Source organism: Schistocerca cancellata, chromosome 11 (assembly GCF_023864275.1).
Source record: "Schistocerca cancellata isolate TAMUIC-IGC-003103 chromosome 11, iqSchCanc2.1, whole genome shotgun sequence".
In the NCBI taxonomy this organism is placed as follows: Eukaryota; Metazoa; Arthropoda; class Insecta; order Orthoptera; family Acrididae; genus Schistocerca; species Schistocerca cancellata.
In genome coordinates, this window is record NC_064636.1 from 9,729,335 (window position 1) to 10,017,692 (window position 288,358).

At 43.8% G+C, this 288,358-nt stretch overlaps 2 protein-coding genes across 3 annotated transcripts; one reads left to right on the forward strand and one right to left on the reverse strand.

Moving 5' to 3' along the window:
- The first annotated feature begins 72,069 nt into the window (after positions 1–72,069).
- LOC126108815 (CARD- and ANK-domain containing inflammasome adapter protein-like) lies at positions 72,070–85,771 on the forward strand. The gene is made up of 3 exons (XM_049914179.1): positions 72,070–72,479; positions 78,974–79,132; positions 85,291–85,771. The coding sequence occupies exons 1-3, from the start codon at positions 72,070–72,072 to the stop codon at positions 85,769–85,771; spliced, it is 1,050 nt and encodes a 349-aa protein (XP_049770136.1).
- Positions 85,772–111,807: 26,036 nt separating this feature from the next.
- Positions 111,808–234,094, reverse strand: LOC126108546 (uncharacterized). Of its 2 annotated transcripts, none has more exons than XM_049913834.1 (4): positions 233,963–234,094; positions 149,132–149,198; positions 128,099–128,189; positions 111,808–112,033 (listed from the first exon to the last, which is right to left on the reverse strand). In XM_049913834.1, exons 1-4 carry the CDS (start codon positions 234,051–234,053, stop codon positions 112,022–112,024), a joined length of 261 nt encoding a protein of 86 aa, XP_049769791.1. In that variant the 5' UTR covers positions 234,054–234,094; the 3' UTR covers positions 111,808–112,021. The 2 variants fall into 2 exon arrangements, with proteins under 2 accessions (XP_049769791.1, XP_049769790.1); XM_049913833.1 differs by having other exon boundaries at positions 128,083–128,189.
- Between the last annotated feature and the right edge of the window lie 54,264 nt (positions 234,095–288,358).

Below are 288,358 nucleotides of genomic sequence, written 5' to 3' on the forward strand. Positions count from 1 at the left end.
AATGTGATTAGATACAAAAGATGTGGTGTTGGTTTATCGTAGTGGGTAGCGTCGCTGTGCTGTACTGACCTGTGACATGGGGCGGTGGTTCGCGTTTTGCCACTTCCAATTTTTCTTTTCCTAACATTCGCGGTGTTACTAGGTTCTGATACTTTATTATTAGTTTAATATAAGTATATGCTATAATATTTGATGTAAATATAAGTACACTTTTTTTGAGGGGTGACTTTGTTCGATTGGCTTAATCTACAGGACAGCTTGCGCTACTTGTGTAAATATATTTTGCTCTTTTTTCTTTTACGCTTCGTAATTCACATGTTGCAAGGATTCTGCTACTGGGTAGGAACAGTGATCAAGTAAGACTGACCTTGGGGTTTTACTAAAATGGAATGATGAACTAATATTATGCGGAGAAGTATTCCAAATTTGTATCGCACTGTTTCTAATGGCACTTTTATAAGCCTGTGTCCTTATTGATCGGACACGGTACTTTCCTTTTCGTGGACAATGGAGGAAATGAGCGATGTAATAGAGCTGAAGTGGGAATTTCAGGCGCGCCCGTCGAGTAAACAGTGTGATTTGCGAACTAGGAACATCCCTCGACTGCCGCCGGAGTGAGGCTGCCCCAGCAGGCCGTTCTGCTGCACAGTTCCTCTCCGCCCCCACAACACACACACACACACACACACACACACAGCCAGCAGACTTGCGCCAGTTTGGCAGCTGCTGGGGGAAGTGTCGCGGCCCCCGGCTGCCTCACACAGTTGATCAATACAGCTCAGCTCCCTGGCTTCCCTCCCCACGCACGGGCCTAATCAATGCCGGCCCCTGCTGCGGGACGAGACCGTTGGCCGGCGGTGCTGCCATCTGCTCAACGGCTTCCACTGCTGCAGCCAGGGTATTTATTTACTGCAGCGCCCGTCGACAGAGCGTTAACCACACCTGGACTTTTCCCGGCAGACGAGTCGTTTGTACTCTGGAAGAGCCTTCAACGTGGACCCTAAGTTCTTAACGCACGAGCTACCCGCTATAGCGTCCCCACTGAAATAATACGAAAAGACTAAAAAAACAGTATTTATAAAGAAGAGACATTTAAAAATTGAATAATATATATTTTTATCATGTACCCGTAACATAATAATTTCTCTGTGCAACTTTCGAGTGCAAAGAAATATAACAAAATGATCTGAAGACACGACAAGATACGCTCTTTTGTCAACGTTTTTAGTCGTCTTCATTTCTCCTCTTGTCTCGGTTGCGTGTAGACGGACATCTTGCGAGTGCTGGCAAATGTAAGCATATTTGTACTAATTAAGCAGATAATTTATTGATTTAATATTCTTGTTCACTGTTAATTTGTAAGAGGTGATCCCGATTTCATGTCCGCCTTCCTTTGAATTAGCCTGCATTCGAGTAATTTACAGTTCAACAATCGCAGCGGCCGATGCAGCCAACGACGCCATTACGTGGCGATATTAACTTATGAAAAAGTAGCGGAAGCGAAAAAGTCGCCCGCTATTAACATAATATTCATTTTTCTCCACAGCCGTCCGACGTTGCAGAAAATACGTAAGATTCTTATTTTCAGTACAACAGCCGAGAGCCAGAACCAGGACTCTGACTACAATGCAATGGTTAACAGAGGTTAGGAAAAAATAGTCTGGCGCGTGTGTGGGCCGTAATTGTAATTAATAACTAAAGATTTCTTGCTTTAAAGTGAACTGACTAGCCGAGGAAATTTATATGAAAAGTTACAACTTATATGCCCATGTTTTAAGATTCAGCGAGTCTAACGTTCATTAACGAAACGAATAATTTATACTGAAGATTAATATTGTTAAAAAAGAGAACTTCACAAAAGCATTTAATTGTAAATCAAAATAAAATGAAATATCATTTTTATTAACGCCCACCACGTAAGTCGGCAACATAATAACAACATATTGTATTACGACGGCCGACGGCCTGAAAAACATCTGAAAGTACAGCGCCGGTATGACGTATGCTTCCCAAATTTGAAGCGTCAGGAAGTAATGCAACGGCATAAGCTACACTGGAGATTTCAAGATTCACTGCAGGTTATCAACGGAAAGGTACGCACTCTTTCACACGGAAGATATTCGAGTCTCACATCTGCCGGAGTGACGAGGAATTACAAATTCGCGTGTTACGTTGAAACTTTTCCTGGTTACGAACTTGTTCGGTGTGTGACGAATTTCGAAATGTAACGACAAGTGAAAACGTTACGTTCGTGCTGTACTTTGATCCAGACGGGAAAGAGTTTTACACTTTTGTATGAACAGCTAGCTGTCGCTTCGATTCGGAAGCTCTTCAAACACTCTGCACGGACTGCGCAGCGCCCCCGCCCCCGGTATTCATCGGCGGCTGTGAGGGTGCAGACGCGGTCGCGCCGTATTGATCGACGCCTGCCGTCACCAGGGCATTCTACTCAGTCGAGGCGTACTCCAAACTGTGCTGCCTTACAGTACTACTGTGGTCGCACTTGGCTTCCTAACGCTGGAGTGCCAGGTTTTACAGAAGAGAGCAATTCTGAGCGAAGCCATCCCATTCTTCCGTTTCTATTCCATTACTCAGCAGGGAGCCGAACTGGAGCGACGAAAATGACGTCACTAAAACAAAGTCCCACATTTTCCTCTATTTTGGTGTCACTAAAACACTTTCTTGCACTTTAAAACAGGTGGTGTTGTTGTGGTCTTCAGTCCTGAGACTGGTTTGATGCAGCTCTCCATGCTACTCTATCCTGCGCAAGGTGCTTCGTCTCCCAGTACCTACTGCAGCCTACATCCTTCTGAATCTGCTTAGTGTATTCATCTCTTGATCTCCCTCTACGATTTTTACCCTCCACGCTGCCCTCCAATACTAACCTGGTGATCCCTTGAAGCCCCAGAACATGTCCTACCAACCGATTCCTTCTTCTGGTCAAGTTGTGCCACAAACTCCTCTTCTCCCCAATTCTATTCAATACCTCCTCATTAGTTATGTGATCTACCCATCTAATCTTCAGCATTCTTCTGTAGCACCACATTTCGAAAGCTTCTATTCCCTTCCTGTCCAAACTATTTATCGTCCATGTTTCACTTCCACACATGGCTACACTCCATACAAATACTTTCAGAAACGACTTCCTCACACTTAAATCTATACTCGATGTTAACAAATTTCTCTTCTTCAGAAGCGCTTTGCTTGCCATTGCCAGTCTACATTTTATATCCTCCCTACTTCGACCATCATCAGCTATTTTGCTCCCCAAATAGCAAAACTCCTGTACTACTTTGTGTCTCGTTTCCTAATCTAATTTCCTAAGTATCACCCGACTTAGTTCTACTGCATTCCATTGCCCTCGTTTTGCTTTTGTTGGTGTTCATCTTATACCCTCCTTGCAAGACACTGTCCATTCCGTTCTGCTGCTCTTCCAAGTCTTTTGCTGTCTCTGACAGAATTACAATGTCATCGGCGAACCTCAAAGTTTTTATTTCTTCTCCATAGATTTTAATTCCTACTCCGAATTTTTCTTTCGTTTCCTTTACTGCTTGCTCAATATACAGATTGAATAACATCGGGGAGAGGCTACAACCCTGTCTCACTCCCTTCCCAACCGCTGCTTCCCTTTCGTGTCCCTGGACTCTTATAACTGCCATCTGGTCTCTGTACAAATTGTAAATAAGAAGTTCATAAAACAAATTTCTACAATACATACAGCTGTTGGTAAACTATTGCATCGAGAAATACGTGCCAGCCGTTGTCCTACGGGCTGTAATGTATCAACGGAGATCCCAGTTCGTCGTCTTGTGGCGACACGAAAACATTTCTTCGGAACATTTCCCGAAAAAGTGACGGCCGGTGCATTTCGCCTTAGAACAGCTGCATCGATATACGGAAGTGGCACTGGTTCCGTGGCGGAGAAGTCGCGTGCCGCTGCCTCGCCCTGTCCGGCTGTGACTCTCTGAGGCCCGACCAGCCGCCCCATCCAGCGCTCCCGTACCTCGCGCTGACAGCTCTACACCCCAGCGCGGGAGCGCAGCCAGTCACGTACCTGCTCTGCCCACACACGTCGCCGCTGCTGCCTTCACGGGACTCGGCTGCGCCTGCACTCTCCGCCCCACGCCACACCGCTGCTGCGCCCGGACAACGACTGCTGTTCCAGACTGGTGGCCCCCCCCCCCCCGAAGCTCTGACGTCATGTGACGCCCCCCCCCCCCCCTCCCAAACAACATCGCGCCGGCGCGGAACGCTCTCGCAGACGATCGAAGTCGGGATGGCGTTCCCGCTAACTAGATGAAAAAAAAAAAAGACGCTAGGCGTGACCTTCCCGCTTCGTGCAGCTTTCCTTTCCTTTCTATTTCTGCTCCTTTCTTTTTTTTTTTTTTAAATTAAAAAGCAAGAAGTCAGCAGACTCAACGTTTCCTCCGTCAGAACGCTGCATCACGAATAGGGATGGAAAAAAACCGTTACAACCGATAACGGCATTTCAGATACGAATAATCGGTATTTTTTGGTATTTGTACGGTCTCGGTTGGGACGTACGTTTTTGTTTATTTTTTACTGATAACCGAGTGAAGACCCTACGACTTATCTTAGAAGAAAGATTAAGGAAAAAAGCCAAACCTACGTTTCCAGCATTTGTAGACTTAGAGAAAGCGTTTGTCAATGTTGACCGGAATACACTCTTTCAAATTCTGAAGGTGGCAGGGGTAACATACAGGGAGCGAAAGGCTATTTACAATTTGTACAGAAACCAGATGGCAGTCATAGGAGTCGAGGGGCATGAAAGGGAAGCAGTGGTTGGGAAGGGAGTGAGACAGGGTTGTAGCCTCTCCCCGATGTTATTCAATCTGTATATTGAGCAAGCAGTAAAGGAAACAAAAGAAAAATTCGGAGTAGGAATTAAAATCTATGGAGAAGAAATAAAAACTTTGAGGTTCGCCGATGACATAGTAATTCTGTCAGAGACAGCAAAGGACTTGTAGGAGCAGGCGAAGGGAATGGACAGTGTCTCGAAAGCAGGATATAAGATGAACATCAACAGAGCAAAACGAGGATAATGGAATGTAGTCGAATTAAGTCGGGTGATGCTGAGGGAATTAGATTAGGAAATGAGACACTTAAAGTAGTATAGAAGTTTTGCTATTTCGGGAGCAAAATAAATGATGCTGTGTCCTGGGACTGAAGACCACACACACATTCTCGACTATTTGCAAAAAAAATTATTTCTGGGTAACTGAGTTTTTTGTTGAATAAATCCAAAATGAAATAAACTAATAAACTAATGTTACTTTTGTACAAGCAGTTCAGACTGACGTACAAATTAGGAAAGAGAATCCGCCTTTTGACAATGGTGGTGTAACAGACCATCAGTTACTTCATCTTAGAGTGATTAACAGTGCACTAAGACTGTACAAAGGTAATTGTGTACTGCCACCTACATCTACCATATAGTTGACCAACTCACTTATTACAATTACAAATAAAACGTGTTTGTTCGCTTATGAGACTCAAGAACTAAACATCATCTCATTATAAATCCCAACAACTGTACATAATTAAGGCATAAATTGGTAAACCAAACACTCTTGGTAACAGCTAAAAAAAACGAAAAACTTTACATATTTACAAAATTTCTTTCTCATGTAACTTTGCTTTTCAAAACATTCTGGGTCAAAGGTAGGTGGTGTGTTTTAATTTCATACAGAACCACCGCCTACACCTTAACTACTCCCAACTCTTATTAACTGAACGTTAATCATGAGTCCTCAGCCCGTGGTCGTGCGGTAGCGTTCTCGCTTCCCGCGCCCGTGTTCCCGGGTTCGATTCCCGGCGGGGTCAGGGATTTTCTCTGCCTCGTGATGACTGGGTGTTGTGTGATGTCCTTAGGTTAGTTAGGTTTAAGTAGTTCTAAGTTCTAGGGGACTGATGACCAAAGATGTTAAGTCCCATAGTGCTCAGACCCATTTGAACCATTTTTTTGTTAATCATGAGTTCCGCATGCTCGTATTACTAACACATTGCATGCACACCATCACAACGGATTTTGCTTTGCCTCACTGGTTTATTTTTATTATTTTGAATTTTTCCTCATTACAGAGGCTTATCTCCAACATAATAAATTACTCGGAAATTACTATGCAAACAACTAACGTTCTTAAACTATATTTTCAAAATATTCCTCCAGGCGTTTCGATCTTGTGTGTCCTCTTCCCCTGCGCCCATTCTCCTCACTGTGTGCTGCACGTTCTGGAGCCAGGTGGTCACACGTCGTCCCCTTCTTCTCCTCCCCCCCACTTCCCACTCCAGTATCAGTTTTGGTATTCTGGCTTTCTCCATTCGTCGTACATGCCCGTACCACTGTAATTTCCTCCTGTCCATACGTCATATATTCTTTCTTTTATTTCCATCCTTATTATTTCGGTGTTCCTTGTCTTCTCTTTCCTGGAGAGTCTTGCCGATTGTGGCGTTCGCTGTGTTATTCAGTGGTTTGGTATTTAACTAATTCGTATATGAAAATGATAATGTTATTTCATTACAGTGACTAATTACAAAATAATTTTTTCTCCCGGCTAAAGATTTGGTCAAGTTGCTAAAGAAATCCAAGTTAACGTTGTGTTAAAGTGTTGTCTGTAAGTTGTGTAAGTGTCACAACTATTGATTATGATGGAAACGGTTATCTTCAGCAAAATTATCATTAAAACCACCGAATATTAGCCGCGCATAACACTGACGTATGTTACCTGAAGCAATATTCTTCGCAACTCGTGCGTAATTAATTTCGGCTCCATACATCAGCTAGAAAAGTTTGTTATATGGATCGTGCTCTGAGCACTGTTTTTAAAGAACCAATCTGATTGGAATTATTTTCATTAAAATGAGTTGGGGACCACCGGTGCACATTTATTTTTACACATTTTTATTACCTTCGGCATTTATGTGTGCACAGTTGCGTAATTTGAATTTGCCGCTGAGATAATTGTTAAGATGGCGGCAGACAATTCATACAGACTTTCTATTGTCAAATTTCCTTTTAACAAGATAAGTATCTGAAATGCTTATTAAACTTTACTTTGATATTGTGTACTATTTAGACTAATTTTCATTAAGCAAACCTTTGATACTTTCGAAAGAAACACAGATAAAGATGCGATACAAATCGCTATCATCAATGGCTGCGGTCCTTGCAGCGGAAAGAAATATTTAACACAGAAAATACTTATTGAGAGAGGAATTAAAGTTACAAATAATTATTCACTCATATGTATAATAATAATCAACTCTATTCTCAAGCAATAATTAACAAATAATTACAATTTCTTAACAGACCACAGTTTGATATGCGTCTTGCGTCCGCAACCTACAAAAGGTAAAAACAAAGGAAGACAAACGCAGATCATAAAGGAATTTACAATTTTTTTGTCTTTGTATGATACACATCGATATGTCGAATTACATCATAAAATATTATATAAATAGTTAATATTTATCATCGCTTTATTTCACTGTTTTTCGTATGTCGGATACATAATGTTTATAACTGTTAGAGGCATAATTTCCTCTCGTCGCACTGCAGCTAAAATTTACCTCGTGGATGTTACACGGTCTTCTCCAGGAGTCCATCTCGAGAGCTTGTAATTTTTTAATGTACTTCAGGTTAATTGTCGAGGTCTCCGTTCCATACAGAACCACACTCTCTAGTATAGATTTGTAAAATAATTTTTTAGTTCTGCTCATTACATTCCTGCTCCATAAGACCGAGTTAAGCATCCCAATGACCCTCCGTCCCCTACTAATTCTTTTATTGATTTCTGACTCTGATTTTCCCTCGATTTCTAAAATGGATCCCAAATAACTGAAGGTGTTAATCTTTTTGATTTTCTTTCCTTCAATGAATAGCTCATCTGGATCATTAGTCAAGTATTCTGTTTTTTGGTAATTAATCTTCAAACCCCAAGTTTTGTATGCTACTGCTAGTTGATTGCACATATAGTTAGCATCCTCTCCATCTTGTGCTACGACTACTTGATCATCAGCAAATAATAAATGGTGTAGGTAAACTCCATCTCTCATTTCTAATCCCATACTATTACATTTACGAGACCATGTTCTAAGGTTATTATCTATATAGGTTTTAAATAATGACCGTGACATGGGACAGCCCTGTAAAAGGCCCTTGTTAATTTTCATACATGTTGAAAATAATACAGTTCAAAAACAGCCTACAGCAAAGAACAAATAATCAAAAGATGTAGCAGATACACATTTCATCCCTAATCATTTATCCCCTTTTTTTTGTACCTTATCATACAAACTGTTCAAGTATGAGGTTTATTGTTCCGACCTATCCTTGTATCAGATCAACCGAAACTGAGATTACCAGTATTCCAATAGAACAACAAGTATTGCTTTCCGAAAATGTAGCACACGCTGTCAGAAGCTTAATGGCTCATCTGTCGATAACCACATAAGCTAATACACTGCGCACACACTACTTGGTGTAAGAATTTAAACATGAGACAGGACATACTTAATAATTACAGCAAAACAAAAATACAGTTAACCAAGTTCAAGACTTAGACTACTCTTAGTGAATTACGATGTAGGATCAAATTACTTCCCGTCTTTTGGGTGAAGTACCTTCAGCTTTGTTTGTTAACCACTCAACCATCCACACTTTGGCATTACATCCATATTCATGGCCTTGTGTTTCCTACAGTCGCTCTTACCTTTCTAGGTTAGTCAAGCTCGGATTTCTGGTGGAATAAAAGGTCTGGCGTGTTACAGGTGGATCTGCCATCTGCAAAAAAAAAAAAGCCCTTACTGTGTCCCCCCTGATATTGAGTCTGGGTGACGTCTATCCTCACCTAGCTCATTCTACATGGGTAACGCATAACCAGGTGGTACTAGTATGTAATATACATAACGACAAGAACATAAGAAAACGAAGTAAAAGGTGGTGAACTCAGGTCCGTGTTTAACTGCAACACTAAGAATCGTAGTTACTCTATCCAAGGCTTCAAATTAGCTATGTGGTGCAAGCCCCTTAATTTTCGGGTTCGCAATGTCTCAAGTTCAGCACAATGTGTGTGTACCATACGTTTAACTCGAAATGGCCCTACATAAACATTAAAGAACTTGCTACGTATGTACCGATACTTATTTTATTGGCGGTGTGCGCGCGAAAGATGTCTTTGTTACCAGGTTTCAGGTCTAACAACCTCGTTCGGCCCTTCTGTCGTTTTCTGCGCTGTCCCCCTTCTCTTTTAAAATTATTGATGTTTGCTTTTACTATTTCTCGATGGCGACGCTTTTGTACGTCTGGCCAATCTACTGTTTCCCTAATGTTGTCTGGTGGTTTCAAATGGTTCAAATGGCTCTGAGCGCTATGGGACTTAACATCTGAGGTCATCAGTCACCTAGAACTTAGAACTACTTAAACCTAACTAACCTAAGGACAACACACACATCCATGCCAGAGGCAGGATTCGAACCTGCGACCGTAGCGGTCGCGCGGTTCAAGACTGAAGCGCCTAGAACCGCTCGGCCAGACCGGCGGGCTCCGGCGGTTTCTCATTGCATAAGGTTTTTATTGGAGAAAACGCACATACTCCGTGAGGCAATTGATTTAAGGGGCTCCGGAAAGGCTCAAAATCATGAAAAGTTCAATTTTTGCTTTTTTGCGTTTTCTGAATCTGCAGACTATTACCTTTTAATAGATATATAATTTATTCAATTCCGAAGACTACAACTATTTTTAAATTTTTTTTTGAAGTGTGTTCTACATGGGCGTGGCCCACTGTGGCGCTGTTAAACTGCTGTCAAATGGTGTTATTATTAACGTCCGTGTTCATCAGGTACATTTTAGTGATGTGAGATAAAGTATGTGTTGTGGCTAACCTGTGATGGTTCAATATATATCGCTGGTGTGATTGTCGATTGTTTCATGTTTATTTACTCTGTCGTTATCTCGAAAATATTCGTAATTAACTCTGTTTCTTGAGTCTCTGTTTTGTTGAAGTATAATAATGAGTAAAAGTAAAGTTATTAGAAATCCTCTGCAGGCTTTTAAGAAAAGGAGAAATGTTGGAAAGCCAAAGGTATGTGTTATTACCGTAAACAATAAAGACGATAGGTTCTAACATGGTACGAGCGATGCTTGCTTTAGACAAGGAACGCCTTCGGGCTGCAGACAGGGCTGTAAAGAGTCTAGAAATACAAACAAGAGTAAACAGGAGGAGGAACAAGAGGAAGCTGGAGGAGGAGTTTGCAGAGGATGAAGATAATCCATCCTATGGACCTGGAATGCACTAAAAAGTTATCCAATCTTTGTGGCTCGATTCCCAAAACTTTTATTTTCTCATATTAATTACATGTTTTCTAAGGATCTTCAAAACATATTTGTTTCAAACTTTCAGTAAATGTTACACAGTACCTTCTGCATAATTTAACACAGCCTTTTTCCAAAAAACTGTAAATTTTTGAATATATAAATAAAAAATTGCAAAAAAATGTTGTGAATTTTCATTACATCTGAAAAAAATCATCTTTAATAACTGAACTAAAATTTTGTAAAATCCCTGTGTTAAGTTGTAGCTCATATTCCAATAAATAATCTGTAAAAAGTTCAACTTCCTACCTCAAATACTTTGTGAGGAAAGATGTAATTTATAAGGGTTATTTTAACATTGCAAGTATAGGGCGTTCCGGAGCCCCTTAAGATCTTTCCAAACTCTCCAACGTAGTTACTCCAACTACGGTTGTCAGTCGGCTGTTTAGGTTTTCCTATTGGTAACGCCACGTAGCGCTCTGTATGAAAAATCACCGGCTGTGCTGTGTGCAGTCTGTGGCTGGTTTGCATTGTTGTTGGCTATTGTAGTGTTGGGCAGCGGCAGCTGGATGTGAACAGCGCGTAGCGTTGCGCAGTTGGAGGTGAGCCGCCAGCAGTGGTGGATGTGGGGAGAGAGATGGCGGAGTTTTGTAATTTGTAAGACTGGATGTCAATTATGACTATTAAGGTAAATACATTGTTTGTTCTCTATCAAAATCTTTCATTTTCTAACTATGCCTATCAGTAGTTAGTGCCTTCCGTAGTTTGAATCTTTTATTTAGCTGGCAGTAGTGGCGCTCGCCGTATTGCAGTAGTTCCAGTAACGAAGATTTTTGTGAGGTAAGTGATTTGTGAAAGGTATAGGTTAATGTTAGTCAGGGCCATTCTTTTGTAGGGATTTTTGAAAGTCAGATTGCGTTGCGCTAAAAATATTGTGTGTCAGTTTAAGCACAGTCGTGTATAATTGTTCAAAAGGGGACGTTTCACGGTGTCTGTCGTCACAGTAAATCCTGAATACCTTCATTAATTCTGTTACCACCCTCTCACTTGGGTTACTCGAAGGTTTGTATATTGAGACGTATATTGGTTTTATGCCATTGTTGTACAATGTGTCCTCCCACGCTTTTGACTTGAACTGCGGACCGTTGTCCGTTATTACCTTTTCCACAGTACCTACTTTTCCAAGGAAGTCATCCTCAAAGGCTTCCGCTACTGTCTTTCCTGTTTCCCGTTTGAAAGCTGTCAGTGTGACAGAGACTAGCTTCACCGCAACTAGTACGTAACGCTAGTTGTCTGGCGTAACCGGAAGAGTTCCTGACAAATCTGCAGCAGCTAGGTGCCTCAATCTTTCGGGCTCTTTGGCAGGCCCTGCACATCCATGCGCCGCTCCGTGTCAGAGAAGTACACAGATTGCCCAGGCTTTAGTCAGCATTTCCGTGCTCCGAAGTGTCCGTGACGAGAGTACCAGACTAACTCGTTAAGCAACTCCTCCGGCATCCAGACTGCCCAGCTGTTGTCATCTGGAGACCTTCGGAAGAACAGCACGTTATTCTTCAACACATAATGGCGCTTTAGCTTCTCATGTGCTCCCAATATCATTCCTTCCTTCATCGCAAGAAGCACGGTGTGCTTTTTCTTGCTCTTTCCCTAAGTCAAGAAGAGCATTCTTGCCATAGTTCTCAAAAGTGACTGCACTTAAATACATAGTATCAACTCTGTTCTCACTCACTTCTCGGTGACATTGCCGGGCTTGCCGAACTGGACCTCGGGACAGGGTCTGCGACCACGTTTTGTGGACCCAGAGTGTACAAAGTTGTGAAATCACTCTTGTAACAAAAGTCTCCACCTAATTAACCGGTCGTGGGTGAGCTTTGCCGACAATAGTAACTGCGAAGCCCGGTGATGCGTATAAACCTTTGTCACGCGGCCATAAAGGTAGTACTTTAATTTAGTAAATCCAAAGATAATTGCCAACGCTTCTAGTTCCGTCACAGTGTAGTTACACTCGGCCTTTCTAAGAACGCGGCTACCGAAAGCTACCGTTTTCGGCACGACTTTTCCATCTTCTTCAAACTCCTGGAAAATAGCGACACCGATCCCGGTTCGAGAACTATCAGTCACCAAACAAAAACCCTTTCTCATATCGGGATGTATCAACAACGCCCGACGAGGGTTTGTGCCGCTGAGTCGACACAGTGTGGGAGTGGTAATACTCCACAACTTCACAAATTTTTTGTAAAACTTTTGAAGGTCGAAAAATTAGCGTAAGCTCTTCCTAGTCCTCGGAACAGGGTATTCCTTTATAGCCAGTAATCGGTCCGGATCAGCACGTATTCCCTCCGGCGACAGAATGTGCCCCAGGAACTGAACCTCCTTCCCGCCGAATTCGCGTTCAGCCAGATCCACCGTGACGTTGCTGCTCTCTGACGATTCCAGCAGTCCGTCAACGACATGGTGACACTCACCCCAACTCTTTTCAGATACTAAAACGTCATCAGCATAGATCGTCATTCTCTGCTTCAGACTGCCCAGTAACACCGAGTCGAGCGCCCGAATGAAAGCTGCAGAAGAGGTACTTAAACGAAACGGCGACCTCCCAAACTGGTAGCATCGACCGAAACATAAGAACGCCATATACTTCCGACACGACGGGTCTAACTCGACCTGTCAAAAGCTGCTCCTCAGATCGATCGACGGCAGCACCTTCGACCCATGAAACTTGTGCAGCAATTCATCCAGAGTTTCTGGTCTACCAGTCCTGGTATTATGACCTTATTTGTTTTTCCCGAATCTAGAACCAGGCGATATTTCTGTTCTTGCGACCAAGTGCAAAGGACTATTGTAGGAACTACAACCCCTTTCTATAATCCCCTGTTCCAGCATTGAGCAAATCTCCTCTTCAACCTTGTCTCGATATGCAATGGGTATCGGGTGCGTGTGTGCTGCGAAAGGCTGGTGTGGTCGCACCTGGAATTTGTACCGAAAGTTGCTGATAGATCCGACAGACTCTGAGACCACCTGATTGTGCTTAAGTAAAATCTCCCTCAGAGGTTCCCTGAAATCACCCTGATCTAAATGTTTTATCATTTCGTTAATAACCTCTTCCACTGTTAATGCTGAAAGATCACAGATTTTTTCTAATCCAAGGATTGGCCAACACTGCCCTTCAGTTTCATCTTCCGCGATATCTCATTTTCTTCAGAATTCAGTGTGACCAGCTGATTGTCGTCCGCAAGGACCACACACGAATTCTCAAAATCTAAACGAGCTTCATAGTGTCTTAAAAAATGCAGGCCCAACACTGCTTCGACTGTCTGGCCCTGGACCACAAAAAAGACCGCAGTCGAACATGTGTCTGGCACATAAATTCTGCATGTGCCTGTTTCTTCACCTCTGTGCTCTTGTCATGCACCGCCCCCCTAACACGCGTCTTTCTAAGAGGAAGTGTCGGCCATGTCATTTCAGCATTACATTTGTCGAAAACGTCCCCCCTGACGATTGATGCTTGGCTTCCACTATCAAGCAGGCAGCTGATGCCTGAACCATTAACAAAAATTGTCACTATCGGGCATTTAACTGGTTGGACTACAACGTCTTTGTGTAATAACATATCTCTTATACCCTCAAGTTCAACATATTGACATCCTACATCTAGATTGCTATTACTAACTGTACAATGTTTACCTTCTTCGTTTTCCCTAACCCTTCGTCAACTCTGCCTATTGCCATTCTCATTTTGATTCGAGCTGTCACGCCCATTATTTTCCTGCTCTTCATTACTGTAATCCCTATGACCCCGATATTCCCCTACTTCATAAGGGTAATTTGAATGCCTCCGATTACCTCCTCTAATTCTGCAATTGTTATTCTTATGGGTATTAAGCTGTCTCCTATTCTCTTGATTGAAATTCCCATTTCCATTTGAATTTCCATCGAATCGAACAACATTGTTAGGTTCACACAAGTTTCTAACGGATCCTAATTCCTCCAGCAGGTGCTGAAATGACCGGACATCATTCAACCCTCATCCTGCTATTGTGATGTCTCTTCTTAATTTACCTGGTAGCTTCGTTATACAAACTCTAACCAGTTCTGCTTGCTCATAAGGAGCATCAAGGTATTGGTTGACTTTTGCAGCCTCCTTCAAATATTCGGCAGGATGTCGATGGGTGCTATCCTGGTATGACTCTTTCATGAGTAGACTAAATTTTACTCTTTCCTGCACTCCTTAGACCAATATTCATCTAAGAACGCCCTACGAAATTCCTCAAAAGTTCCACAGTCACGCATCAATATCTGCATTCTCGAAGCCAGATCGCCTCTCAGGTGGCTTAACACAAACTTCATCTTGAGTGCATCTCCCCGAGAACTAGATAATGCACTCTCGAATTGTAAGAGAAAGGACGTGGGCTGCAGCCCCTGCAAGTCGTCCATGAACACCGAGTATGATCGCACGGACACAAAATGCTTCTGGCAACCAACCCTCTTCACTGTAATCTCTCCTGCGTCCCACATTCTGTTTCACACCTGCCTCCCCTACTCATCTTAAATTGTCAAGTACAGATGGGCAAACTCGTTCATCCTTGGGAACTAGTTCACTGCTGATCGTTCTTTTTTGGAAACCGTTCATTTTTACTCGTTCACCGTTCATTTGTGCTTGCTATATGGTTCTTACGAAAAACTGAAAACTAGTAGTGTAGGTGACTGAAGGATGGAGGGCACCAAGAGGGGGCACTTGCCTCCCCCCTGTGAGTATAGAGTTTTTTTTTCATTACAGAATTCTTACACACTTTTAGAACTACTTTCTGTGATTCTGCAGAACCTCTCGTTTAGCCAACTGTAGCGCTGTGTGGCTGATCGCAGGGAAATAATTCAGGGTGGCGCACGGGAAACCGGCCCCGAGTACAGACTGCCCGCCAGTTACGGACGATGTGTTGCCCGTTACGAGCAGATACAACAGACAGGCAAACATGTAATAATTGGGCAGTGGAGAAATAACAAGCGAATGCAAGCAACAATTGCGAAACAATCGATGACGATGTGTAGAGAGCTGGAGAAGAGTACGAGAAAATCTCACGCGACGCGCATGTAGTCTTGTAAACCTGTTTCCCAACTTAATAGACCACAAGTGTCTTGCATAAAATTCTTCGTTTCGACTTCCACTACACAGCTATGCTACGTTGTCAACAATAACCGTTTACACCCTATATGTACTTAACGGTGTCTCTGAGTTCGTAGGCGAAGTAGAGACTTTATGGAAGCATAAAATAAAATGTGGTTTTCATATCATACTTGCGTCACACGCTTAGTAAAAATTAGGTTTTTATGTTGCATTATTAAAGTTAACGCAGCAATAATAATAATAATTAAGTTCGTAGTAATAAAGTTTTTGGTTTGAAAGCTCCTTCTGAACAAATGTTTTGGAGATAATAAGTAAATACGATTTTATGGCAATCTTTGTCTTTTCAAATGGAGAGGCACCGCTTTTCCTGCTGAGCTAAAATGACCCACAACGCACTTTTTCTTTTTTTTCAAAGAAATCAAACTAGCAGGTAATGCAAATTGGAAACAACCAAACTTAAAAATAATTAGAGTCTTCCTAAATGTAATGTTTTGTATAAGAAAGATACACGAAAATCGCTTTATATAAATTTTCTTACACTAAAAGTTAAGCAAATTATTGGAAGTTAGTTGTTAAATCAAGTCGACGAAACCAAAAAATATATGAATAACAAAAAAAACTTGCCTCGTTGTAAGTATGTCTTCTGCTGTTCATCGATATAATGAAGTGAGCTGATATGCCCTTTTGTTACCTGAAAAGACGTACCTATTACATACGACGTAATTTTTATGTAATTTACGTAACTATAAAATACTTTTGGATTACCGGTCGTGGACCCAAGTGCAAGAACAGTTTGGAACACATGTAAAATGGGCGAGCGCAGTGAACGAAAGGAGCAACTGGATACTGGAGTAACTAGGAGGAGTCGGCAGTGGAAGTGAGGCAGGCGGTCGTGCGAAGAACGACGGGGGAGGCCGAGGGAGGCCGAGACTGAGGCGAGAACTGCCGAAGTGACCGCCGCGACCCAAGTGAACTAGTGAACTATGAACCGATCGTTCCTTGGAATTCGTTCCTCGGTCCTTTCGTTCAACTTGGTGAACCGTTCCTTTGCAATCGTTCGTTCCCGAACTACCCATCTCTATTGTCAAGCCTTCGTTGAAGGTCACTTAAATCATCAACATCTTCCCTTGTTCTTACGTTCCTACTCTGTTATTTACCTGCCGCCGGTGCGTTCTGCTCTGACAGATTGTTTGAACTAGATCTACATTGTTCACTTAATAAGGTACCTAGTATTTATCTATTTCGCCTGTTAATTTGCAACTGATTACTTCTAAATTCCATCGGATCCCTCAACTCATTATTGTCACATGTCCTCGCGTTACCATTGAGCTTCCGCGTAACATGTTGAAAGGGCAACAACTGACTAATACCAAATCACCTTTAAGAACTTTCACGAAGACGACAAAAAAAAAACAATAGACGCGTAAAACAAGTACCTAAGCGAAGAAATTACTGGCCTAATAAACAAACCCGTAAAACAGCACAAAACATATATAACACACTGAACACAGCATATAACATATATAAAAAAGAGCAAATTTGTGTTTTATGTACAAAAAAAAAAGTGTGAAAATGTGTACAAAAACTGTCATAAAATAGAGTGCCTATCAGAAAACCTAGAATTATGCCATCCTAAGACAGGCGTCGACACATGAAAGGGGCCTGGTGTCATAGTTATCTGTTGTAAATTTAATATAGGATTTATTTATTTATTTACCCACAACGGAGTTTATTTTTTCGTGTTATTTTTTTTCTATCGCTCTGACTTGATCATTCATTATAGCATGCCCCAACCTTCATCACATACTACCAACCTCCTTGTTACTCAGACTGTAAATCTATAAATTAAATGAAGTGCACGATTCGATTAAATTGACTGAAATACAGGTGAAATACTGACCTAAATATTGAGAATCAATCAAAGGAGTGGGGGTACGTGCCTTTGGGCAATGAAAGATTTTTTTTCAAAACACTCAAGAAAATTTTAAAAATAATTTGTTATTCCTGCGTACTGTACAGCTCCATTTGAAAGGAAAATACGTCCTTCATCAGATCCAAATGAAATTTCAACTAACATGATAGTTTGCTTTTTTCTTACCTTAGATGATATTTCGTGGTGGTCTCACTAGCACACAAATTTAGTTTCAGTTACTTGTTCATTACCAAATGAGTAGGAAATGGGATGGATTTTGTGCAATCAGACTTGATTACTAACAAACCTACATGCGTTATGCCTTAGCATGCACTGATACCAATTCAAAATGATTTTCTGTGTAAAACTGTGCAATCTTCAGATAGCGGGTGAGTTACTTGCGCTTGTGGACAAAGCAAGGCTCTAATAAACACGTAGTAATCGGCGAACGTAGGCCACTGAGAGGAGGGCAGGGCTGGGAACTGACTGAGCCACATGCAGGCGTTTTAAACTAACTACTCGTTAACTGCGTGCAAAAGAAAGGGAATACTTAGCATCAGTACACGTATTTCACTGTCACAGGTGTCAGAATCATTTTCGCTTGTAATTCTCCACTCGTTCGTTTCCCAGCTAGGGACTCTTAATTTAAATTGATACATTCATTCGTCTTCATTATCCTAGAAAGTTTGTGAGATCGTTGCGGAAGCACGCTGTATACACACACGTTTACGGCCGACTACAACTTTGACGGCCTGCAGCGTCGTTGGGTGACATTCGCGGACGTGGGCTCCCATACGATGTGCTCACCCCCCTCTACAAGTTCCACATGTCTGTAACGGGAATTTCCGACCACCCCGTAGAAACAGTTACACTACTGGCCACTAAAATTGCTACACCACGATGCTGACGTGCTACAGACGCGAAATTTAACCACAGGAAGAAGATGGTGTGATTTGCAAATGATTAGCTTTTCAGAGCATTCACACAAGGTTGGCGCCGGTGGCGACACCTACAACATGCTGACATGAGGAAAGTTTCCAACCGATTTCTCATACACAAACAGCAGTTGACCGGCGTTGCCTGGTGAAACGTTGTTGTGATGCCTCGTGTAAGGAGTACAAATGCGTACCATCACGTTTCCGACTTTGATAAAGGTCGGATTGTAGCCTAACACGATTGCGGTTTACCGTATCGCGTTGGTCGAGATCCGATGACTGTTAGCAGAATATGGAATCGATGGCTTCAGGAGGGTAATACGGAACGCCGTGCTGGATCCCAACGGCCTCGTATCACTAGCAGTCGAGATGACAGGCATCTTATCCGCACGGCTGTAACGGATCGTGCAGCCACGTCTCGATCCCCGAGTCAACAGATGGGGACGTTTGCAAGACGACAACCATCTGCACGAACAGTTTGCACACGTTTGCAGCAGCACGGACTGTCAGCCCGGAGACCGTGGCTGCGGTTACCCTTCACGCTGCAACACAGACAGGAGCGCCTCCGATGGTGTACTCGACGACGAACCTGGGTGCACGAATAGCAAAACGTCTTTTTTTTCGGATGATGCAGGTTCTGTTTACAGCATCACGATGGTCGCATCCGTGTTTGGCGACATGGCGGTAAACGCACATTGGAAGCGTGTATTCGTCATCGCCATACTGGCGTATCACCCGGTTTTATGGTATGAGGTGCCATTGGTTACACGTCTCCGTCAGCTCTTGTTCGCATTGACGGCACTTTGAACAGTGGACGTTACATTTCAGATGTGTTACGACCCGTGGCTCTACTCTTCATTCGATCCCTGCGAAACACTAAATTTCAGCAGGATAATGCATCACCAGCTCCTGTACGGGCCTTTCTGGATACAGAAAATGCCCTGGCCAGCATATTCTCCAGATCTCTCACCAACTGAGAACGTCTGGTCAATGGTGGCCGAGCAACTGGCTCGTCACAATACGCCAGTCACTACTCTTGATGAACTGTGGTATCGTGCTGAAGCTGCACGGGCAGCTGTACCTGTACACGCCATCCGAGCTCTGTTTGACTCAATGCCCAGGCGTATCGAGGCCGTTATTACGGCCAGAGGTGGTTGTTCCGGGTACTGATTTCTCAGCATCTAGTTAGGCTTGTTGTTGTTGTGGTCTTCAGTCCTGACACTGGTTTGATGCAGCTCTCCATGATACTCTATCCTGTGCAAGCTTCTTCATCTCCCAGTACCTACTGCAACCTACATCCTTCTGAATCTGCTTAATGTATTCATCTCTTGGTCTCCCTCTACGATTTTTACCCTCCACGCTGCCTTCCAATACTAAATTGGTGATCCCTTGATGCCTCAGAACATGTCCTACCAACCGATCCCTTCTTCTGGTCAAGTTGTGCCACAAACTTCTCTTCTCCCCAATCCTATTCAATACTTCCTCATTAGTTATGTGATCTACCCATCTAATCTTCAGCATTCTTCTGTAGCACCACATTTCAAAAGCTTCTATTCTCCTCTTGTCCAAACTATTTACCGTCATTGTTTCACTTCCATACATGGCTACACTCCATACAAATACTTTCAGAAATGACTTCCTGACACTTAAATCTATACTCGATGTTAACAAATTTCTCTTCTTCAGAAACGCTTTCCTTGCCATTGCCAGTCTACATTTTATGTCCTCTCTGCTTCGACCATCATCAGTTATTTTGCTCCCCAAACAGCAAAACTCCTTTACTACTTTAAGTGTCTCATTTCCTAATCTAATACCCTCAGCATCACCCGACTTAATTCGACTACATTCCATTATCCTCATATTGCTTTTGTTGATGTTCATCTTGTATCCTCCCTTCAAGACACCATCCATTCCGTTCAACTGCTCTTCCAAGTCCTTTGCTGTCTCTGACAGAATTACAATGTCATCGGCGAACCTCAAAGTTTTTATTTCTTCTCCATGGATTTTAATACCTACTCCGAATTTTTCTTTCGTTTCCTTTAGTGCTTGCTCAATATACAGATTGAATAACATTGGGGAGAGGTTGCAACCCTGTCTCACTCCCTTCCCAACCGCTGCTTCCCTCTCATGCCCCTCGACTCTTATAACTGCCATCTGGTTTCTGTACAAATTGTAAATAGCCTTTCGCTCCCTGTATTTTACCCCTGCCACCTTTAGAATTTGAAAGAGAGTATTCCAATCAACATTGTCAAAAGCTTTCTCTAAGTCTACAAATGCTAGAAACGTAGGTTTGCCTTTCCTTAATCTTTCTTCTAAGATAAGTCGTAAGGTCAGTATTGCCTCACGTGTTCCAGTATTTCTACGGAATCCAAACTGATCTTCCCCGAGGTCGGCTTCTACTAGTTTTTCCATTCGTCTTTAAAGAATTCGTGTTAGTATTTTGCAGCTGTGGCTTATTAAACTGATTGTTCGGTAATTTTCACATCTGTCAACACCTGCTTTCTTTGGGATTGGAATGATTATATTCTTCTTGAAGTCTGAGGGTATTTCGCCTGTTTCATACATCTTGCTCACCAGAAGGTAGAGTTTTGTCAGGACTGGCTCTCCCAAGGCCGTCAGTAGTTCTACTGGAATGTTGTCTACTCCGGGGGCCTTGTTTCGACTCAGGTCGTAAGTAGTTTTAAGTTCTAGGTGAGTCATGACCTCGGAAGTTAAGTCCCATAGTGCTCAGCCATTTGGACAGGCCTTCCAAGGAAGGCGTGAGGCCGTCACATTGAACCGATATTATGTTGAGCAGTACCGCTTTGTAGCAAAAGAGTGCGGAATAATATGGTTATTAGGATTTTCAATTAAAACCAACCTGCTTTCAGAAAAAAAGTGTTGCATTATTTATTGAACGTCGCTCGTATTTCTAATGAAAAGTCACAGCTTTTTGAAATGCTGATTAGATTGAGAGGCACCCACATGCCTTGCTCATACTGTGGCATCAAGCAGTCAGGCCTGCAAGATGAGTGGTCTGCCAAGCGAGTGGATTCTTTCTTAGTTATCGAGTAATATGAGCTCTAGTACTCACACTTAAGTTACAAGTTATCCTCCTATATGATTACTACGCAACGGAAACACGCATCTGACTCTCAGTAATTTACAGAACTCTGACTGTTCACTACGCACTGGCAGTACCACATTTTCTTTCCTTTTTATTTAACGGCTTTGATCAACACGTGGCCATCGCACTGAATATGAGTGGCGCACACATTATAAATTCTGGACATCATGACAACATACAATTCGAAGGAAAAGGCCACCAATCTTTTTCTTTTCACTATCTTATTTATTCCGATAAATTCTATAACCTAAACACACAAATTCTATAACCTACAACAATAACACATGAGAAATTCCGCCCAGTGGGCATGGCTTAACATTGGTGATTCTCTACCTTATGGTCTCGTAATTATTTAACGCTACAGTGCACTTTCTGGACAGGATGGTGGATCTTTAATTATTTCTCACACTTCGACTCTCACAATCATCATCACGAAACTTTCTTCCAGACCGAGCTGTACAGAAGGAACAAGCATAACCCACTAATCATTTGAAACTACCTCGCTACTCTCCCATGCAAACCACACATACCCAAATTACATGACATACACCACGCTACAATATGAAATACTACACAGGTAATAGTCACAACATTATCACTTTCAGCTTTCCCACTTCAATTAATATTTATCCCAGTTTCACACGACACTGCCCCCACTTTGTAATTCTACTTTCCTAATATGAACTCTGGAGATATATGCACGTCTTCCTGTGCAATGCAAGCCAAGTGGCGTTGCTCACCTTGCTTCTCTCCCAGAGTTTGAATCTAGCGTCACACGGAATCATATCACACAAAGTAATATTAACAACATATTCATCACACACGCGAGTCCTCAACTGATACCATGGACGAGTACTTCTCTTTATCCTTTGTCTCATACACAGTTTGAGACTCACACAGTACTCACCACGTGGAAGTACTCGTCTCTAATTTCAAGTCCTGCACACGCCATTTCTTAAATATTTCAACTTATGGTACACACGCTATTTCTTAAATATTTCAACTTATTGTACACACGCTAGTAATTCAGCTTAACTTAAGCACACGGAAGTATTTCAACTTATTGCTACACGTGGTTTCATTGTGACCATTGGTCACTTCCGAAGATTACTACAATCCCATTAATATTACCTGCCTGACATTTAATTCTCCCCACAAAAGTTCCTGAAATAGAGAAATTATTATTTCAAACTACTCTTAAATATTCCACATGCATACCATGTCTCCACTCTTTTGTCTTTACGAAGCACAACTAAAACAGGTCATAACAGCACAAGATCCAGCGGCAGAGTGCTGAAACATGGCCGCTCTTCAGGTCCTCTCACACCTCTGCTGAAGTGGGGGAGCACCTTGCTACCGTATTGGCCAGCCACATTTCAGGCGCTCAAAGCTCAGGTAAATTTCATCTCTTTGGTCCCACCAAAGGTGGCCAAAGGATCGTCTCAAAGATGATCATATATTCACATTCACTATCTGCGGTTAGCAGACGACCATACATTCATTTATTTCACAGATCTCACCAAACTGGATGTAGGGATTTATTTTGTGGGAGTGCACATATGATAAATTAAATAAATAAATTGTCATTCTTTCCTACACTGGTATCCGGCTTCGCTGTATTAATTGAAATTGAGTTATTTTACAAAAAAAAATGTGTTGTTCTGACAAAAATAATGAAGTATGTTGTACCTATTTTCAATGTCGGGCGGTACTGTACCCTTTCAAGATTACATTAGATTAGATTACTACTTGTTCCATAGATCATGAATACGACACTTCGTAATGATGTGGAACGTGTCAGGTTAATAAAAGGTGTCTATACAAGATGTTAAATTACACAAAATAATACATGACAATTTTTTGTGGGGGTTGGGGAAATGACCCACTTACTACATCCAAAAATTCATCTAATGAGCAGAAGGAGCTGGCATTAAGAAATTCTTTTAATTTCCTTTTAAATGCTATATGGCTATCTGTCAGACTTTTGATGCTATTAGGTAAGTGACGAAAGACTTTTGTGGCAGCGTAATTTACCCCCTTCTGAGCCAAAGTTAGATTTAGCCGTGAGTAGTGAAGATCATCCTTTCTCCTAGTGTTGTAGGCACGTACACTGCTATTACTTCTGAATTCGTTCGGATTGTTAATAAAAAATTTCATAAGTGAATATATATATTGTGAGGCTACAGTGAAGATTTCTAGCTATTTAAATAAGTGTCTGCAGGATCATCTTGGATGAACTCCAGCAATTATTCTGATTACACGCTTTTGTACAAGGAACACTTTTTTACTCAATGATGAGTTACCCGACAATATGATGCCACACGAAAGCACAGACTGATGTTGAACTAATTCAACTGCTATTTTTAGTAGTGATCGATGGCTTTCAAGTGGTCAAGTACTAAGAAGAATGTCTGAACTGGGGAACGAGGTATTCTGTATCTCAAACGACAAAAGTGACTCCGTGGCAGACACTCACAGCAGCGAATGTTTTCTGTCCAAAATAGCTCACCACGCTGACATAGGAAGGGCTTATTTCAACAGTGGTACAAGTCCGTTACCTCCACTTTGCTGTCTATAATGCTTCTGACATTAATGATTCAAACAAACAGGAAGAAAGGTTCTTCTCTAGCAACAAGCCATATACTTCAATATTTCTGCCATCTCAACTGCAGATTTTTCAGCGCCCATTTAACCTTAGAACTCTGTATCTCAAAATGAACAAAAATGGACTTGTACCACTATTCAAATAAGCCCTCCATATCTAAGAAACTAAACATTCTACACAATTCATCAGGCGAGGCTACTGTCTTGGAATGAGAAAGTGAAGGCGTTCATAAGGGAACTCGAACCGTGATAGAAACGAATGGAAGGTGGCGTGTTGGGTGTGATCCCGACTCTCGTGGCAGTGTTGGACACGAAGCGGGTCATCCGGTACTGACGCCTTCATCTGGCAACTCTACAAGTGTTGGGTGGGTCTGTCATTTTGGTTTATGTGTGTTATCGATGCGCACGCCAAAGCATGTTACGTTCTTGTTACACACCCTTTGGTCTCGTTGTGTCACAGTCTTTGCCTCTGCACAGTTTGGTACGATCTCGGTTGAAGAGTGGTCGGTGATGGACGTATTCTGTAGTGCTGCGTTGACTTGTATCTGCTAGGTGAAGAAATATTTACTGTGCAGGACAGCAAGGATGAATATGATGTGTATGTCAGAAAGGGAAGAGGATATAAATTTTGAATAACGTTACTACTTACGAAGAGAAGAAGTGTGAGCTACACAGCTAGGAATGATTATTGTCAGCCACTTAACTTGCTCAGAGCTGAGAGAAACACCGCCTCACATAACTGAGTCACGTACACAGATATTAATTGAATAAGCTGTTTAATTTCTATAGAAATAACATTGTACCCTCTTCATCATTGTTCGCTTTGTTAAGCATAGTATTGTCCAGGCGTATGTTGTGTGTGAAGATCATGCGAAGTTAGAGTAAAACTTTTTGAATACATGTTTCATTCTGAAATCGTTGTCCTGGAATATCACGTCATTGGAAAAGCTGCTCCCCCTATCGCACTGTTTATCGTTGCGCATTACCTCATCTCACAGTTTGAGCATCGTTTGGAAATTTTATGTAGCTGTTGCTGTTTGCTGTTGTGTTTCAGAGAAATCTGCAACAGTGTTGTCAAGACACGAGGTAAGTGGGAATGTTGATTAGCTCCAGATAACAGTTTTACTTCCGCCGCGCATTTAATATGGCGAGAGAGCGTTACGGAGATGCTAAACAAACTCTCCACTGGCAGACGTTACAAGAGAGGCGTTGTGCATCAGGGAGAGATTTACTGTTGAAATGTCGGGTCAGCACTTTTCAAGAGGACTCGAAAAACATATTACTTGCCCCCCACATACAGCACATCTCGCATATTGACCACTAGAAGAAAATTTGAGAAATTAGAGCCAATACAGAGGCTTAACGACAATCTTTCTTCCCACGCACTATTCGCGAGCGGAACGGGGTTGGAGGGATCAGACAGTGGTACGGAAAGTACCCTCCGCCACACACCATTATGTCGCTTGCGGAGTATGATGTAGATGTAATATAAAGACAAGTTACATTCACATCAGTTACAGTTCAGTTCAGATTAGGTACTGTTTGGTCAAAGGGTAGCACGTAAGTTTAAAATGAATAAAAGTTTATGGGGACACAGCTTCGGTAAATCGTAGACTTTTAGAGAATGGGAACTGAAGTCGGGCTAAATTACTCACAGAAACAAATACAGAGGGGAGGTTACACAAGTCGACTTCAGAAAGTGTTTCAGCGGCGATTCTGATGAATTTAACTGGATTAAACGCCCATTCAAAAATGCTTGTAAAGCATCATGTCTGCATGTAGAAGAGCGGAGTGCGCAGCCTTCACACGACTCAGGGGGACGCAGCGGCCGGGTGACGTCACATGGTCGACAACCGCCCATGTTTCGACAGGCGACCTCCGGCAATACTGCAGCAATAAAGCGCTGTGCGAGCGAATTTGAACCATCTGTTTCCATACTGCATACGCTAAGGCCCGTTGCCCACGACAAGAGTATTCGCCGGACCGGCGTTTCTGCCATCCGGTTGAAAACCGGACGCCCTCGTCCACGGAGGCGGCACCGGAAATACGGCAGTCGAGTCGTGTGCAACGGAGCGGTAGGACGGATAACAGCGACCTTTGCACTCTCGTTGCACTATATTATTTTTACAAAAAGAAACAGCGTCGTCGTAGGAAGTATTGCGTGCAACCTCAATTTAAAAACGCTCTTGATAAACAAAGTAGAATGACAGTCAATAAGGTTTTCTTATTTCCATTAAGATGGAAGAGACACTGTTCGATTTACAATTAGTTTCAAAAATCAAATGTCTCGGAAATGTTGGATACGGTGGATGCATGATTTGCAAACGTTTCCAAAGACATGTCTTCATTAGGTGGCCTTGTACCTTGATACTCGATAGTGTTCTGCAGAGGTGTACGCCGAATAGTTGCTATCTTGATTTGGCCTTCGTGTACGGTATGATAGTGTACCACCAAAAGTTTGGTATTCCTGTGATGCATAGTTCCAGGAATCTTGGGCAGATTGTTGATGCATGTTTCTGTATTGTGGTTTCGACCTGATTCTTTTTACAAGTTTCATGACTTCGTACTGGAAACGATATCATCATCGTTAAATTTATCTACAGTTGGGGCCCCCGGGGTCCCAAGGTCGCGATGGCGGCGTCACTGTCCCGCCGAGATAATTTGTCCTTTTAGGACAATTATCTGAGCAAGCACCCACGCCAGCAAAAGGTTGCCCAACACGTGCTGTATCGAGTGATAGAAATGTAAGCATTGATAACTGAAATTGCTTAGCAACCAATCTAGTATATAAGGGGCGTAAAATTGTTGTCTTCACAGTATGTCCTCTGACTACACCTCGAAAAAGTCTATTGTGTGTGACGAGCTCCCAGAAACAGTAAGTACATTTCTGTGTAATGGACACTTTGTACAAACTTGCACGAATTGCTGTTTGTGGAAGACTTACAAATGCTTTAGATGTGTATCAATTAGAAGTATCACAAACCATACGAGATGATATATTACTGGAATTCAGATATTCAAAATTCAATTTCATGCTGAATTCATATAGACTGCCAGAATGCTATATTTTTGATAGAAGTGAAAATGTCCCAATGATAAACGAAATTGTAAATGATGCAATAGAAGCAGCTTCCAAAATAAGAGCTGGAATTCCAGTTCCATGGGAGACACTCGCTTTAACCACAATGTCTTTCTTCGATACTACTACATTCTGGCAAAGTCGATTTAAAATTAAAATGTTTTTTTATGAAATTACTTATAAGCAATTCGTATTTACCATTTGTGAAAACTGCTTATATAAATTATCAGATTCCTGGCAAAATCCGCTACTTCAACCACTTCTAACTGATGTGAAAATTAATATGGTTACCAAGCCACCATATTTTTCAAATGGTGTAATTTGTCCTCCACAAATTAAGCAATATAGCCTTTGGTGCATGTTCTGTGCCAATTGTCCTTTATTCAGAAGTGTACGTTGTGGTGGCTCATTAAGCCAAGTATTTGATTCCGAAGACGACGATGATGATTTACCTGGTTTATTACTTGCAGACCTCTAATGGAGACGCTGACGGAAATCTTTCAGTCCATCTTCACGCTGGTTCAAGCTCACCTGACGAAAAAAAAAAGACGTACTTCTAGTGTGGCCCTGCTCAATAGAGGCGTCAATGATAGTCATTATTTTACTGTCCATCTCATTAGTAGCTGTTTGTTTTTCTGCGGCTTTTCTGTAACTTGGTGACAATGTTTTTCAGACTGATTGTCAGCGGGGTTTACGTCGTCACTATTGTCCGCCATATTTGATGAAGTTTCTCCTCTGTCTGCCTTCTTTCAGAAAATGTAGCTGCTCATAAAATACGTATTTCCGCTTCTTGCCTGCTCCAGAACCGCTCTTACTTCCTTCGTTTAATGTTCTGTGGCATTTCATCCAGTTATGTCTTATGTTTGCCCATTGTTTTACTACCATCTTTGCTGAAAAGAAAAGAAAACCGGAGTAGAATCAAACCCATATGTTTTCTCATATCAGGTACCTTGCAATAGGAAATACCTTCACCGATCTCTATTACAGTTTCACAGTGGGAATAAAACCAATTACTAGAATTGTACGTGAGGTTTGTATGAAGATGTGGTTGTTATTGCATAACACATATACGCCCAATCTGGAGGAGAATGACTAGCTGAATATAGCGTGTCAGTTTCAAAATACTGCAAAATTTCGAAACTGCGAAGGCGCCATTGATCGTAAACATATCAGAGTTAACAAACAACAAGAAAGTGGATCAATGTGTTGCTTGAGATATTCCCGACGGACATGTTGTATATATGCTTGTCGGGCGAGACGTCGGATGTCATAGTGAAAACTCCACAATATTTCGTCAGCGCAACTGGCCGACATCTTCAGGTGCGACAAACACACTGCTAAGGCAGGACCAGAGCCCCAGTCTCAGGCAGGAAGTGCGCATGCGTGGAGGCGCCAAATTCGATGGCCAATAGCGACGATATCAACCGATAGCTGGAAGGCCAGCAGCGCCACCTACAGGGTGAAGAACCAAAGACTTCGCGGAGGCTGCCGCCGCTGCCATCGGCCGCCCCAGCGACCTCTGTCGGAAGCCGCAAGCAAAAACGCGCGTCCACGTAGGCGCCTGATTGTCCTCCCGTTGTCAACAGATTATTTATGTTGCTGGCGAATCGTCATCCGTCTTAGTATTCCTCTCCGCTCGAAGCGACTTCAATACGGCCAGTGCTGGATCCCAAGCTGTACTGAGCTGAAGGCCCGTGTCTCTGTTTACAAGATTCGTCGAGCTACGTATTTGCACTGCTTCCCTAATAACACTGTCCCAGTACGAACTCGTCGATGCGAGAATTTTTGCGTGTTGATAATTCATAGAGTGGCCTGTACTGAGACAATGCTCGGCCACTGCAGACTTTTCTGGTCGGTCCAGACGAGTGTAGCGTCGGTGTTCCGTGCATCTCTCTTCTGCAGTGCGACAAGTTTGTCCGATGTACGACGTGCCGCAGCTACGAGGAATCTCGTGAACACCGGGTCTTCTTAGGCCAAGGCTGTCCTTAGATGAGCCCAAGAGAGCTCTGAGTTTTGCTCAATTTTTGAAGAGACACCGCCGATGTATGGCAAACTGACCATTCCCCTTTGTTCTTCGCCTCCTTCCAGTTCCTCACGTTGGGTAACCCGCTTCGGTTGTAAGGCACGGCGAATCTCCCGTTCGGAGTATCCATTTTGTTGGAAAGTGGTACAGAGACGAAATACTGTGGAGTTTTCACTATGACATCCGACGTCTCGCCCGAGAACCATATATACAACATGTCCGTCGGGAAAGCCTCAAACAACACATCCGATACCTGTATGGGGAGGAGATGGTAAAAGAAGTTAACAGTTCTGATAAACTACGGAATAAGAAGAGCAGACTGCTATGTGCCTTTACGTTTTTATTAAGATGCCGAGATCATCGAGTTATTCCGACGTTCGCTAAGGTGACGCACTTCATAACCTCTGCAGCCGCTAAAAGGATAAAAAATCGAGCAAGCCACGCACTGGTAAGAGAAGGGATTCACCATACTCGGCGAGAACTGGACTTGGTATCCAGAAAGCTCTTGGCACTTCATTTGAAGATATCGTCAAGACTGTCCGCAGATTCTTGGACGTGGGTTGGCAGCACTGCTTGGCCGTTGCCAGACCGGAAACGACAACAAGACGCAGCACGCCAAATTGATAAGTTTCATCGCTTCAGAGACCGTTTGCCACAAGAAGAGAACAACGAAGTTCGTAGAGGAACTATATACAATCTAGCGGACAAACCTTTGCGTGACGCGGCGCTATCGGTCTTGGAGAAGGGACTGAACTTCGCACCCATTCCGAGGACACCACCTGTTCTGAACATCATTAGCTCCGTCGAACAAGGCATCCTAAAACTTCCCAGGGAATCTGCCGAGGACATCCGGCGGGAGACTTGCCGCGCTCTGACATCTACATCTACATCTACATCTATACTCCGCGAGCCACCTTACGGTGTGTGGCGGAGGGTACTTATTGTACCACTATCTGATCCCCCCTTCCCTGTTCCATTCACGAATTGTGCGTGGGAAGAACGACTGCTTGTAAGTCTCCGTATTTGCTCTAATTTCTCGGATCTTTTCGTTGTGATCATTACGCGAGATATATGTGGGCGGTAGTAATATGTTGCCCATCTCTTCCCGGAATGTGCTCTCTCGTAATTTCGATAATAAACCTCTCCGTATTGCGTAACGCCTTTCTTGAAGTGTCCGCCACTGGAGCTTGTTCAGCATCTCCGTAACGCTCTCGCGCTGACTAAATGTCCCCATGACGAATCGCGCTGCTTTTCGCTGGATCATGTCTATCTCTTCTATTAATCCAACCTGGTAAGGGTCCCATACTGATGAGCAATACTCAAGAATCGGACGAACAAGCGTTTTGTAAGCTACTTCTTTCGTCGATGAGTCACATTTTCTTAGAATTCTTCCTATGAATCTCAACCTGGCGCCTGCTTTTCCCACTATTTGTTTTATGTGATCATTCCACTTCAGATCGCTCCGGATAGTAACTCCTAAGTATTTTACGGTCGTTACCGCTTCCAATGATTTACCACCTATGGCATAATCGTACTGGAATGGATTACTGCCCCTATGTATGCGCATTATATTACATTTATCTACGTTTAGGGAAAGCTGCCAGCTGTCGCACAATGCATTAATCCTCTGCAGGTCTTCCTGGAGTACGTACGAGTCTTCTGATGTTGCTACTTTCTTGTAGACAACCGTGTCATCTGCAAATAGCCTCACGGAGCTACCGATGTTGTCAACTAAGTCATTTATGTATATTGTAAACAATAAAGGTCCTATCACGCTTCCTTGCGGTACTCCCGAAATTACCTCTACATCTGCAGATTTTGAACCGTTAAGAATGACATGTTGTGTTCTTTCTTCTAGGAAATCCTGAATCCAATCACAAACCTGGTCCGATATTCCGTAAGCTCGTATTTTTTTTCACTAAACGTAAGTGCGGAACCGTACCAAATGCCTTCCTGAAGTCCAGGAATACGGCATCAATCTGCTCGCCAGTGTCTACGGCACTGTGAATTTCTTGGGCAAATAGGGCGAGCTGAGTTTCACATGATCTCTGTTTGCGGAATCCATGTTGGTTATGATGAAGGAGATTTGTATTATCTAAGAACGTCATAATACGAGAACACAAAACATGTTCCATTATTCTACAACAGATTGACGTAAGCGAAATAGGCCTATAATTATTCGCATCTGATTTATGACCCTTCTTGAAAATGGGAACGACCTGCGCTTTCTTCCAGTCGCTAGGTACTTTACGTTCTTCCAGCGATCTACGATAAATTGCTGATAGAAAGGGGGCAAGTTCTTTAGCATAATCACTGTAGAATCTTAAGGGTATCTCGTCTGGTCCGGATGCTTTTCCGCTACTAAGTGATAGCAGTTGTTTTTCAATTCCGATATCGTTTATTTCAATATTTTCCATTTTGGCGTCCGTGCGACGGCTGAAGTCAGGGACCGTGTTACGATTTTCCGCAGTGAAACAGTTTCGGAACACTGAATTCAGTATTTCTGCCTTTCTTCGGTCGTCCTCTGTTTCGGTGCCATCGTGGTCAACGAGTGACTGAATAGGGGATTTAGATCCGCTTACCGATTTTACATATGACCAAAACTTTTTAGGGTTCTTGTTTAGATTGTTTGCCAATGTTTTATGTTCGAATTCGTTGAATGCTTCTCTCATTGCTCTCTTTACGCTCTTTTTCGCTTCGTTCAGCTTTTCCTTATCAGCTATGATTCGACTACTCTTAAACCTATGATGAAGCTTTCTTTGTTTCCGTAGTACCTTTCGTACATGATTGTTATACCACGGTGGATCTTTCCCCTCGCTTTGGACCTTAGTCGGTACGAACTTATCTAAGGCGTACTGGACGATGTTTCTGAATTTTTTCCATTTTTGTTCCACATCCTCTTCCTCAGAAATGAACGTTTGATGGTGGTCACTCAGATATTCTGCGATTTGTGCCCTATCACTCTTGTTAAGCAAATATATTTTCCTTCCTTTCTTGGCATTTCTTATTACACTTGTAGTCATTGATGCAACCACTGACTTATGATCACTGATACCCTCTTCTACATTCACGGAGTCGAAAAGTTCCGGTCTATTTGTTGCTATGAGGTCTAAAACGTTAGCTTCACGAGTTGGTTGTCTAACTATCTGCTCGAAGTAATTCTCGGACAAGGCAGTCAGGATAATGTCACAAGAGTCTCTGTCCCTGGCTCCAGTTCTGATTGTGTGACTATCCCATTCTATACCTGGTAGATTGAAGTCTCCCCCTATTACAATAGTATGATCACGAAACTTCTTCACGACGTTCTGCAGGTTCTCTCTGAGGCGCTCAACTACTACGGTTGCTGATGCAGGTGGTCTATAGAAGCATCCGACTATCATATCTGACCCACCTTTGATACTTAGCTTAACCCAGATTATTTCACATTCGCATTCGCTAATAACTTCACTGCATATTATTGAATTCTTTACTGCTATAAATACTCCTCCACCATTGGCGTTTATCCTATCCTTGCGGTATATATTCCATTCTGTGTCTAGGATTTCGTTACTGTTCACTTCCGGTTTTAACCAACTTTCCGTTCCTAATACTATATGCGCACTATTTCCTTCAATAAGAGATACACGGGCTCAAGTGCCTAAGAACAATGTTCGCAGGAGAGCTTCTGTAAAGTTTGGAAGGTAGGAGACGAGGTACTGGCAGAAGTAAAGCTGTGAGTACCGGACGTGAGTCGTGCTTCGGTAGCTCAGATGGTAGAGCACTTGCCTGCGAAAGGCAAAGGTCCCGAGTTCGAGTCTTGGTCGGGCACACAGTTTTAATCTGCCAGGAAGTTTCATATCAGCGCACACTCCGCTGCAGAGTGAAAATCTCATTCTGGAAACAATGTAACAGCTGCAGAGAGGTCAGTGGTTCGATCCCTACGAGAAGATCTTGATATTGTGATTTTACCGGCGGATAAGGGAAACGAGACTGTTATCCTCTCCACGTAAATGTGTCGGAGCAACATGCACCAGCTTTTGGACGACTCTGCATATCGCACACTAAATAAGGACCCCACAGCCAAAATTCAGTGAAAAACTTTGGAGCTCCTCAAGAACAGGACCGAGAGAGGTGGCGCAGTGGTTAGACACTGGACTCGCATTCGGGAGGACGACGGTTCAATCCCGCGTCCGGCCCTCCTGATTTAGGTTTTCCGTGATTTCCCTAAACCGCTCCAGGCAAATGCCGGGATGGTTCCTTTGAAAGGGCACGGCCGACTTCCTTCCCCGTCCTTCCCTAAACCGATGAGACCGATGACCTCGCTGTCTGGTCTCCTTCCCCAAACAACCAACCAACCAACCAAAAACAGCACGATCTCCGATGTGGTTGCTAAGAGACTACGTACACAGGCGCCCGTACCTCCCAGGCTATACGGATTGCCCAAAATTCACAAGGATAATGTGCCACTGCGGCATATTGTGAGTAATATCGGGGCACCAACGTATAATGTCGTGAAACATCTGGCAGCGCACCTGAGCCCTTTAGTAGTAAAGTGTGAGCATCATATCCGTAACTCACAAGACTTTATTCGTCGTCTCACGAACTTACGACTCGCACCATCAGATATACACGTGGGTTTTGACGTAGTCTCACTTTATACTCGAGTACCATTGCAGGAATCGTTGTTGCTCATTACGGAGAAGCTGGATGGGGAACTTTTAGACTTAATCCAACACGTGCTCACCTCGACGTACTTTTTATTTAATGGACAATACTTTGAACAGACTGACGGCGTCGCAACGGGCAGTCCCCTGTCACCCATTGTGGCTAATCTTTTCATGGAAGACTTCGAGGAGAGAGCACTTCAGACGTCGGATTTGAAACCTACGTGTTTTTGGCGATATGTGGACGACACCTTTGTCATCTGGCCTCACGGCATTGCATCGCTGAATGTTTTTCTTGAGCATGTTAACTCGCTTCATCCCAATATCAAGTTCACTATGGAGATGGAGAAAAACGGCGAACATCCATTCCTGGACGTGTTGGTACGGAGAAAAGAAGATGGCGCATTAGGTCATGCACTGTCGCGTAAACCAACGCACACGGACTTATACTACAGGCCACCAGCTGTCACCATCCTTCGTAACGAAGTGGCGTACTGAGGACGTTGGTTCACAGAGCACGAGACATATCAGACTCAGACAGCCTATCCAATGAGGTACTCCGTCTCCGTACCACTTTCCAACAAAATGGATACTCCGAACGGGAGATTCGCCGTGCCTTACAACCGAAGCGGGTTACCCAACGTGAGGAGCTGGAAGGAGGCGAAGAACAAAGGGGAATGGTCAGTTTGCCATACATCGGCGGTGTCTCTTCAAAAATTGAGCAAAACTCAGAGCTCTCTTGGGCTCATCTGAGGACAGCCTTGGCCTAAGAAGACCCGGTGTTTACGAGATTCCTTGCAGCTGCGGCACGTCGTACATCGGACAAACTTGTCGCACTGCAGAAGAGAGATGCACGGAACACCGACGCTACACTCGTCTGGACCGACCAGAAAAGTCTGCAGTGGCCGAGCATTGTCTCAGTACAGGCCACTCTATGAATTATCAACACGCAAAAATTCTCGCATCGATGAGTTCGTACTGGGACAGTGTTATTAGGGAAGCAGTGCAAATACGTAGCTCGACGAATCTTGTAAACAGAGACACGGGCTTTCAGCTTAGTACAGCTTGGGATCCAGCACTGGCCATACTGAAGTCGCTTCGAGCGGAGAGGAGTGCTAAGACGGATGACGATTCGCCAGCAACGTAAATACACTCCTGGAAATGGAAGAAAGAACACATTGACACCGGTGTGTCAGACCCACCATACTTGCTCCGGACACTGCGAGAGGGCTGCACAAGCAATGATCACACGCACGGCACAGCGGACACACCAGGAACCGCGGTGTTGGCCGTCGAATGGCGCTAGCTGCGCAGCATTTGTGCACCGCCGCCGTCAGTGTCAGCCAGTTTGCCGTGGCATACGGAGCTCCATCGCAGTCTTTAACACTGGTAGCATGTCGCGACAGCGTGGACGTGAACCGTATGTGCAGTTGACGGACTTTGAGCGAGTGCGTATAGTGGGCATGCGGGAGGCCGGGTGGACGTACCGCCGAATTGCTCAACACGTGGGGCGTGAGGTCTCCACAGTACATCGATGTTGTCGCCAGTGGTCGGCGGAAGGTGCACGTGCCCGTCGACCTGGGACCGGACCGCAGCGACGCACGGATGCACGCCGAGACCGTAGGATCCTACGCAGTGCCGTAGGGGACCGCACCGCCACTTCCCAGCAAATTAGGGACACTGTTGCTCCTGGGGTATCGGCGAGGACCATTCGCAACCGTCTCCATGAAGCTGGGCTACGGTCCCGCACACCGTTAGGCCGTCTTCCGCTCACGCCCCAACATCGTGCAGCCCGCCTCCAGTGGTGTCGCGACAGGCGTGAATGGAGGGACGAATGGAGACGTGTCGTCTTCAGCGATGAGAGTCGCTTCTGCCTCGGTGCCAATGATGGTCGTGTGCGTGTTTGGCGCCGTGCAGGTGAGCGCCACAATCAGGACTGCATACGACCGAGGCACACAGGGCCAACACCCGGCATCGTGGTGTGGGGAGCGATCTCCTACACTGGCCGTACACCACTGGTGATCGTCGAGGGGACACTGAATAGTGCACGGTACATCCAAACCGTCATCGAACCCATCGTTCTACCATTCCTAGACCGGCAAGGGAACTTGCTGTTCCAACAGGACAATGCACGTCCGCATGTATCCCGTGCCACCCAACGTGCTCTAGAAGGTGTAAGTCAACTACCCTGGCCAGCAAGATCTCCGGATCTGTCCCCCATTGAGCATGTTTGGGACTGGATGAAGCGTCGTCTCACGCGGTCTGCACGTCCAGCACGAACGCTGGTCCAACTGAGGCGCCAGGTCGAAATGGCATGGCAAGCCGTTCCACAGGACTACATCCGGCATCTCTACGATCGTCTCCATGGGAGAATAGCAGCCTGCATTGCTGCGAAAGGTGGATATACACTGTACTAGTGCCGACATTGTGCATGCTCTGTTGCCTGTGTCTATGTGCCTGTGGTTCTGTCAGTGTGATCATGTGATGTATCTGACCCCAGGAATGTGTCAATAAAGTTTCCCCTTCCTGGGACAATGAATTCACGGTGTTCTTATTTCAATTTCCAGGAGTGTATTCTGTTGACAACGGGAGGGTAATCAGGCGCCTACGTGGACGCGCGTTTTTGCTTGCGGCTTCCGACAGAGGTCGCTGGGGCGGCCGATGGCAGCGGCGGCAGCCTCCGCGAAGTCTTTGGTTCTTCACCCTGTAGGTGGCGCTGCTGGCCTTCCAGCTATCGGTTGATATCGTCGCTATTGGCCATCGAATTTGGCGCCTCCACGCATGCGCACTTCCTGCCTGAGACCGGGGCTCTGGTCCTGCCTTAGCAGTGTGTTTGTCGCACCTGAAGATGTCGGCCAGTTGCGCTGACGAAATATTGTGGAGTTTTCACTATGACATCCGACGTCTCGCCCGACAAGCATATATACAAGTGGATCAATGTTTTTCAGTTTAAAAGGCTATTATTCGTTAGTCCTGATGGCGGTAGTGGATACAAATTATAATTTTATTTATGTGGATGTCGGTGCTTATGGTAAAGATTGTGACTCAAGTGTTTTGAAAGAAACGTCTATATGGAAAAAGTTGTAGACAAACACACTGAACCTACCTCCTCCTGCTAGGATATTCAAAAATATTCCAGGGGAATTGCCTTATGTTTTCGTTGCAGATGAAGCGTTTGCATTGCATAATAATTTACTTCGTCCCTATGGTGGACGAGATCTCGATATCATTAAGCGTATTTTTAACTATCGCTTAAGCAAAGCAAGACAATTTGTAGAGTGTGTTGTTTGGTATTACGGCCAATAAATGATTTTTCACAGACCTTTAAACATCTCCACTGATTTTGCGACTGACGTAGTGAAGGCTTGTACTGTTCTACAAAATTTCATCCGTAAAGGAGAGGGTCTTAATACTCTGTGTGTGGATACGACTATAGATGTGGACTCTGACCTGCGAGAACTGCCGCGTACACAGGCAGTACGAGGTGGCGTGTCGGCGAACACTATCAGGAATCAGTTCGCTAATTACTCTGTTTCTGAAAATGGGAAAATTCCGTGGCAAGTAAGTTCGCCTAATGTATTCACATTTTATGCGAAACAAACAATAGCATAGAGAGAAGGAATGTGGTGTGTAACGAAAATGAAACGAAATAAATTTGAGATGAAGTTAAACTACATACGAATATCATTTCTTTCCTTATCTCCAAGCGTTTTAAAATCTTCAAGTTGTGCACACACATCCTTCCGCGCTTCCAAAGTCTGTCGTCTATCCTCGTATTCTTCGGTTGTCTTATGCCACAGGACTGGTCGTTCCTCCACCGACGCAATCAAAACTTCACAGTCAATGTTCAGTTCAGCATTCGTCTTGAAACTCGACAGGTGCAGCCTAAGCCCTCACGAGAAACAGTGTGTCACTACAAACCCGGCGGATTCTCTTGTCGTGGACGAGGGCCCTGACGCCTCCACCGACCAAAGATGACGGAAGTCATAAGTTACCGATACTGAAATTAACAAGCGGCGGGTGAGGTAGCATAAACTCCGTCCGTCTGCTTTTTCGACAAGTGAGACAGCAGGGGTCCACGCAGAATTTGAACAAAAACCTCCGCCTCTACTTGTGAGGTTACCCGCTAATTCAGTTTCGACAGCTTCCTTAATAACGCTATCTCAACAGCAGAACGTGCGTGCCAGAACCTCCGTGTTGCCGTATTCCGAGACGGTGCTCTGCAGTGGCGGATGTGCTCGGCACTTGTGAGCGTGTCTGCGCCGCCTGCGCTCGCCACAACCCTGGTCTGAGCTGCAGTACGGTTGAGACCCGCCTTACGCAAACGAAGGACAGAACCTAAAAGAGTCACGATCTTAGGTCACGGTCGGACGACGCACTTCACTGCTTCCTTCCGGGAGCCCCCACACAGGGGAGCGCACCCACCTTAGGTGATTGTTCACACCTCAGATCACATCTCCCCAACTCCAGACAGAGACCAATTGGCAATTGAGAAGGTAACAGCTCAGGCAATCACCCCCTCCCCCTGGGCGAACATTACCTGTCGACGCGGCTGCTGGGAGTTACACATTACCCAATCACCCTTTACGCATCAAACTTGTGAGCCAGTCTTCAGGCGCACACAGGTGGGTAGATAGACAAAAAGGGGGACATCAAGTGGAAGAAGAACAGGAGAAACCAGAACGAGAAAGAAGAGAAGGACAAGAACGAAATCCACCTGCCCCATACTTTCACAAGTTTCACCGTCCCGACTGTACACGAGATGTGGTCCCTAAGGGAGGGCAGAAAGAATATCACGGTAGACATGCAGCACGGATAAGGACGGAATACTGCAATGGCAGGGGTCCAGAGTGTCCCGAGGAGATACAAAAGAGTTGTGACTCCAATGGGGGGATAAAATGGAGCCTTGGTAAAAATCCTGAGAGGATTGGAGAGGCTTGCTCGTAATGTTCCAAACGTTCTCAACAGCAAGAGAGATCCTGCGACCTTACTGGTCAACGTAGGGTTTGGCAAGCATGTAGAGAAGCAGTGCAAACTCTTGCTCTGTGTAGGAGCGCATTATCTTGCTGAAATATAAGATCAGGATGAAACACAAAGAAATGGGGCATGCAATGCCGTCGACGTACCCCTCTTTTGTAAGGGTGCCATGGTGACAGTTCAAATGGTTCAAATGGCTCTAAGCACTATGGGACTTAACATCTGAGGTCATCAGTCCCCTAGACTTAGAACTAGTTACACCTAACTAACCTAAGCACATCACACACATCCGTGCCTGAGGCAGGATTCGAACCTGCGACCGTAGCAGCAGCGCGGTTCCGGGCTGAAGCGCCTAGAACCGCTCGGTCACAGCGGCCGGCCACGGTGACTGTCAAAGGGACAGTGCCACGGAGTGAAATGGCATGCCGAACAATCAGACCTGCCAGTCAGTTTTCTGTTCCTCTACAGTCCGGAGCCCTCCAGACACATCCTCGTTGGCTTCAAGCAGGTCTCATCACTGAAGACAGTTGTGCTCCAGTCAGTGAAAGTCCTGTCCGAAGACGGATCCGGAGACGCCCCAAACAGTGGTGGATATCGAGCCGCCTGTCGACGCCACACTGTTCGACAGCCAGGGATGATGGTCTTTCACAGCAGGACACCTCTGGTTGTGATCGGCGGCACGCCTGCAGCACAGAGCCCTCCTGGGCTTGCACTTCACTTTACACTGCTTGTATTCCTGCTTTCCAAATCCTACCCTGACCGGGAAGCTCTCTGGGTGTCTCCTCAACTGAGAACGTTTGGACGATTGTCGGCAGGGCTCTCCAAACATCTCGGGGTTTTCACGATCTAACGCGCCAACTGGACACAACTTGACACGGTATTCCCCGGGAGGACATGAAACAATTCTGTCAGTCAGTGCCACGCCGAGTACCTGCTTCTATCAGGGCCAGAGGTGGACACTCGCGTAACAATTAAAAGTATACATATAATAATTAATTAATTGTGTGACGTGCTGGGCTCTTTAAAATGTTTGAGATTTGCTGCGAATACATAGAAAGAAATATCATTTACCATTTAGCTACAATATAGTAGGTCAGCAACTGGAAGCAGTTAATTCCGTGAATTATCTGGGAGTAGGTATTAGGAGTGATTTAAAATGGAATAACCATATAAAGTTGATCCTCGGTAAAGCGGATGCCAGATTGAGATTCATTGGAAGAATCCTAAGGAAATGGAATCCGAAATCAAAGGAAGTAGGTTACAGTACACTTGGTCGCCCAATGCTTGTACCACATAGGGTTGATAGAAGAGATAGAGAAGATCCAACGGAGAGCAGCGCGCTTCGTTACAGGATCATTTAGTAATCGCGAAAGCGTTACGGAGATGATAGATAAACTCCAGTGGAAGACTCTGCAGGAGAGACGCTCAGTAGCTCGGTACGGGCTTTTGTTGAAGTTTCGAGAACATAGTTTCACCGAGAAGTCGAGCAGTATATTGCTCCCTCCTACGTATATCTCGCGAAGAGACCGTGAGGATAAAATGAGAGAGATTAGAGCCCACACAGAGGCATACCGACAATCCTTCTTTCAACGAACAATACGAGACTGGAATAGAAGGGAGAACCGATAGAGGTATTCAAAGTAACCTCCGCCACACACCGTCAGGTGGCTTGCGGAGTATGGATGAGTAGATGTAGATTTGAATGTAAATTACTTTTTTTAACGTTGGTTGGTTAATAAAGATTAATCCTGAGCTAAGTTATTGTTCACGAACTAATCTTGAAATACGTTACATTTGCGTTACGAACTGAAATAATCTTTTGGTATTTTCCCACCGGCTAAATATTTCTCCTCGAGCATGCAATTGCCCACACGCGCGCGAGGGAATTATTTCTTACCATGGTTATAGTCCGAGTCGTGGTTCTGGACTCGGCCAAGAACTGAAAATGAAAATCTTGAAACTACGTCTGCTGCTGCTGCGTCAGTCGGCTGTGGCGATAATGTTTATTCCAATTTTAGCGGCCGAATTCTTCGCTTCCGCGAATTTTATAATTACGATTGCCACGTAATGGCGTCTAGGGCTGCAGCGGCGGCTGCAATTGTTGCGCTGAAAATTACTCAGAATCTTGGTATTTACAGGAAGCGAACATAAGATAGGGCTCACCTCTTACAATAAAAGTGACAAACACATTAAACTTATTGTCAGATTAACAGTACGACTGAGCTTACATTCGACAGCAGCGAACCAATACGTCCGACTTATAACACGACAGACAAGGGAGGGAGTGAACAGACAAAAAAAGACAAATGAATACAGAACTTCTTGACATAAATTGTCCACTGTTAACTAATGAGTACTTTTCACTCTTTACAATCGACAGTCTCTTCAGTATTTTATGTAATAATAATAATAATACACATGAGAAAAATTATCTACCGTCTGAGAGGTCAGTATTCACACAAAACATAATATTTTGTGTCGAGATAAAACCTCTCGTCCACTTTATTTATTTTTAAATATCACGTTCGAGTTTTTTGCAATATTTCCACTGGGGACGGCACAGGACCAACGCATTATTGACTTGTCTTGAATAAATCATCCAATTTTTCTGAAATTGCAATTATTTGTTTTGTGTATACATGCCCTTGACATCTATCGATTTCCATCGCATGCCAATAAATCAATCGTGGTGCGTCTTTATTGCTTTTTACTGCGAGTGTACGTTAATGTGCTTGGATGATTGACTTGAGTTCAGTTTAAACGGAAGTAACAGATATCTCTCGTTTTGTGAGTCTGAGACGGGCTGTGTGGATAATGCCCGAAAGCCATCACTAAATGGAAACAACTTAACACCGGTAACTTATATCGACTTCTATCGATGTCTATAGAGCGGAACAATTGGCTATGAGATCACTAAAACTCGACGCAAAAGAAACTTAGCTTCAACAGCATAGAGGGTACCAAAAACGCGAAGGCTTTTAACGCTTTAGACTTTAAAGTGTCTCAGAGACCCATTCGTAGTGATGTAACAGTGATTGTCAAATACACAAGTTGCAGCTATTTCCAAAGGCATTACAACGCCTGGCAGCTGTCTCCTTGTGTGTGTATTTGTTTATATAAGAGATAAAGGAGGATGAATAATTCTGTGAAAGTTTCAAAACGTTCCATCACATTCCTAAGAAGAAAGGAGTTGCAGTACCTAGCGTAATCGAGATTGAGTTCACCTGCAGTAATACTCGCATCTCACAGTAACTTTTTTATTTATTGATTTATCTATATTTTCGAAGAATAAAGTGTTATTAAATAATTGTCTTAATTTAATCATGCGAACGTTACACGATTAAAAATGCAACTTTTGTGCTATCAGTTAAACATTAAGATTATGGGGTTATCATTTAAACAAACCATAAATACACTACTGGCCATTAAAATTGCTACACCGCGAGGATGACGTGCTACAGACGCGAAATTTAACCGACAGGAAGAAGATGCTGTGGTATGCAAATCATTAGCTTTTCAGAGCATTCACACAAGGTTGGCGCCGGTGGCGACACCTACAACGTGCTGACATCAGGAAAGTTACCAACCGATTTCTCATACACAAGCAGCAGTTGACCGGCGTTGCCTGGTGAAACGTTGTCGTGATGCCTCGTGTAAGGAAGAGAAATGCGTACCATCACGTTTCCGACTTTGATAAAGGTCGGATTGTAGTCTATCACGATTGCGGTTTATCGTATCGCGACATTGCTGCTCGCGTTAGTCGAGATCCACTGACTGTTGCCAGAATATGGAATCGGTGGGTTCAGGAGGGTAATGCGGAACGCCGTGCTGGATCCCGACGGCCTCGTATCACTAGCAGTCGAGATGACAGGCATCTTATCCGCACGGCTGAACCATTTCGTGCAGCCACGTCTCGATCCCTGAGTCAACAGATGGGGACGTTTGCAAGACGACAACCATCTGCACGAACAGTTCGACGATGTTTGCAGCAGCACGGACTATGAGCTCGGAGACCGTGGCTGCGGTTACCTTTGACGCTGCATCACAGACAGGAGCGGCTTGCGATGGTGTACTCGACGACGAACCTGGGTGCACGAATGGCAAAACGTCATTTTTTCGGACGAATCCAGGTTCTGTTTACAGCATGATGTGGTCGTATCCGTGTTTGGCGACATCGCGGTGAACGAACATTTGAAGCGTGTTTTCGTCATCGCCATACTGGCGTATCACCTGGCATTTTAGATGTGGTGCGACCTGTGGCTCTACCCTTCATTCGATCCGTGCGAAACCCTACATTTCAGCAGGTTGATGCACGAACGCATGCTGCAGGTCCTGTACGGGCCTTTCTGGATACAGAAAATGTTCGACTGCTGCCCTGGCCAGCACATTCTCCAGATGTCTCACCAATTGAAAACGTCTGGTCAATGGTGGCCGAGCAACTGGCTCGTCACAATACGCCAGTCACTACTGTCGATGAACTGTGGTATCGTGTTGAAGCTGCGTGGTCAGCTGTACCTGTACTCGCCATCCGAGCTCTGTTTGACTCCCAATGCCCAGGCGTATCGAGATCTTTATTACGGTCAGAGGTGGTTGTTCTGGGTACTGATTTCTCAAGATCTATGCACCCAAATTGAGTGTAAATGTAACCGCATGTCAGGTTTAGTATAATATATTTGTCCAATGAATACCAGTTTATCATCTGCATTTCTTCTTGGTGTAGCATTTTTAATGGCCAGTAGTGTAGTTATTAGTGGCCCATTAAATGCGTTAAAAATAATGGCGATCTTCCAGAAGACGGGATGTAACGAAACAGCTGCCTTCTCTCGTGTAGTTGTGTACTCCCCCTGAGCGGCCCACGTGTTGGCAGGGGCAGGGGGGTGGACTTGACCGGCGGCTGGCGGACACGAGCCGACCCAGACTCCTCCTTGCAACCTGGGCTCAGCTGTCCGCCATGTTCTCCCCAGAGGATAAGATATTCACACTGGTTTACGTACGAGTCGAGATGCGAGTGGAGACTTCTGTTCAAATCTACCGAAGAACTCGTCGTAAATATGGGTGGCTGCTCAGCTGTCAACTGCACAAACTGTTGCAAAAATGGCTGTCGCACGTTTGGATATAATAGTGACCCTGAATGGAGAACAAGATGGGCCGTAGACTGCCAGAGAAACAATAGGGAACCATCCGGCCTCCGTAGTTTATTGTAAATATACGCTAACACTCGTACACCTCGTTATAGGCGTGAAACCAGTTGTATGCAATTGCGTTCCTTCCCAGTCGAAAACTGTACTGAAGCACTTTGTCTCAAAATTCCTGTGATGTCCATGCAGTTAGAAATGCGGAGAGGAATATTTTTGATGTATATATACGTCTTATCATGGCCGTATCGGCAGAAATGGAGTAATGGTTAACCCCATTTCTTATATAAGTTCGGCAGAACGGGTGACAATTAAGATATTTTTATGGCGGGCTGGTAAGTGTGAGGGAACCTGGACAAGTAACATAACCCTCACAGAATAAAGTTTTTACCTCAACTCAAAAAGCAACATATATCATGAACTCCGTAAAATGAGTACTGGTTAAATGACAGATGAAACTATTAACAAAAATTCATTTCACTGTAACATGAAACTATACTTTCCCCCCTCCCTGTACAATAAAAATGTGGCATTACCTAAAAAACCTCCTTTTGAACAAAAAAACATAAACACCTCTCCTACAAGTGGCCATATTCAGGTAAAATCAATAAATAGCCACAGGTTGTTACAGCGTAACACCCAATTCCAATCCCAAAGAAAGCAGGTGTTGACAAGTGAGAAAATTACCGAACTATCAGTTTAATAAGTCACACCTGCAAAATACTGACACGAATTCTGTACAGATGAATGGAAAAACTGGTAGAAGCCGACCTCAGGGAAGATCAGATTGGATTCAGTCGAAATGTTGCAACACACGAGGCAATGCCGACCCTACGGCTTATCTTAGAAGATAGATTAACAAAAGGCAAACCTACGGTTCTAGCATTTGTAGACTTAGAGAAAGCTTTTGACAATGTTGACTGGATTACTCTCTTTCAAATTATGAAGGTGGCAGGGGTCAAATACGGGGAGCGAAAGGCTACTTACAGTTTGTACAGAAACCACAAGGCAGAGTTCAGGGGCATGAAAGGGAAGCAGTGGTTGGGAAGGGAGTGAGACAGGGTTGTAGCCTGTCCCCAACGTTATTAAATCTGTCTATTGAGCAAGCAGTAAGGGAAACAAAAGAAAAATTCGGAGTAGGAATTAAAATCCATGGAAAAGAAATAAAAACTTCGAGGTTCGCCGATGACATTGTAATTCTGTCAGAGACAGCAAAGGACCTGGAAGAGCAGCTGAAGGGAATGGACAGTGTCTTGAAAGGAGGATATAAGATGAACATCAACAAAAGCAGAACAAGGATAATGGAATGTAGTCGAATTAAGTAGGGTGATGCTGCGGGAATTAGATTAGGAAAATAGGCGCATAACGTAGTAAATGAGTTTTGATATTTGGGGAGCAAAATAACTAATGATGGTCGAAGTAGACAGGATATAAAATGTAGACTGGCAATGGCAAGGAAAGCGTTTGTGAAGAAGAGAAATTTGTTAACATCGAATATAGATTTAAGTGTGAGGAAGTCCTTTCTGAAATTATTCGTTTGGAGTGTAGCCATTATGGAAGTGAAACATGGACGATAAATAGACGAGAAGCAGCTTTCGAAATGTGGTGCTACAGTAGAATGCTGAAGATTAGATGGGTAGATCACATAACTAATGAGGAGGTACTGAATAGAGTTGGGGAGAAGGGGAGTTTGTGGCACAACTTGATTAAAAGAAGGGATCGGTTGGTAGGACACATTTTGAGGCATCAAGGGATCACCAATTTAGTATTCGAGGGAAGCATGGAGGGTAAAAACCGCAGGGGGAGACCAAGGGATGAATATACTAAGCAAATTCAGAAGGCTGTAGGTTGCAGTAGTTAGAGATGAAGAACCTTGCACAGGATAGGGTGTCATGGAAAACTGTATCACAGTCTCTAGACCATAACGATAACTACAACGACAACAACAACAGGCGTATTTGAAGACATTGGTACCGAGGTCTTAACTCATTACATTTAATATTTACAAACGAGTACGCAAGTTCTGAGCCTACGTTTCTGTAGCCGTATAACGTTACATTTCAATTTTGCTCTTATATTAAAGGGGCATTCAAAATATCTCTATAAACATTAATTATAGTGTGGTTCACTTCATACGTGCAGTATCAAATATCTTACAAGGAAGATCGTATGAAGTTTTGTGAATACGTTAACCACCCATAAGGTAAATAAACACTGCTGGAATGTCAGAGAGACGGAGAAAACGCGGCGGACGACTCAGCCCGTCACCTGGCAGCTGTAGTGCGGGCGCCGGCCGCGGGCCGCGCTGGCATCGCCCGCTCCGTGACGTCAGCGCCGCGCCGCGCGCCTCAGCTGTTCCTGCGGATCAGTCGTGACGTAGCGGCCACGCGGTTAGCAGTGCGACGAGCAGACACGCGTGTCCCTGGGAACACCGGAGAAAGGTAGGCGGCTAGCTGGCGCCTCCTAAATATATAAGCGAGCTGCTAGTGTAGTGCTGCTTGCCTCGTGACACAGCAACTGCTCGCGTCTGCTGTAATGTCGCTCTCGTTCTGGTGTCTTAAGAAAAACTAGAATATGTACGAAGAACAGTGCAGTAGGTTTCCGTGCCGACTGTTTAACAATTTATCCCTCGCCACTCGTCGCCCAGTCAGGCCTTGTCCTACCCTTAGCGACGTCTGGGTACGCAGCATAATCCGGCGAAAAGCTCGGATGTTCTGCGTGCGAGCGACAATGTCCCGTTACAAGATGGCCGCTCAGAGCCAACCAGCTGTTTCTATAAAACGGCGCCCCTGAACTGCAGAACACTGTATCGGGGGAGTAAGGTTGCGAAAATAGGCTTACTTAAGAAAATAAAGCGAAAAGGAATGCCGTGCGTGAAATTTACAAAGGGCGGAATCTCCATGGAAAATTTCATAAATATCATCAACTACGAAAATCACCAGACAAATTCTTCGAATACACGTGGATGAGCAGAGGAGCATTCCACTGTCTCTTTAATAAATTAAAGACGAGTGGTTTTTTTTTTTACATGATCAAGAACTATTAACAGCCAATAAATGCGGAAGAATGACTGATTACCGTAAATACACAGATATTAAACGCGGCCGTAAACGTTTGCCTTTGCAGTCGCTCCCATGAGCCACCGCGCCGAGTGTGAACTTTGTTTGCACGTACAGATAGAAATACACAGATTAACAGCGAGCTGTGGTGTGGCGGTAGCGTTACAGATGGTGATTATGGCTTCGAAGAGGTTGTGGGTTCCAACCCAGCTTGTTCTTAAACTAACTCAGTTACAATTCTGTGTACCAAGCTTTATGTATCCCGCTTACACTGCATCGCTAAGTATATTTTTAATGTCTGCCCAAAGAACTTGATCTTTAAGTGTATACACACCTATCCCAGTACAAAACTAGACCTCACGCTGGTCACTTTGATACCCCATTTACCTGTTTCTTTGTTTGGCTATGAAAATACGGACAAAACCTCACGGTGTAACTTATAGGGAGTCTTGTTTTCGCTCTGCTCAGGCGTTTACAAAAACGTATCGATTATTAATCATGCGATAAAATACTCCTTTCTGCGTGCTGTCATTTCCAAAAATCGTCTTGGACCATTTACGAGGTACGACGATTCTTACGACCACTTGATTTCCGATGCGCAGGAAAGGTTCGGACGCGCCGCGAGCGACGCGTCCGCGGATATAACAACCAATATCTCAAGAATGAAAAGCAGTCCGGTCTCAACTTTTAAATACAATTGAGATATACTGGTTGCATTTCAGACGCAATAATGTGTGGCCTGAAATGAACTATACGGAAAGTCTACGCAATGTGATTTAACCTCCGCAAATTCTTAAAAATTTCGTGCAGCCATGTACTCAATTTCGTGCAGCGCAGTAACTATGACGAATAACGAAGATAAATTCAGAACTTTGTCGAGCAAAGATGTCAAGCTATAAGATGCGGAAGAAGACGCGTGGCTGTCGCTCTGAGAGATTCAAACACGTCTGAATTCAAACGTCGCCAGTTGCAGCGGGACACAGTATCGTTGTGCGTTTATTTTTTCGTTGAAAAATATCGGACCCACAATCCGACGTCTAGAAATTGCAATCCAAACTCCTATTTTCACAGAATGAAGTGGTTCCTCGTGGATACACAATGAATTTGCAGTACTCCACACACGAGAATTTTGCGATAAATGAAACCGCCCCTCATCAGTGAAAAACGTTTCATTACGAATATCCCTTTTATTTTCTTGAACGAAATTTTTGAACCATTCTCAATTATGCAGTCTCTTGCCATGATCAGTATTTTTCAGTTCTTGCACGACTGTCACTTAGTATGGAATTTTTTCCTTACAGCTGTGTGAGTCGCCCCGACAATAACATCGATTTCGTGGGCGAGTTTTTTTACCGACTTGTTCGGACTCGTGGACATTTTATCGGGAATATCGAGTAGTTTATCCTCTGACAAAACGGTAGGACGACCACTTCTCGGTGTATCTGTCACTGAACCCGTACTTCGAAATTTGTTAATCAGATCTCGCACAGTATCGCGACGTAGGAGTGTTGTCTCCGGGAAAACTGAATTAAATGTTTGACGAACGGAAACTGTGTATTTACCGCCAGCTTTGAACACTTGTTCGACTAAAAACACACGTTCTTCAGTGGTTAGCATTTTCACAGTGGCAAAAACGAAACGAACAAAGGAAGTAAACTTGAACGTTCACGTCGACACGTAGCGACACACACACACCAACGGTACTACTGACGCTGGCCGAGATAAACGAAACAGTGGAACGTCGGGAGAGTCCACTTGGAGGGAAGTGACCCAGGCAGGCGAACAATCATACGGCACGCGCGGCTAACAATCATACGGCACTGCGGAGAGACTTTTTGTTGGTTGGCCTGTCTGTTTCTTAGGTGGAAAGCACAGACTTGCGTTTTCGTAGGGTTAGGCCGTAAGTTATTATTTTTGTGGAACCGTCCTAGTTCTTCCAGTGCTTATTTTCGACTTCATGGACATCCTTTCCCTGGGTGGTCAATGCGACACCATCCGCGTACAGAAAACTCCTGGTGTACAGCAGGAGTGGTCGATCATTCGCCGCATACGTGTTAAAGAGTATAGGGGCCCGGGGTAGCCCATTCCATCTACTCCGCCGTCCTTCAAATTCCACGAAAAATCTCAAGTTGATGAGGAAGTTGGCTATGAAGGTGGTTAAATAGTCATTAGTGATGTCATGAAACTTTTTCAGGAGTAATTTATGGTTGACAGTGTCGTACGCAGCAGACAGGTCAACGAAGGCCACGCCAGTTACCGTACTTGGTTCAGAACCGTCTTCGATGTACTGGTCTGTGACGTGCAGCTCTTACCCGGTCTGCCCGCATCTCGTGGTCGTGCGGTAGCGTTCTCGCATCCCACGCCCGGGTTCGATTCCAGGCGGGGTCAGGGATTTTCTCTGCCTCGTGATGGCTGGGTGTTGTGTGCTGTCCTTAGGTTAGTTAGGTTTAAGTAGTTCTAAGTTCTAGGGGACTCATGACCATAGATGTTAAGTCCCATAGTGCTCAGAGCCATTTGAACCATTTTTTCTTACCCGGTCTAAAGCCGGCCTGTTGAGGTATCGGCGCAGAGTCAATTGTTTCTGTCAAGCGGTTCAAACTCATTCTCTCCCAGATTTTATACAAAGGGCAAAGAAGAGGTACGGGACGGTAGTTCTTACGGTCATCGTTCTCTTCACCGGGTTTAAGGACAGCGATGACATGAGCTTTCCGCAAGACTTTGGGGATCCTACCAGAACGTAAGCAGTTGTTAAAAAGATCTAGAATCCATTTTAGTGTTGCAGAACCAAAAAGTTTTATTTGCTCTTTCCTAAGATCATCCACCCCAGCAGCCTTTCCTGTTTTAATCTTACTACTTGCCCTCTGCAACCTTTCCGAGCAGAAAGGTCTAGACAGGTCGGCAACAAAGGTATGCATGTCATTACACTTTGGCTTGCTGTTTCGCTTATCCGATTTCCCATTTACTAATAGTTGATTTCCCATTTAATAATAGTTGATTTCCCATTTAATAATAGTTGATTTCCCATTTAATAATAGTTGATGGGCAATATCGTTAGCTGTTATGTTTGCATGAAGGGTCGCGCTAGCAGGGTCATTATTAAGGCGTCTGAGAAGTTTCCAGGCTTTCTGGCTGTTCTTGCTGAAGTCAGTTTCCTCCATAAGCTTGATCCACTGATCCAACTTGGCGGCTGATATTGATTCGAGTAACTGCAGTCGACGAGACATTGTTTCTTCGCCGAAAGGGTCTTGCTCAAATGCTGTGTAATAGCGATCAAGATCTGATGCTATCTCAGGGGAGAGTCCTTGCCCGCATTTAGTTCGACATCCACAAGGGATGGACATTCTGGAACATTCGTTCACAGCTTTTACGAAACGATCGTATTGCTCAGGGTATGTGTTACCTCTTCATCAAGAAGAGTTGTAAACTTCTTCCAGTTTTCTTTTCTAAAGTTATACCGGCGGCGAAATGGAACAGACCGTGGACGTATTTCAGCCAAGATCTGACACATGATTGGTCTATGTTGAGATATGAGGAGATCCGCAAAACGACATTATGAGAATTGTGAGTCCGCCTTGATGCAAAACTCTTTTTGTTATTTATTTACTTACTGGGTGATCAAAAAAGTATAAATTTGAAAACTGAATAAATCACGGAATAATGTAGATACAGAGGTACAAATTGACACACGTGCTTGGAATGACATGGGGTTTTATTAGAACCAAAAAAATACAAAAGTTCAAAAAATGTCCGACAGATGGCGCTTCATCTGATCAAAATAACAATAATTAGCATAACAAAGTAAGACAAAGCAAAGATGATGTTCTTTACAGGAAATGCTCAATATGTCCACCATCATTCCTCAACAGTAGCTGTAGTCGAGGAATAATGGTGTGAACAGCACTGTGAAGCACGTCCGGAGTTACGGTGAGGCATCGGAGTCGGATGTCGTCTTTCGGCATCCCTAGAGACGTCGGTCGATCACGACACACTTGCGACTTCACGTAACCCCAAAGCCAATAATCGCACGGACTGGGGTCTGGGGACCTGGGAGGCCGAGCGTTACGAAAGTGGCGGCTGAGCACACGATCATCACCAAACGAAGCTCGCAAGAGATCTTTCACGCATCTAGCAATACTTTTTTTTTTTTTTTTGTTCTAATAAAACCTCATGTCGTTCCAAGCATGTGTCAATTTTTACCTCTCTATCTACGTTATTCCGTGGTTTACTAAGTTTTCAAATTTATACTGACTCTTTGATCACCCGGTACTTCTGTATTCCACAGACTAGTTTCAGCCACAAATATCGCCATCATCAGTGGGTTCTTTAAATCTAAAACACACAGAAAATAACGCAGTTATAAACGCTGTAACGCGTTACTACATTTGTACTGTTGGTTTTCTGAATACAGTTTTCTGTGGGCACTTTGATACTGCGTTACTGTACGTCACAGCACGCTCTTAAGAACTGTTGTCGCTGTTCGCAGCGCATCTTGTGTGCTTCCTCTGTTGCCGCTTTTCTCGGCGTACATCTCGTCATCCGCGACGGAGTGAGCGGCTGTCAGTGAACTAATGCTGAAACGTGAACCTGGGTACCTCAGCGCCACACAGCTGTAACTGCGGTAGTTAGTGTTGTGGATACAGTTTCGGTGCGTACTAGGCTGTCACTTAGTTTATCGTGTACTCACTTTAGTTGGACGGCTTGCAGCAAATTTTATACACAGAAAAGGCAAAACTTTCGCAGTTTGTTTACGATCCAAAACATTACGCCATCTTGATGTTCGCGAGTTGCGAGAAGGCTGTGAAAACTGTGACGAGGTCTGTTCCTCATGTGTAGAGATGGGCAAACTGAAACACGTAACTGTTTCGAAACAAATGAAACAGTACAATGTAATGTTTCGATACGCTGTTTCGAAACAGTGAAACAGTTTGTTTTGTTATCTAATAAATCTACACATTTTATCATCTTGAATGTGTACTGTATAAGTATGGACACACACACACACACACACACACACACACACACACACACACAAACACACACACAAACACACACACATATATATATATATATATATATATATATATATATATATATATATATATATATATATATATATATATATGAGGTGCGCGAGCGCTAATCATATCGCAGAAAGTATGAAACTATCACTTAGGTGTCTTGGTAGTTTCGTATTTCCTGCAGCAAATGCGCTGCTTTCGTGTCGTGTGACTTTCATACTTTTCAATTTTGTCTTTCGAGGTGTTTCTAACCGTTACTATAAATTCACCATGCTTCCCAGCCCTTCCCGTTCACCATTACACTATCAGTGATACGTCAAACAGATTGCTTGCAATGATACCTACATCAAATTTATGTATATGTCTAATAACTGTCACTCTACGCCTTTTTTTATTCGCAATGTTGTAGGCTTACTTGCGTTTCGTAATATGATTACTGTTCATGAACAGAGAAGCGTATGTTATAAAAAAAAGTGTAATTTAACTGAATTATTTTCACTTATTTATTATTTTGAATGTGAATAGTATGCGTTGTTTTGTTGTTTGGTTAGTGTTCATAAAGCAGATGTTACGCCATTTCGGAATAGGACAGTCAGCTAGAAACGAAGCTTTATTTTCGGATATCTTAAGCTTCATGCTATTGCTTGTCAAAAAGATTTCGACACTCTTGAAAGTGTTTCACGAAGTGGTGTGTTGTGTTTCAGTACCTGTGCCGAGCCCGAATCTCGTCCGACACAGAGCGGAATGAAACACCACTGTTTCGATACAATTAGTCCGTTCCAAGCACAGGTGGACTGAAACAGCCTTATTTTGAAACAACGATACAGTTTCTGTGTCTGGCTCGAGATCGAATCTGGTCCGGTTATCAGAGACAGGAGCGCAATGAAACACCACTGTTTAGAAACAGTGAACCACAGCCGTTCCGAAACACTGAAACAGTTCCACGTACCGATACACTGTATCGAAACATAGAAACAGTGGCCAAGTCTACTCATGTGTCTCTCCGTGTTTTCTTTTGCGCGTGTGTGCTTTACGTTCTGTGTCTTGGCTCACTTCTCTCAGAGTCTTAAACAGTGTTTTGTTGCAAAGTGCTGTGTTTTCGTTTATTGCGTTCTTCCCTTCCACTACAGCCTTTTGAATGCAGTAATTTCCATCTGTTGTTAGCTGTAGCTATAGACTGTTGCTGTTTAGATTGCTCTCGATATTAATGGGGTTACGGTTTTTCTTCAGTCGGTGTTCTGCGAAAGCTTAATGTTCGCCGCCACGCGCTTTTCGGCTCTCGTGTGCTCTGTGAACCTCGTTCGGAAATTCCTGCTCGTTTGCCCTGTGTACTGGGCCTGACAGGAGTTAAACGTGGGCTGGTGTATTCCGGCATTGCTGAATTTGTCTGCGTTCTCTTGTCTGATCTTAGCCTTTTTTGAACTGTATCGTTTGTTCTGGATGCTATTGGGATTCCGAGCTTTTTCGACATGTTTCCAATCCCACGTGATATTTTATTATTTTATGTTGGTGCGTACCACCTGTGTCGTTTTTCCTGATGTGATGTGGTCTGTTGTGTTGTCTGTGTGTTCTGCCTCTGGGTTTTTAGATCCTTTGGTCCTATTCTTAGGTGCGTGGCCACTATTTTTGTGTTTCATTTTTACCTTGTTGTTGAGATTGTTTATGATGTCTTTTTTTTAGTCGTTTGCAACAGCTATTTGTTTGATTATATTTAGTTCCTGTGTGTAGTTTTGTGGTTCAAAAGATGTTCTTTTTATCCTGTGGAGCATGTGTGTGAAACTGGCACATTTATGCTCTGTGGGATATGGATAACAGTGGTTGTGGACGTGAGTTTTCTGCAGGTGGAGAATTCCTGGTGGTGGTTGTTTCTTGTGATCCAAGAAATTTAGTTTCCACTTTTTCTTTTCTACTTCCACTGTGGAGTGGATTTGTGGGTGCACTGTTGATGTTGCTGTGTAGCTCTTATATCCTAATTTCGTTTCATATGAAAGACAAATGATGTAATCCACACATTGGTACCAGAACATTATTTTGTGCCCCTCTTGTTTTACATATTGTGTTTTCTATGTGGTCCAAGAAAGTGTTGGCTAAGGTTCCACTGATGGGGGGACCCCATGGCTCAAAACCACAAAGAGACATAGTAAAGGAAACGGCAAAACTGGTATCTTCTGAAACTGGATCCATGTACACACACATACCCACAGAAGAAACTGTAAACATTACAGAACAGCAGCTAAAATGCAAGTAATTCCCAGACATACAAATAAATGAAATCTCACGCATTCTTAGACTAATTACAGAACAAAACTACTTCACTTTCAAGAACTTCTGTTTGTTTCCCATTGGATCCCCCATGACTGGAGCTTTAGCCCTCGCTGGATTCATCTTCCATAACCATTAACATGTTATGCACAAAGTCCCGAGACGGACTTTTTCTCCCTTTGAATTTTGAAATGTAAATCCCGTCGGGTAGATCGTTCGCCTGGTGCGAGTCTTTCGAGTTGTCGTCACTTTGGCGACTTGTGTGCCGATGGGGATGAAATGACGATGGATCAAATGGATCAAATGGCTCCGAGCACTATGGGACTTAACTTCTGAGGTCATCAGTCCCCTAGAACTTAGAACTACTTCAATCTAAGTAACGTAAGGACATCACAGACATCCATGCCCGAGGCAGGATCCGAACCTGCGGCCGTAGCGGTCTCGCGACTCCAGGCTGAAGCGCCTAGAACCGCTCGGCCACACTGGCCGGCTAAAATGACGATGACGAGGACAACACAACACCCAGTCCCCGAGCGGAGGAAATCTCCGACCCAGCCGGGAATCGAACCCGGGCTGTTAGGTATGACATACCGTCGCGCTGATAATTTTGAAATACTAATGGCGCGGTCCGCGCCGGAGGCGACTGGGTGGGCCATTCCGGGGCGTCGCGCTGCTATTGGCTGACGCGCATGACGTCATCGGGAATACTGTTCCACCGCGAGAGTTTAACACCAACCTTACGAGTTGAGCGTCGTTAAGTGCTGTCGCATATTGTTATGCATCGTTCAAATGTAAAAATATTAAAAATAAAAACTTTTATATTATAATAATAATAGAATAAAAGTAGAAAGATGGAAAGTTAAACCAGAGACAAAAGCCTGAAGAAACGGAACAAAATGGAGCGAATAAAGAAGAGCGAAATTCTCGCAAACAGTGAAAATCTGGTGGGCAAATAAAAAGAACCAGAACAAGAAGAAGAACGGAAAATGAACCATCTTTACTTAGCTTCTTCCACTCTGGGGGCTTTGCGACTATAATAATAATAATAATAATAATAGCCACCTTAAAATAGATTAAGAGCTACAACATGTTATTACGTTCGTAAATACTGCCCAGGAAGATGACACAACCCACTGAAGATTTTTCTTCGCGGCAAGCTTTTTGTGTGTTTTCTGTTTTTGTGTTCAGTTCTAATGAACGTCCTTGTCCTACCTCGGGAAACTTTGAGAATATCATAGAAATTAAATTTTCATCACTCCGTCATACTTAGCTACATGTCGCCCATGAAAACTGCAAAATTTCACTTCATACTCCTTTATTTTATTGAGTCAGTCAATTGAACGAGAAGTGAGCCCACTTGTGAAGATTACGGAGATCCGGTGATCAGCGCTGATGTAATCAGAGACCCAAAAACGTGCCAGTGCACTTGCATGTAAGTGCGAGGTACTGCAGTCTCTCTTGACATTCCCAGTCGTCACTGGTTGCTGGTTCATCACTAGGAAGTAGCAACGGATCTAGTTCTTCTTCGCTGAAATTAAAGCTGTCACGTTTCCAGTTATATCGATTCGCAACTCACGTGTGATGAACTTTATGAAGTCCTGTTGGAGGAACATATGACGGCGCCTCACTCACCAGTACCCTGCGTAACGGATGTATTTGTCGACAAGGGGCTGTCTCGTGTACTACCAGTGGGTATTGAAAGCCGCGTTCTGTTTTCCACTTCGAAAGATGTTGCGTTGTTGAAAAAATGCGCCCAGAACGCGAATTTTAGGAAAAGAGTGCTTCAAACAGTTTTGGTTCAGCCTGGAAGTCGAGACGTACAAAGCTCCCGTATTCCTTATTCACCCTCAACTCCAAAGAGAGAGTTAACTGAAATTATGGAACCCTTCCGCATTGGTAAGAGGCACTGCTTTTCTCCACAGCAATGTTAGGTCTGGGACTTCACAGGCAACCCAACCGACGCCCTTCTTGCTCGATCCATAGCGCTTGGAAAGCAGATTTCTGTCGCGGAAACTGCAACTCCTTCCAAACACCTTGCCTCCCATGCGACGAACTACTGCTGCGGTTTGGGATCCAGCTGCTTCCAACTGTTTTATTCTGTTCAGTAGTAATTCACTAGTCATGGTACAATGGAAGTCAAAATATGCAAGAATTTCCCGTGACGACGACGAACCACGACCAACATAACGTTTTTGTTTGGCCGTAGAATTACAACATCCGTTGATTCATAGCACAGATGATCATTTATATTGATCTTGTGAAAACATAGGACTCCTGTTTTCTCTAGAGGTTTGATTGTTTCTATCTTATGGTGCGAAAAGTGGCAATTGACCCTGAATAAAGAAAAGAGTGAAGTTATTCACATGAGTACTGAAAGAAATTAACTAAATTTCGATTACGCGTTGTTGTTCTTGTTGTTGTTGTTGTTGAGGTCTTCAGTGCTAAGACTGGTTTGATGCAGCTCTCCATGCTACTCTATCCTGTGCAACCTTCTTCATCTCCCAGTACTTACTGCAACTTACATCCTTCTGAATCTGCTTAGTGTATTCATCTCTTGGTCTCCCTCTACGATTTTTACCCTTCACGCTGCCCTCCAATACTAAATTGGTGATCCCTCGATGTCTCAGAACATGTCCTACCAACCGATCCCTTCTTCTAGTCAACTTGTGCCACAAGATCCTCTTCTCCCCAATTCTATTCAATACCTCCTCATTAGTTATGTGATCTACCCATCTAATCTTCTGCATTCTTCTGTAGCACCACATTTCGAAAGCTTCTATTCTCTTCTTGTCTAAACTGTTTATCGTCCACGTTTCAGTTCCATACATGGCTACATTCCATACAAATACTTCGAGAAACGACTTCCCGACATTTAAATCTATAATCGATGTTAACAAATTTCTCTTCTTCAGAAACGCTTTCCTTGTCATTGCCAGTCTAGATTTTATATCCTCTCTACTTCGACCATCATCAGTTATTTTGCTCCCCACACAGCAAAACTCCTTTACTACCTTAAGTGTCTCATTTCCTAATCTAATTCCCTCAGCATCACCCGACTTAATTCGACTACATTCCATTATCCTTGTTTTGCTTTTGTTGATGTTCATCTTATATCCTCCTTTCAAGACGCTATCCATTCCATTCAACTGCTCTTCCAAGTCCTTTGCTGTCTCTGTCAGAATTACAATGTCATCGGCGAACCTCAAAGTTTTTATTTCATCTCCATGGATTTTAATACCTACTCCAAATTTTTCGTTTCCTTTACTGCTTGCTCAATATACAGATTGAATAACATCGGGGAGAGGCTACAATCCTGTCTCACTCCCTTCCCAACCACTGCTTCCCTTTCATGTCCCTCGACTCTTATAACTGCCATCTGGTTTCTGTGCAAATTGTAAATAGCACTTCGCACCCTGTATTTTACCCCTGCCACTTTCAGAATTTGAACGAGAGTATTCCAGTCAACATTGTCAAAAGCTTTCTGTAAGTCTACAAATGCTAGAAACGTACGTTTGCTTTTCCTTAATCTTTCTTCTACGATAAGTCGTAAGGTCAGTATTGCCTCACGTGCTCCAACATTTCTACGGAATCCAAACTGATCTTCCCCGAGGTCGTCTTCTACCAGTTTTTCCATTCGTCTGTAAAGAATTCGTGTTAGTATTTTGCAGCTGTGAGTTATTAAACTGATTGTTCGGTAATTTTCACATTTGTCAACACCTGCTTTCTTTCGGATTGGAATTATTATTTTCTTCTTGAAGTCTGAGGTTATTTCGCCTGTCTCATACATCTTGCTCACCTGATGGTAAAGTTTTGTCAGGACTGGCTCTCCCAAGGCCGTCAGTAGTTCCAATGGAATGTTGTCTACTCCGGGGGCCTTGTTTCGACTCAGGTCTTTCAGTGCTCTGTCAAACTCTTCACGCAGTATCGTATCTCCCATTTCATCTTCTTCTACCTCCTCTTCCATTTGGATAATATTGTCCTCAAGTACATCACCCTTGTATAGACCCTGTATATACTCCTTCCATCCTTCTGCTTTCCCTTCTTTGCTTAGAACTGGGTTTCCATCTGAGCTCTTGATATTCATGCAATAGAAAGGCACTATTCTACACTGTGCTGGAGAAGTGTTATTGGTTGAAATGCCTGCTACCGTTATTCGTTGGTCGTCATCAGTGGCTACATCGGAAACGGACAGAGCAAGAGAGGGGTAATATTTACCCAAAATATTATTGTCCGCCGTGGTGAGTCGCAGCGCGTTGTCTACGCCGCTCGCTCACCGCGCCTGCGTACTCACTCCCTCGATGGCGGGGAGCCACGATGCCGGAATCCTATAGCCGTCCTCTATTGAATTAGATGCATGCTTAGAATTTTCAACCGCTTCTCGGACAATTCTTCTATAAATGTTTGTTTCTTTAGTCAGTAGACGTACGTTATTAAAATTGATGTCAGAGCCACAATTCTCGTGATGTTCCGCTACTGCCGATTTTGCACTCTGTTTTAGCCGCGTGTGCCGTTCGTGTCCCTTAATGCGTTCTTTAACAGTTCTTCCCGTTTCGCCTATATACGCTTGCCGCACCCACGTGACACTCGATAGACGCCTCCATTGTGGAGGTAATCAGGTGCATCCGTTTTCCGTCGGAAAAAGTCTTTTATTTTGTTTTGACTAAAGAAACATGTCGAATACCATTTTTATTTAAAATTCTGCTTGTGCGACCAGTGACCCCAGAAGCGAACGGTAACGTGACGTAGTGAGAAGGCGGTTCCTCGTCATTCTTATTAGCGGTATAAGTATTCCGCCTAAAAAGCTCTGTCGATTGAATAACTATTACACCCATTTGCCTTCAATGTCCTCTTTAAAAAATTGAACTCCGATTCCGAGTTGTCATCGCTGACACGGAAGGCACGTGTGAAGACAGGAGCGCATCTTCTGCAGCACGGTACAGAGGAAACGACGTGCTCGTGTTATACACCAAAACTGGATGGCATCTGGTGCAGCGTGGCACACGTTTGCGCTCCAGTTTATAAGCGTGTCGTCATATCGCTGGTTTAGTTGTGGAGGATCTTGCAGGCAGCCGCGTGTGTGGTAGAGTTGGGCAACAAGATTCTTTTTCCCGATTCGATTCCTACGATTCAATCTCACATTGCGAATCGATTCCTACGATTCGTTCACGATTATTTCACGATTCATTCTAGTCTGCGATGGCACGATTCTTACGGAATGCAAAAAGTTCTACATCTTACTCACAGATGGCAGGACATGTCTGAAATTGTCAATGGGGTTAGAATCGAACTGTGTCATGATAAGATACGCCAGAAATAGTTTATTTATGAGTAAACATGCATATGACGTTACAAGTCATAATGCAAGTGCTATTGCTCGTGTGTAAAGAAGGTGTGTGTGTTTTGCATTGCATCTGCAACAAATAAGAGGTACGTATTTGTTCATCCTACTTGGATTTCTTTATTTTAATCGTGTGTATTGGGAGCTGTGTACTCGCTGTATATCGTTTCTGTCATCACTAGTTCGTGTATTAGTCGCGCAAACTAAGCTGACGTCGGCGCGGTGGCTGATGGTAGCGACAGTAAATGGGAGATGCCTTTACGGTCGTTCCCGTCAGCCACCGTCAAGTGTCAGCCAGGCCCCCACAACCGCGCGAGCGGTCGACTGTGAAGAGCGGACAAATTGAACAGCTGGCCGGCGGCCATTAGATTGGTAAACTGACGCGCGGATTTCGAATGTTTATACATCGCTTTTGGTTATAAAATGCCTTCCCTAGAGTTAGGTCACAAACATAATGCCTCATTTAAATACGTTACTACAATATAGTTTTTAATTTATTAACAAACAGCAACTAGTCACTGTTTATGAATTTATGTTACGTAGTACATGGAATCTGCCGTAGCTAAAAGTTATGCACTGGACCCCTAGAATTTTTCGTAGTTCATTTACGATAGATGTACGCAAAATGCATCAAAATACTCGAAGATTTGCCCACTATGTTAATAGATATTTTCTGACTTTACCTTGCTTTAGATTTTATGACGAAAAGTGCGTTATATACGGCATAGTGCTTTGGCAACTCACGACCAAATCATCAAGTTTCAACCTAACCTAGACCATGAAAACACTACCGATCAGCCAGCTTCAACAAACAAGACTTCAGGCAGGCATCCAGTACCGCATTAGTCACAATATTTACTTTCGAAGATGTACACTTCAGTTTATATGTGTGGTTTTTTCATATAATAAATAAAAGTCAACAACTGTTCCATCGAGAGAAATTGTGAAATCAGATTACAATTACACACATTCAGTTGCATTTTATAACGATAAAAAGCCTGCTAACTCAAATTTCGTGTTGCTTGCAACTCAACATTTTATAGTTTAAATAAAATGTGGTTCACAAAGAAAAATTTATGTTCTGCTGTATATGGTCGGGAAAACGAAAGATGGATGGAATAGCATCATCTTTCAGCTTTCTGCTATTTACGTAATTTTCAAGGAAACAACTTTCTTCGAAATGATCGGAACATATAAAATGGTATTCTGTCGGTTGGAAATCTTGCCTCCTGACAGCGTGTAACCATTTTTGTAACAGCTGTGGTTTTGAGAAAGGAAACCTGCAAATATATGCACAGACATTATGCTAATACCGTGTTACAAAAACATTTACTAAGCATGTGCACTGACATACAAAACAACTTAAAATATCCACATACCTGTGAAATGTAATATTCGCTCCTTTCTCGAATTTATTTGTACAATTAATCGCTGCACAACTCTTCACCATAGTACTTCTTTTGATTGGAACGTACAGACAGTAGAATTACGAGTAACAAATACTGTATGTATGCCCCAACAAATATACAACGTTGAATCAGAGTCTTCATAAACCACAGTACTACACAACACATCAGACTACAACCACTATAATGGCGTCCAGCCGAAGGTTCAAATTATCCCGCGACTGCAGCGCCATCAGTGAGTGTAGTTATTTTTTACAAGGTCTTTGGTGTCAGCTTGGTTTTCACGAGTAATACTACGGGCCACGAACTTCGTTTGTTCGTTCCGAGCTTCCTTTGTTCACACGCATCCTGCACTTGACTGCCATCTGGCGATCGTAATCATTCGGCATGACTCGGCACGATTCGGAAGTTCCCTTTAAGCATAGCGTACTAAGAATCGATGTATCATTGGAAGTTGGAATCGTCACGACTCGGAAACGCGCAATCGTTCTTACGATTCTTTTGAACGACGATTCGTCCGTATCACGATTCGATTCTTACGATTCTTTATTTAGAGTCGTTCAGATGAACGACTCATTCACGAATCGCCACAACTGTAGTGTGTAGTGGGTCAAGCGCGGGCCGGTTATGTTGAGTAGTGTGTAGCTCTGCATGTGAGAGGCTTTTTCTTTTTTAGTATTCAGGTTGAAGTGTTGCTACAAGTGCTGTTACAGTAAAGTGGTGAAATATGGATGTGATTCAGAGGAAAGTGCGTCAAGAAGTAATGAAAAAATGAGCAGTGCAGTCAATAACGTATTTGTGTATCCTCTCGTTGCCTGTCGCACAGCATCGATCATCCGCGCCGTGTTCCGTCTCCCAGAATGAACCGATGTGAATCAGTAGAAATTAGTTACCACAAAAGAGTGCAGTCAAGTGGCAGCGTCTCGTAGCGAGCTCAGGGCGTGCGTTCGGTCATCGCGTTTCCGCATCGTCAACGATCAGCCGCGTCGTGTCGGTTACGCGCACGCTCGCCCGAATGATCTTTTTGGACCGTCCAATCATCAGGATTGTTAATTGGAATAAACATTTACGATTTAGAGTGTAAACAGTGCAACCTGTGGTTTCCATATCGTCTCAGAATACAGATGTTCACACCAGACATAGGACAGTGTTGAGTTTTAACGTTGAGTGGCTCCCCTAAACCCGCTGGCGTATTTAGACAGATAATTCTAGGCAAGCCAACAGCAGTGTAGAGCAAAAAAGTGGTGTGGACAGAGCGCACGGTCAAGAAAAGCAACGGTCACGAAACGAGAAGTCAGTTTAAAGTACCCCACCCATTTGTACTTCCGGGCGTGTTACAAGTTCTTTCGGAAATCGACGATAAACGACATTCCCAGTGTTTCGTGAAGCATTTTCGCATTCCGCAAAGAGCACAGTGATTTCTAGTTTTGCTCGTAGTACTGGAAAGCGGCCAGCGACGAGAACAGCTAACAAGGAGCCGCGTTCTACTTATTTCAAGAGGGGGCATTTCGGAATTTGCCTTCACTAACAGTGCAACTGCAGTGCTCTCGCTTCCCTTATTCCCAGTGACGTCACGCCGGCTTCGCCAGCAGTTTGCGCGGGAAGTCAGTCTGGGATGCCGTGGCGCGTGTCTGCGGAACCACGCCGTCCTCGAGACATGTCGTCATCTCTCAGGTCTGCAAACGCGACTTGCAGGTGCCAGTTACACGGCCTGCAACGACTAATTTTGGTTTTCTCTTTCCGGATTACTTACCGTCCATTTTTACTGGCAGTGCTGTCGTCGGATGCCATCCGAACTTCGGCAGACCGTGCTCTTTCAATGGCCTATTTCGAAATTCGCCACGTCTATCTTTCTCACCCTTTTTCCAGTTTAGGTACGTCACTTTCTTTTCACCTCATGATGCCATTACAGTATCGCGGAAACTCGTCGTCCGTAATCTCTGAATAAAGGATTAAGAACTGCTAATGCGGTTTCCGCAACATTTTTGGAAGGTTTTAACAGTTTTAACAACATTTTTAACACGTGCCAGTTAAGCTGTGGATGGCCACTCTAAAAGATCATAGAAGCGAATTCATTTGGAAAGTAAACGACATTTTGTTACTGGAGTTGTTATTTATTTTTATTCATTAAAGTATGCTCTCGTGTCAAAAATTGTCTCGTTCGAGAGACTTTTATCCGTTTCGACTAAGAGAAGTAAATTGTTTGAAAAGGTTATATACACTGTGATCAAAAGTATCCGGACACTCCCAAAAGCATAGTTTTCCATATTAGGTGCATTGTGCTGCCAGGTACTCCATATCAGTGACCTCAGTAGTCATCAGACATGGTGAGAGAGCAGAATGGGGCGCTCCGCAGAACGTGGTCAGGTGACTGGGTGTCACTTGTGTCGTACGTCTGTACGCGACATTTCCACACTACTAAACATCCCTAAGTCCACTGCTTCCGATGTGACAGTGAAGTGGAAACGTGAAGGGAGGCGTACGGCACAAAGGCGTGCAGGCGGACCTCGTCTGTTGACTGACAGAGACCGCCGACAGTTGAAGAGGATCGTAATGTGTAATAGGCAGGCGTCTATCCAGAACATCACGCAGGAATTCCAAACTGCATCAGGATCCACTGCAAGCACTATGACAGTTAGGCAGCAGGTGAGAAAACTTGAATTTCGTGGTGGTGGAGTGGCTGCTCATAACCCACACATCACGCCAGTAAATGCCAAACGACTCCTCGCTCGGTGTAAGGAGCGTAAACATTGGACGATTGGACAGTGGGAAAACGTTGTGTGGAGTGACGAATCACGGTACACAATGTGGAGATCAGATTGCAGGGTGTGGGTATGGCGAATGTCCGGTGAACGTCATCTGCCAGCGTGTGTAGTGCCAACAGTAAAATTCGGAGGCGGTGGTGTTACGGTGTGGTCGGGCTTTTTTCCATGGAGGGGGCTTGCACCCCTTGTTATTTTCCGTGGCACTATCACACCACAGGCGTAGATTGGTGTTTTAAGCACCTTCTCGCTTCCCACTGTTGAAGAGCAATTCGGAGATGGCGATTGAATTTTTCAACCCGATCGAGCACCTGTTCGTAATGCACGGCCTCTGACGGAGTGGTTACACGACAGTAACATCGCTGTAATGGACTGGCCTGCACAGAGTCCTGACCTGAATCCTACAGAACAGCTTCTGGGACGTTTTGGGACGCCGATTTCGTGCCAGGCCTCACCGACCACCATCGAAGCCTCTCCTGAGTGCAGCACTCCGTGAAGAATGGTCTACGATTCGCCAAAAAACCTTCCAGCACCTGTTTGAAGATATGCGTGCGAGATTGGAAGCTGTCATCAAGGCTAAGGGTGGGCCAACACCATATCGGCCGGCCGGAGTGGCCGAGCGGTTCTAGGCGCTGCAGTCTGAAACCGCGCTACCGCTACGGTCGTAGGTTGGAATCCTGCCTCGGGAACGGATGTGTGTGATGTCCTTAGGTTAGTTAGGTTTAAGTCCTTCTAAGTTGTAGGGGACTGATGAACTCAGCAGTTAAGTCCCGTAGTGCTGAGAACCATTTGAACACCATATCGAATTCCAGCATCACCGACGGAGGTCGCCACGAACTTTTAAGTCATTTTCAGCCAGGTGTCGGATACTTTTGATCACATCGTGTATGTAAACGATTGAGAAATCATTGCAGCAGTGCTTGCGCATCAGACTTTCAGGGAATAAATGAGGAAAGCATTTAGCCGCAAAACCAATTATCTCACTGCGCATAAAAGGTGGTTCTGACCTCGGCTGATAGATCTGTTCATTCGCACATCGTGCTGCGTAAGCCACTCAATGCCTGACGGAGTGGAGGGGTGGATCCAGAGATGTGCAGCGAGGCAGATTCTGCACAAGCAGGCACCGCAGTCTGCTTCTGCGTCACTCCCCGCTCACTGACGGTTACAAGCGTGTTGCAGGGCAGGTTGTGCCGAGAAATATTTATTAAGAAAGAATTTTGCTCCGTTTCCGACGATGTATTTAACGAGAAGTTAGCCGGTGTGGTCGTTGCACGCGCAAATCCTAGCAGCTCGCCAGATGAAGCTAGCGCGAGTCCTCACAGACCAGACTGCTCAGTCACTGTTCGTCCCGTGTCCAGTTATCAGCCCCCCCCCCCCTCTCTCTCTCTCTCTCTCTCTCTCTCTCTCTCTCTCTCTCTCTCTCTCTCTCTCTCTCTCCCCCCTTAGGAAACCAAACCCTTGTCAGCACCGTCCCTCGCAGGCTCTCTGCACACAACGACCTGACCGGCTAACTCCGATGTTGCCTAAATCGGAAACGGCGCAACATACCCAACTTTTTTTCCTCAACAATTATCTGTCAACATAACCCGTACTGCAAGGTTTTCAGCCTGACTGTTACCACCCCGTCCATGGATAAGAACAGTGCGAAACAAGCTGCTGCGCCTTCCGTTATACCAGTCGGCCGCTGTTTTTGTCCGAGACTTCGGATAAAGCATTTATGTCGTCTGGAACGAAACACTGTAAGCCGTGTGTGTGGCACAACTCGAGGACTGCTCGGTGCAAACATCACTCGTGTCAAATTCCTGACTCCAAGTTCAAATATTTTTATGAATTGTAGGAGGAACGATGAATAAGGTAATCTCTTCGGTTTTTGTCTCTGTGCACGGTGTGTACCTGATGTCTACTGACCTTCTGTTACGGTCTTTCACTGCACAGCATAAAAGTTCCCCGGGATTCCTAGATAGGGATGCACGGTCTGCACAGAGATAATTTTTACTTCCAGTATTGTGGTTACAAATCAAACAGTCAGCCATAAAATCGCCCTGCCGAATGCCACTGAAATGTTACGCATTGGCAGCTATAGTTCAACTCTTTACGGCTCGCGCATGCCCGCCCAGACGCGGGAGATTGCTGCGTTGCCAGTTGTACGCGCCAAGAGAAGCAGCGCCATAGTATAGTATAGTTCGCAAACTTACGTTTAGGGGGGAGCGCGCAGTTTATGAAGTGAAGCCACCACGGCCGCATTAACCCTTTCGCTGCTACAGAGACGTGCTTCCTTCATTCCGCGCTGTGCGCGATTTTGTCGTCACTGCACTGCTCGCCTGTGCAGACACACGGTTTCCGACTGCTTTGTCACACTATCATTCGATTTCAGAAAAACTATTTGGCACAAAAATTTGATTTTTACACATCTTCTTGACTGATACCTTCCCCCCATAAATGACCTAATTTTGTTTCGATGTTCGACGCAGTTATTGTGCAGCATTAGATGTAGTAAACCTTTTCACGAAATTTTGAAGAGTTTGCAGAGGTAAAAGTCCATAGTGTATACTTTCCATATGTTCGATTTTAGTTGCTACTAGAAATAATAATAATAAAAAAATTCAAACGAATAAAATTCATGAAGTAAGACACTTTGATATTGTTTTTAAATAAAGAAAATATTAAGCACCGAACAAGGTTTAATCTCAAACCCTTCACATAGCAGCCACACACTTTAACCACAATGCTAACGCAGCTGGTCATTCAATAGAACTCCCGGAGGACTTCAAAATGTCACGCAAAATACCGACAAACACTGTTGGTATGACTATAAACTACTCACGTTTCATCGAAGTACAATAGGAAATAAACAATTACCGCTGTTGTTTATTGCGAAAAAGCGGTTAGTGAGAATGATACAAACACCTTTCCTTGCTATCACCTGAATTAGGAGGCTTATTGCTTGTTTGGTTTAATTAATTAATAGAATATGAAGCAATTGGTATAAAGAATGCTTTTTCCAAATTTTCTATAAAAGATAGTCTGCTATCAAGACATTGCTTTTGTTCAGTTACTTTATTTATGACTGAACGCTTCTAAAACTGAAGACACTCGTCCGTGGTCTGCAATGCAGTCGAGCTCTGGCAACGTCGTTCTCTGTTCGCTGGCTGACTGTCTTGTGACGTCAGATGCGCAGAACGAACCTAAACTCGGCCGCCGTCGTGAGTGACGCGCACTTTAACTCACTGTCGCTACGATAAAGAGAGTGGTGGTCCTTCTGCTGTCTTCTCTTTGCTCTCGACTTTTTATTGCTGATTAACAAATTTTTGATTTATTGTCATTTTTTATGATCAATTTTTAATTTATGATCATAAGATTAAGTTACCTTGGGGAAAACAGCGTAATTGTTTTCGAGAGCTTATATCGACAAAGCAGATTGCGACCTCGATGTCGGAATAAGAAAAATTTTGGGAGCAGGATCCCAATGATTAGGTCTGCTGGACCTCTAAATTCTTACATGGTCTCAGTTCAGACTGGCGTGAGCCAGGTCGGTTTCTATCCTAAGATTAATAACCCATATTAGACAAGAAGAGAATAGAAGCTTTCGAAATGTGGTGCTAGAGAAGAATGCGGAAGATTAGATAGGTAGATCACATAACTAATGGGGAGGTATTGAATAGAGTTTGGGAGAAGAGGTGTTAGTGACACAACTTGACTATAAGAACGGATCGGTTGGTAGGACATGTTCTGAGGCATCAAGGGATCACCAATTTAGTATTGGAGGGCAGCGTGGAGGGTAAAAATCGTAGAGGGAGACCAAGAGATGAATACACTAAGCAGATTCAGAGCGATGTAGGTTGCAGTAGGTACTGGGAGATGAAGCAGCTTGCACAGGATAGGGTAGCATGGAGAGCTGTATCAAACCAGTCTCAGGACTGAAGACCACAATAACAACAACATTAGTACGAAAGAACCATATGGTTAAAGTATTTTTCATGTTATTGATTAATATTAATTAATTTACTATTTAGACAGATTAAGTTTTGAACTTCCTCTTGCTGGTTATTTGTGTTTTAGTTAGTGTGGCTTTTTTAACTTTATTTGAGGGAAAGGTTTTAGGCTATATTCAGATTCGTAAAGGTCCAAATAAAGTAGGGTTTGTAGGGATTCCGCAACCTTTTAGTGATGCCATTAAGTTGATTTATAAGGAGGAGCCCATCCCTTTTATATCTAATTATTTACTTTATTATTTTTCTCCTGTTTTTAATTTAATACTTTCTTTGGCTGTTTGAGTAACCTTTCCTTATTTAACTTACATGTGTTCTTTTTCTTATAGTTTTTTGTTTGTTTTTTGTGTTGCACTAGATTGGGTGTTTATACTGTTATGATTGCTGGTTGATCTAATTCAAATTATTCTTCATTAGGTTCCCTGCGTTCTGTTGCTCAAACAATTTCATATTAAGTTAGGCTAGCTTTGATTTTATTCTCTTTAATTATTCTAATTGGTAATTTTAACATGTTTAATTTTATAAATTATCAATTTTATTGTTGATTTATCAGTATTTATTTTCCTTTAGCTCCAGCTTGTTTTGCTTCTTATTTGGCTGAAACTAATTGAACTTTTGATTTTGCTGAGAGTGAGTCTGAATTAGTTTCAGAGTTTAATATTGAATATGGTGCATGTGGTTTTACTTTGATTTTTTGGCTGAATATACTAGAATTGTTTTTATGAGAATGTTGTTGGCTGTAATTTTTTCAGATGGTGATTTTTATTCTTTCTTTTTTTATTAAGCTTGCTATTATACCTTTTGGGTTTGAGTTCGAGGTACTTTACCTCGGTTTCATTATGATAAATTAATATATTTAGCTTGAAAGAGCTTTTTTAATTTTTTTTATGTTCTTTATTGGTTTGCCCTATCGGCTGGTGCTTGCCCCTCTAACTGTGCACTCCATTAGGACAGTGTGGCAGCTGTGTAATGTCCAGACAAATTTCAAGTTCATAATAAAGGAACACACTTCAGTGCCCATTCCCATGGTGGCAGCTTCGCTGAAGTAATCTCTCTGTGAGGCAGACCAGCAGATGGTCAGTTGACTCTGTGACTCGTGTATCTTGGCAACATAGGGCACTAGCTGTCAAGAGCAGAGAAACACCTATTCCAGTCCCCGACAGTTATAGTTTTCGTAAGTACCAGATGAGATTACGAAGGTAAGTTGCTTAGCAGATCACCAATACGGGATGTTTCAAAAAGGACTTTACAACTTTAGAAAGTCATATAAATTTATTGAAAGAAGAGATAGAGCTGGGTACAGTGTTATTCTGTAGCGAAACACATCAAGTATTTTTACATTAAACTGAAGATGTTGTGTGTGGCTTCTGTTGGTAATGCTGCTCACATCCCATCGGAAGTCAGTTTCTTCCCAAACTCGTTTTAGCATTGAAGGTGTAACTTGCTCAATGGTGGCGTAAATTCTTGCTCAAAGCTCAGGTAGAGAAGCCGACACAGGAGGTGCAAACACGATATCCTTGATGAATCCCCATTTTTAAAAAAATCGAGTGGTGTCAGGTCTGTGCTATTGGCGCATCACGGCCGATCCATTCACCTGGAAGGTAGTCACAGAAAATCCTGGACATCAGCCAGGTAGTGGGGTGGTGCACCGTCTTGCGTGACTGTAACATTTCGTTCTCGGTCGTCCTGATCGATTTGTGGTATCAGAAATTGTTGTAACATATCCAGGTACACTATCCCGTTGATGGTTCTGTCACGGAAGAAAGCGGCCGTACACGTCGTTCTTGCTCAATTCAGAGAAAACGTTCAGTTTAGGGCTATCACGAACATGTTGCAATGTTTGATATAGATTTTCCTTGCCTGAAATTCTAATATTTTGTGTTAACCTTGCCACTTAAGCCAAAAGTGGATTCATCAGAAAAGAACATTTTATCCTAGAAATTTTCATCCTTGTGTAATGGATTTTACACATCCGACCAGAAGTTCCTGCAAGAAATTTTATCATTGTGTTTTATTGCTTGCACGATCGTTAATCTGTACGGTTTCAAATGCAAACGGTTTCTCAACACACGCCAAACAGTTGTATGTGGGATTTGCAGTTCGTGAGATGCATGCCGAGTCGATTTCGTTGGGCTGTTGACAAAACGTTGTCTCAATCGCTCAACAGCGTCGTCAGATGTGCTCGGACGACCTGTCGATTTCCCATGTCTTACTGAGCACCCTGTTTCTACAACACATTTATGCCACTCATAAATTGTGGGCCTACTAAGGAACATCTTCGGCGTACTCGGCACCGAAATTATGCTGAACTGTTGTCGCAGACTTCGATTCTTCAAAGCAAAACACACAGCTAGCACGGTAGCACGTTAGCACGTCCAGCGGAGGTAGCCATCTTTAACGCAACTGCCGCTAGCGCTCCTTACGGTGCGATTCGGCACTAGCGGAATACATGAGACAAAACTTGATGTATTTCCCGACAGATTGACGCTACAACCACCTGTGTAGGTACTAGGAATTAATTTGTATGAATATTCAGAGTTTTAAAGTCCTTTTAGAAACACCCTGTATTTTTATGGCCGTGTTGGTATTGCGCTAGATCTCCATTTTGAAAGACTTCGTGATTGACTGACACTGAGATGAAATTAGAAAAGAAAGAAATTACACTACTGGACATTACAATTGTTACACCACGAAGATGACGTCCTACAGACGCGAAATTTAACCGACAGGAAGAAGATGCGGTGATATGCAAATGATTAGCTTTTCAGAGCATTCTCACAAGGTTAGCGCCGGTGGCGACACCTACAACGTGCTGACATGAGGAAAGTTTCCAACCCATTTCTCATACACAAACAGCAGTTGCCCGGCGTTGCCTGGTGAAACGTTGTTGTGATGCCTTGTGTAAGGAGGAGAAATGCGTACCATCACGTTTCGGACTTTGATAAAGGTCGGATTGTAGCCTATCGCGATTGCGGTTTATCGTATCGCGACATTGCTGCTCGCGTTGGTCGAGATCCAATGAGTGTTAGCAGAATATGGAATCGGTGGGTTCAGGAGGGTAATACGGAATGCCATGCTGGATCCCAACGGCCTCGTATCACTAGCAGTCGAGATGACAGGCATCTTATCCGCACGGCTGTAACAGATCGTGCAGGCACGTCTCGATCCCAGAGTCAACTGATGGGGACGTTTGCAAGACGACAACCATCTGCACCAACAGTTCAACGACGTTAGCAGCAGCACGGACTATCAGCTCGGAGACGGTGGCTGTGGTTACCCTTGAAGCTGCATCACAGACAGGAGCGCCTGCGATGGTGTACTCGACGACGAACCTGGGTACATGAATGGCAAAACGTCATTTTTTCGAATGAATCTAGGTTTTGCTTACAGCATCGTGATGGTCGCATGCGTGTTCGGCGACATCGCGGTGAACCCACATCGGAAGTGTGTATTCGTCAATGCCATACTGGCGTATCACCCGGCGTGATGGTATGGGGTGCCATTGGTTACACATCTTGGTCACGTCTTCTTTGCATTGACGGCACTTTGAACAGTGGACGTTACATTTCAGATGTGTTACGATCCGTGGCTCTACCCTTTATTCGATCCCTGCGAAGCCCTACATTTCAGCAGGATAATGCGCGACCGCATGATGCAGGTCCTGTACGGGCCTTTCTGGATACAGAAAATGTTTGACTGCTGCCCTGGCCAACACGTTCTCCATACCTCTCACCAATTGAAAACGTCTGGTCAATGGTGGCCGAGAAACTGGCTCGTCACAATATGCCAGTCACTACTCTCGATGAACTGTGGTATCGTGTTGAAGCTGCATGGGCAGCTATACCTGTACACGCCATCCGAGCTCTGTTCGATTCAATGCCCAGGAGTATCGAGGCCGTTATTACGGCCAGAGGTGGTTGTTCTGGTAACTGATTTCTCAGGACCTATGCACCCAAATTGCTTGAAAATGTAATCACATGTCAGTTCTAGTATAATATATTTCTCCAGTGAATTCCCGTTTATCATCTGCAATTCTTCTTGGTGTAGCAATTTTAATGGCCAGTAGTGTAGTTCTTAACTCATTTGGTGGATGTGTTGTTCAAAATAACTGCACTGGCATCTGTTTGACAGAGGAGGATAACACGGTGGCGTAACCGACTTGTGACGGGCAGAGGGTCGCTGAGTTACACCGTGTTCCAGACTCAGCATTATGGCAGCCACTTACGAGACCGAGGAGACGGCAGCCGGGGACCTGGGTGCCCTGCTGGACGCGGGCGACGGCGCCACGGTGACGCTGGCCGCGGCCGACACGAGGCTCGTGGTGCACAGGGCCGTCCTGGCCGCCAGGAGCCCCGTGTTTGCGGCCATGTTCCGGCACGACATGCTGGAGGCGCGCAGCGGCTGGGTCCACATCGCAGACGTGGAGGGCCCGGTGCTGCGCCAGCTGGTGGCCTACGTGTACACCCTGAAGGCCCCCCAGCTGCCGGGGATGGCGCCGCAGCTGCTGGCGGCCGCGGACAAGTACGGACTGCCGGGTCTGAAGGACGCGTGCGAGGAGCAGGTGGCCGGGCAGCTCACCGTGGAGAACGCCGCGGCCACGGCCGTCCTCGCACTCAGCCACTGCTGCTCCGGCCTGAAGGGGGCTGCCGTCGCATTCGTAAAGGAACACTTCCACCGGGTAGCTGTGACGCGGGGCTGGGCAGACGCCGTGCTCAGACACCCGCACTTTGTCGCGGAGTTGACTCGCCTGATTGCACAGCCACCTGTACGACCCGGGTATGCTTACACAATATCTTCAAATATTCTCCCATAACTATGAAATACATGCTTGACAGCTACAGAAACCTCTATGAAGGTATGCATCAGCACATTCCTTACATCCTCATAACTGGTTCACCAGATGTGGCTAAATTAGATGACAAAAATCTTGAAACGGCAAAGTATTTTGAAACTTTATAAATTGTTTTGGCAATTTCACTATGCCTAATTATCCCCTGACGGTCGACAACTCTTTTCTGAGTATACGCTTTGCTACTGTGGGGGCCCAGCCTTTGCAGCACTATTTCCCTTTCTGTGTAGCGAGTCTTTACTTGCACTATCCCTTTCTCCCTCTGCCTTTCCGTTAGATGGTCTTCCCAGTGCAGTCCCCACTCGGACCTGGTAGATGATTTAGGACCCTAGGTTTTCCATTCAGTTGTGGAGCTGTCCACACCTTTTTATTAGTATGTACATGGTCCCCATTGTTGGGTTTGTGTGACCACAACATTTCCAAATTTACATGAAGTGTCAGTCGTGCAGTGTGGTGATGTTTGCCTTTCCACTTAAACAGCCTTCATTTCCAAGGAGGTAGTATGCCCAAAATCAAACACAGTAGCCATCTTATTGTGGATAATCCACCAAGTACCTGACCACACAGTAATTGTACTGTTGGTGCCTGAGCTGCAGACTGCCCACGTGTGCCAAAGACTATGTCCCCAACACGAATGGGGCACGGGGACTCAGAGCGACAGATTGCTGGCCGGGTAGCTATTGCTGAGTCTGAGTGACGCCCGTGGGGAGAGCTCCCGTTCGGAGTGGATGGCACCGTAGTAGGTAACTTTCGTATCGAGTGGTTAAATCTTTCTGCCACTTGTGGTTATACAACCCCAACAGTCTCTTCAAAAGGAAGGAACTCATTCAATGCAGAGAGATTCGGCCCCAGAAAGTTTCCTTCTCCGGCTACACTTTAGGAGGAACATAGGGCTAAGTGACAAGCAGAGAAATAATTGCCACGATACCGGGTTTGTACATGGACATATGGGGGCTCTTTTTGGTCACAAACCCTTTACTCTTTGTTTGGAGTATAGAGAACAAATTTAGGGAAGTTGCAGCCATCTGCATTGTGAAGTGTGAGTCAGTTTCGATCGAAACAGCATCTCCGCCCCAGTCATGGGTATTGCTGGCTTGTAACAAACTCGTTGACATTCTGGTGAAGTCTAAATATGGTTAAAGGCATCATTTTCCATCATGACCACCTTGCAGTCTCGTGATGAGCTACACGCCAACTTAGAGTGACAGAGTGTACACTTTTGTCCATCGTGTCCATAGGCGACGATAGAACAATAGAGTTATCCCTCCCACAGCGCCACCCAGATGCGCTTTCCACAATGCTGACTGGCACATTTTCACCTCTGTTGTTTGTCTTGGCTCCCTGCTGAATAGAGGTGTTGATGTGGCTGTCCAGCATGCAACAGCAGTCTTTGGTATCCCCCCTTTGGAAGACAGTAGCCAGACAGTACCTTGGCAAACCCCTGAAATTGCTGAGGCTATTGGAGACTGCAGACCGTCTCTCCAACTGCGTTTGAGAACTGTAATCCTGCCTTTCCTGTCCTTAAGCTGTGGATAGAGCGCTTGAACTTGTCCTTCACTGCACGCCACTTAGAGCCGTATAATGCTTCATTCATTGAGTGGGAATTCTTCATTGCCTTTGGCCTGATACAGCCCCAGGTCCAGATCACATTGACAAACAAACACCTATGTGTGGATTGTAGGTATCAACTACTTATTATCTTTAACCGTATCTGAGTGAGGATAAGCTCCCATTTCCTTGGGGGGAGAGCACCATTGTTGCAGTACTGAAACTGGGTAAGCGTCCCGCAGAGGGGGGTAGCTATTGCCCAAGTAGACTCGCCAATCTTCTCTATAATTTGCTCAAATGCATGTCGAGCCAGTGACTGTGTTGGCTCCTTGAGTCTCGGGACCTTCTAGCTCTATCCCAGAGCAATTTTTGCCAAGGTCATTACACTGCTGATAATTTGGTTTTCCTGGATTCTGACATCTGGAGAATTCTTACCTGGCATCAGCACTTTATTGCTGTCTTCTTCGAACTACAAAAGACTTACACCACCACATGGTGACACCACATCCTCACTACCTTACATGGATGGAGTCTATGGAGCCCACTTCCAGTTTTTTGCTCAGAACTTCTGGTCACACCGTACTTTCTGGATTCAATGTGTTGAGTATCCCTCTCTTTTTAGTGACCATCAGTGGTCTTGCTGCAGCTCTAGGGTCTTCAGTGTCACCCTTCTTGTGCTGACAATTTTTGCTTTTATTATTGCTCCTCTGTGTGGCTGTTGCCGAATGCTGACTGCATGGTGCCATTCAAAAGGCGTAGTCGTGAGTCCTCACCTAAGGCTTTCAGTTTTCTGCCGGCAAGACTTACGTAATGCACTTCTGTCACTGTTCATCTGTGACCAGACCTTGATGACTGATTACTCAATGTGGTGGAGATGTATTGTGCTGGTCTTTGATGCTGCGTTGACACGCCTTCCCCCATCGTTACCAACTTAGGGAAAGGTGCCGGCCACAATGTAGTAATACACTACGCTGCATCAGTAACACCACCTGGGGTGCAGACTGCTCTGTCCTCCTGTGGATGTACAAAACCCTCCTCATCGTGCCCCATCTTCATTACGGGAGTCCAACATATGGTTCAGCATCACTCTCAGCACGTAGCCACAGGACCGTCACAGGACACAACTGTGGCGGCCAGCCTCCCACAGGAGCCTTTCGAATTAGCCCCGTGAGCAGCCTACTCGTGGAGGCTGGGGTCCCTCCACTTACAGATTAGTCACCAACAGTGGCTTCTCAGTTATGTTATAAATGTTCACAGCTCCCATAAGCATACAAACTATTCATAGTAGGGCTATCCATCTCCCACAACAGAGACCCAGAATCACAATTGCAATTCGTGCAGTGTCTCTCTTCTCAACTCCTACTTCCCTCACTGTCACCTCCCATCAGGGTGCAATAGTGCAAGCTCCCATGGCATGTACCCTGACCTTGGGTCTGTCTCGATATATCCTTTAAACCAAAAGATTCAGTTGAGCCCGTGGTTTTTGACCTCCTGTACCTGGCAGTTTTCAATGCATCTCTGGGTTTGGAAATTGCATATGCTGACGGCTCAGTGGTCGATGGACGAACTGATTTTGCACACACATTCAGGGTGCAGTGAGCTATGCTCCTTGTTAAATGGATGCGGTGACTTCACTCTGAACTGACGACCGTCAAACGAGCCCTTAGTCATCCTTGTACTTGCTCCTGCGAGATGCTTCTGATCTGCAGTCACTCCCTGAGCAGCTTTCAGGCTGTATATCCAAACTATCCTCATCACCCATCATTCACGACTATCCAGGATCTTTCTTCTGGCCTCCATCAAGCAGGACAGTCAGTCGTCATTTGACTTGTGGTCATGTGGAGATCTCTGAGAATGAACAAGCTTACTTGTTTTCAAAGTCGGCTACCAGGATGACTATTTTGGAAATGCGGGTCTCAGAAGTGCAACTTTGGTCGACTCTACACCATCAACTGTTGGAGGCCTGGAACTCTGAGTGGTTCACTCTGGACTCCCCAAACAAACTGAGGGCGACGAAGGAGACTACAATCACGTAGCAGTGTTCCTTTGCACTTCTCACAGGAAAACCATTGTCCTTTGTTGGCTACGCATTGGCAGCACTTGGAGCACTTGGCTGAGCCATGGCTACAATCTCCAATGTGAGAACTCATCTTACTGTTGTGACCACGTGGCAGTGGCCCATGTCCTAATGGACTGAAATTTGGCTGCTTTGCGGCGATATCTTAAAACCTGACATTCTACCCCTGGTGTTAGTGATGATGCCAAAGTGGCTCACTTGATTTCTACTCATATGTGTAAGGTGGACACTTCGATCTCATTGATTGCCTGCGATGGTGGAGGGACACCCCACATCAGCTCTGGTCCAAAGGATCCATGGTGACCCTGGCTCAGTGATTCAGCCAGGCTCCTGCCTTTCCCACCTTTTTATTCTCTATATCTATTTATATTTGCTGTTTCTAATGTTTTTATTCCTTAAAATTTAATCATTTTGTCCGAGCTGCTCGTTTTCTTGGGGCAGTGGAGGACGAGATAGTGCTGGTCAGATGCAGAGGGTGTGTCTCACTTTGCATACCGTGCCCCAACCTCAGACTGCATTCTGGGCCATGTGACTCTCCCACATGACTCCCTCTCTTTCCTCTCCTATTTCTCCTTGCTTTTGTATCTCAGTTACAATTAAGCTCCCTAGATTTACCTTTTGTATCCTTCCTGAACAGATTTATGACCTCAGAGTTTGGTCCCTTTTACTCCAAAAAGCAAACCGACCAATGCATAGTTACTTGCAGTGATAAGCTGTTACATTGAATGTGTAAAACTAATCATTATCTACGTTTTGGGATTAAGTGTTTCAATGAAGGTTAGACTGACTTTGTACACAGCATAAACCATATTTGCCATGAACGCAAAATGTGCAGCAAAGGGCACAGTCGGACAAGTTGCATCCAGGGCTGCTGAGTGCTTGTCCTTCATTCTGCACACTGCACTGGTCACTGTAAACCTCTCCACAGAGAGTATAGTTGAAGTTGTGCGCTGTCTGCTCCTTTTGATCGTGAGGTACGTGTACATAACACCTGTCCTGCTGCATAAACCAAATATGAAGATGGGGAGCAAGGTTGTCACTCGTTACCAGCCCCAGGGGCCCTGTAGTATGCACTAGTACAGTTCAAGGAGGGCAACAGCATACTTAAAATTTTTCATTTCTGATGTTGCTGTGCTCCAAACATTGATCTGTGGAAACATTAAGTGTTGTAAAGTAGACAGAGTAATCACTGCACCAACATCTGGACTACAGCTTTGTGTACTGCATATTTCTCTTTCACTTTCTTGGTACATGTATGTGATGTGCCCATAAATACCGTAACGAAATTGGTTTGGACTCCCTGGCCAGTACCAGGGGAATTGTGTATTTTTTAAAATACAGATTAGGTTCCCAGGAGGGGGTATTTTTCCCATTGGGGCATGTATTGTAGACATAGACCATGTCACAGAACCGCGTATGCAGCAGACTATAACTGATTACTCCTTACACAATCTTTGCCCACTCTTTTTTCTCCAAGTTTTTCTTGGCATTTTCATAGGCCACAAAGTGAAAACTGTGGTGTTTCCATGTGCTAGGACACAGCTGATGACAAATGAAAGAAAACAGCCCTCGGTCACTATTTTTAACGAATTAACCGGGTTTCAACACTGCTAGGAGTGCCTTCCTCAGAATTTAAATCAAAGAATGGTCTATAACATGGTCACAGAATTATGACTAGAAATGTATGATACAGAGTATAAGTACAGAATCATTGTGAAAGAGTGGCAGTACTTATATCTCATCTATAAAATAATAAATATACCAAAATGGCATTAGTCACAAAGATGTTTAAGATAAAAAATTTCAATGGTGAGCCACTAAAGGCTGCTCATTACTTACGCAGTTACAGGTTGCAAACGGCCTGAAGGTGCCCGCATTAACAAATGCGGCCGGGTGAACATGGCACTGCAACGAGTGCGCCATGTAGTAGCCGTAGATACAATTAGGCGACTTCACATTGAAATATAGGCAGAAATGATTATAAATGAACAGTATTTGGTACATAATGAAAAGCAATGTTTGTTTGATAGTAGCATACAACATAACATTTTGTCTATATCGAAGCTTGTAACAGTAAAATAAAACATGAAAACATGATGATGAAAATGTAGATACAACTGAATGACAACTTGTAGAAAGCAATATTGACGTGAACTACAGCCAAGAAACATTTGATAATTGGAAAACATAGGACTACCTTAGAAGGAAAAGAACATTTCGGCAACCTGGACAAGGAGACCCGATGTCAGATATCGAGTAGCGGCTTTATACCATTGAAAAAATTGTTACGTAGCTGTAGCTGTTCGTTAAGGATGAGGGTACCCTTTCGACGAAAATGTGACTAATGCCCTTTTGGCATATTTATTATTTTATAAATGACATATAAGTCCTGCCAGTCTTTCACGATGATTCTGGACTTATACTCTGTATCATACGTTTTTAGTCATAATTCTGTGACCATGTTATAGACCATTCTTTGATTTAAATTCTGAGGAAGAGACTCCTAGCAGTGTTGAAAACCAGTTAATTCGTTAAAAATAGTGACCGAGGGCTGTTTCCTTTCAATTCTAACTATTCACGGTCTCTGAATGTGCAGCCATGTACAAAATTTTGCACAGCTGATGTATATACATTCAATTTGTGCTTCATTTAAAGAAGCTGTTGTCTGGTATGCTGATCTACTGCTACGGAGAACTTGGGAGAAGCGGTGTGTTAACTGATTTGCACAGTGGCAAGTCATTCATCGTACTGGAACTGCTATTGTCATAGGCAGTGTGTGTTCTTCTATCTTTCCAGACAGTCCCTCAGCAGCAACTCGTGCAGCAAGCAGTCCCCTGGCCCTCACGTGAACACACTCGCCCACAGCGACCACGGCCAGACACCTGCCACAGCTGCGCTGTCCGTGGCTGCCCCCGACATTCCTCCACTCGATGCCGCCACTGTCTCTCATATGCGGTAAGTTTTATCGCTAAGCGTGGACAATTTTTGAACTCGTAGTACCATTTATAGGTGAGTCGACCACATATCGTAGAAAGATATGCAAATTTTGCTTTATTGTATTTCGATAAATGAGAACTGAAGGTGTCACAAAGAGTTATTCCTTTCGCACATTTTGGGGATCATCCTCGTCCGGCTTCTATTGCCAGGAAAGGATCCCTCGGGACACTCCCCTCCACAGTTTCTGCTGGTCTCCAACTGGATATCAGCCAGTGGCTGTAGGAGAGGCAGGCTGCTGGTCGTATGGATTCGTGGTCTCCAGTCCCTGCAGCTAATGCAGGGAAGTCATCCAAACCCAATAAGGAGAAAAAAGACAAAAAGAGGTCTTCAAAGATGAAGGACATTCCGGTGTTCCCACATGCTCTGCTTATATGGCCACAGCAGTGATCCTGATGGCCCCTGGGGCTCCAGAACGCACCACACAACATTTCTTAGATTCCACGTGTGTTGACAACACCACATCTCAACCGATGGCTGCAGATGATCCTGTGACATACCCTGTTTCCTTGTTCCCTTCACACTCTCCCATTATACTGGCACCACGATTCTACAGTGGAATTGTAGCAGTTTTTCCCACCACCTGGTTGAGCTGCAACATCTTTTAAGCTCCACCTCTGTTTTGTCCATTGCCTTCAGGAAACTTGGTTTCAGGAAGTTTAGACCCCTGCCCTAGGGGATATTTTAAGACTTTCGCCGATGATGATAGGGTATCAGGTGGAATTTGCACATGTGTTTGAACCCTATGTATAGCGAACTTGTGCCTCTGGATAAAATTTTGAAGACTGTAGCTGTTCGGGCAAGGGCATTTCAGGATTATACCATCTGTAACATTTATCACCCTCCCAACGGTGGAGTGCCTCAGGATGTATTATATTTCATAATCTTCGGCGACTCAATGCCTGTAACCCTTGTGGGGTGGTACCACAATCAATGGCCATGGTAAAGACATCGATAACTTCCTGGCAGATCTCAACTTCCGTCTCTTGAATGCTAGTGCCTCCACACACTTCAGTGCAGTACATGGAACTTTACTTAGCCATTGAACTTTATGTTTACAAGCCTGATCTCCTATCCACACACTGGAGGTTCCACAATGACCATTGTGGTAGCGACCACTTCCCAGTCTTATTTTTCTCTCCCTCAGCGACACTCCTGTGGACGCCCACCTAGGTGGGCTCTCCATGGTGCCTACTGAGATGTTTTCGCCTCCACTGTAATTCTGCGCTTCCCACTACATGGAGGCATTGGCGTGGCTGTCCAGAATACAGCAGCACCCAATCTGTTGGCAGACAATGTGGAAATCCCTTATTCTTCGGGATCCCTCTCCCCCACTTGGAAGACTGTATTTTGGTGGTCCTCAGAAATCTCAAGACTATTAGTGATTTCTCCAATGCCATAAGCAGCATCTGTTGAAGGAGCACTGCAACTGGACCTTTGGTCGACTTGACGGCACCAATTGTTGGATTTCTGGAACTCGGGATAGTTCGCTCTCGACTGCCCAAACAGAGGGCAGTAAAGGAGACCACGACGACATGCAGTGTTCCCTCCGTGCTTCTCGTAGGGAATCCACTGTCCGTGGCAGCTATGCGTCGTTCGCACTCATTTGAAGCACAGCAACATTCTCTGCTGACCAGTTGCCCGGCTGGTGGTGGCCCACGTCCAGCTAGACTACCCAATTTTGGCTGCAGTGTAGCAACATCTTAAACTTGCAGACATTCTACCTCTGATGCTAGCGGACAGGTTTTGCGTTCCACCTGCAGATCTGGTTTCTACTCGTCAGTGTGAGGTGGGGCACTTGCCCTTATTGACCGACTGAGGGATTGTGGGGATGGCCCTCGCTTGCTGTGGCCTACAAATCCCATAGCAGTCCTTTCTTGTTTGTCTCGCCTGGCCCCTACACGTCCCACCTTTTTAATCTCCTTGCTCTTTCATGTTTGCCGTTTTTAATGTTTCATGTTTCCTAAACCTTTATCTTGTCTGTGTTGCTCGTTTTTTGGGGGTAATGGATGGTGAGGTGGTGATTGTGGCATTCATGACTGTAATTACTTTCATTGTTTAATATTTATTAGTGGTATAAGGATGCAAAGTAGAACCCGAATGAGCAGAAACACTGTTTGTGAGAAAACCATTAAAGCTACATGAAAATGAAGAGCAGCATAGAAAGTATGTTGAAATTTGCATCCAAATTGATGTCTGATATGTCTTGTGACATAGATGTGGTTGAAGTTATGCAGCCATCCAGTGCTTCCCTTGAAATCACTGTAACATATGTTGCGCAGAATTTGATGTGCGTAACAAACTACGTCATTATCATACACATCCCGTAAATGGTATTGAGCATCCTTGAAATGTGCAAATGCCAGTTTTTGTAAGAACTGCACCATGTCCTCCCTTGAATATCTGTAGTTTTTCTTGTGCACTAGACTGTCATATTGCTATGGATTTATTTGAAATCTGTTCATAATTGTTGTTTTACTATGCTGTGGATGATCCTCTATGTATTTAATTATGTTTAGTATCAGCTGCTTGGACAACAATTGTCTTGTACTACGTTTCACTTCAGATGGGATTTGTGGTTCACTGTCCGACAAGTATCATGAACTACGTAGCCCAACACGTTTTTCACTATCACTTTCACTTGTTAAGCATGTATCGTCATTACACTCGTCATGTGCATTATCTGCACAGTCGAGCATACACGACTCCACACATTCCACTGACTCATCTTGCAGAAATGCTAATATTTCATCTGTCACTTCTTTCTCACCCTGGAAAATTCCTTGGGTTCCCTGCTGACAAGATGTCAACTTTGACAACTGTTGTTGTAGACATAATGCGATGTCTGCTTTCTTTATTGTTGTCATTTCTGTGCTTTGTATAAACACCACTAGCACTGCGGCACTGTTGTGAGTTACTCATTGACTAAGGTATTCAATTAGGTCTGTAGTCTCGTGGTGTGCTCACCAATCGATACCTCCAGTCCCGCCCCTGTTCCCATTGTCGTTGCATCTTAGGACTATATGTGGGGTGTCAAATGCCGTAAACACCATTGGTCTTTTGTAACCTCACACACTCAATGGATTCCTCGTTAGACATAATCACACATGTGATTATTCATCACCCTCTCCATAACTCATTGACAGTACCTGCTGAAATCTGTGAGGGGAATGTCAATCACCAAACTGCCTGGTTCTCTGTGTCCTGCCACCATTCCTCTGGTTGTAGAGGAAACACGTCTGCCGTTCACACCTCCGCAGGTTGGTGGCTCTGCCTGTTCGCAATAACTACACATACATGAAACTGAAACTGAACATCTCTCAGCCTTAAACACGTGTCTGCTTCAACAACAGATTTGAACTACTGAGTTCACCCCCATTCTCTTAACAGCCAATTACACGAAAACAGAGAAGCGCCAACACGAATTATCCCATCATATCAGAATGTAGACTTGCAGTAACTCAGCTTTCCAGAACATGTGTTGGACTTGGGCTAGGGAGGGAGTTCTTGCATTGGAAGCAATCATGATACAACCAGGTGTTAATTACAGTGCAGGTCGAGGAAAATGCATAATAATAATAATGAGAGGATGTAGGACAAACAGTGTCTTAAAACATCACTGATGCAACCAGATTTGCATCTCATTATGATTACAGCAGATACGGTGAATGGCATGAGCCACCTCATTTGCTCCTTACCAGGCAGTTTCCACAGTTCAGGGTTTGACCTACACTAGTAGAATCAGTACACATGACTTTCATCTCTCCATGCTGTGCAGGTTTTTAAATGAAGTATTACCATTCCTAGCATTCCATAGCAGTCTGTGGGTTCGTGTGAACCCGTACACACTCCAAACTAGTCAAAGGTCCACCACCTCCACCATAGCTGCTCCTAGGAAAGCACTTTGGGCGTCAAACCCACTTCCAGTGGCCACTGTAAAGTCGTTCAGAATTCACGTAACCTCTCTCGCTATTGATATAAAAGATCAAGCACCGTTTCACGTAACTGTCAGAACACCACGGCCCATTTAGAGTATATAAACTATGTTAGTCCAAACAACCTACGGGAATTCAGCCAGTTAATATTTTCAGCGACCACCGATTATTGCCTTGAAAATGGCGGGGTGTACTCCTGCTGTAATATCGGCAGTCGCTGAACATATTAACCGGTTCATAAATGCTTCAAATGGCTCTGAGCACTATGAGACTTAACTTCTGAGGTCATCAGTCCCCTAGAACTTAGAACTACTTAAACCTAACTAACCTAAGGGCATCACACACATCCATGCCCGAGGCAGAATTCGAACCTGCGACTGTAGCAGTCGCGCGGTTCCAGACTATAGCGCCTAGAACTGCTCCGCCACTCTGGTCGGCATATTAACTGGCTGAATTCCCGTAAGTTGTTTGAAAATTGTATATGCCAGGAGAAACTCGGGTCTCACATATGTTAGTCCATCATAATAATCACAGCGTCCTTGATCCCAGGTTAGAACCCAACCGTTGCTTAAATTCTGAATAAAAATCAGTAGCAATGGTGGGCAAACACTTGTGGCGTAAGAAGTCATGCTTGTTTTCCCAATAGCCATATCAAAGAGCGAAAAGGAGCAAGCGGAAGTTCGTTACTCTCTTGCCTATTGGGTGGTAAACTGCCCATAAAGGCAGAACAACCAGCAGCGGTCAATGGTTCGAGGATGGAGAAGATAATGGGAACCACTGAATTAGACATGTAAAGCACGAGGGTGTGCTGAAAAGCAATGCCTCTCGGTGTGTGTGTGTGTGTGTGTGTGTGTTTTTTTTTTTTTTTAATATCGGTTGAAAACTTAAATGTCATACATGTTACTTGGACAACTTTCTCAGTTTGCTGACGCATGTTGCAAAACTTTGGCACTAGTGGGCTCTGAATTGTAGCGTGTAAAAGGGCGGTGTGTAACTTAAATATGTTGGTGTGTGAGAAACAACTTGCTGTGACCGAATTTCCAAATGCACAAAACGTGTCTCCAATTGAAATCTAAAGAAGAATGAAAGCCGTGTACATTCTGATTTTATATGCATCAGTAATGTGCGACATTGGCTTATTAGTACTCTTAATGAAGATAACAGTGTGCCAACTTCAGTGTGTGTGCCAAAGATTGTAGTGGACGACTGCATATGGAAACCGACGAGACTCGTCTGAATTGAGTTGATGAACTCGCCAGAGAAAATCTGCAGATAACACAGGTGTCGGGTACGTGAGGGGGATCACGAGAGTGTGTACAGGGCCATCACTGCAGAACTGCGGTACAGGGAAACTCTGTGTGTGGTGGCTGACTGCTCAGTCCTCGCATGAAGCAGAGCAGATTGGGCACCTGTCAACGATTCATTTCGTGTTTTGAGCATGAAAATAATGGTTTGCTTAACAACATTGTGACAAGTGATAAAAGTTGGGTTCAATGAATGTGTGCAGGTATGAAGACAACCTAACGAATCCATGGGCCCTGAACGTCAGCAGGGGACCGTTTGAGCTGGTGGAGGCTCTTTAATTGTGTGGGGCATGTGCAGCTGGAGTTATGTCTAGATACGACTCTGACAGGTGACATCTCCGTAAGCATCCTATCTGATCACCTGCATCCATTCATGTGCATTGAGCATTCCGACGAACTTGGGCAATTCCAGCAGGACAATGCGACACCCCACACGTCCAGAATTGCTGCACAGTGGCTCCAGGCACATTCTTTAGAGTTTAAACACTTCCGTTGGCCACCAAACTCCCCAGATATGAATATTAATGAGCATATCTGGGATGCCTCGCCACATTCCTTTCATAAGAGATCTCCAGCCCCTCATACTATTACGGATTTATGGACAGCCCTGCAGGTTTGACGGTGCCAGTTCCCTCCAGACATTTGACAAGTCCTCGCGAGGTCGCGTTGCGGCACTGCTGCGTGTCGCGGGGGCCCTACACGGTATTAGGTAGGTGTTCCAGTTTCTTTTGCTCTTCAGTGTATAACGTGAGGGGTGTTTCTAGATTTCTTTGCCATTGGTCAGATGTGTATAAGAACTGCTAACGTTTTTGTTTCTATAATGCTTTGCTTCTGTTGTGTTGTATGTTTGTAGTCAATAGTAAGGGTCTTTGTTTTGTAGGAATCTTTCAGCAGGGGAGAAACGCAGGAGGCTGACTCTGGCAGCTAAGGAGGGGTCGGTGGTGGAGCTGCGGGCACTGCTGGCGGGAGGAGCGGACGTGGAGGCGAGCGACGGCAGCGGGAAGACTGCCCTCCACTGGGCAGCGCAGCAGGGACACCTGGAGGCGGTGAGGTGTCTAGTGGGGGGCGGCGCGCAGGTGGGCGCCAGGGACCACAGGCAGCTGACGCCTCTGCACGTGGCTGCAGGGGGCGGACACACGGCCGTGGTGCGCCTGCTGGTGGAGGCCTCGGCGGACCCCGACGCCAGGGACCAGCGGGGCAGCACTCCGCTGCACCTGGCTGCGAGGTGGGGCCACGCAGAGCCGGCGGCTGCGCTGCTGGCGGCAGGGGCCGACAGGCGGGCCAGGGACGATGTGGGGGACACCCCACTGGACGAGGCCCGGCTGTACAGCCACCAGCAGCTCGTGCAGCTGCTGACGTGAAGACCGGACTCCTACCGAGGAACGCGGAGTTGAGCAAAACTTTGCTATGTGACTTTCCATTTTTTGAAAATAAACAGTAGGAAATATCAACTGAAATATCTCTTCATTGCCTGTTAACTCAAGTCCTGTGGCTTCGTTTCTCCTAGCACATAAAATTTTGACAACTTAATGAAATGCAGCCGGATGCTGATTTGACAGCTTCCATATTTCAAAAGGTGAGCAGAAAAATGCTTTCAGAGTACACTCAGCGAAATATCAGCGTTCTGTGCAGATTTCTCTTAGTTGCGGTTCTGTAAATTGTTTGAACAAATCCTGTACATTATTTGATTTCTCAAAACTACTTGGTTGGACCTTGTATGCTGCTGTGTCAAGCAAGTGTAAACTGCACCATGCCCAAACATTACAGCCACCTGTTTAATAGCTCGTTTGTCCATCTTTGGAACGAAATACATCACTCATTCTGCACATCAGGGATCCGTCAGTCGGTAAGTTTACGTAGGTGTGTGGCATTAGATGTCTACGCACAAGTCGTGTAATTTGCATAAATAACAGGCCGCCGATTTGCGTACCGATAGCGACTCAGATAGGTGGCACAGAGGATTTACTTCGGGCGAATTTGATCGCCAAGACACAAAGTGAGTTAACTGTAATGCTCTTCAAACCTCTGTACCATCGTTCTGGCTCTGAGGCAGACAGTTGTACCACTGAAAGATGACGTCACCATTAGGGAAGAGCTCGCGCATAAAGGGATGCAGGTGGTAGCAGGCTGTCAGCGTGTCTTCGATTACTACCACAGGTACCGTGCAAGTGCAGGAGAATGTCTCCCATAGCACAATACTGGTCCCACCAGCTGCCGTTCACCTCGATGACAGTATTTGTGGAGATGACCGTCGACCTACCAGCAAAAATGTGATTCACCCAAACAGCTGACACATTTCCTTCGATTGACGCTGAATCCCGACGGTCCCTTGTCTGATGCAATCGTAACTGGTGATGTCGTTCGTTCAACATGTGAACACGTACGGTCGGTCTGCTGCGGAGCTCCGTGTTCGACAGTGTACGACGAACGGTGTGCTCCAAAACACTTGCGCGTGCGCCAGTGTTTTGGTCTTTTGGCAGAGATGCCACAATGCCACATCATCACCGTCTATCCTCTGAACTCTACGTTCTGTGAAGAGACATTGACATCCGACCATTTAGCAGCTGATCTTCTACCTCTTTCTGTAGATGCTCATGATAGAAGCATGTCAACATTCAACCAGCTTCAGTATTTTCGAGATGCTCATTCACAGGCTCTGCGTGTTAATAATCTGCTCTTTGTCAAAGTCACTTACCTGAATGTATTTCGGCATTTGCAGCCGATATGTTTGCTAGGTGATTCCCCATTTCTGTATGATCCGATTACATCCTTTTTTTACTGCGTCAGGTGCCCAGAGTGTCAAAGCGTGGCATCCGATGTCGCAGTGGGCAGTGGTTATAATCTTTTGCCTTTCCAGTGTAAGCTATGTAGCTAGAATATTTCTTCAGTTCAGTGCAGTGCAGTAGCAGTTCATGTGTTTAATTGTAATGCGACATTGGTGGCAATATTCATTCCACATGATGGGCCTATCGTCTGGTACCATGTTAGCAGTTAATGTTGAACTAAAGGGAATTGAAGAACCCCATCAAATAATTTCTTTCCCACATGAACACAGGTATACTTCTGATGGTATAAAACTTGTTAACTTGAAGCAGGAAACATCAAACTTGACTCTCACCTTGCAGGATACTGCAGGAAGTGTTGCTGCTTTCCAGATTTCGCACAATCTCCAGTGCCTTTCCCTCAGCCCAGTGTCACTTAGGCAGAGCGCCTGCAGGGGTCGCCACATGGCAACTCTGGCTGGACAGGTACCATTTTGACAGTGCTCTCACTGCCCAGATGGCTCGAATGAACTATACAGCTGATGGGGCTATGTTACGAATTTGTGCAAACATTTGAATCACAAAACTATGTACATCACGTGTGTGCTACTCTGCTTCCAAAAGAATGAAAAGCAACAGTGATCACAATATCTCATAATATTTCACCTAACTATAGACATAAAGAACCTTGCAATTTACTAAAATAGTTAATAAATCAATATAATCAAGTCTGTTGTTGATGGTAGATTGCCACTGACTACTGAGTAGCAATTTTGAAATAATGGTAACATAACATACTCTGTTTAATAGTAGGAAAATTTAGCTGCTGAATTTTGACATAAAGACCAACTATGGAACTTCTGCTGAAGATCCATTTTCCTTTTCACTGTAAAAGACCTGAAGTTACCAAAAGTAGAAATACAGTCATAAATGAAAGACAGCACATTCTACAAGTAAAAGTACTATCCTCATAATATTGTCATCAATACTTGTTGCTATTGAATTACAATAGTCCAATGAATTGAAGTTGCACTTGAAGTGATAGTTGAGAAATCAACTGTGAATGCAACAATATAACAAAACATATTTCACATTGCTGTACACAAAATGGGACCCATGTCAGGTAGATTCAAGCAGGTAAAGTGGCAAGGAATATCATAAAAGTACAAGACATAAAATTCTCTATTTTGGCTCATGGTTAAGTTAAATAATTCTAATTTACAAGTGACTTGCTATTAAGTCAATTAATTGAAATGTAGACGTTTTTATTGATTGAAATTATACAGTTTCCTAATTTTTGTTGAGAGTGGAAGTGGATAGAGTTGTGAATTTTCTGTATCAATGCAGGTAACCAGTGCTGCATAGCCCTGTAGAGCAAATATCCTTTATATAGTAAGTTATCAACGGCAGTTTCAAACTTGGATGAGAAGTTCTCATTTAAAACATATTTCAAAGTTGTTTTGGTGTGTATGAGTCAGATTTAATATGTCCATTGTGGACTTGGTATGTCAATGGAACAGCATTGAGTACTTAAAGCTTCACCTGATTTGCATTCTCAACCCTGAAAGAAACCAACAGACCAGGCCACCAATATAAATGTATCATACTTTGACCTAATCATTGAATACCTCAAAAAGAAAGACTTTCTCCAGGCCAGCCATCTAGGATTTTGAAAATTTCAAACCTGTGAAATCCTGCTCTCACTTGTTCTTACATGACACTGGAAATCCTTGAGTCAAGGGAATCAAGTAGCTGCTGTACTTGATAAATTCGAAAATGACAAGACGTTCCCACAGTGACTTTTATTAACAAAAGCACGATCATAAGAGATTTAAAGTGAGACTGATGTTTCCGTGGTAGGAAAGAACCATCTTACCTCGAATGCCGAGTCACTGGCAGAAATAGCAGTAACCTCAGGGGTACTCCATAGAAGTGTGTTTGACCCTTTGTTTTCATATTGTATATTAATGACTTGATAGACAGTATCAGTAATAATATCAGAGTTTTTCTAGATGAGACACTTCTCTGTAATGAAGTGCTATATGATAAAAAAAAGATTTAAAAGTGATGCAAAGGTTGGTATTCGGTTTAAATGTTCATAATTATAAGAGTGTGCACTTCACAAAATTCCAAAACATACTACCCTACGATTTCTATTTCAGTGAGTCAGAACTGGAATCAATTCATACCTAAGTGTAACTGTTTATGGGAATATGATATGGATCAAGTATGATCATATAGTCTCAGTGGCAGTTAAAGTAGGTGGTAGATTCGTGTACATTGGCAGGATACCAGGGAAAAAACTTATGAAACAATTATTTTGTATTTTTTCTAAGATTGTTCCAGTGTGTTACACCCATACCATACAGAACTAACAGTAGATATTAAAGGTATTGATAGAATCACAGCACAAATGATCAAATGTTTGCTTGACCCATGAGAGAACTTCAAAAAATGCTGAAAAAGCTCATCTGGAAATGCCTGAAGATAGACAATTATCCTGTGAAAACACAATTATCCCTCCCAGTACCGAGAGAACTTTGTGCCGACCTTTTGAAAATATTGTAATCTAGTCAGTTACATCATATTTTAAAACTATGACAAATTCTTAAATTGTTTCTTAGAGGTATTTAATGAATCATTTCCTCGTAAACATAAGCAAAAGAAAGTAAATGGTAAACTCAAATGGATTACAACAGAAATAAAAATTTCTAGTGCCAGAGAGAGAGAGAGCTCCACAATGAGTTAAAATCAAACAGAAATCCGGATTTTGTTGCTTATGTCAAACAGTATAAAACTGTATGTAGGAAAGTTGTAGTGGCAGCTAAAAAAATGGCAAATAATAAATTCATACAAGAACACAGAAATAAAACAAAAGCAGTGTGGTAAGTTGTTCAGTCTGAATTAGGAGCCAAAGTAAAAATTCAAGAGATTTTGAAAATTATATATCAAAATGAAATTATTGTAAACCCTGTTCAGATGTCAAGTTGTTTCAATGAATTCTTGCTAAATGTAGTAAGATTGGATGCAGATATGACATTCTATCAGGGCATCACAAATTTGGAAAACAGCCAGAACACATCTTTTAAACAATTTGAAAAAATCACCCAAAGGGATGTGGAAAAGGAAATATTGTCTCTAAAAAACAAAACCTCACATGGGTCGGATGAAAGAACATCTGTAATCAAGTGTGTGTACGATATTGTTTCTCAACCACTGTCAATTATTATAAATCAATCTTTTGAACAGGGATGCTTTCCAAATCTTTTGAAATATGCTGAGATCAAACCTATATTCAAGAAAGGATCGACAGAAGATATAGGGAATTACTGCCCTATCTCTCTCTTGCTGGTCTTCTCTAAAGTCTTTGAAAAGATTGCAGCAAAACAAATTAGTAAATTTCTTATTGTAAATGAGATAATTTTTAAAAACCAGTTCAGATTCCAACAGGGTAGAAACACTGTGAATGCTATAAATGAGTTTATCCAAAAAAAAAAAAATGCTCCACATTAGATAAAGGTAGAAAGGTCACAGGAATATTCTGTGATCTAACTAGAGCTTTTGATTCAGTGAACCATGCATTACTCCTCTACAAATTACAGATGTGTGGAATCAGGGACACTGCTTTAAATTGGTTTAGCTCTTACCTGTCAGGTAGGAAACAAAGAGTAATTTTAACTTCAAATGGAACCAATTATTCCTCAGACTGGCAAACAGTTCCCCAAGGAGTCCCACAAGGTTCGATATTGGGTCCCTATCTGTTTCTTTTTTACGTAAATGACCTACCACTTGCTATTGATGTTCATTCAGTCTTATTTGCTGCTGATTCATCAGTTGTAATTGAAAATGAGGTATCTGAAAATAATCCAGAAAAAGCCAACAATACTTTAGAAAAACTCGAATCTTGGTTCTATCAAAATGGACTAAAACTAAATGTAACTAAAACCAAAATGATTGCAATTTGAATCTAAATCAGTAGAAAGGACTGAAATAAAGATAACTTGCAATGATCAGGATATCACAGAAGCAAACCACATGAAGTTCTTAGGCCTAAATCTTTACAAAAATTTAAATTGGAAGCTACACATAGATTACTTAGCTAATAAACTGAGCAACCTACCATTTGTAATGTGTGTTTTTTCAGGTGCAACAAATATGGCTACCAGGAAGATAGTTTAGCACTGCTACTTTGAGTCAGTTATTCGTTGTGGCATAATCTTCTGGGGAAATTCAGCAAAAGTCACTAGGCTCCTAGTATTACAAAAGAAAGTAATTAGAAGCGTGTGTTGCAAATAAACGGGAATCCTGTCGACCACTGTTAAAAAATTTAAAAATACTATCTATCCCCTCACTTTACATATGTGAGATGGTGTTGTTCCTATATAAAAATCAAGATACACTAGACACTTTCCGTTTTGACCACAAATACAGCACTCGCCACAGAGATAACTTGAAACTTCCACCACAGCGTTTAAAACTTTATGCCCAAACGCCAGACCATATGGGGTAAAAAAATTTCAATAAAATAAAAGGCAGTAATATATTTAAAATGGAGCTTGGTTCACTGAAAAGATTGCTCTTTACTCTTCTGGTGGAAAAGTGTTACTATTCTGTCGATGAATTCATTGAGGACGGCTTCACAGTCTGAACACAGGGATTGTATTACATGTATTATTTTATGTACATGTGTAGCTGTAACTTAGAAAAGTAAAATATAATGTGAACTGTTGTATTTCTCTTTAAAAAGTGAAAAAAGTTTCTTTTGTAAACCTTGAGATGTTTCTTGTACATCAAATTAAATGATTTTAAAATTGTACGTAATGAAATGAATAAGTCACATATCACATATGAAAAAAATTCTTTTACGAAATTTCATAAATATTTCAAATTTTTCCGTCAAACTTTACGCAAACACTTAAGCCTTACTTGTGTACGTAACTTCCATAAGGAATGCCATACTCTGTATTTTCAAGTTTAGGACCTTAGTTGTGTATCAGAAGGTATTTACCATCTGGGTCACTTCTGCACAGCACGGCTAGTCTCTGGCGGTTGCCTCTTCGTATGCTTCTCGTAATTCAACCCATTCGCCCTGCACACTCATTTTTCTACGGCCATAATCCAATAATAAATTAACAAACGACGGAGCTGATCCTCCTTGGTACACAAACCGGGTTAGAACACTTGCAGAAACAACGAAACAAACATGCCAAATTCAAACAGACGCAAAATCCCCAAGATTGGTGATCTTTTACAGAAGCTCGAAATTTAGAGCGGACTTCAACGCCACATGCTTATGACAGTTTCCACAACGAAACTTTGTCTCGAAACCTGGCAGAAAATCCAAAGAGATTCTGGTCGTATGTAAAGTATGCTAGCGGCAAGTCGCAATCAATGTCTTCTCTCTGCGTGATAGCAACGGAGATACTATCGAAGACAGTGTTGCCAAAGGAGAGTTACAAAACACAGCCTTCCGAAATGCCTTCACAAAAGAAGACGAAGTAAATATTCCAGAATTCGAATCGAGAACAGCTGCCAACATTAGTAACGTAGAAGTAAATCACTTAATAAAAGCAAGTCTTCTGGTGCAGACTGTATACCAATTAGGTTCTTTTCAGTGTATGCCGATGCATTAGCTCCATGCTTGACAACCATATACAAGATGTCTACTCAAAGACTGGGAAGTTGCACAGGTCACACCAGTATTCAAGAAAGGTAGTAGGAGTAATTCACTAAATCCGGATCATTAACGTCGATATGCAGCAGGATTTTGGAACATATACTGTGTTCGAACATTATGAATTACCTTGAAGAAAACGGTCTGTTGACATACAGTCAACAAGGATTTGGAAAATATCGTTCTTGTGAGACACAACTAGCTCTTTACTCACACGACGTTTGGTAAAATTCACTTCTATGCATGGTGTTATATGAGGCTGATTTTAGTACAATGATTGTGTGTGTATGTTTGACCGCTGTGCAGGTGAGCGGTGAGGGAGTGATAAAAGATTAGAATTAATTTATTGTGGATGTGAGTGTAGCTCAATTAAGAGCGATATAATTTAAATTGTTAAATATAATATTTAGTATGTGGTGGTTAGCTTTGGTGATTGGGTTCAGGTTTAAGAAGAGGGTGGTGTGTTTGGGGGAGGACCTTATTACGTCTGATCTAATTTTGATCACTCTTTGAAGGACGATATTTTTATTTAATTGAAAGGGGAAAAAATAATTTTTCTCTGTCTTTGTAGGTTCTCTATAGACGAGAAGGGATTTAGTTCTTTTATTAAAAGAAAAATTGTAAATTAAATTTAGAAGGTCTTAGAAAGAAGAGATTGTTATTGATTTACTAAAACAAAAATTATAAATTAAATTTAGAAGGTCTTACAAAGAAGAGATTGTTATTGAGTACTGAATATATAAATTTTTTATATTTACTTCTAGTTAGTCATAGGTCTATGGTACACTAAAGAACTAGGACTTTGCTTAATATCGACGAGTATGACATGAATTTTATAATATTATATTAAAAATGTTTTTGGTCTTCTAATATGCGAGTATGTAGATATCTGTAGAAAATGGGGGTAGGCTCTGATCAGAAAGATTGACGCGTTTCTGCCAGTGGAAAAACGCTCTCCAATCAGCTGAATTGTTATGAGAGCGAATGGGTTGACCGAGGGTGCACTGACGTGAAATGGTCATTTTCTACCGTATAGGAAAACGAATTCTATCTTTATTAGAAGAACAAGGTGTACATGGGAATATTGTTATCATTGGTATGTGTTTAAGTATATAATATTAAATGCACTATCCTCAGTGAGAGCGGTGTTTATGTCGGTGAAAGTAGTTTACTTATTTGACTAGATGTGTGCGTAATTTATTATGTTTAATCCGTGGAAAAAGGAATTATTATGTTCTAATGAGCTGGTTTGTATGTGGGGGTGTAAATGATTGTACTAAATTATTATAAGAGGGTGGGTGGCATATAAGTAGAACAAGTTCTGTGAAGGCGTGTGTAGAAGGAGTGAGCGAGTGGATGACACGACTCATCTATGTCTGTATCATTAGGACCTGTAAATAAATGTCGTATAATTGGGGCCATGGTAATAATATTTAATTCAAGTTGGAGGTGGTAAATATGGACAAGGCTTTGAATATTGGTGTGAGTGTGGTATTTGCTCGATGGTCTGTTTAAAAGTTTCAATCTTTAATTGCGTTTGGTATTTCGGGGTGTGTGTAAAATTAATTTTACTCTTGAAAGCGCGAGAAAGATGAGTTGATGGGTTTTTAGATAGAGGCTACGTTTGTAATTCGAAAAGACGGGATGAGAATGGTAAATTTATTGATGGACATGGTTTGTGGGGTGAAATATGAGCATCAAGATAGGGTTGAGGACGTTTGCGTTTGTTGATGGTGGGAGGAGTAAATTAGATCTTTTTTTTTTTAAATGTTGTAAAGTAATAACAATATTGAGAAGGTTTTAGATGGCTGGTCACGCGACGAGGCGAGAGCAGGGATGTGTAGTTATGCGTAGTTAAAGGGCCGTGTAACGTCGTGTGAGGAGCAATGCGCAGTGTGCTACAGGGTCATAGGAGGTAAAGAAAGGTGCTGCTATGATGTACATAACGTATCGAGGCTGCGCTTTGGAATTACGATAGCTTGATATAAAGTAGACTTTCACCCACGTTCGAAGGTAGCGTCTCGGGGTTGTGATGGATTGCGGTCCTGGACGGACGTGTGTGTGTGCTTCGACAGCTGACGAGCGCGTTGACTGCGCCAACTCACGCTCCCGGAGGCCGAGCAGGGGGAGGGTCTGTGCGAGGTCTGAAACCAGGCGGGTGGGTGACTTCACGATCCTGTGGGCAGGGTGCGGAGTGGAGGGTACCTGCGCACGTCTGCTGAGTTATTTTGCGAGCGGATCTGCAGGCTCTGCTGTGCGTTATTAGGATAGTTTACGAGTACTCAGCGTATCTACACATCTGTGTGATGTACTATTTAGTAGCAGTTTAACTTTAAATGCGAACATTTTTAGGTTAGGCTTTACCGTGACTGTTACTGACATTAAATGAAACAACAAGTTTACTGTTACCAATCACTGTTTTATTTTATTTTTTCCACGACGCGTTTCGAAGGTTTAAACCTCCATCATCGGGTGGATTTACATTAGTTAGTATTACATATGTGTGTATGTTGTGTTACGATTTTGGAGGAACTTGTGGCACTGCCTAGTGGGGAAACAAGACACTATTTCAGAATATGGTTTTGGATAACTTTTGACAAAAAATAAACTGATATCTAATGGTACACTTTAATAAGTAAACTAGAGTACCTCCAGTGGTCACAGGAGAGAGAGATGTTTGCTCTCATATAATCACTCCTTCCTCTCTCTCTCTCTCTCTCTCTCTCTCTCTCTCTTTCTTCAAAGAGTGTCATCTATTTATGATTTTACTGCTGTAGCCAATATGATCACTGTAATTCAAGCCTAATTGTTATTAGCAAGTATGAAGTTTAAGCCATTTTAACATTTCACCTGATTGCATAAACGAGTACGAATGTTTAGCTGTTTTAACCTTTCAAAATTGGATTTATATACCACCTGAAGTACACACACACATATATTCGACACCTCAAAACAAACACCCCCAAATGGTTTAAACGATTATTCTGTAATAATGTTGTTACGATCTATATTCTTTGCACTTTGCGATTATGTCTTCTCTTCAGCTGTACGAACCTTGCACCCAGCTGATTCCAGACGCCATATTAGTTTACAAATGTGGCAGTATACATGTGAAGTGTTACGACAGAAAAAGGAACCTGTGACCACGGGAGGTACTCTAGTTTACTTATTAAAGTTTACCATTAGATATCAGTTTATTTTTTGTCAAAAGTTATCCAAAACCATATTCTGAAATAGTGTCTTGTTTCCCCACTAGGCAGTGCCACAAGTTCCTCCAAAATCGTAACACAACATACACACATATGTAATACTAACTAATGTAAATCCACCCGATGATGGAGGTTTAAACCTTCGAAACGCGTCGTGGAAAAAAATAAAATAAAACAGTGACTGGTAACAGTAAACTTGTTGTTTCATTTAATAGTAGCAGTTTGCTATTGTGTGTACTGGAATTACGATTGAGTCTGTGGGCTGTGCGAAATGGCCTAGGGGAAATGTGGTCGGGTGTTTTGCGATCGTGTGATATATGTACTGTATGGTTAAATAAGTTGTTCGAAGAAATAAACAGAGTGTTGTCAACCATTACACGCCCATGCAGCGCAGATCGCAATGATCGGTTTTCCGTGACCGCAGTGAGTTTTTCGCAACGGCGATATTCGTGTGTGTCGACGAGCTATGAGCTATTCTGACAATAGACGTGAAGGCAGGTCCAGACCTGAGACGCCGGCGGTATACATGAGAAGAACAATGCAGCTTTCACATGTGTCGGCTGTCACGAGCGCTCGCAAGCTGATCTACATCTACATCTACATCTACATCCATACTCCGCAAGCCACCCGACGGTGTGTGGCGGAGGGTACCTTCAGTACCTCTATCGGTTCTCCCTTCTATTCCAGTCTCGTATTGTTCGTGGAAAGAAGGATTGTCGGTATGCCTCTGTGTGGGCTCTAATCTCTCTGATTTTATCCTCATGGTCTCTTCGCGAGATATACGTAGGAGGGAGCAATATACTGCTTGACTCTTCGGTGAAGGTATGTTCTCGAAACTTTGACAAAAGCCCGTACCGAGCTACTGAGCGTCTCTCCTGCAGAGTCTTCCACTGGAGTTTATCTATCATCTCCGTAACGCTTTCGCGATTACTAAATGATCCTGTAACGAAGCGCGCTGCTCTCCGTTGGATCCTCTCTATGTCTTGTATCAACCCTATCTGGTACGGATCCCACACTGCTGAGCAGTATTCAAGCAGTGGGCGAACAAGCGTACTGTAACCTACTTCCTTTGTTTTCGGATTGCATTTCCTTAGGATTCTTCCAATGAATCTCAGTCTGGCATCCGCTTTACCGACAATCAACATTATATGATCATTCCATTTTAAATCACTCCTAATGCGTACTCCCAGATAATTTATGGTATTAACTGCTTCCAGTTGCTGACCTGCTATTTTGTAGCTAAATGATAAAGGATCTATCTTTCTGTGTATTCGCAGCACATTACACTTGTCTACATTGAGATTCAGTTGCCATTCCCTGCACCATGCGTCAATTCGCTGCAGATCCTCCTGCATTTCAGTACTATTTTCCATTGTTACAACCTCTCGATACACCACAGCATCATCTGCAAAAAGCCTCAGTGAACTTCTGATGTCATCCACCAGGTCATTTATGTATATTGTGAATAGCAACGGTCCTATGACACTCCCCTGCGGCACACCTGAAATTACTCTTACTTCGGAAGACTTCTCTCCATTGAGAATAACATGCTGCGTCCTGTTATCTAGGAACTCCTCAATCCAATCACACAATTGGTCTGATAGTCCATATGCTCTTACTTTGTTCAATAAACGACTGTGGGGAGCTGTATCTTGGCTGGAGACTCTGGAACCCCCACCCCCGCCGACCGCACGCTCGCGCCGCCTGCCTTGGAGCGTAATCTAAGGCGCGTAGGCGGCGGTATCAGTTTCTCCGGTGATGGGTGCGAATGCGACTGTGTTGAGGTCATGTTTGGGGGAGGCCGAGCGGAGACCTTATGGTCGGTTTGGCAGCTGGGGGGTGTTTGGGGACGTCTGTTGCACTATTTTGCGATCATGTGTGTGCACTGTGGTGTGCTTTATTTGGAGAGTTTAAGAGTACATAGCTCGTCTGCCGATATTGTGTACTGCATTATTTAAGAGCAGCTTGCTATTGTGTGGTGAAATTAGGAGTTGTTTACGTGTTTGTGGCCTGTGTCAGATGACCACAGTCGGATCAGTGTGAGCGATTTGTGACAAATATACTCCACGACTAAATAAAAGGGCTCCAAATAAATAGAGTTCAGTCCTTCATTACTTCCCCGAGCAGCACAGCGCAGTCTGAGCGGTTTTTACGCAAAAACTGCAATCTGGTCAGAGTGTGAGTGGGTAGACAAATAACTGGACAAATTTATCTCTAGAGGAGTTACAGGTCTGGATTGGAATGAATATCTTGATGGGTGTGGTAGTGTTGCCAAGTGTAGTGCACTAGTGGAGGTCAGAACCTGCCTTAGGTCAGCCTTACATATCGAAACCTATGAGATGCAAAAGCTTCAAAAAGATATGTCCCAAATAAATAAAGTAAACTCCCTCCATCAGCTTATGGACTGAAATTATTTCCGATAATTAGGAGTTGTTTGGCTATTTGGACGTAAATGTTTTGCATTATTTACGAGCGTTTCGCATATCTGTAGGCTGTGCTACGCATTATTTTTAACTGTTTACAATTAGCAAGCGTGTGTCTAGAGCATTATAAATATGTAGGAGTGTTTTGCAGGTCTGTATGATGTGGGATATGTCGGTGTGATACATATACTCCATTCCTAAATAAATTCGCTTCTCCATCCGTGGACCTAGTGCAGGGTGAGTCCTTTTACCCGAAACGTGTAGGAAGAGGTTGAGTGCTGGTGGCTTAGTTTGAAACAATTTTCTTAGGTTGGCGGCGGAAGCACAAGTGAGCTCTGTTTAGTGGCGGATTTCAAACTTGGCGCTGGTTCCCAGGAGGAGGTGGCTGTCTGGTCCTCGAACAGTACAGGGTTATTACAAGTGATTGAAGCGATTTCACAGCTCTACAATAACTTTATTATTTGAGATATTTTCACAATGCTTTGCACACACATACAAAAACTCAAAAAGTTTTTTTAAGCATTCACAAATGTTCGATATGTGCCCCTTTAGTGATTCGGCAGACATCAAGCCGATAATCAAGTTCCTCCCACACTCGGCGCAGCATGTCCCCATCAATGAGTTCGAAAGCATCGTTGATGCGAGCTCGCAGTTCTGACACGTTTCTTGGTAGAGGAGGTTTAAACACTGAATCTTTCACATAACCCCACAGAAAGAAATCGCATGGGGTTAAGTCGGGAGAGCGTGGAGGCCATGACATGAATTGCTGATCATGATCTCCACTACGACCGATCCATCGGTTTTCCAATCTCCTGTTTAAGAAATGCCGAACATCACGATGGAAGTGCGGTGGAGCACCATCCTGTTGAAAGATGAAGTCGGCGCTGTCGGTCTTCAGATCTGGCATGAGCCAATTTTCCGCGGGCTACGCGTGAAACTTGCCCGCACGCGTTCAACCGTTTCTTCGCTCACTGCAGGCCGACCCGTCGATTTCCCCTTACACAGGCATCCAGAAGCTTTAAACTGCGCATACCGTCGCCGAATGGAGTTAGCAGTTGGTGGATCTTTGTCGAACTTCGTCCTGAAGTGTCGTTGCACTGTTATGACTGATGTGAGTGCATTTGAAGCACGACATACGCTTTCTCGGCTCCTGTCGCCATTTTGTCCCACTGCGCTCTCGAGCGCTCTGACGGCAGGAACCTGAAGTGCGGCTTCAGCCGAACAAAACTTTATGAGTTTTTCTACGTATCTGCAGTGTGTCGTGACCATATGTCAATGAATGGAGCTACAGTGAATTTGTGAAATCGCTTCAATCATTTGTAATAGTCGTGTAGTTGAAATTAGGTAGTTGAACGCATTTTCATACGTATATGAAATTGTAAATTGAATTATTTAATATAGCGGGGTGGTGAGAGTGAATTAGCGAGCGTTCTCGCGACGACCAAAGGTGCTGTTATACAGTCACGGTGGATTCCAGTGTCGGGCAAACTCTGGCGCGAACCCTTTGCCCGGTACGTGGTCGACAGGTTCCGTCGTGTCCAGCGTTAAGTGCTCGCGGTAGCGACAGGACGAGGACGTTTACGTAGCAGAGCGTAGCGCGGGGTGGTCGACGCCCGCCTGCCCCCCGGGGGTCTTCGGAGGGAGCCCCGCGCGCCAGCCGAGCAGGGTGGGCCGTGCGTGCGCCGGCCGCACTCTGCCTGCAGCTCATTGTGTGAGGGTGGCGCAGTCTGTTGGGACACACTTGCACGACCGTAATGCCGGAAGTACAGGGTCCTTTTCCCCACCTTGTCGCTTTGCGTAGTACGAGTGACGAGATTTTAATAATGTATGTCCGGGTGCCGATATAGAAATACGTGGGCAGATTCGAATGTCCAGCAAAGCATTTTGCGACTGCCCTATCGACGGGTGTGACGTCAGGGCAGATTCCCCTCTCGAGCAGCCAACTTTGGCGAAGAACGTGTGGCGGGGCGTCGCTTGTCCCACAAAGCCGCCACGTGGTGGATCGCCAACCGACCGGCCGATGTTTACGCCGGCCGAGTGGCGCCTGTGACGTCAGCGGCATCTTGCCGGCTGGACCAGCGTGGGCTACCGCCGACCGGGGGGGGGGGGGGGGGGGGGGGGTAGGTCCCTCTGCTGGCGAGGGCGTGAACTAAACCATATGGGCTCTGGAGTTCGTGGTGTGACCATCTCGAAGATTAGATTAGATTAGATTACATTAATACTAGTTCCATGGATCATGAATACGATATTTCGTAATGATGTTGAACGAGTCAAATTTTCCAATACATGACATAATTAAGTTAATTTAACAACATACTTAAGTTAATATAACAACTTTTTCATTTTTGTGTTTTATTTTATTTTTATTTTTTTTATTTTTTTATTAATATTTTTGTTTTTGTTTTTTTTATTTATATCTAAAAATTCCTCTATGGAGTAGAAGGAGTTGTCATTCAGAAATTCTTTTAATTTCTTCTTAAATACTTGTAGGTTATCTGTCAGACTTTTGATACTATTTGGTAAGTGACCAAAGACTTTAGTGCCAGTATAATTCACCCCTTTCTGTGCCAAAGTTAGATTTAATCTTGAATAGTGAAGATCATCCTTTCTCCTAGTATTGTAGTTATGCACACTGCTATTACTTTTGAATTGGGTTTGGTTGTTAATAACAAATTTCATAAGAGAGTATATATACTGAGAAGCTACTGTCAATATCCCTAGATCCTTAAATAAATGTCTGCAGGATGATCTTGGGTGGACTCCAGCTATTATTCTGATTACACGCTTTTGTGCAATAAATACTTTATTCCTCAGTGATGAATTACCCCAAAATATGGTGCCATATGAAAGCAATGAGTGAAAATAGGCGTAGTAAGCTAATTTACTAAGATGTTTATCACCAAAATTTGCAATGACCCTTATTGCATAAGTAGCTGAACTCAAACATTGCAGCAGATCATCAATGTGTTTCTTCCAATTTAATCTCTCATCAATGGACACACCTAAAAATTTGGAATATTCTACCTTAGCTATATCCTTCTGATTAAGGTCTATATTTATTAATGGCGTCATACCATTCACTGTACGGAACTGTATGTACTGTGTCTTATCAAAATTCAGTGAGAGTCCGTTTACAAGGAACCACTTAGTAATTTTCTGAAAGACAGTATTGACAATTTCATCAGTTAAGTCTTGTTTGTCAGGTGTGATTACTATACTTGTATCATCAGCAAAGAGAACTAACTTTGCCTCTTCATGAATACAGAATGGCAAGTCATTAACATATATTAAGAACAACAAAGGACCCAAGACTGACCCTTGTGGAACCCCATTCTTGATAGTTCCCCAGTTTGAGGAATGTGCTGATCTTTGCATATTATGAGAACTACTTATTTCAACTTTCTGTACTCTTCCAGTTAGGTACGAATTAAACCATTTGTGCACTGTCCCACTCATGCCACAATACTTGAGCTTGTCTAGCAGAATTTCATGATTTACACAATCAAAAGCCTTTGAGAGATCACAAAAAATCCCAATGGCAGTTGTGACACATCTGCATGACCGTAATGCCCGAAATAAAGAGTCCTTTTCCCCACCTGGTGACTTAGGTTAGTACAAGTGGCGCGGTTTTAATAATAATTTAGCGGCGGAAGCATAGGCGGCCGCGAAAATTCAAACTTGGTGGACGTGGCCCAATCGGCTTCCTTGCCACCATCTTAAATGACGTCACAGCGACGCCCTCGGGTGGCTGAGATACGAACTGACACGCAGTTGGGCTCCAGACCTCATAGCGAGCACGGTGGATGCTGCCCCGATCTCGAATATGTGACGTTGGAGAACAAGTGATGACGGTACTGCTTGAAATGAAGACTTCAGTCCTTTCCCCACGAATTCACAGGAGGTGACTTACGTTAGTAAAAGTGCACTTTATTATTATTTGACGCGATTTTCATAGCTTGGGAGTGAAACAATAAGTGACAGCGAAAAGTTCAAACTTCGTAGGACGAGGTGGACTTAGGTTAGTGCATATGGCCCAATTGGTTTCTTTTTTTTTTAGGTGTCTCAGATTATCATGTTTGAATTTGAATTTGTGACAGATTTTTTGTTATGGGTGTAAGGGAATTGGCTTTCTTGCCACAGAAGTCGACCATCTTGAATAAATAATAATAAATGTTAATAAATAATAGTAAATGATAATAATAATAATAAACAGAAGTACGGTTTTCCAGAGATTATGGTGTGTGAATTTGAACATGGTGGGATTTTCTATGTTAGTGGAGGTAGGCCAATAATAATAAATAATAATAAATCGTGAATGATAATTAATAATAATAAAGAAAAGTATGGTTTAGCAGCCATTATCGTTTTGGAATTTGAATTTGGAGCGATTTGCTAGTGGAGGTAGGCCAAAAACAATAAATAATAATAATAAATGATAATGAATGATAATAATAAATGACAATAAACGATAATGAATAGTAACAAGGACAAGTACGGTTTTGCATGCATTATCCTGTTGGAATTCAAACTTCCCGCCATTTTTTTTTCTTTTGGAGGCCTATTTTCCCGCCAAAATTCTAACTTCCCGCCATTTTTCTGGAGGGTTAAGTTAGTGGACATAGCACAATTGGCCTACTTTCCCGCCTAAAGAAGCCATCTTGGATGACATCATGCACTGTTGCAAAGTCTACATGCCGCCATCTTGGATGACGTCATCGCCGCCATCTTGAATAAATTTGGCAACAATGCAGAGTGAGCTGACACATAGTTTGCCCCACTAGTGACGCACAGCGTGTGTGTCAGCCTCGTCGTCAAATATGTGGTGTCTACGAAACTTGCGCACTCGGTTCGCTAGACAAACGGTTCAAACAAATCGTATTAATGAGTTTAATTTCAGAACTTTAATTACAACACTTACCTTTTGCAGTTACACAGATGTGTCGCAGGCAAAGGCCGACGTACAATATTGAAAGGTCTCTGTTAGAATCTTTCATGCCATTTTCCTCGATTTATTGTTGTTTACGTCATGCATTTGCACCTCTAAATTTACTGTGGTGTTTTCAAATTTATCTGGGAGGGGACTGAGCAGTGGAATATGTTATATTCACATATAAACAAGAAAAAGTTGTCATACAACACTTTCAAACACATTGTTATTGTAAATCTTATCATACAGAGTTTCCTATGAAACCCAAATCCGCCTCCTTTACATAGTGTATATGATGTCATAAGATACTGCCATCTCCTTCCCTTCTGGTATGAAAGGATGAGTGAGTGAGTGTTCTTGTAGTTGCATGCTCAGTGGTAGCAGAGAAGTCTGTCTGTTAGAGAACAGTAGGACCAAAGTCTGAGTATACTTAAGTATATAGTTCTGGCAATACCGGCCACGACCTTCTTCTTCTGTGCGGATGCACATATATTCCCCGAACTCGTACGGGACTTGGTGAGAATGTCTTCCACGAGTAAAGAGTCTGTTGGAGTGGGACACTACGAATGTAGTGTGTAGACAAAAAAGGTGAGAATATGGGTCTCGCCGGAGGCGTGGGCGAGATAGTCCCTGCAGTCGCACTACCCTCTGTGCCCTCGGTGGATCAGATGGATAGAGAGTCTGCCGTGTAAGCAGGAGATCACGGGTTCGAGTCCTGGTCGGGGCACACACATTTTCACCTGTCCCCGTTTATATATATCGACGCCCGTCGACAGCTGAAGGTATTAATATAATTCTAATAACGTCTGAGTAGGTAGCTACGATTTCTAAGGCGAAGGTGTTTGTCCCCTCGGTGTGGCTCTGTCCGTCCCTTGTCAGGTTGATAAAGGGAGCTACTACCCCTCTGGTCACTTCCTGTTGTATCTCTCGCTACTCAGTCTGCGGGCAGTTTCTCAGGTGGTAACATCTCCGGGTAAGCGCGTGTTTGGTGAGTCGGAAGGACAATGAAATTCTTAACTTCGTAACTGAAATATTAATTACTTTTCTTTCAGATTTATATCGAAAATGTTTTTTACATCATTTTAAATCGGGATTCAATGCGGTTTCAGTGTTGGTTTGGGAGTTTATTGCAGTAGTTGCTTTGTTTCCAATCCAATAAAGTAAAGTCGAAGCACGCTAAGTCATGAGACGTAATTCCGATTAAAATCATCGCTCTTTATTGTGAATGTGCGTAAGTGTTTTCTCCAGTTGAAATTTTTGAGGTTAATAATTTCTCGTTGTGTTCCACCCACGTGGTGTGTGCTTTGTACTAACAGTACCACGTGCTCGTAAAAATTGTCTAACGAGCCATTAGGTCAATACTATGCCGTTATTATCGCAGTTCGGAAGTTTCTTTTGTAACTAATATGTTTGGACTTGATTTCTTCTTACATATTTTCTGTAAATGTACTTGTGCACGTGGAACATGTGGTGCAGCAACAAAACTGGCGGTCGGCTACTTTGTTTGCATAATATATATCGCGTATTAAAACGTAATTAATCGCTATCGCGAGCAAGTTTGCTATGTCACCATTTGTAGAAACATTTTTATAGAGCATTTTGGAAAGATTGTGATTATATTGAACCACGTGATCTATGTCTTAACTTTCAATACCAGTCTGTAGTTATCCATTGGGAAACGACTACGCTAGAAGCGGAATTTCTTTGCCTAAATGGAATGGATTGGTGACGGTTCACTTCCTTTTTTATGTACCGCTGAACTATGTCCGTGTGCTTGTTTGAATGCGGTATCCCATCCTGTTGCCTATTCTCTGTTTCCTATTCTTCGAAAATCACATTTTATGTTAACTGAACCGCCTCTGAGTAACAAACACTTTTCTTAATTAATTTACAACAGAACATAAGGCACCAGCGTTGAGACAGACTGATGACGTGTTATCCGTTTCATTGAACACTGATTAATTTTAAAATAAACATGAAAGTTTAAACTTACTTTACTTTTCTTGAATCTAATTTTCCCCTTCATCTGTTTACTTGAAATATCAATAAAATGATAAAAAATGAGCTGATAGTGTGGGTGACTATAGCATATATTGAAAAATTTATAACTGCAGTAAAAATTCATATATACACATACTTCCCACCCTATGTTCGGGAGGTGTTTTAAAAACACTAGGCTCCTTATATCATCATCGGTCTCCTTCAGTGTAAACAATTCCAGGTCTGTACAGCCACGTAGAGCGTACAAGCGAAGTAGCGGCCGCTGACGCCTCCACCTGAGTCGCCGGTCCCGGAGCTCCTACGCAACTGGCCGGTCTTCACACAGGGGCCGCTGCCGTCGCGTTGTCATCCTGGAAAGAGGTCCGGTCGGTGGGCGACTGGCTGACATCTTCTCACAGCGAGTAGCTTCTCCGTCGTTCCCGACTGGCGTGGCGGCGCTCGACTTTATGCCGAAACAATATGTTTGTGTAAAAGACTTTACAACACATCTTCTGAACATGGAGGCAGTTCCTTTCATTTCTAAATTGCTTAATCCTGAAAATGATATTTGCGTACATCGTAGTGTGCAAACTTCGGAAAACACAGCGACATTGTTTATGATTGTATTGTATTATACTGCAACCTATGCAATGGAGCTGGACGGTGCATCTTCTTCTTCGAGAAACGAGACGTAAACATCAGTCTGTAATCGTAGCGAGAGACTGTGCAGGTGCGAACTTAGACACGTGAGTTGTTGCTAGTCAAAGTATCCGCCAGCCACGCACCTGTGGGTAATCCGCACCGTTTGCACCTCCTTACGGCGTCAGTGCTTTAACACCGGTATAGCACATTCGGCTCTAGTGATGCGGCTATTTCTGCAAACTGTTATCAAAATTTATATTTTGGTTTGCATTCCAAAAAAAGCTCCAAGCACAGAGTAGTACTGCGGCTTTGGTAACACTGGGCAACAATGAAAATGTTTTGGGCTTAAAAATAGTAAATTTACGTGTATTTCCATCTGCTGAATTCAAAAATCCCCTTGAAAATGACAGATTAGCTCTTGTTTCGAAGATAAAGTGACATTTCATTTTTTAGACTGAAGATTTTAAATTTGGGGGATATTTTTTTTTTTTTTTTTTTTTTTTTGGAGTTGGCACACCTGTCAAGTAACAGAACACAAATGCTCTTCAGTTGTTTGTAAGTAATAAACATAAATACCTGTTGCTGTGACTTACATATAGTTTCTACTCAAATTAATGCAAAACTTCTGGTTCGTGAGTGCTTTTTTAGTGTAAAATTTGTAAAAATGCCACGAAAATGTGTAAATATGCTGAATAAATTTTGTTATATTTATGGTGAAATAATATTTTCCTCAGAGAAACGCAATCTGACGCCTCTTGTACAGACTGCCTATCAGGGTTATTTCGGTATGAACGTGGGGGACCAGGATAAGTCTTGGGCTCCGCATATACGTTGCAACGCGTGTTCAGTTACACTGCGGGAATGGCTCAAAAAGAAGAAACGATCTGTGGCTTTCGCTGTGCCTATGATTTGGCGGGAGCCTACAAACCATACAGATGACTGCTATTTCTGCCTGACTTCACCTATAAAGGCAGGATTGTCTATGAAGAAAAGAAGAACAGTTCAGTCCCCGAATCTTCCATCTGATATTCGACCCATCCCACATTCGGATAGTTTACCAGTTCCTACTTGTAGCGGGACTGTGAATTTCGCCGCGCTACACTCCTTCCCTCAGACATAAATTATACCGTCGCAGCGGTATGAGCGCTCGACGGCAGAGAAAATACTCTTTTTTCTTTTTCTATCCGTTTCTCGATTGTCTCTTGATAGCCGAAGCTTAAGGCAGACGTGATCTGATGAACATGTTAGAAAAACTTATTAGCTAGTCTTGATCTGATTTTAATGTGTAGACATATTGTGGAAGTTGTTAAGAAATTCGGAGTATGGAAGTAGCAAAGTAAATTAAATTGCATACAGTATCAAGATGATTTTAAATGGTATAAATTAGTGATTCCTGGACAATTGCAGGATTTCGGAGCAGACTTTTCACGCAGAAATGAAGGAGATTTTTGAAGACCTGGACGCCGCACGAAAGAAGACAAGTTAACCTGGTAAAGGATGATCTCTCATCTACGCCACTCCCCCCTGTCAGTTACATTCTGTTATGCTCTGTTTCTTTTCAGTAAGTTTTGTAGTGGAAATTGGTTTAACTTTTGCTCAAAAACGCCACAAGGACCACCCCAACTATAGCTTTTCTGTAATACGAAGTCCGATTTGCATTTCATTCTTTCCTTTTTTCACGGTCATTTACGATTTTAAAACCCCCTTTTTATTCACCATTTCTTCCCACATTTTCAACCTTTTTTTTTTCTTTTTCTTTTCTTCTCTCTCTTTTCTTCTTTTTATTAATCACTACATACTGCACCAGGAAATTGTGTGTTTGAAGTAGAAAATGAAGACAGTGTGGAACAAGAAGAACCAAACAAGCCTTCCACATGACATGACCATATTTTGAGGGAAAAGATGATAAACCGCATAGACTGAGTCAAGCGGAATTGAGTGATCTCATTGGAGACCTTGGCCTGTCAAAGGAGAATGCAGGAATTCTTGGGTCTCGACTACAGCAATGGAATCTTCTCCAAAGTGATGTGAGACTCTCACAGTACAGAAAACGTCACATGGAACTGCTTCTCTTTTTTGAGAAGAAAAATAATCTTGTTCTTTGCTGCGACATTAATGGTTTGATGAAATCTTTGAATCTGAGCCATGATCCAACTGAATGGAGGCTATTCATTGACTCCTCCAAGCTTAGTTTGAAATCTGTGTTACTTCACAACGGGAACCTTCTGTCATCTACTCCTGTTGGTCATGCTGTTCAAATGAAGGAGACATATGCAAATATGACAGCTCCCTTGGACTCAATGAAATATCATGAATACAAATGAAAAATCTGTGGTGATCTAAAAGTCATTACCATCTCTTAGGAATGCAACTGGGTTACCCAAAGCATTGCTGCTTCTTATGTATGTAGGACAGTAGAGATGGGAAATTGCATTATATTAAAGAATACTGGCCCGCAAGAAATTTTCGCCCTAGCGAGAAAAATGTCGTTGCCAATCCTCTTGTGGACCCAAAAGACGTTCTTCTTCCACCTCTGCATATCAAGCTGGGTTTGATGAAAAACTTTGTCAAAGCTATGAACCGAGAAGTACACAAGAGAGAAATTTTCGAAATTAAGTGATGCAAAAGTTGAGGAAGGCATTTTTGTCGGACCACAAATAAGAGAACTTGTAAAAGATCCTGCATTTGACCAAATTTTGGAGCTTGGGAAGCCTTCAAGGGTGTTGTTCATGGATTTTTAGGCAACCAAAGAGATGACAGCTACAAGCATTTGGTGGGAGTGCTCCTGCCAGGATACCGTGACCTTGGATGCAACGTGTCCCTGAAGATTCTATGTACTGACTTGGCAGAAAATCCTAAGAAATTTTGGTCTTATGTCAAAGCGGTAGGTGGATCAAAACAAAATGTCCAGACACTCTGTGACCAAAATGGTACTGAAACAGAGGATGACAGACTAAAGGCCGAGATACTAAATGTCTTTTTCCAAAGTTGTTTCACAGAGGAAGATTGCACTGTAGTTCCTTCTCTAGATTGTCGCACAGATGACAAAATGGTAGATATCTAAATAGACGACAGAGGGATAGAGAAACAATTAAAATCGCTCAAAAGAGGAAAGGCCTCTGGACCTGATGGGATACCAGTTCAATTTTACACAGAGTACGCGAAGGAACTTGCCCCCCTTCTTGCAGCGGTGTACCGTAGGTCTCTAGAAGAGCGTAGCGTTCCAAAGGATTGGAAAAGGGCACAGGTCATCCCCGTTTTCAAGAAGGGACGTCGAACAGATGTGCAGAACTATAGACCTATATCTCTAACGTCGATCAGTTGTAGAATTTTGGAACACGTATTGTATTCGAGTATAATGACTTTTCTGGAGACTAGAAATCTACTCTGTAGGAATCAGCATGGGTTTCGAAAAATACGGTCATGTGAAACCCAGCTCGCGCTATTCGTCCACGAGACTCAGAGGGCCATAGACACGGGTTCACAGGTAGATGCCGTGTTTCTTGACTTCCGCAAGGCGTTCGATACAGTTCCCCACAGTCGTTTAATGAACAAAGTAAGAGCATATGGACTATCAGACCAATTGTGTGATTGGATTGAGGAGTTCCTAGATAACAGGACGCAGCATGTTATTCTCAATGGAGAGAAGTCTTCCGAAGTAAGAGTAATTTCAGGTGTGCCGCAGGGGAGTGTCATAGGACCGTTGCTATTCACAATATACATAAATGACCTGGTGGATGACATCGGAAGTTCACTGAGGCTTTTTGCAGATGATGCTGTGGTGTATCGAGAGGTTGTAACAATGGAAAATGGTACTGAAATGCAGGAGGATCTGCAGCGAATTGACGCATGGTGCAGGGAATGGCAACTGGATCTCAATGTAGACAAGTGTAATGTGCTGCGAATACACAGAAAGATAGATCCTTTATCATTTAGCTACAAAATAGCAGGTCAGCAACTGGAAGCAGTTAATACCATAAATTATCTGGGAGTACGCATTAGGAGTGATTTAAAATGGAATGATCATATAATGTTGATTGTCGGTAAAGCAGATGCCAGACTGAGATTCATTGGAAGAATCCTAAGGAAATGCAATCCGAAAACAAAGGAAGTAGGTTACAGTACGCTTGTTCGCCCACTGCTTGAATACTGCTCAGCAGTGTGGGATCCGTAGCAGATAGGGTTGATACAAGACATAGAGAAGATCCAACGGAGAGCAGCGCGCTTCGTTACAGGATCATTTAGTAATCGCGAAAGCGTTGCGGAGATGATAGATAAACTCCAGTGGAAGACTCTGCAGGAGAGACGCTCAGTAGCTCGGTACGGGCTTTTGTCAAAGTTTCGAGAACATACCTTCACCGAAGAGTCAAGCAGTATATTGCTCCCTCCTACGTATATCTCGCGAAGAGACCATGAGGATAAAATCAGAGAGATTAGAGCCCACACAGAGGCATACCGACAATCCTTCTTTCCACGAACAATACGAGACTGGAATAGAAGGGAGAACCGATAGAGGTACTGAAGGTACCCTCCGCCACGCACCGTCAGGTGGCTTGCGGAGTATGGATGTAGATGTAGATGTAGATGTAGATGTAGAAGATCCGTTATCTCGACTCCCACCTGTTAGCGATGAACATGGTGAGAGATTCCACCAGTACATTTCTGTTATGGAACAAAGATATCAGGGCCGTTGGAATGAAGTAATGCTTGCGGATTACTGTTGGTCTTTCTGTAGGGATTCTGCGGAACTCCATTACAAGAGGCAAGCTAAAAGACGACCAAGTCAATAGGCCACCACATGATTCTCCTCAGACACGACCATCTGCGAAGTATTACCAGTTAAAAAAATCAAATGCACTTTCATTGTCGTTAGCATGTATGTAATTAAAGTGTATCCTTTTCTCTCAATCCGTTAATATGTAATACTTCCACCTTGTGTATATCATACAAATTAGAGCTGCAGCCGGTAGATATTCCTATTTTTTGCGAAGACACGTAAATTTCATTCGGAATATAGAGTTGAATGTTTAGGGACAGTTGCGAATTTTGTGAGCCGTTTGGAAGATATTCACGACCACAATAATCAGCAATGCACGTACTCATGTCATTGTTGTATGACATTTTTCCTCTTTTGTGAGTGTGCCTGAGTTTAAATTTTATGTTTTGAATGAATGCTGGTATGAGGTTTTTGAAAACCACAGTTGTTCCAAGACGTCTATTGTATTATGTGCTGAAAACCAAGCAATAGGTTTATTACTCGGAAGTACGGTTTTCGTTCACTTCCTTTTTTTACGTCCACTTTATTTTTGAGGAAAGAAATTTTCATTTTTTTGTGATTTCGTGTGAATCGTCCGATACACTCACTATCGTATATTTCCTTAGAGAGTTAACAAAGATGAAGCCATTGGGATATTACGTCAGATTGTACACGATGCAAAAGCTCTGCATTGGCAGCGTTTACTGGCACTCTGAACATTCTGGAATATACGGCCGGGTCACATTGTGTTATTGGGAAAAAGCTTTGAGGATTTGTACAGGTGTACTCCAGGACGCAAGTCAGTATTTCAACACCAGTTGCGCAAAAAAAAGAAAAAAAAACTGAAAACTGTAAATAAGGTCACTGTTACAAGAAGCTACGTTCGCCATACTCATGATTTTTTTTTTTAAAAAAAAACTTGCATTTAACGAGATACAAAATATCAAATACTCTTTTGTTTATGTAACACGGTTCAGGTGAAATTTGCAAAGTTTTTCATATGCTACAGAAACATAAGGCAATCGACGGTATTTCTTTCTTTATTAAAATTACTTCAATATATACACCTCTAGATTTTATGTATGAAACAAGACTTTCGTTTCACTGACACATCGCAAAGTGAGAATCAGTCAGAGTTGCTTATAAGAACACACGTAAGAACGTTGCGGTCGTCGCCGTTGCCGTTGCGTCTTCTCTCCGCTCCGGCGTTCAGGGCGAGGTCAGGAGGGGCCTGTTGTTCACGACCACAACTGCAACACACAACACAACAACATTGTGCACGACCACAACTGCAACACACAACACAACAACATTGTGCACGACCACAACTGCAACACACAACACAACCACATTGTGCACGACCACAACTGCAACACACAACACAACAACATTGTGCACGACCAATACTGCAACACACATCACAACAGCACAGCAATACAGTGCGAGTCCCGCCTTACTTCAGTTGCGTTTTATAATTTGTAATGTAGAGGGAATTGTAAATGTGTCATAGTGCTATGCTTTCATATGTGTCATCCACTCTATTGGTAATTGGCAACCAATGCTGTACAATCGCAATAAAGTCACGAGATGTTCAATTGACTCTTTTATTAGAACATGTTGCGCGTTTCGGGATTACACCCATCTTCAGACACATGTTACAAGAAAAGTACAAAAATAATCGAACAGCACACTCGACACGTCTCAGCGTTACAGAAAATGAGATCTGGTCATGTGAGTTACATACCACAAACTTCAACTCCTTCCTAACCAACCAGGCGTACAACTCCAAGAAAGTGTCGAATAACATATGACTGTCCGGTTGCTAGTCCTAATTACACTACTGGTCATTAAAATTGCTACACCACGTGCTACAGACGCGAAATTTAAGCGACAGGAAGAAGATGCTGTGGTATGCAAATGATTAGCTTCTAAGAGCATTCACACAAGGTTAGCGCCGGTGGCGACACCTACAACGTGCTGACGTGAGGAAAGTTTCCAACCGATTTCTCATACACAAACAGCAGTTGACCGGCGTTGCCTGGTGAAACGTTTTTGTGATGCCTCGTGTAAGGAGAAGAAATGCGTACTATCGCATTTCAGACTTGGATAAAGGTCGGATTGTAGCCTATCGCGATTGCGGTTTATCGTATCGAGACATTGCTGCTCGCATCGGTCGAGATCGAATAACTGTTGGCATAATATGGAATCGGTGGGTTCAGGAGGGTAATACGTAACGTCATGCTGGATGCCGACGGCCTCGTATCACTAGCAGTCGAGATGACAGGCATCTTATCCGCACAGCTGTAACATTTCGTGCACCCACGTCTCGATCCCTGAGTCAACAGATGGGGACGTTTGCAAGACAACAACCATCTGTACGAGCAGTTCGATGACGTTTGCAGCAGCGCGGACCATCAGCTCGGAGACCGTGGCTACGGTAACCCTTGACGCTGCATCACAGACAGGAGCGCCTGCGATGGTGTAATCAACGACGAACCTGGGTGCACGAATGGCAAACCATCATTTTTTTCGGATGAATCCAGGTTCTGTTTACAGCATCATGATGGTCGCATCCGTGTTTGCCGACATCGCGGTGAACGCAAATTGGAAGCGTGTATTCGTCATCGCCGTACTGGCGTATCACCCGGCGTGATGGTATAGGGTGCCATCGGTTACACGTCTCGGTCACCTCTTGTTCGCATTGACGGCACTTTGAACAGTGGACGTTACATTTCAGATTTGTTACGACCCTTGGCTCTACTCTTCATTCGATCCCTGCGAAACCCTACATTTCAGCAGGATAATGCACGACCGCATGTTGCAGGTCCTGTATGGGCCTTTCTGGATACAGAAAATGTTCGACTGCTGCCCTGGCCAGCACATTCTCCAGATCTCTCACCAACTGAAAACGTCTGGTCAATGGTGGCCGAGCAACTGGCTCGTCACAATACGCCAGTCACTACTCTCGATGAACTATGGTATCGTGTTGAAGCTGCACGGGCAGCTGTACCTGTACACGCCATCCGAGCTCAGTTTGACTCAATGCCCAGGCGTATCGAGGCCGTTACTACGGCCAGAGGTGGTTGTTCAGGGTACTGATTTTTCAGGATCTATGCACCCAAATTGCGTGAAAATGTAATCACATGTCAGTTCTAGTATAATATACTTGCCCAATGAATACCAGTTTGTCATCTGCATTTCATCTTGGTGCAGCAATTTTAATGGCCAGTAGTGTAGACCCTGTTAGATGTTATATGTTGAGTGTATTATTATTAAATGGCATGTGAACGCATGCGTCAGTTTACGCTCTGCTTCAGGACTGCTCGTGTCTCAGCTGTAGTCGTATGTTGTCGGACACTTTCTTTGAGTTGTTGAGGCTGCACGCCTGGTTGGTTAGGAAGGAGTTCAAGTTTGTGGTATGTATCTCGTATGACCAGATCCTATTTTCTGTAACGTTGAGACGTGTTGAGTGTGCTGTTCACTTATGTTTTGTACTTTCTGGTAACATATGTCTGAAGACGGGTGTAATACCGAAGCGCGTAACATGTTCTAATAAAAGAGTCAATTGAACATCCCGTGACTTTATTGCTATTGTACAGCACTGGTTGCCAATTATTGACATAAAAACGATCTCAGCCCCTAGACGGGATTTTATGTCCTGTGTATCCTCAACTAATACTCGCACTTTCCTTTCAACAATACCTTCAGGTATTGTTGAAAGGAAAGTGCGAGTATTAGTTGAGGACCAATTGGATGAAAATCAGTGTGGGTTTAGGCCTCTTAGAGGTTGTCAAGACCAGATCTTTAGCTTACGGCAAATAATGGAGAAGTGTTATGAGTGGAACAGGGAATTGTATCTATGCTTTATAGATCTAGAAAAGGCATATGACCGGGTTCCTAGGAGGGAGTTATTGTCTGTTCTACAAGATTATGGAATAGGAGGCAAACGTTTGCAAGCAATTAAAGGTCTTTACATGGATACTCAGGCAGCAGTTAGAGTTGACGGTAAATTGAGTTCACGGTTCAGAGTAGTTTCAGGGGTAAGACAAGGCTGCAACCTGTCTCCACTGTTGTTCATATTATTTATGGATCATACGTTGAAAACAATAGACTGGCTGGGTGAGATTAAGATATGTGAACACAAAATAAGCAGTCTTGCATATGCGGATGACTTAGTTGTGATGGCAGATTCGATTGGAAGTTTGCAAAGTAATATTTCAGAGCTAGATGAGAAATGTAAGGACTATGGTATGAAGATTAGCATCTCCAAAACGAAAGTAATCTCAGTGGGAAAGAAATATAAACGGATAGAGTGCCAAATAGGAGGAACAGAGTTAGAACAGGTGGACGGTTTCAAGTACTTAGGATGCATATTCTCGCAGGATGGCAACATAGTGAAAGAACTGGAAGCGAGGTGTAGCAAAGCTAATGCAGTGAGCGCTCAGCTACGATCTACTCTCTTCTGCAAGAAGGAAGTCAGTACCAAGACTAAGCTATCTGTGCACCGTTCAATCTTTCGAGCAACTTTGTTGTATGGGAGCGAAAGCTGGGTGGATTCAGGTTACCTTATCAACAAGGTTGGGGTTACGGATATGAAAGTAGCTAGGATGATTGCAGGTACTAGTAGATGGGAACAATAGCAGGAGGGTGTCCACAATGAGGAAATCAAAGAAAAACTGGGAATGAACTCTATAGATGTAGCAGTCAGGGCGAACAGGCTTAGATGGTGGGGTCATGTTACACGCATGGGAGAAGCTAGGTTACCCAAGAGACTCGTGGATTCAGCAGTAGAGGGTAGGAGGAGTCGGGGCAGACCGAGGAGAAGGTACCTGGATTCGGTTAAGAATGATTTTGAAGTAATAGGTTTAACATCAGAAGAGGCACCAATGTTAGCACTGAATATGGGATCATGGAGGAACTGTATAAGGGGGGCTATGCTCCAGACTGAACGCTGAAAGGCATAATCAGTCTTAAATGATGATGATGATGATGATGATGATGTATATCATCACCCACTCTGGTCTAAGAATGCAACGCAATAAAGATATCGGAACTGAAGATACAAAGTCACGTTGCTGAGAACAACACGCAGCAGACATGTCGCCTGATGTTGCGTGACGGACATGCTGAGAAGGCGCAGTCAGGAGGGAAGGAAACGGACGAGTATAAGAAAGATTGTTAAAGGGTGGAAGCACACAAAGGAAAAAAATATATATCAGGAGTCAAACTCCGCAGAGAAGAGAAACATCAACACTGTTTTTACGGATGACGTTAACACTTTGGCACTTGGACTGTGCATCTCACTACTGCAGCACCCACTAATACCTGCGCACGCTGGCCAACTTGGAAACGTAAGCGCGAGGCTGAAGTGCCGGACTGAGCACGTGTCGCTGGAAAGTCAGTGTCAGGCTGAAGTGCCGGACAGAGCACGTGTCGCTGGAAAGTCAGTGTCAGGCTGAAGTGCCGGACTGAGCACGTGTCGCTGGAAAGTCAGTGTCAGGCTGAAGTGCCGGACTGAGCACGTGTCGCTGGAAAGTCAGTGTCAGGCTGAAGTGCCGGACTGAGCACGTGTCGCTGGAAAGTCAGTGTCAGGCTGAAGTGCCGGACTGAGCACGTGTCGCTGGAAAGTCAGTGTCAGGCTGAAGTGCCGGACTGAGCACGTGTCGCTGGAAAGTCAGTGTCAGGCTGAAGTGCCGGACTGAGCACGTGTCGCTGGAAAGTCAGTGTCAGGCTGAAGTGCCGGACTGAGCACGTGTCGCTGGAAAGTCAGTGTCAGGCTGAAGTGCCGGACTGAGCACGTGTCGCTGGAAAGTCAGTGTCAGGCTGAAGTGCCGGACTGAGCACGTGTCGCTGGAAAGTCAGTGTCAGGTTGAAGTGCCGGACTGAGCACGTGTCGCTGGAAAGTCAGTGACCAGCTCGTGGCCCCCAGCACTACTGTGCAAATCGTCTGTTTATCAAAGTTTTGGTCAGTAGCGCACCATTGCCGGCAACAGTGGAGGGTTTGATTTTTCTAAAGTCTGCCTGTCTGAACTGCTAGTTATCAGCCATTCACTCGTCACATTAGCCCAAATTATTCTACAGAATGCACTCTGGCATTCGTGTAATACAGGGTGCGTCAGAAAAATGTGTACACACTTTGAACTGCCACAGACTATTTATTTCCCGTTCTACAAGGTTAAATATCTGAACTGCTAGGTATCAGCCATTCACTCGTCGCATTAGTCCAAATTATTCTACAGAATGCACTCTGGCATTCGTGTAATACAGGGTGCGTCAAAAAAATGTGTACACACTTTGAACTGCCACAGACAATTTATTTCTCGTATGTTATGTTTCTTCAACAGGTGGCAGCAGTGGCAAGGAAGTAACTGCAACATGGCGCACGTGCGCTTGAGCTTTGAAGCACGGAAGCAGATAATTAAGTGGTGCTGGAAGTTTGAGAGTGTAGCTGCGGTTCGAAGACGGTGGAGGAGTGAGTATGGTACGGAACCACCTTCAAGGTTAACGATTACACGTCTACGAGACAAATTCGAAAATCGTGGAACAGTGTGTGATGTGCATAAAGGTCGATCAGGGTGACCCCGTACAGCTACAAGTGACGATTCCCCACAACTGCGGTCTGTGAACTGTTTCAGCGTTCGCCTGAAAAATCGCCGAAGCAAGCGGCACGTGAGAGTAATGTAAGTGCTAGTAGTGTGCTACGCATTCTGAAGAAAGGCAAGTTTCGTGTGGCTGGTGCAACAGCTAAGTGACGACGATCCACATCGAAGGTTGGAATTTTGTTAATGCGTTCAGGAGATGGTGAGACGTGAACCGGGATTTACGGGTAGCATAATTTGGTCGGATGAAGCCCAATTCAAACTCAGTGGAACTCTCAATATGCACAATTGTGTGTACTGGGCTGAAGATAATCCTCACATTACAGTCGAAAAGGCTGTGAATTTGCCAGGTGTAAATGTGTGGCGTGGTTTGTCTGCAAGGGGACTCATTGGGCCTTTCCGCTTTGAAGGTACTGTTACTGGAGAAACGTACCTAACAATGCTTACCGACACCGTATTACCTGCCATTCGTGCATTATACGGTAATGATGAGTTGTGTTTCCAACAAGATGGCGCCCCACCGCACTATCGTAGGGACGTTACGAGCGTACCTGGATCACAATGTGCCAGGCCGGTGGGTAGGACGCAGGGGACCCAGCGAGTTTCCTGCACGCTCTCCAGACCTCACGCCGCTGGATTTCTTCTTACGGGGCACAGTGAAAGATGAGGCGTACAAACGTACACCGCGTAACCTGGACACACTTTGGAATGAGATTCAGGCGGTGTGCGCACAAATCTCATTGGACACTTTAGTACGATGTACGGAATCAGTGGTGACTCGTACTCAGAAGTGTACTGATGCTGAAGGCCACCAGTTTGAACATTAATCACATTTGCAAAGTACATTTATTTTTCCAATTGGACTTTAAGCTTTCCATTTCCAGAAATTTAACATTGTAGAACGGGGAATAAATTTTCTATGACGCTTCAAAGTGTGTATACACTTTTTTGCCGCGCCATTTATAGTTCACAGCTTGCAAGGGTTAGAGTTTCACGAAATTGTCTTATTTATTTTCCGTGTGCCTCGCAGCAGCAACTTTAATCAACTTCCAAGGATGAATGTACAGCCAGGCAGCATCCCACCTAGGTCCGAACTTACTCCAAATCCTCGAAAAATTCCGAGTCCAGCTCGGTTCAGATTCGAGTTAAAGTCCTCAGGTGCTGACTGGCAAAAATCACAAGTCGGAATCCACACTCTGCGTCGGCGGTAAAATTTCAAAGTTCGGAATCGTCCCCTGACGAATCAGTACTCTTTAAGTCCACAGATCGAAAATATTAATAAACTCGCAAGAATCTCACTCGATACTTTCGCGAGACAATCAAATCCCCGGCGACCCAGCTGACGCGGAGATGCGTCGCGAAAACCGCCCGAAACCAGCCCGGCCGAGCCAAGATGGCGGCCCGGTATGCGTACTCTCGCTTACCGGTAGGTCACGCGAGCCAAATCGAGTATATCTGCTTCCTGATCATCTACAAGTGTAAATCCATCGAACACACAATGAATATTATGAAATCACTTCCAGATTTTATCAGCTGAAATTAGATTTTTAGTACGCGCACAGATTTTCGCATAAAATTACACTTTTAACTTGAAAAAATTTTGGTTTTGGTGATGTTACTGTTAAAAATATATAAAGAACCAGCTGGATTACCCAGCTTCGCTCAGAGAGTTGAGACGAAATTGTGCGGTAGTTGGAATAAAAAGATAAATTTTAAACCATGTAAAAAAAACATTGAAAACATATTCTATTTACAGTACTTGTTAATGCATAAGAGGTAAAAAAAATCTGTTGAGACGATATCCTAACTATTTACTATACTTGATTATAAACAACATTTTTCATTTTGTAATCCACGATATATATGCACAAATTTTTCGAATTTCCATCTAGAGAGCAAGCTACGTATAGTTTACCGTGAGAGAAGCAGCAGTCTTCATGAGGTTCAAGCTTCAATACTTAAAAATTTTCAATAGAATTCTTCAGGGTATCAGACCGCATCGTCATAATTTAAAATGCGCCAACGTTTCGGCCAGCGTTGCAGCTAGCCTTCATCAGGGTCTTACGTTAGACTGAGTTTAAAGTAAGGCCCTGATGAAGGCTAGCTGCAACGCTGGCCGAAACGTTGGCGCATTTTAAATTATGACGATGCGGTCTGATACCCTGAAGAATTCTACTGAAGATGACAACGGCCGCGGAAGCCAACGCTTACTTTAAAATTTGTCCTCGCGCTTTGTTAATTGTAAAACTGTAGGCTATTTTGGCTGGAAATTGCAGGCTTTTAAATTGGAAAGCAGTTCAGTAGAGACCAGTGGTGTTGTGAGAATAAATAGTGTGTCCTTGGTACTACCCAGTCACAAGTCCGGCTTCGGTGAGGTTGTTCGATAGCTGTTCGACGAACACTCTCGTTCCAATACAAAGTTTTGGTGAGTTGAGACTTCTGAATAGTTTGATCCGAGATGCAGTTTTAAGTGTAAGGCAGCGTAATCACATTCATCTACATCTACATCCATACTCCGAAAGCCACCTGATGGTGTGTGGCGGAGGGTACCTTGAGTACATCTATCGGTTCTACCTTCTATTCCAGTTTCGTATTGTTTGTGGAAAGAAAGTGTAGATATGCCTCTGTGTGGGCTCTAATCTCTCTGATTTTATCCTCACGGTCTCTTCGCGAGATATACGTAGGAGGGAGCAATATACTGCTTGACTCCTCGGTGAAGGTATGTTCTCGAAACTTCAACAAAAGCCCGTACAGAGCTACTGAGCGTCTCTCCTGCAGAGTCTTCCACTGGAGTTTATCTATCATCTCCGTAACGCTTTCGCGATTACTGAATGATCCTGTAACGAAGCGCGCTGCTGTCCGTCGGATCTTCTCTATCTCGTCTATCGACCCTATCTAGTACGGATCCCACACTGCTGAGCACTATTCGAGCAGTGGGCGAACAAGCGTACTGCAACCTACTTCCTTTGTCATTGGGTTGCATTTCCTTAGGATTCTTCCAATGAATCTCAGTCTGGCATCTGCTTTACCGACGATCAACTTTATATGATCATTCCATTTTAAATCACTCCTAATGCGTACTCCCAGACAATTTATGGAATTAACTGCTTCCAGTTGCTGACCTGCTATATTGTAGCTAAATGATATGGGATCTTTCTGTCTATGTATTGGCAGCACATTACACTTGTCTACATTGAGATTCAATTGCCATTCCCTCCACCGTGCGTCAATTCGTTGCAGATTCTCCTGCATTTCAGTACAATTTTCCGTTGTTACAACCTCTCGATACACCATAGCATCATCCGCAAAAAGCCTCAGTGAACTTCCGATGTCATCCACAAGGTCATATATGTATATTGTGAATAGCAACGGTCCTACGACACTCCCCTGCGGCACACCTGAAATCACTCTTACTTCGGAAGACATCTCTCTCCATTGAGAATGACATGCTGCGTTCTGTTATCTAGGAACTCTTCAATCCAATCACACAATTGGTCTGATAGTCCATATGCTCTTACTTTGTTCATTAAATGACTATGGGAAACTGTATCGAACGCCTTGCGGAAGTCAAGAACCACGGCATCTACCTGCGAAGCCGTGTCTATGGCTCTCTGAGTCTCGTGGACGCTGGGTTTCAGACCATCGTCTTTTTCGGAACCCATGCTGATTTCTACAGAGTAGATTTCTGGTCTCCAGAAAAGTCATTATACTCGAACACAATACGTGTTCCAAAATTCTACCACTCATCGACGTTAGAGATATAGGTCTACAGTTCTGCACATCTGTTCGACGTCCCTTCTAGAGATCTAGAAGAGCGTAGCGTTCCAAAGGACTGGAAAAGGGCACAGGTCTATTTGTAAAACTGTGCAAGCTGTACTGTTGTTTCGTCTTTCGCTGGTTTAGCTCTCATATCTTTTGTTAGTCGCAGTATTTGTACGTGTGCCCACAGACTTTCTGCATGCACTGACCTCGTCTGCTGGCGCTGACGTGGGGATAACTCGAAGTGTTCGTCGGAAATCTCCCGAGAATATGACTTTCCTCGCAGTTCTCTCAATGTTCTGTCCATGTTTTAGCGTGATTTTTTTTCCATATGCCGTTGTGCATTCGTCCCAGAAGACAGTATTAGCTCGGTTTATAGCTTCTACCCGTCCAGATGCTCTTGAGGTTTTACATGCCGGGAATCGACTTCGGCTACGTTCGACGGTAGTTGTAGGGCGAAATGGGCAGTCTGCCCTCCTTCCGTAAGGGTGGCGGCAGTGTCTGGCGACGCCGGCGCTTCGCTCATCCCGCATCTCCGCCGGCGACGGATCTGCTGGAGACGCTTTGGCGGCGCCGCCTGGTGCGTGCAGGTGAGTAACTCGGCCGGTGTTGTTGTTGTTGGGTTGGAAAAGGGCACAGGTCATCCCCGTTTTCAAGAAGGGACGCCGAACAGATCTGCAGAACTATAGACCCATATCTCTAACGTCTACGATTTGCAGAATTTTGGAACACGTATTATGTTCCAGTACAATGACTTTTATGGAGACTAGAAATCTACTCTGTTGCAGTCAGCATGGGTTTCGAAAAAGACGGTCGTGAGAAACCCAGCTCGCGCTATTCGTCCACGAGACTCAGAGGGCCGTAGACACGGCTTCGCAGGTACATACCGTGTTTCTTGACTTCCGCAAGGCGTTTGATACAGTTCCCCACAGTCGTTTAATGAACAAAGTAACAGCATACGGTCTATCAGACCAATTGTGTGATTGGATTGAAGAGTTCGTAGATGACAGAACGCAGCATGTTATTCTCAATGGAGAGAAGTCTTCCGAAGTAAGAGTGATTTCAGGTGTGCCGCAGGGGAGTGTCGTAGGACCGTTGCTGTTCACAATATACATTAAATCACCTTGTGGATGACATCGGAAGTTCACTGAGGCTTTTTGCGGGTGATGCTGTGGTATATCTAGATGCTGTAACAACGGAAAATTGTACTGAAATGCAGCAGGATCTGCAACGATTTGACGCATGCTGCAGGGATTGGCAATTGAATCTCAGTGTAGACAAGTGTAATGTGCTGGAAATACATAGGAAGAAACATCCCTTATCCTTTAGGTACAATATAGCAGGCCAGCAACTGGAAGCAGTTAATTCCGTAAATTATCTGGGAGTACGCATTAGGAGTGATTTAATTTCGAATGGCCATATAAAGTTGATCGTCGGTAAAGCAGATGCCAGACTGAGATTCATTGGAAGAATCCTAAGGAAATGCAGTCCGAAAACAAAGGAAGTAGGTTACAGCACGCTTGTTCGCCCACTGCTTGAATACTGCTCAGCAGTGTGGGATCCGTACCAGATAGGGTTGATGGAAGAGATAGACAAGATCCAACGGAGAGCAGCGCGCTTCGTTACAGGACCATTTAGTAATCGCGAAAGCGTTACGGAGATGATAGATGAACTCCAGTGGAAGACTCTGCAGGAGAGACGCTCAGTAGCTCGTTACGGGCTTTTGGCGAAGTTTCGAGAACATACCTTCACCGAGGAGTCGAGCAGTGTATTGCTCCCTCCTACGTATATCTCGCGAAGGGACCGTGAGGATAAAATCAGAGAGATTAGAGCCCACACAGAGGCATACCGACAATCCTTCTTTCCACGAACAATACGAGACTGGAATAGAAGGGAGAACCGATAGAGGTACTCGAGGTAACCTCCGCCACACACCGTTAGGTGGCTTGCGGAGTATGGATGTAGATGTAGATGTAGCTGTAGATCCAGTCCACGATAGCGCTGCAAGTTTCCTTTTGATTGTCACTGAGGAGCGGTTATACCCTGTCAAGGTATCATTCTGGCTACCCACTGAAGACTGTTTCTCTTCATTCTCTCACTGCACCACTTTTTCGTTTCCTCCCTTCGTCACTGACAATAAACTGTTGCTCGAACCGACGACGGGTCTGGCTTTATGCACGCCTACCGATGGGTGCCACCATCAGTGGTGAATTCCAGAACATTCTACAACACTCGAGTGTGTTCTGGATTGTTCCACAAGGCTCTGGGATGCTCCCCAACATTTTCGAACAGACCGGGATGTTCCAGACTGTTCCCGAACATTCCAGAATATTCCGGAACAGGGTGGAATGTTGTACAATGCTCTCGAATACTCTCGAATGTTGTGGAATGTTCTCGAATACTCCGGAATGTTCTGGAAATTATTAGATCTTCGAAGACACGCCTTTCTTCACGGATGGGGGACAGAGGGCTACCACACCGTATAACTCCCTCGGTCACACTACGACTCCTTTCTGAGTTTGAGCGCCACCGACATGGTAAACTTGCTCTCATATATTATACACTGAAGCGCCAAAGAAACTGGTACAGGCACGCGTATTCGAATGCAGAGATATGTGAACAGGCAGAACAGGGCGCCGCCTATGTGTGGCGCCGTTGTCGGATCGGTCACTGCTGCCACAGCCTCCACCGGGTTGCACAGTCCCCTGCTGACGTGAAGGGTCTACAGACTCGCGAGGTTGTCCTCACACCTGTACACGTCCATCCGCTCTACACAACTCGAAACGACACTCGTCCGACCAGGGAACACGTTTCCAGTCATCGACTGTCAATTGTCGGCGTTGACGGGCCCAGGCGAGGCGTAAAGCTTCCTGTCGTGCAGTCATCGAGCGTACGCGAGTGGATCTTCGGCTCCGAAAGCCCGTATCGATGATGTTTTGTCGAATGGTACGCACACTGACACTTGTTGACGGCCCAGCACTGAAATCTGCGGAAGGGCTGTTCCTCTGTCGCTTCGAACGATTTTCTTGAGTCGTTGTCGGTCCTGTTCTTGCAGGATCTTTTTCCCGTCACAGCGATGTCGGAAATTCCATCTTTTACCGGATTCCTGATATTCACAGTACACTCGTGGAATGGTCGTACGGGAAAATCCCCACTTCATCGCTGCCTCGGGGATGCCGTGCCCCGTCGCTTGCGTGGCAGCTGTACCACCACGTCCAGACTCACTTAAATCTCGATAACCTGCCATTGCAGCAGCGGTAACAAAAAAAAATGGTTCAAATGGCTCTAAGCACTATGGGACTTAACATCGCAGGTCATCAGTCCCCGAGACTTTGAAACTACTCACACCTAACCAACCTAAGGACGTGACAGACATCCGTGCCCGAGGCAGGATTCGAACCTGCGATCGTAGCAGCAGCGCAGTTCCGGACTGAAGCGCCTAGGACCGCTCGGCCACAGCGGCCGGCCCGAGCAGTAGCAGATCTAACAACTGCACCACACACCTGTTGCCTTTATACAGGGTGGTCCATTGATCGTGACCGGGCCAAATATCTCACGAAAGAAGCGTCAAACGAAAAAACTGCAAAGAACGAAACTCGTCTAGCTTGAAGGGGAAAACCAGGTGGCGCTATGGTTGCCCCGCAAGATGGCGCTGCCACACGTCAAACGGATATCAGTTGCGTTTTTTTTTAAAAAAAAGGAACCCCCATTTTTTATTACATATTCGTGTAGTACGTAAGGAAATATGAATGTTTTATTTGGACCACTTTTTTCGCTTTGTGATAGATGGCGCTGTAATAGTCACCAACGTATAAGTACGTGGTATCACGTAACATTCCCCCAGTGCGAACGGTATTTGCTTCGTGATAGATTACCCGTGTTAAAATGTCCGTTTACCAATTGCGGAAAAGGTCGTTATTGTGTTGATGAATGGCTATTGTGATCAAAATGCCCAACGGGCGTGTGCTACGTATGCTGCTTGGTATCCTGGACGACATCATCCAAGTGTCCGGACCGTTCGCCGGATAGTTACGTTATGTAAGGAAACAGGAAGTGTTCAGCCACATGTGAAACGTCAACCACGACCTGCAACAAATGATGATGCCCAAGTAGGTGTTTCAGCTGCTGTCGCGGCTAATCCGCAGATCTGTAGCAGACAAATTGCGCGAGAATAGGGAATCTCAGAAACGTCGGTGTTGAGAATCCTAGATCAACTTCGATTGCACCCGTACCATATTTCTATGCACCAGGAATTGCATGGCGACGACTTTGAACGTCGTGTACAGTTCTGCCACTGGGCACAAGAGAAATTACGGGACGATGACAGATTTTTTGCACACGTTCTATTTAGCAACGAAGTGTCATTCACCAACAGCGGTAACGTAAAGCGGCATAATATGCACTACTGGGCAACGGAAAATCCACAAGTGGAACATCAGCGATGTTGGCGGGTTAATGTATGCTGCGGCACTATGGGAGGAAGGATAATTGCCCCCCATTTTATCGATTGCAATCTAAATATTGCAATGTATGCTTGTTTCCTACGTAGTGTTCTACCGATGTTACTACAAGATGTTTCACTGCATGACAGAATGGCGATGTACTTCCAACATGATGGATGTCCGGCACATAGCTCGCGTGCGGTTGAAGCGGTATTGAATAGCATATTTCGTGACAGGTGGATTGATCGTCGAAGCACCATACCGTGGCCCGCACGTTCACCGGATCTGACGTCCCCGGATTTCTTTCTGTTGGGAAAGTTGAAGGCTATTTGCTATCGTGATCCACCGACAACGCCTGACAACATGCGTCAGGGCATTGTCAATGCATGTGCGAACATTACGGAAGGCGAACTACTCGCTGTTGAGAGGAATGTCGTTACACGTATTGCCAAATGCACTGAGGTCGACGGACATCATTTTGAGCATTTACTGCATTAACCCTAACACACCGAAGCCTTTTCTTCTAACTTGGATGCCTAAGGGAGGGGGGGGGGGGTTCGGCGAGAGGTATTAAATAAGTTTACTGACGAAAAATTAGAACTTTCAAAATGGTTTATGTATTTTAACTAAGGCATCGGTTTATAAATGTTGTTCATTGTTATAAATATTGGATTGAGTGAATAAAAAATTGACATACTACAATACAAAATACAGATGTGTTTATATACAATAGACCACTCTGAATCCTCAACTTCAAGGCAAGAGACACACTTCACAATTTTTTCTAAATGTGTGTTACAAAGATGTTTATGACACTGTCCACAATTCTGTTTTGGTTCACTTAGATCGCTGTACTTGTGCTTCTTTGTTTTAGCTTCTCTTACACAAATATGGCGCCGACCTTTCCCTGCAGGAGACTGACGTGCTTCTGTTGTCACTGCTTTGATTTTCTTTTGTAGAATAGTCTCCATTGATTGAACAATTTGGTTAGATAACCCTCTTGCATTGGCACTTCTTTCTTCTACCTGCAATTTGACTAGTTCCATCCCACCTTGCAGTAGATAAAGTTTCCGCTTGTTGTGTTTCTTTTCATTCCATCTCGGATGTTGCTGGATGAATATGGTGGTTGCATTGATAGCACAAATGTCGATGAGAGAGTAAAATACAGATGGAGGCCATCTCTTTGTTCCCCTCTTGCAGGTGTACATACGCGCCATTTGATCAATGGTATCAATTCCACCTTTAGTGGAATTATAATATGCATTTATCTCGGTTTTATTCTTCTCTCCTCCAACAGTGCCTTTATCTTGGTGCATTGTTGACATCATCAGTAATTTTTTACTCGGTTTCGTTTTTGCTGTGTAGGACACCAAAGTTACTGGAGGCCTACGTGTTGGGAACTGCACTAGCTCACTGCAGGTTTACAAGATAAATAACAGCTGACTGACACCAACAATCACTTCCTCTGAAAGTAAACCGATTGTTGCGAATAACAAGAATACCAACCAACAAGAAACTAACTTGCATTGTTGTAGAAATGAGAAATACGAAATCCTACTAAGGGAAATTTTCTATAGCGTGTAAACCTAAGGGGTGGTTGGGGGGGGGTTTGTTGGACTCATAACAACCTTATTTATTTTTTCTTTCAAAGCAGGAATGTTCTATAAAATATATTGCCACTAGCATTTCATAAAATAGCCAAAAAACAATAACTCAAAGGGAATATGTAGTATGAAAGTTACTTGGGCAAAAGCAGGGGACATAAAAAAATTGTGGGTTCAACGAACCCCCCCCCTTAGGCGTCCGAGGGTTAATGTGGTATTTACAGGTAACCGCGCTATAACAGCATGCGTTCTGAGGAAGTTCACAAAGGTACATGTATCACATTGGAACAACCGAAATAAAATGTTCAAACGTACCTACATTCTGTATTTCAGTTTGAAAAACCTACCTGTTACCAACTGTTCGTCTAAAATTGTGAGCCGTATGTTTGTGACTATTACAGCGCCATCTATCACAAAGCGAGAAAAGTGGTGCAACTAAAACATTCATATTTCGTTACGTACTACACGAATATCTAATAAAAAATGGGGGTTCCTATTTAAAAGAAGCGGAGTTGATATCCGTTTGACCCATGGCAGCGCCATCTAGCGGGCCAACCATAGCGCCATCTGGTTTCCTCATTGAAGCTAGGCAAGTTTCGTTCTTTGTAGTTTTTTCGTTTGACGTTTATTTCCTGAGATATTTGGCCCGGTCACGATCAATGGACCTGCCTGTACAGTAGTTGCCGACGTCAGCGTCTCCTTCTTCCTGTTTACATATGTCTGCATTTGAATACGCATGCCTGTTCCAGTTTCTTCGGGGCTTCTCTGCATCTCCTAGGCTAGCATCCTCGGCTGAGGCGCAGCGCACTTGCGTGGCAACGCCCCCGCTGGAACGCCCCCGCCCCCGCTGGAACGCCCCCGCCCCCGCCGGCCGCTCCAGCACACTCATACTCACTCTCGCCCCGCCTCACCCTGCGGCCGCAGCAGCAGCAGCAGCAGCACGCTATGAGGGCTATGAGGACGACCGCCGCCGCTATGGCCCCCAGCGTCACGTAGGTAGTGCTGCAACAAAAACAAAACACACGTCTAGTTCGTAAATGAAACGCATTCCGTGTGCTGTCCACACAGGTGTTACAGTTCCACAGCTCGCGGTCTAGTGCTGCCTCTGAATCACAGGGCCCCGGGTTCAGATCCCGGCTGGGTTGGGGTTTTCTCTGCTCAGGTACTGGGACTCTGTGTTCATCACCACCATCACCATCACCATCATCATTCGTGACAGTTGCTACATTGCACTGTGTAAAAATTAGGACTTTTTACAGGCGCTGATGACCGTGCAGTTGAGCACCTTCCCAAACTAAACATCATTTATTTATTTATTTATTTAGCTGTTGTTCCGTGAAACCAAATTAAGGAGAAGTCTCCATGGTCATGGAACGAGTTAATACACGAAATTATAAAACGATAGTAGAAACAGATAAAATGAAATACAAGAAACGTATTCACGCGACAATTCGTAAGTCTCAATAAAGAAAATCAACAATGTAACACTGGAATTTTGTGGTAGCTTATTGAAAATGGATGCAGCAGAATACTGCACTCCTTTCTGCACAAGAGTCAAGGAAGTGCATTCCACATGCAGATTTGATTTCTGCCTAGTATTAACTGAGTGAAAGCTGCCAACTCTTGTGAATAAGCTAATATTGCTAACAACAAACGAGATTAAACAAAATATATACTGTGAGGGCAATGTCAGTATTCCCAGACTGTCGAATAGGGGTCGACAATTCTCGAACTTACACCACACATACCTCGAACAGCCCGTTTTTGAGCCAAAAATACCCTATTTGAATCAGAAGAATTACCCCAAAAAATAATACCATATGACATAAGCGTATGAAAATATGCGAAGTACACTACTTTTCTTGTTGTGTGTCACTTATTTCAGATACTGTTCTAATGGTAAATAAAGCAGCATTTAGTTTCTGAACAAGATCTTGAACATGGGCTTACCACAACAGTTCACTATCCATCCGAACTCCTAGGAACTTGAACTGATCCGTCTCGCTTATAATATGCCCATTCTGTCTGATGAAAATATCGGTTCTTGTTGAATTGTGAGTTAGAAACTGTAAAAACTGTATCTTACTGTGCTTTAGCATCAAATTATTTTCCACAAGCCACGAACTTATTTCATGAACTACATTATTTGATAATGTTTCAATATCACATACAAGATCCTTCACTACCAAGCTGGTGTCATCAGCAAACAGAAATATTTTGGAATCACCTGCAATACTAGAAGGCATATCATTTATATAAATAAGAAACAGCAGTGGCCCCAGCACCGACCCTTGGGGAACGCCCCACTTAACAGTGCCCCATTGGCACAGAACATCACAACCACTCTCAATATTGCGGGGAATTACCTTCTGCTTTCTGTTCTGAAAGTGAGAGGCGAACCAATTGTAAGCTACTCCCCTTACTGCATAATGGTCCAACTTCTGCAGTAATATTTTGTGGTCAACACAGTCAAAAGCCTTCGTTAAATCAAAGAAAACACCTAGCGTTCGCAACCTTTTATTTAATCCGTCCAAAACTTCACAGAGAAAAGAGAATATAGCATTTTCAGTCGTTAAACCATTTCTAAAACAAAACTGTACATTTGACAGCAAATTATGTGAATTTAAATGCTCCAGTAACCTTGTATATACAACCTTCTCGATAACTTTAGCAAACATAATGATCATCATATGAAACTTCCAGGCAGATTAAAACCGTGTGTAGGACCGGAACTGCCGAGTTCGAGTCTCGGTCCGGCACACAGTTTTAATCTCCCTGGAAGTCTAGGATCAGTGCACACTCTGCTGCAGAGTGAATATCTCATTCTGGGATCATCATCGTAGCTGTTACGGCGAGATACCGTAAGGTGGCAATAATCTGGTACTCACCAAACCAGCAGACTGGATATTCTAGTCTGTCTACGAAATTTTCCAGGATTTTTGGCTCGTTACATTAGGCAGTACAGTTGACTGCTTATAGTTTGACGGAGGACATCGATAAAGTTCGAAGAAGGGCAGTCCGTTTCCTGTTATGGCGCAATAGGGGCGAGGGTGTCACTGATATGATACGCGAGTTGGGGTGGCAGTCACTCAAACAAAGGCGGCTTCTTTGTGGCGAGATCTATTTACGAAATTTCAATCACCAACTTTCTCTTCTGAATGATCATCATCATAAAATAAGAGAAAGATTTAGGTGTTCCTTTTTCGCACACGCCATTTGAGAGTGGAATGGTAGAGAAGTAGTACGAAAATGGTTCGATGAACCCTCTGCCAGGCACCTAAGTATGAATTGCAGAGTAACCGTGTAGATGTAGTCGTAAATGTAGAGGAGAGACATCAGTACTGTCCTCTGTGGCATCCCGTAAGTAACAATTCCGGCCCGGCCGTAGCGAGGCTCAATGCCTGCTTTGTTGTCAGGAAACGACATCACGAGAGTGCTTTGAAGGTGGCCGACATTCGGGGGAGGCAGGGAGGTGGCCTCGCTATGAACGTCCGCTGTGACCGGTTCCCTTCCGCGGGGCTGTAGATCGGAGACGTGCCGGTGTGTGCTGTCGCCAGTACACCGGTCGGCAAAGATGAAGCGCAGAGATCGATTAGCAGGCGCTGGGTCGACAGCGCCGAGCACGGGAAGCCAGGGACACACCCACAGGCAAAGCGCCACCAACGCCCTTTCGAGAGCACGTATTTAGGCCGCCACCAATAACCGGGGGGCCTCGCTCACTCAGTCCCTCGGTCATCCAGTTAGGCATCTGGCAGTTTAGTCGCAGAGTGGGTTCAGTTCGTCACAGGGTATGGCAGTACCTAGTGACCAGATTAGCGACTATAGAGTGACTGGTTTCATTGACTGTACATCAGTCTGCACGGGTTAAGCCTCTTCCACTTTTGTCTGTCCATGGCCAGTCTTTTCATTTCTGAATATTTGCCTCCTTTGATATTCTCTAGCATTTGATATCTTCTTTTTCCTCTTCCCCTTTTTCCCTCCACCATTTCTTCTATTCCTTCCTTCAATCAACAGCCTCCCCTCAAACAATGTCCAATGAAGCTCCGTTTTCCCTTTCTGATGACTTTCAGCATGCTTCTTTCTTCTCCAACTCTTCTTAATACTTCATCATTCCTCGCTCGGTCTTCCCATTTAACTTTTTCCATTCTTCTCCATACCCACATCTCTAGTGCCTCCAGTCTTCTTTCATCTTCCTTCCTCAATGTCCAGGTCTCTGCTCCATACAGTGCAACGCTCCAGATGCAACATTTGGCAACTGTTTTCCTTAGATTTTTGTTTAGTGGACCACAAAATAATTTCTGTTTCCTCTCGAATCCTCCTTTTTCCATTGCAATTCTTTTCTTAATTTCTGTTCAGCAATACATATCATCCTTTATTACACCTCCCAAGTAATTGAAGTTATTCACTTGTTCCATCTCTCTTGCACTCCCTGCCATCACAACCGTGTTGTCTGTAAATCTTATAGACTCCACTCTCTGACCCTTATACAAACTCCTCTTCCATCAAAAATTTCACTAATAATTTCCTCCAGATATATATTGAACAGTGCTGGTGATAAACAGCAACCTTGTCTTACACCTCTTCCCAGTTCAATTTCTTCACTCATCACACCTCCCATTGTTACTCTTGCTCTCTGGTTCAAATATAAATGTCTAATTAGCCGTCTATCCATCCAGTCCATGTTTCCTTAGGATTTCCATCAATTTGACCCATATGATACAGTCAACAGCCTTCTCAAGATCAATGAGCACAACATACACCTTCCTTTTCTTCTCCGTGTATCTCTCCCCTAACAATCTCAGTAGCCCAATGGCATCTCTAGTTCGCACTCCTCGCCTGAAACAGAATTGTTGATCTCCTATTACGCAATTCAGCTTTCCATATGCCTTCTGTTGAGCGTCCTCGGCAAGACTTTGGCTGCACGCGACATCACGCTCACTCTTCTATGTTCCTCTCACTTTTTGCCGTTCTTTTTCTTTTCTGTAGGTATTGAGATACTTCCTGTAAAGTCCTACGGTCATTTTCCATTTGATTACACAATTCAATCGACTCCCTTTTCCCTTCTTTCTCCAATGACTTTAACAGTTCCGCAGGAATCTCATCAATTCCCATTGCCTTTCCATTTTTCATCTCCTTCATAGATTCTTCAATCTCACTGGTTAGTATTACATTTCCTTTGTCATCATCTGCGACTTTGTCTTCTTCTTCTATCACAAGGTCTTCTTCACTCGGTCGGCTGTCTGCATCGTGCGAGAAGATGGGAAGAATATATAAAATGGGTATTCTTCCCATCTTCTCATTATTTCTTGGGGTTCACTCCCCATTTTACCGACTGCTGCCTCTACTTCCTTTAGTCCAGTGTTGTTTCTCTTTTCCCCGAATGTCAAATCCATTGCTTCTTTGCACATCAAATCGTATTTTCCTTTCTCTAATTCCTCTATCGTGTCACACTTTTCTGTCAGCCATTTCTCCTTTGCTTTTTCTGTCTCCCTTCTTAATTCATTATGGACAGACAAAAGTGGAAGAGGCTTAACCCACGGCAAGACCTGCCGTAACGCAGAATACCCTACTACTACTACAGGAGGACCATTACTGATGAGCTTGTACCGCTTCCTGTCCCGTATTAATCCACGTGTGCGTCTGTGTTGCAGAAACAGGTCACCGCCCACCCACACGGACATCCTCTTCCTCGCTTCCTCGTGATACAACAATACATAAAAAAAAGGGCCAGCTGCGTCCTAGCGCCGAAAGGCGTTCATTTACTTCCTGCTTTCGCTCTGAGTGTCCTACAGGACTTTTACTTTTATAAAGTGTCTCTCTAACGAACGTACACTACTGGCCATTAAAATTGCTACACCAAGAAGAAATGCACATGATAAACAGGTATTCATTCGACAAATATATTATACTACAACGGACATGTGATTACATTTTCACGCAATTTGAGTGCACAGATCCTGAGGAATCACCTGTGGCCATAATAACGGCCTCGATACGCCTGAGCATTGAGTCAAACAGACCTTGGATGGCGTGTACAGGTACAGCTGCCCGTGCAGCTTCAACACGATACCACAGTTCATCGAGAGTAGTGACTGGCGTATTGTGACGAGCCAGTTGCTCGGCCACCATTGACCAGACGTTTTCAATTGGTGAGAGATCTGGAGAATGTGCTGGCCAGGACAGCAGTCGAACATTTCTGTATCCAGAAAGGCCCGTACAGGACCTGCAACGTGCCGTCGTGCATTATCCTGCTGAAATGTAGGGTTTCGCAGGAATCGGGTGAAGGGTAGAGCCACGGGTCGTAACACATCTCAAGTGTAACGTCCACTGTTCAAAGTGCCATCAATGCGAACAGGGGGTGACCGAGACGTGTAACCAATGGCACCCCATACCATCACGCCGGGTGATCGCCAGTATGGCGATGACGAATACACGCTTCCAATGTGCGTTCACCGCGATGTCGCCAAACACGGATGCGACCATCGTCATGCTGTAAACAGAACCTGGATTCATCCGAAAAAATGACGCTTTGCGATTCGTGCACCCAGGTTCGACGTCGAGTACACCATCGCAGGCGCTCCTGTCTGTGATGTCAAGGGCAGCCACGGACCCCGAGCTGATAGTCCGTGCTGCTGCAAACGTCGTCGTACTGTTCGTGCAGATGGTTGTTGTCTCGCAAACGTCCCCATCTGTTGACTCGGGGATCGAGACGTGGCCGCACGATCCGTTACAGCCGTGCGGATAAGATGCCTGTCATCTCGACTGCTAGTGATACGAGGCCGTTGGGATCCAGCACGGCGTTCCGTAGTACCCTCCTGAACCCACCGATTCCATATTCTGCTAAAAGTCATCGGATCTCGACCAACGCGAGCAGCAATGTCGCGATACGATAAACCGCAATCGCGATAGGCTGCAATCCGACCTTTATCAATGTCGGAAACGTGATGGTACGCATTTCTCCTCTTTACACGAGGCATCACAACAACGTTTCACCAGGCAACGCCGGTCAACTGCTGTTTGTGTACGAGAAATCGGTTGGAAACTTTGTTCCTGTCAGCACCTTGTAGGTGTCACCACCGGGACCAACCTTGTGTGAATGCTCTGAAAAGCTAATCATTTGCATATCACAGCATCTTCTTCCTCTCGGTTAAATTTCGCGTCTGTAGCATATCATCTTCGTGGTGTAGCAATTTTAATGGCCAGTAGTGTAGATTTAGTTACAATCTAACAGGTCTTCGTCCACCGTAAGTATGGTTGGTAAGATGGAAGGATCATTGTCCTATTTGAAGAAGTGACTTATTTTATACGAATGCGTGGTTTCGTGGGGATATACAGGGTCAGTGACTAACTATTGCCATGAAGAATAACTCCAAAAGTGTGACAGTAGCTGAAACGTTTGTAGGACAAATGTTGCATGGGACAACGGGGGCCATAATATGACGTTAGTTTTTTGTTGCTAGGTGGGGTCCACTTCAGCAATATGGTCAACTTTGTTTTTTTAAATGGGATGCAATAGTTTAGTACTTATTTTCTGGTAGCGGCTATCAAGACGAATCCATTTATGTGTAGCAGTAAGGTCTTTGAAGGTCAACGAAGTTCACGAAGGTGGCATGAACGTCCGTTTACAGAAGGTGTTCGAAGTGATGACCATTCGTATCAGTGCAGTGCTGCAATCTTCTTATCGTGGATTGAGTGGTGTTCCTTATTACGTCGGTACTTATCGAAGCACGTGCTCTGACAATTGTCTTTCAGATATCTTCAGGTGTAGTCGGAACGTCTTTATAAATAATGTCTTTTGCGAACCCCCACAAGAAAAAATCCAGAGGCGTCAAGTCTGGCGAACGAGCCGGCCACGACACATCTCCTCCATGGACAATCCAACGATTTGGGAATTGTCTCAACAACTCATTTCTGGCCACCAGCGTTAAACGTGCCGGACACTCGCCGCGTCGATACCAAATTCTGTTAATAATTGGCAACCACTGCTGTACAATCTCGAGAAAGTCGTGAGCAGTTCAAATGACTCTTTTATTAGAACATGCTATGCGTTTCGGTATTACACCCATCTTCAGACATCTGTTACAAAAAAGTAAAAAAACATAAGAGAAAAGCACACTCAGCACATCTCAACGTTACAGAAAATTACGTCTGGTCATACGAGATACATACCACAAACCTCAACTCCTTCCTAACCAACCAGGCGTACAGCGATGACAACTCAAAGAAAGTGTCCGACAACATATGAGTATAGCTGCGACACGGGCAGTCTTGAAGCAGAGCGTAAACTGACGCCAAACAAGTCGACTACCATCGAAGTGTCCTCGGTAGGGGGCTCTGCACGCTCATGTGCTCCATGCATTCCTGTTGGCTTTAAGAGATGGCGCGTACGCGAGATGATCACAACGCGAGATGATCACAGGGTTTCAGTTTGAGAGGATAATGTTGGTTATATTTAATTTGGTGGTATTCTTTTAGTGATTTGGTTGAAAGGTTTGTTCATGAAAGAATTCCCCCCAGCCTATTATTTATTTTATATTGACATATGGTTTGAGTTGGGCATAGCGCCACCACTACGGGCTACAGGTATAGTATGGGAATGTAAAAAAATTTGAAGTTTTTTTAATTTGTTTTAATCCTTTAGTGTTAACGTGTACTGAAGTACTATTCCGGTTGCTAGTCCTAATTACACCTTGTTAGACGTTATATGTTGAGTGTATATTTATTATTAAATGACATGTGAACGCATGCAGCACATGACCGTGCAGAGCCCCCTACCGAGGGCGCTCCGCTGCTAGTCGACTTGTTTGGCGTCAGTTTACGGTCTGCTTCAGGACTGCTCGTGTCGCAGCTGTAGTCGTATGTTGTCGGACACTTTCTTTGAGTTGTCGAGGCTGTACGCCTGGTTGGTTAGGAACGAGTTCAAGTTTGTGGTATGTATCTCGTATGACCAGATCCTATTTTCTGTAACGTTGAGACGTGTTGAGTGTGCTGTTCACTTATGGTTTGTACTTTCTGGTAACATATGTCTGAAGACGGGTGTAATACCGAAGCGCGTAACATGTTCTAATAAAAGAGTCATTTGAACATCCCGTGACTTTATTGCGATTGTACAGCACTGGTTGCCAATTATTGACATAAAAAGGATCGCAGAGAAGTAACGGGATTTTATGTTTCTTGCAGGGATGTGGTGTACTTCCTACCATTAAGATTTCCTTCGATGAAATAGGGGCCTATAATTCTGTCCTCCAGGATCTCACACCATACATTCACCGACCATGATTTTTGGTGTGCAACTTGCCGCAGCCGACAAGGATTATTCAGTTTCCCAATAATGCATGTTATGCAAATTAACTTTTCCCTGGTTCGTGAATGTCACCTCATCAGTAAATAAAATCAAATTAATAACTGCCTCATCGCTCTGAATCTGAAGTTAAGCCCATCGGCTGAATGCAACGCGACGCGTGCAATCCGTACCAGTTAATTCGTGGTGGGGACTGATATGGTGAGGACGTTATTAGTGGCGATGCAGAAGAACACGAACAACAGTGCTGTGGCTCGTGCCACATTCCCTCGCCATTTGACGCCAACTGACCCAAGGGTCTCGAATCACGGTGCCAGAATACGAATTTCCGTTTCCCCGTTAGCAACTTTCCTCTGCCGGATATGTTTCCGATGCGTTAGAAAACCAGTTGTTCTCAATTTATCGTACACACATTTAAATGTACGACGTGTAGTGTGAGTACGCTGAAGATATCTTTCAGCGTATACGTCTCTAGCTCTCAGTGAATTTGCCGGCGTGTGTAGCCGACCGGTTCTAGGCGCTACAGTTTGGAACCGCGTGACTCCTACGGTCGCAGGTTCGAATCCTGCCTCGGGCATGGATGTTTGTGATGTCCTTAGTTAGGTTTAAGTAGTTCTAAGTTCTAGGGGACTGATGACCACAGCTGTTAAGTCCCATAGTGCTCAGAGCCACTTTTTTTTCCTCAGTGAATTTCGTTGGCGTTCTCCGTAAATGAGAAGGATACCGACTTGTTCTTCGAAGGAATACACGATTCAGATTCGCTTGATTCGACGACACTACTCTTACCTTCCCTGTTAGTGTTGTATTGCGAAACTGTCGAATGGTGTTTACGTGCGAATGGTGTTTACGTGTTAGTGCACGCCGTATTCGGCGCATATTTACTATTTGCACGACAGGCGAGAGACGACTGTCAGAACATGTGCTTCGATAAGTGCCGATGTGATAAGGAATGCCAAAGTTCACCTTCGTATCTCTGACGCGACCCGACATAGCAACAAATAAACCAACGTCTTATTATGGCCCCCGTTGTCCCATGCAACATCTGTGCCACAAGCGTTTCAGCTACTGTCACACTTTAGGAGTCATTCTTGGTGGCACTACTTGGTGATTCAGCGTGTATATGAAATTAGAAAACAAAATGAATCTGTACATCACACAAAATTTTTTTTTTCATCAAAGAGCTGAATCCAAGAAAAAAGTTATCGTTTTCCAGAGGACTCAGAAGGAGATATGAGCTAAACCATCAGTGGCAGATAAGTTAGATCAGATTAATTATTCATTCAATAGACACATAAAAGAGGGAATCCTCCTGGATGTGGAACATGTCAGATAAACACATTACAAAATTTTAATTAGAAACACTTGTTGTTGTTGTTGTGGTCTTCAGTCCTGAGACTGGTTTGATGCAGCTCTCCATGCTACTCTATCCTGTGCAAGCTTCTTCATCTCCCAGAATCTACTGCAACCTACATCCTTCTGAATCTGCTTAGTGTATTCATCTCTTGGTCTCCCTCTACGATTTTTACTCTCCACACTGCCCTCCAATGCTAAATTTGTGATCCCTTGATGCCTCAAAACATGTCCTACCAACCGATCCCTTCTTCTGGTCAAGTTGTGCCACAAACTTCTCTTCTCCCCAATCCTATTCAATACCTCCTCATTAGTTACGTGATCTACCCACCTTATCTTCAGCATTCTTCTGTAGCACCACATTTCGAAAGCTTCTATTCTCTTCTTGTCCAAACCAGTTATCGTCCATGTTTCACTTCCATACATGGCTACACTCCATACAAATACTTTCAGAAACGACTTCCTGACACTTAAATCTATACTCGATGTTAACAAATTTCTCTTCTTCAGAAACACTTTCCTTGCCATTGCCAGTCTACATTTTATATCCTCTCTACTTCGACCATCATCGGTTATTTTACTCCCTAAATAGCAAAACTTGAGTTTAATTAATTTTAATGATCCTCAGTCAATAAACAGTAAAATTATGTACATGCATTAAATTTAAACTTCTATTATTTACGGGTTTAATACTTACATCTGCTTTCATTAAATCCATCATTCAGACATTTCCTAGTTTCTTGGCTATTACAACCAAGTATTGTCAAAAATTAAAGTAAATTATTCATTTCAGTGATCCTCATTTCAGAACAGTCAGATTATGTACAAGATTTAAAATTAAACTTCCACTATTTACAGGCTTAAGACTTACATCTGCTTTCCATACATCCATCATTCACACAGTAGGTAGTTACTTGGGTGTTACAACCAAGTATTGTCAAAAATTAAAGTATAATAAATTTTCAGTAAAATGATCTACTGCACTTGATGAGAAACTCATAGCTGGAATAGAAGGAGTTGTCCACCAAAAATTCTTTTGACTTATGTTTAAATTGTGCGTCGTCTGAAACTAAACTCTTAATGGTTGCTGGTAACTTATTGAAAATATGCGTTGCTGAATACTGGACTCCTTTCTGGGCAAGAGTAAGTGATTTTAAATCTTTATGTATATTGTTCTTATTCCTAGGATTGATACTGTGTACTAAGCAGTTAGTTGGAAAAACAGATGTACCATTTACAACGAACTTCATTAAGGAATAAGTATACTGAGAAGCTGTGGTTAATATCCCCAATTCTTTGAATAGGTTTCCACACGATGTTCTTGAATTTACACTACTCATTACTCTCATTATACAATTTTTTCTCTGTTTGTCAAGTTACCCCAAAATATGATACCGTATGACACAATGGAGTGAAAATAAGCAAAATATGCCCGTATTTTTATATTAATATCTCCTATGTCTGACACCATTCGCAATTCAAACACAGACTTGTTTAAGGGCTTTAGCAGGTCGTTAGTATGTTGCTCCCAACTGAATTTATCCCAAGAATTTTACACTCTCGACTTGTCCTATTTCCATGTCGTCATATTTTATACACACACCAGAAGGAAATCTCTCAGAAGTTCTGAACTGCATATAGTGGGTCTTTTCAAAGTTTAATGACAGTTAATTGGCTATGGACCACTTATTAATGTCAGTAAAAATTTGATTAGCTGCCCTTTCTAAATTTGTATTTGACCAGCGGGCCCCACAGACGCTGTCCTGCAAGATATTTCAAGCGATTAGGATATTAAACCAAGTATGAAGTGGAAGACAAATTATACAATAATTTCATTATTCTTTATTTAGAAATAACATAAATTTTTCTAAAAACAATTCGTTATAATCAATAATTTTGTTTAATTTTATCTTAATGCCAGGTGATGAACAATATTTTTAGTCAATTCCTGAGGAGTAAAAATGAATAAACTTGACGGTTTTCCAACGCGACAACACGCCACACGTAATTGGCCATGTGAAAAGACCGGATTTTCTAGATCCAACCCACAAATCGACATTGTTTGACCTTGTGACTTATTAATAGTCATGACAAATGCCAAGCAAATTGGAAATTGCCGACGTCTGAACGAAATGCGTGAGTGTGAAGGGATCATTGGGATTCGTGGCAGGAGAACAACTTCACCTTCAAATTTGCCGTTCAAAATTGTAGGTTCAAGAACATTGCCCATAATTTTTTTAATGACTTATCTTGTACCGTTGCATATCTTAGGTGCATTTAAATTCCTAAGCAAAATGATAGGTGAGCCAGTTTTTAATCGCAAGTTATGTGGTGGCTTTCCTGGTAAATCCAGCGAATTCAAAAATTCAGCACGATAGTTGACTGCTTCGTCAGGATTGGTAACAGTGTCGATCGATTTGAACAATATCTCATTGCCCGGCAATGACTGTTGTATTTTGAAGTTAATAGCGTCAACATCGATATTTTTTTGCGGCTAAAATAGCTCGTTCACGAAGCCACGCATGATAAATACACTCCTGGAAATGGAAAAAAGAACACATTGACACCGGTGTGTCAGACCCACCATACTTGCTCCGGACACTGCGAGAGGGCTGTACAAGCAATGATCACACGCACGGCACAGCAGACACACCAGGAACCGCGGTGTTGGCCGTCGAATGGCGCTAGCTGCGCAGCATTTGTGCACCGCCGCCGTCAGTGTCAGCTAGTTTGCCGTGGCATACGGAGCTCCATCGCAGTCTTTAACACTGGTAGCATGCCGCGACAGCGTGGACGTGAACCGTATGTGCAGTTGACGGACTTTGAGCGAGGGCGTATAGTGGGCATGCGGGAGGCCGGGTGGACGTACCGCCGAATTGCTCAACACGTGGGGCGTGAGGTCTCCACAGTACATCGATGTTGTCGCCAGTGGTCGGCGGAAGGTGCACGTGCCCGTCGACCTGGGACCGGACCGCAGCGACGCACGGATGCACGCCAAGACCGTAGGATCCTACGCAGTGCCGTAGGGGACCGCACCGCCACTTCCCAGCAAATTAGGGACACTGTTGCTCCTGGGGTATCGGCGAGGACCATTCGCAACCGTCTCCGTGAAGCTGGGCTACGGTCCCGCACACCGTTAGGCCGTCTTCCGCTCACACCCCAACATCGTGCAGCCCGCCTCCAGTGGTGTCGCGACAGGCGTGAATGGAGGGACGAATGGAGACGTGTCGTCTTCAGCGATGAGAGTCGCTTCTGCCTCGGTGCCAATGATGGTCGTATGCGTGTTTGGCGCCGTGCAGGTGAGCGCCACAATCAGGACTGCATACGACCGAGGCACACAGGGCCAACACCCGGCATCATGGTGTGGGGAGCGATCTCCTACACTGGCCGTACACCACTGGTGATCGTCGAGGGGACACTGAATAGTGCACGGTCCATCCAAACCGTCATCGAACCCATCGTTCTACCATTCCTAGACCGGCAAGGGAACTTGCTGTTCCAACAGGACAATGCACGTCCGCATGTATCCCGTGCCACCCAACGTGCTCTAGAAGGTGTAAGTCAACTACCCTGGCCAGCAAGATCTCCGGATCTGTCCCCCATTGAGCATGTTTGGGACTGGATGAAGCGTCGTCTCACGCGGTCTGCACGTCCAGCACGAACGCTGGTCCAACTGAGGCGCCAGGTGGAAATGGCATGGCAAGCCGTTCCACGGGACTACATCCAGCATCTCTACGATCGTCTCCATGGGAGAATAGCAGCCTGCATTGCTGCGAAAGGTGGATATACACTGTACTAGTGCCGACATTGTGCATGCTCTGTTGCCTGTGTCTATGTGCCTGTGGTTCTGTCAGTGTGATCATGTGATGTATCTGACTCCAGGAATGTGTCAATAAAGTTTCCCCTTCCTGGGACAATGAATTCACGGTGTTCTTATTTCAATTTCCAGGAGTGTATAATTAGCTTGTAAATCTGGAAATATGCTTTCAATCAAAGCATCTATCGTATTTACCATGTTGCAGAAATTGTCTGGCAATTTGATGCATTGTGTCTCTCCACGCAATGGTATTGTTCCATTTCCAATGTTGAGTAGTTGCTCGGAAAATGACAGTGCCAATGGATCGTTCTGCAGTTGAACACGTATATTTGTGTTAAGACGTAATGTACTGACATTTCGCTATAGATAAGATTGTTTTATACATCCGTTAATTTCATCCGCATACGTAGCGCGCGGAATGACCGGCAATGTCTGTCTAAAATCACCGGACAGCAGCAGTAAGGCACCACCGAAAAGCCTGGTGTTAGATCTTTCATCATTCTATCGAGACCTTCAAGTGAAGGCTTGTGGGCCATAGTGCATTCATCCCAGATAATAATTTTGCATTTTTGCAAAACTTTAGCCATACCGGAATGCTTTTCTATGTTGCACACTGCATCTGGATTTGTGCGAATTTTCAACGGCAACTTGAGTGCTGAATGTGCAGTCCGTCCGCCATCAACCAAAGTGGGAGCAGTACCTGATGAAGCAGTTGCTAAGGCAATATGATCTTGTGATCGAATGCACGCAACTATTAGTGAGATGAGAAACGTTTTTCTAGTGCTACCTGGTGCGTATAAAAAAAAATCCTTGTTCTTAGGTGCTCATTATTTTCAACGAAAGCAGTTAAAGAGGCCGTATTGAACTGTTGTTCGCGATGAATGTCGCTGTTAATGAGGTCTTTTACCGGGCGGTTAGGTGAGGGCATACCAAAATGAATGAGTGGCATATTCGAAATCAGAATGCAAACATCTTCAATCTTTATTAGCTCTTTGTTATATATTTCTGGCTAAAAATCGATATTGGGATCTTGATCAGCGATCCGAATGCGATGCAGAATGTCATCGCTCATTGAAACTTTATGTTTGTCCCAGAGGATAGAAACTTGAGATGGAAAATATGTCGTCAATAATATGGCGAATAATTGGCGAATTTGATGAGGAGAGGAACTTAATGCTGCATCTGCAAGTGTAATATCCCTATGGTTGTCATCAGCAAATGTAATTCACGACACGCATCATGTTATGCGTCGTTCAAAATGCCATTGACTGTTCGCAAGTATTGGAAGCACGTAGGTCCAGGAATATTAACCAACAATAAACTAAAGAAGGAGCATTCGCGTCGCTTTGGATGGACTGTGTGTAATCGGCCTAATGTATTTCCCATAATCCTTCAACCGGAACACCTCGCTTTCGTGGGTCCCACTTTTTTGACTGTTTGTTCCATGTGAAATATCGTGGCACATCAGTTACATTAATGTCTTTGCGAATTGACCGGGAATACCTGGTCGGTTGCATAGTTCGAAAAGCTCAGTTAATGTGGTTTTTGGGGCAATTGATGAACGTTGTAGAGCAGTCTCTACCGAGCAATAAACAAACTGTCCATTTTCAAGGTGCACGGACAAATGTATAACAGCAGGGTCTCTTTCGTGAATCGGAAAACCCAAAATAAGCCAAACTGCTTCATTGCTGCTGATGGTAAAAAATGGTTCAAATGGCTCTGAGCACTGTGAGACTTAACTTCTGAGGTCATCAGTCCCCTAGAACTGAGAACTACTTAAACCTAACTAACCTAAGGACATCACACACATCCATGCCCCGAGGCAGGATTCTAACCTGCGACCGTAGCGGCGACGCGGTTCCAGACTGAAGCGCCTAGAACCGCTCGGCCACACCGGCCGGCTGCTGCTGATGTATCGGCACATTTGATACCATGTTATTTCATCGTTTTCGTTAACATTGTGAACACCAACTACAGCCATATCACTGCCCTTATGGACATATTTGCATATATATTTTATGGACTTCGCCGAACTGCAGAGCTCAATGTATATGTGTGCTTTGTAGATTTTATACAGCAGTGGTGAATATAGAACCACTCAGTGATTGTCAGTGTCAACTGTTGTACCATCTGACATGCGTAATTGATGTGATTGACCACCATGGTCAGTGTCTCCACGGCGATACAATGGATAACCATCGATATTAATGATTTTATCATTTGTACAATTTTTTGGAAAATGTTTCGTACATTTTTCATTGTCCATGCAGCGCCGTCATGTTCATAGCACCGCTCAATTTCTTCAGACTGTATTTTGTCAAGCAACCAAATCAAAATATGCGCATGTGGCAAACCTCGTTTTTGCCATTCAACAGAATACAGCCAGCAAAGTGTTTTGCCAAATACAGAGGAAGGTATAATCAAGTTCATCAACGATTTTAACTTTTGTCTGAAGACACGTGCAGTGATATAGTGCCAACCTATTGCAGTTTGACCTGGCAATAACGCAATTTTAATTTCATCCCATTTTGGATTACACGTAAATGTAATGAACAAATCTGGTCGTGCGTACGCGCGGACAAAAGTCATGGCGTCTTGAATATATTCATGCATATGACGTGTGCTACCAATATATGATGATGGAAGAATATATAAGTAGCGATGTCGTTGATATTAGTTATTCGATCTACGTTACCAACAATAGCATCGCGCAAATGGATGTATTCCTCAGCTCGAAGTATCGCTTGATTATACCTGATATATCGTAATCGCTCGCTTTCAGTTTTCGCATACATATCAACGATATATTGAAGAAACAGCTGGCGGCATCGCAGAATATTATTGTCCTCATTGGCACGAATCACCAACCCATCCAGCCGTCTAGTTGCAGTATAGATAAATAACCTAGATACCGACTGCAGCGCCATCTGCCGGGCTGATTTGTGAATCTAAACCATCCAGAGCGCCATCGAAACGCATACAAAAAAATTCTTTGTAATCGGTCGAGCCGTTTAGGAGTAGTTCAGTGACATACACACGTACAGTAGAATTATATATATAAAGATTTACTACACTACTGGCCATTAAAATTGCTACACCAAGAAGAAATGCACATTGGACAAATATATAATACTACAACTGACATGTGATTACATTTTCACGCAGTTTGGGTGCATAGATCCTGAGAAATCAGTACCCAGAACAACCACCTCTGGCCGTAATAACGGTCTCGATACGCCTGGGCATTGAGTAAAACAGAGCTCGGATGGCGTGTACAGGTACAGCTGCCATTGCAGCTTCAACACGATACCACAGAGGGTAGTGACTGGCGTATTGTGACGAGCCAGTTGCTCGGCCACCATTGACCAGACGTTTTCAGTTGGTGAGAGATCTGGAGAATGTGCTGGCCAGGGCAGCAGTCGAACATTTTCTGTATCCAGAAAGGCCCGTACAGGACCTGCAACGTGCGGTCGTGCATTATCCTGCTGAAATGTACGGTTTCGCAGGGATCGAATGAAGAGTAGAGCCAAGGGTCGTAACAAATCTGAAATGTAACGTCCACTGTTCACAGTGCCGCCAATGCGAACAAGAGGTGACCGAAACGTGTAACCAATGGCACCCCATACCGTCACGCCGTGTGATACGCCAGTATGGCGATGACGAATACACGCTCCCAATGTGCGTTCACCGCGATGTCGCGAAACACAGATGCGAGCATCGTGATGCTGTAAACAGAGCCCGGATTCATCCGAAAAAATGACGTTTTGACATTCGTGCACCCAGGTTCGTCGTCGAGTACACCGTCGCACGCGCTCCTGTCTGTGATGCAGCGTCGAGGGTAACCGCAGCCACGGTCTGCGAGCTGATGGTCCGTGCTGCTGCAAACGTCGTCCAACTGTTTGTGCAGACGGTTGTTGTCTTGCAAACGTCCCCATCTGGTGACTCAGGGATCGAGACGTGGCTGCACGATCCGTTACAGCCGTGCGGATAAGATGCCTGTCATCTCGACTGCTAGTGATACGAGGCTGTTGGGATCCAGCGCGGCGTTCCGTATTACCCTCCCGAACCCACCGATTCCATATTCTGCTAACAGCCATTGGATCTCGAGCGACGCGAGCAGCAATGTCGCGATACGATAAACCGCAATCGCGATAGGCTACAATCCGACTTTTATCAAAGTCGAAAAGGATATGGTACGCATATGTGCTCCTTACACGAGGCATCACAACAACGTTGAAACAGGCAACGCCGGTCAACTGCTGTTTGTCTATGAGAAATCGGTTGGAAACTTTCCTCACGTCACCACCTTGTAGGTGTCACCACCGGGACCAACCTTGTGTGAATGCTCTGAAAAGCTAATCATTTGCATATCACAGCATCTTCTTCCTGTCGGTTAAATTTCGCGTATATAGCATGTCATCTTCGTGGTGTAGCAATTTTAATGGCCAGTAGTGTATTTATTGCAATGTTTGTATCATCAGAAAATAAGACAAACTTGGCATCTGGTAATGTAGCAGATGACAGGTCATTAATATGCACAAGAAACAGTAGTGGACCTGGTATGCAGTCCAACACATTCGTACATGTCCGGAGGAACAGACTCGGCACATTCGTGTAACTGATTCGCCTCGGTGGGCAGTGAGTGCACCGCCTGGCAGCAGGGATCCACATTGGCGTCCGAGCTGCCCGCGGGAATCTCAGAGGGGTGAGGAGTGGGCGCGGGTGAGGGTGGTGGGGGGGGGGGGGGAGCACTGCGCTGGATCTGCAGTGTGGGTGGAACGGGGGGCGCCGCTCAACACAGCTGCCTGGTGTGCGGGAGGTCCCTGGCACAGCACACTCTTTCATTCGTCGGCGATGAAACTGAAACCGTGAGTCCGTTCCAATTGCTTATTCCCCCTCCACCTTGAATCTACATATGGGTGATTAAAATTAAACTGCACGCAATTCTGAGTAATTTTTATTTATTTATTTATTGTTGCGTGGGACCAAATTAAGGAGAAGTCTCCACGGTCATGGAACGAGTCAATACATGGAATTATAACACGATAGCAGAATCAGACAAAATGAAATACAAGAAACGTATTCAGGCGACAGTTCGTAAGTTTAAATAAAGAAAATCAACAATGTCACACTGGAATTTGCTTAATTTTTCAGCTCTTCCAGGAGCTGCTCGACAGAATAGAAGGAGTGAGCCGTGAGGCAACTCTTCAGTTTAGATTTAAAAGTGTTTGGGCTAGTGCTAAGATTTTTGAGTTCTTGTGGTGGCTTATTGAAAATGGATGCACCAGAATAATGCACTCCTTTCTGCACAAGAGTCAAGGAAGTGCATTCCACATGCAGATTTGATTTCTGCCTAGTATTAACTGAGTGAAAGCTGCTAACTCTTGCGAATAGGCTAATATTGCTAACAACAAACGACATTAAGCAGATATATACTGTGAGGGCAATGTCAGAATTCCCAGACTATTGAATGAGGGTCGACAAGAGGTTCTCGAACTTACACCACACATAGCTCCAACAGCCCGTTTTTGAGCCAAAAATACCCTATTTGAATCAGAAGAATTACCCCAAAAAAATAATACCATATAACCGTATGAAAAAATGCGAAGTAGACTGCTTTTCGTGTTGAACTGTCACTTATTTCAGATACTGTTCTAATGGTAAATAAAGCAGCACTTAGTTTCTGAACAACATCCTGAACTTGGGCTTTCCACAACAGCTTACTATCTATCCGAACGCCTAGGAACTTCAACTGCTCCGTCTCGCTTATAATATGCCCATTCTGTCTGATCAAAATATCGGTTCTTGTTGAATTGTGAGTTACAAACTGTAAAAAGTGTATCTTACTGTGATTTAGCATCAAATTATTTTCCACAAGCCACGAACTTATTTCATGAAGTACATTATTTGATACTGTTTCAATAACACACAAGATCCTTCGCTACTAAGCTGGTGTCATCAGCAAACAGAAATATTTTTGAATCACCTGTAATACTAGAAGGCATATCATTTATACAAATAAGAAACAGCAGTGGCCCCAGCACCGACCCTTGGGGAACGCCCCACTTAACAGTGCCCCATTGGGACTGAACATCACTACGACTCTCAATATTGCGGAGAATTACCTTCTGCTTTCTTTATTAGCTTGCCCTCCATCTTTTCAAGTCTATGGCACTTGTTTTGTTCAGTAGAAGCAGTACATACCTGTATTGAACTTTTGTAAAACTTTGAACTTTAAACTGATTTAACAGAGCAGTACAGTATTCTTTTCTTAATTCAGTTTTGTTTTTATAGAAAAGTAATACAAATACGTGTTTCTGCGTGTTAAAACTTTAGGTTTTGCTGAAATCCCTCACTGAAACCAGGTTTAACATGACCTCGATAGTCGAGCGTATGTCATAATCCAGCACTGAGATATTCCCGAGCATTCCTGACTACCGACGCCGAGCTATAGTTTCCCACAAACACACCGCCCCGGTAGACCGCCCGCTCTGGCCTTCATTACTGCTCAAGTACAGCGTGGAGGAAGTGAAAGTGGCCCAGAGGACAGAGTTCCAGAGAAACACGGCACAGGAGGGGAAGCAGGCCACGGCACTGACGCGACTACTGCGACCACCGGCCGTCCTTCGGCGCTTTTGGGGCCGGTCAGCGAGCTCCCGAAACCGGATCGACGCCGAACTGCTGGGATTTTGATCGCACAAAGTGGACGTTTCCGGAGTCAGCGTCGACTTCCGAGTAGCTGGTTCTACTAGGGGGGCAGTGAGTGTGCTCAAGACAGGCCGTGTTCTGGATGTCTGACGAGACGCAGACGAGCGATATACAGGACAATAGCTCTGGTGATGAAACTTCCTGGCAGATTAAAACTGTGTGCCGGACCGAGACTCGGTCCCGAGTTCGAGTCTCGGTCGGGCACACAGTTTTAATCTGCCAGGAAGATTCATATCAGCGCACACTCCGCTGCAGAGTGAAGATCTCATTCTGGAAACATCCCCCAGGCTGTGGCTAATCCATGTCTCCTCTATATCCTTTCTTTCAGGAGTGCTAGTTCTGCAAGGTTCGCAGGACAGCTTCTGTAAAGTTTGGAAGGTAGGAGACGAGGTACTGGCACAAGTAAAGCTGTGAGTACCGGGCGTGAGTCGTGCTTCGGTAGCTCAGTCGGTAGAGCACTTGCCAGCGAAAGGCAAAGATCCCGAGTTCGAGTCTCAGTCCAGCACACAGTTTTAATCTGCCAGGAAGTTTCATATCAGCGCACACTCGGCTGCAGAGTGAAGATATCATTCTAGCTCTGGTGATAGTGGTGAGTAATTTGGTTTTCGAGCAGAACTCGGAAGGTTTTCTTAAAGAAAAGTTCACCCACGCAAAGCAGATGCACTCGACACACAGACACGAATGTGGGAAACTGTAGTGGAACGAGTAGCTACAGTCCCGGTCAGCGTCTACACTAAACTACACTAAAGGAGGCGTCGTTGTACTCACTTGCAGCACATGTCGTCGAAGCAGCAGAAGGTCCCGCTGGGGCAGAAGTTGAGCGAGCCGCAGTACTCTGCAACAGACAGAGGCAACAATCACAACGCGCTCGTCACTCAGCTCAAACGGGGTTACGTAGCTCGTAATTACCAGTGATACACTAAAAGAAGAAATATCGTAACACTTGACGCAATACTGACCTTACGAGTTAACTTAGAAGACAGATTAAGGAAAGGCAAAACCACGTTTCTAGCATTTGTAGACTTAGAGAACGCTTTTGACAATGTTGACTGGAATACTCTCTTTCAAATTCTAAAGGTGGCAGGGGTAAAATACAGGGAGGCAAAGGCTATTTACATTTTGTACAGAAACCAGGTGGCGGTTATAAGAGTCGAGGGGCATGAAAGGGAAGCAGTGGTTGGGAAGGGAGTGAGACAGGGTTGTAGCCTATCCCCGATGTTATTCAATCTGTATATTGAGCAAGCAGTAAAGGAAACAAAAGAAAAATTCGGAATAGGTATTAAAATCCATCGAGAAGAAATAAAAACTTTGAGGTTCGCCGATGACATTGTAATTCTGTCAGAGACAGGAAAGGACATGGAAGAGCAGTTGAATGGAAAGGACAGTGCCTTGAAAGGAGGGTATAAGATGAACATCAACAAAAGCAAAACTAGGATAATGGAATGTAGTCGAATTAAATCGGGTGATGCTGAGGGTATTAGATTAGGAAATGAGACGCTTAAAGTAGTAAAGGAGTTTTGCTATTTGGGGAGCAAAATAACTGACGATGGTCGAAGTAGAGAGGATATAAAATGTAGACTGGCAATGGCAAGGAAAGCGTTGCTGAAGAAGAGAAATTTGTTAACATAGAGTATAGATTTAAGTGTCAGGAAGTCGTTTCTGAAAGTATTTGTATGGAGCGTAGCCATGTATGGAAGTGAAACATGGACGATAAATAGTTTGGACAAGAAGAGAATAGAAGCTTTCGAAATGTGGTGCTACAGAAGAATGCTGAAGATTAGATGGGTAGATCACATAACTAATGAGGAAGTATTGAATAGGATTGGGGAGAAGAGAAGTTTGTGGCACAACTTGACCAGAAGAAGGGATCGGTTGGTAGGACACGTTCTGAGGCATCAAGGGATCACAAATTTAGCATTGGAGGGCAGCGTGGAGGGTGAAAATCGTAGAGGGAGACCAAGAGATGAATACACTAAGCAGATTCAGAAGGATGTAGGTTGCAGTAGGTACTGGGAGATGAAGAAGCTTGCACAGGATAGACTAGCATGGAGAGCTGCATCAAACCAGTGACAGGACTGAAGACCACAACAACAAGAACAACAACGCTAAAAGTAACGTAATAACGGCACATTAAGCGGAAATATAAATTCATTCGTCTACTCTGATACAGTACATTTTATTTTACTTCCGTGAATGCGTTTTTCGCCTCAATTTCACGGCAGCCACTTTTCGACACTGTGTCTGAAGCTAGTGATGGCAATTCACAAAAAAATGTACTGTACGTCGATAAATTATGTTATGTTTATGTAGCTCGATAACATAAAATTCTTGTAATATCTCTTTTTGTGTGTTTGCTGTACGTCTGAAATGTGTATGATGACCGCAGCACCACCATCTGAAGAACAGTGGGAGTGTAATTTAAGCCATCGTCGGCGACAGGTGTAGCAGGATGCAACTGTCAGGGCAGATCTGAAGCGTGGAAACGTGTCTGTCTGAAGATGTGAACCGACCGCGCAGATGTCCGCCGTCTGCATGTATGAAAGTCACGCTAAAGCACGACTGACTGTAACAGTTCACTGGTATAGAGCGCCAGAGAATCGCTACCGAGAATTTATTAATACAATATTTGTAAATGAAAGTATACACAATCTAATATTTCGTTTTTCCGCTTACCCTACTGCCAGATTCGTTTAAGGTCCTGTAACGTTGACATTCGTCTTCTTGTCAGCATCGTTTTTCGATCCTTATAATCGCAGGATACACAAATTTTCCATTGAGTTTATGCAAGATAAACAGACTGCACATCAGTTTAGACAGAGAAACACATCGATCTGGGAAAAAACGTGAGATCTGTAACATCTCTACGAATTTCCACTTGACGGCAATGTGCGTAACACTGTCCCTCACGCACTTGAGGAACAGACGCTAAATACCTTTATTTAACGAAGACATAGGAATACGTGTCTTTAATAATTAAAAATATGTTTCATTTCAGGTTTTGAAATATTTTCTTCTAATTTTTCTTCTGTTCACAGAGATTTTCTCAAATTTATTTCGGAAGGAACTGAGTAGCCTTTCTATATCTGCGTAAATAATTAATTTAGATATATAATTTTATATCTTTTGTTTCAGAGATTACCAAATTCTGTACAGCGAGGACGTCAGGTACCTCAACATCGCAATTCTCTTTCAGAAGAACTCCTCACTTATTACGATAATCTCCACGCGGCAGCGACCAATCGTAATGCTGCAATCGTTCCACGTACGTTTTAGGTACTAACAGTGAGGAAACCTTATTTCTTTATGTCTTTTGGAGTGGGCACGCAAACAGCCGATGACTGAATGATGGTTTCTAGGTAGCGTTTACGTACACTTTATCTGCAAGAAACACAAAAAGTCTAAGCAACACAACTGAGAGAGTCTCTCTAGTATGATAAAAAAAAATTATTATTTTTATTACGTTAAATATATTTCTATTCTATCAATTTAAATCGGTATTTCATACTAGAATGTCGTGTTTCCAGTCTGGCACAGCTTTGCCACAGGAGACACGAAAGCGGTCGAAGACGTCCGTCTTCTGGTCGGCTCCTGATCGTGTCAGAAGGAGGCTAGGTTTTGATTACGCAAAGACTTCTATTATGTGGAAACGAACAATCCGGATTTCTTTACGTAATCAGTATGAATTTTATAATTACCTAAGGGACCTTTCACAATGAACAGTAAAAAAAATGCATTTGCAAATGAAATCATTAGTAAATGGGGCAGCTATGAATTGTATAGAACACAAGGAGCGGCCTTCTGTCTACGAGCAGGATGCCGCAGTATTCTCTGCTGTAGTAAAAGCTGTTTGACATTTATAAAAATAATATGACACAGAGGATAAAAAAGTATAAAGGAAAAGAACAGAATAAGTCTGGTAAACACTAAATATATTCAACAATTCTCACTAGCAAATTATGGCTTATTTATAAACAATACAACTTACATAATTACTTTTCTAACAGTATGGTGCGATCAGATTTCAGCCTGTCCTGTGCTGTCTCCTTGGTTCACGTTTGTCACAAATTATAGGCACTACTTTTCTCCTTTCGTTGAAGACAATTCTTGCACTGTTCAACACCTCCGATAACAATAACTTGCTGATTTACAGTTTCGAACATGAATTACTTTAATTTTATTAATTAATAATGTTGTCTGCACGCTAGCAAGACCGCTCACTTTTTAACTTAAAAGTCGACCTCCTTTACGTTTTCACATAACAAGCAGAAGCACATTAAAATCTGAAGATCTACAAAAGTTTTCTACCGTCATCTTTTATTTAGATCGAAGCGGAACGACAGTTCAGCTTCTGTTAAAATGTTTCTTTGACTGCGCAATCGATGTATTAGCGTCCGCGCTAGATGCGCATCTTTACAGTTATGTAAATTATACAAAACAAATGCCTTTCAAAGTGTACTCAAAGCTTTCATAGGACGGAAATACCAATAATATTACATCTCCCGCCCTGATATACTCGTAAGTACGACAGACAAATCCACAGTCGGTACAGACGTCGGCCGCGGCCGTCGCTGCAGGGCTTAAGTTCCACACGAGCGACACCGGCGCAGGACGACACGAAAGGAAAGAGCAGACTTCAATCGTTTATTACAGACAGGCAATGTTGTTGGGCTTGTTGTTGTTATGATCTTCAGTCCAGAGACTGGTTTGATGCAGCTCTCCATGCTGCTCTGTCCTGTGCAAGCTTCTTCATCTCCCAGTACCTACTGCAACCTACATCCTTCTGAATCTGCTTACTGTATTCATCTCTTGGTCTCCCTCTACGACTTTTACCCTCCATGCTGCCCTCCAATACTAAACTGGTGATCCCTTGATGCCTCAGAACATGTCCTACTAACCGATCCCTTCTTCAAGTTGTGCCACAAACTTCTCCCCAGTCGTATTTAGTACCTCCTCACTACTTAAGTGATCTAGCCATCTAATCTTCAGCATTCTTCACTTCGAAATCTTCTATTCTCTTCTTGTCTAAACTAATTACCGTCCATGTTTCACTTCCATACATGGCTACACTCCATACAAATACTTTCAGAAACGACTTCCTGACATATCTATAATCGATGTTAACAAATTTCTCTTCTTCAGAAACGCTTTCCTTGCCATTGCCAGTCTACATGTTGTGTCCTCTCTACTTCGACCATCATCAGTTATTTTGCTCCCCAAATAGCAAAACTCCTTTACTACTTTAAGTGTCTCATTTCCTAATCTAATTCCCTCAGCATCACCCGACTTAATTCGACTACATTCCATTATCCTCGTTTTGCTTTTGTTGATGTTCATCTTATACCCTCCTTTCAAGACACTGTCCATTCCGTTAAACTGCTCTTCCAGGTCCTTTGCTGTCTCTGACAGAATTACAATGTCATCGGCGAACCTCAAAGTTTTTATTTCTTCTCCATGGATTTTAATACCTACTCCGAATTTTTCTTTTGTTTCCTTTACTGCTTGCTCAATATAAAGATTGAATAATATCGGGGAGAGGCTACAACCCTGTCTCACTCCCTTCCCAACCACTGCTTCCCTTTCATGTCCCTCGACTCATAACTGCCATGTGGTTTCTGTACAAATTGTAAATAGCCTTTCGCTCCCTGTATTTTACCCCTGCCACCTTTAGAATTTGAAAGAGAGTATTCCAGTCAACATTGTCAAAAGCTTTCTCTAGGTCTACAAATGCTAGAAACGTAGGTTTGCCTTTCCTTAATCTTTCTTCTAAGATAAGTCGTAGGGTCAGTATTGCCTCACGTGTTCCAGTATTTCTACGGAATCCAAACTGATCTTCCCCGAGGTCGGCTTCTACTAGTTTTTCCATTCGTCTGTAAAGAATTCGTGTTAGTATTTTGCAGCCGTGGCTTATTAAACTGATTGTTCGGTAATTTTCACATCTGTCAACACCTGCTTTCTTTGGGATTGGAATTATTATATTCTTCTTGAAGTCTGAGGGTATTTCGCCTGTTTCATACATCTTGCTCACCAGATGGTAGAGTTTTGTCAGGACTGGCTCTCCCAAGGCCGTCAGTAGTTCCAATGGAATGTTGTCTACTCTGGGGGCCTTGTTTCGACCGAGCGAGGTGGCGCAGTGGTTAGACACTGGACTCGCATTCGGGAGGACGACGGTTCAATCCCGCGTCCGGCCATCCTGATTTAGGTTTTCCGTGATTTCCCTAAATCGCTCCAGGCAAATGCCGGGATGGTTCCTTTCAAAGGGCACGGCCGACTTCCTTCCCTGTCCTTCCCTAATCCGATGAGACCGATGACCTCGCTGTCTGGTCTCCTTCCCCAAACCAACCAACCAACCTTGTTTCGACTCAGGTCTTTCAGTGCTCTGTCAAACTCTTCACGCAGCATCATATCTCCCATTTCATCATCATTTACGTTCTCTTCTATTTCCATAATATTGCTGTCAAGTACATCACCCTTGTATAGACCCTCTATATACTCCTTCCACCTTTCTGCTTTTCCTTATTTGTTTAGGACTGGTTTTCCATCTGAGCTCCTGATGTTCATCTTATACCCTCGTTTCAAGACACTGTCCGTTCTGTCCATTCATCTTCATTTACGTTCTCTTCTATTTCCTTTTCTCCAAAGTTCTCTTCAATTTTCGTGTAGGCAGTATCTATCTTACCCCTAGTGTTATATACCTCTACATCCTTACATTTGTCCTCTAGCCATCCCTGCTTAGCCACTTTGCACTTTCTGTCGATCTCATTTTTGATTCGTTTGTATTCCTTTTCGCCTGCTTCATTTACTGCATTTTTATATTTCCCGCTTTCATCAGTTAACATCAGTATCGCTTCTGTTACCCAAGTATTTCCACTAAGCCTTGTTTTCTACCTACTCACAAACAATACAAGACAGAAATACACTGTGCCAGTCACTGGATACAAGCAGGTTCAGAGTTTTGACATGCAGTACCTGCGCTGCCTCTTGTTTATAGCAATATGGCGTCCACGCCACACCAGAAGTCACTCTGTGTGTTGGAATTATGCCGAAGGGAATCATTTGTTCAAGTCGAACATGGATTCCGCTTCGATTCAGCAAGAAGCCGCCTCTGCACAAGCAGATTTATGACTGGCGTACAAAATTCTTGCAAGTCGGCTGCACATGCAAAGGGAAGAGCACTCACTGGTCGGCCACGCACCTCTGACAGAAGTGCCGATCGTCTCCGAGACGCGTTATTTTAACAACGCTGTCCCACAACGTTCGGCTGGGACAGACGCACAACGGGATCTTCACTGCTTTTGGCCCCCACAGGTCAGCACACGTTGCGATTTGTTTTTTTTACCCGCGGTGGTGCATAAGAGTCTTTGTGCCACCTACGGCAGATACTCTTTAAAATCTCAGAAATAGAATTGTTGAAGCTATCGGTTCAATAAACATCAACATGCTGATTCGTGTGGGTAACGAAACGGATTATCATTTCGGTATTTCTCCAGCAACGAATGTTGCTCATAGTACAGTGTCCGTGCGAACAAAAATGTTTGAACCTTCCTTCGTCCACTGTCACACGCAATGTGTGTTTTTTTCACAGTTTCTGTTGCGGATTGGCAAGACAGCCAACCCACTATGACAGGAAGCCGAAAGGCACGCGTTTAAGCTCACGCAGGCTGCCGTGAGGTCTGGAACAGGACACGGAAATGAGACTAGTAAAAAAAGTACGTAGCTGCTGGAATACTTAACTTTAATCCATAATTGGTGAACATCGCTCTTGACGGTACGTGTTTTACAGCATCAATAGTAACTGGTAATGGCGCCTTGCTAGGTCGTAGCAAATGACGTAGCTGAAGGCTAAGCTAACTATCGTCTCGGCAAATGAGAGCGTAATTTGTCAGTGAACCATCGCTAGCAAAGTCGGCTGTAGAACTGGGGCGAGTGCTAGGAAGTCTCTCTCTAGACCTGCCGTGTGGCGGCGCTCGGTCTGCAATCACTGACAGTGGCGACACGCGGGTCCGACGTATACTAACGGACCGCGGCCGATTTAAAGGCTACCACCTAGCAAGTGTGGTGTCTGGCGGTTACACCACAGTTTCTCTTTTACAAACGCTGGAAATCTGTTCTTTCTTTTTGCCCATCGCAGTGTTTGCGATGTTCGGTCGCCGCGGAGCGCCTGCAGCCGCTGGGGTAGACTACCCGCTCGGCGCGACCGTCGTGCCGGAAGCACAAGTCACCGGCGAACGGCGACATTCGAGAGTAAACTCCTGTTTTACATTACTGGAAATTCTTCACGCTGCTACTCAAACGAAACAAATATCAAAAGATGTTTTCGCTCCTTTTCATTTAAAAGTTTGCAAGTAAAGTTTTTTATTTACAGAATACTGATCGATTTCCTTGTCCGAAAACACCGCGAGTAACACAGGACGCGCAATGAAAGAGCCCCTGCTTTCGAACTTGAACATCTCGGCAACTAAGATCGATAGAGGAGTGCAACAGATGGTGCGTTTATTGCGAAAGCCGTAAGGATTTTATACAGAAGTTTGGGAATAATTCAAAAAGCTGCTAACAGATGCCACTGCAGGCTGTGCAGGTCGTACTGTATGAGCGTGCACAGTTAAAACACTCGTCTCCAACCACTCTTTGCAATCACATCACTGTCATCCTGAAATGTCGAGCACTCACCGTACCGAGGTGGCGCAAATGGGCGCTGAAATTCACCACCACGTCCCGTAGGGCCTCAGCAGAAATCGATTGGGATGCCGCACAGATGGTCGATTCGAGCGCATCCAGCACGGTGGGATGTTTCCGGTAGACGGTATCTTTCGATGAGCCACTCAAAAGCTAATCGCAATGAGTCAGACCGGGCGAATGTGGATGTCAGTCCATCCCTGCGCCATTAAATTTGCAACGATCAAACGCAAGAGAGGAAGAGTAAGAACAGGAGGTGTGACGAGTGGACAAATGGGAAGACAAGGTTGTTGTTTACCACCAACACTGTTCAGTATATATTTGGAGGAAATTATTAGTGATATTTGTTATGGAAGGAGAGGAGTTTGTATAAGGGTCGGAGAGTTGAGTGTATAAGATTTGCAGACGACACGGTTGTGATGGCAGAGAGTGCAAGAGAGGTGGAACAAATGTTAGATGATCTAAACACAAAATTAGAAGACTACGGAATGAAGATTAACAAGAAGATAATGAAGAGCATGGTAATTAGAGGAAAGGGGACAAAATTCCGTATGAAAATAGAGCAAATGAATAACTTGAATTTCTTGGAAAGTGTAATAATCGATGATATGTATTGCTCAACATAAATTAGGAAAAGAATTGCAATGGCAAACGAAGGATTCAAGAGGAAACATAAATTACTTTATGGACCACTAAACAAAGATCTGAGGAAAAGACTCGCCAATGTTACATTTGGAGCGTCGCACTGTATGGTGCGGAGACCTGGACATTGAGGAAGGAAGATGAGAGAAGATTGGAGGCACTAGAGATGTGGATATGGAGGAGAGTGGAGAAAGTGAAATGGGAAGACCGAGCAGGGAATGAAGAAGTATTGAGAAGAGTTGGAGAAGAAAGAAACGTGCTGAAAGTCATCAGAAAGGGAAAACGGAACTGGATTGGACATTGTTTGAGGAGGGACTGTTTATTGAAGGAAGGAATAGAAGGAATGGTGGAGGGAAAAAGGGGAAGAGGAAAAAGAAGATATCAAATGCTGGAGAATATGAAAGGAGGCAAATATTCGGAAATGAAAAGACTGGCTATGGGCAGACAAAAGTGGATGAGGCTTAACACGTGACAAGACCTGCCGTAAGGCAGAATACCGTACATACATGCAAACGCAATGACTGTATTCGAGAAGTATTCATCCAGAAAGCGGAACACTTGCTGGCTGTGATGTGGTCTGGTCCCGTCTCGCATGCACGGTCGATCCTCTAACGCTAGCAGCGACTCTGCTGCACACCGCAGCCCAAACTGTAAGTCTGCGAGAATACAGCGGTTTCGCTTAACATAAGCGCTTATTTTCGGAACCGAAAAATTGCCAGTTTTTCTTTATTCGCAACTCCATTTGGAATGAAGCGTGGTTCACCTGTGAACCGCACGCAGCCAACATCAAATCCTTCATTATCAGTGACTGCGGCAACGCCGTTCGCAGAATCAGCCCTCTTTCGCACAGTCGGTTGCGGGCTTTCGAATAGAAAATGAATGGTGGGGTGTCGGTGGCCCTCAACTACGTACCCTCGGACTCAGAGTTGAAATACTAAAAGTTTTGGCCGGTTTCGTTGCCTAGGAACCGGGATACGTAGCTGCCGCATTACAGGCCAAACACTGCTGCGTCTACAGTACACGATACGAATGTGCACACGAATCGAATGGTCGAAAGTTTCTATCACTCGGCTATTGCGAATTATAAAAGTAACATAAATTTATCGATGAAAGACTGCAATTAAATAAAATCTGCAGACACTATTCTAACGACTTTAAATGATGAGTACGATAGCAGAATGTGGTATGTTTCTGCAAAACACTTATTGGTGTCGATGGTACAGCAATTAAACAAAATATAAGTTTAATAACAGGGAAACAATAGATTCCGACAGCACGTAATTCGTTATGAACAACAGCACAGCTCGCGAGATGTTCACTTCTAAGCGCACACTACGTCTTCAGTGCAGAAGTCGCGGAAATCTCACAAGTGCACAAGTCGGCCCTCCGAAGTATTTCCGTCTCTGCCGCGACCGGGTGCCAGCCGCGAAGTCTGTCTGTAAACTCAAGAGCGAGCAGCGCTTTTGGTGGGGGAAGTGGCCTTTCCCGGAAGAACGCTGCCACCGGACTACAGGGGCACCCAAAATCTGTTGCCCGTTACCTGTATAGCGGTGTAGATCGGCGTGCAGTGATATACGTCGTTTCTGTTCATATGATCTTAGTTGCCAGTGTCAGTCAGTTAACTTTGTATACTTACTGATGGATAATCGTCTAGCGTTGTAAGAAAATGTGCAGAATACGAGGAAGAGGAGGTATTCGCGGAGTAACGAGCATTCGATCGTCTCTAATGTTATAACAGCGTGTATTAAAGAGGCGACCCAAAAAGAGCTGTTGGCTAATATTACCAGCCCCAATCAAAGGGCTGCAATTTATGCAAACGTCAGCCTCGTCCAATAGGACGCATAAGGAAGGAACGCGAAAATAAGCCGCATGGTTTAGTGGAATCGCCACGAAAGAAAACTAATAATCTTGGGAGGAAACCAATCGTTATAGACAGTTTCAAAATAACATAAAACCTTTTATGCTTATGGAACACTAAATGTCTATCTCGGTCGCTATTCACCTGATTCTGAGACATATTGCTTGAAATTTGTGCGCAGTAGCTATTCTAAACACTGCTGAAATTTTCTTCGAAACATGTACATTGATTCTGGACTTCTAAGCAAAAAGCTTGAAATACGAGGTGCGTTCACGTATTAATTTTTAATTTTTGGTAAGAACTTTATTTGTTAATCTACAGCAATGGTATCCTCTTCAAAATATTCCCCATTGCTTACTATATACTTGTGCCAGTGCTTTTTCCAATTCCCGAAATTCTTTAGGAACTATTTCTTCGGGGTAGTTTGTAGGTCTCTTAACTGTGCATTTTTAATCTCATCCATGCCCGTAAAACCGCTGTCCTTTAGGCCCGCTTTGAAATGTTTATACCACTTGTATGCCCTTGGTTCACTTATAACAGGCTCACCAAAAGCAATATTTAACATTTCTAAAAATTTCTATAACAAAATTTTATGCAGATTCTGTAATCTATTTTTATACAAAACAAATAATCTTTTCTCCTACCAAAACACATGTAACCTTTTTGACAGCTCACAACAGAGTAAATACCCAAAATGCATAACATTGTACACATACTTTTGAGTCATGTTTACTAAGACAGTGACAAAAAAGTTGTGCAAATCGGACTAATACAACACGCAAAATTATCAATTTATGCTTACTTTTTAACCACTTATCGTGTTGCAAAACTTGTTAAGTTTCAATGCAGTCCTTCAAAGAAAACTTCTACCTTCTAGTAGAAACACAGAGTAAGAACAAGCCTCAATTTCTACAGATTGATTGCATTATATGGGGTTCGTTTTACAAATAGCAGTAGAGGAACATCAATACATTCACATGAACATTCTTATCTTGATATTATTTACTCTATAATGTTGTGTTTCGGAAGAAGCTATAGTTTTGTGTATTCCTTATGGTCTTAATACATTTGTCTAAAAATGAACGCAGCCGAGACGTATCTGTACACGGCATCTCCACAGATTTAAAGCGCGCGCCGCGGCAGGGGCGATACTACATTGTGAAACAGCCTGTAGAAGCGCCCTGTGACGTAGCTGGGTTGGCAGAGTGGGGACTCGCTCGCTCGCTCTTCAGTTTACCGACAGACTATAGCCGTGTCGTGGGCCCGACTGCACAACTGCCGCACTGCCCCCGACTACCTCGCGTCCTCCCCGGACACGACCGCTGTGATCGGCTAGAGGGCTCCCGCACTGCCTCCGAGCCAACGCCCACTCACAAACATAATGGAACGCACGAAATAGTGGAGTTACATTTAAATAACTTCAAATTAAATAAATATTCCTACGGCTGGACCACAAACACACTCCAACACACTTTATTACATACATAAACAAATTAAATAAACATATATCAAAGGAATAGAACAGAAAGTAGGCTAGTGGCCCAATGTCTTGTGCTTTCTAAAGCACAGTGAATATTTAACAAGTTTCTTCACGGATATCTCCCGCATTCGGGAGGACGACGATTCAATCCCGCGTCCGGCCGTCCTGATTTAGGTTTTCCGTGATTTCCCTAAATCGTTCCAAGCAAATGCCGGGATGGTTCCTCTGAAAGGGCACGGCCGACTTCCTTCCCCGTCCTTCCCTAATCCGATGAGACCGATGACCTCGCTGTCTGGTCTCCTTCCCCAAACAACCCCAACCCAACGAATATCTCCAACTTCTTTAGTCCTGTCTTCCTCAGTTGGGTGCAATATTACGGTATATTGATAATTTTTACTTATGGACCGTCTGACAGCAACTGAATAAAACACAATTTTAGTGCCATACGCGTTTAGCCCTTATTTTCGGCAAGGCATCATCAGTGGCCTGGAATATGTACATATGTTAGCTATTTAATTTACATTTTTTGTCACTGTGCCTATAGGTTATAAACAGTTCTGCTGGTTCGTTTTTGCTATGAAACAGTAATTTTTTGAACTGTACTTACAGGTTGTGTGGACAATTTCTTACATATTCCGTTCCTATTGCATTTTTGGTGTTGTTCTTCTTCTTAGGAATGCAAATTTGCGGTTTTGTCGCACATCCCACACCACTATGAACTGAACGCTTGTTTCAATGCAATGTTTTGCTTTCTGTTGCCGACTGTCAAATGTTTTAGCCAAAGATGGAATGTTATTGCCGAACTTTCGAGTGTAATTATTGAAGTATCTGTGATGTGTTCGTGTATGCATTTGTGTGTGTGTGTGTGTGTGTGTGTGTTACAATGTGGTTTTTTTTACTGTGTTTGTGTCTGTGTGTGTGTGTGTGTGTGTGTCCAGATCGTGTGGGGTAGAGTTTTTTTGTTTTATGTTATCATTCCCTGTATTAAGTGTAGTAGGGAGGCTGTGCTGATGTGTGTTTGTTCATTTACCAGATGTTTGTTTTCTGCTATAGCTTTCCGGATGTGGAAGTTTTCTTGCGTTTCTATAAGATGCTTGTCACGGTTGCTTATTCTCATTATTTTCATTTCTTGTTCCATGTTTGTAGGATGATGGTTAGGGTGTTTTAAATGCTCTGCAAATGTGGAATGGTTTGTTTCATGCTTCGAACATCTGATGTGTTATTTGTATCTTGTTTCAAAATTCCTGCGTGTCATACCTATGTATACTGCATCACAACTTTGACATTCAAGTTTATATATTCCTGATTGTCGGAATATGTCCCTCTTGGTAGGCAATCACATCTAAGCCAGCCAGCTACCAAGAGGGACAAATTCCAACAATCAGGAATATATGAACTTGAATGTCAAAGTTGTGATGCATTATACAAAGGCATGACATGCAGGAATTTTGAAACAAGATACAAATAACACATCAGATGTTGGAAGTATGTTCGTGTAACTGTGGAGTAGTTATTGCCTGATGCGATCGATAGTAATCGGCCACTTTTACCTCCAACAAATCGGGTACTATTCAAGTTACATGCCTGTAATTTACATCAATTTAGGTTTACACTAATAGTTTTCTAAAGACACGGCGATCGACGAAATCTGATGAAGCGTTTACATTTTGGAAATTCGTTGCTTTGTGTTACTTGTCTAATTGAAAGTCCGATACTAAACTTTAAAGTAGTAAAGATTTTGAAAATTAGATTACACCATCAGAATCGTCGTGCAGATAATGGCAATGTACATTTTTCTTTTTGAGGTGTCAAGATTCCTCTTGAAACTTCCTGGCAGATTAAAAGTGTGTGCCGGACCGAGACTCGAACTCGGGACCTTTGCCTTTCGCGGGCAAGCGCTCTACCAACCGAGCTACCGAAGCATGACTCACGACCCATCCTCACAGCTTTACTTCCGCCAGTACCTCGTCTCCTACCTTCCAAACTTCACAGAAGCTCTCCTGCGAATCTTGCAGAACTATCACTCCTGCAAGAAACATCCCCCAGGCTGTGGCTAAGCCATGTCTCCGCAATATCCTTTCTTTCAGGAGTGCTAGTTCTGCAAGGTTCGCAGGAGAGCTTCTGTGAAGTTTGGAAGGTAGGAGACGAGGTACTGGCGGAAGTAAAGCTGTGGGGACGGGGCGTGAGTCGTGCTTCGGTAGCTCGGTTGGTAGAGCACTTGCCCGCGAAAGGCAAAGGTCCAGAGTTCGAGTCTCGGTCCGGCACACACTTTTAATCTGCCAGGAAGTTTGATACCAGCGCACACTCCGCTGCAGAGTGAAAATCTCATTCACGATTGCTCTCGCTACTATTAATTTCTATACTAACTCCGCGTAGGTCGAGCGTGACCCCCACTGCGGACGTGCTAACATTTCCGGGGCGCCACAAGCCGCCCCTCACCTCACGCGGTGCACGTACGAACCGGTGGCTCGGGAGTGCGGACGGAAGCGCGTAGGCTCCGTATGTTCTGTGCGCCGGATCGTTCTGACCGGTCTCTGCTGCAATTCGTCGGACGGATTTCTTTGAATGTTTCTGAGTAATCCCAGAAACCGTGGCGACGTTTTCAGGAGTGACTACAATTTACCCTTCTGTTAGCAAAAAGGTGAATGGCCTTTCAGATCATGATGTACAAATTTTAACTCTTAAAAGTTTTTTGTGCTGTCACACATGTTAAATATACTTATCAACCGTTTAGGAAAGGTGATCCAGTTGCTGTAGAGACCTTTGTAAAGCTTATCGAGGAACAAGAGTGGCAAGATGTTTACAGCGCCGATACAGTAGATGATAAATATAATGCTTTCCTCAAGACTTTTCTCGTGTTCTTTGAAAGTTGCTTTCCGTTAGAACGTTCAAAACAGGGTACTAGCACAAACAGGCAGCCTGGGTGGCTGACTAGAGGGATAAGAATATCCTGTAGAACAAAGTGGCAATTATATCAAAACGTTAGAAACAGTCAAAATCTAAATGCAGCAGCCATTACAAACAGTATCGTAAGGTGCTTAAAAAAGTTATTAGGAAGGCAAAAAGTATGTGGTATGCACATAGAACAGCCAAGTCTCAGGATAAAATTAAAACCGTATGGTCAGTCGTAAAGGAAGTGGCTGGTCTGCAGAGACAGGTCGAGGATATAGAATCAGTGCGTAGTGGGAATGTCCGTGTTACTGATAAGTCGCGTGTATGTACAGTATTTAATAATCACTTTGTGAATATAGCGAGTGAACTAAATAGAAACCTAGTCCCAACAGGGAATCATATAGTCCTAGGTGTCATGGCGGCGAGTGAGTGACGTGCGTTAGCTTGGCTCGCAAGTTTACGTGAAATCTGGAGGTGTTTTAAGCAGTCAGGCTAGTCTACATATACTAAAGCCGTGTATCTACTGCCGAGTGTCGTATCTTACATCACATACTGAGCACCAATTACACAGAATCGCACTTGAAATGGAAAATCGCCGAAGAACGCGCAGTGCAGCCAACGGCCAGGCCGGAGACAGCGCAGGCGTGGAGTCCAGCCCCGGGAGCTGCGGCCGCGCCGCGCGCCATCCCGCCGAGCAAGACTCAAGTTTCACACGGAATTTGCAGTCTCCCCTCCACAACGACCACAGGCCGGTCACGTGATTCCACCTCCACACGGACAGGAGGCGGGGCGTGACTGCCAGCGCCCCTGGTTTTACTTGAGTGTACTATGTTATTCAAAAGAACAAGTTTCCGAAGCTAATGACACACACATATTTTGGATATGCAATAGATGCATAAGGTAATTCATAATAATGACAACAGAGTTTGTCAGGGCAGCAAATATGTGTGGTTATTGTACAAAGTTTTAAAACCATTCAGCAGTTTGCTGAGGACGACTGTATGGAAAATATTGACAGTTCAAGATGGTGATGATGATGTTTGGTTTGTGGGGCGCTCAACTGCGTGGTTATCAGCGCCCGTACAATTACCCAGTCTTTGCTCAGTCTTTGACAGTTCAATAATTATTCTATCCTATTTGAGCAGCAAATAGACAAAATATTGGAAACTCATTCTTCAGCCGACTGTAAAACTCTGAAAAGTCATATCCCATGTATTGCCAAACTATGCATTAATTGTTATATCAGCCTAAGACACGGATATATTATGAACATAATGCTTCAAGTATGCGGAAAAAACTTTAATAAAGAAACGACACGAACAATGAACTGTTTGCATCAGCTAAATGCTTATGTACAAAGAAACAGCCAACTCGGTACAGCACGTTAAAGTGGAAATTTCACGAACTTAAGCCTTTTTAATTGCCGTACACGAAATTAAAGCCGACTCCTTCGGCAATTTTGTCACAGACATTTTATTTTGAGCAATAAAAACATCACAGTAGAAACTCATGTTCGCTACACACGAAAGTTAATAAGAAAAATATTTATTCTGGTAAACAAAACGGAATAAGAGTGCAAACTTTTGTTAAGTCTCTTAATCTTCTAGGCTCCTTTTGGGCTGTAAATTTTTGAACAACTTGTAGTAAAAACCTGAAAAGAATCTGTGCAATCTGGTTGTAGTGCACTTTGCTGGTTTTGCTTACAAACACAAAGCAGGCGAGAGTGTGTGTTTTCCGGCGGGAAAGGCAACATAGTACACTCAAGTAAAACCAGGAGCGCTGGCAGTCACACCCCGCCTCCTGTCCGTGTGGAGGTGGAATCACGTGACCGGCCTTTGGCCGCTGTGGAGGGGAGACTGCAAATTCCGTGTGAAACTTGAGTCTCGCCATCGCCGACATCGCCGCACTCGTGAAGAAGGCTGAGGCGAGGTGGGGGTCGCGCTGCAGGCAAAACACAGAAAACTCTGGAGGCGAATGCGAGCGAGATCCGTGCACTGGACGCATCGTTAAAAGCAAGTGAGGAGAAAGGACGACTGCTCGAACAGAAATTGACTGAGCTCGAACAATATCAGAGACGCAATAATCTCAGACTGTTCGGCATTCCAGAGGGCAGCAGAGAGAACACAGACGAACAAGTGATAAACCTTGTCCAAGAAAAGCCAGGCGTGCACGTGACTCTGAGTGACATTGACAGAAGTCATAGGGTGGGTCGTAGGTCGCCAGGTTCTACAAAACCGAGACCTACAATAGTGAAATTTGTGTCCTATAGGAAAAGATCTGAAATCTTCAGAGCAAAGAAGAATCTCGCCAAGTCGGGTCTGACAGTACGCGAGGATCTGACATCTGAAACACTAAACATTTTCAAGAGAGCGATTTCGAAATTTGGGCTACAGAATGTATGGACAAATGACGGCAGGATAATGGTTAAGACCGAAAACGGAAAGAGAACAATTTGCAGTGTCAATGAACTCGAAGCCTGTGGTTTAGAAGCTAAATCAGGTCTAATCTTGCTGCCACTAAGCTGTATGTTTATACTGTTTACACTGTCAACCATAACTTAACTAATCTATTATCAAATTTTTCCTTTCTCCACATAACTATTTTCTATCTCTAATTGTTTTATAATGTAATTTTGTTACTATTTGTATTATCAACTTTTCGTTTCTCCACATAACTATTTAAATCTATAATTGTTTTCTCGTGTAATTTTGTTAATTATTACATAAGTTAGTCTCACTTCCATCTTTAATTAGCAACTCACCACCATACTTTAGTTGTTATCCTCATAAGTGCAATTAATATCACACTCTACCGCTACGTGCAGATTACTCCCGTTGTGTTTAGCGACATTCCTTCCCCTGCCGGCCCACGGCTACTTCCAGAACCGCTGCAGACCTCGCTGACCTCGGCCGCAGTTCAAGTTGCCTCCCCGGGGACCCACCCCCTCCCCCCTCGGCCGCTCTCCCTGCTCACAACTGGGAGGACACTCCCTCACCCCCCTCTCCTTCACACGCCTTCCGCATTCCTCATGCCAGACCCTCTTGTCACCGCCAACCACGAACCGCAAACATCTGTAGGCAGCCTCCTCGGGAAATCGACACCCGAACGCACCAAGCTGCATATTGCACGTGCAAATGTCCAGTCTCTGCCAGCTCACTTCGACGAGTTCAAATATATATTTCAGACTACTGATATACACGCAATACTTTTGTCAGAGACTTGGCTGAAACCAAGTATTCCTACAAATTCCGTAAACCTAAACGGCTGTATCTTCCTGAGGCACGACAGATGCAACAGACGAGGGGGCGCAGTAGGGGCGTACATACGCTCTGACTTGTCACCTACTGTACTACACACATCCGACAACAATGTAGATAAACAAGAGGAATATATGTTCATAGAGATCAAATCCCTTAACAGAAAGTGCTTAGTATGTGTCCTTTACAAACCTCCTAAAGTAGGCGGGTTCGAATGCTTCGAAACTGCCCTCTCTAATCGTCATATGAACATGTAATTATAGCAGGTGACACTAACATTACTTTTCTGTGCAGTAGTCCTTCCACTGGGAAATTTAAGAGGATGCTTTCTTCCTCAAATATGACGCTACTTCAGCTGGCACCTACACATCACACGACTACCAGTCACACTTTCACAGATATATTCGCAACGAAATCTCCAAACAGAATAATCCGCACCACTCAAATATCTGCGCCTGGCATGTCTGCCCATGACATCATTTCCATGACGTATTCACTAGAATGTCCTAGAAAAATACAAAAACTGTCTACATACCGAGACTTCAAACGCATAAATTTGCCTGAACTCGAAACTGAGGCACAAGAAATAGTTTCGGGGATGACCTCTACTCCCCTCATGGACATAAACGACAAACTCCAAGATTTTACTACCAAAATTACTAAACTATATGACAAATACGCTCCAATAAAGACCAGAAAAGTAAAAAGGAAACCTGCACCTTGGCTGACTGATGAACTAAAACAGCTCATGAATCTCAGAGACGCTGCACATCGAGCATACAAGATACACCCTACACCTGAAAATCACACTGTATACTAGCAGAAGCGGAACAAAGTCAGTCAAGCGGTGAGAAACGCTAAGCTCAGGCATGCCCGTACATTAGCTGACAACAGATGTAGACCAGCTATCCTGTGGAAAAGGCTCCGGTTTAGGCAAAATAATAGTTGCAGAAAATCCCATGGTCCCAGCTGAAGAACTAAACCGATTCTTCACATTACGTGCGACCGCAATTGAACCGCAAAAAAAAAAAAAAAAACACACAGAATCATTGGCTACTTCATGGGGATGAACGACTGTAGGAAAGAAAAATTCTATCTGCGGCACGTCACTTGCAATACTGTCAAGAAAGCCATAATGCGGATTAGATCAGCATCCACTGGGCATGATGGCATCACTGTCCAGATGGTAAAACTTATTATTGATCCACTACTGCCCTCTATAACAGACATTTTCAACGACTCATTAATCACAAGTGTTTTCCCTGAGGCCTGGAAACTGGGACAAATTAAGCCACTGCCTAAAAAGGACATCGCCACAGCAGCCTCTGACTACCGCCCCATCTGCCTTCTTCCTGCACTATCAAAGGCCTTAGAATATATAGTTCATGACCAGCTCACCAACTACTTAACAACCTACTAGACGAATACCAATCAGGTTTCCGTAAACATCGAAGCACAACATCCGCACTGATAAAGGTGACAGATGACCTGAAACTTGCCATGGACAGGCAAGAAGCGACTATCATTTGCTTCTTAGACTTCAGCAAAGCATTTGATACTGTCGACTTAAGACGTCTTACTAGCCAAACTTAGCGGTCTAAATTTCTCACCGAGTGCAGTGCAATGGTTTCGCTCATACATGACGTCTCGTCAGCAACGCGTCCTGTCCGGGAATATAAAATCACAATGGCGGCAGGTAGTGTCAGGCGTTCCCCAAAGCTCAGTACTAGGTCCGATACTCTTCTCTCTGTATGTCAATGATGTGTCATCGGTTCTGACTTATTGCAAATATCATATGTATGCTGATGACCTTCAGTTGTATCTAAGTGCGGAACCAAACAATCTTAAGAAAGGTATTGAAAACTTCAATACTGATCTCGATGCACTATCAAAATGGGCACAGGACATAGGACTAAAACTAAACCCATCTGAAACCCAAGCGGTACTTGTTGGTCACTCTAAGCTCATTAGCCCAAAACATCGGGAATCCGTACCATCTCTTATCCTAAATGGAACAAATATTAACTTCTCTCCCTCAGCAAAGAATTTGGGAGTAATAATAGATGAAAATCTAAACTGGACAGAGCACGTAACTGCAGTGTGCAAAAAAGCATCAGCATCCCTTCATGTCCTACAAAAATATAAAAAAACTCTTCGCTTTCGATCTGAAAAAGAAATTAGTACAAACGCTTATACTCCCAATCATTGATTACAGCGATATTATCCTACAAGGAAAGCTCAGGAAAGCTCGCGACGTCTGGAACTGGTCACGAACGCCTGCGTCCAATATACACTCCTGGAAATGGAAAAAAGAACACATTGACACCGGTGCGTCAGACCCACCATACTTGCTCCGGACACTGCGAGAGGGCTGTACAAGCAATGATCACACGCACGGCACAGCGGACACACCAGGAACCGCGGTGTTGGCCGTCGAATGGCGCTAGCTGCGCAGCATTTGTGCACCGCCGCCGTCAGTGTCAGCCAGTTTGCCGTGGCATACGGAGCTCCATCGCAGTCTTTAACACTGGTAGCATGCCGCGACAGCGTGGACGTGAACCGTATGTGCAGTTGACGGACTTTGAGCGAGGGCGTATAGTGGGCATGCGGGAGGCCGGGTGGACGTACCGCCGAATTGCTCAACACGTGGGGCGTGAGGTCTCCACAGTACATCGATGTTGTCGCCAGTGGTCGGCGGAAGGTGCACGTGCCCGTCGACCTGGGACCGGACCGCAGCGACGCACGGATGCACGCCGAGACCGTAGGATCCTACGCAGTGCCGTAGGGGACCGCACCGCCACTTCCCAGCAAATTAGGGACACTGTTGCTCCTGGGGTATCGGCGAGGACCATTCGCAACCGTCTCCATGAAGCTGGGCTACGGTCCCGCACACCGTTAGGCCGTCTTCCGCTCACGCCCCAACATCGTGCAGCCCGCCTCCAGTGGTGTCGCGACAGGCGTGAATGGAGGGACGAATGGAGACGTGTCGTCTTCAGCGATGAGAGTCGCTTCTGCCTCGGTGCCAATGATGGTCGTATGCGTGTTTGGCGCCGTGCAGGTGAGCGCCACAATCGGGACTGCATACGACCGAGGCACACAGGGCCAACACCCGGCATCACGGTGTGGGCAGCGATCTCCTACACTGGCCGTACACCACTGGTGATCGTCGAGGGGACACTGAATAGTGCACGGTACATCCAAACCGTCATCGAACCCATCGTTCTACCATTCCTAGACCGGCAAGGGAACTTGCTGTTCCAACAGGACAATGCACGTCCGCATGTATCCCGTGCCACCCGACGTGCTCTAGAAGGTGTAAGTCAACTACCCTGGCCAGCAAGATCTCCGGATCTGTCCCCCATTGAGCATGTTTGGGACTGGATGAAGCGTCGTCTCACGCGGTCTGCACGTCCAGCACGAACGCTGGTCCAACTGAGGCGCCAGGTGGAAATGGCATGGCAAGCCGTTCCACAGGACTACATCCAGCATCTCTACGATCGTCTCCATGGGAGAATAGCAGCCTGCATTGCTGCGAAAGGTGGATATACACTGTACTAGTGCCCACATTGTGCATGCTCTGTTGCCTGTGTCTATGTGCCTGTGGTTCTGTCAGTGTGATCATGTGATGTATCTGACCCCAGGAATGTGTCAATAAAGTTTCCCCTTCCTGGGACAATGAATTCACGGTGTTCTTATTTCAGTTTCCAGGAGTGTATCTGTGACGTTCCCTTTTTGATCACATTTCACAAGAATATGCAAAATTGTCCTGGCTGCGTGCAGACAAACGCAGAGATCTCCATACACTGTGTCTCATCTACTGCCTTATAAATGTACACTGTCCCTCGTCCTTAACGCTCATGTCTGAACAACATGACAGAAACACACGTGCCCATCATAATGAAATCCTCTCTGTTCCACTGCATCGCTCAGTCACCTTCTCCAAGTCCTTTACAGTAGCGGGAACCCGACTCTGGAATAACCTCCCTCGGTTTGTTAGAGAACTTAATAACATGTCCAGCTTCAAAAAACAGTTAATGACGTATCTACTTAAGCAACAGTAATACTTTCCTTTGTACGCGAATGCACTTCACTTCATTACTTCCCTCTTTCCCCCTCCTTAAGTCTCCCTCCCCCAAAACTCGCTATACTAGTAAACATCTACTTTACACACCAAGATATTAATGTACATCTGCACAAATCTTCATTACTTTTGCCCATTTTTCTCATGTTTATCATTATTAATTAATTTTTTTTACTGTTACTATTATTACTTTTATCATAATTCGTATGTATAGCACCTGTCGTAAATATACTGCCAGTACTTACTTTTATTAGGTCTTAGTTATTATTCTTTATGCATATTGTGACTAGAGTAATCTAATTTTCTTATTTAAACATTGTCATGATGAACCTCTGATGTGTGAAATGCTGCATGTGTGAAACACTGGTCCGATGTAAGAGAGGGCCTGATGGCCCTAATCTGATCAGGTTAAATAAATAAATAAATATAGCGCTCGTAGAAAAAAGTGTTGCGACACTGTTACCTGAAATGCTCCTCCGTGATACTGACAAGAGGGAGATTGAGTTAATAATTATATCACTAAAGGCCAAGAACTGTCATGGATATGACGGGCTATCTAGCAGAATACTGAAGTATTGTTCTATGTATGTTAGCCCAGTACTTAGCCATATCTGTAACTTTTCCTTTAAAAATGGTCGGTTTCCTGACCGATTAAAGTACTCGGTAGCGAAGCCACTTTATAAAAAGGGAGACAGGGATAATGTTGACAATTACAGACATATTTCTACGCCATCGGTATATACAAGGTTACTGGAGAATTTAAATTCATATAATTTGCTGTCAAATGTACAGTTTGGTTTTAGAAATGGTTTAACAACTGAAAATGCTATATTCTCTTTTCTCTGTGAGGTTTTGGACGGATTAAATAAAAGGTTGCGAAAGCTAGGTGTTTTCTTTGATTTAACGAAGGCTTTTGACTGTGTTGACCACAAAATATTACTGCAGAAGTTGGACCATTATGGAGTAAGGGGAGTAGCTTACAATTGGTTCGCCTCTCACTTTCAGAACAGAAAGCAGAAGGTAATTCCCCGCAATATTGAGAGTGGTAGTGATGTTCAGTCCCAATGGGGCACTGTTAAGTGGGGCGTTCCCCAAGGGTCGGTGCTGGGGCCACTGCTGTTTCTTATTTATGTAAATGATATGCCTTCTAGTATTACAGGTGATTGAAAAATATTTCTGTTTGCTGCTGACAGCAGCTTGGTAGTAAAGGATCTTGTGTGTAATACTGAAACAGTATGAAATAATGTAGTTCATGGCTTGTGGAAAATAATTTGATGCGAAATCACAGTAAGACTCAGTTTTTACAGTTTCTAAGTCACAATTCAACAAGAAACGATATTTTGATCAGACAGAATGGGCATATTACAAGCGAGACGGAACAGTTCAAGTTCCTAGGCGTTCGGATAGATAATAAGCTGTTGTGGAAAGCCAATGTTCAGGATCTTGTTCAGAAACTAAATGCTGCTTTATTTACCATTAGAACAGTATCTGATATAAGTGACAGTTCAACACTAAAAGTAGTCTACTTCGCATATTTTCATACGGTTATATGGTATTATTTTTTGGGGTAATTAATCTGATTCAAAAAGGGAATTTTTGGCTCGAAAACGGGCTGTTGGAGCTATATGTGGTGTAAGTTCGAGAAGCTCTTGTCGACCCTCATTCAATAGTCTGGGAATTCTGACATTGCCCTCACAGTATATATTTTGCTTAACGTCGTTTGTTGTTAGCAATGTTAGCCTATTCCCAAGAGTTGGCAGCTTTCACTCAGTTAATACTAGGCAGAAATCAAATCTGCATGTGAAGTGCACTTCCTTGACTCTTGTGCAGAAAGGAGTGCAGTATTCTGCTGCATCCATTTTCAATAAGCCACCACAAAAACTCAAAAATCTTAGCAGTAGCCCAAACACTTTTAAGTCTAAACTGAAGAGTTTCCTCACGGCTCACTCCTTCTATTCTGTAGAGGAGCTCCTGGAAGAGCTGAAAAATTAAGCAAATTCCAGTGTGACATTGTTGATTTTCTTTATTTAAACTTACGAATTGTCACGTGAATATGTTTCTTGTATTTCATTTTATCTGTTTCTACTATCGTGTTATAATTTCATGTATTGACTCGTTCCATGACCATGGAGACTTCTCCTTAATTTGGTCCCACGCAACAGTAAGTAAATAAATAAAACCTGGGGCCTACGTTCCCCGTCAGGTCGTCGGCCACGCCGCCTGTCCCTCGGAATCTGGCCAAGTGCGTGAGAACGGCTTCCGCTCCGTGTCGTTTTGTGACGTCAGACCGTCTTTGATACGCGGCCCCCTCCCGCGTTCCGGAGGCCGGACTGGTCGCTCACAGCGGCCTCTGGCACCAGCTGTCCCAACAACTTTGAAACTTCCGTATAAAATTCTTACAGCTCTCACGACAAAAATACCGTCTGTCGCGCCCGTCTATCTATCTCAGTTTTCGAGATACCGAATTCTGAAATGTGCGATTCCTTCGCTACTCCTCCTGTAACTGGTAGGTTAATGAAGAGCGATCGAGAACCAGTTATTGCTGCTCAGAGTGAAAAAGGGAAGCGATGGGACAGCCTAAACTCGAAAACAACAACAACGTTCTCCGACTGCTCCCGCACTTTATTTGTTTATTTTTCTCTGAATATGCGGCCCTCCAGGGTTGCTCAAACATTCTCAGTTTCGGGGCAGGTTGGTGCCGGCCTTGGACCATAAATATAATAGACTGGCCCTGACGTCATTTTCGTGGCTCCAACATCTCTGCGCTGAAGTCACGCGAATGTTGGCAAAACGTGGTCGTTTCGTGTTGCGCTTATGGCTGTACTCAGCGTTTTGTCGGGGGAAATGGCATTACATTTCACTTGTAAGTATTTCTATGGTAGTGCAGTTGAGTTTATTGAAATCTGCTGACGTGACTTTTATATGTTTTTCACACTTGAAATAGAGTGTCACGTAAATTAAAGTGTTGAAAGTGATGCCCGTAAAGTCAGACTCATATTACATTTTGGAAAGTATCTGTGATAATTCGGCTTGAGAAGTAAGTACAGGGTTATTACAAATGATTGAAGCGATTTCACAGGTCTACAATAACTTTATTATTTGAGATATTTTCACAATGCTTTGCACACACATACAAAAACTCAAAAAGTTTTTTTAGGCATTCAAAAATGTTCGATATGTGCCCCTTTAGTGATTCGGCAGACATCGAGCCGATAATCAAGTTCCTCCCACACTCGGCGCAGCATGTCCCCATCAATGAGTTCGAAAGCATCGTTGATGCCAGCTCGCAGTTATGGCACGTTTCTTGGTAGAGGAGGTTTAAACAATGAATCTTTCACATAACCCCACAGAAAGAAATCGCATGGGGTTAAGTCGGGAGAGTGTGGAGGCCATGACATGAATTGCTGATCTTGATCTCCACCACGACCGATCCTTCGGTTTTCCAATCTCCTGTTTAAGAAATGCCGAACATCATGATGGAAGTGCGGTGGAGCACCATCCTGTTGAAAGATGAAGTCGGCGCTGTCGGTCTCCAGTTCTGGCATGAGCCAATTTTCCGCGGGCTACGCGTGAAACTTGCCCGCAAGCTTTCAACCGTTTCTTCGCTCACTGCAGGCCGACCCGTCGATTTCCCCTTACAGAGGCATCCAGAAGCTTTAAACTGCGCATACCATCGCCGAATGGAGTTAGCAGTTGGTGGATCTTTGTTGAACTTCGTCCTGAAGTGTCGTTGCACTGTTATGACTGACTGATGTGAGTGCATTTCAAGCACGACATACGCTTTCTCGGCTCCTGTCGCCACTTTGTCTCACTGCGCTCTCGAGCGCTCTGACGGCAGAAACGTGAAGTGCGGCTTCAGCCGAACAAAACTTTATGAGTTTTTCTACGTATCTGTAGTGTGTCGTGACCATATGTCAATGAATGGAGCTACAGTGAATTTATGAAATCGCTTCAATCATTTGTAATAGCCCTGTATAACTGTTTCTCGTTCCTACTCATAGGTTCCCTACGGATGAAAACCGAAGGCAGCTTTGGATACAGGCTCTGAAACGGAAAAACTTAAAGCCATCTGCACATACGCGCGTTTTTGTAGATAGAAGTGAGATTATAATAAGGTAAGAGCACCTATAGTGGACACACGAAGAGAAGTTTTTTCTACCTTCTAATACTACTAAATAAATGCAGCCTCCAAAATTATTTTCTGAAACTTCAAAGTCTCACCTTTTATCTAAAATATCATTTTTTTAATAAACTGATAGTTTAAACTTTTGTAAAAATAGTAGGAACTGAACCTTTGAAGCGCACCTAAAATTGATACTCTAAAATGGACCTGCTCCTAAAGTCGACAATTTTGGCACCTATAGTTGACGTAATTCCCATATCCCATTTTCTCTTATAAGTGACTAGAGCGCAAAACGCGGCGAATGCAATGTTTAAAGTTTTGACACGAGCCCACTCTTACTGCTTAAAAGAATTTTAACTACATTTTACTTTAATCGATAGTTTATACTAGTAATTTCGTCCCGCTGCCCACCAGAGTGGCGTTCGATGTATTTGTTAGATCTTATAAACGGTACCGTGTGTCCCCCCCCCCCCCCCCCCCCCAGTAGCCGAGTGGATGCGGGCGCGGCAGCTCAGCGTGTTGGGTCAGAGGGTTAGCTGCCCTCCAGCGCGCCAGACTGTCAATCCAAAGGGCCCGGGTTCGATTCCCGGCTGGGTCGGAGATTTTCTCCGCTCAGGTGCTGGGTGTTGTGTTGTCCTAATGATCATCATTTCATCCCCATCGACGCGCAAGTCGCCGAAGTGACGTCAAACCGACAGACTTGCACCAGGCGAACGGTCTACCCGACGGGGACTGTGAACAGATCCAGGTCAAAGGTAGTTCTGATATAATTTTTCGCCAATGAAAAAGGAATTTTTGATGGAAGTATTTGGCAGTCAACTGAGAAATGTGGGTAAAATACGATACAAACATAGGATGGCAGACCGCTGATTTGAAATCCCGCCACGTTTTGCCGGCAGTCCCGTGGTTTACGTTGGAGCCACACCAGCCCTACAGCTCCAGCACAGCAAGGCCGGTCCACTGGTGGTATCTGTGGCCGAAGGTGACGCCAGACTCCTGCACGATGGACGGCTCGCCCACTCACAGCGAACTCGCCAGCTGACCCCGCAGTGCAGTGCAGGCTGCCGCCGTCGCTTTGTTGTTGTTGTTGTTGTTGTTGTTACGGCGCTCAGTCTGGAGTCCGGTTTACCGCGGCTCTTCGGGCTCCGTTACCCTGCGCGAGCCCCTACATCTACGTCTACATCTACATCTACATCCATACTCCGCAAGCCACCTGACGGTGTGTGGCGGAGGGTACCTTGAGTACCTCTATCGGTTCTCCCTGCTATTCCAGTCTCGTATTGTTCGTGGAAAGAAGGATTGTCGGTATGCCTCTGTGTGGGCTCTAATCTCTCCGATTTCATCCTCACGGTCTCTTCGCGAGATAAACGTAGGAGAGAGCAATATACTGCTCGACTCTTCGGTGAAGGTATGTTCTCGAGCTACTGAGCGTCTCCCCTGCAGACTCTTCCACTGGAGTTTATCTATCATCTCCGTAACGCTTTCGCGATTACTAAATGATCCTGTAACGAAGCGCGTTGCTCTCCGTTGGATCTTCTCTATCTCTTCTATCGACCCTATCTGGTACGGATCCCACACTGCTGAGCAGTATTCGAGCAGTGGGCGAACAAGCGTACTGTAACCTACTTCCTTTGTTTTCGGATTGCATTTCCTTAGGATTCTTCCAATGAATCTCAGTCTGGCATCTGCTTTACCGACGATCAACTTTATATGATCATTCAACTCCTAATGCGTTCTCCAGATAATTTATGGAATTAACTGCTTCCAGTTGCTGACCTGCTATTTTGTAGCTAAATGATAAGGGATCTATCTTTCTATGTATTCGCAGCACATTACACTTGTCTACATCGAGATTGAATTGCCATTCCTGCACCATGCATGCGTCAATTCGCTGCAGATCCTCCTGCATTTCAGTACAATTTTCCATTGTTACAACCTCTCGATACACCACAGCATCATCTGCAAAAAGCCTCAGTGAACTTCCGATGTCATCCACAAGGTCATTTATGTATATTGTTAATAGCAACGGTCCTACGACATTCCCCTGCGGCACACCTGAAATCACTCTTACTGCGGAAGACTTCTCTCCATTGAGAATGACATGCTGCGTTCTGTTATCTACGAACTCTTCAATCCAATCACACAATTGGTCCGATAGTCCGTATGCTCTTACTTTGTTCATTAAACGACTGTGGGGAACTGTATCGAACGCCTTGCGGAAGTCGAGAAACACGGCATCTACCTGGGAACCCGTGTCTATGGCCCTCTGAGTCTCGTGGACGAATAGCGCGAGCTGTGTTCCACACGATCGTCTTCTTCGAAACCCATGCTGATTCCTACAGACTACATTTCTAGTCTCCAGAAAAGTCATTATACTCGAACATAATACGTGTTCCAAAATTCTACAACTGATAGACGTTAGAGATATAGGTCTATAGTTCTGCACATCTGTTCGACGCCCCTTCTTGAAAACGGGGATGACCTGTGCCCTTTTCCAATCCTTTGGAACGCTACGCTCTTCTAGAGACCTACGGTACACCGCTGCAAGAAGGGGGGCAAGTTCCTTCGCGTACTCTGTGTAAACTCGAACTGGTATCCCATCAGGTCCAGCGGCCTTTCCTCTTCTGAGCGATTTTAATTGTTTCTCTATCCCTCTGTCGTCTATTTCGATATCTACCACTTTGTCATCTGTGCGGCAATCTAGAGAACGAACTACAGTGCAGTCTTCCTTTGTGAAACAGCTTTGGAAAAAAACATTTAGTATTTCGGCCTTTAGTCTGTGATCCTCTGTTTCAGTACAGAGTGTCTGGACATTTTGTTTTGATCCACCTACCGCTTTGACATAAGACCAAAATTTCTGAGGATTTTCCGCCAAGTCAGTACATAGAACTTTACTTTCGCATTCGTTGAACGCCTCTCGCATGGCCCTCCTCACACTACATTTCGCTTCGCGTAATTTTTGTTTCAGTATAGGTCAGCAGAATATATTGAAACAAACACGGGGACCTACTCCACTCGCAAAGCGGCACGTCCCAAATGGTGATGTTTGGAGTGCCTGGCGCCTTTTACTTGATCAATCAATGTTGAAACACATAAAGAAATGCACAGAAGCAGAGGCACAACGGCTTCTTGGAAATGATTCCTGGATCTTGCATTCAGAAGAATTAGATGCAATTGTTGCTGTATTGTATGTTCGTGGTGCACTAGGCGCCAGACGTATCGAAGTAGATGAGTTGTGGTCGAAAAAGTGGGCAGCCCCATTTTTGACTGACACAATGAGCAGAAACAGGTTTCGAGAGATTTTGAAATATCTGCGTTTTGATGAAATAAATACGCGGTCGGAACGTTTGAAAAGTGACAAATTTGCACTTATATCAACTACGTGGAACCATTTCATAGAAAACTGTCAGTTGAATTACATACCTGGATCAAATGTCACTGTGGACGAACAACTTTTCGCCAGCAGAACCAGGTGTCCGTATTTGCAATATATGCCGAATAAGCATGATAAATTCGGAATCAAATTCTAGCTTCTAGCGGATGTAGAAACAAAATATCTTTGCAATGGGTTCCCTTATGTAGGAAAGAACGAACAGAGGGCACCTAATGGGAAACTTCCAGAACAATTAGTAATGAAGTTGGTAGCTCCTTATCGCAAAGAGGGGCGAAATGTGACTACTGATAATTTTTTCACTACGGTCACACCTGGGGAGAGACTGGAAAAAGAGAAAACTAGTCTTGTCGGCACTATCAACCGTGCAAGGAAAGAAATTCCGAACACTATAAAAAAAATGAAAAACTCTTCTTTATACGTCTGTTGTCCTGAAAAGGGAGGGTGCTACTCTGTTTGCCAAGGGAAAAAGAAGGAAAGTGTTCTTCTGTACAGCACCATGCACACAGATGTTGAAATACAAAATAATTCGAAACACCTTCCCGAAACAGTGAGCTTCTACAGTAGCACAAAATTTGCTGTACATGTCTTGGACCAGGTGACGAGGAAATACTCTGTCCCCTCTGGTACGCGTCGACGGCCTGTACACGTATTTCACAATATCCTCGATTTAGCAGCCAGCAACGCATGGATCATTTTCAAGCTAGTGGCAGGGAGCAAAATAAGTAGGAGAAATTTCATCCTAAATCTAGCAGAAGAACCAGAAATCAGGAAAGGATGCCAAGGGATGGAAAAGAAAAGGAAGAAAAGGACGATGGTGATGAAGAAAGAGAAGAAGCGGAAATTCCTGCGAAAGTAAGAAAACTATGGCAGACGAGGAAATGCATAAACGAGACAAATGAAGTGTGCAGTAAATGCAACAGATATGTTTGTGGGCCGTGTACATATAACGTAATAAAGACAGTAGTCTGTAATGCTTGTAAGTAGCATTGGGTATTTTACATGGTCATATTTTATGAATGGTCTTTCTCTTCACATATTCATGGGTACTTAGTTTCTCCAGTAAGATTACTTTCTATTAATTTTAAAACTACTGCAATACAATCAGTATGGTTGCAGATAAATATTGTGAGCTATGTTCTTTAATATTAGTAATATTATGTTCCCACTGTTGTTGTAAAATACAATGATACTGTTATTAAACGTAATTTAAGTGATACATTGTTATCAAGGTCATTAATATTTACATGAAACAGCGCAGCATATACTTACAAAGAAAGTGGTCACTTTGACCACATCGGCGGTTATAAGTATAGTACTAGTTCCGGCGGTTCTAGTGTTAACGGAGTGTGTGTGTGTGTGGGGGGGGGGTGTCTTACTGTTCTGTTATCTTTTAATCTCTGCGACGATCCTTCTTCAGAGCGGCTTTCCCCTGCGCCTTCTTCAGTCTCGCCACGTCACTGCTGTTGTCATCTACGATGAACCGTCGCTAGAAGTGCAGCGAAGTTAGTTCACACAATGCGTGCGAGCTGCCTGTTGTCGCAGCAAGTAGCCCCCTCCCTCCCCCCTCAGACCACGGCCTCGGCTGCAGCTGCAGCAGGTCACGTGACGGTGACGTCAGCTGCGACTCACGCAAACCAGACTTGCGAGAAGGGTGGGCCGCAGGCGGAAAGGCGGCTGCGCCCGGAACGCTGGCAACAGCGGAGCGGACACTTTGTCAGCAGGCGGAGGGAGCGTCCGTCACACGTGTGTAACGCATTCCGCGGACGTCTCGTCGCACAACACACCCACTGCCACCCACTGCGCCACCAGTTTCGGTCTGACCGCTCACCGCGACACCACAGTAGGCGATGTTTTGAGTCTGGTGACGGTCTCGCAGGCTGCAACTGCTGGCGGAACAAAGAAATTAGTTTAGCAGCTGTCGACGTGTTTCCAGCACGAGTTTCAAATAGTCTGTACCTGTGCGAAGTAACCGAATGTTGACAGTTAACGCTTTTTCACAAATTAGCACGCTCGCAAACGACTTTTACGCGGGGGAGCCGAAACGTTTCTAGCCTAACAAATAAAAAATGACAGAAATTTCATAATAACTGTTCATTTTTTTTTCAAGATAACCCCCACTTACACTAAAACACTTGCGCCCACGCTTCTGCAAACGATTCGGATAGAAGCTCGTCGATTTCGAGTCCAACCGAGCGTTCACAGCATCAGTCACTCCGCCATCGTTGTCAAATCGACTTCCTTTGAGCTCCTTTCTTAGGTTTAGGAAACGAAAAAAGTCTGACGGAGCCAAATCTGGAGAATGCGGCGGATGACGTGACAATTCGAGCCCGCAGTCACGCAGAGTTTGCAGGTGTTTTCGCGAATGCTCTGTGCGCCGGTGCGTTGTCCCGATGCGAAAGAACGCCAATTTTCCGCGTCCTTTTTCTTCTTTATCTCGTCTCTCAAACGGCGCAGGAGAGACAAATTGTACGATGCGTTGATAGCTACACACTTTTCCAAGTAATCCACCGTAATTCTGCATCCCAGAATACCCCTCAGGATCAGAGAGGTGGAGGCACGTTTCGTCCATTGGTCACATACCTTGCAAGAAAGCCGTCTTCGTGCGCTTCAAATTGGTGGACGATCTCTTCACAACACTGCACACTCTCCCGTCTCCGACCTGTACTCGAGTCTTTCGGGAGACCCACCGAGATGAAATTTTCGGCACATCCGTGGGAGATTGCAAACGCGGTCTCGAGGTGCTGCACCGTTGTTCGACTATCCTGGACAATCGTTCAGTGAATTGCAGCCACTGTTTGGTCAGGCCTGCCGCCCCTTGCCGCCTCTTCCACGCTCCTTGTTCCACGTTCCAAGCCGCACGGCCAGTCTCTCACTGTCGCATAAGGTGGAGCACTGTGCCTGAGTTTATTCCGGCATCCGCAATTTCCTCGGGCGTCATTCCTTTCAAATGAAGGCATTCAATCACAGCAGGACTCTCGATTCTCTCGATATTCGCCATTCAAAAAGTCTCTCCGCAGTGCCGTATGACTGTTCGCCTCCCTGGGTTACTCCCCTTCAAGCGGACTCGGCCGGCATTCCACTGTTCCGTTTACCTCGGCCAGCGTCAGTAGTAGAGATGGGCAAACTGAAACACGTAAATGTTTCGAAACAAATGAAACAGTACAATACAATGTATCGATACGCTGTTTCGAAACAGTGAAACAGTTTGTGTTTTGTAATCTAATAAAGCTGCACATTTTATCATCTTGACTGTCTACTGTGTAAGTATGTCCACATAAACACAAATGACGTGCGAGAGCGTTAATCATATCGCAGAAAGTATGAAACTATCACTTAGGCGTCTTGGCAGTTTCGTATTTCCTGCAGTAAATGCGCTGCTTTTGTGTCGTGTGACTTTCATACTTTTCACTTGGCCGAGAAGAACCACCACGAACGGAACTGGAGGTGGGAGCAAACTGCAGAAACAACGGATATGCTACTGGGAGTCCCACATTCCGTTAGTATGGGTAATATACCCATCCTGTGCTAATTTCCATGCACACAAAGGGAATCATTGTGGCTAATAGGCACAGTGACTATACACTTACAAATAATGCCAAATAATTCGAATAAATAACAAAATATAACAGAAAAAAATTTTGTCTTGCAAGGTGTTTCGAATCGTTACTATAAATTCACCATGGTTCCCAACCCTTCTTCGCTATCATTACAGTATCAGTGATATGTCAAACAGATTGCTTGCAATTATACCTACATCAAATTTGTGTATATGTCTAATAACTTTCACTCTACGCCTTTTTTGATTCAAAATGTTGTAGGCTTACTTACGTTTCTTAATATGATTACTGTACATGAACAGAGAAGCGTATGTTATCAAAAAGTGTAATTTAACTGAATGATTTTCACATATTTATTATTTTGAATGTGAATAGTATGCGTTGTTTTATTGTTTGGTTAGTGTTTTCAAAGCATATGTTACGCCATTTCGGAATGTGACAGTCAGCTATAAACGAAGCTTTTTTTCGGATATCTTAAGCTGCATGCTGTTGCTTGTCAGAAAGATTTCGACACTCTTGAAAGTGTTTCATGAAGTGGTATGTTAAATGTGTTTCAGTACCTGTGCAGAGCCCGAACTCGTCCGACACAGAGGGGAATGAAACATCACTGTTTCGATGCAATTAGTCCGTTCAAAGTACTGCTGGACTGAAACAGCCTTATTTTGAAACAACGATACAGTTTCTGTGTCTGGCTCGAGATCGAATCTGGTCCAGTTATCCGAGACAGGGGCGGAATGAAGCGCCACTGTTTCGAAACAGTGAACCACAGCCGTTCCGAAACACTGAAACAGTTCCACGTATCGATACACTGTATCGAAAGATAGAAACAGTGGCCAAGTCTAGTCAGTAGCATCGTTGGTGTGTGTCGTTATACCTGTCGACGTGAACGTCTTAGTTCCTTTGTTCGTTTGTTTCGTTTTGTCACTGTTAAAATGCTGACCGTTGAAGCGCGCGTGTTTTTAGTCGAACACGTGTTCAAAGCTGGCGGTAAATACACAGTTTCAGTTCTTCAAATATTTAAGTCAGTTTTTCCCGGAGACAACACTCCGACATCGCGATACTGTGCGAGATTTGATTGACAAATTTCGAAGTACGGGTTCAGTGACAGATGCACCGGGAAGTGGTGGAACGACCCACAAACCTCTATGGAAAAAAATTCCATACAAAGTGACAGTCGTGCAAGAACTGAAAAATACTGATCATGGCAAGAGACTGCATTATTGACAATGGTTCAAAAATTTCGTTCAACAAAGTAAAAGGGATATTCGTAATGAAACGTTTTTCACTGATGAGGGGCGGTTTCATTTATCCGGGTACACGAACTCGCCAATTCTCGTATGTGCAGTACTGCAAATCCGTTGCGTTTCCCACGTTGTCTCGACTATAGTGCGTTTAAAATTACACTACTGGCCATTGCAATTGATGACATGCTAGAGACGCCAAATTTAAACGACAGGAAGAACATGCTGTAATATACAAATGAAAAGCTTTTCAGAGTATTCACACAAGGTCGGCGCCGGTGGCGACACCTACAACGTGCTGGCACGAGGAAAGTTTCCAACCCATTTCTCGTACACAAACAGCAGTTGACCGGCGTTGCCAGGTGAAACGTCGTTGTGATGCCTCGTGTAAGGAGGAGAAATGCGTACCATCACGTTTCACACTCTGATAAAAGTCGGATTGTAGCTTATCCCGATTGTGGTTTATCGTATCGCGACATTGCTGCTCGCGTCGGTCGAGATCCAATGACTGTTATCAGAATATGGAATCGGTAGGTTCAGGAGGGTAATACGGAACGCCGTGCTGGATCCCAACGGCCGCGTATCACCAGCAGTCGAGATGACAGGCATCTTATCCGCACGGCTGTAACATTTCGTGCAGCCACGTCTCGATCGCTGAGTCAACAGGAACACCAACGCCTAGATAGGTTCTCCTACTACGAGCATACAAAGACAAAGCAGAAGGTGACATGTAGGCAGATTTACCAAAGTCCTTATTTGCAAGTTCTGCCATATGATATTCTAAGTCCAAGCTACCGCCTATACTACATATATAAGCGAGCGAGAGCCGCGCAGAGGCTCATTCGCGCTGCTGCTGCTGCTGCACAGGCAGCTGCGTTGAACGCCGCCACGATGCCTTACAGGAGAAGTCGTCGCCGTTCTAACGTTAACAAATTTTTTCCCATTTAAAATGAAATTTAACATGACTTTATAGCATGGTAAACGTTGATAGTCCTATACCACAATGTATAAGAACTTTAACTTTGCTGCCCGCATCTCGTGGTCGTGCGGTAGCGTTCTCGCTTCCCACGCCCGGGTTCCCGGGTTCGATTCCCGGCGGGGTCGGGGATTTTCTCTGCCTCGTGATGGCTGGGTGTTGTGTGCTGTCGTTAGGTTAGTTAGGTTTAAGTAGTTCTAAGTTCTAGGGGACTGATGACCATAGATGTTAAGTCCCATACTGCTCAGAGCCATTTGAACCTTTAACTTTGCTGCCTTAATCTCTGACTCGTGACATCACTAACCGGTGAGCGTACATCGCGAACCGGGGGCTCAAGTATGCAACAGACAACAACCATCTGCACGAACAGTTCGACGACGTTTGCAGCAGCACGGACTGTCAGCTCGGAGACCACGGCAGCGGTTACCCTTCACGCTGCATCACAGACAGGAGCGCCTGCGATGGTGTACTCGACGACGAACCTGGGTGCACGAAAGGCAAAACGTCATTTTTTCGGATGAATCCAGGTTCTGTTTACAGCATCACGATGGTCGCATCCGTGTTTGGCGACATCGCGGTGAACGCACATTGGAAGCGTGTATTCGTCATCGCCATACTGGCGTATCACCCGGCGTGACGGTATGGGGTGCCATTGGTTACACGTCTCGGTCACCTCTCGTTCGCATTGACGGCAATTTGAACAGTGGACGTTACATTTCAGATGTGTTACGACCCGTGGCTCTACCCTTCATTCGATCCCTGCGAAACCCTACATTTCAGAAGTATAATGCACGACCACATGTTGCAGGTCCTGTACGGGCCTTTCTGGATACAGAAAATGTTCGACTGCTGCCCTGGCCAGCACATTCTCCAGATCTCTCACCAATGGAAAACGTCTGGTCAATGGTGGCCGAACAACTGGCTCTTCACAATACGCCAGTCACTACTCTCTATGAACTGTGGTATCGTGTTGAAGCTGCACGGGCAGCTGTACCTGTACACGCCATCCGAGCTCTGTTTGAGTCAATGCCCAGGCGTATGAAAGCCGTTATTATGGCCACAGTTGGTTGTTCTGGGTACTGATTTATCAGGATCTATGGACGCAAATTCCGTGAAAATGTGATCACATGTCAGTTCTAGTATAATATATTTGTCCATTGAATACCCGTTTATCAATTGCATTTCTTCTTGGTGTAGCAAGTGATGTCACGAGTCAGAGATTAAGGCAGCAAAGTTAAAGGTTCAAATGGCTCTGAGCACTATGGGACTTAACATCTATGGTCATCAGTCCCCTAGAACTTAGAACTACTTAAAACTAACTAACCTAAGGACATCACACAACACCCAGCCATCACGAGGCAGAGAAAATCCCCGACTCCGCCGGGAATCGAACCCGGGAACCCGGGCGTGGGAAGCGAGAACGCTACCGCACGACCACGAGATGCGGGCAGCAAAGTTAAAGTTCTTATACATTGTGGTATAGGACTATCAACGTTTACCATGCTATAAAGTCATGTTAAATTTCATTTTAAATGGGAAAAAATTTGTTAACGTTAGAACGGCGACGACTTCTCCTGTAAGGCATCGTGGCGGCGTTCAACGCAGCTGCCTGTGCAGCAGCAGCAGCAGCGCGAATGAGCCTCTGCGCGGCTCTCGCTCGCTTATATATGTAGTATAGGCGGTAGCTTGGACTTAGAATATCATATGGCAGAACTTGCAAATAAGGACTTTGGTAAATCTGCCTACATGTCACCTTCTGCTTTGTCTTTGTATGCTCGTAGTAGGAGAACCTATCTAGGCGTTGGTGTTCCTGTTGACTCAGCGATCGAGACGTGGCTGCACGAAATGTTACAGCCGTGCGGATAAGATGCCTGTCATCTCGACTGCTGGTGATACGCGGCCGTTGGGATCCAGCACGGCGTTCCGTATTACCCTCCCGAACCCACCTATTCCGTATTCTGCTAACAGTCATTGGATCTCGACCGACGCGAGCAGCAATGTCGCGATACGATAAACCGCAATCGCGATAGGCTACAATCCGACCTTTATCAGAGTCGTAAACGTGATGGTACGCATTTCTCCTCCTTACACGAGGCATCACAACAACGTTGAACCAGGCAACGCCCGTCAACTGCTGTTTGTGTGTGAGAAATAGGTTGGAAACTTTCCCCACGTCAGCACGTTGTAGGTGTCGCCACCGGCGTCGACCTTGTGTGCATTCTCTGAAAAGCTAATCATTTGCATATCACAGCATCTTCTTCCTGTCGGTTAAATTTCGCGTCTGTAGTACGTTATCTTCGTGGTGTAGCAATTTTAATGGCCGCTAGTGTAGGGGTCTAGGGGTAGCGTCTTTGATTCATAATCAAAACGTCTTCGGTTCCAGGTTCGATACCCGCCACTGACTAAATTTTGATAAATAATCAGCATTGGTGGCCAACGACTTCCGGCATAAGAAGTCAGCCTCATTCTGCCAACGGCCTTGTCAAAGAGGGCGGAGGAGCGGATAGAGGTTCAGGGCACTCTCTTGTCCTAGGGGTGGGAAATTGCCCCTAAAGGCGGAAGAATCAGCAATGATCAACGACATGAGGATGCAGAAGGCAATGGAAACCACTGCATTAAAGACACGTAACGTGTATCCACAGGACATGTGGCCTGTATTTGAAGAAGTGTCATGATGATCTCTCCATTGGCAAAAGATTCCGGAATAGTCCCCCATTCGGATCTCCGGGAGGGGACTGCCGAGGGGGAGGTTACCATGAGAAAAAGATTGAATAATCAACGAAAGGATAACGTGGGCGTGGAATGTCAGAAGCCAGAACGTGGTAGGGAAACTAGAAAATCTGAAAACGGAAATGCAGAGGCTCAATCTAGATATAGTAGGGGTCAGTGAAGTGAAGTGGAAGGAAGACAAGGATTTCTGGTCAGATGAGTATCTGGTAATATCAACAGCAGCAGAAAATGGTATAACAGGTGTAGGATTCGTTATGAACAGGAAGGTAGGGCAGAGGGTGTGTTACTGTGAACAGTTCAGTGACCGGGTTGTTCTAATCACAATCGACAGCAGACCAACACCGACAACGATAGTTCAGGTACACATGCCGACGTCGCAAGCTGAAGATGAACAGATAGAGAAAGTGTATGAGGATATTGAAAGGGTAATGAAGTACGTAAAGGGGAACGAAAATCTACTAGTCATAGGCGACTGTAATGTAGTTGTAGGGGAAGGAGTAGAAGAAAAGGTTACAGGAGAATATGGGCTTGGGACAAGGAATGAAACAGGAGAAAGACTAATGGAGTTTCAGCTAGTAATAGCGAATACCCTGTTCAAGAATCAGAAGAGGAGGAGGTATACTTGGAAAAAGCCGGGAGATACGGGAAGATTTCAATTAGATTACATCATGGTCAGACAGAGATTCCGAAATCAGGTACTGGATTGTAAGGCGTACCCAGGAGCAGATATAGACTCAGATCACAATATAGTAGTGATGAAGAGTAGGCTGAAGTTCAAGATGTTAGTCAGGAAGAATCAATACGCAAAGAAGTGGGATACGGAAGTACTAAGGAATGACGAGATACAAGTTCTCTAACACTATAGATACAGCAATAAGGAATAGCGCAGTAGGCAGTACAGTTGAAGAAGAATTGACATCTCTAAAAAGGGCCATCACAGAAGTTGGGAAGGAAAACATAGGTACAAAGAAGGTAGCTGCGAAGAAACCATGGGTAACAGAAGAAATACTTCAGTTGATTGATGAAAGGAGGAAGTACAAACAAGTTCCGGGAAAATCAGGAATACAGAAATACAAGTCGCTGAGAAATGAAATAAATAGGAAGTGCAGGGAAGCTAAGACGAAATGGCTGCAGGAAAAATGTGAAGACATCGAAAAAGATATGGTTGTCGGAAGGACAGACTCAGCATACAGGAAAGTCAAAACAACCTTTGGTGACATTAAAAGCAACGGTGGTAACATTAAGAGTGCAACGGGAATTCCACTGTTCAATGCAGAGGAAAGAGCAGACAGGTGGAAAAAATACATTGAAAGCCTCTATGAGGGTGAAGATTTGTCTGATGTGATAGAAGAAAAAACAGGAGTCGATTTAGAACAGATAGGGGATCCAGTATTAGAATCGGAATGTAAAAGAACTTTGGAGAACTTACGGTCAAATAAGGCAGAAGGGATAGATAACATTCCATCAGAATTTCTAAAATCATTGGGGGAAGTGGCAACAAAACGACTATTCACGTTGTTGTGTAGAATATATGAGTCTGGCGACATACCATCTGACTTTCGGAAAAGCATCATCCACACAATTCCGAAGACGGCAAGAGCTGACAAGTGCGAGAATTATCGCACAATCAGCTTAACAGCTCATGCATCGAAGCTGCTTACAAGAATAATATACAGAAGAATGGAAAAGAAAATTGAGAATGCGCTAGGTGACGATCAGTTTGGCTTTAGGAAAAGTAAAGGGACGAGAGAGGCAAATCTGACGTTACGGCTAATAATGGAAGCAAGGTTAAAGAAAAATCGACACTTTCATAGGATTTGTGGACCTGCAAAAAGCGTTCGACAATATAAAATGGTGCAAGCTGTTCGAGATTCTGAAAAAAGTAGTGGTAAGCTATAGGGAGTAGACGGGTCATATACAATATGTACAACATCCAAGAGGAAATAATAAGAGTGGACGATCAAGAACGAAGTGCTCGTATTAAGAAGGGTGTAAGACAAGGCTGTAGCCTTTCGCCCCTACTCTTCAATCTGTACATCGAGGAAGCATTGATGGAAATAAAAGAAAAGGTTCAGGAGTGGAATTAAAATACAAGGTGAAAGTATATCAATGATACGATTCGCTGATGATATTGCTATCCTGAGTGAAAGTGAAGAAGAATTAAATGATCTGCTGAACGGAATGAACAGTCTAATGAGTACACAGTATGGTTTGAGAGTAAATCGGAGAAAGACGAAGGTAATGAGAAGTAGTAGAAATCAGGATTGATGGTCACGAAGTCAATGAAGTTAAGGAATTCTGCTACCTAGGCAGTAAAATAACCAATGACGGACGGAGCAAGGAGGACATCAAAAGCAGACTCGCTATGGCAAAAAAGGCATTTCTGGCCAAGAGAAGTCTACTAATATCAAATACCGGCCTTAATTTGAGGAAGAAATTTCTGAGGATGTACGTCTGGAGTACAGCATTGTACGGTAGTGAAACACGGACTGTGGGAAAACCGGAACAGAAGAGAATCGAAGCATTTGAGATGTGGTGCTATAGACGAATGTTGAACATTAGGTGGACTGATAAGGTAAGGAATGAGGAAGTTCTACGCAGAATCGGAGAGGAAAGGAATATGTGGAAAACACTGATAAGGAGAAGGGACAGGATGACACGACATCTGCTAAGACATGAGGGAATGACTTCCATGGTACTAGAGGGAGCTGTAGAGGGCAAAAACTGTAGAGGAAGACAGAGACTGGAATACGTCAAGCAAATAATTGAGGACGTAGGTTGCAAGTACTACTCTGAGGTGAAGAGGTTAGCACAGGAAAGTAATTCGTGGCGGACCGCATCAAACCAGTCAGTAGACTGAGGTGAAGAGGTTAGCACAGGAAAGTAATTCGTGGCGGACCGCATCAAACCAGTCAGTAGACTGATGACCCAAAAAAAAAAAAAAAAAAAAAAAAAGTGTACGTCAGTTCGCTATTAGGATAAAAAGCTGCCACTGAGCCCAACCTCACAACGGACTCCAGCGTACAGGGGAAGACCTAAATGTGGAGCGCCACACGGAATGTGTTTGCATCATTTATATCACACTCCGCAAGCCACCTAATGGTGTGTGGCGGAGGGACGTATTTTCAGTGACTCGGCCTAAGAAACTTCCAGGCGCTCTTTACGTGGTACCGCTGGGCGAGGGTCAGGAAGAAAGATTAGGATGCAGCCTCCTGTCGACGACCGCGTCATCAGCGACGCGGCAGGAACAGAAAAACAGAGGGGCAGCCGTGTTGCGAGATGTTGCCGACCCAGCGTCACTGAAACGCGAGAATTATACAGGCTGGTCAGACGGTGGGAAAAGCTCGTAACGTTGTTGCAGCGGAAATTGTGCTGGGAAGCAGGTGCTGAAGAAAAAATACCCTGGCCAGAAGGAGCGGCACGGTCAGGGTAGCGCAGAGGACTTTTAACTACCTGCGTACACGACGTACGGCGAACAACAGTTCGTCCATCCCGGGAATCGAAAAGCTCGGTCAGTTTTCCGTGTTATCGACGCTGACACTGGCAAGATATCGATTCCAGGGATTACAAGAGTTTCGAGAATAAATTTCGATAAAATAAATACGGCATAGAGTCATGCTCTGTGAGGCGGGCGACTAATTTTACAATAATCACAAGTTCTCCACCTCGGCACGCCAGTGAGCGGGGATCTGTTCCACACACTTGAAACGCCGCATCTGCGTGCAGTAATCGCTCCCGGATGACTGACGAGAGATAAACTGCGTAACGCCTCAGATGAGCAGTAAAACTGTTCCTCGGCCGACAGCTGACCTCTACCGTTGCGACCCGGTCAGCCGGAAAGGAAAACGACTGATGCTTTTAATTTCAAGTCTGACGTAGGATAACAAATGACAAAAGAAATTTCCTTGTTCGATGTTATTACAAATTAACAATTTTCGGATTCTTTTTTTTTTTTTTCCTCCGGTTGTACCCTAAAGCGTCGCTTGTTGCCAAATTTCGTGATCTTAGGTCAATGACAGAAGAAATACTGAATGTAATTGATGAAAGGAGAAAATGTAAAAATGCAGTAAGTGAAGCAGGCAAAAAGGAATACAAACGTCTCTAAAACGAGATCGACAGGAAGTACAAAATGGCTAAGCAGGCATGGCTAGAGGACAAATGTAAGGATATAGAGGCTTATCTCACTAGAGGTAAGATAGATACTGCCTACAGGAAAATTAAAGAGACCTTTGGAGAAAAGAGAACCACTTGTATGAATATCAAGTGCTCAGATAGAAACCCAGTACTAAGCAAAGAAGGCAAAGCAGAAAGGTGGAAGGAGTAGACCTCTATAAAGGGCGATGTACTTGAGGACAATATTATGGAAATGGAAGAGGATGTGGATGAAGATGAAACGGGAGATACGATACTGCGTGAACAGTTTGACAGGGCAATGAAAGATCCGAGTCAAAACAAGGCCCCGGGAGTAGACAACATTCCATTAGAACTACTGACAGCTTTGGGAGAGCCAGTCCTGACAAAACTCTACCATCTGGCGAGCAAGATGTACGAGACAAGCGAAATACCCTCAGACTTCAAGAAGAATATAATAATTCCAATCCCAAAGAAAGCAGGCGTTGACAGATGTGAAAATTACCGAACAATCAGTTTAATAAGCCACAGCTGCAAAATACTAACGCGAATTCTTTGCAGACGAATGGAAAAACTGGTAGAAGCCGACCTCGGGGAAGATCAGTTTGGATTCCGTAGGAATATTGGAACACGTGAGGCAACACTGACCCTACGAATTATGTTAGAAGACAGATTAAGGAAAGGTAAACCTACATTTCTAGCATTTGTAGACTTAGAAAAAACTTTTGACAATGTTGACTGGAGTACTCTCTTTCCAATTCTAAAGGTCGCAGGCGTAAAATACAGGGAGCGAAAGGCTATTTACAATTTGTACAGAAACCAAATGGCAGTTATAAGAGACGAGGGACACGAAAGGGAAGCAGTGGTTGGGAATGGAGTGAGACAGGGTTGTAGCCTCTCCCCGATGTTATTCAATCTGTATATTGAGCAAGCAGTAAAGGAAACAAAAGAAAAATTCGGAGTAGGTATTGAAGTCCATGGAGAAGAAATAAAAACTTTTATGTTCGCCGATGACATTGTAATTCTGTCAGAGACAGCAAAGGACTTGGAAGAGCAGTTGAACGGAAGGGATAGTGTCTTGAATGGAGGGTATAAGATGAACATCAACAGAAGCAAAACGAGGATAATGTAATGTAGTCGAATTAAGTGGGTGATGCTGCGGGAATTAGATTAGGAAATGAGACAGTTAAAATAGTAAAGGAGTTTTGCTATTTGGGGATGGTCGAAGTAGAGAGGATATAAAATGTAGACTGGCAATGGCAAGGAAAGCGTTTCTGAAGAAGAGAAATTTGTTAACATCGAATATAGATTTAAGTGTCAGGAAGTCGTTTCTGAAAATATTTGTATGGAGTGTGGCCATGTATGGAAGTGAAACGTGGACGTTAAATAGTTTGGACACGAAGGGAATAGAAGCTTTCGAGATGTGGTACTACAGAAGAATGCTGAAGATTAGATGGGTAGATCACATAACTAATGAGAAAGTATTGAATAGGATTGGGGAGAAGAGAAGTTTGTGGCACAACTTGACCAGAAGAAGGGATCGGTTGATAGGACATGTTCTGAGGCATCAAGGGATCACCAATTTAGTATTGGAGGGCAGTGTGGAGGGTAAAAATCGTAGGGGGAGACCAAGAGATGAATATACTAAGCAGATTCAGAAGGATGTAGGTTGCAGTAGGTACTGGGAGATGAAGAAGCTTGCACAGGATAGAGTAGCATGGAGAGCTGCATCAAACCAGTCTCAGGACTGAAGACCACAACAACAACATCAGTCTAGTGACTGCTTTGATACAACCCACCACGAGCAGCACTTGCAACCTACGTCCTCAATTATTTGCTGGATATATTCCATTCTTACTCTACAGTTTTCGCCCTCTACAGCTGCCTCTAGCGGGTCTCGTATCACCCGGTACCTTCTCCTTGCCAGTTTTTTCCATACATTCCTTTCCTCTCGATTCTGCGCCGAACCTCCTCATTCCTCACTCGATCATCAAATTTTCAACATTCGTCCGTAGTACCACATCTCAAATCCTTCGGTTCTCTTCTGTTTCGCTTTTCCCACAGTCTTATCTTTCATTACCACTAAATACTGTAGGCCAGACGTACATTCTCTGAAATTTCTTCCTCAAATTAATGCTCGGTTTACACCAGCAAGTTGTTGCAGCAATTTACTTGCGCGCAGGAACTTCCCGCGCGATTTGCGAGTGTAAACGTATCGCCAAGTCGACTTGCGACCGCAGCAACTTATTGCGGAAGTGACTCGCTGCACGTTTTCCGCTTCCAGTGTGAACACCACGCGAGAAGTGTCTGCAAGTAACTTGCAGCTTTTAGCGTGTATTTCTATTTCCTGCAAGTAGGAAGCGCAAGCTATAGTAAGTATGTCGTCTGCATAACACTCATATTTAACATTTTACTTAATGTTGTGACTTAATTTCATGCAACCATCTTACGTATTATATGCAAACAAATTTCAGAAATGGAGGAGAAACGGGAATGGATGAAGCAGGATACAGAGTATTTTATTGAAGCCGTGGAGAGCTACCCCGAAATACGGAACGTGCATAACCGAGACTTTAAGGATAGAGTGAAGAAGATGAGCGAATTAAATGAAATCTCGTTAATATTCGACACGTCTATAAAAGGAGTACATAGAAAGTAGCATAACTTGAAGATACAACCCCTTTGCCACCTGCATCCACTCTCTTGTTGTTTTAGGAGTCTAGAAAAAGACGATGTGTAATTATTACATGTTCTATTTACTTGTCACTTTCCATTTTATGATCATTAGAAAAAAAAAACATTTTTATAAGCATATCATTCTGTAAATTGCAGTTTATTTGAATAAAAATTTAATGTCATTGTTGTGTTTTCACATAGCTTCAAATAATTTACGCTTTTCAAGAGGTTAAAAATGGCTCTACATACATAGGGTACGATCAGAGAAATCGTGCTGACGGGAATATGAAACAAGTGCATAGTATGAGTCTCCTACAAAGAAAAGATTTCAAAATTAAAACTTTTTTTGGTTGTGTGTTTCACATAAATAAATGAAATGCCGATTTTATTGGTAGCTCACCGGTAGCTATAAATTGTAGAGTGGCTAGCAAACATTTCTTTGCTGAAATATCAGTACGGAAGTTTGTGTCTCGTTTTGATATTACGGGCGCTGTTAACATCAACAAATACTCCAGATCATTTGAGGACATTCTGGAAAAGTTTTCAAAAGTATCCATGCTCTCGATACTAAGTTCTTGCAAAATGTTATCATAGGCACCATTCTGCAATCTTCTCATTATCTACTCTCTAACCCAAATACTTCTCTCTTTCTTTTTCACGTTTTGCTTTACAATTAGAAGAGCTGCAGCATACCTCACCCGCCTACCTCTCGTTTTACACTTCGGCTGACACCGGTAGTGGTACTGAAGGCATATATAAACAGTGTCAGCAAGTTGTTGACGCAAGTTTCTTGCAAAAGAACTTGCGGAAGAATCTTGCTTAGTTCTTGCGCTGCTGTGTTAACACAGCTGCAAGCGGCTAGCAGTAACTTGGTAGCAGTAACTTCTGCAAGTGGCTTGCTACTGTAAACCCAGCTTAAGGCCTACGTTTGGTACCAGCAGACTTGTCTCGGCGGGGAATGCTCTTCTCGCCAGTCCTGCTACGCTTCTCGTGTCGTCCTCGCTCAGGCCGTCATCGGTTATTTCGCTGCGCAGGTAGCAGAATTCCTTGCCTCGGTCTGCTTCGTGACCATCCATCCTGATGATAAATTTCTCGCAGATCTCATTTGTGCTACTTGTCACTACTTTCGTCTAAACGTGGGTGATAACAGAGGCTTTTCTAATAATCGGACAGACAGACAGAAGGTAACTGTTAGCTTCTGGACCGAGTGAGACAGGGAACGCTAAATTTCAAACAACTTCCGGGAATTCAGCCAGGTAACACTTTCAGCGACCGCCGATATTTCGGCGGGAGAACACCCCGCCATTTTCAAGCCAAACTACAACGGACAGGCGACGTACATGCAAATATAAAACCTCGGTTCTCGGACTGAGGCAGGAAAGATAACACACACTCTCTGAACACTAGTGCCACCAAAGATGACCAGAGGCAGAGCTATCGATAGCGAGACTACGAATTCGCAGGTGAGGTAGCATTCACTCTGCCCCTCTGTTTTTTGACAAGGGAGAGCCGGATTCCAAACAGAGTTTAAACAGAAACCTCCATCCCTGTTAACGATGTTGCTCGCTAATTTAATCTCAACTGCCTCGCTAATAACACTGTCCCAATAGCCTGTTTCTTTAGATACGTCGACGATACCTTCGTTGTTTGGCCTCATCGTAGGGAGAATTTGAATGTCCTTCTAGAACATCTGAACTCGATCCACCCGGAGATTCGTTTCACGATGGAGATGGAAGAGGATGGTTGCCTTCCCTTTCTCGACGTGTTGGTTAGGAGGAAGGGTGACGGATCATTGGGACATGCCGTCTACAGGAAACGTACTCACACCGACTTGTACTTACAGGCTAATAGTTGTCAGCGTGCAGGGGTACTTCGTACCTCGGTACACAGGGCACATGTCGTTTCTGACGCTGAGACTTTGCCAGCTGAGCTGTCCCATCTTGAAGTTACGTTTCGTCAAAATGGTTACAGTGATACACAGATTGAACGTGCGTTGCGCTATCGACCAACTGTACATGGGGTGATTGATGATAATTCTGAGTGAACACCTCTACTGCCTTTTTGCCTTACGTAGGAAACACGTCCAACAAGATCGGTCGTATTTTACGGAAATACGATGTGAAATGTGTTTTCCGACCTCCATCAAAAATTAGAGCACTTTTGAATTGTTGGACTGCGTAAGGCGGGTGTATATGGTATTCCTTCTAGCTGCTGCACGGCATATATTGGTCAAAGTGTCAGGACCGTGGAGGACCGATGCACTGAGCATAAACGGCACACACGATTACAACAGCCAAGTAGATCTGCTATTGCCGAAAATTGCTTGGATACTGGTCACACCATGTTATATAACAACACCGAGATATTGGCACGCACGTCCAGCTATTGGGACAGTGTTGTTAAGGAGGCAGCAGAGAATAAATTAGCGAGCAACCTCATGAACAGGAATGGAGGTTTCTGTTTAAACTCTGTTTGCAATCCGGCTCTCTCCCTTGTCAAAAAACAGAGGGGCAGAGTCAATACTGGTTCACCTTCGAATTCGTAGTCTCGCTATCGCTAGCTCTGCCTTTTGTCATCTCTGGTGGCACTAGTGTTCAGTGTGTGTGTGTGTGTTATCTTTCCTGCTTCAGTCCGAGAACCGAGGTTTTACATTTGCATGTACGCCGCCTGTCCGTTGCAGTTTGGCTTGAAAATGGCGGGGTGTTCTCCCGCCGAAATATCGGCGGTCGCTGGAGGTGTTACCTGGCTGAATTCCCGGAAGTTGTTTGAAAGTTGTATACGCCAGGAGAAACCCAGGTCTCACAGGAAGCCCAAAAGTCCGACACGCTGCGCCCTTTGCCAGTCGTCCAGCTCCAGCGCTGGAGCGGGCCAGCCGTGGTCGTGTCGCCACAGCTGCGCCCGCCCGGCTCACACTCGCCACGCCTCAGCTGGACAACTCGCTGCGTGGGACTGACTGCCTCACTGCGCGCGTGCCGCCACCTCACTGGCTGGCGTCAGCGCCAGGTAAGCAGGGAACGCCGCAACGCACGCTACTTTTTTTATTAACCACTACTGTTCAGCACAGCCCCCCCCCCCCCTTAAACACCGCTATAAGCTCTGTTGCACGGAAGGTCCGCCAGTTATGCAAGAAACCCTCTTTTTCCAAGTTCCCAAACACGTTTCAGCACCTCTGTGCCATCATCAGTAACTTTCTGGTTTAAGTTAATCTGTAATATGAAGGTTTTCATTAGATGATTACGAAATTCCTGCAATATTTAGTCCAAATAACAGTTTGTTTCTTTTATTTAGTACCTTTTCACTCGGTTTCCATCTTCTTTCAGGACCACAGGTAGATGACAAGCTACCTGTAATAAATACACTACTGGCCATTAAAATTGATACACCACGAAGATGACGTGCTACAGAACGCGAAATTTAACCGACAGGAAGAAGATGGTGTGGTATGCAAATGATTAGCTTTTCAGAGCATTCACACAAGGTTGGTGCCGGTGGCGACACCTACAACGTGCTGACATGAGGAAAGTTTCCAACCGATTTCTCATAGACAAACAGCAGTTGACGTGCGTTGCCTGGTGAAACGTAGTTCTGATGCCTCATGTAAGGAGCACAAACGCGTACCATCGCGTTTCCCACTTTGATAAAGGTGGAATTCTAGCCTATCGCGATTGCGGTTTATCCTATCGCGACATTGCTGCTCGCGTCGGTCGACATCCATTGACTGTCAGGAGAATACGGAATCGGTGGGTTCAGGAGGGTAATACGGAACGACGTGCTGGATCCCAACGGCCTCGTATCACTAGCAGTCGAGATGACAGCCATCTTATCCGCACGGCTGTAACGGATCGTGCAGCCACGTCTCGATCCCCGAGTCAACAGGTGGGGACGTATGCAAGACGACAACCATCTGCACGAATAGTTCGACGACGTTTGCAGCAGAAAGGACTATCACAGCTCGGAGGCCGTGGCTGGGGTTACCCTTGACGCTGCATCACAGACAGGAGCGACGAACCTGGGTGAACGAATGGCAAAACGTCATTCCTTCGGATGAATCCAGGTTCCGCTTACAGCATCACGATGGTCGCATCCGTGTTTGGCGACATCGCGGTGAACGCACATTGGAAGCGTGTATTCGTGCTCACCATACTGAAGTATCACACGGCGTGATGAGGATCTATGCGCCCAAATTGCGTGAAAACGTAATCACATCCCCTTCCACTGTCGTGCTAAATTCGTGGCATATGTTTGATTGCTATTGCATATTTCATGTTCATATAGCACAATAGTTGTGACTCTATCCTTCGGCGACAAGTGGCGCCACGTAATACTCGTGAATTCAACAAATATTCTGTGTAACTTTTGGTCACTGTAAAGTCATCACCGCCTGCACAGTAGGTGCTGCTCCTCGGAGCCACTGTACTCTCTGTAATGCCAGCCGTTGGCGAAGATGCCTTCTTGGTCCCCAACTGTGCAGAATTATGTCAGTAATGTGCGGACGTTTGTTTCGTGTACCAATAGCTGCTTGGTATGTGTGTTACACAACTTCCTGGCAGATTAAAACTGTGTGCCAAACCGAGACTCGAACTCGGGACCTTTGCCATCAGCGAGCAAGTACCCTATCGACTTATTTTTTTTTTTTTCTTTTCCTGTTGATCTCATTTTGTTCGTTCTATTGATTCGGGGCGGACGTCCCATGACGCTTGTTCGACTACATCGTCGGTCCGTTAAGCTCAGTTTTTTATCACAGCCGAGCTGAGCTACCGTGCCGGGGCGGGATCAGCTGAGCCACCCACGCCCCGTCCTCACAGCTTTACTTCTGCCAGTACCTCGTCTCCTACCTTCCAAACTTTACAGAAGCTCTCCTGCGAACCTCGCAGAACTTGCACTCCTGAAAGAGAGGATATTGCGGAGACATGGCTTAGCCACAGCCTGGGGGATGTTTCTTGCAGGAGTGATAGTTCTGCAAGTTTCGCAGGCCAGCTTCTGTGAAGTTTGGAAGGTAGGAGACGAGGTACTGGCAGAAGTAAAGCTGTGAGGACGGGGCGTGAGTCGTGCTTGGGTAGCTCAGTTGGTAGAGCACTAGCCCACGAAAGGCAAAGGTCCCGAGTTCGAGTCTCGGTCTGGGGCACTGTTTTGACCCGCCAGGAAGCTTCGTATCAGCGGACTCTCTGCTGCAGTGTGAAAATATCGTTCTGGAGGTGTATTATAGTTCCCGCCAAGTGTTTCTCGATCAAACTGGAATGTCATAGCGATCCACTTGTATGTTTTATAAAATACACTACTGGCCAATAAAATTGCTGCACCAAGAAGAAATGCAGATCATAAACGGGTATTCATTGGACAAATATATTATACTGGAACTGACATGAGATTACATTTTCACGCAATTTGGGTGCATAGATCCTGAGAAATCAGTACCCAGAACAACCACCTCTGGCCGTAGTAACGGCCTCGATACGCCTGGGCATTGAGTCAAACAGAGCTCGGATGGCGTGTACAGGTACACCTGCCCGTGCAGCTTCAACACGATACCACAGTTCATCGAGAGTAGTGACCGGCGTATTGTGACGAGCTAGTTGCTCGGCCACCATTGACCAGACGTTTTCAGTTGCTGAGAGATCTGGAGAATGTGGTGGCCAGGGCAGCAGTCGGACATTTTCTGTCTCCAGAAAGGCCCGTACAGGACCTGCAACGTGCGGTCGCGCATTATCCTGCTGAAATGTAGGGTTTCGCAGGGATCGAATGAAGGGCAGAGCCACGAGTCGTAACACATCTGAAATGTAACGTCCACTGTTCAAGGTGCCGTCAATGGGAACAAGAAGTGACCGAGACGTGTAACCATTGCCACCCCATACCATCACGCCGGGTGATCGCCAGTATGGCGATAACGAATACACGCTTCCAATGTGCGTTCACCGCGATGTCGCCAAACACGGATGTGACCATCGTGATGCTGTAAACAGAACCTGGATTCATCAGAAAAAATGGCGTTTTGTCATTCGTGCACCCAGGTTCGTCGTCGAGTACACCATCGCAGGCGCTCCTGTCTGTGACGCAGCGTCAAGGGTAACCGCAGCCACGGCCTCTGAGCTGTGATACTCCTTTCTGCTGCAAACGTCGTCGAACTGTTCGTGCAGATGGTTGTCGTCTTGCGAACGTCCCTATCTGTTGACTCAGGGATTGAGACGTGGCTGCACGAAATGTTACAGCCGTGCGGATAAAATGCCTGTCATCTCGACTGCTAGTGATACGAGGCAGGCGTTCCGTATTACCCTCCTGAACCCACCGATTCCATATTCTGCTAACAGTCATTGGATCTCGACCGACGCGGGCAGGAATGTCGCGATACGATAAATCGCAATCGCGATAGGCTACAATCCGACCTTTATCAAAGTCGGAAACGTGATGGTACGCATTTCTCCTCCTTACACGAGGCATCACAACGACGTTTCACCAGGCAACGCCGGTCAACTGCTGTTTGTGTATGAGAAATCGGTTGGAAAGTTTCGTCATGTCAACACTTTGTAGGTGTCGCCACCGGCGCCAACCTTGTGTGAATGCTGTGAAAAGCTAATCATTTGCATATCACAGCATCTCCTTCCCGTCGGTTAAAATTTCGCGTCTCTAGCACGTCATCTTCGTGGTGTAGCAGTTTTAATGGCCAGTTGTAAGTAGGCTGTTTGTTTTCTTATTGGCAACGTTACGTAGCGCTCTGTATGAAAATCACTGGCTGTGCTGTGTGCAGCCTGTGGCTAGTTTGCATTGTTGTCTGCCATTGTAGTGTTGGGCAGCGGCAGCTGGATGTGAACAGCGCGTAGCGTTGCGCAGTTGGAGGTGAGCCGCCAGCAGTGGTGGATGTGGGGAGAGAGATGGCGGAGTTTTGAAATTGAACTGCTATATATATTATGACTTGTGATGATATTAAGGTAAATACATTGTTTGTTCTCTATTAAAATCTTTCATTTGCTAACTATCCCTATCAGTAGTTAGTGACTTCTGTAGTTTGAATCTTTTATTTAGCTGGCAGTAGTGGCGCTCGCTGTATTGCAGTAGTTCGAGTAACGAAGATTTTTGTGAGGTAAGTGATTTGTGAAAGGTATAGGTTAATGTTAGTCAGGGCCATTCCTTTGTAGGGATTTTTGAAAGTCAGATTGCGTTGCGCTAAAAGTTATTGTGTGTCAGTTTAAGCACAGTCGTGTACAATTGTTCTAAGGGGACGTTTCACAGTAGTGTATCTTAATTAACTCACACTTAACCATCATTTTTCAAGAAAAATGCACGTCCTGTAGTTTCTAATTACCTATACAACACAATTATTGTTTTCATTGCAAAGATAAATTCTTAACTACCGATATTGTATAAATGATTGTTAAAGACTGTTGAAATTCAGAAAACATTATGAATTGAATTTTTTGGAGAAAAAATGAAAAATCAAATAGTCTATTTGAATAAGCCCATTGTTTTGCAGGAGAGTTGGTCTCTCACGTGCCGGAGCGATAAGCGTCATGGAGAGATGGAAAACAATAATTTCCACGGCGCCGCCCACGTCGTACAAAGTGCCCCGTTTCCAGAGTTGTCACCGTAGCGCTGGAATCTGAACGCAACAGCACCGGTCTGGAGCCAAGTTGAGGGACTGGCAGCGAGAAGTGGGGAGACGTTTAAGCTGCCAAACGCACTGCAAGCAACGCACGAAGCCTCGTGACACGTCACTGCCGAACGATGCCGAGTTTCAGAACATCACGTCATAACAGAGGAGGAGCAGTAGGAGGAGGAAACGGCCAGTTCCCTGGCGGCTCCAGGTTCCGTAGCCGGCAGCCCCGCTATCAGTGCGGCAGCCGTGACGCTGGTCGCGTCGTTATCAGCGTAGCAGCCCTGGAATGTGTTCCTGGAAGTCCGACTTGGAGAGAGTCCGGGCGACTGGCTGTAACGCCTCCCGTGCTTTCAGTATTTAACTGCGTGGCGAAATCCCAGCAGTGCGTAGCTCACGCACAAAAGTAAAAGTCAGCAATTTTCATCACTCTTCTTTTCCGCCTGCTTATCTAAGAAGCATATTCCCTTAGTTTTGCCACACATTACTTCCTTCTGTTTAAAAATTACATGAGATTCTGACAACCGCCGAGACGATAAACTTACAAGTAGATATCCTCGGTGTAACAAAGCAGCTTAAACCACTTAATAAAGGCAAGGCCTCCGGTCCAGATTGTATTCCAGTCAGTTTCCTCTCAGTGTGCTGATAAAATAGCTCCATATTTAGCAGTTATATACAACCACTCGCTCACACGAAGATCCGTACCTAAAGACTGGAAAATTGCTCCAGTCACACCAACACCCAAAAAGGGAAGTAGGAGTAATCCGCTGAATTACAGGCCTATATCACTAACGTAGATTTGCATCACGGTTTTGGAACATATGCTGAATTCGAACCTTATGAAGTACCTCGAAGAAAACTATTTATTGACATACGGTCAAGACGGATTCAGAAAATATCGTTCTTGTTAAACACAAGTAGCTCTTTATACTCGTGAAGTAATAAGTGCTATCGACAGGGAATGTCAAATTGATTCCATATTTTTTGATGTCCAGAAGGCTTTCGACACCGTTCCTCACAAGCGTCCATCTAATTGAACTGCGTGCCCACGGAGTATCGCTCCAATTGTGCGACTGGATTCGTGATTTCCTGTCAGAAAGGTCGCAGTTCGTAGTAATAGGTGGAAAGTCATCGAGTAAAACAGAAGTAATATCCGGGCATTCCCCAAGGAAGTGTTATAGGCCCTCTATTGTTCCTGATCTGTATAAACGACACAGGAGAAAATCTAAGTAGCCGTCCTAGACTGTTTGCAGACGATGCTGTCATTTACCGTTTTGTAAAGTCATCAGATGATCAAAACGACTCGCAAAATGATTTAGATAAGATATCTGTATGGTGCGATAAGTGTCAATTGACCCTGAATAGTCGTGCGGTAGCGTTCTCGCTTCCCACGCCCGGGTTCGATTCCCGGCGGGGTCAGGGATTTTCTCTGCCTGGTGATGGCTGGGTGTTGTGTGCTGTCAGGTTAGTTAGGTTTAAGTAGTTCTAAGTCCTAGGGGACTGATGACCATAGATGTCAAGTCCCATAGTGCTCAGAGCCATTTGAACCATTTGACCCTGAATAAAGGAAAGTGTGAACTTCTTCAGATGAGCACTAAAAGAAATCAGCTAAATTTCGATTACGCGATAAAATCTGAAGGCTCTGAATCCAGCTGAATACTTAGGGATTACAATCACAAACAACCTAAATTGGAACGATCACACAGATAATATTGTGGATAGAGGAAACCACAGACTGCGATTCGCTGGCAGAACACTCAGAAGGTGCAACAGGTCTACCAAAGAGACTGCTTACACCACGCTTGTCCGCCCTATTCTGGAGTACTGCTGTGCCGTGTGGGAACCGCATCAGGTGGGACTGACGAATGACATCGAAGAAGTTCAGAAAATGGCAACTCGTTTTGTATTATCTCGAAATACGAGAGATAGTGTCACAGACATGATATGTGAATTGGAGTGGTAGTCATTAAAACAAAGGCGTTTTTCGTTGCGTCGGGATCTTCTCGTGAAATTTCAGTGACCAGATTTTTCCTCCGATTGCCAAAACATTCTGTCGGCACCCACCTACATAGGTAGAAACGATCATGACGAGAAAATAAGAGAAATCAGGGCTCGCACAGAAAAATTGAAGTGCTCGTTTTTCCCGCGCGCCGTTCGAGAGTGGAACGCTAGAGAGACAGCTTGAAGGTGGTTCAGTGAAGCCATCGGCAACACATAGTGACAATGTACACATAATTGAATAAACAAATACACAAATGCATATTTACAAGAATAAAAAGCTTAACTGTTACAGATTTGTACATAATGTTTTAAAATCTGAATTGAATTGAATTGGAAAATAATTAAAAGTGTCTTGGCTTACAATTCACACCATTTCTGAAATATCTTCATCAGCAAGACATATTTATAATTGACGTACACCATTAAACCTACACATTGTGACCAGTACTCTTGATGAAGTTAACGATCACTTTATACAGACGAACGTCTTTAGGACACAAAAGAGAAGAAGCTGATTGAGGAAGATGGTAGCCCATACTCAGCAATGTCTTCAGAAATACCAACCGTTCACGGTCAAATTTGGGGCACATAAATAAGATGTGGTTGACATCAGCTTCCGACTCAGGATCACACTCACATGCTGGTGAACTGTAAACGTTGATCCGATGTAGATGTTGTGGGAAAGAGACACGATTGAAGCGGAATATTATGATGGTAGAACTCGTGGATCGGTCCAGATGTGTCCTCACGAACCACGGCTGTGAAGGAATCCGAGGTTGTAGCGCTCCGTAATAACCGCCTTTTGTCTGTTGAGAAACGTTCCACATTTCCTGCCACTGTTGTCTTGCGTGATCCTTGACTGCACGTAAGTAGTCTGTATAAGGAAGGTGCAGATCCAGGACGGTGCCTATGGTTGCCGCCTGTTTGGCTAATGCGTCAACTTCATCATTACAGAGGATACCAAGAGTGGGAAGGTACCCACAACAAATGGATCGTCCGGCCCGTGCGTGTGCCGCGAATATATTCAGATATCACATCCAAGATGTAACTGTTGGTTGTTTTGTTCCGTCGACTGCAATGAATGTTTTTAAGAACGCTTTGCGAGTCAGATACTATCAGTATCTTGGGGAAGGAAGTGCTAGAGACAAACTTAAGTGCTTCCAAAACTGCCACTGTATCCGCAGTTCGAAGGTTTTGCTGATCTGGATCTGAGGGCAGAAAAAAGCGCATCCTGTACACTCTTCTTGCGGAATTTTGGAGCCATCGGTATATACACAGAGAAAACCCGGCCACTGTGCTTGAACGAGACGATTGAAGCCAACGTTGACATAAGTACTGTCCAGCCAGGTCGTACTGAAATAATGCACTGGGATCTGGGAGCAGAGCGTTTGAAGATCATATTGGTTTGGGGAAGTAGACCAGACAGCGAGGTCATCGGTCTCATCGAATTAGGGAAGGACGGGGAAGGAAGTCGGCCGTGCCCTTTGAAAGGAACCATCCCGGCATTTGCCTGGAGCGATTTACGGAAATCACGGAAAACCTAAATCAGGATGGCCGGACGCGGGATTGAACCGTCGTCCTCCCGAATGCGAGTCCAGTGTCTAACCACTGCGCCACCCCGCTCGGTGAAGATCATATTCAAAAACAGGTAGATGCGCTGAACGTCGTATAGAATGTATGACAGGTGACCAAGTGCCAAAGCTGGCACAAACGGCTGGCACTTTATTCCTTCTGTGGGATGCAATCCACAGTCGATAATCTCGCCTGGTCGCTGCTGTCCAAGTGAAGTGCGCCGGTGAAGCCGCTGCCCCGACTTATCGCCGACCCGACGCACGGGCGACGCACAGCACGAAGCGTGTCCCCAGAGTGCGGCGCTCGACTGTACTCGAGGCAGCTCGGCTTCCGCTCCGCGTGAAACGAAATCCAAGGAGGTTCCGACAAGCGCAGAAGAATACGTAGTGTAACGTTTACGTGAGGTTTATTCTCATGAGTACAGGGCGGTATTTGTTTGACAAAGAAATATCGTGAAATATTCGTCAAACTTCTTCGACAAAGATCTTTGACGTGGCGCTACGAAGGGCTATTACAGGGTCGCCGTATCTTTCGTCACATTTCAAAATGGGCGGGCGAGAACTTGTTATCGTGCTGTGATTGTGCACATCGCCTGCAGCTTGTTCCACCTTCCCATCAGCACACAATTAACAGCGTGCACAGTGCCCCTTGCTCACCCCTCACCCTGGTCGAAACAAGTATATTAAAAGGAAAAACAAGAATCGAAGGAACACACCAACTTTGAAGCCATATTTACAAACACGCTACACAGACGTCAAATAGCTGTGGCGACGCCAGCGCGCCAAGCGGTTACATTCCACACTGCAGTGAACAGAAGACGAACGACTTTTTATGATCAAGCCGACGGCGAGGCCCTAGATTTGATGATATTTATTTGACGACAGGCGAGATTTGACAGTTCCCTATTACACCATCAAATTTCTTTCATATAAATATTTGACATATAAATTTTGACAAAGAAATACAGTGCGTGATAAAAAGTACCCAGACACCCCCAAAAAACGCACGTTTTCCATATTAGCTGCACTGTGCTGCCACCTACTGCCAGGTACTCCGTATCAGCGACCTCAGTGGTCATCAGACGTCGTGAGAGAGCAGAATGGGGCGCTCCGCGGAACTCACGGACTTGGAACGTGGTCAAGTGATTGGGTGTCACTTGTGTCGTACGTCTGTACGCGAGATTCCCACACTCCTAAACACCCCTAGGTCCACTGTTCCCGATGTGATAGTGAAGTGGAAACGTGAAGGGACACGTACAGCACAAAAGCGTACAGGCCGACCCCGTCTGTTTGTAAGTAGGCTGTTTAGGTTTTTATGTTGGTAACGCCACGTAGCGCTCTGTATGAAAATCACTGGCTGTGCTGTGTGCAGTCTGTGGCTGGGTGGCATTGTTGGAGTATATGCTATTGTAGTGTTGGGCAGTTGGATGTGAACAGCGCGTAGCGTTGCGCAGATGGAGGTGAGCCGCCAGCAGTGGTGGATGTGGGGAGAGAGATGGCGGAGTTTTGAGAGCGGACGATCTGGACGTGTGTCCATCAGAAAGAGTAAATTTGTAACATTGTGTATCATGAACTGATATATATATGATGACTTTGGAACATTATTAAGGTAAATACACTCCTGGAAATGGAAAAAAGAACACATTGACACCGGTGTGTCAGACCCACCATACTTGCTCCGGACACTGCGAGAGGGCTGTACAAGCAATGATCACACGCACGGCACAGCGGACACACCAGGAACCGCGGTGTTGGCCGTCGAATGGCGCTAGCTGCGCAGCATTTGTGCACCGCCGCCGTCAGTGTCAGCCAGTTTGCCGTGGCATACGGAGCTCCATCGCAGTCTTTAACACTGGTAGCATGCCGCGACAGCGTGGACGTGAACCGTATGTGCAGTTGACGGACTTTGAGCGAGGGCGTATAGTGGGCATGCGGGAGGCCGGGTGGACGTACCGCCGAATTGCTCAACACGTGGGGCGTGAGGTCTCCACAGTACATCGATGTTGTCGCCAGTGGTCGGCGGAAGGTGCACGTGCCCGTCGACCTGGGACCGGACCGCAGCGACGCACGGATGCACGCCAAGACCGTAGGATCCTACGCAGTGGCGTAGGGGACCGCACCGCCACTTCCCAGCAAATTAGGGACACTGTTGCTCCTGGGGTATCGGCGAGGACCATTCGCAACCGTCTCCATGAAGCTGGGCTACGGTCCCGCACACCGTTAGGCCGTCTTCCGCTCACGCTCCAACATCGTGCAGCCCGCCTCCAGTGGTGTCGCGACAGGCGTGAATGGAGGGACGAATGGAGACGTGTCGTCTTCAGCGATGAGAGTCGCTTCTGCCTCGGTGCCAATGATGGTCGTATGCGTGTTTGGCGCCGTGCAGGTGAGCGCCACAATCAGGACTGCATACGACCGAGGCACACAGGGCCACCACCCGGCATCATGGTGTGGGGAGCGATCTCCTACACTGGCCGTACACCACTGGTGATCGTCGAGGGGACACTGAATAGTGCACGGTACATCCAAACCGTCATCGAACCCATCGTTCTACCATTCCTAGACCGGCAAGGGAACTTGCTGTTCCGACAGGACAATGCACGTCCGCATGTATCCCGTGCCACCCAACGTGCTCTAGAAGGTGTAAGTCAACTACCCTGGCCAGCAAGATCTCCGGATCTGTCCCCCATTGAGCATGTTTGGGACTGGATGAAGCGTCGTCTCACGCGGTCTGCACGTCCAGCACGAACGCTGGTCCAACAGAGGCGCCAGGTGGAAATGGCATGGCAAGCCGTTCCGCAGGACTACATCCAGCATCTCTACGATCGTCTCCATGGGAGAATAGCAGCCTGCATTGCTGCGAAAGGTGGATATACACTGTACTAGTGCCGACATTGTGCATGCTCTGTTGCCTGTGTCTATGTGCCTGTGGTTCTGTCAGTGTGATCATGTGATGTATCTGACCCCAGGAATGTGTCAATAAAGTTTCCCCTTCCTGGGACAATGAATTCACGGTGTTCTTATTTCAATTTCCAAGAGTGTACATTGTTCTCTATCAAAACCTTTCATTTTGGAACTACGCCTATCAGTAGTTAGTGGGTTCAGTAGTTAGAATCATTTATTTAGCTGACAGTATTGGCGTTCGCTGTGTTGCAGTAGTTCGAATAACGAAGATTTTTTGTGAGGTAAGTGATTCATGAAAGGTATAGGTTATTGTTAGTCAGGGCCATTCTTTTGTAGGGATTTTTGAAAGAGATTGTGGTGCGCTGAAAATATTGTGTGTCAGTTTAGTGTTGATCACAATAGGTAAAGAGCGAAATGTCTGAGTACGTTCAATTCTGCTCAGCTGTTTGAAAATCAAATAATGTAAGAGGTTTTTTCTAAGGGGACGTTTCAGGTTGACCGACAGAGACCGGCGACAGTTGAACAGGATCGTGATGTGTAATAGGCAGACATCTATCCAGACCATCACACAGGAATACCAAACTGCGTCAGGGTCCACTGCAGCTACTGTGGTAGTTAGGCGGGAGGTGAGGAAACTTGGATTTCACGGTCGGTTGGCTGCTCATTAGCCACACGTCACGCCGGTAAATGGCAAACGACGCCTCGCACGGTGTAAGGAGCGTAAACGTTGGACGACTGGACAGTGGGAAAACGTTGCGTGGGGTGCCCAATCGCGGTACACAGTGTGGCGATCCGATGGAAGGGTGTGGGTATGGCGAATGCCCAGTGAACGTCATCACCTAGCGTGTGTAGTGCCAACAGTAAAATTTGGAGGCGGTGGCGCTACGGTATGGACGTGTTTTTCATGGAGGGGGCTTGCACCACTTGTTTTGCGTGTCACTATCACAGCACAGGTCTACACTGATGTTCTAAGCACCTTCTTGCTTCTCACTGTTGAAGAGCAATTCAGGGATGGCGATTGCATCTTTCAGCACTATCGAGCACCTGTTCATAGCGCACGGCCTGTGGCGAAGCTGTTACACGGCAGTAACATCCCTGTAATGGACAGACTCGTGGCCTGAATTCTACACAACACCTTTGGGATGTTTCGGAACGCCGACTTCGTGCCAGGCCTCACCGACCGACATCGATACCTCTCCTCAGTGCAGCACTCCGTGAAGAACGGGCTGCCATTGCCCGAGAAACCTTCCAGTACCTGATTGAACGTGTGCCTTCGAGAGTGGAAGCTATCATCAGTTAAAGGTGGGCCAACGCCATATTGAATACCAGCAGTACCGATAGCGCCACGCCACGAACTTTTAAGCCATTTTCAGCCAGGTGTCCGGATACTTTTGATCACACAGTGTATGACAGTGTAATATCCGTCTTACCACCGACTGACCACACCCGTTTGGTCCCCTTCACATCTCGACAGCTGGCCCTCTCTGATACCTCGATACATGACAGACTCTTGTTGTTACTCGTTAACACGGGAGTGAAAGCGTGGCGCGTTTTTTTCAATTCGACAGGTGCACAGGTTTATCTGAATTAAGAGCAAGGAGCCCGTTTCCTGCCGAGGTCTGTCTGTGTACCACTGCCAGGCAGAGAAGCTCGGGTCTTGGACACACTCTGCCTGCTCGTGCAAGTGTAACAGCAGCGGCAGGGATCGCATTACACCCTCCCCTCGGGCAGACGTCGCAGTCTGTAAGAGGCTGACTGACCACCCCGCTTGCCTGAAAATTTTCGATCCAGTTATTTTCTGTAGAAAGCCTCTACGGCGTTCCGCGTCACAAGCTGTTTCAAAGTCCAGCAGTACCGCATCAACTGGGTCTTTTGTATCCGTTGTCACCGAGGGTATTGTGTATGAAGATCGAAACCATTGTTGATTTCTATGAAGAACTTTATTTTGTTCCGTGTATCTTACAGTACAAAATGGTTCAAATGGCTCTGAGCACTATGGGACTTAAAATCTGAGGTCATCAGTCCCCTACAACATAGAACTACTTAAACCTAACTAACCTAATGACATCACACACATCCACGAGCGAGGCAGGATTCGAACCTGCGACCATAGCGGTCGCGCAGTTCCAGACTGAAGCGCCTAGAACCGCTCGGCCACAACTTACAGTACAAACAGAAATAGTTCTGCTCATAACTTGAAATAGTGAGACTTTGATAAACTAACGTTTGTGAATGAAGGTCTATTTCGCTACATCTACATCTACACGGATACTCTGCAAATCACATTTAAGTGCCTGGCTGAGGGTTCATCGAACCACCTTCACAATTCTCTATTATTCCAATCTCGTATAGCGCCCGGAAAGAATGAACACCTATATCTTTCCCTACGAGCTCTGATTTCCCTTATTTTATCGTGGTGAACGTTCCTCCCTATGGAGGTCGGTGTCAACAAAATATTCTCGCATTCGGAGGAGAAAGTTGGTGATTGTAATTTCGTGAGAAGATTCAGTCGCAACGAAAAACGCCTTTCTTTTAATGATGTCCATCGTAAATTCTTTATCATTTCAGTGACACTCTGTCCCATATTTCGCGATGATACAAAACGTGCTGCCTTTGAACTTTTTCGATGTACTCAGTCAGTCCTATCTGGTAAGGATCCCACACCGCGCAGCAGTATTCTAAAAGTGGACGGACAAGCGTAGTGTAGGCAGTCTCCTTAGTAGGTCTGTTACATTTTCCAAGTGTCCTGCCAATGAAACGCAGCATTTGGTCAGCCTTCCCCACTAAATTTTCCGTGTGTTCCTTCCAATTTATGTTGTTCGTAATTGTAATACCTAGGTATTTAGTGGAATTTACCGCTTTTAGATTAAACTGATTTATACTGTAACCGAAGTTTAACGGCTTCCTTTTAGAACTCCTGTGGATGACCTCGCACTCTTCGTTATTTAGGGTCAACTGCCAATTTTCGCACCATTCAGATATCTTTTCTAAATCGTTTTGCAATTTCTTTTGTTCTTCTGATGAATTTATTAGTCAATAAACGACAGCGTCATCTGCAAACAACCTAAGACGGCTGCTCAGGTTGTCTCCCAAATCGTATATACAGATAATGAACAGCAAAGGGCCTACAACACAACCTTGGGGAACTCCAGAAATCACGTTTTACTGGACGACTTTTCGTCAATTACTACGAACTGTGACCTCTCTGACAGCAAGTCACAAATCCAGTCACATAACTGAGACGATATTCCATAAGCTGCAAGGTTTGTACTACGATGGGTCCTGGGCGTGTCCCGCGCAGCGACAAATTTCGTAGGGAAGGTTGGCAACTTGGTGACGTAGATACGAAGACGACTGACTCAGCGCTGGCGGCGGTCCGTTATCTCGAGATAATGAGGAGCGCTTCTGGAGAACTCACTCACTGACACACTCATGTGCAAAAGTTCGGCATCCAAGATTTGGTTAAAACATTCCCTATACCGGAAAACGGGCGATTAGTCTGACGGGGAACGATATGAATTAGGGCGATTAGTCTGACGGGGAACGATATGAATGTCGTGTATAGGACTGTGCTCGAGAGATCTGATATGAAAATTGAGAAATAAATGGAGGACGGTCGGTTGGTTTCAGGAAAGGAAAAGGAACAAACGGTGCAGGTGGCAGTTTGAGAATAACAGAACAAGTAATGCTAGCATTTAACAGGGATACATGCGTCGAAGTTTACTGGGAATAAAGACTGGGCTACAGAAGTCGGCTGAAGCCCTCGGAAGGTGCCGGTGTTGACTGGAACGACAGCAGACTGATAACCGAACCGTAAACAAGACGAAAAGTAAGCACAGAGCGTAGCGTATCGAAGGGGGGTGGGGGGAAGCTCCGTTAGAGAGTATGTGTGCATCCAAACTGACAAGGCATTAGGAAAAAGAAGCGGCGTATTCAGTGGGAGGAAAACGGATGGAAGCAGTTAAGTATGCAGGCTATCAAGCCAAGAGAATCGTGGAATAGTGCTGCAATGGAAGACCCCGGCACAAGCACAACATTTCCAGCTTAGCGCCCGCTCGCATAGACTGGATGCGCTGCACTGAATTTTCCATCATATTTTTATTTTGTTCGCAAATTGTGACCTTCTTCACACTCTTTACGCAAATCGAGGCCATAGAAGCGTGCACTTTTCCAATTGTACTTCTGGCCAAACCGCTGTTCTCTTAGCTGTGGTAATATTTCCATAACAGGTTTCATCCCGTGTCCAACACATCTTTACAAGTTAAATACCAGTTCTCACAGACTTAGCTTTAGATATGTTTAAATGCAAAGAAATATTTTCATAAAAGTTTTCATCCCCTATCTCCACAGAAACAGGTATTTTCTTATTTCTAACCGAGAAGCCAAATACATACTTTCAGAGATTGTTTCAAAAGTGCTAGCATAATAGAATATTTCCATAAAATTTTTCATCCCCTATTTTATCCCCTTTTGGGGTTGAAGTTACCAAAAACACTGAAACACATCTTTTTACTTCCAACCGAGAAACCAAGTACAAAGTTTCTTGGGGCGAGGAATTCTGCCTTATCCGAGACACCTTTTACTCTCTTTTTTTCACCCACACACGTTTCAGCACTTTTTGTGCTATCTTCAGTGGGCTATTTTTATTTTCTAGCTGTAAAATTGTTGTTACATAATAACATTTCGTGAAACTCTTGGTACATAATATTTACAATTCTGAATAAATAATTGTTGTAAAATATAATACATCATTTGTTCATAGTTCACATGTGAGATATGTATTAACGACGTGCTGCACTGTGTGTTGTTCATAGCATTATGTCAGAGTTCTATTTATAGCTTAATTGGCAAAAAGAGTGGCTGTATGCATTAGATTACATACCGTACATGATGCAATTGGACATTTATTTTGGCAGCTACTCTGCTACACAATCTACAACTTCGCATCTGCAAACAGCGAAACGTAATTTTTATTTTTCTGTTTTTTACGCATTTACAAACGGAAATGAGTACATATCATGTTTTTTGTGGGTAACTTACGGTTTTGACATCGTGGTGCTTCCTCGAATGTTATTGGCGAAGTGAATAGGCTGATTTCGCGTCACTTGGCACCGCACTTTCTCCCATTTTTCAAAACAGAGGCAGAGTTTTCGCCGCCATTACATGTCGTTGTGCAGCACAATATTAAAACCGTAAGTTACACCCAAAAAACGTGATATATACTCATTTCCATTTGTAAATGCTTAATACACAGAAAAATAAAAATTACGTTATGCTGTTTGCAGATGAGAAGTTCTGGATTGTGTAGCAAAATAGCTACAAAAAATAAATGTCCAATTCCATCACGTAAGGTATGTAATCTAATGCATACAGCCACTCTTTTTGCCAGTTAAGCTATAAACAGAACTCTGACATAATGCTGCGAACAACACACAGCGCATTAGGTTGTTAATACATAACTCACACGTGAACTATGAGTTCATGTATAATGTATTACATCAATTATTTATTGACAATTGCAAATATTGCCGCGCGGGATGAGCCGAGCGGTCTATGACGTTGAAGTCGTGGACTGTGCGGCTGGTCCCGGCGGAGGTTCGAGTCCTCCCTCGGGCATGGGTGTGTGTGTGTGTGTCTGTCCTTAGGATAATTTAGGTTAAGTAGTGTGTAAACTTAGGGACTCGTGACCTTAGCAGTCAAGTCCCATAAGATTTCACACACATTTGAGCATTTGAACAATTGTAAATATTATGTACCAAAAGTTCTACTAAATGTTAATATGTGACAACACTTTTACAGTTAGAAAATAAAGATAACCGACTGAAGACGGCACAAAAAGTGCCGAAACATGTCTGGGTGAAACAAAACAGACAAAAGGTGTCTTGCATAAGGCGGAATTCCTCATCCCATTTTCGTAGCAAGCACGTACGTAACAAGAAGAACTGAAACACCACAAAATGATCAAAGTTTCTTACATTTAGACGTCTTCAACTTTTGTAGTCTTTTCTTCCTCAGTTGCGTGTAATATTATGGTATATTGATAATTTTTACTTATGGACCGTCTGACAGCAACTGAATAAAACACAATTTTAGTGCCATACGCGTTTCGCCTTTATTTTCTGCAAGGCATCATCAGTGGCCTGGAATATGTACATATGTTAGCTATTTAATCTACATTTTTGTCACTGTGCCCATAGGTTATAAACAGTTCTTTTGGTTGGTATTTCCTATTAAGTAGTAATGTTTTGAACTGTACTTACAGGTTGCGTGGACAATTTCTTACATATTACGCTCCTGTTGCATTTTTGGTGTTGTTCTTCTTCTTAGGAATGCCAATTTGCGGGTTTTTTCCCACATTCCACAGCACTATGAACTGAACGCTTGTTTCACTGCAGTGTTTTGGTTTCTGTTGCCGACTGTCGAATGTTTTGGCCAAAGATCGAATGTTATTGCCGAACTTTCGAGTGTAATTATTGAAGTATCTGTGATCTGTTCGTGTATGCATTTGTGTGTGTGTGTGTGTGTGTGTCTTACAGTGTGTGTGTGTATGTGTGTGTGTGTGTGTATGTGTATGTGTGTGTGTTACAATGTGGTTTTTTTGCTGTGTTTGTGTGTGTGTGTGTGTGTGTGTGTGTGTGTGTGTGTGTGTGTGTGTCCAGATGGTGTGGGGAAGAGTTTTTTTGTTTTATGTTATCATTTCCTTTATGAAGTGTGTTTGTTCATTTATCACATGTTTGTTTTCTGCTATGGCTTTCTGCATGTGGAAGTTTTCTTGCGTTTGTATAAGATGTTTGTCACGGTTGCTTATTATCAATGTTCCATGTTTGTAGGATGATGCTTATGGTGTTTTAAATGCTCTGCAAATGTTGGTTTGTTTCATACTTCCAACATCTGATATGTTCTTTGTATTCCAGGCCACTGATGATGCCTTGCAGAAAATAAAGGCGAAACGCGTACGGCACTAAAATTGTGTTTTATTCAGTTGCTGTCACACGGTCCTTAAGTAAAAATTATCAATATACGGTAATTCCTAGATTTAGCTTTAAAAATACTTTTGTAACGAAATTTTCATAAAAATTTGCGTCTTCCACTTGACCACTTGAGGAGTTGAATTTCCAAAAACACTAAAGCGCGCCACTTTTTGTTTGTAACTGAAATCCAATTCTAAATTTTCACAGGTTTAGATTTAGAAGTGCTTTCATTATAAAGTGTGCAGGGTGAGTCAGTAGGGAAGGCACGCGCTTTGATGGCTTCTGATTCTGAACAAATGAAAAGCTCCAATGCGCACGCACGCCCTTTTCTTAACCGTGCTCGACGTATACAGTTGTTTGAAAGTCTCGAGCTTCAGCCGCCATAGCGACGGCTGGCTACGTAGTGTAGTGATGGGGAGCTCGTGAATGAGCCGTTCAAATGAACGCTTCACTTCAGTGAGGCGTGAACTAACCACTCAATTTCAATGAACTGGTACTTCAAACTCTTCACAGATAGCACGCTCCACACTTTTTTCTAGTTCACTCACTCTCACCCCCTCTCCCTCTCCCACTACATCGGCGCTACGTCACTCATCCTCCCTTCGCTTCAGTCCTCCCTCTGCTGCCCGTCGACGAATCGCGCGGTGTTTGTGGGGAACGATAGGTTTATTACGGGTTGGGGAGGTGAGGGGCGAGGGGAAGGCAGCGTCAGCTGCTATGTGCAGTGCTGACATTACTCGTGACTATTATACTTCGCGTCTACGGGTAGCCTACCGTTGGCAGCGCTTGCAGACAAATGAATATTAAAGATATAAATGAAGGGGCTGGCTGTGTGAGCACGCACAGCCAACATCAAAATAAAAGGTTTGTTAATAACACTGAAAGAGGGATTTTACCTGAAATCGTACCAATGACTACAGGTGACAGTTTACGTTTCGAATCAGGAGGGTTATTATTCTCAACAAAAATAAAATCTACAGGAAAACTTCTGAATAATTACTTAACGTAGGTATATAGACTGTGACAGTGGTAAACATACTCATTCTATTTTGGATTAAATTTTACAAGGAACATAAAATTGGACTGCATTTCGTTGGTAGCCCTATTTTTCAGTTCATGAATACAACAAATAATATTTCACTTGGCAGATAAAGACTTTTTTGGACGCTTCGTGAGAAAATTTCGAGCAAGATTAAATGTAATACCTTCTTTATATGTGACAGGCTTTTCTGTTTATCTTTCCTTTGTCCCCTTCGACTATGCTCTATTTAAGTTAACTCAGCGTAAAACGTTGCGTGCACGTTACTGCATAGTTCGGCCATCTGTTGGTAAAATTATGAAGTATTACTAAGCTTCGTTGTACGAGCGAGGCGAAGCGAGCGTAGCCGCGGCTGAGCGGCGAACTGGGCAACTTCGCCAGGCTTCCGTACTTCACGAATGAACTACTTCGTTTGAACGCTTCACGGCAAAGAGTGAAATGAATGATCAAAAAAATGGTTCAAATGGCTCTGAGCACTATGGGACTCAACATCTTAGGTCATAAGTCCCCTAGAACTTAGAACTACTTAAACCTAACCAACCTAAGGACATCACACACACCCATGCCCGAGGCAGGATTCGAACCTGCGACCGTAGCAGTCCCGCGGTTCCGGACTGCAGCGCCAGAACCGCTAGACCACCGCGGCCGGCCGAAATGAATGAAGCAGTTCACTGGAATGAACGAGTTCGACCCATCTCTAACCGTAGTGCTCTCTTCACGTTTTCTGCGACACACACATGGACGTGGTGGGCCGTTGTTTGAGGCGGTGGGGCCGCGTTACGCCTCACGTGCGCACCTGTCGGTCCGAGTCAGCAAAGACAGCGGAAACATCCCCCACCACGCGGAACCTAGGTTCGTTTGAGCAGTTACCAGAAAGCGCCAGACAATAGGCTGTAGTGCGCATGCGCAGCTACGATGGCGTAAGCAGCCCGTGCTTGGTGCTTGCTCTGCTCATACGCTTTTCGTCGTATTTCTGGTGGGGCATCACGTGACCATGTGTAGCCCTGCGGCATGTCGTTGAGAGGACATACTGAATTGTACTTAGAGCAATTGTTTTATCATATCCCACACAGATAAAGGATGCAAATAAGGAAGCAGTTCTTGGCAAAATATCATTTCAAAATTAGACTCCATAGCTCGAAGTACCATTAAATTTTGCTAAGGGGTGACTTTGACAGATTTTTTTTTAAAATTCGTACTCTGCAATATTGTTATGTAGCATTTCCAACTGGTTTACATCTACACAGCACCGCAAGAAGCTACTAGGATGGAATACAAATTACTTGCAACAAAAAAAGAGACAGTTTCTTGTGTAGCTTACACCGGAATAAAGGACAATAAATTTCATGACTATTTCAAAATGTGAAAAAATTAACATGGTGGTCTGTGAGGCAAAGAAACTGTACAACTAACAGTTTATATTCTATTCTAGCAATAAATATGAAGCCATGTGGGGAGTTAAAACGATAAAACATGGTATGCTGACAGTGTAAAATTTAGCATGGAATGGCATTCTACAAATTTAAGACGTAAACACAAATTAAGAAATAACGTCAGACCCAGAAGTAGTACTAGACAAGTGCCTTGTGATCGAAAAACACTTTCACAGAAGGCAGATCTATAAAATTCTGCTACAGCTGTCATTATATTTGAAACAAAATATTTAGTTCAAAACTATTGAGCAAATTTTCCTACTTAGCTTCAAGCCAATGTTTACGTATGTTCGTACGTATATAGCATTAAGAGATCTTACAGTGTCATAAAAGGAACAGGGCATCAGAGACTACTCCAGCAGCATCGGAATTTGATAAACCATAGTAAAATGCTTCATTCCGCTCTAATTGCACATTTCTATGTCCAGATGGACTCTGAAGTACCTGATATTCAGCGTTTCATGTGGTTCTCGTGATACTAATTTTCTTGGAAGTCCAGTACTGTATTCTCATGTTTGGTTCTTTATTATGGTATAATGGTATTATGGTATAACGTAATTCGTCCCAGAAGATGAAAATTTGCACTTTAAACTGAACAAGGCTGAAAGTAGCCAACAGCGCAGAATGAAACACTTCGTTTCAACTAAACTAACTGCCTCAGCGGAAAAAAAAATTAACTGAAGCAAATTTCTCTATAAAACGGAGAGAAATAGCTTCATTAAGACATTAATGGTTGATTGCTAATAATGTGGAAATAATATAAAATCAGAAAATTGAAATTCCTAACTTATTTTGGTCTTTCATGGTTATGAGAACGTATATTAATTCACATGATGGCTCCCAGCCACAGAAATCTGTTTTGTTTTCATTTGACGTGGGAGCTGTAAACGAAGACACGGCCACGGGTCACGTGGGGAAGTACCCCAGCTTGCTCTGCGCATGCGCGGATCTGGCAGCTTGGGCGCGCCAGGAAAATTTCTCCGGGTAGCTTCTGGCTGCTTGCTGCTACTGCTCGTACACCCAACAGCCACGCTCCAAGCAGCCAGAAGCGGGAGGAAGGCACTGCTCATACGCGAATTCAGCTCTGCGCATGCGCACGGGCCCGCTGGCAACTGCTCATACGAACCTAGTCTGCCTCGCATTTCACACGCGTGCGCTCCTGCAGTGCTAGGCAACGCACGGGCGACACAGGCAGCTGCCACTGCTCAACATTAGAGGACAGTGTTTCTTTCATCTTCTGTCACCTACACTCGCCCTGCTTCCCCCCCTGTTTTCATTAGTATCGTCGCAAACTGTTAACGAGAGAGGGGAGAGGCAGTGGCGGTGAAGGGACGCCTGTGTTCGGCGGCCGACAAGGCGGTTGCGCTGGACTGCGCGTGTCCAGTACTGTCCAGGCGTCAGCGCACGTTTGACGAGTAGGGGCGTTTGAAAAGTCCGTGCAAAAATAAAAAACGTATTTGTCATAAACCTTTCTTATTTTTCGACATAGTCTCCTTTTAGACTTACCCACTTCGTCCAACGCTGTTCTAATTTGTTGATCCCTTCCGAATAATAGGAACTGTCCAAGTCTGCAAAATAGGTATTTGTTGCTGCAATCGCCTGCTCGTTTGAATAAAATCTTTGCCCCGCCAGCCGTTTCTTCAAATTGGGGAACAAATAGTAGTCCGAGGGAGCCAAGTCTGGAGAATAAGGGGGGATGTGAAACGAGTTGGAATCCTGTTTCCATTAATTTTGCGACCACAGCTGCTGAGGTGTGTGCTGGTGCATTGTCGTGATGGAGAAGGCCTTTTTTTTTGCTGTCCAATCGCCGGTATTGTCTTGCAGCTCTGATTTCAAACGGTCCGATAACGATGAATAATGTGCACCTGTAATAGTTTTACCCTTTGATAGATAGTCGTTGATGATTATCCCTTGCGAATTCCAAATGACTGTCACCATAACCTTTCAGGCCGAAGGAGTGGTCTTCGCATTTTTTGGTGCAGGTTCTCCCTCGGTAACGCATTGTTTAGATTGTTGTTTGGTCTCAGTAGTACAGTAATGTATCCACGTTTCATCCACAGTGACGAAACGACGCTTAAAGACCTGTGGATTCTTCCTAAACGGGTGCAAACCATCCTTGCAACACTTCACGAGATTCCGTTTTTGGTCAAGCGTTAGCAATCGCGGAACCCGTCTTGCGGATAGCTTTTTCGTTTCCAAATGTTTGTGCAAAATATTACGTACCCGTTCATTCGAGACGCCACAGCACTAGCAATCTCACGCACCTTAACTCTTCTCTCATCCGTCACCATATCATGCACTTTATCGATGATCTCTGGAGTCGTAACCCCCACAGGGCGTCCAGAACGTTCAGCATCACGTGTGCCCATATGGCCACTGCGAGAATTTTGAAACCGCTTATAAACTGTTCTAATCGAAGGTGAAGAGTCACCGTAATGTTTATCAAGCTCATCTTTAGTTTCCTGAGGCGTTTTGCCTTTCATAAAGTAATGTTTAATCACCGCACGGAATACTTTTTCGTCCATTTTTTGACAATCACTCGAGTTCTTTCATTCACACGAATGCCAAACACAAAGAAATTGACCAATGCGGCTGAAACTTGTGTTTGTTCTTTCCAAAGATGCCACTAACTGAACGTGACCTCGATAAGCTCCGGTGCTGCCATCTCCCGGACAGTGCTCGGCCTTCTCAAACGTCCCTCGTATTTGCATTCTGAGGCCGAGGTGGACGTGCAGTGAAACACCCAGCAGAGCCGCAGAGAGGGCAGGCTGTGGGGGCTCCGTTATCTGGAGCTTCAGTAACCGGGACAGACAACTTATCGAATGTTTCGAGAGCAACTGTTCCAACAGTCGTGACAGCCTACACGAAACACGGAAAGACGTCATCGTGTCAGCGTAACAGCGCAAATCGAAACTAAATTACGGACATCGCCGTACGCTAACACGAATTGTGTCGAAACGACACAAAATTACGGCGGCTAAAGTGACTACAGAGCTCAATAGCCATCTTTGGGACCCCGTATCTGTCGACACGGTCAGCCGAGAATTCCGTAAAGCGAATATTCGTGAACGAGCTGCATTACCGAAACCGTCGGTGACGGCAACCGACGCGAAGAAGCGCAAAACATGGTGTCAGCAGCATAAATCCTGGACGGCTGAAACACGTCATACGGTCCTACTGGTCAACGTTGTCGTTATTTCCTATGTTGGGCTAGGTTTACGTCTGGAGAGCGCCGAAAGAAGCCTACACTCCTGGCTGCTCAACAGTTAATCACGGAAGTGTGACGGTGTGGGCGGCCACATCGTGGTACTCTGCTGGTCCCACCATTACTCTCAAAGGCAGTGCTACAGCCAACGGCTATGTGGACATTTTAGGTGATCAGGTGCACCCCGCGATTCAAATGTTGTTCCCCAACAATGATGCCATACTTCAGGAGGATAACGCACCCACCCACACAGCCAGGACGGTACGGTCGTGGTGTGAGGGGCGTGCGGCTGGACTGCAGCCTCTTCCCCGGCCAGCACGGTCCAGTCCCCGGACTCCTAACACTACGGAACCCTTGGGGGCGGCATTTGAGCGCAGACTCCGGAGCGAATTTCCGCCTCCCTCGTCACTGCAGGAGTTACAAGAGGTTCTCATCGAAGAGTGGCTCAAGACCAATTTGAATCGCGCGCCAAAAGCGAGGTAGCCAATCAGAGACTGTGCTCGACATCTATTGAGGCTCTAACACAATTCACCCTGAGAAGGAGACCTCACTTACCGTGAGGCCATTTACTAGGATGGCCTTCGGCTGTCCGTCTGATAAGGACTTTTTTTATTATTCACTGTGGCCCTGAAAAGGGCCGTTTGTTGAGAACACTACTTTCAATGATTATATAAAGTACAATCACCGACAATGCGACAATCTTCCAAAGAAGAAGGACCACTGGCCTTCACCCATAAGTGTACCCTGCAGTCGGAATTTATCTTACAACGTCTACGACAAGACAAACACAAACTCCCATGAGGAAAAAGGTAAGAACCCTCATTAGCAATTATAATCTCAGAAACAGGTATAGTACGGTAAGCTAAGATTTCTCTGCTTTCAAAGGATTCCAAACCTCCTCTACCTGCATTGTTACAGGCAACGAAAGCTACAGTCAGCCATCCGTTACCCAAACTGGAGGAAGAGGATACCTTCATTAAAGAAAAATTGAACCTAGCCCCACAAAATAAAGTAGGACCATGAATTAGAACGAATTGAGCTGTTTTACAAACACCTCTCGTTTCGTTCTTTTTACCCTTCCCGGAAGATGTCGAAGAACCAAGGGTGCCGTCCACACTGACAAGTGATTTGTAAAGCAGCATTCGCCGTACTATACCTGTTTCTGAGATTATAATTGCTAATGAGGGTTCTTACCTTTTTCCTCATGGGAGTTTGTCTTTGTCTTGTCGTAGACGTTGTAAGATAAATTCCGACTATAGGGTACACTTATGGGTGAAGGCCAGTGCTCCTTCTTCTTTGGAAGATTGTCGCATTGTCGGTGATTGTACTTTATATAATCATTGAAAGTAGTGTTCTCAACAAACGGCCCGTTTCAGGGCCACAGTGAATAATAAAAAAAGTCCTTCTCAGACGCACAGCCGAAGGCCATCCTAGTGCCTGTATGGCAAGAAGAATGGCAGCTGCACTGTGGTCAAATGGGAGGGGGCGTCCAACCCCTTATTAATAAGCCGTTCCCAAGTAAGTACAGGTGTTCACGTATCCCCTGTACGTTGACGTTTTTCTCATAACCACTATGGCCAGCACTATCACACCTTCGCTCCTGGCTCACCCTGTATTTTCATGTTCTATTTCACGCCATTAGGGACGAAACATCAAAAAATGCAGACATGTGTGGTTTTTTTTCCAATTGTAACAGAGAAGTTAAATGTCAGTTTTCGTAGATGTAGTTTGAAAAATGCTTCGATTAATGAATTATTTTAGAAAAAAAGGTTCAAGCACCCGCATAGAGGTTAAATTTCCGAAAATGCTGATGCTGTTACGCTTCCTTTACTTCTGTCCGCAGTCCTGGCTTCAATAGCGACATATTTTCAAAACAGCTGGACTAAATTAAACCGTATCAGAAGGGGCCATGTAAGACGCAATGCATGCGAGTACAGGTGGGGCCTGTGCGACTCAGCAGCCTGTGACTGTGGAGAACCACAACAGAGCGTCCGCCGTATTGCTGAGGAATGCCCTTTAAGAAGATACGCCGCACCTGTCCCTGAGGTGAAACCCTCTGCTTTGGGTTGGCTGTGCAATCTAGATATTGAGCTTTAAATGTATGAATGAGCTTCTAGTCAGGCTTGCCAAGCTCTTAACGTGTAGTTATTTTGTCTTGGGTGTTTCTACTTTATCCTTTTGTGCTATTGCTTGGTTTTTACACATGTACTACTTACAGATCGTTTTGTTTTACACATTTCGTTTACATATTGTTGTACTTATATAAAATATTGTCGCTGTATTGCCATACGCAAAATAAAATAAATAAATTCAAAACACCTTTGATGCCTTGTTTCCCCTTACGGGTGGAACACAGGAAAGTGCGTTGTTAAGGCCGGTATTACACTATCAAATTTCTTTGTCCAATATCTTTGTCCAGTATCTTTGTCAAAGATATTTGATAGTGTAATAGGGACTTTGTCAAATGTCGTCCAATATTTGATCAAATCTAGGGCCTCGCTGTATATTTGATCAAAGAAACCGCTTGTCTTCTGTTCACTGCAATGTGACATGTTACCGCATGGAGCGCTAGCATCGCCGCAGTGTACTGTCGTGTGTAGTGTTTTTATAACCATTGCCGGTAAATACAATTGGTGTGTGCCGACAACTACAAAATTAATAGAGATGTCTGAAGCTGATGAGGCCCTTTACAACGTGAGGCACCCTGAATACAAAAATAGATTAAGAAGATTGGAGGCCTGACGTGACCTAACCTAACATAACCCTCTCCTGTAGCAAGGAATGGGAGTGTTATAGTGAGCCTGTCTTCTGAAGATGTAGCAGTTCTTAAGTGAATATTGTGCTTTGTGATATGAGGATACACTTCACTGAGCACATACAGAAATGTATGCTCATCCATTCTTAAGTAATTGATGTACGACTTGACGTCTTCCACTGTAAGCTCACGTAACAAGTTTCGTTGAATGCTTTTATCGTGTCGTCGTAAAACCCACGGCTTCACCCAGATTAGATTAGTTTTTCGTTCCATAGATCCGTGCTGAGGAGAGCCTCGTGGATGTGGAACATGTCGATTTTTTTTAAGCTGAAATAACAATACTAATAGTATGAATAAATACAATACACCATTTGTTTCTATTAAAAATTTCGCCAATGGAGTAGAAGGAGTTGGCTAGTAGTAACTTTTTCAGGCTCCTTTTAAACTGATCTTTATTTCTAACTAAATTTTTTATGTTTCCTGGCAAATTGTTGAAGATGAGTGTTCCTGAGTAGTGGACCCCTTTTTGAACTATAGTAAGTGCTTTTAAGTCGTTGTGCAGATCATGTTCGAACTGAGTTGTTTGTTGGAAAAAGAGATATATTATTTACGACAAATTTCATTAAGAAGTAAATATACTGAGAGGCAGTAGTTAGTATATCCAGTTCTTTGAAGAGGTTTCTGTAGGACGTGAATTTACTCCACAAACAATACGTATTACACGCTTTTGGACTCTGAAAACTTTTGTTTGACTTCAAGATTTACCCCAAAATAATATCCCATATGACATTATGGAATGAAAGTAGGCAAAGTATGCAAGCTTTTTCATTTTTATGTTGCCTATGTCTGGTAACACTCGAATCGCAAATACAGATTTGTTAAGGCCTTTCTGCAGTTCTGTGGTGTGCTCCTCCCAACTGAATTTATTATCAAGTTGTAATCCCAGGACTTTTAAGACTGTCAACCTCGTATGTATGGTTCCATTTTTTCCCCCACTTCTTTTCCGCATGTGCACACAATGCAATTGGGGTACGTACAACTGCTACGGTTAATAAAAAGTTGTTGTCAGCCGTCTTGAACTGTGACGAAAAATTTGTTGACAGTGTAATACCCCTTCTAGGGCTACGTCAAAGATCTTTCTCAAATATATTTGACTGAATATCTGATCACGTCTTTGATCAAATCTTTGACAAATAAATTTGATAGTGTAATACCGGCCTAAGCGACGCCTGCTGTATACGAGGCCGGCAGGAGCTGCAGCGGTCAGCCTGTCCTCCGTGCTGGGCCGCTGTGAGTCAGCGACTGGCTGAGTCAGGCTGTCAGCCCCGGCGGCGGCCTTTGCGCGTGTGTACAGGCAGCTCTGTACACGGCAGCACTGGAGTTATAACGTGTAGGACCCCCTGAGTGGGAGCCTCCGCTGTGTGTAGCCAAGGAGAAGCGGAACACAGGCACTACGGCCCTGGAGTGGCGAGGGGGGGAGGGGGGGTGGAGGGGGGGGGGGAGCGTGGCGCGGGGGCGGCCAGCACAGCAGTCAGTCCAGGTCAGTGTCAGCTGCTTCTCTCGACTAGGCAACTCCGCCGCGTCTCTCCTCTGTAACCGCCTCCTGTCGCATTTCTGGTGGGGAAAAGCCGGAGTAGCTAGAAACGGCTTTCGTCTAGGCTAACGATACATACAGGCTCAGTGTAGAAAACGCACCATTTTTTTACTCGATATGTGATACGAATGATTCTAGTTTTACCGAGTCGACGACTTACGTATATAAATGGTTCAAATGGCTCTGAGCACTATGGGATCTGACTTCTGAGGTCATCAGTGCCCTAGCACTTACAACTACTCAAACGTAACTAACCTAAGGACCTGATTTGATCCATTATAAATGGTCTTTGAAAGCCTGCGACTGTAGATATAATAGGTTTGTTTATAAATAAATAAATCTTCTGCTACCAGTCACGATTTTTCTTTATTTTACTATTCGCACGACGCGTTTCGAGAAATAATTCCCATTTTCAAGTGTACAAGTTGTGTATGATGTTAAGTGTGTGTGAGACTCTACACAAATGGACCATTAGAAAACTGTAAGTACAAATTGTTCTCAAACTTTAGCCACTAACCTCACAGAAAGAATTGATACCCAACTAAAAATCGCGTTTCTTATGTATTACAGTAAAAGTCAACAAAATGAAGCAGACTCACACACACTGACAACATCAAAAGAAATGGCTTAACACACATAAAAAACGCACTTGAAAATGGGAATTATTTCTCGAAACAAGTCGTGCGAATAGTAAAATAAAGAAAAAAATCGTGACTGGTAGCAGAAGATTTATTTATTTATTTATAAACTAACCTAAGGACATCACACACATCCGTGCCCGAGGCAGGATTCGAACCTGCGACCGCAGTGGTCGCGCAGTTCCGGACTGAAGCGCCTAGAACCGCTCGGGCACCTCGGCCGGCTTACGTATATAATACACGATTTAGTTATTACCTGAATTCTGGAGCTATTTCGGGGGAAGGATTACCACTCATATGCTTGTTTCGAGGATCGATGTGGGACGTTAAAGTACCTACGCTTAAAAGAGCATTGCAACAGGTGAAAGCTGCCTTCACCGAAAAAGATTTCCGGTACACCTAAGGAAGAGAACCACGAAAAGTTTTGCGTGCAGCGTGTTATTACGTGGCAGTCAATTACGGTCACGTTTATAGCTGTTAAGGAAAGAGACAAATTCTCCCATAGGTTTGAAACACGACTGCTGTGCGAAATACTTGAATTGGACTGACTCAATGAGGTTCAGATTCAGATTGCTCTGAGCACTATGGGACTCAACATCTTAGGTCATAAGTCCCCTAGAACTTAGAACTACTTAAACCTAACTAACCTAAGGACAACACACACACCCATGCCCGACGCAGGATTCGAACCTGCGACCGTAGCAGTCCCGCGGTTCCGGACTGCAGCGCCAGAACCGCTAGACCACCGCGGCCGGCACTCAATGAGGAATAAAGAAGTACTTCTGGGAATGCGAGAGGAAAGAAACTTCTTGGAAACGATTAAAACGAGGAAAAGATATTCACTGGCAGCATACGTGCTGCGAAGAGATTGTCTGCAACGATGAGTCGCCCAAGAAAAGGGTGCGGCTGGAAGAAGAGGGCTCTGAATGCTTAATGGCGGCAGACAAGCCGCGGTTTGTACTGACTGGAGGAGGAAAGGCGTCGAGTAATGCAGGAGTAAGAGCTGGTGTTGCCCGGGAAAGTGTTGCACGCCCTCTGCTGTTCATGATCTGCATAAACGGTTTAGGACGGAATCTGAGTAACACTCTTAGATATGCTCACATGTACCGTCATGTAATGTCATCGGATCATTGAAACGAATTGTAAAATGATACAGACAATATATCTGTGTGGCGCAAAAAGCGGCAGTTGACACTAAATCACGAAAAGTGTGAACTCATTCACACGAACACTGAAACCGAAACGGTGAACTTCAGTTACACGATAAATCACACAAATGTAAAAGCTCTAAACTCAAGTAAATAGTTAGGAATTACGATTAGGAACAAGTTAAACTAGGACGATCACAGGGACAATCTTAATGTAAACTGGAGCAACAACGCAGATAATGTTGTCGGCAAAGCAAACGAGAGACTGCTACCTATTGACTTAACAATTAGAAAATACTTCCAATTGATATGTGCCATACAGCAAACCAGTGCTTAACAGTATTGGTTGAAAACAGTCTCGGTTGCAATTTTAGTTTTTTATTCATCAACGAAGCGTTTCGCCTTATTTAGGCATCTTCAGGTTATCTACATAGAAAACAGAGAACAAATACATGTATTTACTAATCGCGATCGCGTTGTGCAGACTTGGATAACCTATAAGCACGTTTAGACAGATCCAGTATTGAAAGAGCAAGTACCTTAATTTGGTATTTCCTAGAAGAATGCTTCAGTCAGTGTAGCCAAAGGTCATCGTCGGATATATGAGGCCGACATCGCCTTCGTTAAACTCAGTAAAAACTATGAATATAAAGTAGTAAAATCATTACCTTTTCTATATCTATGCAGATCTCGGTGCCTCTCGCGTCCCTCTACAAAAGGTACGATTTTACTGTTTTATGTTTATAGTTTTTACTGAGTTTAACGAAGGCGATGTTGGCCTCATGTATCCGACGATGCCCTTCGGCTACACTGACTGAAGTATTCTTCTAGGAAATACCAAATTAAGGTATTTGCTCTTTCAATACTTGACCTGTCTATACGTGCTTATAGGTTATCCAAGTCTGCACAACGCGATCGCGATTAGTACATACATGTATTTGTTCTCTGTTTTCTATGTAGATAACCTGAAGATGGCTAAATAAGGCGAAACGGGTCGTTGAAGAGCGAGACTGTTTTCGACCAATTTTAGAAAATGCAACAGGTCTACTCGAGAGACTGCGTACACGACGCTTGTCTGCCCTCTTCTGTAGTACTGCTGTGCGGTGTGGGGCAAGAAGCATTGGGTAGGTTTGACGGATGACATCGGAAAAGTTCAGAGAAGCACAGCTCGTTTCGGATTATCGGGAAACAGGGGGGATACGGTACAGCATTTAAAACAAGGGCGTTTCTCGCTGCCGCAGGATTCTCTCGTGGAGTTTCGAACACCAACTTCCTGCTGGGAGTGCTATAATATTTTTTTTTTGCCGCATATCAACATACGGGGAAAATATCATCGTAATAAAATAAAGAGAGCTCGCACGGAAAGAGTGAAGCGTTTGAAGTTAAAAATCTTCTGGGTTACTAGGCCGCGTCACGTTTCTTCTAAACTGTTCGACGTTTCGACTGTCCGCTACTGCTAGAGCGCTGTCGCGTCCACTTATGAAGGAGGAGTTTTCTGCCGTTTACCAATACTGTCACTTCTCCAGGACGAACGCCAGAAAACTCCCCCTTTATAAGTGGACAGCGCTCTAGCAGTAGCGGACAGTCGAAACGTCGAACATTTTAGAAGAAACGTGACGCGGCCTAATAACCCAGAAGATTTTTAACTTCAATGACAGCGGCCACGAAAGCCTGCAGACTCACATTGAAGCGTTTGTTTTCCCCGCACGCTGTTCGAGAATGGAGCGGTAGAGAAGCAGTTTGCATGTGGTACGATGAACCCTCCGCCAGGCGCTTAATTGTAAACTGCAGTGTAATCACGTAGATCTAGATCACTATTACAGGGCGGCGCAAACGCGGAAAACCGCGCGCGTCCAAAGCGAGGTGCGGCGAGGGGCTGCGCAGTGCATCGGTTCAACTCGGCTTGCTAAGTGAGGCTGGCGCTATGCACTGCCGGACGGCTTAGTCAACATTGGAATACGTAGGCGCAAGACAATTACCGGAATAATGGAACCATGTTGTTGTTGTTGTTGTGGTCTTCAGTCCTGAGACTGGTTTGATGCAGCTCTCCGTGCTACTTTATCCTGTGCAAGCTTCTTCATCTCCCAGTACCTACTGCAACCTACATCATCTGAATCTGCTTAGTGTTTTCATCTCTTGGTCTCCCTCTACGATTTTTACCCTCCACGCTGCCCTCCAATACTAAATTGGTGATCCCTTGATGCCTCAGAACATGTCCTACCAACAGGTCCCTTCTTCTGGTCAAGTTGTGCCACAAACTCCTCTTCTCCCCAATCCTATTCAATACCTCCTCGTTAGTTATGTGATCTACCCATCTAATCTTCAGCATTCTTCTGTAGCCAGCATTCTTCTGTAGCACCACATTTAGAAAGCTTCTGTTCTCTTCTTGTCCAAACTATTTATCGTCCACGTTTCACTTCCATACATGGCTACACTCCATACAAATACTTTCAGAAATGACTTCCTGACACTTAAATCTATACTCGATGTAATGGAACCATCTGCTCCAAAAAAAGGGAAAATTGCCGAAAGTCGATTTAAACCGGAATGGGAACTCTCCTACTGTTTTGTGCGTTGTGACGATAAAGCCAAATGTCTAATCTGCGATACACTAATTACGTGTGTCAGAAAATCGTCTATTGAAAGGCACTACAGCAAATTGCATTCAGAAAAGTATAGTGATATAACAATATAACAGGGGATACCAAAGAGGAAGAATTACGGAAGTTGCAAACTCTTGCAGAAGAGAATTCTGTATCTACAAACGATGTTTGTTGCAAGTACTTTAGCATGTATATTTTGGTTAAAGGTCGCGCGAAACGAAATAACATTTGTTTAGATTCCTTAGTTTTCGTTTTCGCATAAATTATTTCTAACATGTTTTTTTCTCTACTTTAGGGTGAAGAAATGACTCTCAGAGCTGGTTACAAAGTTGCTCTACGTTTAGCAAGAGCTGCGAGGCCATGTATGGACGGGCCATTAATAAAAAAACATTGTGTTGGACGTAGTAGAGGCAATGAATCCCACACTAGCTCCCGCGTACAGCTGAATACCACTTTCCAGGATGACAATACGTCGAAGAATCAACGGCATTGCTGACAATTTGCATGAACAACTGGCAGCCAAAATTAAAAAGTTCCCAGCGTACTCCACCGCGATTGATGACTCCACGACACTGGTCAGTTAGCAATATTTTTGCGTGGCGTGGACGACGACCTACGTGTAACGGAAGAGCTCCTGGACATGATTTCGTTGAAGGACACTGTTGCAGGGGCGGATATTTTAGCAGCTGTTGGAATGGCAGCTGAAGGAATAGGACTCCCTTGGGAAAAGCTGTTTTCCGTAACCACAGACAGGGCACCAGCAATGTGCGGTAAAGCAAAAGGGTGTATTGGCCTACTGCGGAAAAAAACGTTACATGCCGAATTTACCTTCCGTTCATTGTTTTGCACAGCAAGAGGCTCTTTGTGCGAAAGTTACCGGTCTCCAAGATGTGATGAAGGTAGTGGTGCGTATCGTGAAATACATTCGTTCTCATGGACTCACTCATCGTCAATTCAAAGAATTTTTGATTTCCTTTGAAGAGGAGTATCCAGATATTCCCTACCACGCTAAGGTGCGCTGGCTGAGCAGAGGGAAAGTGATTTTCCCGACTTTTTCGACTGCGCCACACTGTGGCTCAGTTTTTGGAGAGCAAAGGACGTCCGGAGCCACTTTTTCACGACCCTGAATAGGTAGCTGATTTAGGATTTTTAGCAGACATTATGGCTCTCCGAAATGATTCAAGTCTGAAACTCCAAAAAGAAAACAATCTCATCAGCGATATGATCAGGAAAATAAACGCTTTCCAGTATAAACTGAAGCTCCTCAAAAACAACCTTTCAGAGAAAAATACGCAACACTTTCCTGAACTAGGTAAGCGAGATATAAATTGTACCTTTATTAAAACAGCCTGATTTTTATAACCGCTCTAATCGAAACGGTACTATGTTTTTGTTTGACAGCATCTGTGCAGGAAGGAGCGCGCTTTGAAAAATACGAAAAATACGTGGAGGTGCTACAATCCCTTTAATACGCGTTTAACGACCGATTCCAGGTAATGTGCCGGTATATGACATACAGCTAAATAAAGGAGGTTGCGTTACATATGCAAGTGTAACATTACATTAAAACCAATAGTACACATTACATGTTTCTTAAAATCTATCGCATTTCAGTACTTCGAAGCAACGGCTTACATTACTTTCATTTCTTAACACTGGCTTTGTTACCTACCTGCAGCCCTGCAGCCACTTCTCGATGTTTTTGTGAAACCTTTTTCGATGGATATTGAAAGTGCGCCTTCAGACTTACATTTCGAACTAATTGATTTGCAAAGCGATGCTCACCGAAAGGATGTGTTTTACAATACAAATACAATTCTACCAGAATTTGCCGAAGGAAGAATTTCCCAAGTTACACAGAGAAGCAGCGAAGATTATTTCTATGTTTGGTTCCACTTGTGTATGTGAAGGGTTTTTTTCTGTTTTGTCTTGACAAAAACTAGATTGCGTGCGAGTATTTCTAATTGCAATTTAAGAAATTGTCTCAGAATTGCTGTCAGCCAATCTCTTGTTCCAGATCTTAGTAGCATAATTGCAAATAAAATAAAGAGCACATAGGAAGATACGTTTGTGTTGAAACCAAATTTAAAATTGTTACCATTACAGTTATTATATAAATCTCTTTTGTACCGGTACACCAAACTAAGGCCGGTATTACACTATCAAATTTCTTTGTCAAAGATTTGATCAAAGATGTGATCCAATATTCCGTCCAATATATTTGACAAAGATCTTTGACGTAGCGCTAGGGTATTACACTGTCATCAAATTTTTCGTCATAGTTCAAGATGGCTGACAACACCTTGTTACTAACCGCAGCAGTTCTACGTACTCCAATTGCATTGTGTGCACATGCGGAAAAGAAGTGGGGGAAAAAATGGAACCATACATATGAGGTTGACAGTCTTAATATGAGGTTGACAGTCTTAAAAGTCCTGGGATTACAACTTGATAATAAATTCAGTTGGGAGGAGCACACCACAGAACTGCAGAAAGGCCTTAAAAAATCTGTATTTGCAATTCGAGTGTTAGCAGACATAGGAAACATAAAAATGAAAAAGCTTGCATACTTTCATTCCATAATGTCATATGGTATAATATTTTGGGGTAAATCTTGAAGTCAAACAAGTTTTCAAGGTCCAAATGCGTGTAATACGTATTATTTGTGGAGTAAATTCACGGACCTCCCGCAGAAACCTCTTCAAAGAACTGGGTATACTAACTACTGCCTCTCAGTATATTTACTTCTTAATGAAATTTGTCGTAAATAATATATCTCTTTTTCCAAGAAACAACTCAGTTCATACATACAATACCAGGAACAAAAATGATCTGCACAAGGACTTAAAAGCGTCTGTGATATATTCTGTTACTCGTTTTTATTCTCTGTGGGTGTTTTTAGTATTTGGAAAAAGGGACCGATGACCATCGCAGTCTGGTCCCTTTAATCCCACAAACCAACCAATTTACTTTAGTTCAAAAAGGGGTCCACTACTCAGGAACACTCATCTTCAATAATTCGCCAGCAAACATAAAAAATTTAGTTACAAATAAAGATCAGTTTAAAAGGAGCCTGAAAGACTTACTACTGGCTAACTCCTTCTACTCCATAGACGAATTTTTTAATAGAAACGAATGATGTATTGTATTTATTCATACTATTAGTATTGTTATTTCAGCTTAAAAAAAATCGACATGTTCCACATCCACGAGGCTCTCCTCAGCACGGATCTATGGAACGAAAAACTAATCTAATCTGGGTGAAGCCGTGGGTTTTACGACGACACGATAAAAGCATTCAACAAAACTCGTTACGTGAGCTTACAGTAGAAGACGTCAAGTCGTACATCAATTACTTAAGAATGGATGAGCATACATTTCTGTATGTGCTCAATGAAGTGTATCCTCATATCACAAAGCACAATATTCACTTAAGAACTGCTACATCTTCAGAAGACAGGCTCACTATAACACTCCCATTCCTTGCTACAGGAGAGGGTTATGTTAGGTCAGGTTAGGTCAGGTCTCCAATCTTCTTAATCTATTTTTGTATTCAGGGTGCCTCACGTTGTAAAGCGCCTCATCAGCTTCAGACATCTCTATTAATTTTGTAGTTGTCGGCACACACCAATTGTATTTACCGGCAATGGTTATAAAAACACTACAGACGACAAAACGCTGCAGCGATGCTAGCGCTCCATGTGGTAACATATCACATCGCAGTGAACAGAAGACAAGCGGTTTCTTTGATCAAATATACAGCGAGGCCCTAGATTTGATCAAATATTGGACGACATTTGACAAAGTCCCTATTACACTATCAAATATCTTTGACAAAGAAATTTGATAGTGTAATATTTGTAATTGCAATTTAAGAAATTCTCTCAGAATTGCTGTCAGCCAATCTCTTGTTCCAGATCTTAGTAGCATAATTGCAAATAAAACTAAGAGCACATAGGAACATACGTTTGTGTTGAAACCAAATTTAAAATTGTTACCATTACAGTTATTATATAAATCTCTTTTGTACCGGTACACCAAACTAAGCTCTCCACCTAGTGTACGTTAGTATTTGGCAGTGACGAAGACAGCATGCTAGAAGCTTTGAAACAGGTCGAGACAGGCAGCTCGAGCGACACAAGCTAAGGGAGTGAGAGGCAGAAAGCCGGGGAGTGGGGGGTCTGCACCGCCGTGAACATAGCGCAGCCGTCTTCTGCACTGCGCGATGCACCGGTGCATGCACCTTGTGCGGCCCTGGAATAACACTGGAAACCGGCCTAGTTGGCAGCAGATTGAGAAAGAGCGACAGCACAAGAGAAAAGCGGAGGGCGCCCGGCTGATAGATACCTGTTGAAAGACGAGACACACAGCGAGGCTGGAGCTGGAGAGGTGGGGTCGAGCGGGCCGGAGCGCCCTGGACAGCGCCGGCTCTGCCGGTACTCACCCAGCGCGGCGGCCGCAGGCAGGCTGGAGAAGAAGCAGGCCAGCAGGCAGAGCAGGCGGCGCTCCAGGCGGTGACCGTGACGGTGCTCCATGGCGAGGCGTCGCTGTGCGAGTAGTGAAGTGCGGGGCGGCGGCCGGCCCGGCTCAGGGAGCTGCAGCGTGCGGGGAGGGGGGGAACCCCCTCCACCGCTACGGGACTTCCCCTAGCAGCGCGGCGCGTCGGCAGGCAGGCAGGCAACTGCTGGGCAAGAAACGACACACACGAGACGCCGCAGTCGGACGCTTCCGCTCCAGGAGAAGCGACGACGTCAACACACTAGAGATGGGCAAACAGAAACACGTAACTGTTTCGAAACAAATGGAACAGTACAATGTAATGTTTCGATACGCTGTTTCCAAACAGTGAAACAGTTTGTGATTTGTAATTTAATAAACCTACACATTTTATCATCTTGAACGTCTACTGTATAAGTATGTCCATATAAACACAAATGATCTGCGAGAGCGCTAATCATATCGCAGAAAGTATGAAACTATCACTTAGGCGTCTTGGCAGTTTCGTATTTCATGCAGCAAATGCGCTGCTTTCGTGTCGTGTGACTTTCATACTTTTCAATTCGCTGAGGACAGCCATAGCCGAAGACAGAAGACCAACGAACAGAATTGGAGGTGGGAGCAAACTGCAGGAACAGCGGATATGCTACTGGGATTCCCACATTCCGTTAGTATGGGTAATATACCCATCCCGCTTATTTCCATGCACACAAAGGGAATCATTGTGGATAATAGGCACAGTGACCATAGACTTACAAATAATGTCAAATAATTCGAATAAATAACAAAATATAACAGAAAAAGTTTTGTCTTTCAAGGTGTTTCGAACCGTTACTATAAATTCACCATGCTTCCCAGCCCTTCCCGTTCACCATTACACTATCAGTGATATGTCAGACAGATTGTTTGCAATTATACCTACATCAAATTTGTATATATGTCTAATAACTGTCACTCTACCCCTTTCTTTTATTCAAAATCTTGTAGGCTTACTTGCGTTTCTTAATATGATTACCGTACATGAACAGAGAAGCGTATGTTATAAAAAAGTGTAATTTAACTGAATGATTTTCACATATTTATTATTTTCAATGTGAATAGTATGCGTTGTTTTATTGTTTGGTTAGTGTTTATAAAGCAGATGTTACGCCATTTTCGGAATAGGACAGTCAGCTAGAAACGAAACTTTATTTTCAGATATCTTAAGCTTCATGCTATTGCTTGTCAAAAAGATTTCGACACTCTTGAAAGTGTTTCACGACGTGGTATGTTGTGTTTCAGTACCTGTGCCGAGCCCGAATCTCGTCCGACACAGAGCGGAATGAAACATCACTGTTTCGATACAATTAGTCCGTTCCAGGCACAGGTGGACTGAAACAGCCTTATTTTGAAACAACGATACAGTTTCTGTGTCTGGCTCGAGATCGAATCTGGTCCGGTTTTCCGAGACAGGAGCGGAATGAAACACCACTGTTTCGAAACAGTGAACCACAGCCGTTCCGAAGCACTGAAACAGTTCCACGTATCGATACACTGTATCGAAACATAGAAACAGTGGCCAAGTCCACAACACGCACTGCTGGCCATTACAATCGCTACACCACGGACATGACGTGCTGCAGACGCGAAAGTTAACCGACAGGATGAAGATGCTGTGAAATGAAAATTATTAGCTTTCCACAGCATTCACACGAGGTTGGCGCCGGTGATGACACCTACAACGTGCTGACACGAGGAAAGTTTCCAACCGATTTCTCATACACAAACAGCAGTTGACCGGCGTTGCCGGATGAAACGTTGTTGTGATGCCTCTTGTAAGGAGGGGAAATGCGTACCATCACGTTTCCGACTTTGATAAAGGTCGGACTGTAGCCTGTCGCGATTGCGGTTTATCGTATCGCGACATTGCTGCTCGCGTCGGTCGAGATCCGATGACTGTTAGCAGAATATTGAATCGGTGGGTTCAGGACAGTAATGCGGAACGCCGTGCTGGATCCCAACGGCCTCGTATCACTAGCGGTCGAGATGACAGGCATCTTATCTGCACGGCTGTAACGGATCTTGCAGCCACGTCTCGATCCCTGAGTCAAGAGATCGGGAAGTTTGCAAGACGACAACCATCTGCATGAACAGTTCGAACTCGTTTGCAGCAGAAAGGACTATCACAGCTCGGAGACCGTGGCTGCGGTTACACTCGACGCTGCATCACAGACAGGAGCCCCTGCGATGGTGTACTCGCCGACGAACCTGGGCGCACCAATTGCAAAACGTCATTTTTTCGGACGTATTCGGGTTCTGTTTACAGCATCACGATGGTCGCATCCGTGTTTGTCGACATCGCGGTGAACGGATATTGGAAGCGTGTATTAGTCATCGCCATAGTGGCGTATCACCGACGTGATGGTATTGGGTGCCATTGCATACACGTCTCGGTCACCTCTTGTTCGCATTGACGGCGCTTTGAACAGTGGACGTTCGATTTCAGATGTGTTATTATCCCTGGCTCCGCCCTTCATTCGATCTCTGCGAAACCGTACATTTCAGCAGGATAATGCACGACCACATGTTGCAGGTTCTGTACGGGCCTTTCTGGATACAGAAAATGTTCGACTGTTGCCCTGGCCAGCACATTCTCCAGATCTCTCACCAATTGAAAACGTCGGGTCAATGGCGCCCGAGCAACTGGCTCGTCAAAATACACCAGTCACTACTCTCGATGAACTGTGGTACCGTGTTGAAGCTGCACGGGCAGCTGTACCTGTACACGCCATCCAAGCTCTGTTTGACTCAATGCCCAGGCGTATCGAGACCGTTATTATGGCCAGAGATGTTTGTTCTGGGTACTGATTTCTCAGGATCTATGCGCCCAAATTGCATGACATGTGAGTTCTAGTATAATATATTTGTACAATGAATACCCGTTTGTCATCTGCATTTCTTCTTGGTGTAGCAATTTTAATGACCAGTAGTGTGGATACAGTCAGATCATCATGAGAATAAACCTCACCTATACAGCATTACACTGTGTATTCTATCGCGTTTCCTGCAACATCGTTGGATTGCGTTTCACTTGGAGCGGAAGGCAAGCTGTCTCGAGTACAGTCAATACGACGACGAGGATAAGTTTCATGCTGTGCGTTACGCGTACGTCGACTCAGCGATGATACGGCTCAACAGCTTCACTGGCGCATTTAACTTGGACAGCACTGGCCAGGCAAGTGATGAAACTTACTGCAGTGATGCGAACAGCTGCAGCAAAGACGTAAAAGGAGCCGAGCAGAGAACAAAATACCTTTGAATGTCATTTAATTTTTAAACAGCGGTTACGTGACAGGATTTGTGATTTCCTATCAGAGAGGTCACAGTTCGTAGTAATTGACGGAAAGTCATCGCGTAAAACAGAAGTGATTTCTGGCGTCCCGCAAGGTAGTGTTATAGGGCCTTTGCTGTTCCTTATCTATATAAACGATTTGGGAGACAATCTGAGCGGCCGTCTTCGGTTGTTTGCAGATGACGCTGCCGTTTGTCGACTAATAAAGTCATCAGAACGTCAAAACAAAGCGAAATACGATTTAGAAAAGATATCTCAATGGTGCGTAAAGTGACCGTAAAGAACGAAAAGTGTGTCGTCATCCACAAGAGTGCTAAAAGGAACTCGTTAAACTTTGGTTACACGATAAATCAGTCTAAGATAAAAGCCGTAAATTCAAGTAAGTACCTAGGTATTACAATTAGGAACAACTTAAATTGGAAAGAGCACACAGAAAATGTTGTGGGGAAGGCTAACCAAAGACTGCGTTTTATTGGCAGGACACTTGGAAAATGTAACAGACCTACTAAGGAGACTGCCTACACTACGCTTGTCCGCCCTCTTTTAGAATACTGCTGCGCGGTGTGGGATCCTTACCAGATAGGTCTGACGGAATGCATCGAAAAAGTTCAAAGGAGGGCAGCACGTTTTAGATTATCGCGAAATATGGGACAGAGTGTCACAGAAACGATACAGCATTTGAGCTGGAAATCATTAAAAGAAAGGCATTTTTCGTTGTGGCGGAATCTTCTCACGGAACATGTAAAGGAATTATATAACTTTTTTTATGAATATATAGACACTAGTTCAACTACCAGAGATTAACGCGTAAAGCATTTGCTGAACAAAAGAAGCTTTACGCTCTTCGTTTATTAGTTTTAGAATAAGTTACCTTTCGCGGTTATCCTGTCCTAGTGGTAAGACGTGTTGTGCCATTTCTTAGTGATAAAATTGGGTTAAGTAATGAAAGTGATTTTGAAGCAGAGCGATTTCGTCTTTTGCCATACCATGGGTCCCAGATCCTGAAATTCTGGAAAATTGTTACTGTTATTTTAATTTTATGCAGAGAATTCAGATGGAGGTGTCGCTGCTCAACAATAGAGGTACGTGAACGTGTTCGTCTGTTTGCTTTCGTGGCCGCTACCGCCAATTTCAATATATTTGCCGCGACATTCAGGTACCTGCGGTCTTTCTTTTCATTTAATTTCCAACTGCACGCATTTACGTTCTAAGATGAATAAAATGCATTTAACTGTAATTCTTTTTATCCGGGCCAGGGGGGATGAGTCCACTCAAGACGCACGTGCCCCTGCCCCGTTCGTACGTTCGCATACATTTGAGTGTGTACAAGCGCAACTATATTTAAGACTCATTTCCTACACAGTATTGACTGTTTTTTTTCGACCTTTCATTCACGAATGTACGTGCCCTGTTATTTGATGTAGTCAGTCGGCCGTATTCTTTAATAACAATATTTGTAATATTTCAGTGCCTTAATATCCACAATTGATATTTGCCTTCACGCTTCACGCGAAATGTTCATTACGCGACATCCACAATAGCTTTTATTTCAAAATTTCGACGACCGACTAAATAAAGATTTTTCTAACAATAACAATAGCAAAACATAATAATGTAAGAGGACGAGTTACAAATTCACCAACTTTCTCCTCCGAATGCGAGAAAATTTTGTTGACACCGGCCTATATAGGGAGAAATGATCACCACGATAAAATAAGGGAAATCAGAGCTCGTACGGAAAGGTATAGCTGTTCATTCTTTCCGCGCGCTATTGGAGACTGGAATAATAGAGAATTATGAAGGTGGTTTGATGAACCCTCTGCCAGGCACTTAAATGTGATTTGCAGAGTCTCCGTGTAGATGTAGGAATGATTTATGGCAAAACACAGGCGTTACGCTTCTTAGGTGACATAACATAACACGCTCTCGATGTTAGCTGACATTGTAATGTAATTAAGAGTGACTAAAATTCCTGACTTTAACGAGGGTAATATTTCTGCGTGAGCTATGCGTGGCGTAGAAGCGCACTGCTGCGATTTCACCATGTAATTAAATACTGGAGCCACTGAGATATTACAGGCAGTCGTCTGGTAAGCTCGGAACTCACTCCGTATCGCACTCCGACGAATGCGGTACGTGTCAGAACTGCTACACTCATAACAATGCTACCGGCAGCAGAATCCCAAACGACCACAAAATCCACATTTCCTCGTCCTCCTTCTTTATGACGTGCTGTTCTGCATTTTTCCGTCGATCGGCAGTGACGTGTCACGAAGCTTCGTGCGTTAGTTCTACTACGTTTAGCAGCTTAAAAATTTTGTTATTTCTCGCGACGAATCCCTTAACGTACTCCAGATCAACTGTAATGGCTTCAGATTGCAGTGTCAAGGCGGTTGTTGTTGTTGTCTTCAGTCCTGAGACTGGTTTGATGCAGCTCTCCATGCTACTCTATCCTGTGCAAGCTTCTTCATCTCCCAGTACCTACTGCAGCCTACATCCTTCTGAATCTGCTCAGTGTATTCATCTCTTGGTCTCCCTCTACGATTTTTGCCCTCCACGCTGCCCTCCAATGCTAAATTGGTGATCCCATGATGCCTCAGAACCTGTCCTACCAACCGATCCCTTCTTCTGGTCAAGTTGTGCCACAAACTTCTCTTCTCCCCAATCCTATTCAATACCTCCTCATTAGTTATGTGATCTACCCATCCAATCTTCAGCATTCTTCTGTAGCACCCCATTTCGAAAGCTTCTACTCTCTTCTTGTCTAAACTATTTATCGTCCATGTTTCACTTCCATACATGGCTACAATACAAATACTTTCAGAAACGATTTCCTGACACTTAAATCTATACTCGATGTTAACAAATTTCTCTTCTTCAGAAACGCTTTCCTTGCCATTCCCAGTCTACGTTTCATATACTCTCTACTTCGACCATCATCAGTTATTTTGCTCCCCAAATAGCAAAACCCCTTTACTACTTTAAGTGTCTCATTTCGTAATCTAATTCCCTCAGCATCACCCGACTTAATTCGACTACATTCCATTATCCTCGTTTTGCTTTTGTTGATGTTCATCTTATATCCTCCATTCAAGACACTGTCCATTCCGTTGACAAGGTGACAACTGTAAAAAGGGACCATTTGTACGGTCTGCTCGACGCCGTGAAAATTATTGTTTCCCGTGTTTCTACGATGCTTATCACTGTGGCCACGTCTGTCCTACAAAACAATGGCCATACTCAAACACAAAGTAACTGATTTTTCGTTTATATTCAATAAACTTACCTGGGTAATCTTTTACGCACTCCAACAGGGCATACTCAAATAGAACGTAACTGATTTTTCGTTTATATTCAATAAACTTAACTGTGTAATCTTTTACGCACTCCAACAATCTTTAACAATCTTTTATAAAATATCTATAATTAAGAACATTTATCTGCAATGCAAACAAGAGTTTTGTGTGCGACATCTAGTTAGAAACTAGAAGACGTGCATTTTTCTTGAAGAAATGACGGTCAAGTATGAGTTACTTGCCATATATTTGATGAATTTCATACTCAAATCGTTTACTTATTCAAATCGAATAAAGAAATTATACATCAGAACGGGATTCGAACCACCGACCGCCATCCCGCTTGAATAACGATTAATGATGCTACCGCTTCCGCCACACATTTAATTTGAGTAGTATTTCTTATATTTAATACGCACTGTTTCTCTAAAACCGTCGAAACTGATTTTTCTGAGTATTCTTGTGAAAAAAATATTAAGAACGACTTGTTTCTCGCCATTAACGGTGTTCCACGTGCGTGTTCCACTGCGCAGCGGGAAGCGCCGTCATCCACTTTGTGAACAGCGACACGGGCAGAGCAGAGACTGAGACCGCACACGGATTTTTGGAATAAAAATTACGCAGCTAACGTATGATTAAGAAAAGCGTTGGTGGCTGTTAATACATCAGCATGTCTTTAACTTTCACTTGCAGTGAAGTAGTAATAAGATTTCTAATACACAATACATAAGACTTCTAACACATAAGTTGGACGTTATCAGGAGAAAGAAAACTGGCATTCTATGGATCATAGTGTGGAATGTCAGAGCCCTTAATCAGCAGGTAGGTTAGAAAATTTAAAAAGGGAAATGGATAGGTTAAAGTTAGATATAGTGGGAATTAGTGAAGTTCGGTGGAAGGAGGAACAAGACTTCTGGTCAGGTGACTACAGGGTTATAAACACAAAGTCAAATAGGGGTAATGCAGGAGTAGGTTTAATAATGAATAGGAAAATAGGAGTGCGGGTAAGCTACTACAAACAGCATAGTGAACGCATTATTGTGGCCAAGATAGACACGAAGCCCACGCCTACCACAGTAGTACAAGTTTATATGCCAACTAGCTCCGCAGATGACGAAGAGATTGATGAAATGCATGATGAGATAAAACAAATTATTCAGATAGTGAAGAGAGACGAAAATTTAATAGTCATGGGTGACTGGAATTCGGTAGTAGGAAAAGGAAGAGAAGGAAAAGTAGTAGGTGAATATGGGCCGGGGGTAAGGAACGAAAGAGGAAGCCGCCTGGTAAAATTTTGCACAGAGCATAACCAAATCATAGCTAACACTTGGTTCAAGAATCATGAAAGAAGGTTGTATACATCGAAGAACCCTGGAGATACTATAACATATCAGAAAGATTATATATTGGCAAGACAGAGATTCAGCAACCAGGTTTTAAATTGTAAGACATTTCCAGGGGCAGATTTGTACTCGGACCACAATCTATTGGTTATGAACTGTAGATTAAAACTGAAGAAACTGCAAAAAGGTGGGAATTTAACGAGATGGGACCTGGATAAACTGAAAGAACCAGAGATTGTACAGAGTTTCAGGGACAGCATAACTGAACAATTGACAGGAACGGGGGAAAGAAATAAAGTAGAGGAAGAATGGGTTACTTTGAGAGATGAAATAGTGAAGACAGCAGAGGATCAAGTACGTAAAAAGACGAGGGCTAGTAGAAATCCTTGGGTAACAGAACACATACTGAATTTAATTGATGAAAGGAGAAAATATAAAAATGCAGTAAATGAAGCAGGCAAAAAGGAATACAAACGTCTAAAAAATGATATCGACAGGAAGTCCAAAATGGTTACGCAGAGATGGCTGGAGGACAAATGTAAGGATGTAGAGGCTTATCTCACTAGGGGTAAGATAGATACTGCCTACAGGAAAATTAAAGAGACCTTTGGAGAAAATAGAACCACTTGTATGAATATCAAGAGCTCAGATGGAAACCCAGTACTAAGCAAAGAAGGGAAAGCAGAGACATGGAAGGAGTATATAGAGGGCCTATACAAGGGCGATGTACTTGAGGACAATATCATGGAAATGTAAGAGGATATAGATGAAGATGAAATAGCAGATACGATACTGGGTGAAGAGTTTGACAGAGTACTGAAAGACCTGAGTTGAAACAAGGCCCCAGGAGTAGACAACATCCCATTGGAACTACTGACAGCCTTGGGAGAGCCAGTCTTGACAAAACTCTACCATCTGGTGAGCAAGACGTATGAGACAGGCGAAGTACCCTCAGACTTCAAGAGGAATATAATAATTCCAATCCCGAAGAAAGCAGGGGTTGACAGCCGTGAAAATTACCGAACTATCAGTTTAATAAATCACAGCTGCAAAATACTAACACGAATTCTTTACAGACGAATCGAAAATGTGGTAGAAGCTGACCTCGGGGAAGATCAGTTTGGATTCCATAGAAATGTTGAACACGTGAGGTAATAATGACCTTACAACTTATCTTAGAAAATAGCTTAAGGAAAGGCAAACCTACGTTTATAGCATTTGTAGACTTAGAGAAAGGTTTTGACAATGTTGACTGGAATACTCTTTCAAATTCTGAAGGTGGCAGGGGTAAAATACAGGGAGCGAAAGGCTATTTACAATTTGTACAGAAACCAGATGGCAGTTATAAGAGTCGAGGTGCACCAAAGGGAAAAAGTGGTTGGGAAGAGAGTGAGACAGGAATGTAGCCTATCCCCGATGTTATTCAGTTTGTATAGTTAGCAAAGCAGTAAAGGAAACAAACGAAAAATTCGGAGTAGGAATTAAAATCCATGGAGAACAAAATTCAAGTGTACCGTGAATATCAGGAATCCAGTGAAACATCAACTCACCGACATCGCTGTGGCCGGAAATAGATCCTGCGAGAAAGGGACCGACGGCGACTGAAGAGAATCGTTCGACGTGACAGAAGCGCAACTGCTGCAGATTTCAGTGCTGGGCCATCGACAGGTCTTGCGAACCACTCGACAAGGCATCATCGAAGCGGCCTTTATGAGCCGAAGGCCCACTCGTGTAGCCCCCACGGTCGCGCGACACAAACCTATGCGCTACTCCTCTGGGCCCCCCAACACCTTTCGTGCAATAAGCATTAACAGCTATTTACAAGGGGTACGGGACAATGTCAGTCTTGTTTAAATATTCATATGTACGATGTACCAGCTGTCAAATGATACCTCATTCCGGTTGTAAATTATTACTTCTTCATTCAGTCAGTAACGTCACCTTAGGTATTCCTCTCCATAATGATATACAGAAAGATATCAGTAAACATTATCACTGTTAAAAGCACCTGCCGTGCAGTGTAATATTTAGAGGAAGGTCGCCTTTGTTTAGATGTGTAATACGTTTTGTTATATTGATATTTTTTATCCAGAGTACACTGTCCGATGACGCTCCGAAGTTGTTGAAGACTTGTGCGACAGTGAGTTCGTTTGCCAGTACCCTGTTACATGTGAAATTATAACTTGAGAGAAGCTGAACTTGTCAGCCAATATCGCCTGTAAACAAACTTTATTCTCGTTTACTTGTTTCGGTAAGTGTCGTTACCGTCTTCAGATCTATGAACGCACTCACACAACGTGGAATGATACAGAGGAAAAGTGTACAAGAGAAGGTGTATTGCAACACCAGTACCGTGTTACAACATACACCTTGTGATCAAAAGTATCCGGACAGCAGGCTGAAAATGACTGCAAGTTCGTGGCGCCCTCCATCGGTAATGCTGGAATTCAGTATGGTGTTGGCCCACCCTTAGCCTCGATTACAGCTTCCACTCTCGCAGGTATACGTTCAGTCAGGTGCTGCAAGGTTTCTCGGGGAATTACAGACCATTGTTCACGGAGTGCTGCACTGAGGAGAGGTGTCGATGTCGGTCGGTGAGGCCTGGCGCGAAGTCGGCATTCCAAAACATCTCAAGGGCGTTCTGTAGGATTCAGGTCAGGACTCTGTGCAGGCCAGTCCATTACAGGGATGTTATTGTCGTGTAACCAGTCCGCCACAGGCCGTGCATTATGAACAAGCGCTCGATCGTGTTGAAAGATGCAATCAACACCGAATTGCTCTTAAACAGTGGGAAGCAGGAAGGTGTAGGCCTGCGCTGTGATAGTGTCACGCAAAAGAACAAGGGATGCAAGCCCCCTCCATGAAAAACACGACCACACCATAACACCACCGCCTATGAATTTTACTACACACGCTGGCAGATGACGTTCATCGGGCATTCGACGTACCCACACCCTGCCATCGGATCGCCACACTGTGTACCGTGATTCGTCACTCCACTGTTCAATGTTTATTCTCCTTACACCGAGCGAGGCGCCGTGTGGCATTTACCGGCGTGATGTGTGGCTTATGAGCAGCCGCTCGACCACGAAATCCAAATTTTCTCACGTCCTGCCTGACTGTCATAGTACTTGCAGTGGACGCTGATGCAATTTGTAATTCCAGTGTGATGGTCTGGATAGATGTCCAGCCGAGCGGTGTGGCTGAGCGCTTCTAGGCGCTTCAGTCTGCAACTTGGCGACCGCTACGGACGCACGTTCGAATCCTGCCTCGGGGACGGATGCGTGTGATGTCCATAGGTTAGTTAGGTTTAAGTAGTTCTACGTTCTAGGGGACTGATGATCTCAGATGTTAAGTCCCAACCTTGTGTGAATGCTCTGAAAAGCTAACCATTTGCATATCACAGCATCTTCTACCTGTCAGTTAAATCTCGCGTCTGTAGCACGTCATCTTCGTGGTGTAGCAATTTTAATGGCCAGTAGTGTACATGAATGAATAAACAGATACATTGAATAGTAGCATGCACAAGAATGTATAAACACACACCGGGTGATCAAAAAGTCAGTATCAATTTGAAAACTAAGTAAACCACAGAATAATGTAGATAGAGAAGTAAAAATTGAGACCCATGCTTGAAATGACATGGGATTTTATTAGAACCACCCCATATTGCTAGAGGCGTGAAAAATCTGTTGCGCGCGTCGTTTGGTGATGATCGTGTCCTCAGCCGCCACTTTCGTCACGCTCGGCCTCCCAGGTCCCCAGACCTCAGTTCGTGCAATTATTGGCTTTGAGGTTACCTGAAGTCGCGAGTGTATCGTGATCGACCGACATCTCTAGGGATGCTGAACGACAACATCCGACGCCAATGCCTCACCATAGCTCCGGACGTGCTTTACAGTGCTGTTCACAACATTGTTCCTCGACTGCAGCTGTTGTTGAAGAATGATGATGGAGATATTGAGCATTTCCTGTAAAGAACATCATCTTTGCTTTGGTCTTACTTTGTTATGCTAATTATTGCTATCCTGATCAGATGAAGCGCCATCTGTCGGACATTTTTTGAACTTTTGTATTTTTTCGGTTGTAATAAAAGCCCATGTCATTCCAAGCATGTGTGTCAATGTGTACCTCTCTATCTACATTATTCCGTGATTTATTCAGTTTTCAAATTTGTACTGACTTTTTGCTCACCCGCTACATTCAATATAAACATATATACTTGAGGATGAGGACAAACCAGAAACCGGTCGTGTGAAGAATAAATAATCTGCTATTGTGACTGGTAGCGGAAATTTTTCTACACGCTAATCTGAAGCGAAATATGCAGGCGAATGAAGAAGAAATTCGTGAAGCTGCGGCCGCTCACACGTGACGAGCCGGCTCTGCAGCGGCAGCTGAGGACGCTCGGGCGTCCAGTTCCCCCTACACTCCCGCCTGACTTTCCGACACTGCTCAACTGCTTCCGATGGGGCGTCGGGGGGCAGAGCAGCGCTACACGGGACAGGGGGTGTGCGGACGTTTGCCACGGTTTTAGCTGCTCCGAAGGGTGGGGGCGGGTCCCTTATCTCCCCCTCCCCCCTCCACCTCCACCTCCTCCTCCGCGCTCCCGCACTAGCCCCAGTACAGGTATTTGCTGAGCCTTTCCGCTGGTTTTCTTAACACACGACCAGAGTCTCTATGGATTTTCCGCCACATTTCTAGAGCGAGTTTCGTTGTGGAAACTATTAAATCCGCACCAAATTTCAAGCCACAGTAAAACCTCGCCAATCTTGGAGATTTTGCGGCCGTCTCAATTATACGTGCCTTTTTCGGTGCTCCTGCAGCAGCTTTCTGTCGTGTTTTGTGTACCATGGGGGATCAGTTCTGTCTCTTATTAATTTATTTGGTATGAATCTCTGGAGTGCTGTTGATACTATTTCTTTGGACTTAAGCCACATATGGTCTTCACTTACATAGTTTGGAAGAATTGGAGACTGTCTCTTAGAAAGACGTCGACCGAATTTCTAGTTGCTTTTATAAATAGATATATTTCTCGTTTAGTTTTGGTGAATTTCTTTGTTACGGAATTGAGCCACGCTACGACTGTGTGTTCACTAATCCCTGTATTCGTCGTGATGCTCAGAATTATTTGTGGCTGAGAGGTCGAGTGTGTTTTCGTAACCATTTACAATTTGAATGGCCTCGTGAAGTAATTGTTCAAAATAATTTTATAAAAAGCATTTAGAACAATTATGGGAGTTGTTTTCTATCTACAATAGGGTCTGAAAATGTATTTTTGTCAACATATGGAACGTAGATCGAAGTCACTACCAACTATAATTGTATGAGTAGGGTACCTATTTGTGATGAGACTCAAGTTTTGTTTGAACTGTTAAGCAACTGTTTCATCTGAGACCAGGGGTTGGTAAGAGGAGTCAGTTATTAATTTATTCCGGTTGTCGGATATAACCTCTGCCCACACTAAGTCACAGGAACTGTCTGCTTCAATGTCGCTTGTGAGCTGGAACACACATTACATTATTTTTCCTTAAGCTGTGCTTCTTGTTTCTGTTTTACTGGAGATCATCACAATTACGGCTTTTCACTCCAAAACCTAGCATACTTTCTTCAAATGTGTGTGAGATCTTATGGAACTTAACTGCTAAGGTCATCAGTCCGTAAGGTTACACACTAGTTAACCTAAATTATACGATGCTTTCTCTGTGACGCTGTAAATACCAGAGCTAAACACTGTAGAACAACAACGTACGTTATTAGCAGAACATTCTGTATTACTTCATTTCCTTATTCCTAACATTTTACAATTTTACCTCGACTTTAGATCACATGTCAATCATAGATGTTCTTATCTCTGTTTATGAAAGTACTTTGAGGTATGTTTTGAACGTTGTCCCGCTACATGTTACTAACTAATGTTTCGCCGCAAAGGATATCGGATTTAGAGAGTAAATTAATATGGAGTATGTCGTTCTTCTTTTAAAACATTCACATACCCATTTCTTCTTTTCTTTTTGTCCTTTGGGCATGCAGTTGTAGTAATTAAAGTAGACACAAATGTAGTGATCAAAAAGAAATGATTAGCGTACATTCGCATTCTCTTTACGAGGTTCATTTCTTGTTGCTCCCATGGCGATGGACTGTTTCTATCGCAATCAGTAAGCGTGAAAGGAAGCTACGGTACAGACAGAGGGATCTATATTTATACTTGGCAGAACTAATTACATACTGACATAATGGTCGGAATTACTTTCGTTTCCCAAAAGATACAAATATTTCGATTTCGCAAAAGAAGCTCTGTATTTGGCCAAGATGTCGAAGAAGGAGGCCCCTTACGTACTGGTTGTGTCGAGTAAGATGTGGAGACGGCGGTTTGAAAGCGGACAGAAGAAGTACGAGGAAGGGCGTTCCTTACCTGAGGGATCGCTACTCATGCTACCTGGCGAAGGGGCGAGCGTGGCGAATGTCCGGCCTCGTCTTGCCCTGCCCCTTCCCCCCACACACTGTCCTGTCAGATGGACTACATCTACACAGAGTGGAGCGACACGGGGGCAGCCGGGGCCGTTGCAGAGGCGGCGACCCCCAGCCCCGTGGCTACCTCCCTCCCTCCCTTGCTCGCGCCTCGACGAGCTGCGCCGGACTCGCTGCCCTGCCCTGTTAGCGTCGGCCATCCGCTCCCACGTGACCCTGCTGCGCCACTGCCGTTCACAATTCGTCACAGATCCCTACCTCAGACGTCGGACCTTTATCCCGGCTTCACATTACCATCGAAGACCCTGAACATCTGTCACATGTCGGACAGATGTCAGCTGCTGCAGCGGTCAGCGACGGCTCGTCCTCGATGGTGAGTGTTCATCGGAGGTGAGGGTATCATCTGGAGTGCCCCAGGGAAGTGTGGTAGGTCCGCTGTTGTTTTCTGTCTACATAAATGATCTTTTGGATAGGGTGGATAGCAATGTACGGCTGTTTGCTGATGATGCTGTGGTGTACGGGAAGGTGTCGCCGTTGAGTGACTGTAGGAGGATTCGAGATGACTTGGACAGGATTTGTGACTGGCGTAAAGAATGGCAGCTAACTCTAAATATAGATAAATGTAAATTAATGCAGACGAATAGGAAAAACAATCCCGTAATGTTTGAATATTCCATTAGTAGTGTAGCGCTTGAGATATTCACGTCGATTAAATATTTGGGCGTAACATTGCAGAGCGATACAAAGTGGGACAAGCATGTAATGGCAGTTGTGGGGAAGGCGGATAGTCGTCTTCGGTTCATTGGTAGAATTTTGGGAAGATGTGGTTCATCTGTAAAGGAGACCGCTTACTAATACGACCTATTCTCGAGTACTGCTCGAACGTTCGGGATCCCTATCAGGTCGGATTGAGGGAGGACATAGAAGCAATTCAGAGGCGGGCTGCTAGATTTGTTACTGGTAGGTTTGATCATCACGCGAGTGTCACGGAAATGCTTCAGGAACTCGGGTGGGAGTCTCTGGAGGAAAGCAGGCGTTCTTTCCGTGAATCGCTACTGAGGAAATTTAGAGAACCAGCATTTCAGGCTGACTGCAGTACAGTTTTACTGCCGCCAACTTACATCTCGCGGAAAGACCACAAAGATAAGATAAGAGAGATTAGGGTTCGTACAGAGGCATATAGGCAGTCATTTTTCCCTCGTTCTATTTGGGAGTGGAACAAGGAGAGAAGATGCTATTTGTGGTACGAGGTACCCTCCGCCACGCACCGTATGGTGGATTGCAGAGTATGTATGTAGATGTAGATGTAGATGAAGATGTACACAGCGGTCAGCGCCAGCAGGTGTCTGACGGACGGTGTACGGAGTAACGCGGCCGCTCCAGTGCCGTGTTTATCCGCCGACACCGGGTAGGTGGCCTTCAGGTAAAATGCCTCCCCTGTACGGCAATCCGCAGGGTGTAATAAGAAGAATAATCCGATTAAAAAAATCATAACTACAAGGTTATTCTAAACGATGGACCCATTTTCAAAACTTCCTACTTATTCGAGTAAAAATGCAAAATGAAATGAAATGATCGTATGGCATTGTTGGCAGGGAGGCCCCATGCGGGGAAGTTCGGCCGCCGTATTGCGAGTCCTCCTTTAGCTGACGCCACTTCGGCGACTTGGGAGTCACTGAAATGACGATGAAGAACACACAACACCCAGTCATCACGAGGCCGAGAAAATGCAAAATGATAGAGCTTTATAAAAATTAAAATAGTAAGTTTCAAAGATTTTTCCACAATGCTTGGTATCAAATTAATAAATTTCAAAAAATCGTAACAATTTGCAATTACATCACGGTACCAATGCAATGAACCCCTTCCTGTTGCAAAATGAAGTCTTGGGAATCTTCCATAGCTTGAGGGAACAGCCATTCTTCCGACATGTACACCTAGTGTAAATTTCCGCCTTTGCAATCGACCGCTGTATCGACCCTCGTATCGTACTACAGGCCTTTGTTGGGTTGCTTACAACAGCTCAGTGCCTGGCAGACTGTCAGCGAGAGCCGCACTGCTAGTTCCTGCTACTAATAATGCGACTACGCCGTTCGCTTCTTACATAGGTCTACGAGCTTCAAACAGGAGAGACTTAATTTTCAGTTACGTGGGTAGTTACTAGTCTATTTTTGTAATGTTTTGCATGTTTGAGTGCTACTACGGCGAGCATTGAATTGAATGAAATTTTATTGTTTACCTACTACAGCCAATGACAGTAAAATTACATATGTAAAAGTTACACAGCATATATACATGGGTTGAAGATAAATATGTCGCTATTGGTTTTCCATAGAATACAAAATTTAAAATCAAATAATATGAAAGCATTGCATCATAAATTACTCAGTTAAAGAAATTATGCTGCACTCCCCAAACCAGTACCACTATACTTAAGTCATAAAATTCCTGAAGTGAGTACCAAGGATTTGCAGCTAACCAACTGAATAATTTATCTTTAAATACGTCAGATGGAGCATCTACCTATTCTAGGGGCAGTTTCTTAAACATCTTTATACCCACCATTTCTCAGCTGTTCAGTGACTCAGATAATCTGTAGTAAGGTATGTCAAGATGGCTACTATTTCTGGTTCCACGAGAGTGTACATCTCTTGTACGCTGGTATTCTCATAAACTGCTCTTTATATGCAGTAGGGTAGTGTAAATATACATGTTTATAACAGTTAATATTTTTAAGTTGATCAACAGTGGTTTGCAGTGGGCCAGTTCATCACTGTGATAATTCAGAATTACTTTTTTCTGAAGTACCAAAATGCCCTAAAGGTGTGAGCTATTGCCCCACATTGAAAGCCCATAAGATATAATGCTTCGGAAAAAAAGCAAAGTAGGCCGATCTTACATAGGCCGCAGGTACATGGTTTCTAAATTGCTGAACAAATACACCACTCTAGAGAACCTTGCACTAATGTATTTGATGTGTGACTCCCAAGTCAATTTACTACACCTAAGAGCTTAACACTATCCATGAAGTCTTCTACTGGCAGATCTCTCAAACTAAAAATCTTTCGTTTCTCTCATTAAGCAGGAACTCATCAGTGCAAAACCAGGATGATGCCTGTGATATTGTCATTTGCCACAGTTTGGAGCATGTGTATGTCTGAGCTGATATTGAAAAAAGTGGTATCATCTGCATAGAGAATGGAGTATTTATGCAAGAAGGTAGATCGTTTGTCACTAGGATTAATAGCAGAGGTCCTAATACTGACCCTTGCGGCACACTGCACTTAACATCAGCTAGCTATGATCTCTGTTTACCAATACAGTTTGTTTACGGTTGCTGAGGAAAGGTTCGAAAATGTCCACTGCACTGTTCGTGATTCCATAGTAAACTAGTTCAATGAGGAGTGGAATATGCTCCACACAATCAAATGCTTTGCTAAGATCACGAAAGGTAGCCTGAGCAAAATTTTTCCTTCATAAGCATTAAGCACTTTTTTAATCAGGACGTCAATGGCATGGACTGTGGATCTGCCCTTCCTAAAGCCAAATTGTACTGCAGTAATAATGCTATTACATGTCAGATAATCACACAACTGGGAGTTCCAAAACTTTATCTAAAATAGGTGTCAGATATTAGGCGATAGCTACATGGACAATTTGTCTTTCTTGTAAATGGGCACTACCCTGGATAATTTCAATACGTCTGGGAATACTCCTTCAGTTATACATCTGTTTATACATTTAGTAAGAGAGTATACTATGTGCCCTATTACCTTTAACATATTACAAAAAATACCATATGTATCTTCACTATCAGAGGGCCTAAAATTATTTACAATATTTAAACACCTGGTGTGACCTCTGTTAAAAGGAATTTCTTTCAGGGTGTAGTCTACATTATGATATTTAATGAGATCAGCTACTTTCTTGCGGCCTCCCAATGCTTTCCCTAATTTGGTTAATATTTTATACAGTAATTATTAAATTCATCACCTGAAATTTCTAACTCGGCATTCTGCTTGCAAAAAAAAATGGACTATAACAAATTCAGTGGCCAAAGTCATTTTTTTTTTGAAGACTCAATGCTGACTAGGTTACGTTTTTTGGCCTCATTTAAAGCGTACTTATATTGCCTTTGTGCTCTTGAGTAACTTTGTTTAGCCATATCAGTTTTCTGAAATCTATATCTCTAAACAACCACCTCCTTTTCATATTGGCTGGCTGAGCGGTATACCATGAATTCTTATCCCTATGTCTACTGCTGTTGCTTTTGGGGTTAACTTTACATTTGTATTGAGAGCAATTGGTCTCGAATATATTTAAGAATGGAAAAAATATTTCGAACGATGTATTGGCAGAGCCCTGAGCATTGTGAAACATGTGACCAGTCATAATTAAGTGAGACCATGAAATTAGACAGTTTTTCTTGCGTTATTGGTCTTGTGGTGACTATTTTAGGCTCTTTAAACTCCTCACAGTCCATATTAGCCCTATCTGTACCTATTTTTACCCAAACTGAGTCATGGTCCGAGAAATCGAAGTCAGCTACATCTGAATACTGTAACTCTTGACATTTGTAAGTATGTTCCCGAGACAATAAGACTGTCTTGTGGGTTTGCAGTTCGTAAAAATGAAGTTGAGTTGTTGTAACAAGTTTAAAAATTTATGGTGTGCACATCTTTGGTGGTGGCATCAGTGCCGCATTTGATGTAAACAATCACTATACTATATTTCTTCCACTGAGGACTAACAAATTTAGTAAAGTCTCAAGTTTTTCTAAAAATATTACCAAAATACAGAATCTATAAACATACAACAGCAATTTTTAAATGATCCAGATGTACACCTGTGGCTTCAAAATGTATATCGCTGCACAGAAATCCTAGATCTAGTTCATTACTACAATTTATTAATCCTTCCTTACTGTAAATTGATACACCCCATGAATATGCTGCTGTATAAGTGGAAATGATCTAGTACATGAAAAGATATTTCATTTCCTTTACACCAGTAAAGTTCTCATTTGCAAATTCATATAAAATTACGTGTTTTCCACTTTTCTTTCAATAATGAAAACCTATCTTGAAACACAAAGCTGGTAATTTTTTTATGGGGGCAGTTGTCATAACTACTATATTTCTCTCTGGTGTTAGCGACATTTATATTATTCTCACCTCTAATCTGGTCGTCCAGTGTGAATCTGGGCAAACCGGTTTGTCTTGGCCCTTCTTTGCTACCTCTAAAAGCGTTTTCCCTAAATCTAAGTGGTATTGACTCAGAGTACACCATTCGCTCGTTGCATATTATCACGAGCTTCAAACGGGAGCTACTGCAGTAATGGATAGGACGTGTGATTGCTGTGTACAGACGCGAGCCGAGTTGGCAAACCTTCGCTCACAGCTCCAGGCTGTGTTGGCTTCTGTCTCACAGTTCGAGGCTGCAGCTGAGGGGCATCACTGTGGGGAAAGGGGGGGGGGGTTCGATGCAGGGATGTGAGGGATGCCTAGCACATCCCACGTGTCCCCGATCGGTCCTCTGCTGTGGCCGCCCCAGATACTGCCTGCACTGAGGTAGACCCCTCACCTGTGGTCGAGCGGGAGATCATTCCAAAGTCTGGCATTCTTTCCGTGGGTCCGATTGATAGGGCCTCCAGAGTTCGTTTGACAAACAGGTTTCGGTCGATATCTGTGGCTGACGATGTCTGAGCCGGATGCAGTTGTGCACTCTAGTCCGGAGAAAGCTTCTTGGCATGAGGTCTGGGCATTCGCGGTGGGTTTGCTGGTAGTTGGCAGCTCCAACATTATGCGCGTAATAAGGCCCCTTTGGAACGTGGCTGCCAAGGAGGGGAAGGAAACCAGTGTGCACTCTGTGAGCGTTCTGGGGGAGTCGTTCTGGATGTGGAAAGGGTGCTTTCGGATGACGTGAAGAGTATGGGGTGCAGTCAACTGCAGGTGGTGGCCTATGTCAGTACCAATGACGTGTGTCGCTTTGGATCGGAGCAGATTCTGTCTGGTTTCGTGCGGCTAGCGGAAATGGTAAAGACTGCCAGTCTTGCTTCCAAGATTAAGGCGGAGTTCACCATCTGCAGCATCGTCGATAGAACCGACTGTGGTCCTTCGGTGCAGAGCTGATTGGAGGATCTGAATAAGAGGCTCACGCGGTTCTGGATGGTGTAAGCTGCAGATTCCTTGACTTGCGCAATCGGGAGTTGGGTTTCCGGGTTCTGCTTAATAGGTCAGGAGTCCACTACACACAGTAGGCCACTACATGGGTAGCAGAGGCTGTGTGGAAGGGACTGGGTGGTTTTTTAGGTTAAAGGGTCTCAGGGAACCACAGGAGGGAAGTCCGTCTAAAAGCGGGCAGGTAAGGTATTTGTAGAAATGATTGTTATTGGAATTGTATGGTCGTACATAAAGCACACCACTGGCAACACTCAATACCTTCACTGTGCGACAACAACGGTGAAGCCACTGATAACAGTGCCACTAAAGAAGAGTTATTAAACGTGATTTTCCGACACTTCTTCTCCTTCACCAAAGAAGACGAAGTCAATATTCCTGAATTCCAATCAAGGACTGCCAAGATGAGAAACATAGAAGTTAGATAACCTCAGTGTCGCAAAGCAGCTTAAATCACTTAATGAAGCAAAGCTCTCCAGTCCAGATTGTATACCAGTCAGTTCCTGTGAGTATGCTGATAAAATAGCTCTATATTTAGCAACTATATACAACCACTCGCTCACAGGAAGATCTGTACTTGAAGACTGGTAAACTGCTCAAGTCACACAAATATCCTAAACGGAAAGTAATCCGCTGAACTAAAGGCCTATATTACTAACGTCAATTTGCAATAGAGTTTTGGAAACACAACTAGCTCTTTATATTCGTGAAGTAATAAGTGCTATCGACAGGCAATGTCAGGTTGATTCCATATTTTTAGATTTCCAGAAGGCTTTCGACACCGTTCCTCACAAGCGTCTTCTAACCAAACTGCGTGCCTACGGAGTATCGCATCAGTTGTGCGACTGGATTCGTGATTTCCTGTCAGAAAGGTCGCAGTTCGTAGTAATAGGCGGAAAGTCATCGAGTAAAACAGAAGTAATATCTGGCATTCCCCAAGGAAGTGTTATAGGCACTGTCCTGTTCCTGATCTACACTCCTGGAAATGGAAAAAAGAACACATTGACACCGGTGTGTCAGACCCACCATACTTGCTCCGGACACTGCGAGAGGGCTGTACAAGCAATGATCACACGCACGGCACAGCGGACACACCAGGAACCGCGGTGTTGGCCGTCGAATGGCGCTAGCTGCGCAGCATTTGTGCACCGCCGCCGTCATTGTCAGCCAGTTTGCCGTGGCATACGGAGCTCCATCGCAGTCTTTAACACTGGTAGCATGCCGCGACAGCGTGGACGTGAACCGTATGTGCAGTTGACGGACTTTGAGCGAGGGCGTATAGTGGGCATGCGGGAGGCCGGGTGGACGTACCGCCGAATTGCTCAACACGTGGGGCGTGAGGTCTCCACAGTACATCGATGTTGTCGCCAGTGGTCGGCGGAAGGTGCACGTGCCCGTCGACCTGGGACCGGACCGCAGCGACGCACGGATGCACGCCAAGACCGTAGGATCCTACGCAGTGCCGTAGGGGACCGCACCGCCACTTCCCAGCAAATTAGGGACACTGTTGCTCCTGGGGTATCGGCGAGGACCATTCGCAACCGTCTCCGTGAAGCTGGGCTACGGTCCCGCACACCGTTAGGCCGTCTTCCGCTCACGCCCCAACATCGTGCAGCCCGCCTCCAGTGGTGTCGCGACAGGCGTGAATGGAGGGACGAATGGAGACGTGTCGTCTTCAGCGATGAGAGTCGCTTCTGCCTTGGTGCCAATGATGGTCGTATGCGTGTTTGGCGCCGTGCAGGTGAGCGCCACAATCAGGACTGCATACGACCGAGGCACACAGGGCCAACACCCGGCATCATGGTGTGGGGAGCGATCTCCTACACTGGCCGTACACCACTGGTGATCGTCGAGGGGACACTGAATAGTGCACGGTACATCCAAACCGTCATCGAACCCATCGTTCTACCATTCCTAGACCGGCAAGGGAACTTGCTGTTCCAACAGGACAATGCACGTCCGCATGTATCCCGTGCCACCCAACGTGCTCTAGAAGGTGTAAGTCAACTACCCTGGCCAGCAAGATCTCCGGATCTGTCCCCCATTGAGCATGTTTGGGACTGGATGAAGCGTCGTCTCACGCGGTCTGCACGTCCAGCACGAACGCTGGTCCAACTGAGGCGCCAGGTGGAAATGGCATGGCAAGCCGTTCCACAGGACTACATCCAACATCTCTACGATCGTCTCCATGGGAGAATAGCAGCCTGCATTGCTGCGAAAGGTGGATATACACTGTACTAGTGCCGACATTGTGCATGCTCTGTTGCCTGTGTCTATGTGCCTGTGGTTCTGTCAGTGTGATCATGTGATGTATCTGACCCCAGGAATGTGTCAATAAAGTTTCCCCTTCCTGGGACAATGAATTCACGGTGTTCTTATTTCAATTTCCAGGAGTGTATATTAACGACATAGGAGACAATCTGAGTAGCTGTCTTAGTTTACAGATGGTGCTTTCATTTACCGTCTTGTAAAGTCATCAGATGATTAAAACGACTTGCAAAATGATTTAGATAAGATATCTGTATGGTGCGAAAAGTGGCAAATGACACTGAATAAAGAAGAGTGTGAAGTTATTCACACGCATACTAAAAGAAATCAGCTAAATTTCGATTACGCGATAAGTCACAACTCTGAAGGCTGTAAATTCGGCAAAATACTTAGGAATTACAATTACAAATATCCTAAATTGGAACGATCACATAGAAAATATTGTGGGTAGAGGAAACCAGACTGCGATTCATTGGCAGAACACTTAGAAGGTGGAACAGGTCTACTAGACTCCTTACACCACGCTTGTTCACCCTATTCTGGAGTACTGCTGTGCAGTGTGGGATCCGCATCAGGTGGAATGACGGATGACATCGAATAAGTTCAGAGAACGAGACAGTGTCACAGACATAAGTCAATTGGAGGGGCAATCATTAAAACAAATGCTTTTTTCGTTGCGACGGGATCTTCTCATGAAATTTCAACCACCAGTTTTCTCCTCGAATTCCGAAAACATTCTGTTGGCACCCAACTACATAGGGAAAAAGGATCATCGCCATGAAATAAGAGGATTCATGGCTCGCACAGAAAGACTTAAGTGCTCGTTTTTTTCCCGCGTGACGTTAGAGAGTGGAATGGTAGACAGCTTGAAGGTGGTTCATTGACCCCTCTGCCAAGCACTGCATTGTGAATAGCAGAGTAATCACGTGGGAGTACGGGTCGCTGACGACACACGGGTGTCTGGCCGTGGCAGAGAGTCGTGCTCGGGTAGCCTGACGGTAAGGCGGCCGCTCGCAAAAAGCGGGAAGTCAGCGTTTGTGACGCTCCGGCACATTTTTTCACTGGCGACGTTCCATTCTTCAGCTTACGGTTGTATATATTCGCACCTTCGAATACATTTCTTGTATTTGACGCATTTCTTCCCGCGATATCGTTTGCAGTCGGTAAGATTGAGATGCAGAAGCATAACGGATATATACAATGTTTTACGTTCACAACAGCACCACTCATTTCTGTAACTTTCCTTTACTTCACGTCTGTGGTCACACATTGTCATCACACTCCCGGTTTCGGTCTATAATGATGATCTTCAGATCTGTTTTATGAACTACCGAAACCGGCAGCCTGATGAAAAATTCGTTACCATAGACGTCAAGTAAAGGAAATTTACTGTATATTCGCGTCAGTGTTGGATTCGCGACCGTGGCGCAGCTTGTGAAACTCAACTCTTAAGAGCCTTCCTTGCAATTCTTTGCTATACAGTAACGTTCGTGAGTTTTCTTGAATCGAGAAATTACTTTTAGGTAATGTTATCCCGCACCTGTATACTGGGTGATTCGAGAAAATATGCAAATATTTTAATGTTATTGTACAAGTAAAACTAAAGGAAGTTGATACAAACATATGTCCGCAAATGTTTAGTTAGTGTTGTGGCTAATAGATTTCGCCTGAAATTTAGCGACTTTGCACATATGCCATCGCAAAAGTGAAAGGAGGTTAAAGGACGATTTCCATCTATTTTGTTATTGGTCTTGTGACTATGATAAAAGATGTCCCAGACGTGTGTCTGCAGTAGTTTTCCAGAACATCCAGAGAAGCAAAGTAATTTCGTAATTTTTTAAATTTATTAAATACTTGGCGCAATTTGTCTTTTAAATTCCAGAAAATTGCACAACGTTTTAAACAGAAGTCGTACAGAATTTAATTTTGGAAAAATGATGGTAATAACATTAACTGAAACTGTATGAATGTCAGATAATCTATAAAGTAAAACGGTTACTATGTGGTTTCACTCAACAGTGTATTTATGTTTCGCGGAACAACACAGGAAACTCTGTTCAAGGTTAGGAAACGATTGAAACAACTCACTAACCGTTGCCAACAATGACGTAAACATTTCTACATTCTTAATGGAAGGTAAAAAAATTCTCAATCTTTGCTTCTCTGGATGTTCTGGAATACTATTGCAGATACACGTCTGGGACATGTTTTTTTATCCACCAGACCAATAACGAAATAAATGGAAATCGTGCTTTACTTTAACCTCGTACAGTTCTGAGATGCGTGATGTTAGTGAAGTTGCTAAATTTTGGGCAAAATCTTTTATTAGCCGTAACTCCGTAACTAAACATTGGCCGACCTGTGCATATATGAACTTTTCTCTTCAGTTCTACTTTTAGAGTAACGTTAAAAATATTTGCACATCTTCGTGAAACGCCCTGTATATACGGGATGCCCGTGACTGAAGTTCCAGTTCCTAAATGCTGTGGAAAGAGAATCCCTGCTCGGATTGGCACCGAATTTGAACGGAATGTCACTGACCCAGGGGGAAACGTCATGGAGCAGAAAAATATTTAACAGAACTCTTACCAGTAGATACCGCTCTGAGCGTCTTACCGTAAGTGGCGTCGGCCGCAGGTGACAGATGAACCGCAGTGCGGCGGCTACGGTTTAACTTGTCCCTTAAATCGACCGTGCTGTTTAGTGTGCCGTGGCAGGAAAAGTTCGGCACGCAACAGTTGCGGCATTCCACCACGGCTAGCTCGTACCACGTCGGATGGGGAAAATTGTCCTGACGCCAAAAACCGAATAAAAAGCAAAATCGCAGGTTTTTATTTGTCGTAGGGCAGAAAACTGCATAAAAAGCAAAATCACGTCGGTTTTTACTTTTCATGGATACAAAAACCGCGTAAAAACTTGGCCAGTTGACATTCAGACTTCATTAACCGGCAACATACATCAAAGGGGGTGGGAATGACGCAAGACATCTTCGATATGCCGTCCACCGTTTTGTGCCACAAGCTGAAATCGAGAAAAAGCACCCTCCACAACAGAGCTGAGTGTTTCAGAATGCGTCGCGCAGTGCGTGCCTTCAACTGAGCCACGTTCGTAATCGGAGCACTGGGCACATCTTTCAGATAACCCCGCAGCCAGAAGTCACGAGGCTGTACAGAAATGACGGCTGATAATTGCAGCATTTGCAGTCGCCGCCGCTTCACGGGCCCTGCGGTATGTGCTGGTGCGCCGTTTTCCGAAGAAGTCGCAAGAGCACCTGAAATAAAAATGTTGTGGCACGTAGCAAATGGCGTCGAAATTCGTCCCGATTGAGAGTAAACGAGAGTAGGTACAAAGATTTTGTGACTCCTCGGGAAACTCGTGATGGGAAAAGTTTGGTCGGTGATTCATGCGAGAGTCCTGCCTCGCTAGAACTACCACCAGGAGGCGTCCAGTTTTCGCTGGACAAGGCGCAACACACGTCTTGTCGTCAGACGGGTGCCGACATCTTCAGTTGTGGCGCTGTATGGCGAGAGCTGTGACGGTACGTCACACAAATATTGACATTTTTATCGGTTGTAAACCGTACTTAAAGTATTTTGAGAATATAATTAGTGTAAAAGATACAGTTAATGTTCTTGAAACAACTGACATGCAGCGATAATTTAGGAGTAGCATCTTTATTTAATGTCTATGAAAATAAAAAAGGATCGAAAGGAGACGCGATTGTATGGCCGAGAAGGAAGGACGTATTTTATGGTATACACACTGTTTTGTTTCGCGATACGGAAGGCAGCCATTAAGCCGCTACACATATTTTATGTAAGTTATTCTGTATTCTACTAAAATAAACTAATTATCACAAAATTAATCTTTTTTAAATCGTCGTCACCTCAAATGCTGGCAGCGGCTTATTATTTGTAATAAACATTTTTTTCTGTAATTTGCGCTGCGAGAAGCTCATCTTCCGATGCAGCCTCTGATCGGCCATTACGCAGCCTCTGGTCGGCCATTACTCGCCGAAGTATTAATTTATTTTTCAAAGCGTTAACAGTAACTGTAAATGCGAGAGATTTCGTTGTAAAAACCTTTTTCAATTGAAACAGATAATTTACGTTAAAGTTCATTTTTTAAAACTATACACATTTCAGGAGTTCAGTAAGTTTTATCTCGACCGCTCCACGGCAACAATCTAAATTCTCTCGAGTCTTGCTTTGCAATCAATAAATAGAAATTAACAAAATTACATTCAGTTCAGTTAACGGCAACTATGTTTCAGTCATCACGTTCAAAACCTAAAGTTGGTACATGAATAACAACGGCCCTTCAAGAACCCGTTTCATATTTACTTACGCGCGTAAGTAAAAGTGATACGAAAAGATAATATTGCTGAGAGAAAGAATCGTGCTCTAACAAAAGAAGAATTCATGCTGATAAATTAAAAATAAAAAAATATATAATTTGTATATATAGATATAAAAACGGAACAAATGGCACCAACGTAACAGAAGGCCGAGCCGGAACTTGGCCCCTCCCTTGATCAGCTCCGTGGAACCCTCCTCTACTAACACGTTCCACGGTTAAGTTGGACTTTGCTGCACTTCTGTGCAAAGATCCATTAACTACCTAACGCGCTGATCAACCAGACGAGAATGCAAACCAGTACTGAAATTAATTCAGGAACGGATAACGCAAGAATGACGAGCTACCAATGGAACACAACGTGCAGTTGTTGGAAAACGTGCTTCTTTCTTTTATTATCATGAATTTGTCTTCTGCTTCACTACCCTCTTCGGTTGTTTTGTTAAAACAGCGGCCTTTCTGGAGTAAAGCATGCTCTGGGTAAATACTGAATAGACGTAGTGGCACTAAAGCAGTAGTTATTTTATGAAAATACGTATTTTTCAGATACACAAGCTGAAAAGATTAGCGTTTGACAGGTATATGCGTGGCCACTGAAGATGGTAATAGCATTCACTAAATTAATCTCGGTCACCTGACACCCAAAGGATATCGCCACACAAGATTTAAAAATGAAACCAGGACGGGTTCTGGTTACTGCTGCACGCTCGTGCTGGTAAAAGGAGTGCCATCTCAGGAACGGCCACATGCGAGCACAGGGGCAGAGGGACTGCGTGACTTCAAGTGCGGCTTAAGGAAAGTTTTTGTCTCTCGGCAAAGCAAACATCGACAAACCGTTTCGCTGGCCACAGCATCCGATAACCCACATGCAGTAATTCAACTAATTTAATTGGCCAGTTAACATTAAGACTTCATTCACCGGCAACATACATCAAAGGGGGCAAATAATTAATTATTGTTACATCTCAGTTGCTCACGTTTAATTACATATTTAGGTCGCTCTGGATCGTATTCAGATCAGAAAAAAAAGGAAAACTAAACATGTACCAGCTAGGATTTGCAGTAACTGTTGTTGTTGTGGTCTTCAGTCCTGAGACTGGTTTGATGCAGCTCTCCATGCTACTCTATCCTGTGTAAGCTTCTTCATCTCCCAGTACCTACTGCAGCCTACATCCTTCTGAATCTGTTTAGTGTATTGATCTCTTAGTCTCCCTCTGCGATTTTTACCCTCCACGCTGCCCTCCAATACTAGAATCATGATCCCTTGATGCCTCGCAACGTGACCTACCAAGTGATCCCTTCTTCTAGTCAAGTTGTGCCACAAATTCCTCTTCCCCCCAATTCTGTTCAGTACCTCCTCACTAGTTACGTGATCTACCCATCTAATCTTCAGCTTTCTTCTGTAACACCACATTGCGAAAGCTTCTGTTCTCTTGTCTAAACTATTTATCGTCCGTTTCACTTCCGTACATGGGTACACTTCATAAAAATACTATCAGAAACGACTTTCTGACACTTATACTCTATACTCTATACAATCTATACTCGATGTTCACAAATTTCTCTTCTGAAAAGCTTTCCTTGCCATTGCCTGTCTACATTTCATATCCTCTCTACTGTGACCATCATCAGTTGATGTGAAATATTACTGTAAAATATTAGCTGGTAGATTGTAAGTTTAAGTTATTTGTGTGTGCGTGTTATCGTAAATACAAACCTTGGAATGTGAACTGACAGCCTAAATGTGCTACTGAGCTCAAAGCCACATCACTTACACGAAATTGAAAAGACTCGTGTGTTTGTGAAAACCGATATCATTCATAAGCAGGTAAGTAAGCAAACCAATAATTTCACGCTCAGAACACTCGGTCAGTGTGAACTGTTTGAAAAATCGTAACTGTACAACTATAATGCCGGCCTGTATACGAATATAACATGAAACACACAAAAATTTCTGCACTGACATATCGCCCTAGTAAAATAAACTGCCACAAACTACATTGAGCAAGGGAAACGAAATAATCGCGTATTGTGAATCGCACCTGCAAAATGAGATACTAGCAGAAACAGCAACACAGAGAGACTCCGCAACAGCTGAAAGCTGAGTACAGTAGGTCCAGGGGAACTGGGTTCGTATCTTGACACAGAATGCCAATGAAAGACACGACTCAACCTGTAAGTACTGAAATTTCAGTTACGAAAGAACTCATCAAAGGAAACAATTACAGATTGTAATATGGCAATTCATTTAATCTAATAACTTCGATGCTACAGTAAATTGTCAGATCAATGAATAGAGTAACTACCAAAGACTCGATTGTGAAGAGGATGACGTGGACCAACAAGTCTACAGAAATAAAGACTTTTTACCTAACCAAATAATACGTTCATTTCAAAACCTTATATGTCTGTATGCTGCTCAACCGTTGTTCTGAGTCATCATTCCTCCTCGTAATAAATCTGCACCTCACATAATTCCAAAAGTGTCGATGCATTGCCCTGTACTCTTCCCTTCCCGCTATCCACCGCTGACTGCTGCCATCGCAGGCAGATATTGTTGCGTAACAACTCTTTCTCTGTCCACAATTCTTCAAAGCAATCATTGTCCCTTAGAAATATTAACACATCCAATAACACCATCAAAAAATAGTCGTCTTACAACATATTCAGTTCTACTTTGAGATCTGAAGATGATCCAGTTATCGAAACAAGTAATCTAATTAAAAATGTGCAACTGAGACGGAACGGTAGATGGAAATTATATTAACTGTCAATAAAATTTCTGAATAATGCAAGACGATTATGTCCGCTATGGCGAGTACTGTCTGACGCAGGGGGGAAAGGCTCGAATTCGACGCTTTCAAAACAAATTATTTTGACGAATTACTTTCACTAAAATTCAAATTTCCTTGCAACGCACACTTACAAGATATATCTATAGTGGGGACACGATCAGCTCAAAGTAGTTGCGGGAAACACATGGTCGCGCATCAGTTACCCCGCGTGGAACGGAGGCAGCTTCAGCCGCATTGTTTGACTCGACGGAAACAAACTCGCTCAGACGATTGTTAATCTACGGCACAGAAAAATGGCGATCGCAGGAGGGTGGGATGTGATTACAAAGAAATCACCCAAAAATCATTAAAATTCCCAGGCAAAATTATTACCGCCTCACTGGCTCCGCAATAAACAAACGTTTTAAGGTACGAAGGATCATACGAAAGCTTTCGGACTAGTTAATGGCGGGAACGTGAGGTTCGAGCCCACTCACAAAGAAATCTCCAGACGAAATTAACAGCCTCATAAATCTGCAGAAAACTTTTACCAGAAGAGAAACCACCCAGGAGCCTAATCTGGACGTAGTGAAACTGAAATACCACAATTGGAGCACATGGCCAACTCAATCGTGCAAAGAAGTGTCCTTAATTTTCACAGGAAATGGCCGAAACGGTACCATCCGAACATTGAGATTTTGCGCTCGATTCTGCACTTGACGAATGCACTGCAGATGAAATTAGAGCGCAGTCTGCAGGTTCACTCCTTACCACTCCATCTAATAAGACGCCCCCCACAGCCTCCTTGCCTGCAGTGTTGCTGAAAGGCAACACGCCAGTATCTTCTGTCAGTAAGAACCGCCAGCTGACACCTTTCTTTGTACGTCCATACGGCACGTCCACCCACGCACAGTTGGGCTCCCAGTCCGACCACTGCAACGAGGCTGAAGTGCAGAAGCAGCGCTTCCTCGTTCAGATTCAGGGGCAGGGGGGTGGGTGGGTAGGGGGGTAGGTGGGTTCTGGTGGGTAGGTGGGTTCTGGTGGGTAGGTGGGTTCTGGTGGGTAGGTGGGTTCTGGTGGGTAGGTGGGTTCTGGTGGGTAGGTGGGTTCTGGTGGGTAGGTGGGTTCTGGTGGGTAGGTGGGTTCTGGTGGGCTGTGACCAGCCTGGCCACTGCCGACTTCACTTTGCTGAAGTTGCCCGCCTGCGTTAGGCCGGTGCCCAAGTCTGTCTTTATCTCGTTCTCACCCACATACATTCAAACAGTAAGGCGCAGAAATTGAAATCGATGCAACAGTAAGGAGTCTGATGTACATCATTAGCTTATCTATGGACTTTACCGTTACTTCTTGGCCGAACAGTTCCATATTTAAGGTCGAATAACAGGTACACTGTTTTTGTTTTACTGATTTTTTTTTGTTTACTTCGAACTAGAGCCAGTGTGCTCTACTGCTGTGCATGTGGTTCAAGAATTTTGATCAGTTGCACACCACTGTTTTCAACATTGTGAAGCTATGTGAACCAGAAACCGAGGAGCTGGAAGCATTAGCAATGTGGCGTTACAGAAGGATGTTGCAAATTTGGCTAATTAGCTCGTGGAATGAATAAGCAGATCTATTCTATGGCAACATAAAGACAATTCAACTTACTGTCGGAAGATGTTTCTTGAATAAGAAGTTCTCAAACTGATATGGTTTCAACTTAATGTTATCAGTTAAATTATTTACATCAGAGGATAGGTAGTAAAAGTGTTTGTACCTAAATAACATTCCTTTCTGTGCCGCGCTGAGGCTGCACGATGGCTAGTGTGAATTCCTGTTTGTTGCACAGAATCGTATAATGACAATTAAACCTTTTACCATACTGACAACAGCCTCAAAAACCACATTTACTCCTGAATGATGTTAGTTGTCAACAATCAACTGCAATTCGGAAACAGCAACGTTCATAAAGACGCTAGTCAACAATCAACAGCAGTTTGAAAACAGCAACGTTCATAAACACTAGCGTCTTCATGAACGTTGCTGTTTCCGAATTGCAGTCGATTGTTGACAACTAACATCATTCAGGAGTAAATGTGGTTTTTGAGGCTGTTGTCAGTATGGTAAAAGGTTTAATTGTCATTATACGATTCTGTGCAACAAACAGTTCTTTTCCTAACAGGGAACAACAAATGCAAAGAGCAAAAGTAACTAAATTTTTACCCACCCGCCTAGCCGCATGGTCTAAAGCACTGCTTCCCAAGTGGGAAGGCGGCACGAATCCTTCTGGCTGGTTAGTGTGGAGGTCCGGTGTGCCGGCCAGCCTGTGGACGGTTTTTAAGGCGGTTTTCCATCTGCCTCGGTGGATGCGGGCCGGTTCCCCTTATTCCGCCTCAGTTACATTATGTCGGCGATTGCTGCGCAAACACCGTCTCCAGGTACGTGTACACCATAATTACTCTACCACGCAAACTTCTGGGGCTACACTCGTCTGAGATGTTCCTGGGGAAGGGGGTTTCAGGGGGTTTCCGCTGGGGGCCAAACCGCACAATAGCCCTGGGTTTGGGTTTGGGTTTGGATTTGCCTCTGCGGGAGGGCTACGACAGGACGAAGCCTGTCCGTCATGTCTAGGTCCCTGGTTCAATACCCACAATACAATACCCAAGTAAATTTTTGACTGTTTCCATTCCAACATGTATCAGCCGTCACACAAAAGCTGTGCAGCCTAAATGTTTAAGAATATCTGTACCATGTGATAAACATTTCACGCTTGTGTGAGAGACCTAAGAAATTCTAATGCATTTGTGAAGAACCAGTTATCACTTTCCAAGAAATTATTCACAGCTTCAAGAGCAGAAGTTTCTCCTTTACACTTGATATCAATACTTGCAAATTCAGCAACGACAAGTCCTTGTTCTTCTTGGACATACGATGATAGACTGTTTCTATACAGCGAGAACTGCCGTCCCATTCTTGACCCGTGTGATACGCCTGTAGTCATTATTCCGCACTTTGAAGACGCTATTCCGTTGCTTACATTGTGAATCATTTTGGTCATGAGCGAGGTCTCCTTCCGGCGCCTCCGGACCACTCCTCCTCACGCACACGCTCGTAGTCTCCCGGCCTGCCGTCTGGACAGCTGGAAAATTTCCTGTGCTGTCACTATCAACGAAATTCTCCAACAGCCGAGTAACTGCGGTGTTACTTTAGAGTACCTTCAGAATTAAATAACATAACATCGCAGTTACTCGGCTGTTGGAGAATTACTCAAGCAGCCGAAATTCTGAGGAAAGTAAGGTACATACATAATATGTACAACAGCCGAGAGGGAGTAAGAGTGGACGACCGAGAACGAAGTGCTCGTATTAAAAAGGGTGTAAGACAAAGATGTAGTCTTTCGCCCCTATTGTTCAATACGTACGTCGAGGAAGCAATTGTGCAACTAAAAGAAAGGTTCGGTAGTGGAATTAAAATTAGAGATGAAAGGATATCAATGATAAGATTCGCTGATGACATTACTGTCCTGAGTGAAAGTGAAGAATTATATCGCTTGCTGAATGCAGTCTAATGAATAGAGTGTGGATTGAGAGTAAATCGAAGAAAGATGAAGGTAATAAGAAATAGTAAAAATGCGAACAGCCACAAACTTTATCTACTTCGTGAGCATCGATCCTGATAGTAAGTCAGGGGATTCTGCTGCCTAGGCAGCAAAATAACAGATGACGGACGGAACAGAGACATCAAAAACAGTCTAGAAATGGCAAAATGGGCATTTGTAGCCGAGAGAGGACTACTAATATCGCCCTCAATTTGAAGAAGAAATGTCTGAGGATGTACGTCTGGAGTACAGCATTGTATGGCAGTGAAACATGGACTGCGGGGAAACTCGGCAGCGTCTGCGCACGTCTTATTCACGAACGCTATGTCTAGGTAAGCTTCCGGGTTGGCGTACCACAGTTTGTGCCAGGTGTTTCTCAGAGTGGAATACTGTAACCATCCATTACTATGTTTGACAAAATATTTTTGTATCTGATTTTTTTGTAGATGGATAAATAAGTCATTCCTTTCACGTGCGAAACGGTTCAGCAGTCACCTCGCACAACACGCGCCTCTGCTTCTCACGCTATAAATTACACTCCAGCTCGCTACGGAATATCTATGGACGAAAGGATGGACACGATAACACGTTTCGTGGTATAATGGATCAGTGATAGCTATCTGGATATTAATTACAGCAACGCATTCGACTATCAGGGTTCACTAGGTTCGAAACATAAACTAGCACCAAAGCTGTATCAACAACCAGAAGAATTCTAAATGAGTCTATGGGGAGTAGGCATGGAGGTAAGAATAGAGGGAGACGCCGTGACGTCACAGCTGTGAAGCCGAGGGTAGCCATCTCAATCCGACCAAAACATTGCTGCTGTAAGCTTGTGTGCATAGGCTTGTCGCTCGCTTTTGGAATCCTTTTGCGCTATTATGGTGACTTGTGTGGTGTTCGGATGTACGAATCGTTCTGATTGTGATGCGAAATCGAAGGGAATCACATTTCGTGTGTAAGTTGTCTCGTTAAGTGTGATTTTACAACTTCATAGTGAATGAACGTATGCTACATCGGTACTTGTACTATAGCGTGTTTTTCTCCTGTATGATTTTAGATTTCCTAAAAATGAAAGTCGGAAAGATCTGTGGGAGAATGCCGTGAGGAGGAAGAATTGGCGTGCGTCTAAATGGAGCACTATATGTTCTCAGCATTTCCGAGAAGAGGACATAGACCGAACTTCCCTTTCAACAGTAAGGCTCCGAGAAAATGCTGTACCATCAGTTTTCCCTACACACCCAAAACATTTGCAAAAGGTATGTTAATTCAAAGAATTAAATTCTTAGTTTTTCAAGTTCACGTTTCAGTATAATACGTACGTATCGTCGATAATCGAAGTGTTGAGTAACTCACTTTGTCTTCATCACGTACCAAATTAAAAGCTAACACTACATTAACTGGCGTAAAGTATAGGCCTAAACAGGACACTGTGTAGATTTGCCATCCTATGTACCGTATTTCAGTAAATATTGGTGGTAATGAACAGTGTTTCCCAGTAGTGTAACGTAACTACAATGTCCCAGTACGTATTACAAACAAGATGTATTTATGGGGCTTTGGAGGGAGGGTATAGCTAACTTAGTTTTCAGTTTCTATTATTTAGTTTGTGATACACGTTTATTACTGAATTAACAAAATTGTATCGTTTACATTGAAGGCTAGCTATTCGTAATATTACATTAAAAACTATTTTTAATCAGAAAAAACGCGAAATTTCGCCTTTACGAGATTTTATTTTAAACAATTTTTAAATTTTGAAACAACCAATCTGATGACGTTAGATGCATATATGGTGCAATTAGCGACTGTAATACACGCAGCGATATAGCACACTGGCAATGTTTTGGTCAGAGTGTCATGGCAGCGAGCCACGCCCCCATGGCTTGAAAACGTAGTACAGCTGGGATACGTAGCGCCATCTCCCCTTATTCTTACCTCCATGGGAGTAGGGATGATGTATTTACTTTACCAATAACAGCAACACATATTGGAGAATATGTTCGGATTGTTTTTCTTGATTTATATCAATATTTCTGATGGGAAGTCAAATGTACTATTTATACTTGGAAAAACTATCTACCTATACACAGGGCAAAGGTATAATTTTAATCTGTTTATTCTTGTTGTCAATCAACGACAGCCTCTACAAGTAGCGTCTTGCTACAACAATATCCTTGACTGTATTGAAATTTTATCGTAACAAACTATTTCGTTGATGTCTCTTTCAGAATTAAATGAACTTACTTTTCATTGATAATCAATCACTTTCTTACAACACGCAAACTTGATTTCCCTGTCTAAAGATTATCTTTCTTTTCGTTACAACTCGGTCACTGAAAAATACTATTCCTTTTAATTTCTTTGAACTTTGCTTTTACAAATATTCCAGTTTTTTAATTTAATGGCCTTTGCATTTACTTTATTCCGAAAGATATATTCCAGATATTAGTCGGCTTTCAAATAAGCCTTTGATTATTTTTTAAAAATAATTTGGGGTATAAGACAAGTCGGGTACTGACTTTCTCAGTTTAAAACTGTTTTATTTCCTACAATTAAATCATTTAAAGCTAAAAGTTAGCGTTTTACTTTTAGACAGTTGTCTATTCAAAACTCCATTAAGCGGAATTTTAATTTGAAAAAAATAACACAAGTGTCATCGCCACGTTTCAGCTACGCGAACTTCGAATAATCACACAAAGCTGAACCGAGCAAGGCGTTGACTTCCGCTTCCCATTAATATTTAAAATTCAAAACAGGGCACTCGATCTCTTTCATAGGGAATTAGCGCGTTCTCTTTTAACTGATTCTTTAATTTGGCTACGAAGTCTTTCGCGACGTATTTCCTGAGTAAAACTTTCTCGGTGTAATTGTCGTTCAGGGCTAAAGTGAAATGCTCACACATTCTCAATAAACTTCGGATTGTTTGTCAATAAATGATTATTGCGTAGGACGACCGTTCTCTTGTGTCTACACATTCAGTGCATCCAACGAGCTTTCCGGAATTTACTGTATTGCGACGCTCATGCCGAAATCGCGCAATAAATCCTAACTCAAATATCTTTAAGTGCTTGCGTACGCCCACACAACCACAATAATACATTGCAAAGCTTTAGTACGTGCTTTACTCCTTGACCACTAAACAACTGAACTTCGCGTGAACACGTCTCTTCACATTCACCATCCAACGGGAGATCTCACAAAAATATTGAAATACGTTTCGTCTATCATGGCGTGACTATTAATCTGGACAACGTTCCACTAATCACAACTAGGAGAAGCTAATCTCACATTTCAATTAATCGAAGCTTTCCCTATACCTATACTCTACCAAAAATCGACGAAACAACCATTTTCCACACAAGCCTATAATCTTCCCAAAATACCATTCTAAACGACTTAGAACTGCTTTGAACACTGCCTTACAGTGGTGGAAATATTTATTGCATTACCATGAGTTACTTCTTCTTGCAGCAATTTGCTTCATGTTATACCAATCCCATTGTTGCTAAACTATGTTGACATATTCTTGCCTTAATAATCTGACTTCTTCACGCATGTTTTTCAACAGTACACAACTTTGTTGTTGTCGTGTGGTTTTACAGCGAAACCAGTGTTTATACTGCCATTTTGAGTTGAGACTTTGCAGTGAGAAGATGGGCAGGTCAGTTGAATTAACGCCAGAAAAGAAAGCTGCTACACAGGTCGTCTGGACTTCATCAATGGCACTGCAAGGCAGATCTCTACATAAGCATCCTTGAAAGGAAACTTATGTCAACCACTAGAGACCAGTTTACAACTTCTCCAATCGCATTTTTCAGGATACCTCAGCTCCTTGCCATGGATCTTTGAGTGTGACTCGTATGACTAATATTTGTACCAAACACGAAGCAGATTACTTTCTTGGTTAATTATGACGTACTTGTACATTTCAGCTAAATTCTTTCCTTCAACAAAAAGGGGTTAGAGTATTAGAGTGGCCTGGAAACAGCCCTGATCTCAGTCCTATTGAGAACTGTTGGAAGGTTATGGGAAATGCTGTCACCAAACAGAAGCCACGGAATAAGGGGTAGCTGTTGGAGACGCGTATGCGTGTGCGTATTACAATAAAAAGTTAATTCTTTGAATGCCTTCACGATGCCAAGCGGTTATTAAGGCGCGTGGTGGAGCAACAAAGTATTAAATGCAACAGTGTGTTCATATGAGGCAATACAAACACTAAAATCCATCAGTGTTTCGTTACAACATTAATATGCAGTTTTTCTTTCGACATTAGTATTCTTATTTCAGAATAGCTGACACGTCGACTTAAACTCATTTTTCAAGAAAGTGTTAAATCATAAAAAACGTTTTTATAGAAACAACAGAATAAAAACAAATCGACAAATTATTGTGTGTATAAATTTCTGGTAGAAATCAAGAGAAATCAGGCAAATTTAGCCAAGATATTCAATGATGGTAACAAAAATTAACTGTAAGAGGTGATGCAATAAATATTTCCGCCACTGCAGATGATCTCTCTCGAAGCTCGCTACTGGAATGATACTCGGATACTGCCAGGAAACTGCTACTGGAATTCTAAAAGGACGAGCCAAGAACCTTTCTCTGCTAACAAACATATCACGCTAATTCTCTCTTTAACAAGAAACGTTTCTTCTTTGCAGTCGCCGGCAAACACTCGAAGTCGTTATCTCCGCCGCACGCCTCGATTCAGCAGTCGGCCGGTCGTTGGCAACTCGCTGACTTGACAGGTCACAGCTTTTCTCTACCATCGAGTGTCACGTGTCTACAACAATTAGACGGCGTAATCTCTTCATTCTTCTAGCACATAAAAATAAGTTGAGGCGATACAAACAAGCGATGCACTTCTTTCGGGCTGAAAACGGTTTGGCGCATTACAAGGGACGTCAAATTCTCCACGCTGCCGCCCTCTGTGGGAGCGCAGTGGCGACTCTCTCTCCCACTAGAGAGAGAGAGAGAGAGAGAGAGAGAAATATTTATTATCGACGTGTGGTGGCGGGGCGCGTGGCGGCGTTGCCGATCCCTCAGCGCCACTCGATCGCATAACTGCGTCGAAATCATCGTACATTTCGGTAACGGGTCGTACATACCTGCAATCAACAATTTGAAATCCGTTTATCGGTGTCTGTGCTGTGGCCTATCTAACTTAATCTCTTGATTACAAGTACGGTAAGAGCAACACGAAAAGTGTTGCTACTAAAAAGTAAGTAATCGTTTTGGAGCTGATGGTGCTCAAATATTCCAGTTTTGTTCATCCATTATTCGAAAATAGCACTTAGCGACTTGCAAGAAACTTCACATATAACTTCAAACCTTTACGAAACTTTTTCTCGTTGATAGCCCAGGGAAAAATATTATCACGTACATTTTCGGTGTTCATGTGGTCAATTTCAGAATCTAAAAGTTGCATTTTTTTATTCCTTTACTACTACCACTGTGCAGACAGTGTTTACGTATATCACTGACTGCACCTGCAAAACTGTAACACCGTGCGGTACGTGCAGTAGTTCACGGAGGGGACTGCGTGATAGGCACTTGGACGTATCAGAATCTACCTTCTGCCTACATCGGCGTGCAGTAAAACTTATACAATCGGGGCGCGACGTTTTAATTTACCCCTTCTTCACTACTAATGCCACCGGCAACACATTTTGCAGACAGTATCTACATGTATAACTAAATCCACCTGCAACATCACTGCGCATCAAATACTTCGATAGAGAGGACGTCAGAAATAGGAAGATGTGTCAAAAACGCGGTTCCGCTTACAATGGAGCGCAAGTTACCTGTCCTATTAACATCCAGTATTTCATAATAAAAGTCACTTAGCGGCTCCCAATAAACTTTAAGCATAATTTGCGAGATACCTCGTGTGGGAGGCAGAAAGAGGTGTCAATTTTATTTAAAATCTATAAATGAAATGCAAGGAGCGCTGTTCAACATATAAGTGGTTTATTCAGTGAAACTGCATTAAACTGAGTATGCAATAATTATTGGAATTTTATCAAATTCATTTAACAATCACTCACAAATAATTCAAATATGTTGTTGTTGTTGTGGTCTTCAGTCCTGAGACTGGTTTGATGCAGCTCTCCATGCTACTCTATCCTGTGCAAGCTTTTTCATCTCCCAGTACCTACTGCAACCTACATCCTTCTGAATCTGCTTAGTGTATTCATCTCTTGGTCTCCCCCTACGATTTTTATCCTCCACGCTGCTCTCCAATACTAAACTGGTGCTCCGTTGATGCCTCAGAACATGTCCCAACCGATCCCTTCTTCTGGTGAAGTTGTGCCACAAACTTCTCTTCTCCCCAATCCTATTCAGTACCTCCTCATTAGTTATGTGATCTACCCATCTAATCTTCAGCATTCTTCCGTAGCACCACATTTCGAAAGCTTCTATTCTCTTCCTGTCCAAACTATTTACCGTCCACGTTTCACTTCCATACATGGCTACACTCCATACAAATACTTTCAGATACGGCTTCCTGACACTTAAATCTATACTCGATGTTAACAAATTTCTCTTCTTCAGAAACGCTTTCCTTGCCATTGCCAGTCTACATTTTATATCCTCTCTACTTCGACCATCATCAGTTATTTTGCACCCCAAATAGCAAAACTCCTTTACTACTTTAAGTGTCTCATTTCCTAATCTAATACCCTCAACATCACCCGACTTAATTCGACTACATTCCATTATCCTCGTTTTGCTTTTGTTGATGTTCATCTTATATCCTCCCTTCAAGACACTGTCCATTCCGTTCAACTGCTCTTCCAAGTCCTTTGCTGTCTATGACAGAATTACAATGTCATCGGCGAACCTCAAATTTTTACTTCTTCTCCGTGAATTTTAATACCTACTCCGAATTTTTCTTTTGTTTCCTTCACTGCTTGCTCAATATACAGATTGAATAACATCGGGAAGAGGTACAACCCTGTCTTACTCCCTTCCCAATAATGATAAACAAAAATAAATAATATTGGGTTGCCAGATACCGTAGAAAGTATCAAATAAAAATAAATAGAACTGGATTGGCACCGAGAGCTCACAACAGGTGAAATACGAGGTGCCTGCCGTGGTATTTTTGCTTTTTAACATCATTGTATGACTTCATTCTAATTTAACATAGACATAAATTACACGAGACGGGTTGACCTGGTGTAATAAATGAGGAAGGAATACAAGAAAGACAGCTGAACGTGACTCTCTCAGCGGGCAAACGGTGAATACTGTGCCTTGCGTCTTTATGAGCCTCTGACACACTGAAAAGAAACTGAAGAGGGCGAAAGAGGAATGCGCAGCTAGGAAAGCGGGCACTCCCTGTGTTACGGAGTTCATAGCGCGGTCGGCGTGGCGGCGGGGTCGGCCGACGGCGTGCGGCTGCATCGAGACTCTGCCGGCGGCGTAATCGATAGCGTCTGGCGTGCCCTGCGCTGAAAGTAGTGGCCGAAAGCTGCTATAGTCTGTCTGTAAACTGAAGAGCGAGCGAGCGAGTCCCCACTCCGCCAACCCAGCTACGTCACAAGGCGCTTCTACAAGCTGTTTCACAACGTAGTACCGGCCCTGCCGCGGCGCGCGATTTAAATCTGTGGCGACGCCGTACACAGATACGTCTCGGCTGCGTTTACTTTCAGACAAATGCATTAAGGCCATAAGGAATAGAAAAGACGATAGCTTCTTTCGAAATACAACAATAGAGTAAATAGTATTAACATAAGAACTGAAGTCAGGATTCTACTACAAACATAGAACCGAATGCCTGTTCATGTGAATATGGTACATGTTCCTCCACTGCTATTCGTAAAACGAACCGCACATAATTCAATAAATCTGTAGAATTTATGGCTTGTTCTTACTTTGTGTTTCTACTGAAAGGTAGAAGTTTTCATTGAAGGACTGTGTTGAAACTTAACAATTGTTGCAACATGAAGAGTGTTAAAAAAGTAAGCAGAAATTTATAATTTTATGTGTTAGTCCGATTTGCACTACTTTTTTGTCACTGTCTTCGTGAACATGTCTCTAAAGTATGTGTACAATGTTATGCATATTGGCTATTTACTCTGTTGTCAGTTGTCAAAAAGATTACATGTGTTTTGGGAGCATCAACGATTATTTGTTTTGTATAAAAATAGATCAGATAATCTGTATCAAATTTTGTTGTAAGAATGGAATAAAATGTATGAAATTTTTAGAAATATTGAATATTGCTTTTGGTGAACTTGTTATGAGTAAACCAAGGGCATACAAGTGGTATAAACATTTCAAAGTGGGTCTTAAAGGGCAGCAGTTTTAACAAGTATGGATGAGATTAAAAATATGCAGTTAGAAGACCTATAAACTATCCCGAAGAAACAGTTCCTAAAGTGTTTCGGGAATTGGAAAAAGCACTGGCATAAGTGTGTAGTATGTAATGTGAAATATTTTGAAGAGTATAACATTGCTGAAGACTAACAAATAAAGTTCTTACCAAAAAATAAAAGTTAATATGTAAGGGCACCTCGTATATCAAGCTTTCTGCTTGGAAGTCCAGAATCGGGGTATGTGTTTCGAAGTGTTTACGATAGCTATTGTGCACATGTCTTAAGCAGTATGTCTTAGAATCGGGTGAACAGTGACCCAGACAGAGATTTAGTGTTCCATCAGCATCAAAGGTTTTACGTGATTTTGAAACTGTCTATAAGGATGGGTTTGCTCACAAAATTATTAATTTCCTTCGTGGCGATTCCAGTAAACCATGCGGCTTATTTCCGCGTTTCTTCTCTATGCGTCCTATTGGGCGAGGCTGACGTTTGCCTAAATTACAGCCGTTTGGTTGGGAGTAGTAATATTAGCCGACAGTTCTTTTTGCGTCGCCTCTTTAACATACGCTGTACTAACATTAGAGACGATCGAACGCTTGTTACTCCGCAAATATCTTCTTCGTATTCTGCACATTTTCTTACAATGCTAGACGATTATCCATCACTTCCGGATGTCGAAGTATATCAGTAAGTATACAAAGTTAACTGACACTGGCAACTAAAATCCCACGAACAGAAACGACGTATATCACTGCACGCCGATCTGCACCGCTACACAGGTAACGGGCAACAGGTTTTGGGTGCCCCTGTAGTCCGGTGGCAGCGTTCTTCCGGGAAAGGCCACTTTCCCCACCAAATGCGCTGCTCGCTCTTCAGTTTACAGACAGACTGTACTGGAAGTTATCATTACTAGACGGTATGCGTCCGTCTTCAAGTGCAAACCTATGTGAAACTGCATTAAACAAAGCTCAAAACCGTTCCAACAGTACAACCGCCATCGGACACGTAGCAAAACAAAATGCGATGCTGAGTTCAGCTCTCGATAACGCGGACAGTGAGTGGAGCTCGCCCACGCGGATCTGACAGACTTTGCTCTCTACGCTGTTTCCGACGAATGCAAAGCGCATCGTCGCGTGACAAGCGGTAAGAGAATCCTTGCGCGTTATCGGAAGCAGAGAAGAGTGAACTCCTGCCTCCTCAGAAGCAAAATTCGGAATCCCTAATACTAGGGCGCTCCTAGCACCGGGAGAGAGAGAGAGAGCCGCACCCCTCCACCGTCTTGTCTCCGCCCTTCCGCAAATTACGTAGCTCGTACTATTTCTCAGAGCGAACACGAGATTGTTGCCAGTGAAGAGGTCCGTTTCAAAATTTCCTCCCTCCTCGCCGTCGCATTCCGCGCGGAAAGGAGAGGGATACCTTTTGTGAGACAGAGTATACGAATAGACGGAGACGTCTCCCTTTGAGCATTACCGCCACGTTCTGCTCGCGGGAAACGGCCAAAATTCCTCGGGCCACTTGAAATTCTCGGACACCCGACTCGTGCTGTTGCTGTTAAATTATTCGCTCTGCCCACGTTGCCTAGAATCGTGACTAAACTGTTTTTCGCTCTGACAAGGGAACCTCCCCGTCGCATCCCCCTCAGATTGAGTTATAAGTTAGCACAGTGGATAGGCCTTGAAAAACTGAACACAGATCAGCCGAGAAAACAGGAAGAAGTTGTCTGGAACTACGAAAAGAAAAAACAAAATATAGAAAGTGAGTAGTCCATGCGCAAGACAGGCAACATCAAGGACAGTGTGAGCTCAGGAGCGCCGTGGTCCCGTGTTTAGCGTGAGCAGCTGCGGAAAGAGAAGTCCTCGGTTCAAGTCTTACCTCGAGTGAAAAGTTTTCTTTCTACATTTTCGCAAAGTTACGATCTGTCCGTTCGTTCATTGACGTCTCCGTTCACTGTAATAAGTTTAGTGTCCGTGTTTTGTGACCGCACCGCAAAACCGTGCGATTAGCAGACGAAAGGACGTGCCTCTCCAATGGCAACCGAAAACATTTGATCGCAAGGTCATAGGTGAACCGATTCCTCCACAGGAAAACACGTCTGATATATTCTATACGACACTGGTGAAGGCGTGTGCGTCACATGACAGGAATATATTGTCGACCCACCTAACTTGTACACTTGGCGAATGGGTAAAAAGATTCTCCCACCTGGCCCGATTTAGGTTTTTTGTGGATGTGATCATCACTCCCAAAAAGTGATGAAAACATAAGAGTTTGTCACATAAACTGCAACAAATGAATGCAACAGTTTCACAGTCGCACAGTTTTCCCTGTGCTCTGTCAAAAATATGTTTTTAACGTTTTCAAATTTTTCCGTGTGCAGACCGTCAAATCCTGCAAATGTCCAAGCAAATCTGAACATGTCCTAGAATTTTGAAGAGCGAAGTTGATTATGTGTGAGTGCTTGAACTTTGATAACTCTCTGAAAATAAAAAATTAAACTTTTCACTCGAGGGAAGCCTTGAACCTTTTTTTTTTTTTTTTGAACGTATATACACTTTTATTTACAAAATAACAATTTTCGTTTCACAAATACATTTAGCATTTTACTTGTAAAGACGAGACAATCAATTCTTTCCTTTTATTTTCCTGTTACTGCACTGTTCAGGTAATTATTTCGTTTGGTGCTTTTTTTTTAATATTTTTCGAGAGTCTGTCAGTCAGAGTTCGTTATTTGTTTCTTGCACTGTTTTAATGTTGCAGTTTAACTTTTCTGAGTCTTTGTACACTACATTTGTACGTGTGGCAGAATGAATTTTGAATACTCATTGATTGTATGATGTAGTTATTAACAGAGAAAAATTAGTAAAAATAATTTGTAAAAAATAAGTTATTTTATGGAAATTTTACTTATTACTAGTTATGGTATTATTATTATTATTGCTATTATTTTGTAGATATTTTGAGTGGTGGATGTGCTCTATTCATTTTAAAATAATGTTGAGTTATTAGTATCTTCTTATTAATCTTGTGTTGGAAAACAAGGGGGAGGCATTTTACGTTGGGTGTTGGAAACGAGACCTTAGTGGGACATGCTCTAGGCATGAAATCAATTTGACAGAAGTATTAATGAGTGTAACAGCTGTCAGCTGTTGTTTGATGAGTAAAGTGGTATCCAAAGGGGGATCACTTGTGAGAAATTATCTTAACATATTAAACAAATCATGACAAATGAAAAGGACATTACCATTTTACCGAATTCTTTAACCTATTTTTTTTTCTATTGAGCAAAGCGCAGTACACTAGGAAGCATTATATAGTGCAATTGTAGAGCTAGTTTGATATAGATGTTGCGTGAGAGTAAGGAAGACTGAGAGGAGGAAACTATTCGTGGTGGAAAGACAGACATATATAAGCATGTGAATTAGTAGTTTGTTGTACTCACAGAACTGTAATAGTTCTGTGGTACTCACAGTTACGCACACGAGGACCTCTCGTTCCGCAGCTGCTCACGCTAACCACGGCACCACGGCGCTCCTGAGCTCACACTATCCTTGATGTTGCCTGACTTGCGCATGGACTACTCAGTTTGTATATTTTGCTTATTTTTTTCGTAGTTCCACACAACTTCTTCCTGTTTTCTCGATCGATGTGTGTTCAGTTTTTCAAGTCCTATCCACTGTACCAACTTATAACTAAATCTGAGGGGGGTGCGATGGGGAGGTTCCCATGTGAGTTTATACAGGGTGTTTCAAAAATGACCGGTATATTTGAAACGGCAATAAAAACTAAACGAGCAGCGATAGAAATACACCGTTTGTTGCAATATGCTTGGGACAACAGTACATTTTCAGGCAGACAAACTTTCGAAATTACAGTAGTTACAATTTTCAACAACAGATGGCGCTGCGGTCTGGGAAACTCTATAGTACGATATTTTCCACATATCCACCATGCGTAGCAATAATATGGCGTAGTCTCTGAATGAAATTACCCGAAACCTTTGACAACGTGTCTGGCGGAATGGCTTCACATGCAGATGAGATGTACTGCTTCAGCTGTTCAATTGTTTCTGGATTCTGGCGGTACACCTGGTCTTTCAAGTGTCCCCACAGAAAGAAGTCACAGGGGTTCATGTCTGGCGAATAGGGAGGCCAATCCACGCCGCCTCCTGTATGTTTCGGATAGCCCAAAGCAATCACACGATCGTCGAAATATTCATTCAGGAAATTAAAGACGTCGGCCGTGCGATGTGGCCGGGCACCATCTTGCATAAACCACGAGGTGTTCGCAGTGTCGTCTAAGGCAGTTTGTACCGCCACAAATTCACGAAGAATGTCTGGATAGCGTGATGCAGTAATCGTTTCGGATCTGAAAAATGGGCCACTGATTCCTTTGGAAGAAATGGCGGCCCAGACCAGTACTTTTTGAGGATGCAGGGACGATGGGACTGCAACATGGGGCTTTTCGGTTCCCCATATGCGCCAGTTCTGTTTATTGACGAAGCCGTCCAGGTAAAAATAAGCTTCGTCAGTAAACCAAATGCTGCCCACATGCATATCGCCGTCATCAATCCTGTGCACTATATCGTTAGAGAATGTCTCTCGTGCAGCAACGGTAGCGGTGCTGAGGGGTTGCCGCGTTTGAATTTTGTACGGATAGAGGTGTAAACTCTGGCGCACGAGACGATACGTGGACGTCGGCGTCATTTGGACCGCAGCTGCAACACGGCGAACGGAAACCCGAGGCCGCTGTCGGATCACCTGCTGCACTAGCTGCGCGTTGCCCTCTGTGGTTGCCGTGCGTGGTCGCCCTACCTTTCCAGCACGTTCATCCGTCACATTCCCAGTCCGTTGAAATTTTTCAAACAGATCCTTTATTGTATCGCTTTTTTTACATTAAACCTCCGTTGAAAACTTCGTCTTGTTGCAACAACACTGTGTTCTAGGCGGTGGAATTCCAACACCAGAAAAATCCTCTGTTCTAAGGAATAAACCATGCTGTCTACAGCACGCTTGCACGTTGTGAACAGCACACGCTTACAGCAGAAAGACGACGTACAGAATGGCGCACCCACAGACTGCGTCGTCTTCTATATCTTTCACATCACTTGCAGCGCCATCTGTTTTGAAAATTGTAACTACTGTAATTTCGAAAGTTTGTCCGCCTGAAAATGTACTGTTGTGCCAAGCATATTGCAACAAACGGTGTATTTCTATCGCTGCTCGTTTAGTTTTTATTGCCGTTTCAAATATAACGGTCATTTTTGAAACACCCTGTAGTTTCCGCTGCCTCGGGCACGCGTGCGAATGTCGACGGCTTCCCTCGGCAGCGTGTTCTCCTGTCGCTAACCCTCTGGGGAACTGCCCTCTGTGAAGCGAGCCGACATAGAGGCGCTCTGCTCCACCTGTGTCCACCTGGTCGCCGGGCTTCCCAGCTAGGAGCGCCTCAGAAGAATTCCTATCGTGCACACAGGGTACCAAGTTTGCAGAGAGAGGAATCGCAGCCCTTTACCGATGCTTAACGACACAATAACTCACCTCCATCACATTTCATATATTGCAATAAACTAATGACTGATTATAAAAGCAATTATCTCCTTTAATTATAAACATGAAAAGCTTTGACGCTTTTCAAATTTTGATCTTCTTCTATACTTTTGCTCGCTTACATGCTTGTCTTCAGGATGGTTGCAGTGCATTTGGAACAAGTCCAGAGACCGCATACAAATTGGCGTGTCACACGGTTTCTCGCTAACTTCTCCACATTGTAGTGCTACTGATTTTTAATTTTCGTTAAAAACAATTTCTAAAAATTAATTAAGGTTAATAAAATTGTACAAAAAATGGTATGCGTCGTCGTTGTCTTCCTCCTCTGGAGTACCAGGAACACAACTGGAAGTGGATGGCCGCGAATATAACTGCTGCTGAGCATATTTTCAACAGGAACGAAATTTTCGCGAGGGGCTGCTGCTCCTCACACTCTGGCCCGTTCACTGTGGAAGTACCCAGCCTATTCCTATTTTTCACTATTGTGGTTAGTCATACTAAAAACTCTTTCAGTCACAATTTCAATGTAGAAGGAATAAACGTGAGAGCGTTAACTCTGGCAGGGCTGAAAATTATCTCTCGCCAAATCTGCATCTACATCTACATCTACATCCATACTCCGCAAGCCACCTGACGGCGTGTGGCGGAGGGTACCTTGACTACCTCTATCGGTTCTCCCTTCTATTCCAGTCTCGTATTGTTCGTGGAAAGAAGGATTGTCGGTATGCCTCTGTGTGGGCTCTAATCTCTCTGATTTTATCCTCACCATCTCTTCGCGAGATATACGTAGGAGGGAGCAATATACTGCTCGACTCCTCGGTGAAGGTATGTTGTCGAAACTTCAACAAAAGCCCGTACCGAGCTACTGAGCGTCTCTCCTGCAGAGTCTTCCACTGGAGTTTACCTGTCATCTCCGTAACGCTTTCGCGATTACTAAACGATTCTGTAACGAAGCGCGCTGCTCTCCGTTGGATCTTCTCTATCTCTTCTATCAACCCTATCTGGTACGGACCCCACACCGGTGAGCAGTATTCAAGCAGTGGGCGAACAAGCGTACTGTAACCTACTTCCTTTGTTTTCGGATTGAATTTCCTTAGGATTCTTCCAATGAATCTCAGTCCGGCATCTGCTTTACCGACGATCAACTTTATATGATCATTCCATTTTAAATCACTCCTAATGCGTACTCCCAGATAATTCATGGAATTAACTGCTTCCAGTTGCTGACCTGCTATATTGTGGCTGAATGATATGGGATCTTTCTTTCTATGTATTCGCAGCACATTACACTTGTCTACATTGAGATTCAATTGCCATTCCGTGCACCAAGCGTCAATTCGCTGCAGATCCTCCTGCATTTCAGTACAATTTTCCATTGTTACAACCTCTCGATATACCACAGTGTCATCTGCAAAAAGCCTCAGTGAACTTCCGATGTCACCCACAAGGTCATTTATGTATATTGTGAATAGCAACGGTCCTACGACACTCCCCTGCGGCACACCTGAAATCACTCTTACTTCGGAAGACTTGTCTACATTGAGAATGACATGCTGCGTTCTGTTATCTAGGAACTCTTCAATCCAATCACACAATTGGTCCGATAGTCCATATTCTCTTAGTTTGTTCATTAAACGACTGTGGGGAACTGTATCGAACGCCTTGGGGAAGTCAAGAAACACGGCATCTACCTGGGAACCCGTGTCTATGGCCCCGTGAGACTCGTGGACGAATAGCGCGAGTATGTTCCCCCAAACTGCGTCAACATCTCTTCAGTTCTTAAGACTTTGTCTGTTTTCAAGATAGGAAGTTTCGGCGAGTCATGACCCATTTGTTGTAGATGCTTTGGCAATTTTGACGTAAGATGTATCAGAGACGGAGTTTTTATCCTTTCGTCAGTTTGAAAGAGCTCGCAATGGCAATAAATCATTGTCAAAGTTGTATCCCTTTGTAAGACGGCAGCCTGTTGTAAAGGGAAGAGGCACGCTTTATGCAGTCACAGACACGAAAGCGCCGACGCACAGGCGGCGCCTAAGATCGGACCGTGCCGTATCCGTGTCGGCAGCTGAAGCCGGCTCGACAGAAGCACTCGCAGGGCCAGCTTCACCTTCTGCTCCACACACGGGTTTCTCTCTGGACCTCCGCCTGGCTTAAGGGCAGTTGGGACGCCCTGTCCCGACCCTGTTAAATTTAGTGACTCGGCTTCCCTGTATTTCGGGAACCACTGTAGCCATTGACACGAAACTATTACAGCACATTAAACTGTATGTCGAGTCTACTGAAATACAATAATTGCACTTCAGTCACTGCTTTCGGAAATACAATTTCATTACATAGTTCAAATTTTGTCTGCTTTTTTGGACGCTATACTAAACAATTCTAGTTATACATAAGATTATGTTCTTTCAGTAGACTCAGGATACGTATGTTATTATCCCCTGAAAATTTGATTTCTCTACTCGAAGTGCTTTGAGATTTAGGGAAAATGCAACAGAAAATGAAAATTGTCAGGAATGGCTTCTAAAGTCTCGAAAGACTGTAACTCGCTTAATATATGCTTAATTTTTATTTTTAGTCACTCAGAAGCATCCTGCACCATACTGTATGTCATCCTCTTGATCCTTTTCCAAGTTGTTTCTTTTCTTTTTTTCTGGCCTCGTTAGTGGCCAACTGTGCCGCATACTCAGCTTTACCAATGCGACCCTTGTCCGTCCGTTCAAGTTCTCTGATGCGCTTTGCTCCACGATTAACTCCCATATGCTGTAGCACTTTCACCTTACCGATGTTGCCGCCATTAAAAGCAATAACAGCATCACTGACCCCCCACTTTAGTGTTTCAATTCCAACAAAAACATATTTTGGTAAGAGTCCATATAGTAATATTAAACGACTCATTCAGATTTTGAATCTGACTGTGCAAACATTTCTTCAGTAATTCAGGATTCGCCAGGTCCCTGTAAACAGGTTTTATGATACCCATGACTGCTGCTGGGATGGAATGTTTATGGCTGTATGAAGTATTTGAGTACTGGGCACTGCGGTAACAGCACTGTGAATCGGATCCAGGATGGCAAAGGTGGTGTACTGGTTTTTCATCAGTTGACAGGCTGTGGAAGAAGGTAGTCCATACTGCCTGCTTCATTTTCAACTAATCATCAGTATTACTTCTAATCGCCATCCCATAATACTGCTGTACTTGATCAATCATTTTGTCTGTCAGCCTGCCTCTTGTATTTTACCATAAGATAGTCTCTCGTCTCTCCAACTTTGTTTCAACTTCAACATGGTGCCCATCCTCTTCTGGACATGACACAGTAATCCACAGCCTTCTATACAAAAAATTACTGATCTTATTAGATCTTGAAGTAATGCACGTAAAAATTTTAACATTTTCAACTGGTGTAGATTATATTTAAAAAATACTTCCCATGCGTTTAAAAGTGATATAGATATCACTTTATTCGGAAAATTGCAAATTTTGCGATAAAAATCCGAAAAATTGAAAAAAATTTTCCGTTCAAACTCCTCTTGAACTACACCGGCCGGCAAGATAACCGCGTAACAGCATAGTGGCCATTTCGTATCTCATCTCCTCTTTTCGCGTCCAGTGCAAAGTTTAAAGCTTACTGCAGAATTAATAAGTATTGAACTATCTGTTACTCAAGAGCCAGTATGCTCGTTCGAAGCGGAAAAGATTGGCGATTCCGCGTGTGAAGAAGCGCCTTCTGTATCCGCATTAGTTTACAAGTCCTCGTAAGTTAAATGTTATAAATAATTCCTGAACAGTAAAAGTGAATATCTCGGAAACGTATTATGCGGTTGCAACAAACGAGGTGTTTGTGGATACATCTCGTAGCACTGTATCGGTCTGTGCAGTCGATTCACTGAAGTTATTCACGTATCTAAATGAGGCCGAAAAGCGGATTTTGAGCACTTAAAAACAGCTTTCCTTACAAAATAAGTAAATATTAGTAGTGGCAGTACTGTAAACTCATATATATATATATATATATATATATATATATATATATATATATATATATATATATATATATATAAAATTAATGAAAAATTTAAATTGTTTCTTAATATTTACAATTATAAATACAAAAGCAGAGGAGAACCATAAAAATTGTTTGTAAATAAACTACAGTAGATAAGAGAAAAATTAAAAAATAAGAGCATAATATTTCTCGGGAAATTTCCGTGTGATGTGATGTATCATACGTGTATAGAAGGTCAAAACTAAGATTTTCAGCAGTTTTAACATTTAGTAGTGTAACTGACTCCAGTGGTTTGCTGGGTGAGCAGCGACCATCTGGAGAAGAGTCCAGGTTCGGACGCCGCTGGAGGCGGTCAGGCTGTGCTAACCTGTGTTAGGGGAGAGTTTTACGTGACGAGCGATGAAATAGCCGCTAGTCCGCGAGTGTGAATTATTCGAGACTCCCTGCTTTCGGACATAGATATTTTTCGGCTTCTGATGAACTTGCGCAACTTTACGGGTTGCGTGTGATACAAAACGCACATATAAGGTTCGATTGTGTAGCCATTGTGGAATTTATAGTTTGATATACTGCGGAACATTAACGGTTTTCTAAAGATAAATCACACAGTTAGCTGTTGTTTATTCAACCATCTCTAAGATCTTAAGAAAGTCGGTCAGGCTCTGAAATTAATTAGACTGTGACTTTCGATTTTTGTATGTTCTTATTGGGAATAAACTCGAATTTGTGAAACTTTAAAAAATACGTCAGTGTGTACGTGACTTTTGCATAGAAAATCCTAGCTGCGTTTATATTACATACTTTTGTGGAACAATGGGTACATCGCGACGAATTTGTGTTGGCCTCCCACACACGAAATGCAGCCACACTTACAAGCCCAACCACATTTACGGAGGGCCATTTAAGTGTTTGTGCTGTATATTGTGTGGGTAAATCTTGTCGTGTAGTAAGTGGGGGCTCAGAGCTGATACACAACTTGTGAACTATTGAGACATTTGATTTTCGGCGAGTCGATGAGAGAGGTTGTTTCATTTCGTCGCCCACGCCACTTACACATTCCCATACAACTCGAACGGTCGCACCTTTTTCAGTTCAAAACATCCCGTCTATATGGAATCCCTACGTCTTCGGCAAAAGTCACTATATACTTCTGGTTTCTGAACTGCTTTCAGAATTTCAACTCTTAAAGACATTTGCCTTTCAGGTAGAAACTTCAGTCAGTTGTCGGGATCTGTATCGATAAATTCAGTGGTCACAGCGTAACGGCCGGTCCATGCAGGAAAGCAACACTTCCTCGTATCCTCCTACCATCTTTTCGTGCAAGTCAATAATGACAACTTTAACATTATGGAAATACTTACTTAAATCTGTGAATTTTGGTAAAACATAGGCCAAAACTAAAATTATTATTATCGTTAATTCTCCATTTAGAAGAGCATTAAAACACAATGAATTTTCATGGTACTTTTCTTTTTCTCTTCCCAAAAACCACTCATATATTCACTGTTTCTTCTTCCTCTCTTCTGTCCACTTCTTTCCTAGTTTCTTCTTTTGGTGTCTCCTCGAATATGTTTCCTGACTTTTTCTCTGTGATTTTCTGTTACTTCTTCTGTGAAGATATTTAGTTTCTTGAGGTCTTCCATGGTTTCCTTTGTCCAGTTTTCATCGTATTACTCATCACTATGTTAAAAATCTTCTTGATCAGCCTATTTACGTTCATCCTATAAATGTGCTCATAGAATATAGCCCTTCTTTTTCTAATGTTGTCCATAATTGTCTGTCTGTTTGTATAGTTCTCTTTCGGTCTTCTTATCCAGATCCCGTGTCTCTGAACTGGCCCATAGATCTTTCTCGGAATTTTCCTCTCTTGCTTTTCCATTTCCTTGATTTTCGTTCGTCTTCTGATTACTGTCCTTTGAGACATACAAGGCTTTTGATAACACTACTGTTTTGTAATGTCTGAATTTGGCATTAACGGAAATACTTTTTTTGTTGCAGTGGTTCCATGTAAGTCTGTAAGCTTTTTGTAGCTTTGCAACTCTTTCTTCATTGATTGTCGAATTTAGTCCTGTTCTGTGTACAATCTCTCCCAGGTGTTTGAAGCTTCCTACTTGTGCTATCTTTCCATACTTCGTTACTAATGGATTTCTGTCTGTGGATTTTGTGTCCAATTACAGGTTTTTCTTCATAACAAGTTTGTACTCCTGTTCTGACTAAAAATGGTTCAAATGGCTCTGACCACTATGGGACTCAACATCTGAGGTCATCAGTCCCCTAGAACTTAGAACTACTTAAACCTAACTAACCTAAGGACAAGACACACATCCATGCCCGAGGCAGGATTCGAACCTGTGACCGTAGCGGTCGCGCTGTTCCAGACTGTAGCGCCTAGAACCGCTCGGCCACTACGGCGGGCACCTGTTCTGGCTGCGATTTCATGTAGTGTCTGTAGGGCTTCTTCTCTGTCATTTGTTTTGATGGCTATATCATCGGCAAAGGCCAGACATCTTATGGTGGCTGTTCTGTCCTTGCCTCCCCACCTTTATTACCCCCGATGCTTCCTTTGTCCCCCGTCCAGATTATTTTCTCCAAAACTGCGTTAAATGAGGTGGGCGACAGGCCATCTCCCTGTCTCACTCCTGTCTTGATTTCGAATGGATCCGAGACTCTCATGAACTTCACCTTGAATTTTGTATCTGTTAATGTTTCCTGGACTAGTTATCTGCTCTTCTCTACCTTCATTTCTTCCAGTGCACTGAAAGGTGTTTCTTTGTCTGTGGAATCGTAGGCCTTCTTGAAATCGACAAATGTTATAGTAGTATCAGAATGAGATTTTCACTCTGCAGCGGAGTGTCCACTGATATGAAACTCGAC

Coding starts and splice junctions, on each gene's coding strand:
- LOC126108815 (XM_049914179.1), top strand. CDS start 72,070: ATGTTCCGGCACGACATGCTGGAGGCGCGCAGCGGCTGGGTCCACATC. Junction 72,480..78,973: donor CAGCCACCTGTACGACCCGG/GTATGCTTACAC, acceptor CTATCTTTCCAG/ACAGTCCCTCAGCAGCAACT. Junction 79,133..85,290: donor GCCACTGTCTCTCATATGCG/GTAAGTTTTATC, acceptor TTTGTTTTGTAG/GAATCTTTCAGCAGGGGAGA.
- LOC126108546 (XM_049913833.1), bottom strand. CDS start 234,053: ATGGAGCACCGTCACGGTCACCGCCTGGAGCGCCGCCTGCTCTGCCTG. Junction 149,199..233,962: donor GCCTGCGGCCGCCGCGCTGG/GTGAGTACCGGC, acceptor TGTCTGTTGCAG/AGTACTGCGGCTCGCTCAAC. Junction 112,034..128,082: donor CAGGGTGAGGCGGGGCGAGA/GTGAGTATGAGT, acceptor TGTGTGTTGCAG/TTGTGGTCGTGAACAACAGG.